Source organism: Cotesia glomerata, linkage group LG8 (assembly GCF_020080835.1).
Source record: "Cotesia glomerata isolate CgM1 linkage group LG8, MPM_Cglom_v2.3, whole genome shotgun sequence".
In the NCBI taxonomy this organism is placed as follows: Eukaryota; Metazoa; Arthropoda; class Insecta; order Hymenoptera; family Braconidae; genus Cotesia; species Cotesia glomerata.
The window spans coordinates 15,756,587-16,044,944 of NC_058165.1; the positions used below are offsets into that span (position 1 = coordinate 15,756,587).

At 29.7% G+C, this 288,358-nt stretch overlaps 10 protein-coding genes and 3 long non-coding RNA genes across 21 annotated transcripts; 6 read left to right on the top strand and 7 right to left on the bottom strand.

Moving 5' to 3' along the window:
• The first annotated feature begins 3,345 nt into the window (after positions 1–3,345).
• Positions 3,346–5,726, top strand: LOC123270434 (eukaryotic initiation factor 4A-I-like). The gene is made up of 2 exons (XM_044736464.1): positions 3,346–3,559; positions 4,333–5,726. The coding sequence occupies exon 2, from the start codon at positions 4,338–4,340 to the stop codon at positions 5,574–5,576; it is 1,239 nt and encodes a 412-aa protein (XP_044592399.1). The 5' UTR covers positions 3,346–3,559; positions 4,333–4,337; the 3' UTR covers positions 5,577–5,726.
• LOC123270435 lies at positions 3,769–4,304 on the bottom strand. The gene is made up of 2 exons (XR_006510604.1): positions 3,979–4,304; positions 3,769–3,829 (listed from the first exon to the last, which is right to left on the bottom strand). It is a non-coding gene; the product is annotated as an uncharacterized LOC123270435 (long non-coding RNA).
• A 1,780-nt stretch (positions 5,727–7,506) lies between the features above and the next one.
• Positions 7,507–16,784, top strand: LOC123270958 (myeloid leukemia factor). 5 transcript variants are annotated; one of them, XR_006510739.1, is made up of 7 exons: positions 7,507–7,807; positions 8,251–8,455; positions 13,813–14,092; positions 14,162–14,312; positions 14,782–14,862; positions 16,215–16,294; positions 16,483–16,597. XR_006510739.1 is itself a non-coding variant. In XM_044737141.1 (6 exons), the coding sequence occupies exons 1-6, from the start codon at positions 7,755–7,757 to the stop codon at positions 16,622–16,624; spliced, it is 912 nt and encodes a 303-aa protein (XP_044593076.1). In that variant the 5' UTR covers positions 7,507–7,754; the 3' UTR covers positions 16,625–16,784. The 5 variants fall into 5 exon arrangements, 3 of the variants coding, with proteins under 3 accessions (XP_044593076.1, XP_044593077.1, XP_044593078.1); XR_006510740.1 differs by having other exon boundaries at positions 16,215–16,290; XM_044737141.1 differs by lacking the exon at positions 16,215–16,294 and having other exon boundaries at positions 16,483–16,784.
• Positions 16,785–17,007: 223 nt separating this feature from the next.
• Positions 17,008–22,822, bottom strand: LOC123270961. The gene is made up of 5 exons (XM_044737146.1): positions 22,690–22,822; positions 20,442–20,775; positions 20,169–20,358; positions 18,215–18,763; positions 17,008–17,472 (listed from the first exon to the last, which is right to left on the bottom strand). Exons 3-5 carry the CDS (start codon positions 20,322–20,324, stop codon positions 17,293–17,295), a joined length of 885 nt encoding a protein of 294 aa, XP_044593081.1. The 5' UTR covers positions 20,325–20,358; positions 20,442–20,775; positions 22,690–22,822; the 3' UTR covers positions 17,008–17,292.
• Positions 22,823–39,269: 16,447 nt separating this feature from the next.
• On the bottom strand, positions 39,270–44,608 carry LOC123270962. The gene is made up of 3 exons (XR_006510741.1): positions 44,368–44,608; positions 43,799–44,255; positions 39,270–39,919 (listed from the first exon to the last, which is right to left on the bottom strand). It is a non-coding gene; the product is annotated as an uncharacterized LOC123270962 (long non-coding RNA).
• On the top strand, positions 44,603–53,763 carry LOC123270959 (ski oncogene). Its single transcript, XM_044737144.1, has 3 exons — positions 44,603–46,603; positions 50,287–50,516; positions 52,615–53,763. The coding sequence occupies exons 1-3, from the start codon at positions 45,533–45,535 to the stop codon at positions 53,576–53,578; spliced, it is 2,265 nt and encodes a 754-aa protein (XP_044593079.1). The 5' UTR covers positions 44,603–45,532; the 3' UTR covers positions 53,579–53,763.
• An 8,678-nt stretch (positions 53,764–62,441) lies between these two features.
• LOC123270586 (SH3 domain-containing protein Dlish) lies at positions 62,442–70,026 on the top strand. The gene is made up of 7 exons (XM_044736714.1): positions 62,442–62,647; positions 62,703–62,927; positions 63,076–63,137; positions 63,218–63,447; positions 65,904–66,365; positions 67,605–67,872; positions 69,697–70,026. The coding sequence occupies exons 3-7, from the start codon at positions 63,089–63,091 to the stop codon at positions 69,969–69,971; spliced, it is 1,284 nt and encodes a 427-aa protein (XP_044592649.1). The 5' UTR covers positions 62,442–62,647; positions 62,703–62,927; positions 63,076–63,088; the 3' UTR covers positions 69,972–70,026.
• On the bottom strand, positions 69,854–78,350 carry LOC123270587. 2 transcript variants are annotated; one of them, XM_044736715.1, is made up of 5 exons: positions 77,890–78,350; positions 72,283–72,700; positions 70,355–70,547; positions 70,098–70,288; positions 69,854–69,951 (listed from the first exon to the last, which is right to left on the bottom strand). In XM_044736715.1, exons 1-4 carry the CDS (start codon positions 78,266–78,268, stop codon positions 70,106–70,108), a joined length of 1,173 nt encoding a protein of 390 aa, XP_044592650.1. In that variant the 5' UTR covers positions 78,269–78,350; the 3' UTR covers positions 69,854–69,951; positions 70,098–70,105. The 2 variants fall into 2 exon arrangements, with proteins under 2 accessions (XP_044592650.1, XP_044592651.1); XM_044736716.1 differs by lacking the exon at positions 69,854–69,951 and having other exon boundaries at positions 70,163–70,309.
• A 1,300-nt stretch (positions 78,351–79,650) lies between these two features.
• LOC123270593 (SH3 domain-binding protein 5 homolog) lies at positions 79,651–87,819 on the bottom strand. Its single transcript, XM_044736720.1, has 6 exons — positions 87,492–87,819; positions 86,045–86,107; positions 85,510–85,647; positions 84,027–84,188; positions 83,475–83,933; positions 79,651–80,565 (listed from the first exon to the last, which is right to left on the bottom strand). Exons 1-6 carry the CDS (start codon positions 87,537–87,539, stop codon positions 79,921–79,923), a joined length of 1,515 nt encoding a protein of 504 aa, XP_044592655.1. The 5' UTR covers positions 87,540–87,819; the 3' UTR covers positions 79,651–79,920.
• A 5,924-nt stretch (positions 87,820–93,743) lies between these two features.
• Positions 93,744–105,188, top strand: LOC123270656 (juvenile hormone esterase-like). Of its 2 annotated transcripts, none has more exons than XM_044736800.1 (6): positions 93,744–94,354; positions 94,407–94,592; positions 94,667–95,017; positions 95,085–95,405; positions 95,456–95,600; positions 104,956–105,188. In XM_044736800.1, exons 1-6 carry the CDS (start codon positions 93,874–93,876, stop codon positions 105,110–105,112), a joined length of 1,641 nt encoding a protein of 546 aa, XP_044592735.1. In that variant the 5' UTR covers positions 93,744–93,873; the 3' UTR covers positions 105,113–105,188. The 2 variants fall into 2 exon arrangements, with proteins under 2 accessions (XP_044592735.1, XP_044592736.1); XM_044736801.1 differs by having other exon boundaries at positions 94,667–95,013; positions 95,081–95,405.
• A 13,596-nt stretch (positions 105,189–118,784) lies between these two features.
• On the bottom strand, positions 118,785–180,945 carry LOC123270363 (transcription termination factor 2-like). 3 transcript variants are annotated; one of them, XM_044736379.1, is made up of 12 exons: positions 180,722–180,945; positions 180,537–180,634; positions 178,956–179,021; positions 178,326–178,489; positions 177,586–178,249; positions 166,364–166,483; positions 162,545–162,665; positions 130,502–130,694; positions 127,690–127,813; positions 127,436–127,579; positions 123,213–123,528; positions 118,785–120,515 (listed from the first exon to the last, which is right to left on the bottom strand). In XM_044736379.1, the coding sequence occupies exons 1-12, from the start codon at positions 180,862–180,864 to the stop codon at positions 120,383–120,385; spliced, it is 2,286 nt and encodes a 761-aa protein (XP_044592314.1). In that variant the 5' UTR covers positions 180,865–180,945; the 3' UTR covers positions 118,785–120,382. The 3 variants fall into 3 exon arrangements, with proteins under 3 accessions (XP_044592314.1, XP_044592312.1, XP_044592311.1); XM_044736377.1 differs by having other exon boundaries at positions 162,545–162,668; XM_044736376.1 differs by lacking the exons at positions 118,785–120,515; positions 123,213–123,528; positions 127,436–127,579; ... (2 more) ...; positions 162,545–162,665; positions 166,364–166,483 and having other exon boundaries at positions 175,649–178,249.
• An 18,593-nt stretch (positions 180,946–199,538) lies between these two features.
• Positions 199,539–207,730, bottom strand: LOC123270172. The gene is made up of 2 exons (XM_044736113.1): positions 206,201–207,730; positions 199,539–199,808 (listed from the first exon to the last, which is right to left on the bottom strand). Exons 1-2 carry the CDS (start codon positions 207,728–207,730, stop codon positions 199,539–199,541), a joined length of 1,800 nt encoding a protein of 599 aa, XP_044592048.1.
• Positions 207,731–278,408: 70,678 nt separating this feature from the next.
• On the top strand, positions 278,409–286,125 carry LOC123270366. Its single transcript, XR_006510582.1, has 3 exons — positions 278,409–278,418; positions 285,177–285,185; positions 286,008–286,125. It is a non-coding gene; the product is annotated as an uncharacterized LOC123270366 (long non-coding RNA).
• Positions 286,126–288,358: the final 2,233 nt, after the last annotated feature.

Here is a 288,358-nt window from a genome sequence, read left to right on the forward strand (position 1 = left end):
TAACAAGCGGGACGCTTGTCTAGAGGGAGGGACGTGTTACGTCCCCACCTGCATTCGCAGATGTCTCTGATAGCGAATTCGCGCGCTAATTTAAAACTCTAATAATTATACAATAATTCCGTGAATATTCAATTTTCATAAATAATAATGTAAAATGATAAGTAAAGAATTCCAAATGTTAAATATTAAACATAAAATATTAGAAATAGAAAATGATAAGAAAAAGTAAAACTCAGCCAACACCTGAGTAAACAGAATATTTTTAAGTTTAGATTAACATTTTCTCTCGAAGAATGTTAATGGAAAATCTAGATAGACAAATATGACTCATTGTAAGACAACTAGCGTTGAGTACAAAGGTATATTCGAGAACATTCGAGGAAGGTTCTAAATAACCAAACGATAACGAATGCTTGCGTGTCCTGGATTTTGGAGTTGAGTCAGCGCGGGTCACCCGAGTGGACCTCGGGAAATGCCACGCGCATCAACTCAGGACAACAGGACATTCGGGGCCCGATACGCAACCCTACTCCTCCTAGGGCGCGGCCCTTGGACGAGGAGATATAAGCAGGGTGCACGGGTAGTTCGAGGCTCTCTTCTTCTAAGGCTCTTCTTGATCTTAAAGTTACGAACTTAACACTCGTCGTGAGACTATTAATTCCAATTACGAAATACCATTACGTACTTTACGGCAGTTGTCAAATCATATAAATTCAAAGTGTATTTTAAATAGTTAAATAAAGTTATTTGTTGATTAAATTCACCGAAGTTAGTTATTTCGGAGTTAATTCGAGAACCTTTACTTACGACTCTGGAGGTCGTAACATCTTTATCTCCAGCTCTAGTTATTCTACTGGTTACTTACAAACCTGTAAGGTAACCGGGACGTAACAATATTTATTATTGTAATTATTGTAATAAAATTATCAGATGTCGGCTAATTTCATTTTCATGTTTTATGGTAACTAAATACAGTAGACTCTCGATATAGTTGACTTAGAAGTTATGTTTTTCTCCCACTCGATTATTTTCTTTCAATAAAATCCTGAAAAAAAAAAATTCTCTGTTGCTATTGGTTTTTATATTGCCATTTGAGAAATTACATCACCCCCTAGAGTGTAAACTATACTCAGAGATTACTGTACTTATATTATGGAGGGTAGAGGTACCTTTATCCTCCATAACATCCAGTAAATTTTCGAAATATTTTTTGTACTTATAGGTATTCATCGATTTTATAGATTTTGGCGGTAATGACTTTCAGGATATTTTTTTGCTTGGATAAGTTTAATATAACAATTAAGTTAACTTATAATAATATTATAATAATTATTATTATAAAAAAAAAAAGTGAAAGTTTAGTGAAAAATTCTACATGTAATAAAAAATTACAAGTGCGAAAAAAAATATTTTTTTATCATAATTGATTTGTTATGAAAATTGAAAAAATTATATTGCTGATTTTAATCTCATTAAAATAAATTGTAATGAAATTAGCAGACACACTTAAAAATTTTTTTTTGTTTATTAAATTAAAACTAAAAAATTGCATGATACCAAAATTAGCCGACACAACAATTTTTTATTTTTTTTTTTATTAATTGAATTAGAACTAAATAAATATTTTAAAAAATTGCACGTATAACTTTTAAAATTTTCTACATGTGAAAATTTTTCTTTTCATTTATTAAAAATTATTTTTCAATAAAATAAATTATAAAAATTTTTTTAATCTCGACTAATTCAATTTTCATAAAAATTACCCTTAGAATTTTTCAAATCTTTTAACAGTCAATTTTTTTTTTTTTTTTTTTTTTTTTTTTTATAATTTTTTTAATAAAAAAAATTGTCAAATGTCTGCTAATTTTATTTTTATTAAGAATAAATAATATTAAAGTTAGCCGATATTTTTGATATTAGAATTAAAAAATATTTTTTTTGATGTTGGCTAACTTAATTTTCATTGAAAATAAACGTATTTTTATAAAAAAAAAATAATACTGGTTAGCCGATGTTTTTAATTTTTTGATTTTTTTTTAATAATTAAATAAGAACGAAAAAATATTTTTAAAAAAATTGCACTGCCAGTCTTTAAAGTTTTTTACAAATGAAAATTTTTTTTAATTTTTTTGTGGCAGTTACACATCTTTACTCCAAATTACTCAATTCTGCGACATACTGTACTCAACTCGAAAAATTGAATAAATTAAAAAAAAAAAAAACTTTACTCAATTCTTTCACTACTCGATACTAACTTTACTCAACGCTAAGTTTACTCAGAACCAACTGTATTTCATGAAATCTTTACTCAATAATATTTTATAAGTGATGGCGCGCTTTTAAAAATCTCTATTCAATTTTTAACTTCCCGCTAAGAAAATCGAAGATTTTCAAAAATCGGGAAGTTATTGTTTTCACCCCGTTTTGCAAAAATCGAGTTTTCATCAGATCTCGACGTTTGAAGGTCATAGGAAGCTTCCCTGACTATCCCCGCGAGGTTGCCGCTATGTCTGTATGTGTGTGTGTGTGTGTGTGTGTGTGTGTGTGTGTGTGTGTGTGTGTGTGTGTGTGTGTGTGTGTGTGTGAAAGTATGTGAACCGCTTATAACTTTTGAATGGCTTGACCGATTTCATCGCGGTTGGTGCCATTCGAAAGAGCTTAACCAAACTTAAATTTTGAAAACTATTTGGACCGATTCAGATCAATAGATTTTGAGAAATCTTAAAAAAACTGAAAAAAAATTTTTTTTCAAATGTGGTTTTTTTGGAATAACTTTTAAACGGCTTAAAGTTTCAATAAAGGTTCAATTCCAAAAACTAATCAAGTCAACTTTACTCAATTATATATAATAGCTCAAAGAGCTCAAAAGCATAAAAAAGGTATCTTTTTGAGCTTGGAGAGCTCAAAACAACACATAGATTGTATTTTTGAGCTCGAAGAGCTCAAAAACTTCGTAGGTGCAATTTTAAGCGCCCAGGTACTAACGGAATTAGCGGGAAGTTGCAGGGATGGCCTTTAGGGTCAACCGTTTTCCTAATTTTTTTTTAAGTTTTTCGATTATTTTTATTGAGTACAGTATGTCGCAGAATTGAGTAATTTGGAGTAGAGATGTGTAACTGCCTTTTTTGTAATCATTTTTTCAATAAAAAAAAAAGTTCTAAAAACTTTTAGATGTCGGCTAACTTTATTTGCATTAAAAAAAATAGTGTAAAAAACAAACCTTTAAAAATGATGTTTCAAAAATTTGGCGCGTGTATTATAGCGCCAATTACAGGAAGTCAAAGTGGCAGCCAGGAGACTGAGACATGCACGCTTAGGGAGATTGAGGAACTTGAACAGAGGGGAGATGCCAGGTGTGGACTTTCAAGCCATATGACTCTCTCACATTTAACCACTCATTTAACGTTACCACGTTGAGGCATTTGCAAGTGACTAGTTCTTGTTAACTAAATTTCTGATTTTTAATCAACTTACTTGCCAAGTAAACATACTTAGAGTACGCATCAGCATCACTACACTCTGATTGATCTTCAGCAATCCCCGAGTACATAATTTTGAGGTAAGTGTTCATATTAATTCATTAATTTTTTCCCCTCGCTATGCTTCCTCTCCCACGCTATCTGCAGCTTATCAAGGTCTCAAGTAATTTCTGTATTTTTAGTCTCCTTTCTCATAAATATTCACCTTTTCATCACTAAATCACCTCCGCGAATTTTTTCAACACATATTTAGTATTTCGCAACACCTTGAATATAATTAACTCTTTTCTTTTCGTTAAATATTATCCACCATTTCCACGTGCTTGCGCATTTTTATTTCTCAATTTTTTCTTAATAATTAATTAATTTTCATCAAAAAAAATTTTTTTTTTTTTTTTGACAAATTCGTAATAATTTTTCTGAATTTTATTTTAATAAAAAAAAAAATTTTTTATTTCAATTTTATTAATATAAATTAATAGCAGCAAAAAAAAACTACCTTTAATTTTTCGTCATCGAAAATTAAAATTATCTGCGAAACTTAAATGGCTGAAGGATTTAACATTTGGGGGTGGAAAAGTTTGCCGGCGTGAAAATAAGCCATATGGTCGCTTTTAAGTAATTGCCTGACTCAGGTATAAAGATTTTATTGAAAACTCTCTGTCGGGTGACTCTGAAGATAAGTAGTGACTGGTGAGGTTATATTCACACTAACAATACCTTCTATTCATTTATTTTCAGCTACTTTTCTGCAATAAAAAAAAGCTATTAAATTTTTTTCTCTAAACAAATCTAAAAAAATAAATAAATAAATAAAATGACAAAAAAAAATCAATAAACAAAATATTTCTAGGCAAAATGTCTGAAACAATGGAACGCAGCATCGAAGAAAGCAAAAACGGACTAGAGAACGACGGACCACCAGCAATGGAACCAGATGGTTTGATCGAGTCGAACTGGGACCAGATAGTCGAGAGCTTCGACGACTTGAACCTGAAAGACCAGCTCTTGCGAGGAATTTACGCTTACGGTTTCGAGAAACCATCAGCAATTCAAGCTCGTGCTATCCTGCCATGCATCAAGGGGCACGACGTGATCGCCCAGGCCCAGTCAGGAACTGGTAAAACTGCAACCTTCTCTATTTCTATTTTGCAGCAAATAGACACGTCTATCAACGAGTGCCAGGCTCTGATCCTAGCTCCGACTCGTGAGTTGGCCCAGCAGATCCAGAAGGTCGTGATCGCTCTTGGAGACTTCATGCAAGCTCAGTGTCACGCTTGCATCGGAGGAACCAACGTGCGCGAGGACATGCGCAAATTGGAGCAAGGAGTCCACGTGGTGGTTGGAACTCCCGGTCGTGTCTATGACATGATAAGCCGTCGCGCATTGCGCACCAACAACATCAAGATGTTCGTTCTTGATGAAGCTGACGAGATGTTGTCTCGTGGATTCAAAGATCAGATCCACGATGTCTTCAAGCTGCTGCCAACTGAAGTCCAGGTTATCTTGCTCTCGGCTACAATGCCTAATGATGTCTTGGAGGTGTCCAAGTGCTTCATGCGCGACCCGATCAACATCTTGGTGAAGAAAGAGCAGCTTACTCTCGAGGGTATCAAGCAGTTCTTCATTTTTGTTGAGAAGGAGGACTGGAAGCTGGAGACTCTTTGCGATTTGTATGACACTCTGAGCATCACTCAGGCTGTTATCTTCTGCAATACTCGTCGCAAGGTCGACTGGCTCACTGAGAACATGCAGAACCGTGACTTTACTGTTTCTGCTATTCACGGAGAGATGGAGCAGAAAGAGCGTGATCTTATTATGAGGCAATTCCGTACTGGATCTTCTCGTGTTCTCATCACGACAGACATCTTGGCTCGTGGTATTGATGTCCAACAAGTTTCTCTTGTTATTAATTATGATTTGCCGTCAAACCGTGAGAATTACATCCACAGAATTGGACGTGGTGGTCGTTTTGGACGTAAGGGAGTAGCCATTAATTTTATTACTGAGGAAGACAAACGCACGCTTCATGATATTGAGAATTTCTACAGCACTCACATTGATGAGATGCCACTGAACGTCGCTGATTTAGTTTAAACTATCAGTTGGCTATAACTTACTTAGATAGTAATTTAATTTTTGTATGTCGATAATAAAACAACATCAATAACAATAACAACTGCAACATACAATGTCTATCCGTTTAAAAACATTTATAGCTCAATTTCGTAATTGATTAGTTAACGTGAACTTTGTCAAAAATACGCCAATTTGTATATTATTTTATATAAATAATATATATTACAACTATTTTTGTAATCTTTAACGAGTTAACTTATTATTCTATAAATGGCTGAAATTAATCAAGTCCAGTTTTCCAATTGACATATGTATCGGTAATAATTAACTAATTATATAAATTATTGAAATTACAGTTACTAATAACTAAACAGTTACAGTAAATAATAGTTACATTTAATCCAACATTATTATTAAGAGCAATCAATTATTTTTTGTTGTTTTTTTTTTTTTTTTATATATAATATAGGTTTTAATTTGCTTTTTTGATTTATTTTCATTGTAAACGCCATTTTCATTATTAAACTTATTAATAAAAAAAAATAAAAAAAAAAAAAAACGGAACAATTAACATTCATTCGATCAATATGTTATTATATTTATTAAAGGGACTTGATCAGAATTTAAATAATCGACAGTAGCTGATATTTTTAAAGTTTTTTACTCGAAATCAATTGATACCGTAACACAGTTCTTCTTTGTAATCTTGATACTGTATCATATAAACTAGCGTTAAATAATAATATTAATGATGATAATTATAATTATAAATTTATTTCTATTTTAAATGTATGAAAGTTTAATAATCAAATAAAATTAATATCCTAACTCATTTTTTTTAGAGTACTTTTTTTTCTAATTCATTTTATCAATATTTTTATTTGTAATTACATCACAAGTGACACTTCACCTTTTTTGAAACGCAAACATTCATGTTTACTCAATGTTTTAATTCAATTAATTTTTAATTATCGTTAATTTAATATTTAAAATTTTTTTAATGGGTGAATTTATTTTTATCGTTTTTTTTTTTTTATTTTTTAACAAAAATAAATTTTTTTTTATTATAATTAATTTAATAAAAAAATTTGCAAGTAAAAATTCTGAAAAAAAATTTTTTAGTTTTTTTTTAATTTAAATAAAATTTTAAGTGTCAGCTGATTAAATAAATGTTAAAAATTTAATAAACTATCAAAAATTATTATTATTTATTTTTTTTTAATCATAAAATGGAATGACATTAAAGTTAGCAATCACTTTACAATTTTTTAATTTTATTTAACAAACAAATTTATTCCAAAAAATTATTTTCAAAAAATCGCATTTTTATTTTTTTACAATTTTTTCATGTCAATTTTTTTTGCACTACTTTATTTCTTAAAAAAATTCTAAAAATTATTAAATATCTGCTACTTTAATTTTCATCAATTTTTTATAATACTAAAGTTAGTCGACGTTTCTAATTTTTTTATTTATTCAATTGGACCAAAAAAATATTTTTTAAAAATTGCACTTATAGTTTTTCAAGTATTTTACAAATGGAATTTTTTTAATAAAAAAAATTCTAAAAATTATTAAATGTCGGCTAACTTAATTTTCATCATTTTTTTTGCTATAATTTTTTATTGAAAAAATTCTTAAAATTATCAAATATGTGCTAAAATAATTTTCATTAAAATAAGACATCCGCCATTTTTACCTTTCTCCAAATAAAATAAAATCAATAATTACTCCACTAAAAATAAAATCAATTTTGCTCATAATTTATTCCATTAATTTTTCGAACGCTCATTCCTCATTAGTCATAATTATTTCGATCTGACATCTTGATTAATCTTCAAAAGTGTCGCCATCTTAGAATGACACAAGCCCGCCATCTATCAGCGCCAACGTGTCAAAACTATTATTTCTTCTTAATAAAATAATAATAATTTCATAAACTTCATACTTTATGGAAAAAGAAACTGACGTGCGTCGTAGGTCGTGTTAATAAATTTTCCATCGAGAAATTTCTAGCAACTGGATTGTGAAAACGTGATCAATAGATCACCTCAGATTTTTATCATTGTCACGAAAGTCGTAATCAAATTTACGGTAATTCGAGCCTAGGGTTATTTTCGAGCAATATTTATTATTGTCGTTAATAATAATTAAATAAAAATAATTTAATTGATAAAGAAGATATAAAAAATAAAAATGTCTCTCTTTGGATCATTGATGGGTGATATTGAAGACGACCCAATTTTCGGGTAAATATTTATAATTACTAACATATATATATTTCATTACATAATTCACTCGCTAATAAATATTTTCAGTAGTTTTATTGTTTTATCGTCAATTGTTTTTGGTAATTTTATTTTCAAGATGGAGTCTGATTTTTTTGCATCAAGACTGATATTTATATTTTTTTTATTTTTTATTTATTTATTCAGTAATTTTTATTTTATTTTGTTGTGTAATTTTCGACGGTACTAAAATTGATAGACATGTAACAAGCATTTTATTTTTTTATAACAAATTATGAAAAAAATTCTAGATGTAGAAATTGCAAAAAAAAAAATTATAAAAAATATTTTTTTCATCATTAATTTGTTATAATAATTTCTAAAAAATGTTCACTAATGTCGGCTGATTTTAGTATCATAATTGTAGTCGCATTAACCATTGCTCATTACCATAACAACATTAGGTCACACATGCAATCCATGCAATCGATGAATAGCATGATGAACATCTTCAGCAATCCTTTTGGGATGATGGCACCAGCACTGATGGGTCAAGGTCAAAGTATGATGGGCCAACATCAAGGAGGTCCTGTTAACAACATGCATCAGATGATGTCTTTTGGATTTCCTATGCCAACGATGAATATGAATGCTATGTTTTCTAATTTTGTAAGTATTTATTATTTTTATTAAGATTATTTTTTAACACGGTCCAGTTTTAAGAACATATCTAAATTATGATACTGAAATTAATAGACATCTGACAATTCTTTGAATTTTTATAAATAAACGATTATTATGAAAAAATTTTATCATAAATTCGTAATTTTTTTTAATTTCTGCATGTGAAATTTTTGGTAAATATTTACAAGTGGGGTCAACCATTTTAATTTTCATATTTTTGAATGAAATGTCTATTTCATTTTGATGATATATTTTTTTTTGAAAAATACATAAAAAAAATGAACAATTTAAAAAAAAAAAGTTTATTATCATAATTTTAACGAATTTTCAAAAAAATTTATAAATTTTTTAGAAAATTGTGATATTCAATTTTTTTTTTTTTTTTTTTTTAATTCGTTTTTTTATGTTCTTTTCAAAAACATTAAAAAAAGATAAAATAGGAATTTTATCTAAAAACATAAGAGCTAAAATTTTTTCCAACTTTTGAATGCAAAAAAGCTTCCGAAATTTTTATTTTTTCTTTCACAACAATTTTTATCATAAATGCGCCGTAAAACAAACAGAATAAAAACAAATTCGAAAATGTTATTTTTTCATCTAGTTATGGCCCAAAATAGGATTGACCTCACTTTTAAATAATTACCAAATTTTTTTCATTGCAATTTAATTGCTATAAAAATCTAAATAATTGTTAGATGATCATTGTTTCTTTGCTTTTATTTAAGAAATAAATTTATTTTAAAAAAACTATTTTTTAAATTTACATCCATAATTTTTTTTATTCCTTCAAGTAGAATTTTTTTCTTAATTATAAAATTGTTTGTTAACTTTAATTTCATAAAAGTTTAAACTAATTATTATTAATAAATTAAAAACTAGTTTACTTATTAAAATTTTGAATGTTTAAGTTCCAATTCAAAATTCTGGATCAAATATTTAAAATACGAAAAAATCATGTCAGACTTTTTTTTATAGAAAATTTAATTTCCTACAAAAAAGGCCCTTATCAGTTTTGCCCTATCTCTCTTCCTTTCTCCAAAATTGGAATCTATATTAAAAACTCAAGTTATAAAACTTATCCATAGCGTTCAAAAGTTTAAAGTGCTAGTGTGGCTAAAATATCAAAGATTCAGAAAAATTATGAGACCTTTTTTATAGAAACTTAAATTCTCTACGAAAAAGGTCTTTATTAACTTTACCGTATCTCCAACCCTTGAGCAAGAATTTTAAAAATACTAAAATTTTTACCGTCTTGTATATCAATTCTTAAAATTATCCACACAACACTATGTGACTACCTTGACTTGTAAACTATAAATAAATAAAATTTTGCTTTATTAAATAATGACTTTTGTTAAATTGCACTGTACTTTTTTAACTATTGACGTTTTTGAGGATATAAGCTCATCCCGATGTTACACTCATCGAGAGCTTTCAGTTGAGTACCCACATGCATTTTCATATATTTTTCATATATATATATATATAATATACAGTCGTCGTCATTGATTTGTAACGGTTGGCAATGATTAGAGTAAAATAAAAAATTCTCAATTTGGACATCTCTCACTAAAAATTTCAATTAATAATATGTTTGGAAAATAAAAAAAATAAACGAAACTATGAAGAAAATTTACATAAAATAAATAATTGTAAGCTCAGACAAACATAATTATAGAACTTTAACTAAAGAAAAAGTACTATACATAGAGATAATTAAAAATAAAAAATTCCTTTATGGTAAATCGCCAGCGAAATAATTTGGATATTCAAAAATATACAAATAAATTTGATATTTCAATTAAAAAGAAAATCAATGAAATATCAGTCTCTTGATAATTACAGTCTTAAAATAAACAATATCAAATAACTATAGCTAAATATAAAGACATTTACTAAAATATTAAATCATATCATTATACAAAATTAAAATTGAAAAGGCCTAAAATTAGAAAATAATCCACCAAAACAATTTAAATTTTTTAAAAATGGAAATATAAACAGAAGAAACAAAGGAAATTAAAAAATAATGACAAACCTAAATTCAGACAATTTGAATAAAAGACATCAAAGTTATTTGTCATATACACAAATGAACAACTCTGAATATAGAAAAGCTTTACAAATGAACATCTCTAATTATGGACAAGGAAATTCGGCAATCTCTCAATATGGACATCTCTCATTAAAGAAAACAAAAAAAAATACAATATTTATAAATTAAAAAATTAAAAAATAAGTAATCGTTCAAAAAAACACGCTTTAACATAAAACCAAACTAAAAAGTAGGAACTTAATTTTTTTTGGATAGTTCAAAATTAAGTTAAAGTGATTAATAAAAAAAAATTATTTTTATGTAAATAAGTGTGGAGATCAGATAAAAATAATTATTCAAGGGTAATAAACTCTGCACCAACATCTTCTTCGGAGAACTTTACTGAAAAATTAATTTTTATTAGTCATAGGTAATGTACGATTTTTTAATTTTTAGGTAGATTTTTTAGAAATCTATCTATTGAACTGATCTTTATGAATTTTATCATAGTATCACGTTAGTAGTCAAGAAAGAAAAGTTTGACATGAATAACCCTCGTCATTGACTCTAGTCATCAGCAATGAACGCTGCATCAACCGCGTACTCCTACGACCTGGACAATTTGAGTGACGATGAGATGGCGGGCGAGTCGTCTCAATCATCAAATTCAGCGCATCATCAAAACGGATCATCGTTTACCGGCGCAATGGCAATTACAACCGCGCAATTAGCCGCGACTATGGCACGTGCCGGTGCTGATACTCAATCGGCTTAATACCCCCTCAAAAATCTACCTAAAAATTAAAAAATCGTACATTACCTATGACTAATAAAAATTAATTTTTCAGTAAAGTTCTCCGAAGAAGATGTTGGTGCAGAGTTTATTACCCTTGAATAATTATTTTTATCTGATCTCCACACTTATTTACATAAAAATAATTTTTTTTTATTAATCACTTTAACTTAATTTTGAACTATCCAAAAAAAATTAAGTTCCTACTTTTTAGTTTGGTTTTATGTTAAAGCGTGTTTTTTTGAACGATTACTTATTTTTTAATTTTTTAATTTATAAATATTGTATTTTTTTTTGTTTTCGTTAATGAGAGATGTCTATATCGAGAGATTTCCGAATTTCCTTGTCCATAATTAGAGATGTTCATTTGTAAAGCTTTTCTATATTCAGAGTTGTTCATTTGTGTATATGACAAATAACTTTGATGTCTTTTATTCAAATTGTCTGAATTTAGGTTTGTCATTATTTTTTAATTTCCTTTGTTTCTTCTGTTTATATTTCCATTTTTAAAAAATTTAAATTGTTTTGGTGGATTATTTTCTAATTTTAGGCCTTTTCAATTTTAATTTTGTATAATGATATGATTTAATATTTTAGTAAATGTCTTTATATTTAGCTATAGTTATTTGATATTGTTTATTTTAAGACTGTAATTATCAAGAGACTGATATTTCATTGATTTTCTTTTTAATTGAAATATCAAATTTATTTGTATATTTTTTGAATATCCAAATTATTTCGCTGGCGATTTACCATAAAGAAGAATTTTTATTTTTAATTATCTCTATGTATAGTACTTTTTCTTTAGTTAAAGTTCTATAATTATGTTTGTCTGAGCTTACAATTAATTATTTTATGTAAATTTTTTTCATAGTTTCGTTTATTTTTTTTATTTTCCAAACATATTATTAATTGAAATTTTTAGTGAGAGATGTCCGAATTGAGAATTTTTTATTTTACTCTAATCATTGCCAACCGTTACAAATCAATGACGACGACTGTATATAAATATCTAAAATATATATGGGTGATTCTCTGTAAGGACGTCTTAAATATGTACAAAATTGTCCGACCAAATTATTTTTGATTTTATTAGAAAAAAAATTAACAAGGGCTTCAAATTTATCAGCTTAATGATAATAAATAAACAGCCAATTTAATTTTTGTTTTTTTGATTCTTGTGTATCTTTTGCCATATAACATCACAGGGGACTTTTTTTTTTTATCAAATTGAAAAAAATCAAGCAAACTATTTAAATGCATTCAACTTTTCAAGTTCTCAATGAATGTTTACATTAGTTAGAATAATATTAAGACTTATGGATCCAATTTTATAAATAAATTATAAACAAAAATAGCTGCCAGGGGACTGAGTTTTGAAGTGGCCCAGACACATATTTCCAGCACAAACGGTGCTTTGATACTAAATAAAATGCCGATAAAGCGCTAACAGCCCTATGGTTATTAACTTAAGACTAGTTAGATCCTTATAAACCTTACAAAAGGTAAAATAACACGCTAGATTTTTTTTTTTTGGCTTTGAACTTTTGGCAGGGGACTGATCTCAAATGCCTGGGACAAACTTTGGTTTAATGAATTTAATGAAACAAATTAACTTTCGGTACTTTTTATTGAAGAAGATTGTTAGTTAACTAATTAAGTTTATAAACATTATGGACCAAATTATATATTATTGACGAATAACTTAAAATTTAATCTTGAAGTTATAATTTTAGGACTGGGACAGTCCAGGGGACTGACATTTCGGTGGTTTACGAATTTATAGCATAAAAACCAAAATTTATTCCATTTTAGTTTTCAATGCTCCAAATAGAAATGTTTTTTTACTTTTGTAATAAATTTTTTTTAGTAACAAAATAACAATTTTTCTAATAAAAAAATGCCTGGGACAGCAAAAAACATCCTTACAGAGAATCACCCATGTATGAAAAATTGATGTGGGTACTCAAATGAAAGGTCTTGATGAGTGTAACATCGGGATGAGCTTATATCTTTAAAAATGTCAATATTTCACAAGATACAAGGTCATTTCTTAATTATTGATATTCTTAAAGATGTAAGCTCATAACGATGTTAAATATCAAGAGCTTTCATTTGAGTAACCACATGCATTTTAATATATTTTTCATATATACATTTATATAACATATATAAATATAAGAAAAATTGATGTGAGTACTCAAATAAAAGGTCTTGATAAGTCTAACATCTGCATGAGCTTATATCTTTAAAAATGTCAATAGTTCACAAGATAAAAGGTAATTTCTTAATTATGTATCTAGAGATAGAGCATTTTCGAATGCAGCCTAAGTACTTACCATCATAAATTGACTATTGGCGAAAATGATATGAAACCATGAAAAGGCGCAACTCCAGGTTAAGACCTTTCCAACGATATTAAATTTAGCCAGAAAAACCCATTTTATCATATAAATACACTGGCCACAGAATTTTGCTTATTCTCTTGATAATATAGATTACTTTTATCACCAGGATAACATGGCTAGCGGTAACTGCATGACATCAACATCAATAATGACCTACACAAACGGCCCAGATGGTCGTCCCCAAGTGTACCAAGCATCAAAATCAATGCGAGCTGGCCCAAATGGCGTCAAAGAAACCAAAGAATCTGTTTTTGACTCCCGAGCCGGCACCAAAAAGATGGCCATCGGTCACCATATTGGCGAAAGAGCTCACATCATCGAGAAGAAGAAGGATTTGCGTAACGGCGATGAAGAAGAACACCAAGAGTTCATCAACCTTGACGACGGTAATTTTATTTCTCAATTTTTCAATTATTTCTAACCAGTCCAGCAATCTAAATATTCTCTACTTTTAGACGAAGCTGAAAATTTCAACCAAGAATGGGAACAGCGTATTCGTCAAGCTCGTCCTCGAGCCAGTGATTCTCAGGCAGCTATTGATTACTCGCCCCACAGAAGACATCATCGTGGAGAACGACAGCTTGCGTTGACTGATGGAACACCAAGGTTCGTAAAAAATAATCAATCAATCAATTTTTAATTGCATCGATAAGTAGTTACTCATCAATTATTTACTTTCAATTGCATCCAGTGACTTAAAGTTTAAATTATAAATTTTTATGTATATTATTTACGTAATGTTTGCACGTCTCTGTTGTAATTATTGAACGTACTATCTAAATACTTGTCAGTCTTAAATTTATTGTCTGTATATATTTAATCTAGCAAACGTAAAGCACGTAATGCAAGAAATAGACCGTAATGGATAATTGGAGGACTCAAGATTGATTATTGGTCATTTAATGCTCTCTGTAATTTCTTTTTTTATTTATTATTACTATTTACTATCATATTTAATAAAGTCAACGGGCATTAGTTTCATTCTAATTAGATTTATTATTTATTTTATTGTTTAATTATTTATAATAGCTAGTTTATTTTTTTTTATGGGTTGGTTGTTGGGTTGCTTGTTTAGTCGACAGAGTGAACGGTCTAGAGTACCAAGTTCAAGACGAAGTATTCGAGCCTTGACGAACAGTATTAAAAATAAAATCAGGTAAGATGTTTATTAAAAAAAATTAATTTTGTTTTTTTAATTTTTTTTTATTTATGGATGATTCTCTGTAAGGACGTCTTAAATCTGTACAAAATTGTCCGACCAAATTATTTTTGATTTTATTAGAAAAAAATTAACAAGGGCTACAAAACTATCTGCTTTATGATAATAACCAAACAGTCAATTTAATTTTTGTTTTTTCGATTCTTGTGTATCTTTTGCCATATAACATCACAGGGGACTTTTTTTTTTATCAAATTGAGAAAAATCAAGCAAACTATTTAAATGCATTCAACTTTTCAAGTTCTCAATGAATGTTTACATTAATTAGAATAATATTAAGTCTTATGAATCTAATTTTATAAATAAATTATAAATAAAAATAGTTGCCAGGGGACTGAGTTTCTCGTGGCCCAGACACATGTTTCCAGCACAAACGGTGTTTTGACACTAAATAAAATGCCGATGAAGCGCTAACAGCCCTGTGGTTATTAACTCAAGGCTAGTTAGGTCCTTATAAACCTTCCAGAACATTAAATAGCAGGCTGGATTTTTTTTTTTGGCTTTGAACTTCTGGCAGGGGACTGTTCTTAAAACGCCTGGGACAAACTTCGGTGTAATGAATTTAATGAAACAAATTAATTTTCGGTACTTTTTATTAAAGAAGATTGTTAGTTAACTAATTAAGTTTATAAACATTATAGACAAAATTATATATTAAGGACGAATAACTTAAAATTTAATCTTATAGTTTCAATTTTGAGAAAGGGGCCGGCCAGGGAACTGTTATTTCGGTAGTTTGCGAATTTATAGCAAAAAAACCAAAATTTATTTCATTTTAGTTTTCAATGCTCCGAATAAAAATGTTTTTTTATTTTCGTAATAAATTTTTTTTTTAGTAACAAAATAACAATTTTTCTAGTAAAAAAATGCCTGGGACAGCAAAAAACATCCTTACAGATAATCACCCTTATAAGAAGGTTTAAATTTAAAATTTCGCGGTTATAGTCCGCCATTTTGATTTTTAAAGTCAGCCATTTTGAATCTTGAACGCCGTCATTTTGATGTGGTTGAAGTTGGCCATTTTGAGTTGAAATTTTTGATGAAATAAAACATTTTAAACCTTCTTATAATTAAATTAATCATCTTTTTTAAATGGAACCTGCTTAGATTATTAAATGTGACTGCATGAAAATTTTTAATTAAAGCTTGTTAATTATTAATGCATTAAAAAATTTCTTACCATATTTAAAATTAATAAATTAATTAAAAAATCATAATAATTAAGAAAAATTTTTTATCACATAAAAAAAGAAAATTGGAATGGAAAATTTTGATTTTGTGTATTGCAGGTTCTCCCAAAAGTATTAAAAATATAGTTAATTATTCCCGAGGGTGGTGACGTTTTATTAAAAATAAAAATACAACGTAAGTAAGTAACGTTGTATGAAAAATATTAAATATCTGTACCTCGTCTTATCCTTGAAGCTCGAGAACCATCGGCATGACCTCTAAATTTCATCTCATTAGTTATTGAATTTTTTTTAACATAAATTTTATTATTTTTTATATTTATTGCTTTTAATTCAATACTGACGTTTTATTTATTTGTAATTTTAGCGCAAGTCAAAATGATAGTACTGAAACGGAATCTAAGCCAAAAGCTACTGAGACATCCGGAAGACGAAAACATGAAGATGATACCGAAGATGATGAAGATAATAATAAGAAGAAACGACACTTGTCTACTAGTGAAGATTAATCAATTAATTATTGAACTAAATTTTTTCTAACTTACGTCTGTTAATATTTAATTAACGTAGCTAATGGACGTAATTTGACTTTATCTCAAAACTAAGCTCTCAATTGAATATTCCATTTTTTTTACACAGAGTATTAATTTTTTATTTTGATTTCTTCAATTCAGTTGAGGTACAAAATAAAATTTACTAGATTATTTTTTTTTAGAGCAAATAATTAAATTTTTTTTTACGAGCTTAAAAATTTTTTCTGTTATTGATATACTTTAATAATTCAAATATATATAAACGTCACACTCTCAATAATAAAATGTAATTTAATAATCATAAAAAAAAAATTATATTCGTCTTAAATTAAGGAAATAAATAAAATATAACAGTGAAATATTTTTCAGGCATTTATTGAAAGCAAACTTATAAACCAAGTACAATTTAGATAATTATCATAATTATTAAAAAAAAAAAAAAAATATTTATTTACCGTCACCACAAGTAAAATTTTAAAATATCCGTCGATAAAATCAAACAATAAGTACATAATTAATGATTAATATTAATGTGTATTAATTGAATAAAAATAATAAAAAAAATTGTATGAGGAAAGCAAGCAATAATATAATTAATGATAAAAGTTTTAAATTTTCGACACCATGAGTATGGATGGCTTTTGTTAATTGTCTTCAGCGAGGCTGTTTATTCTGGTGTTGATCGCAAGTACTTGAGCGATAAATCCTGTGTCGCGGACGACCACCGCAAGAGTTGACAGTAGGCTCTCTAATTCGTGACGAGACATTCCCAATTTAGATGCGCATTTTGATATCGCTTCCAAATCTTCGTAATTTGGTGCTATCTGAAATTATAAAAAAAAAAATTTGGTATTTAAAAATAATAAAATTTATAGATAAAAATTAAAAAATTTCAACTTTTAAAATAATTAATTTAATAAAATTTACAAACAAAAAATGAAAAATAATAAAATTCATAAATGAAAATTGAAAATTAAAAATGTCAACGTTTATAAATAAAAAATTAAAAACAATAAAATTTATATATAAAAATTAATAACAATAAAATAAAAAAATTAATAATTAAAAATGTTAAAGTTTATAAATAAAAAATTAAAAACAATAAAATTTATAAATAAAAATCAAAAATTTAGAATGATAAAATTTATAAATAAAAATTTAAAAATTTCAACTTTTAAAATATTTAAATAAATAAAATTTACAAACAAAAAATTAAAAATAATAAAATTCATAAATTAAAATTGAAAATTTTAAAGTTCATAAAAAAAAATTAAAAACAACAAAATTTATTTATAAAAATTAAAAATGATTAAATTAATAAATTCAAAAAAATATATAAAATTTATTTAAAAAAAAAAAAAAAAAAAAATAAATAAATAAATAAATAAAATTTATAAGTAAAAATTAAAAAATTTTATCTTTGTAAAATAATTTAATTAATAAAATTTACAGATAAAAAATAAAAAATAATAAAATTTATACATAAAAATTAAAAATGATTTTAAAAAAATTCAGACTTTTAATTATGATAAAATTCATAAATAAATAAATAAAAAATATAAATACCTTAGATGGAGTATAAAATTTATCAAAGGGCATTTTAACCCGTTTTTTGCCGTTGTTAGTTTGGTAAAAAATAGTAAAATTCTGGACGTCATCAAGTTTCAATGGAAAATATATTCCAGCAGTCAGATGTCCCTTAGTATCCCTAGCAACTAAACTACGGAAATTGTAGACCAAGTTACGACGCTCAGTGACGTCAATGGCAGTCAAATATGGCCGAGCGACGTAAATAAGAGCAACTTGTGTATTCTCCAAGGCACCAGGGCGTGTTTCTCTGTCGTGCCATTCGACGTAGTCCGGGTCTTGGACGCACAGAGAATAATTGTACTCTTTTTTACACTCCTTGTCATCGAACTGGGTGAACCAACCGGTATGCGGGTACATTTTATCCCCCATTACAGTTATCACCCGGGCGACGTGGTAACCCGGGTCCAGGAGCAAAACTCCTCGACGGTTATTTATTTCTATTTTTAGGCAAACGAGCACGTGTTCTTTCTCTCCACTGTCTGCAGCTGGTGGTCCACCAACGTACCCTTCGATGTCTCCAATAGTCTAAGTCATTAAAGAAATTATTAATTATTAAAAATTCATGACAATTTGACAGACGTTCAAAAATTTTTCATTTTTTTTATTAAATTAAAACTTAAAAATATTTTTAAAACATTTCATTGAGTTTTTTTAAATTTTTTTTTCCAATAAAAATCTTTTTTTAATTAAAACTCATTAAATATTGTTAAAAAAAATGTCTGAGTTTTTTTGAATTTTTTTTTAATCTTTATTTAAAATTTTTTATTTTTTTCATTCAAAAATAAATAAACATTGAATGCACTGATGAAAAACGATCTGAAAGGTTGGCTGTAAAGAGGAATAACGTAAACTTTAAGATTCCAAATAAAACTACAATACAAACTACTATGAATATTCGTTTGTTGTTACATCAGAGATTATAAACACATCGAGCTTAGACATTTTTAAAAATCTGATATTTGATTACTTGTTTGATTTAGATACTTGATCATTTTCTTTTTGGTTAAATTATGAAGAAAGCAGTGTGAGCATAAATCAAAACTTAAATACTACAACTAAGACGTCAACGTCTACTAAAAACGACGAAGACCCAAAAAAATTACGTTCTTTATAGACCTCACAACATAATAGCTAACCAAATCAATTCTCTGCACTTAGATATCGATTTCTATGATGGTACTTACCAATTTTCCATCAAGAATCTTGAAAAATGTCTATTTTCCTATTGTTAATTAGTCAATTTAATTAATTAATGTTTTAATCATAATATGCAATTAACTTAATTCTGCTCTCTTATCTGATTTTGTATCTTTTCCTACATTTATTAATAAATCCAAACTTGTATTTCTATTTGTAGATAGCCGATGGGTGTTTAATTTTCAATAAATAAAGAAATAAATAAATTTTGAAACATGAAATTTAGTTTACTTTGTATTATTGTTCTATAAAACTTTTCGGTTAACTCGATTAAGATTGATATTAAAACTACTATTATGAAAACTGTATTGGCAATAATTTCCTCAGTATTTATCGTACTTTTGTACGTAGAATAATAAATTTGTTTAGTTTATATAGATTAATCTAGTTTTAAGACTCTACTTCACTGTAAATATTGTATTGTTTTATAGTAGTAGTAGGTAGTAGTCGTTTATTTCATATAATGTATGGCCTGCATGGCTTTTTACATCCCTTTCAGCTTACAAGTATTAATTTTGATAATGAAATAAAAAAATATTTTTATTGTTTTATATTTGCCATTTGGCTGTTGTGCCTTGACATAAATTAATAAATCTAATCTAAATATTTTTGAAAAATTTTATTGTTTTAAATCATAAAAATTTTTTTTTTTTAATTGATTTAAAACTAAATAAATTAAAAAAAAAATTTTCAATTGTCTGCTAATTTAATTTGCATAAAAATAATAAATTACCTCTTCACAAGATACCAAATAAAGGCCATTAGCAATACCAGGAAATCTGTCGTCCAATTTACTCAAGCGACTCAACAATTCAAAACCAAGACCTACACATGTATGGTGTTTATGGGTGATCAGTGGTTGATACTTTTGGTAGAAACGATCTACCATTGATTCATTACTTTCCTTAAAGTCCTTGTAGAACCTATAATAAAATAAAACAGAGTTATTACCAAAAATTAACCAAATAAAAAAAAATAGACCAGTGGGTCTAGTTGATGAACTCACCTCAGGAAGTTACCGATAGTATCATATCGGTGATCGTTTATCAGTCGCTGGGTTTCCAGCTCAACACTGCCTGCTAGTTCCTCATATTGTTCGACAGTATCGACGGTCAGGGGAGCTGATGCATAGTGGGCCCAGACTGGCAGAGGCAACGGGACACCCCTGAGCCGTGGACCTCGAGCTTGTCCTTGTGGCTGACACCATATTTCTGTCGATTCGAGTCAACTTGGCCATTCGCAACCCCACCGACCAACTGTTGGCAAATAGCCATTCTCATCCCTGCAGCTGCTTATCGGCTCCACAGGGCTCTCTCCGTGTTTTATACTCTTCTCTCGCTCTGTAATTAATTTTATTATTGGTAATTGTTCTTAAAATTTTATAAATAATAGTCAATTAACTTCACATCTATATTTTCAGTGTTTAAAATGTTAAATTTAAAAAATAAATAAATATTGCACATTAACTTGTAATAGAATTTTATAAAAAAAATTTTTTTTTATAAAATTTGTAAGTTAAAAATTATTACAGTTATTTTTTTTAATTATTAATAACAATTAACAAATTTAATGATATTTTTGATGATACTGAAATTGAAAACTTTTTGGATTTTTATAACTAAATTATTATGAAAAATTTTTAATAAAAAAAATTCCACATTAAGAAATTAAAAAAAATTACATGTGCAAATTTTTTAAAAATATTTTTTTTAATAATTAATTAGTTAAAAATTTTAAAAATTGGCTTAAGTCTGCTAATTTCAGTCCTATTTTTTTCAAAGCCTAAAAAGTGAAGACACTGAAGTTAAGTGACACTAGAAATTTTTTTATAATTTTAGAGCAATGAGATTATTATGAATAAAAAATTCCACATGTGAAAACTAAAAAAAAATTATTAGTGGAAATTTTTTTAATATTTTGTTTTTAATAATACTAAAATTAGCCGACGTTTTTAATTTTTTGATTTTTTTTCTTTTATTAAACTATAAATAAAAAATATTTTTCAAAAATTGCACTTATAGTTTTTTAAGTTTATAACAAATGAAAATTTTTTTTTTTGTTGTAATAATTTTTATGCCATTAAAGTTAACAGTCATGGCCAATTTTTAATTTCTTTTTAGTAAAAAAATTTGTTTTGAAAAATTATTTTAAAAAAAATTGCATTTTTAGTTTTTTAAAATCTCTCCATGTCTATTTTTTTAAAAATAATTTACTTGTTAAAAAAATTTTTTAAATTATTAAAGATCTGCTAAAATAATTTTCATAAAAAAATTAAAAAAATTTGTAGATGTCAGCTGACTTAATTTTCATATCTTTTTTATTGAAATTGATTTCTTAAAAAAAATTTAAAAAATTAACAGCTGTCTGCTAACCAGCTCCATAAAAATTGTTAAAACAAATATTATACTTGTTAAAATTAAATAAATTTTTTCAACACTAATTTATTAACTAAACACCAAAAAAAAGGTCAAATGTCTGTTGATTTAATTATCATAATTACATAACACATACGTCTAAAAAAAAATTTTTTTAATCAATCAAAATATTTATTGAATTTTAGTAAAAAAAAAAAAAATTTACTATCACCACTGTTATTATTATATTTTGTAAACACAAAAAATTTAGTTTCTAAAAAATGAATAAAAATTATGAATGAGTTGTAAAAAAATCTATTGCGACATCCACGTGTCGGGCGACATTTTGTTGACAGTAATCCACGTCACGCGGCATTATATTACTCATCTTGAAATGCCGAGGGATATAAAACTGTAATATGAGTACACAATAAAAAAAAATTCCGCCGACGTAACAAAAAGAAAATAATGATAATAATAGACAATTAGATATCTTGTATTGGCTTACGCTGACACATACAATCGTTATCTCGAGAACAAAAAAAATTTCAAGGCTACGGTATCAGCAATCTCCCCCAGAAATATCACGCAAGCCAAATAAAAATATAAATTATGGATCGCGTGTAACCTAATTGTTTATATTGAAATCTATATACTGAATATAAAATATAAAATATATAAAATTGAATGTAAAAATACATCTGACGTGGAAGTGAAAGGCAAGTAGGTCGTGTCGGCTATTTCGACATTTTCACAAACAAAAACGTAAAAAATGATAAAATATAATTGTCTAATTTAATAAAAATAATAATAGTAAATATTTTTTTCGAGAAAAAAAAATAAAAGAAGAAATAAATGTAAACAATATGGTGAAAATATAAAAATATTGGAGTTACTCACCCATACAATGAGCGGACAAAGCAAAAAATAAACTTCCTTTGGTGAACTAGTATGTGGCGTTCAGTTCACGTGTCCGAAGTCCGAATGGAACTGAGACAGAGGCGTTACATGCGCAATTATATATACCTTACATGACGCGTCTGTTTTTCTCCTTTGTGAGCATGCGCTTGTATTGTTGTTATTATATTCTTCGCAGTTGGAGAATTGCTTCTTACCAACACCAAGGTGAGTTTTTATATTTATGTCTATTATTGGTATGTGTTTGTGACTAGATTCTTGAAACAGCTAGTTACATTTTTTTACATATTTACATGTATCATATATCATGTATCTTGTATAATTGAGTACATTAACACGTACTTTGTCCTGGAAATTTCCAACAGCTAAAACTTGTTTTTGTTGGTACAGATTTTTTAATTTACAGTCGACGCTCTCTGTATTGGACCTCTCTGTATTTGACCACATTCTTCCTCTGTATTTGACGATTTTACACAGCTCTTATGGACAAGGACGAGTCAAATACAGAGAATGGTCCTGTACGGGCGAGTCAAATACAAAGAGCGTTGACTGTAACCTTATATTATTAACTAATACAAAATACAATACTTACTATAACTGTTTTTTTTTTTTATGTTTCTAGGGTTCTAAGAACTGACGTTTCATTTTCGATAGCACGTGCGTCATTTCTATCAATTATACATATATATTGGAGTATTTGTATGTGTTGGATGGATATGGAAGATAAAGAAAAATAATGGAGAATGTTCGCTGAGTTTTTACGCCCACTCCGAGAAATTATAATACATCAGGGACAATATAACTAAACGCTTTTTTTAGGTCATTAAATTGTAGACGGCATTAAGAAATATTGATGTTTTTTTTTAATAATACTAAAAGCCGACGTTTTTAATTTTTTGATTTTTTTCAATAATTAAATTAGAACAAAAAAATAATTTTTAAAAATTGCACTTTCAGTTTTTCAAGTTTTTACAACTGAAATTTTTTTTTTATTTTTTTATAATTTTTTCAATAAAAAAAAAATTCTAAAAATTTTTAGATGTCAGCTAACTTAATTTTCATTTTTTTTTATATGATATATTTTTTGAAATTTTTTAGACGAAAAATAAGCTGTAAAAGGTAATCTTCAATTGCGTAATTAATGAACAAACAATTCAAGGATCATTTTTATTAATTACTTTTTTTTTCTTCCAAATAATTTTAATAAAAGCAAAGAAGATGATAATATTGATTAATAATTAAAGTTAGCAGTTACTTGACAATTTTTTTTTTAACAAATAAATTTCTTGCAAAAAAATATTTTAAAAAAATTGCAATTTTTATTTTTTTAAATTTCTATGTCAATTTTTTTTTCTATAATTTATTTGTTAAAAAAATTTTTAAAATTATTAAATATCTGCTAAATTAATTTTCATAAGATTGCTTTTAATTTAGCTAAGAATGTTTTATAGGAGCTATGAAATTAAAGAATTTTAAAAAAATGACCTGGCAAATATTGATAATTAATCAAAATATATTGTTTGTTGTTTTCCAATTTATGGTAGAATGATTAAAGTTAGAAATTTATCATTTAGGTGCCCTGATGGCCGGACTGACCGCAAGATTATATACAGCAAGTTAGACTCAAAGTTGTCGATAATCTACGTTATCATTTAATTACAAGACAACTTGACTGAGTTTTAAATTGCTAAGTAAGTATAGGTAAAATGTATACGAGTATGTAAACATGTTTACATGTCATACAAGGTATATGTATTTTTTGGCTGAGGCCAACGATACTCATAGTATAAACAAGAGTTTATGATAATAATAATAATAATAATAATAATATATTGCACAATAGCTATTTACTATCTCATTATAAAATTCCTTTACAATAATATTTTTTAATAAGTAGATAATCAATCAACGGTAACAATTAAAATGTTAATATTGAAATGTAGATAACATTATTCTTAAAAAGGTTTTTTAACTCTATTTTTAAAATTTTTATTTTATCTTTTTTTTTAATTACACACTTAAGAATTTGTTGTATTGCAGTACTGCAGTAACTCCATCTGATAATTCTTAGAATTTTTTTAACAAATAACAAAAAAAAATTATTTAAAAAAAATCATCTTTGGAAGCTATAAAAAATTATAAACGCAATTTTTAAATAAATTAATTTTTTAGATCTAGTTTATTCTTCGAAAAAAATTCACTAATTTCGATACCATCTCTATGAAAATAATTGTTTTCTCGCCTGTTATAGTTTTGCTATTCTTTATTTTTAGGTTTGACTTATTTCTAATTTCGTAGGGCGCATTTATTGAACTCAAATCCATTGTAGCGAAATAACAATAATAACAATAATAATAATAATAATAATAATAATAATAATAATAAAATAGATACGGCCATACTTCTATAACATAGAATTCATTAGAAATTTAAATTGCGCGCTTTGGTCTTAACCAATAATGAATGAAATCCATTTTGTTTGATAATTCGACACTAAACTAGCTTCAAGGGTAATCTACCGGCAGCAATAGCATGTAAATTTTACAATTAAATTTTAAGATTTAAAATTTTGTAAAATTATAAACGTTTAAATAACAATTATTATTCTATAAAAGTTTCAAGTATTGTTTTTAAAGTTATTTTTAAGAAATATTGAAATACGTTATCAATTTGTGTCAATGCATAGTCTAGCTTCTTGTCATTTTTAAAAATTAAAATTCAAACAAAGTAAATGAAACTAAAATTTGCCGACAACGAAAAATTTTGAGTTTTTTTTTAAATAATTTAATTAAAAATAACAAATTGCACTTGTAGTTTTTCAAATTTTCTACATGAGAATTTTTTTTTAAATTTTTTTAATAAAAATAACTGTCAGATGCCTGCTAATTTTATTTTTATATAAAGTAATTAAGAAATAGTTTCGATTATCAGTCTAAAATTATTGATAATTAAGTTAGTGAGATCTAAAAATTTTTAGAATTTTTTTTATTGAAAAAATTATCACAAAAAAATTAAAAAATAATTTTTTATTGGAAAAAACTTGAAAACTAATTTTAGAACTATGAAAAGTGTGTAAGTTTTAAAATTTTTATAACTTTCTTAGTTGTTAAATTAACAACTTTACTAGAATTTCCTAATATAAGTTTATATGAATGGTCAAATATGAGAGCGTAAAATGATTAATTTAAAAGTCTACAGCTAACATTCCCGCGCTATTGAAGTTCGCGAAATTGCCGAAGCGTGCATGTCTATTTTCTGCCAGTTAGACTTCCTGTAATTAGCGCTACTATACACGCGGCAAAATTTTAAATTGTTGTGTTTAAGGGGTTAGGGGTAGTCAGAATTTTCGAAAAATAACTTTTTTTTTTGCATTTTCTTTAAGCATAATATCTTAAAAATATTCTCTGAAAATTTGAAACCAATCCGACAAATACTTTTCGAGTTATTCGACAATTAACAAAGGGTTCTCGGGCATTCCATAACGCTCAAGAGCAGGTAGCTAGCACCAGCTGCAAGCAACTGGATAAATGATTTAAATTTAATTATAAATAATTATGAAGTTGATAAATTATAAAATTAGGGTTTTTGGTGTGCGTAAAGGAAAAAAGATGTCAGAAGAGCTGGGAACTTGGCTACCAAGACATCTTCTTCGTAGGTTTTTTCGGAAAACGATAAAACATCAATCAGCTCATCAAACATTACACTTAAATGATGTCAGAAGAGCTGGAAACGCGGCTACCAAGACATTTTTTTAACATCATTTAAGTGTAATATTTGATGAGCTGATTGATGTTTTATCTTTTTCCGAAAAAACCTACGAAGAAGATGTCTTGGTAGCCGCGTTTCTAGCTCTTCTGACATCTTTTTTCCTTTACGCACACCAAAAACCCTAATTTTATAATTTATCAACTTCATAATTATTTATAATTAAATTTAAATCATTTATCCATTTTTAGAAATCTCCATTTTTACGGATGTCCATTTTTACTAATTTGCATTTTTATGATTGTCCATTTTTACTAATTTCCATTTAAGTAAGTATTTTTTTATCGAAGTTCATTTATTTAAATGTTCATTTTTACAGAGTTCATTTTTATTGATGAGCATTTATACAAATGTCCATTTATTCACGTTTCCTAAAATTTAAATATCCATTTTTTCAATTGTTCATAAAATCATATGTTCATTAAATGACTATTCCATTTATTCGATTGTACATTTGTATTTTTAACCATTTTTACTGATGTCTTTTTATATTATTATCCATTTTCATAAATGTCTATTTAAGAAAATGTCCATTAATCCATTTGTTCATTTGAACTCTTTACCAAATACTTTTATTTCCATTTGGAGATATTTTCAAAAATAGGGATTTCATTTTTTTAAGTTGGCCATAAGTGCAGTTCTACATTTATAATTATTTCCTTTTTTATTAATGTCCATTTATATTAATGCCTAATTTTACTTAAGTACTTTTATTATTATTTCCAAAAAACCAAATGTCCATTTTTAGAAATTTCCATATCCATTTATTCAAATGTCCAAAAATACACATTTCCAATAATACAAAAGTAACACGAACACGGATAAATTAATGTCACGCATAGTAATTGCAATCATAATTCATAATTAAATAAATATACAAATAAAATTTTTTTAATTTTTATAAAGAAGAATTAAACAAAAAAAAATTGTTTTAACTCAATAAGACTTAAAATATATTTTTATAAGGTTTTTATGAAATAAATTTTAGAAGTTTACACGGTAAAGTCTATTAAAAATTTGTAAAAATTAACTTTTTAAATATAAGATATTAATTTTCAAATTTTAGATAAATTTATGTATCGATTTTAGTTACAAAAAATAATAATAATAATATTTAATAAAAAGTTAAAACCATTTTTGTAGTGACTAGGTAATGATTTATCATTTTTCATGTTTGAATAATACTTAAAAATTTACTGTATCTAATAATATATTGAAGATAGACCAATAGTATGAAAACGCCATTGTTAGGAAATTTTGTAAGCTACAATTTTGGGTTCCTATAATCTTTTGATAAAAATAATATTTTAGGAGTTATAGTCATTTTAAGAGTGATTGATTATAAATTAGTATTCAATTCTAAAAATTTCTTCTTAAATAATCATAATAATAATAAATAAAATACATAGAATACTAGTAGGCGGAAGCATCAAATCCTACGATCTGACGATTTCTAATCATCAATTGTATAGCAATGAGCAGTTATTGTTGCACATTGCACTGTCCGGCAAAAAATAAAAACATAAAATATGCAAATAAACAGTGTTAGTCTGTATAATTGCAACACGTAACGTAAATGCAAAACTCTCAGCCGATCAAGATATACATATTTTACTTCCATCACATTCCAACAATATATTTATTTACATATTAATACCTATCGACTACGCACGTCGCTATTCAAGCAATTTTTGACGTATGTGCTACATGTCTTTTATTAACAAACACGCATATGTATAACTTTAACCAATTATTATCATCATTATCAGTCTTAAAAAATCCCAAAATTTTATAAAAAAATTGCATAATTTAGTATTGATTTTATTGTATATTTGTATATTGTATATTTCAGACTAAAAATTTTATTTTCTTAATTAAAAAATGCCAAATAAAACTTACTAGCAATCTTGCAGTAACTATGTGACTGCCGTGACTTATGAACTATAAATAAATAAAATTTTGCTTTATTAAATAATGACTTTTGTTAAATTGCACTGTACTTTCTTAACTATTGACGTTTTTAAAGATATAAGCTCATCCCGATGTTACACTCATCAAGAGCTTTTATTTGAGTACCCACATGCAGTTTTGATATATTTTTCATATATACATATATATAATGTATATAAATATATGAAAAATTAATGTGGGCACTCAAATGAAAGGTCGCGATGAGTGTAACATCAGGATGAGCTTATATTTTTAAAAATGTCAATAGTTCACTAGAAACAAGGTCATTTCTTAATTATGTATCCAGAGATAGAATATTTTCAAATGCAGTTTAAATACTTATCATAATAAATTGACTATCAGTGAAAATTTAACTAAAAAAAGCATCAAATAATTCTTTTAAATTATTAATTTTTGATAAAATTAATAAAATTTATTTTCAATACTAAATTAAAAAAAAAATATTTAATAAAATTTATAAATGATTTTTGTTAAATTGCACAGTACTTTCTTAAATATTGATGTTTTTAAAGATATAAGCTCATCCCGATGTTACACTCATCAAGAGCTTTCATTTGAGTACCCACATGCATTTTGATATATTTTTCATCGATACATACATATATATATATATATATATATATGAAAAATTGATGTCGGTACTCAAATGAAAGATCTCGATAAGTGTAACATCAAGATGAGCTAATATCTTTAAAAATGTCAAATTATATCTGTAATAATGTTGAAATTCAAGATTTTGATTTTTTTATGATTTAAAAAAATCAAAATTCTTTTTAATAAATTTAAAATTTTCTTTAAAAATTTTAATAAATTTTTAACTACTCGCTAAAAAAATCTCAGATTTTCAAAAATCGGGAAGTTATTGGTTTTACCCCGTTTTACAAAAATCGAGTTTTCATCAGATATCGACGTTTGAAGGTCACAGGAAGCTTCCCTGACTATCCCCGCGAGGATGTCACTATGTCTGTCTGTGCGTGCGTGTGTGTGTGTGTGTGTGTGTGTGTGTGTGTGTGTGTGTGTGTGTGTGTGTGTGTGTGTGTGTGTGTGTGTGTGTGTGTGTGTGTGTGTGTGTGTGTGTGTGTGTGTGTGTGTGTGTGTGTGTGTAAGTATGTAAACCTCTCATAACTTTTGAATGGCTTAACCGATTCGATCGCGGTTGACGCCATTCGAAAGGGCTTGTCCAAACTTAGATTTTGGATATAATTTGGACCGATAGATTTCGAGAAATCTAAAAAAAACTGTAAAAAAAATTTTTTTCAAAAGTGGTTTTTTTGGAATAACTTTCGAACGGCTTTATCGATCAACTCCAAAAACTAATCAGCTCTTAACCTTGAAAAACCACGTCGATCGCCGCTAATCCGGTCAAAATCGGTTGATTCATTCGAGAGATATCGTGCAGGAAAGAAAACCCAAAAAAAGTGTTTTTTCGGAATTACTCCGAAATTTATAGTTTGATCAATTTAAACTTAAAGAGCTCGAAAGCATAGAAATGTTGAGCTCGGAGAGCTCAAAACAACACATAAACTGTATTTTTGAGCTCGAAGAGCGCTCAAAAACGGCATAAGTGCAATTTTAAGCATCCAGGTATGGAATTAGCGGGAAGTTACAGGGATGGCCTTCAGGGTCAACCGTTTTCCTAATTTTTTTTTTTTTTGTGATTATTCTTGGGAAAAATGATTTAAATATTAAATTTTAATTATTGCTTTTCCAATATTAATACTCAAAGATAAATAATAAAATGCATTTTGATGTATTTTTCATATACATATAGATATATACATATACATATACACAGAAAGAAAGACTTCTTGACTGGAGAACAAAATTCTTGGCTCAAGTAAATTTTCGGTCGCCCGAAGGAAGACCAAAGTTGTCTTGGCCGAAGTAAAAATTTTTCTTGAAATTCTATTCTTGGTGGAAGTAATTTTTTCTTAATTCAAATTATCATTAATACTTGATACAAGAAATTTTTATATTTGATCAAGATTTTTAGATACTTTAGGGAAGCAGCGCCACCTACTTCAGCTGAGAAAAAAATTTTCTCATCGTGAGAAAATTTTTCTCTTGAATATTTGATACCCATTTTAAATTATTTTAGCGCGCAATTATACATATTGAATGAAAAAAAATGATTCAATATTTGATCTTCCCATTTGACATGTTAGTCAATAGAAATATTAATGAAAATTTACTGTCAAGATATTTAATTTTTTGGAGCAAGAGAAAAATTTTCTCAAGACAAGAAAATTTACTTCTGTCAAGAACTCAATTTTTTGGAGCAAGAGAGAAATTTTCTCAAAACAAGAAAATTTTCTTGACTTAAATAAATTGTCTTGGATCAAGAAACATATTTCTTGAAGCAAGAGAATTGATTTGTTGGAATAAGTGAAATTTCTTGTGTCAAAAAAAAATTTGTTTTTCGCCCAAGTAAATAATTATGAAGAAAAATATTTTCTTGGCTCAAGTGAACCTTTCTTTCTGTGTAGATATAGTATATGTATTTTGAAAATATAAGCTCATCCCGATGTTGCATTCATCGAGACCTTTCATTTGAGTACCCACATGCATTTTTTATATATTTTTCATATATACATAAATATAATATATATAAGATATATAAATATTAGGGTGGTCGTTAAAAATTAAATTTTTTGCGGTGCCCCCTAAAAAGCTTCTTTTTGATGAAAAAACACTGGAAAAATTTTTTTTTTTTTTTTTAATTCAAAACAACACGTGCTTCTACACGATCTAAGTTAATTTTGGGGTATAATCATCTTTTTGGAGAATTTTTAAGGAAAAATACAATTTTATTCGAAATATAAAAAATTATAGAACTCAAATCAATAAAAATAACAATATTTGATCAAAATAACAATAAACTAAAATCCAACTTTAAAAATTTTCCCAGTTGATTTTGGTCTATTAAGGGGACCGGGTGGTCTAGCGGTCTAAAATTTAAGCTATTTTAAAAATTTTATTTCTATATGAAGGTAATGACTAATCCTTTCAAATTTTTTTTACATTTATTCTATTACTTATCAACTACACGGAAAAAATGAAACACGACTGGTTACTGTGCTACACAAGAATGAGCGATAAGTGCATAAAAAAAGTTCTTAGCACATTACTAGATCATGTGATAATAAGAATGAGTCGTTTTTACATATGACTGAGTATTGTTCAGCACAGTAACCATTCCTATGTTGCACATTACACTGAAAACACGAGTGATTCTCATGTTCACAGTCGCTGTTAGCTTTTAGGACAATACAGATTCCCGTGAGCAGAAGAACCCTTACTATATAAAATAAGTATGAGTACTGCGCAAGCGTACGAACCAGTCACCTGACAAACGTTTCTCATTCTCGTGCAGCACAGTAACCATTCCTGTGCTAAATGAGAACTGTTGCTCATTGTAATAATAGTAAAAAAAAACGAAACTTATTTCATTTGTAAATATTTGTAATATTAACTCATATTTTTATAATTATATTTAGTATGGTACAAATAGAAATCATAATAAAATAAAATTAATTTATTATTATAAATAATAATAATTCTTTAATTTTTTTTTAATATATTAAGATTTAATATGGTTGTATGTTTCTGAATTGTCATCAGTGACTTAAAAAAAAAAAAATAAATAAAATTTATTTCGAATTCTGCATATGATCGATTAAATAGACCAGATAAAAAGTGCATAAACTGATGTCAATTTTTAAATCGACATTTCAAAAATAGAAATTTCACAGTTGTATTATTTACATTTTTAGCAATCGAAAATAACTTTTCAATTTTTGTGGAAAAGAAAACTTAAATATTTATCAATAACGTTCTTAAGTTATATATATATATATATATATATATATATATATATATATATATATATATATATATATATATTCTTATGGAATTAATCATTTAAAATTATAGTACATCTTTATATATACATTTTTCACAATAGTACAATACAATAAGTTAAATTAATAGAAAAAATATAAATAAATAAACAAAAAATAGTTACATATTTAAACTTTTTTTAATTTTAAGGTTAGAATAAGCGGCAACTCATTTAGTTGGCTGTAGCTAGTCATGTGATCCAAAGCAACAGTTCTCATTTAGCACAGGAATGGTTACTGTGCTGCACGAGAATGAGAAACGTTTGTCAGGTGACTGGTTCGTACGCTTGCGCAGTACTCATACTTATTTTATATAGTAAGGGTTCTTCTGCTCACGGGAATCTTTATTGTCCTAAAAGCTAACAGCGACTGTGAACATGAGAATCACTCGTGTTTTCAGTGTAATGTGCAACATAGGAATGGTTACTGTGCTGAACAATACTCAGTCATATGTAAAAACGACTCATTCTTATTATCACATGATCTAGTAATGTGCTAAGAACTTTTTTTATACACTTATCGCTCATTCTTGTGTAGCACAGTAACCAGTCGTGTTTCATTTTTTCCGTGTACACAAAAATGAAAATTAAGACAAAAAAAAATTTTTTTTTAAATTAGAAAAATGGCGCTGAAGTTCTCCTCTCCAAAAAAAAATGGACCTGACTGGCGGGGGTCGATTTATCTTTCCCTCTGATCTGAAATCAAAAAAAATGACGGATTTTAAATTAGTGTAAGTATAGTTATCGCAGGAACTAAAATGAAAAAAAAAAATATTTGAAAAAATGGCACGTAGTTAAAAGTACAAATCTGAAACTCGTTTTCAGAAAATAATTTTAACTACGCGCCATTTTTTCAAATACTTTTTTTTTTTTATTCTAGTTCCTGCGATAACTATACTTATACTAATTTAAAATCCGTCATTTTTTTAAATTTCAGATCAGAGGTAAATAAAGATCAATCAACCCCCGCCAGTCAGGTCCATTTTTTTTGGAGAGGCGAACTTCAGCACCATTTTTTTAATTTAAAAAAAAAATTTTTTTGTCTTAATTTTCATTTTTGTATAGTTGATAAGCAATAGAATAAGTGTAAAAAAAATTTGAAAGGATTAGTCATTACCTTCATATAGAAATAAAATTTTTAAAATAGCTTAAATTTTATACCGTTAGACCACCCGTCCCCTTTAATAGACCAAAATCAACTGAGGAAATTTTTGAATTTGGACTTTTGTTTATTGTTATTTTGATCATATATTATTATTTTTATTGATTTGAGTTCTACAATTTTTTATATTTCGAATAAAATTGTATTTTTCCTTAAAAATTCTCCAAAAAGATGATTACACACAAAAATTAACTTAGATCATGTGGAGGCACGTGTTGTTTTGAATTAAAAAAAAAAAAAAAATTTTCCCAGTGTTTTTTCATCAAAAAGAAGCTTTTAAGGGGGTCCTCGCGACCCTATGGTCACTCTGGAATCACTCTTGAACCAGCGTCAGAGTAGAAACAGTTTGAAAATATATTGGCTCCAGTATGTTTCCAGAATGGGTTTATGCGCTGTTTTCAGAGAAGTTTCAAAGTAAACCCAGAATGTTTGCAATGTTTTTCCAAGATATTAATTAAATGGTTCCGAAATGAATTTTAAATGGAATCAAAGTGTTTTCAGAGTGTAACAAGAAAAATTTCGCCGCGGATCCAAAATTGTTTTAAAGTGGTTCGACTATTGATTTCAAGTAAATCACATTGGATGCAGTAGTGGGTCCACAATAGAATCAAAGTAGAACTAGAGTTTCTATAATGCATATATATTCAGCAATAAAATTTTGGTTTTAATTATTATTCAGAAAGTTTATAAGTTGATAAAATATTATTTAATTATTATAATTGTATTTTGAATTTTATCTAAGCATATGTCATGATTTATTTACCATTCTTATAACGAAGAATGGCAAAGAATACGTTTGAATCAATCGGAAATAAATCGGAATTAAGTCTAATATAATTAATGATCGGTTATGAAATCATTAGTTATCGCTATTTTTGTCGTTATATTTACAACAACCGATCCGTATAAATTGCAACAGATTGGAAATTTTATATTATTTTAAAAAATCACGATGTAAAGAAATTACTATAAATGTGACAAATAGATATATTTATTGTTATGAGATCATCTAACTCCAAAAAATTCAACTAGCATGAACGCTTCATGCATTGTAGTAGTAAATTAATTACCGGAATTTTTTAAATTTGCCTAACAAAAAAAAGTTTGCGCGCCAAATTGATGAAAAATTTAATTTCAAAGTAAAAGATTTTTTGATAACATTTTTCTTAAGAAACGATACTTGAAATAAAGCCCTAAAAGTAATAAAAAATGTAGTAAAAAAAATTAGGAAAACGATTGACCCTGAAGGCCATCCCTGCAACTTCCCGCTACTTTGGTAATAAAGCGCTCAAAATTGCATTTATTACGTTTTTGAGCTCTTCGAGCTCAAAAATATAATTTTCGTGTAGTTTTTTAATTAGATATGATCATACCTGGCTGTTCGCCGGGTGAAGCATGGGCGAAGCATGCGGGTCAAGCATTACGATAATCCCAAACAGGATTATCCATTAAACTCCATTTATTATCATATATAAGTTATATATAATCAGATCTGATAATATATAGGTCTATATATAATTCCAAAATTCTCAAATAATTTTAATAATACATGAATAAAGAACTAAAAATTACATTCCATGATAAATTAATAAAGTATACACAAAAGATTTTTTCATTTTTCATAATATTGCATTAAGAAGAATAATAATATCAATTCCATATTGTATTTAAAAAATAAAAAATTTCTTTTTGTAAATTTTAAGCCGGATAAAACACGGTAACCGATTGGTTACAACAGTAATTTTTTGTTTCTTAAAAATGTAGAGTAATTCGAAAAATATGTAAATTTATTTATTTTCATTTAATTAATAAAAAAATTGATTTTTTAAATAAAAAATTCTAAAATATCAATTTCTCAATTAAAAAAAATTTTGTGAGAAATTGAAAAGTACATAATTGATTGAAGAGTTTTAGAGCAACTTAGAAGATTTTTTTTAAAATTCATAAATTTTACCATTTTTATAATTTATACCGTAAATCTGACTCTAAATATATTAAATAAAAAAAATTAAAAATGTCGCGTTACAGATACCATAAAAGGGCGTATAATACAAATTTTTTTTTTGGGAATCAATTTATTTTTACCTGAAACATCGAGAAATGCAAAAAAAAAATTTTTTTCCAAACTAAAAATTTTATTGGACAGAAAAAAAAATTGAATTTTTATTATACGTCCTTATGGTTCCTGGGTGCCATATGGGCGTTTAATTTTTATACGCCCTTATTGCATCTGTAACGCGACATTTTTAATTTTTTTTATTAATATATTTAATGGCAGATTTACGGTATAAATTATAAAAATGGTGAAATGTATGAATTAAAGAAAAAATCTTCAAAGTTGCTCCAAAACTCTTCAATTAATTATGTACTTTTCAATTTTTTGACAAAATTTTTTTTAATTGAGAAATTTATATTTTAGAATTTTTTATTTAAAAAATTAATTTTTTTATTAATTAAATAAAAATAAATAAATTTTACATATTTTTCAAATTCTCTACATTTTCAAGAAACTTGAAAAAAAATTACTGTTGTAGAGCCAATCGGTTACCGTGTTTTATCCGGTTTAAAATTTACAAAAAGTAAATTTTTTTTTTTATTTTTCAAATACAATATGGAATTGATATTATTATTCTTTTTCATGCAATATTATACCAAATGAAAAAATCTTTTGTGTATGATTTATAAATTTATCATGAAATGTAATTTTCAGTTATTTATTCATGTATTATTAAAATTATTTGAGAATTTTGGAAAAAATTAAAATAATCAATGAAATATTTATAAATCTGACGACATATTAATTAGTTACAAATAAAAGACATTACCACGGAGCAATCACATGTTCCGCACTGTCGAAACTAGTATTAAAAGTCTTCGATAGATGGCGTATGGCCGCAGAATTGTTCCCTTTCTAGATACTTGACTTTGAAGTGTTAAGTTAAAAAAAGAGTAGAATTTTTGTACTCCAATACAGAGAGTATCTTTTTTTGAATAAATTTGTACAAACAACTAAAATGAATGTTGCATCAACTCTATTATAAATATAACTTTATTTATCACTTTTACTTAGGCTTCAGGTTTGTCCACATCTTGGTATGGCCATATCAACCCTGATCAAGTCTGATATTGCCAATCTTATATTAGGTCTGCTTAGAGTATTTTTTCACGGGATATAATTAGATATGATTAGATCTGGCCATTTTTTGGATCATATATAGACGATTATGCATGGTTATATATAATTAGACAAAATCTTTTTTCATCGGGAATGCTATGCATAATTCAAGAAAACACATTGGATCCATTCAAGAATAGTATATTACACACCTAGGGAAGTAAAGTAAGAAATGTCTTAGATCACATGTAATTGTTGGCCGAGGCGAAGCCGAGGTCAACAAACATGTGATCTGAGGCTTTCTTATTTACTTCCCGTGGAGTGTATACTATTTTTTTGCTCGACGAAGGCAGGAAGCGGCACTTTCGTTTAGCGCAGCGAGCCGAAAGTTGACGCTTTCTGCCCGTCGAGCAAAAAAAAGTATAAATTCAGTCTGGCCCCACTCTGTAAACACCTTGAAACATATTTAAAACCAGTCGAGAAATATTTTGGTACCGTTCTGTAATGAAGATTGGACTATTCAATTTCTGATTTGAAAATACTTTGGGAATACTCTAAAACGACCGCGGTTACATTTTGATTATTCTACGTTAACATAATAGATCGACTCTGGGTCTATTCTGGAAACAGGGCACAAATCTACTCTGGAAACACTATGAAACTCACAAAGTTACGTAATAATTTTTGAATGTTCTTTGAGTGTTTCCAGAAAAATTTGAAATCCGCAAGCAGGTGCCGCAAAAAATTTAATTTTTAACGACCACCCTAATAAATATATATATAAATACTAGCTGTTACCCGCCCGCTCCGCTGGGCACAGCATTGTATTTAGAATTTAATAGAATTGTATTTTTAGATCTAGACTTGAAATTAAATTTTAGTATTGTTTTGACTTGCACAGATTCCAAATTCTATCGGATTGGCCTGTACCTTTTATCCATGTGATTATTCTAGCAAATACTTATTAGAACTTTCAATGTGCAATCACTATAACATTCTCGTGGCTTTCTTCCAAAAATGAATAATAATTAACATAAAGAAAAAAATTTGAAATAAACATTGAAAGTTTCAGTTAAAGTGATCGCAGGTCTCATAAGTGAAGTTGAAATCGGCCCAGCTTAAAGTGCGACGAATTTTGCTGTTATCTATGATTCTATCAAATTTTATATCTGTAGGAACAGTATTTGAAGAATGTACATTTTTTTACAACTATTACTCCCGTACTCCTATGTTGGGGAGGAATTTTGTAAGATCCTATTTGAGATGATTTCTACATTATAATTAAACGGTTCCAACAAAACTTTGAGTCCATAGAAACTATTGTTTGAAAATGAGAGATTTACATTGTTCACGCCCCCGCAATCCCTTTTGGGGTTAGAATTCGATAAATTCCATTCTCAGCTGAACTTGACATTATAAACGAAAATTCCTACTAAATTTGGAGTCTGTAGAAATTACAGTTTAGAAATTAAAATTTTAGATTTTAACACCCACCCCCGCAATCCCTATCGGAAGTAGAATTTTTTGAAATCCGTTTTGAGATGATCTCCTCATGACAAATAAAAGATTACTACCAAATTTACAGCTTTTAGAAGCTATGTTTTTTAACAAGATTTTTTGTTGTTAACACCCATCCCCGCAGTCCTTGTTGGGGGTGGTTTCTCGTAAAATCCGCTCGAGTCTATAAGAGCTATGTATTACAAACGGGAAATTTTCATTGTGAACGCCCCCACAATCTTTTTTAGGGTGGGATATAGTAAAATTCGTTCATGAATTATTTCTACACCACATATAGAAGATTCCTACGAAATTTAGAGTATGTAGGCCCTATAGTTTGGAAATTTAAAATTTTCATTGTTAACACCCACCCCCGCAACTCCCTGTAGGGTGGGATATCGTAGAATTCGTTCATAAATTATTTTTACATCATTTACAGAAGATTCCTACCAAATTTGGAGTAGATAGGAGCTATAGCTTGAAAATAAAAAATTTTCATTGTTAATAGCCACCCCCGCAACCTTCTGTGGGGGTGAGATATCGTAAAATTCGTTCATAGATTATTTCTACATCTCTTAAAGAAGATTCCTACCAAATTTGGAGTCGATAGGAGCTATAGTTTAAAAACGGGAATTTTTCATTGTTAACGCCCCCGCAAACCTCTTTGGGGGAGGAATTTTTTAAAATCCGTTCTTAGCTGACCTCTACATGGTGAAAGTAATATTCCTACCAAATTTCAAGTCTCTAGGTCTTATAGTTCCAGAGATATCGTGATGAGTGAGTATATACGTGGAAATCTCTTATATATATAGATATGAAAAATTGATGTGGGTACTCAAATGAAAGGTCTCGATGAGTGTAATGTCGGGGTGAGTTTATACCTTTAAAAATGTCAATATTTCACAAGATACAAGGTAATTTCTTTATTATGTATCTGGCGACAGAGCATTTTCGAATGCAGCCTAAAGACTTATCATCATAAATTTATCATCATAAATTGACTATTGGTAAGAATGCTATGAAACCATGAAAAGGCACAACTGCAGGTCAAGACTTTTCCAACGATACCAAATTTAACCAAAAAAACCCATTTTATCATATAAATACACTGGCCACAAAATTTAGCTTATTCTCTTAATAATATAGAATAATATAATTATGATGTATACTTAAAATATTAAAAATTTAATTAATGTCGACAGATAGTACTATATTGTCAAAGGCGTGTTTGTTAATAAAAAACAAATAACGACTTGAGCGCGAAAATACATAACAGCGATAACAAAATGTAAAAATATTTAAATCAGCAATCGGTTATTGTTTACTGATTTAGCTCGAAAACATATATCATATATATTATCTATCAGCAGTTGAAAATAAATCACGCGTAGCAGAGTTGTAAAATATAATGAAGTTAATGAGTCGATTAATTAATAACGTGTATTTATACAATTAAAGATAAAAGTTTGTTGTGTGAATGAGTCACGGGTGTGACAATTTTAGGCTGAGAATTCTTAGCGGTGATATGACTTGGGGTTCACCCGATGTCACTCTCTTAACTTAACATTTAACTTCTTGCTCTTCTTCATCGCATTAGTATCTTCTGTATATTTATATACACAAATCATTCTGCTCTATGTATAATCCTCGGCTCCGAACACGGTCACGTCACACAGAATCTTTGGCTTCTGCTTAAACTTATAAACCAGAATAAGAAGCATGCTTTATCTTATACCTTATACTCATCATCTGTCTCTGCTTCTGGTTATATTTTGCCCCGAGGGTCTCGAGTCTGCCAAATTTTCTGAAAAAAAAATTAATAAAATAATATCTCTAATTATTTTTATGCACTAAAATATTAACACAAAATAACTAATTTCACTTTTACATACAAGCGTTCTTATTTGCTAATGCTAATTGCAATTAAATTATGGAATCAGCTACCGTCTGAGCCTGGTGCTTTCAATAATTTCGCGGGGTTTGAGTGTGCAAATTAAAATTGTCTTTATTAAAAAGACACATGCACAGAAAAAAAAATTTCTTGCACCAAGAAAATTTTGAGAAAGACAAAAGTTATTTTGGAGCAAGAAGAAGTTTTCTTGGCTCAAGAAACTTTAATGAACGTATTTCTGCCCTTTTTCTTTAAATATTTTTTAAGCCATAAAAGTTAGCTTAAATCTATTAAATTTATTTTAAAGCTCACATGAATATCTTCAATTTAAGCTATTATTCGTCGAATTTTGATACTTTTTTCAATTTATTTCGTAGTTGGGAAAATTAAAAAAAAAATCAAGAATAAATTAATTTTTAGCTTTTATCATCAAATGACTTTAATCTGTTACAAATCCTATTTTTCAGGTTGATATCTTTGAATATCTAGTTGTTGCAGTCGGTCTCATATCGTTATTTGTAAAAATATAATAAAAAATAAATTTTAGGGCATTATTGCCTTTTAAATATATTAAAAATATATTAAAAAATAACTTGTTTTTTTCAATATTCAAACAAGAAATCTACTTATCCATGTCGGGTGTGGCTGAATGGCGCTTTTAATAAGCTTAGAATATGTTTTCAGATTTGCAAAAAAAAATTTATACGCCTTTAAGAAACACTTGTTCTAAAACAGTTTAATTTAATAAAAAAAAAAAAAAAAACACACCCTTCAATATTACACATTTGTATACTTTATATAAACAGTGTTTCGGATAGCACATTAGTGTTTATTTTTTTTCTTCAATTGATCGTCATAATTTTTCATCAAATATATCAGCTGTCATCACCATCAGTCATTATATTTTTTCCTACATCAAAACATGCTTTGAAATAATATCCTGTGAAGAAATATATAATCTTTTTTCTACAATAATAAATAAAGAAAACTTTTTTTCATTGATAAAAAAAAACGCGACATAATAAATAATATAAAAACTGACATTAATTATCCTTATCTAGTTTATTAGCATATCTAATCTGGCTATTCAAATAAACTACTTCAATTAATTATCATAACTATTATAATTGCAGGTGATAGACTTAAAAAAAATAAAAAGTATTTAAATATTTTTGAACATCGAAAATACTTAAAATAATAAAAATGACGTACTTAATAAAATAACAATTACGCATTATTATTAATTGTTATCTTGGGTCAACAACCTCGGCCTCTATTTTTTATAAACTATCCCAACATTATTTATCTGCTCTATTTAAGCGTCAAAATTATAAAAGTTCATTATTAATTTCCAATCTCCAGCACTTATAAATTAATAATTAGCGGAACGTAAATGTAATCTCCATTATCCAGATAAATTATCAATCGCATTAAATAATTGAAAGTATTATTTAAACCCACAGATAAATAATTCTACAAAATCAATATTGGTTAATTTTTCATCCTCTGTTCTTATCGGATATTTCAAGTCCCCTCGGTTAAATAATTACGCTAAATATTATTACAGCACAGAACAATGTGCATTCCTCGTAAAACTCCGCTTAGCATTCATGATATTTATCGCTAATACTTCTTACTCATTATTATACTCCGTTGCGCTGCTGTCATTTCCTACAAAAGCTAAACATTTTCTTTGCGCCAAGTTATCTTTCAAACTCAGCAAGATATATTCCAAAAGTCCTTATGAATATTTCTTCTCTAAATAAATTGTACGATATTTTAAATAAATTTTACGATAGTTTTTAAGTTATCTATTTGTGAATTTTTTGATCTGCAATTTTTGATATTTTATTTTTAATAATAATTTATAGCATCTTCCATTCACGTAGTGTCTCGCGCCACGTATCTAAAAATAAATATCAATTAAATATTCAAGTACTTGGAGGACATTTTTAATTTTGTTTATAAAGTGTTGATTTATTTATTTATTTGATAGCGCACTTATCAAAACCAAATAAGACTTATGCAAGTTTCTTTTTGCGCACCAATACTTATAATTCATTCGTTGTTATTGAGTGTAATAAACTATGGAATGCATTACCATCAGACATCACGTTGTCGCAAATAAAATGTTAATAAAATTCTGTTTTGTTAAAAGTATTTTTACTTCATTTTTATGAAAAATTCTTGATAGTTAAAATTACCAAATTTGAGCTATTTTTTATTGATATTTCTTCTTTATATTTAAATTGATTAATCTTATTAAAAAATAAAGCCAGAATTATCTTTTAAATAGTAAAAAATTATTTTTTGATATTGAACAAAAAATTTTCTATTTTTCAAATAAAAAAAAATCTGATCAAAAATTAATTAACTTTAAAAATAAATTAGTAATTATAAAAATTTATTTTTTTCAATTAAAAACTTCGATCAAAAATATTACTTTCCATAAAAAATAATTAACAACAATTAATAATTAACAAAATAATAAAATTTGAGCTTCTATTTTATTAATATTTCTTCTTTATATTTGAATTAATTAATTTTATTAAAAAATAAATCTTAAATTATCATTAAAATAGTAAAAAATTTATCTTTAGTATTGAGAAAAAAATTTTTTTTTTAATTAAAAAAAAAATAATCTGATCAAAATTTAATTATAAGAAGAAAAATAATTGTAACTTTAAAAAGAAATTAGCAACTATAAAATCTATTTTTTTCAATTGAAAACTTCGATCAAAATTATTACTTTCTTTCAAAAATAATTAACAACAGAATAAAATGTTGAATTAAAAAAAAAAATTCATGATTAGAAGAAAAAAATCATGAGTTTTGTAAAAAATTAGCAATTACCTATAAAAAATATTTTGTTCAATTAAAAACTTCGATCAAAAATATTACTTTCCTTAAAAAATAATTAACTACAGAATAAAATGTTCAATTTTTTAAAAAATTAATAATTAGAAGAAAAAAAATAATACCAAAGTTCGCCGAGATTTTTGGTTTTTTTATTTATTAAATTAGCACAAAAAAATATTTTTTAAAAATTGAACCTAAAGTTTTTAAAGTTTTTTGCAAATGAAATCTTAAAAAAATTTTTTTATGATAAATGTTTTCATTAAAAAAATTATAAAAATTTTTAGATGTCAGCTATTAACTTAATTTTCATGAAAAAAATCATCAATTTTGTAAAAAATCAGCAATTATACAAACTATTTTGTTTAATTAAAAACTTTGAACAATTTTTCAAAAATAAATAATTTCAAAATAAAATATTTAATTTTTCTTCTAAAGTAGTAAAAAAAATTCATAATTTTTTTTAACTATTCAATAGATAAAAATGACCACTAAAAAGCTAAAATAAAAAAATAATGACTTAAATTTAGCTGTCACTTGATCATTTAAAAACTTTTTTTTAACAAACAAATTTGTTCCAAAAAATTATTTTAAAAAATTGCATTTTTAAAATTTCTACTCATCAATTTTTTTTCAAATTTTTTTTGCTATAATTTATTTGTTACAAAAATTTTTAAAATTATTAAATATCAGCTAAATAAATTTTCATAAAAAAATAATTCCCAATCAATATCCCCATTAATTAAAAAAATGCCTTCCTTCAATTATAATCCTCTTACATTCACGTGCATGATACTTATGCGTGTCAGTGGTCGCGTTGTGGGTACGCAGGCTATTTTGACGGGAAGGTCACATGACTAGACGTTCGACCGACGTCAACGCACACAGACATATAAAAAAAATCCACACAAATTTATATACACAGTAAGTACTTACATAGAGTGATATATGTATATATCCCTCGATGAATATGTATGTACCGACCCCTCTGCGCCTACAGCCTGTGGCATAAACTCCCCGCTGTATTGGCGCACATACATATATCATATATATTACATATATACTTAGATTTTACATAGGGAGCAGGGTAGACGACAAGTCGGTGGGGGAGGAGGTCCGTCGCGACTGTATACATTGAACGAGGTCGCGAAATACATACACATAACCCCGAGGGCTCGACGCGCTTGTGCACTTGTATCCAGATGGCGCTTACCAGAAATCTCTCCATGCATATATTCATAAAAATATATAAAGTACATAACACAGCCTTAGCTCAGAGGTGTGTGTGTTAAAGTACAGTTTGAACTTCTGCGCTTGTGCGTTTAACATAGCACTAGATTCTGTGGTAGTGCTAGTGTGGACTGGACTGTAGCATCGGTGAAGGTGTCTAGACCTACGACAGATTCATTTTATTATTTATAATAATAATAATTGATATTATTGTTACCAAGAAACAGTTGATGATAATAATAATAGATTAAATAATAATTTATTTAAAAAGTTACCTGTTAATTGTTTAGCTTTTGATGTTTCTCTAGTTTATGTTTTGTTGAATTGAATTGAAGGTTTTTGTTCTCAAGCTCAAGCGTATATGCGTGGAGGAGCCACGAGTAGTGGCCTGGTGTGTCGTCATGCGTATACGATCGATACGCCATTCCGGCGCGGCATGTCAACCAAACGGTCAAGATATTGCTGTAGTTCCAGTTTATTTTTCTGTCATAAGTGGGTTCGCTGAAAATCATCAAATATACTTTATTTTAAACTTGATTTTTTAAAACTAAAAGTGTTATGTGGATTTAAAGTGTTATTATTATTATAATTATTAAAGTTAATTAAATATTATTATTTATTATTAATTATAAACAAAAAAAAATACTTTAAAAATTAAATGATAGAACCTGGTGCAATGGTACTGGGCATCAGCCCATGTCATTGCAGAATAATAAGCGTATGGAGTGTTGTCAGTTGATGTATAGTAAATAATAGTAAATGATTTGTTTGTAGTGGTGATTAAATGCGGCTGGTGAGGGAAGAGGAAGAAGAAGAAGAAGAAGAAGAAGAAGAAGACGAAGAAGAGCCAGAAGAAGAATAATAATATAAGCTAGCAAAGTTAAGAGGAAGAATAAGAAGCAGCGTACAAGTACAGGCCACCGACCTGTACCCATGACCGAGCCGAGTGTTGTGGCACTGGTGTAGCCTAACTTCTCCGAGGAGGCGGGGGCCGCATTACAACCTCTCTTCTCAGCTCCTCATTTTATTACACTGTATGTAGACTGAGATAAATAGAGAAGGTCTTTCTCACACAGTTAAGACTCACGCTAGGTACTAGGTACTGCTAAAAAATAGCGGACGCTTTTTTGGTTAAAGTTTAAGTTATATATGCGATACGATGCGCAACGGGTTTTATTCGGTTGTGCGCCGTTTAGTGCTTATAATTATTTGATGCCATCAAGTGGATTCTGCAGATCAGTGCTTCGATTTTATTTTTTTATTTTTATTGTTATTATTATAATCATTTTTATTATTACTATTATTATTGTTATTATTATTACGACAAGTACTGTTAGTGAGGACTGTAAATATGGCCCGAGTCTGGCAAGGAATATTTTTGCTCAACCAGTTTTAACCTAAAAGTAAAATATTTTAGAGATAAAATATTAACGAGTGACAATGGAGACGCTGTTGCCAGGACACACGACTAATCAGTCGTACAGCCCGCAACTGAAGACAGTCTTGAAGACATATCAGCTGTCTGCAGTTAAAAGCCTGCAGGGACCGAGTTCCGCCCTGCTGGGAATGGACTGCAAGAATTTACTCCAAGAGCAGTTTCATTTTTCGTCACTGAGATGCTCGGACACTTGCGAGGGGAATCTTGACAAGGATTCCTGCAAGGGGAAAGAGTTTATCAGAGACCGGTTGGATGTAGTGGAAAGATTAGACCGCGAGGATTCTGAAGACTCTCAGACAGAGAGGGTGAAGGTTGACAAACGGGAGCTCGAGTTCCAGATCCCGATTCTGACAGCTCCGGACCAGAGCTGCTCGGAACGGTGCGAGACCTTACTGGAGAACGAGCGGATTTCCTGCTTTGTAGTCGGAGGCGAGCGGAGACTCTGCTTGCCCCAGATCCTCAACACCGTGCTTCAGGACTTCTCGCTCCAGCAGATCAACCAGGTTTGCGATGAGCTGCAGATCTACTGCTCGAGGTGCACTCACGACCAGCTGGAAGAATTGAAGCTTTCAGGAATTCTTCCTAGGAACGCGCCCTCCTGCGGGCTGATCACTCAGACCGATGCTGAGAGACTGGTCAGCGCGCTGCTCCTTCGCACTGAGACCAGGGAGCTGCATCCTGAAGAGGTGTTGCTCAAACATCATCGGGAGGATAAAGAGCTTGGGCTGTGTAAGAAGGAGGAGCTTGATGACTCGATCGTCAGGTTTAAAGTGTACCACGAGTGCTTTGGCAAGTGCAAGGGGGTCTTTGATGCTGATCTCTTTGACTCTGAGGACTCCGCGTGCATTGAATGTCTCGAGTGCGGTGGACAGTTCTCGCCTCAGAGGTTTGTTAGACACGCTCATCGGCCTCTCGAGAACAGGACTTGTCATTGGGGGTTTGATTCTACTAACTGGCGGTCTTATTTACTCTTATCTAGGGACCAGCCGCATTATACTAAAGTTGTTAGTTTGTTTCGGAATCTCAAGGATAGATATCCTGTTCCTAATTACAGCAAGAGAAAAGCTCCGGAGGTAAGCTTCTTGCATGTGATTTGGTTTTTTTTTAATTTCAGGTTGCTAGATTGTAATTTATGAGGCTTTAGTAAATCAATTTTTCAATAAAAAAAAAATTATAACAATTTTTAGATGACTAACTTAATTTTCATGAAAGACATTTGATAATTTTTATAAATTTTTTAACTAATAAATTATAGCAAGAAAAATTTATTTAAAAATTTCATCTTTAGAAGCTCTAAAAAATTATAAATGCAATTTTTTAAAAATGGTGTATTAAAAAAAAATCAAAAATTGTCAAGTGTTTGCTAATTTCAATGTCAAATTTTTTTATTTTTCTTGATAAATAAATTAAAAAATAGGATCTATAATTTGTTATAGATTTTGAAGGCAAAATTTTTTATTAGAATTCACTCTTGCTAGAATTTATTTGTTGAAAAAATTCTAAAAATTATCAAATGTTTTAATTTCATTATCATTAAATTTAATTAAATTTTTGGTAAATATTTAAAAGTGAGGTTGATAATTTTAATTTTCATTTTTTTGAACGAAACTTCTATTTGATTTTTTTGATATATTTTTTTTCGAAAAATAAATAAAATAATGAACAATTAAAAAAAAAAAAAAAAAGTTGATAATCAAAATTTTAATAAATTTTCAAAAATATTTATAAATTTTTTAGAAAATTGTGATATTCAACTTTTTTTTTTTTAATTGTTAGTTTTTTAATGTACTTTTCAAAAAAAAAAAAAAAGATAAAATAGAAATTTTATCCAAAAACATGAGAGCCAAAACTTTTTCCAACTTTTGAAGGCAAAAAATCTATCGAAATCTTTATTTTTTTCTTTCACAACATTTTTTATCATAAATGCACCGAAAAAACAAGCAGAATCAAAAAACAATTTGAAAATGTTAATTTTTCATCTAGTTATGGCCCAAAATAGGGTTGACCTCACTTGTAAATAATAAACATTTTTTTTTATGGAGGTAATTGTTTCGATGAGAGCTTAGGAGAAAAATTTAATTGTTAATGTTTTTTTTTTCTTCATGGTGGATTTATAAGAATTTTAAGTTTAGAAAATTCTTTATAATTTTTTTTTTTTTTTTTATGATATTGAATCTGGGACATCTGACAATTTTTAGAATTTTTTGTTTGACAGTTAAGAAATTATGATAAAGCTTTTGAGAAAATTCAAGTTGTAAAAAATTAAAAAAAAATTGCGAGTGCAATTTTTAGTAAATATTTTTGAGATAAGAATAAAAAATGGTCAGACGTCTTCTGCTAAGTTAAAGCTAAATTTTTTTGTAGATAAAAATCTAGAAATTTACTTGACTTGTTTTGTTTAAGTGATGATTTTAAAGAGTTGGACAATTTAAATAAAATTATATGATTGAAAAATTTTTATGAATTTTTGCAAAATTTATGTTTCAACTTTCAATTAAAGATTTAAAGGTGATAAGGTATTTTTCAATTTTGCATAAAAAAAATATGATTGTCAATATATCAATTTTTTGGAATTAATAAAATTGTGAAAATTCGAAAAATTTTATCGATTATTTATTTTTTTATTTATTATATTTTGATACGAAATTGAGAAAAAAAAAACGTCAAAATTTACCATTTTTTTCATAAATTCAAAGAATATTTAAATCTTGACTTCGAGATATTTTTTTTACTCTAAAAATTAATGTTTGAAAAATTTTTGTTAAAAAAAACAAATATGAATTTTTTTACTTTTGAATTAAATAAATATATACAAAAAATTTATTTTCCGAATTATATTCATAAATTCACCGCAACGAAGAATAAAAAAACTTGAATAAGTTAATTTTTCGATTTTTTTTATGATAAAAAAATTTTAGAGCTCACCATCTAAACAATTACCAATAAATATAAAATAATGATATTTTCAGATATTTTGCTTGTTTGAAAAGAGTTGGTTAAATTTTCTTTATTAAAAAAAAATTATTAAACAAATAAGAAGCATGCTTAACTACAATTAAAAATCAATAGAATATTCCAATATTCTAACTTATTATATATGGACGATATATATTATATCGAGTATTGAGCCACTTGAAATAAAATAAACAATGAATCATTAAATTTTCATCTAATTATTATGAAATAACTTTGGCACGGATTTAGACTCCTACTTTTTACAGCTCTAGAAATTTTAAATCGATACGCTGATAAATTAACTGTAATATAAAAACTATATTTGCTTTTAAAATTAAAATTTTACAAAGATATATTTTTTAAAGATTAAATTATAAAATTAGGGATTTTTTTTTTTTTTTTACTGAAAGAAACTATATAAAAAATTTTTTAATTTAGTACCAAATTATTATCGAATTACTCTTAAAATGACTAATAACTCCTAAAATATTAATTTTTTCAAAAAATTATCAGACCAAAATTGTAGCTTACAAAATTTCCCAACAAAAACATTCTTATACTGTAGGTCTATCTTCAATATTTTAGGAGATATAGTAACTAATTAAATATTATTCATATAGTTAAAAATGATAAATCATTATCTAGTCACTATAAAAATGATTAAAATTTCTGAATTAATTTTATCCAAAATTAATTTTAAAGGACCAAAATTGTAGCTTATAAAATTTCCTAACAATAATATCTTAATACTAAGATTTATATTCAATATTTTAAGAGATATACTAACTTTTTAAATATTATAGTCTACGCCCGCTACTATGCAACTATGTAGGCAAAGAGTGCCACTGGAAATTTTAAAATTGTAAAAAATCAGACGAATCTGACAATGAAAAATTCACTGAAATCTGTGAATAGGAACTTTTGTTATTAAAAAAAAACGTTTTTCAAGTAAAGCCTTGATCGACTTTAAATGATTCCCATAAGAATATTTTTCATAAGAGATTAATTTAATTTATATAATAAAAAAATTCAATCTTTTCTGAATTGATTGGTCACATAATATTACCAAAAATGTTAATAAATACTAGCAAAAAAAATAATTTATTAAATTAAAATACAGAAAATTATCATTCATATATTCAAAAATGAAAAATCATTACCGTCACTATAAAAATAGTTACAACTCCTAAAATATTGATTTTTTCAAAAAATTATAAGACCAAAATTGTAGCTTATAAAAGCATTTTTATACTATAGATTTATATTCTAGAAGATATAGTAATTTATAAAGTATTATTCATCGTGAGAAATGAAAATCGTCATCAAGTCACCATAAAAATAATCGTCTTTCCCAAAATATTATTATTATTATTATTTTTTTTTTATTGTTATTATTATTATCATTATTATTATTATTATTAATATACCTGAATGATTTACCTAGAGTTTAAGCATACAAATATTCCTTGCCAAATTGCCAATTTTACTTTTTTATAAATAGATTTCTCCAAAGAGCTTATTCAAGTGTAGTATATAGTTGAGTAAAGTAATAGTGTGTGCAAAGAGCCACATTCCATTTAATTTTCTACGAAAATTTTTGTATCACGATGATTAATATTATTCTTAATTAAACAAATTAAAAAAATTAAATAAAGGCAAATAAAACATGTTATTACCACAAGAGTTATTATATTAGAGTAAGAAGAATATATTAATTAATATTAAACAGAGTGAATTTATTAAAATAAAAATGATATTATACTTAGTAGATTAAATTAATAATGTATTTTTATTATTTCAGATAAGGCATGATATTGAGAAATTGCCCAAACGTATGAAGAAAGAATTGAACCGCGATGACTGCGGTATATATGCCAGCAATAATGGATTGATGTATCCAGTATCAGCGACCGGTACCGACGGTGATCCTTATTTAATGCAGTGGGCTGTTTTTGAATTAGCTGCACGTGGTGCATCGGCATTTAGACCTTGGAATGCTGCTGCTGCTGCTTCATGTAAACATAGAGATAAGTAAGTTTTCTATCAATAAATAAATACACTGTTTTAAATATTCTTCTAATGTATTTTACTAATTATTTTTTTTTTTTTATTGTTATATGTGAGTCATTTTACATAATTACACGCATTTGGAAGGCAAAAAAAAAAGGGATTTTTTAATTTACTCACTTTTAACTTTACTAATAATTTTTTTTAATATAAAATTAAAAATTAGAAAAATAAATTCTTTTTTTTATCAAAGATTAATAAAACATTAAAGTTAGCTGTCACGTGACAAACTTTTAATTTTATTTAACAATTAAATTAATTTTAAAAAATTATTTTTAAAAAATTGCATTTTTAATTTTTTAAAATTTCTACATGTCAATTTTTTTTTCTTATTTTTTTTTGACATAATTTATTTGTTAACAAAAGTTCTAAAAATTATTAAATATCTGATAAATTAATTTTCATAAGATTAATACGAAGTAATAAAATTTTGAAATTCTGGGCTGAATATTAAAGATACGAAAAAATCATAAGAAAATTTTTTAGAAAGAAATTTAATTATCAAAAAGGTACTTATCAATTACTTTGTAGATTCTCATCCATGTTTTGCGAAATATTAAACAGCAAATCTTGAGAACGTAGACAATAGCAATAAGATGTTAAATTTTTAAAAAATGCAACGTTTCGTTGGCTTTATTTCCAACTTATTTAGGCATACTGTAAAAATACAATTATAAACAATTACATAAGACATACTTGACAAAAATTATTTATACAGAAAGAGATGAAAATATCAATAAAAATATTACTTGTACGGTTAACATCCTCGTGGCAAAACTCTTGTAATAAATACTACGTCAAAAAATAATACTTTAATAAGACTAGACTGATCCATTGCACGTGTGCATTTTTTTAAATTTCTCATTACTTAAAAAACAACGTAATTTAATTATCATCTAATTTTTACTGTACTTATCAATTTTTATTTATCTCTTATCATTTAGTCAGAATTTTAATTTCAAATGCGATTCTTAGCGACTTTGAGTATATCGCGAGTTTAAAAAATTTTAATTCAAAATTTTTGGTTAAATATTGGAGATATCAAAAATCAAGAAAACTTTTTTGAAGGAAATTTAATTATCTATCAAAAAAGTCCTTTTCGATTTTTTTTTTTTTTTTTTTTTTTTTTTCATTTAGCCAGAATTTCAATTTCAAATTTAATTTCAATTGTCTCTGATAAAACCACTTATTGAGAAAGTTAAAAATTAAAATTCTGGGTTGAATATTGAAAATAAAAAAAATTATAAGATATCTTTTTTGTAGGAAATTTAATTATCTATCAAAAGGGTTCTTATCAATTTTTATTTAAAATTATAAGAGAACTTTTTTGTAGGAAATTTAATTGGTAATCGAAAAAAATAGACCGGAAAAAATTTTAAAGTTATGAAAAATTCATATTATTTTATTAAAATAATAATAATAATAATTGTATCACACCTACAATTTTCCTGAAAAACAAGCACACCCCAAGAGTGATCGCTCCATTTTTTGTTAAAAAAAAAATATTATTTATTATTATTATTATAATTTTTATTTATTTATAATAATTTTAATGAAATAATATGAATTTTTCATATCTTTAAAATTTTTTACGGGATTTAATTTAATTATCTATCAAAAAGGTCCTTATCAATTTTTATTTATCTCTATTTCATTTATCCAAAATTTTAATTTTAAATTTAATTTCAATTCTCTCTGATAAGACCACGAATGAAGAAAGTTAAAAATTAAAATTCTGAATTGAACATTAAAAATAAAAAAAAATTATAAGATACCTTTTTTTTTTTAGCAAATTAAATTTTCTATAAAAATAGTCCTCATAAGTTTTACCATATCTCACTGTTCAGTCAAAATTCTACTCAAATTGATATCTTACAAGATAAGATCTATCAATCAGAAATTATCAAAATTTATATTTTTAACAAAATAAAGTTAAAAAAAAAAATTTCTGATTAAAATTTTAGTCTAAAAAAATAAAAAATTCCAAATGAGTATAACTATTTGTTATTTTCTATTTAATAAAAAAAATAACATATTAATAATAATTTTTTTTTTAAAACAGTTCACCACTGGTGCCTGCATATCTAAGCCGTGGTCCACCGGTGCTGCAACACCCAGAGCGTGTGGTCCCACTATCAGATTGCGAGCGCTTTGAACCCCATTATCAGCCGAACGTAGCCTTGGCACCAGTGCCGACGCCATCGATAACGCCAGTCCCGCCGTCATTATCATCAGGCATACCAGTACCTGTAGTCGCTCCGCGACGTCATTACCACGAGAAAAGGCATCATCACCGGTCGCTCAGCCCGGAGGATAACAACAAACTAGACACCGTTGTTATAAAGGTAGAAAAACCTTCGTCACCTGCACCTGAACAAGATATTGTTGATAATTATCAATCATCGACACCAGATCCTCACGATAATGACAACAACAATCCTCTTGGTAATGATAATAATGATAATGATATCGACAAACAAGACAGTGTTATTGTCAACGATATTAATCACGATATCAGTCACACTAATGACACTGACACCGACAAGGCTGAAGAAAAATCCAAAACGACTGACGAAGAAGAAAGCAGCGCCGTTACATCATCGACAGTCAACGTCGAGCCGACTGACTCTCTTTCTTCAGCAAGTTCTTCTTCAGCATCTCCAGAATTGTTCGACCCTTCGGCGCTTGTCGACTTGGAAGAACGGCTCGTCACCTTAAAAGTTCCCCAGGATGTGTTGACGCTCGCCAAAAAAGTCACCAACGAGTTTCGGCAGTTGTTGCTCCAACGCAACAACGATTTGCGCGAAATTAAACGCCTGAAAGATCAGTTGAATAATTTTAATCATAATCATAGTTGTAATAATAATAGTAATAATTTATTACCGAGTAATGATTGTAATGATATTAAAGCTGATAATGATACCAATGTTGTTGTAGACAGTACTGATACCGTTGATGATCCGAGTAATGAATTTGCTGATAGTAAGGAGCCTGAATCTGTTGTACCGAAAACTACCGACAGATAATTATATTGAGAAAGATTAATTATTTTACTTTTAGATTTATAAACCGGGATTTTTAGTGATGAGATTATTGTGACGGAATATCTGTGCTGTGAGAACGTCATGGGAAGTTCGGCGCACGAGCATTATGTGTGTGATCTAACACGAGTCGAAGTTTGAGCTCTGGGTAGCATCACAAAATATCCACGTTTTTTTGATGAATAAAAAAACATTTTTTTTCTGTTAAAATATCATGAAAGATTTTTAAAAATTATTTTTTGCTGTTTTTAAAAAACCCTTAAATTTTTTTATGGGGTATTTTGTTATGTAGCCAAGCTCTGTTATGTTGGTAAATTATAATAGGATAAATCGATAAAAAAGTTGACTTAAAAAAATTTTTGAGCTAAGAAATTACACGGAAAGAACAAAATGGTACTGGATATCATCCTAGATTATACTCAGTGATATCTGTGGTGAAAAAAAATCTCAGATAGTAGCTAGTATAATCCAGATTACACTGGGTGATATCTGGATTACATTAATTGTAATCTGGATTATACTAGCTACTATCTGAAATTTTTTTTACTCGGTATAATCTAGGATGATATCCAGTGTCATCTTGTTCTTTTCGTGTACTCTCAATTAAAAATTTTTTTGGTAAATATTTGAAAATGGGTTTAACGATTTTAATTTTCATTTTTTTAAATGAAATTTCTATTTGATTTTATTGATATATTATTTTTTTAAATACATAAAAAATAAAGAAAAAATAATGATTATCACAATTTTAACAAATTTTCAAAAAAATTAAAAAATTTTGAGCTTTGGTGGACAATTTTTATACTTTTTCAATGTTTTTGTAATTTTGCATCAAAAATATAATTAAAAACAAAAATTATTCAATACAATGTTTTAAATTTAAACAATTTTGAGTGAAATTGATTTTAAAAATTTTTAAAAATTATGATAGTTCCAAAAATTAAGATATAGACATTTTTTTTTAATTATATTTTTGGTACAGAGTAAGAAAAAAATAATATTGAAAAATTGTTGAATTTTTGGAAAGTTAAAATTTTCAAAGAAATAACATTTTTTAAATTATAATACCATAATTTTTTGGTAAACATTTAAAAGTGGGTTCAACGATTTTATTTTTCATTTTTTTAACGAAATTTCTATTTGATTTTAATGATATATATATATATTTTTTTTTTTTTTCAAAAATACATAAAAAAATAAAGAGTTAAAAAAAAATGATTTTCACAATTTTAAAAAAAATTTATAAATTTTTTTGAAAATTTTGATATTCAACTTTTTTTTTATTCTTTTCTTTATGTACTTTAAAAAAAAATATCAAAAAAAGATAAAATAGAAATTTATCCAAAAACATGAGAGCCAGAATTTTTTCCAATTTTCAAGGATGATTTTTTAATTGAAATATTAATTTTTTTAATTTTCGATATCACCACCATAAATCCACTGTAAAAATAAAGAAGTTAAAAAAAATTGTGATAATCCATTAATTCATTTATTTTTTATAGCCGAAAATAGGTTTGACCCCACTTAAAAATAATTACCATTTTTTTTAAATCAAGATAATTTTTTTATCAGTCCAATTATTTAGTTGAAAAACCGTAAATATAAACAATTGCACGGTTACAACAAATACTTCGATTTTTCACCACCAGGTGTCGTGTCCCATTTATCAGTTCTCGATGGTAGAATTTAATTCGTAACTTGTATATATAAATTAAACAATATATTAACTCGAAAAAATAGAAAAAAAAAAACTGCTCATTTTGCTGCGCTTATCGTTTGGCCAGATAAGCGCGCACGCTAATAAACATTTAAAAAGTAATAATTAAATGAATAATTGTCTTAGTTAATGTGATAAATTAAAAAAAGCCTTTAAGAGTTTAAAAATGAAAAGAAAAAAAGAAACTAACGCAGTTTATTAATTATAATTATTTTTGTTTCGAGTTTATATTAAAAAAGTAACAATGAATAATTTGTTTTGTAGATAATGTATATTAATTATAAATTAGGATAAATTATTAAGATTTTATGAATTGAACACTTACTGATGTTTATTAGATTAATTGATTATTAAATGCGTAAGTGTTTTAAATTTTTATTTGTATATTTAAAATATACATTTATTTAGTTTAGATGTGATTTGTTTAGGGTTTAATTGCTTTGTCGATTATTTTTTATTTTGTACATAAAAACAATTATCTTGTCAGTTTTTTTAAATTATCCTTTAGGATGATTTATCTTTATAATTTTCTTCATTTAAATGCAAAGTTTATGCAAAAGTACAAATACCCTAGGTGCTATGTTGTTACACTAGGTCATTTATATATAATATAAAATTATATATGTATATATATATATATATATATATATATATATATATATATATATATATATATATATATATACAAATAAAATTGTAGAATATAATTGTTTTGAAATTACAAAGACAATGTTGGTAATTTTTGTGGATAATTTGTGATTTAATACTGCCAATTCGATGTATAATTTTTTTTAGTTTAGATTTATTCAAAATTTTGTGTTGAAAATTTTTTTTATTATTTTATTTTATTTATTTATCGTAATTATCAATTATTTTGTCTTTGTAACAACAATTGATATTGAGAGACGTTTAAGAAAAAATAATTAATTATTTATCTCTCTGTCAAGTCAACAATCCGTACTCTATATATTATTATTATTATTATTAAATAAGTAATGAATGAATTATACATATAACAATAATTATTAGTCGAAAAATAATTGTTAGAATTTTTAAAACTCTAATGCTGGATTCTAATATTTTTTTTTTAAAGGCGAACAATTTTTTAAATAAATTATTTTTTTTTTAATTTGAAAAATTGTAAATTTTTATTTATTATAAAAAAATTTTTTAATTCTCGCCATAAAGTACTTGGAATAATATAAACCAAAAAGAACAAAATTATCCGAATAAATATAAATATAAACTGAGCAAATATGACAGTGGGTAAGAATCCAGCAAAAATAATTATTTTCCTTTAATTAAATAAAAATCCCACCTACGAAAATAAAATTTTCATAGTCTACATTTCTCATATACTCATTTAAAAATATATAGAAGAATATAAATTCGAATTTATGGTAAATATATATTAAATAATACTATAAAAAAATAATGATATTTTCACGTACTCAACCAATATAATTTGAAATATGTCGCAAGTCTTGACAAAAAAAAAAAAAAAAAAAAATTAGTGTGAATGAAAATAAATTGTGAGTGAGTGCAGAAAGGATGAATGATTAATTTGTTTTTGTATATAAAAAAAAAACAAATAATTTAACTACTACATCACTGACTGGCTGAATACAAACAAATTAATTATAAATTTATTTATTTTTTAATTATTTTTTTATTTTTTAACCTTATTATTATTTAGTTATTAGGTAAATATTTATGTAAATTTTTTAATTATATAAAAAATATATGACAAATTATATATTATATTTTAATTTTAATAAGTGCATCCTTTCTGCATTCCTCATTTTTTATATATATTAATATGCTGGTAAATTAATATTTCGACTGGCGGACTTGATATGTATTTCAACTTTTAAAAGTCTAGAGTGAAGAAATAGATGAATTATTAATTATAAATAACAAATAAAATAGTTTATAAATATTAATAACGTAACGAAATGTATTTTAATTAATATTTAAATAAACGTGAGGCGTCTGTTTTTGTTACGTTTTATACAGAGACATGCCATATTTAAATAACATTATAAATATTAACATCAATTGTATATAAACATATATATTATTGTAATGTAGTCGTATTGAAATTTTTTTTATTTATTTATGTAGAATTGATCTCAAGTTATTTTTTTTTATTAATTGTTAAAATGTGATACTGAAGCTAGGACATTTGATAATTTTTTTTTTTTTATTAATTAAAGTGTAATTATTTTTTTTTATAAAAAATTAATTTATGTCAAATTTTTTTTCTCACCATTGAAATACTTTGGAATATTTTATTTATCATTTAATTTTTATAAAAATTTTGTTTCTAATAATTAAATTATTGGAAAATTTTTTTTTTATTATTAAATTATCATAAAAAATTTTTTTATCAAAAGTTGACTTTAAAAAAGTATAAAATTTTTTTTTTAACAACTAAATTATTGGAAAATTTTTTTTTTAATTTTAATTATCATAAAACAATTTTTTTTATCAAAATTTGACTTTAAAAAATTACAAAATTTTTTTTACAGTTAAATTATCATAAAGAATAAAATTTTTTTTTATCATTAAATTGTTATAAAAATTTTTTTTCTAATAATTAAATTATTGAAATTTTTCTTTTTATTTTTAAACTATCATAAAAAAATTTTTTTATCAAAAATTGATTTTAAATAAGTATAAAATTTTTTTTCTAATAATTAAATTATTGGAAATTTTTTTTTTTATTATTAAATTATCATAAAAAAATTTTTTTGTCCAAATGTGACTTTAAAAAATTACAAAATTTTTTTTTACAGTTAAATTATTATAGAAAAAATTTTTTTTTATCATTAAATTGTTATAAAAATTTTTTTTTCAATAATTAAATTATTGGAAATTTTTTTTTTTATCATTAAATTATCATAAAAAAACTTTTTACCAAAAATTGATTTTAAAAAAGTATAAAATATATTTTCTAAAAATTAAATTATTGAAAAATTTTTTTTTAATATTAAATTATCATAAAAAATTTTTTTTATTAAAAATTGATTTAAAAAAATTGGATAATTTTTTTTTTACAGTGGTTAATAGAAAAAATTTTTTTTTTTATTGTTCAAAATAAAAGAAAAATTTTAAATGTTTATTAATTTCAGTATCATATTAAAATAACTATCTAAAAGACCACTTGTATGATATAATATTTTATCTGGTTCATATTTATTGCACATTTCGATGATCTAATTAGCAATTTGTCTAACTCCTTATTTTTTAGAGGGTGATTTTTTAACATTTTGATGTAGCCATAATCGAATCATAAATTATTTGAATGATTCGAACCTAAATATTATATCTCTATTAGATAATAATGATATTAAATTGTTTTTTAAAGTGATAATAAATTTTGAACTAATTTTTTTTTTTCGTACAAATAGAAGATTCTCTAAAATGGAGTTAGACAATTTACTAATTAGAACGTCGATTTGATTACATATAAAATAATAAAAATAAATTGCATAAATTTATTAAAAAAAAAAAAAATTTCTTCAAGCAATATGTACTCAGAAATTTAACGATTAAGTCAATTGAATGTTTTTATAAAAAAAATTATGCGACTTATATACATTGACAAATATAACATGTAAAAATATTTAAAGAAGAAATGTGAACCACATATTATTATGATTCGTATAAGTTGTAGGTTTATATAATTAAATAGTAAAAGTAAATTATTTAATAGTTATTGTTTATTGAGATCAGAAAAATTTTTTGACGTAGCCTAATTCGGATAAAAAAAATATTAATGCGACCTATGAAATAGATAAATGAAAAATTGTTAAAGAAAATAAACTATTGGGTATTATACAATTATATAATAAATAAAATAATAATAATGATAATAAAAATAATAAATATTAATTATTTATGGTTAAGAAAATTATTGCAATAATGTAAAGAAGAAATAATAATAAATGATAATTAAAAAAATCATCTTGAATGTTTTTAAATGTCAAGTGATTTTTTTAGCTCAATTATAGATAATTATTCATTTTATAAATTATTAGTTTTTTTTTAGTTTAAAACTAGTACCTGCAATTGGCTACAGCCTAAAAATTTGTGATTATATTTCAATACAAAAATATATTTGTACATATATATTTGTATATTGAAATTTAGTGCAAATTGTTTTTTTTTTTATTTATTTTAAATAAATTTTTTTTGCCGATTAATATTGATATTTAATAGTTTATTTTAATAAATATTTTTATTTTTTATCAGCCTGAAGTCCAAAATAAAATAATATTTTATCATTTTATTTTTGACTAGAAATATTCCAAGTACAAAATTCGATCTCGGGCGTTTAGTTATTTTATCTTCTTTAACACTCAGTAATAAATAGAAGACGCATTTAGCGGTTTAATTATTAAACGAGTAGTTCCTTTAACTATAATATAGTACATATTTAAAGATCTAAACTAATTATTAATTATTAATTATACAAATTCCGATTGTGTTTTTAATTTTAGTTATAAACATGTAATGTAATGAGTAATTATTAATTAGACAATTCTTTGGAAACATACTTTAAATCGGTCGAAAAATCGAACACAGGACAATCCCGATTTAATACTATGTAAACTAATTTATTATATATATTAATAAATTAATAAATATAGCATTTGTTTATAAAAAAAAAAAGACATTTTTCCTTTAGTTTTTTAGTTATCTTTCTATTTGCTAGTTATTCTTCAGATGCGGAATCAATTTATGGCAAGAAGAAATTGAAAAATTGTTACAAAATTCTATACATTCTTTTTTTTTACGTCAAAAATTAATATTTATTTTTATCATTGGAATTTTCAAGATATTAATTTCCCGGGTGAATAGTAAAAATTTTGCGTCATTGCATCAAAAAATTTTTGTGTTAAATGTTTAACATAAATTGAACAAATTAAAAAAAAATTTATAGTTTTATAATTTAAAAAATGTTATCTTTTTTAAAATTTTTATTTTCTAGAAATTCAACAATTTTTCAATATTGTTTTTTTTTTACTCTGCACCAAAAATATAATTAAAAAAAATGTCTATATCTTAATTTTCGGAACTGTCATGATTTTTTAAAATTTGTAAAATCAAACAATTGCACTAAAAATTGTGTAAATTTAGAAAGTTCTATCGACTAATTTTTGTTTTTAATTATTATATTTTTGATGCAAAATATTGAAAAATTATAAAAACATTATTGAAAAAGTATCGGTATATACCCTGATTAGAAAAAGAGAATTGAAAAGATTTGAAATGGCTCAAAGCGATTAAAAAAGATTCAACTTGACAAATAGATAGGTATACATTTTGCATGGGTTAAGTCGTTTTAAATCTTTTTTTTATAAGGAATAGGGTAGAAGTACCGTTTTTGGCCACCTTAGCACCGTTTTTGGCCTTAAGTTAACATTTAAATTAATTTATAAAAAATTATAATATTATAACCATATTTTTGTTGAGTTTTAAAAAATTTATATTAAAAGAAATTGAGTTTGTAATGGTTTATTAATATAAATTCATTTATATCGCTTATTTGAACAATAAATGGCCATAAATGGTACAGTGGCCACAAACGGTACTTCTACCCTATTTACAAATGGAGTTAACTATTTTTTTTGCCCTCCGGGCGGAAAGTGGCAACTTTCGTCCCGCTGCGCTAAACTAAGTTGCCGCTTTCCGCCTTCGTCGGACAAAAAAATAGTATACACTCCTCGGGAAGTAAATAAGAAAGCCTCAGATCACATGTTTGTTGACCTCGGCTTCGCCTCGGCCAACAATTACATGTGATCTGAGACATTTCTTACTTTACTTCCCTAGGTGTGTAATATACTATAATTTTCATTTTTTTTAACGAAATTGCTATTTGATTTTATTTACATACTTTTTTTTTTTGAAAAATACATAAAAAAATGAACGATTTAAAAAAAAAAGTTGATTATCAAATTATCACAATTTTAACAAATTTTCAAAAAAATTTATAAATTTTTTAGAAAATTGTGATATTCAACTTTTTTTTTTTTTTTTAAATTGTTCGTTTTTTTATGTACTTTTCAAAAAAAAAAAAATATATATATATATATATATATATCAAAAACATCAAAAAAAGATCAAATAAAAATTTTATCCAAAAACGAGAGCCAAAATTTTTTCCAACTTTTAAAGGCAAAAAAGCTATCAAAATCTTTATTTTTTCCTTTTACGACATTTGTGATAAATCTGCCATAAAAACAAGCAGAATAAAAAAAATTTGAAAATGTTAATTTTTCTTCTAGATATGGCCAAAAATAGGGTGGACCCTACTTGCAAATAATTACCCAAAATTTTTTATTGTATTTTTAAAAAACCAAAAATCGAACAAGTTAAAAAAAATTATAGTATCATAATTTAAAAAATGTTATCTTTTTGAAAATTTTAACTTTCCAAAAATTCAACAATTTTTCAATATTGTTTTTTTTTATTCTGCACCAAAAATAAAAAAAAATGTCTTTCGCAATTTTTGGAACTGTTTTTTTTTTTAATTTGTAAAATCGACCAATTGCACTCAAAATTGTTAAAATTTAAAAAGTTCTATCGAGAAATTTTTGTTTTTAATTATTATATTTTTTATGCAAAATTATAAAAAAATTACAAAAACATTAAAAAAGTCTCTTTTGACAATTTTTCACCTAAGCTCAAAATTTATGCATATAAATTAGAAGTAAAAAAATTTTCTTCAAATTTGTTCAATTTTTTTGTCTAAAAAAAAATACTCTATAGTACTTCAAAAATTTCAATAAAAAAAAGAGAATTTTTTATTTTTTGACTTAAAATAAAAAATCAATAAAAATTGATTAATTAAATTTTTCAATTTTTCAAAGTGAAAAAAAAAGATCCCACCTAAACAATTACCCATTAGCTCCTCAAAGTAACAATTAACTAATTGCACCGAAGTCAATGTCCCCGGCCATTGTAATTTACAACATAAAATTGGGGCAACTTAAAAATATAAATTTTGACAATCTAAAAAAGAAAGAAGAAATAAGTAATCTTCATCAGAATTAAAATATCCTAAAATTATCTAATTATATAAATTAAAATAGTCATTTGTTACTCTCGGGAAGAACAATATCTTCATCTGATTCAGGTCAATGACTAAAGCGATTCCAAATGTTAAATGTTAACAAGGACAGAGCACGCGAATTATATAGAAGAGCCCGAAGAGTGAGAGCAACTTGGGGTCCAGGTAACAGTGGTTTGACAGGCCACAGCCACCACTCTTTAAACCCCGTCCGCCATCCAGTACCAGGTGGATCCGCTTATACTTACAACACACACATGTAAGTATATATACACCTCCATACTAATTTATATATATATATAAATATATTTCAGGTTAAAACTTACCTGAGACCCGAGTATACTTACTGCGTTCTGGTGTCCTGCCGAGGGATCCACAGCTACAGGCTACAGTGATTCAGTGATCCAACTGATCTACAGTCTAGACCTACGTCGTTGCTCGCGATACTTCATTTTAACTTTATTTTCCTTTGACAATATATTTAAGCATTGTTATAAAGTCCAGTTTTGCATCAACATTGCTCGGTTCATTGAACGTCGGTTAGTTATTCTTCCTGAAAATGGATGTTGGAAATTTTTAGGTTAATTGTTTACATGTGAAATGTAACATTGACAATTATACACTGAGGTACATCTCACTCGCAGGAATAATTTATTATTTTTGGTGATTTATTATTTTGTTGGTTAGATAAATACAAACAATGGCTTTTTTATGCCCTGTACGGATACGACGTGGGAAGAAGAAGAAACGTATGTTGTTATTTTTATTTTGTTTGGTTTTAGTGTGTAGGATTATTTTTTTTTATTTTAAAATTGTCATTTGATTTCAGCGGGCGCGCACAATTTCAGTCTTGAGAAAGACGGGCTGGGATCCACTGTTGGTTTAGGATCTAATCGGGTGGCACTGCCGCCAGGAAGGATTACAGGTAGTGCGAGCATTGAGACACTTGTTCGAGTTGGGATTGAGAAAGAAAATGGTCTTTCTCCAGACAGTAAAATGGTTATTATTCATGATTTTACGCCTTGCGTTGATGACGAATTGCAAGTCAAACGTGGACAGGTTTGTTGATATTCATTTTATGACACTTGGATCAAAATTAAATTAATAATACTAAAGTTAGCCGTGATACTAAAATTCACCGACGTTCAACAATTTTCGATTAATTTTTTATTAATTAAATTAGAACTAAAAAAATATTTTTAAAAAATTGCACGCATAATTTTTAAAATTTTTTATATGAGAAATTTTTTTTTTAACAATTTTTCAATAAAAAAAATTCTAAAAATTTTTAGATGTCGGCTAACTTAATTTTCATAAGTTAGCCGACGTTTTTAATTTTTTTTCATTTATTAAATAAGAAATAAAATATATTTTTAAAAAAGTTTGGAAAATCCAAAAGTGCACGCCTCATAACGCTCAATCATTTTTTAAGAAAAAAATTAATTGTATAATTAATTAAAAAAAAAAAATTATAATTAAGTAATTTCTTACAGAGTATTTTTTATTTTTTTTTTAAATATCGGCGCCCTTTTTTCTTGTCATATGCGCACGCAGTCTAAAAAAATCTAGCTTGATCAAGTGGCGCCAAAGTTTTCACGTGACAAATAAGAAAAGTTCGTTTGGCTTTGTACGGTTGTATCCGTGAATTTTAATAAAAATTCAATTTAAAAAAAAAAATACATAAGCTAGGCCACTGATATGAAATACGGACCCAGTTCATCGAATTCTTAAACTAATAAAAAAGGTCCGGTCTTGAAATATCAATTTGTTCGGGAGTAATCGTTGGTACATCCAAAATGGGGTGACATCCGGACGTCTACGTAAAATTTTTTTCAAAACGTTTTTTTTTTTTTCAAAATAGCAACATGAAATGATTTTAGAAAGTAAAAGATGGTTTAATTTAAGTGTTTTTCGGTGTACATCTACTTATATTATTGAATAAGTGTAATATGGTATTGTGATAGAGGCATTTAAAGATCACAAAATTGCTTGATCTTGACGAGTCGAGTATAAAGCACAACCTCACGCGCTTCGCGCTATGAGGCGTGCAAAAATGCACTTATAGTTTTTCAAGTTTCTTACGAACAAAATTTTTTTTATATTTTTTTTGTAACGATTTTTTCAATTAAAACAATTCTGAAAATTTTTGTGATTTATTTTATTGAAAAATTATTTAAAAATAATTAAAAGAATAAATTTCACATATAGAAAATTTCTAAAATTATACGTGCAATTTTTTAATAATATTTTTTTAGTTCTAATTTAATTAATAAAAAAAAAAGTAAAAAATTGTTGAACGTCGGCTAGTTTTAGTATCATGACACTTGGACATTTTGGAACTTTTTTTTTTTATAAATTAATTATGGAAATTAAATTAGCAGACATCTGACAATTTTTAAGGGTTTTCTTACTGGAAATTTTATTAAAAAAAAATAAAAATTCTACATGTAAAAGATTTGAAGAAACTAAGTGCAATTTTTCAAAAAATTTTGATAATACTAAAGTTAGCCGACGTTTATAATTTTTTGATTTTTTTTCTTTTATTAAACTATAACTAAAAAATATTTTTTAAAAATTGCACTTACAGTTTTTCAAGTTTATAAAAAATTTAAATTTATTTTAATTTTTTTGTAGCGATTTTTTTAATAAAAAAAAAAATTTTTAAATGTCGTCTAACTTAATTTTCATAAAATTTTGTTAGTTCTTACTAATAGAAGAAAACAAAAAATTAGAAACGTGGTCTGATTTCAGTATCATAATAAATTCTAAAAAATTATTCGTAAAAAGTGCATTTTTATTTTTTTTATTAGTTTTGACATTCGTAATTTTTTTTTTGTTGATTTATTTGATGAAAAATCCTAAAATTATTAAACAACTGTCAATTATTAGTGAATTAAATCAGCAGTTAAAAAATTTTGTTTCAAATAAATTAATTCTAAAACATTGTTTAAAAAAAAACGCACTTTTAGTTTTTTTCATTTTTATTTATTTTTTGTTATAATTTATTTGGTAGAAAAAAATTATCAGATGTTTGTCATCTTCCAACATCATTAAATTCTGATACTTAAATCAGCAGTTTGACAAATTTAGGAATTTTTTAAAAAATCAATTAATTATAGAAAATTATTTTAAAAAAGTGCATTTATAGTTCTTTTAAATTTTGACGTGTAAATTCTTTTTTTATCATAATTTATTTGCTCAAAAAAAATCCTAAAAATTATCAAATTTTTTTTTTTTTAATTAAAACTTGTTATTATTTAAAAAAATAAACATAACAAGAAACTATTTTAAAAAATACAAAAATAATTATAGTTTTTCAAGAAAAAAATTAATGTTATAATATTATTTGCATTTTTTACCAAAAAATGTTTTTACTAAATTGGCAAAATAATTTTTTTAAGTTAAGAACTGTCAAATTAAAATTATTTTGGTATTTTGTCAATTTATAAAAATAAAACTTAAGTATACAAATATAAATACTGTAATTGATAATTATAATAAATGAATATTTTCAGGTTGTTAATATATTGTACAGAGAAAACGACTGGGTGTATGTAATAGCAGCAGACACACGTATGGAAGGATTCGTACCACACTCGTATTGCGCACCTTACACATCTCAGCTCGCGGAGCAAACTCTCGCGAGTTTGATGAACAATGTGAAGAAAAAACTCCCGCGGTCAAATGACGGTGACAGCGACAACATAACCTCCGCTGGGTCGACAACAACGACACTGAACAATAACAACAACAGTACTAATAACAACAATAACACTAATAATAACAATAACAATAATAGTAGTTCGCGTTCGCAAATATTAGATTCGCAACACACGGACACTGGTTCGGCTTCAGATTGCGAGAGTTATGCCAGAAATATAACGACTGCTGATATTAACATCAATCGCAATATTGCGCAGTCGCAGAACTCGATCCAAACCATTTTGTCGCAGCCTGATGTTCATCCTTTCTTCAAGGTAATTTTTATTAAAATAAAACATATTTTCCTAAATATTGAAGATAGACCTGTAGTATAAAAATGTTTTTCTTTTAGGAAATTTTTTAAGCTATAATTTTGGTCGCCTATGATTTTTCCCAAAATTAAGTATTTCAGGAGTTGTGACCAATTTTACAGTGACTAGATAATGATTTTTCAGTTTTCACTATATGAATAATACTTAAGTTAAGAATTTATTATATCTCCTAAAATATTGAAAATAGACCTATAGTACAAAAATAGTTTTGTTAGGAAATTTTGTAAGTTACAATTTTGGTATCTTACAATTTTTTGAAAAAATCAATATTTTGGAAGTTGTAGCCATTTTTGTAATAACTAGGTAATGATTTAGCAGTTTTCATTCTGTGAATAATACTTAAGAAATAACTTAGCTCCTAAAATATTGAAGATAGTCAATGACTATCATGGCTGACTTTAACTTTACTTTAACTTTACTTCAATTTACTTTAACTTTAGTTCATTTTACTTTATTTTAACCTTATTTAATTAAGAGTTGCTCAATTATAACACCTTAGCTACAGGAAATAGCGTACCGCTCAATTATAACACCTTAACTTTACTTTACTTTATGCACTTTACCGTGCTTCACTTTACTTTACTTATTCAAGCTAACTAAAACCTTTATGTTAATTTGACTTTACTTTAACTTTATGCACTTTTCTGTGCTTCACTTTACTTTGCTTTTTCAAGATAACTAAAAACCCTTATGTTAACTTGAAACCTTACTTTCACTTGTCTACCTAATTACCCAAACCAGGTTCCTGGGCCCATAACTTGTTGGAATCTCTAGTGGAATACTGGTTCAGGTGAATGAATAGTTACAAGGAGCCGTTAAATATGCATTTATACCTGATAGTTTATTATAACAGACTGATTAGTGATTAGTCCAATTGTATTCTTATGCTATAGTGATGATGATAGTGTAGTGGGGGTAGGTAGGATGGCACACATGAGCCGATGACTCCAACAGATAGACCTGTAGTATAAAAATGTTATTGTTAGGAAATTTTGTAAACTACGATTTAGTTCTCTTACAATTTTTTGATAAAATCAATATTTTAAGAGTCAGCCATTTTTATAGTGAATATTTTAAGAGTCAGCCATTTTTATAGTGATTACTTAGATAATAAATTAGTAACTAATTCAAGAATTTTTTTTTCAAACAATAATAGTAATAATAATAAATTTATAAATATAGGATCCATCAGCAGGGAGGTATATAGTTTTATACACCTTCGTCGCACGAGACGAAAACGACGTGAGCGTAGAACGCGGAGAATTCGTGACAGTGTTGAACCGCGATGATCCCGATTGGTTCTGGGTTCTCCGCCATTGTGACGGCAACGAAGGGTTTGTTCCCTCTGGATTCGTCTATCCTGGTCATGTGTTGCATTCTTATCAAACAACTGCCAGTACAACAACGACAACAACTTCACCAGTCACAACGACAGCTGATCATAGTTTAGGTAATTATTGTTGAAGAAATCTTGTCTTAGAACAAGTTCTTTCAGCACTGTCAGTCAAATTACTAAATATTTTATAGCCTAACCTACAATAACTTAAAAAAGTGCACGCCTCATAACACTCATTCATTTTTTAAGCAAAAATTAAATTGTGTAATTGATGTTTAAAAGAAAAAAAAATAATTAAGTATTTTTTACTTTTTTTTTTTTTTTTTAATAATTGACGTCCGTTTTTCTTGTCATATGCGCATGCAGTCTAAAAAAATCTATCGTGATTAAGTGGCGCCATAATTTTCACGTGAGAGAAATAAGAAAAGTTATTTTGTTTTAGTACATGTGTATTACAGTAAATTTTACAAAAATTCATTTAAAAAAAAAAAAACTACGTAAACTAGGCTACTGATATGAAATACGGCACCAGTTTATCGAATTCTGGAAGTCATGAAAAAAGTCCACATATGGACATCTACATAAAATTTTTTTCATATACCCTGCATTGAAAATGCGAGTTTCAATGCCTGTTCGGCTGCCCAATTTTAAAACACAGTAACTGCAAAATTTTTATACCTAATTTTTTTTTTAATATTGCTGATTTTTTATAACTTTTACACCTTAATTTCAAGTATTTTTTCTTAAAAATATTAATATTCAAGTATTTTCTATTCATAAATTAAATTTTTCATCAATTTGGCAGGCAAACTTTTTTTTAATAAGAAAAATTTAAAAAAATTTCTAAATGTTAGTTACTGTGTTTTTAAATTGGGCAGCCGTGTTCAGCCAACCGAAACTAGACAATTTCAGACCAATGCGACTGTTGCCGGGCAGGAATCAATCAAATGATGATTTTCTGCCCGCAAGATGAAGTTGCAGCTTTATTTTCAATCCTATCAGAGCATCTTTTGTTTATTTTATACCTTTATAATTGTCATTTTAACTTTAATGGCAGCCAACTTCATTCTGGTCTGAAGTCGTTTTGTTTCATCCCTAGTCACACAATATACAATTTCAAGACGTTTTTTTTTTTCAAAGTAGCAAACATAAAATGATTTTTAAAAAGTATGAAATGGTTTACTACAAGTATTTTCTTGATGTAAATTGTTATACATTGAGAGAAGGCCCAATTTTCTTCTAAATACCTGACACAAAGTTTACTGTCTAAACTATAGTCACATTTGATTGTTTATTTGATAACGTAAAGTTTGCCAACTAGAAAACTAGTATTCCCTAAATAAAAAAAAAGTATTGATACAAAGAAAAAAGTATTGAAAAGTATTAGATTGACTAGAAAACCAATACTTTTTTTTAATCAGGGTTAGTTGTTTAATTCTAACTAAATTGTTGCTGTTTATTCTGAAATTGATTTTACAACATAAATTCAAGTAAGATTTTTAAATAGAATTCTGTAATATATTTTTCAATGTTTTCTATAACTAGGAATGCATAACAATCCGTAGTTATTTCATCTATTAAAATTTCGTAGTGTATTCTATGAGTACTATTTTATAACTGACTAAAAAAGTGTTAAAGAAGATACATTGCAGTTTTAAGTATCATTACGCCACGGGAATAAATTGGTAATATGGTGTGTGCCCTGCCCAGACACTGGCGTATGAACATCACCGTCAGCAATTTTGAAATATAACGTTAAAAGAATAAGAAATATCTACTTATATTATCGTATAAGTGCAATATGGTCGTAATAGAGGCATTTAAAGATCACAAAGTTGCTTAACCTTGACGGGGCGGGAGTAAAGCAATACCTCACGCGCATCGCGCTATGAGGTGTGCAAAAATAAATTAAACTTATTCCTAATAACTTTTTTTCAGGAGTTCGGAATTCCCCGGCCCAAAACGAACAACCTCAGCAGCAAAAAGACGTGAGAGACTTAAGGGATGAAACGACAGGCACTGAATTAGTCGTGTTGTACGATTACAAGGCGCAGGCGCCTGACGATTTATCAGTACGTAGAGCAGACTGGATCTACGCAGATCTAGGTAATCAAACGGTCGACGGATGGCTCTGGGCGTACGCTCCAAAAACTCGCAAGTACGGATTCATTCCGAAGGCTTACGCTCGTCCTCCTGCAATGACTAGCTTGTAATTTTAATTTTTGCCATCGTTTTTTATACATATATATTTTTTATTATCTTTATCAATTATATTAAAATATTAAATAAAATAAATCACGTACTTTATTTTGTCATTTGTAATAAGAACAATTAATAACCTTCAATATCAATTGACGACCACGTTTATATTGAGGTTACCCGCAGCCGTCAATTGGTTAATCAATTCCCGATGAACTACCAAACAATCTCCGTTCCTGAGAACTTCCCTTGGACGCTGCGCAATCCGGAGGGAATTTACCGGTCCAGTGTATCTCAACGACCGGATACAGTCGTTCAAGTCATCAACTACCTGTTAATTAAATATTTTATACTAATTAATCGAGTAATAACTAGCTATGAAACTTTGTTCCAGTACTTCTATCGAATAGCAGATTGTTCCGATAGTAGCGACATCTAGGCTCGCGATCCACAGAACAATAACTTCCATCTCGTAGTTGAGTGGGTCAGCGGAACTGGAACGCAGTCTGGTGGCTAGAACCGGCAATGGCAGTCGATTTCGATATTTTGGGTGAAGTTGACTTCCGTTGAACAAACGAGCTACTTGATCACTGAAAATTTTTATGAAAATGAAATTAGCTGACATCTGACAATTTTGAGGACTTTTTTTTTCATTGAAAAAATTAAAATTAAAATTCTACATCTGGAAGACTTGAAAAAATACAAGTGCAATTTTTTGAAGATATTTTTTTAGTTATAATTTAATTAAAAAAAATTTTTATATTATTGAAATCAGCAGACATTTGACTATTTTTTTTTTATTTTTATTCCAAATCAACCATAAAAAAAATATTTTTAATAAAATTGCACTCTTAAGGTAGTTGTCGTGTTTAATGCATACCGTCAGAAAATTAAAAATTTTTGTATACTTATTAAGGACATGATGATATAATTACCCTTAAAATTTCAAGTCGATTAAACACCTATAACTCGGGATGAATTTAATCAAAAATTGGATATTTATCATTGATTGCATACGCTTTCTGCAGTTCTGTACCAGTTTCTTAGTTATAAAAAAAAACTAACTGTCAGAAACTTTAAAAAAACTGACAATCTTTTAATGTATTTGTAGTGAGTTTAAAAAAAAATGAACAAAAATTTTTGATCGTCTACTTATTTATAAATAACGGATTAAAGTTCAACAAGAAACAATTATATATGTTGCGTCTCCACAGGTACAGTCTTGCGTAAAAATTATGGATTACTTAGCTACAACAAGCTCATATACTTTTACGGCACGAATAATTTTTAATTTTTTGACAATATTGTACCATGACAATTACCTTAATTATTTTAAATTTTTATATGTGAAATTTTTTTCATAATTTAATTGTTGTAAAAGTCTAAAAAACCATAAAATGTTTGTTGATTTAAGTATCATAACTTTTTAAGTTAGTTAATTAATTACTTTAGTAGTTACACCTAGTTAAAATTAAAAAAAAAAATAAATTTTTGCATTTTCAGAATGTACATATATTCGAGTATATACTCTGAAAATTTCTAATTGATCCGGAAAATATTCTTGAAGATAAATAAAAATGGTCTTTTCAAAAGCGGTGAACACGATTTCTTCAAAACGGCTTGAGCAATCGGTTTCCAATTTTTACACCTTCTTAAACATATTCCTCAGCTATTAATCCAAGAAATTAAATTTCTGACAATTATTCGATTTCTTAGACCACTTGAAGTTGGAAATTTTTTCGCAAATTGCAATTTTTTTTGTGAACCCGCCATTTGGTCAAAAATAAAAATTTTGATTAATCCTTCGATTAATACCTGCATTAATCTATCCACTAAATAAATTTTTTGGAATTTTCCATTTGATATAATTCAAACCAGAGATATCTTAGTGCCTGCCTGACACTTTTTTATGGAAGACTTCCAGGAGATCGTCTACAGGAGCAGTACAACATAATATTTTTAAAACCGGACAACGGAGTTTTCAAATATAAGAAATTCACTACATGTACATCTTTTTTATACATTTGTTAGAAAAAATATTTCTTCAGAAAAAATTCATAAAAAACGCGTTTTTTTAGGCTCGCAATTAGATATAACGCCTTGAATTAATAAGAAAAATAATTTAGCATATATTTAATAATTTTATAACAAATAAATAATGGCAAAAAAAATTAGAAAAAAAAATTGACGTGAAAATTTTAAAAAATAAAAAATGCAATTTTTAAAAAACAGTTTTTTAGAACGAATTTTTTTGTTAAAAGAATTAAAAAATTGTACCGTGACTGCTAACTTTATTGTCATAAATTAATTTCTGATGATACTTACGTCAGTTTGCCCGAAATTAGAAGAATAGCAAGACAGAGGTTAGAGTCCTGAAAAAAAGTTGACTTATTAAACACCAGGGTGCTCTTGACACCGGGTTCCACGCTCAGAATCGGAACCTCCGGGTGATCGAACAAGAAATGATTTATAAGAGAAGAAAACGCAATGTTTATTGCGCAATCTAATCTCGGACAGCGGATTGGTCGTCGAGAACACTCGTTCCGTGACGTTAAGCTTGTTCTTATTTCCAACGACGTCAATGACGTGTAAGACAGTTCCAAGTCTTGCGGACTTTTTTGGAAGACGTCAGAAGTTATTTCCTGAGATTCGGGTGAGTCTAGGTTAAGATTCATCAAGTCATACGAGTCTTCGTAAGCTTGGTTACTGCTGGCGCTGGAGTCGCACAGAAGACAATTTTCATCTAAAAGTTTTTTAGTTTTAATTAAATTTAGAAGAAATGAACTTTGGAATATTTAGAAGAAATATATGAAAATTAATTTGGCATGTATTTAATAATTTTATAACAAATAGGGTAAAGTACCCAGTGCTTGAACACTTATAAAAATGGGACCAGTACTTGGACAGACTCTTCGAATTGTTGTAATACAAAATCCGTATATTTATTATAAGTAATATGCGTGTGTTTAACACGCCATGTTATAATTATCCAATGATACAGTAATTTATTTCTGTAAGTTTTTTCAATTATAAATCAAAACAATTATATTTTTGTTAACTTAAAAGTTGACATGTCGAGAATAGCCGATAGTTGCTATTTTTTTTCGTGAAAAAAGTACTAAACCGTAAATGAAACAATCAGTAAAAAAAACGGTATATTATCTTTTTAAGTAAAAAAAATTGTACCACCCAATGAAATAGTCTTTTCTAAATAATACATATTTTTTGCAAAGACATAAACTATAGTTTTTATATTAAATTTTAGCGTCTAACTATACTTCCAAATTTTCACGCGGTATCCAGATCTTGAACAAGCTGGGGCCGTATAATTTTAGGGGGGGGGGGGTAAGGTTAATTCGTACAAAAAAAGGCATATTTTTGTGATTTTTTTTTGACGACGCAGTTAAAATCTCGTTATTATAACTAATGGTACAGTAAAATATGACATTCGAAGAATATTATATACAATTTTCACGAAGAAATATTAAAAAATACGGCAATGGCAGCAATTATTCGGACGTGTCTCGGGAAAAAGTAGAATCGCGGTGCCTCTCATAACTTGATGCTGGATAATCTAAAATCAAAAAATTATACTTCATTCGTTAGATAATAGTTTTCCCCATGTAACGCTGGAAGGATTTTTCGAAATTTCAATTTTTCAAAAAAGTGAAAAATTGAAATTTCGAAAAACCCTCCCAGCGTTACCTAGGGAAAACTATTATCTAACGAATGAACTATCATTTTTATCTTCCCGCTAAGAAAATTGGAAATTTTCCAAAATCGGGAAGTTACTGGTTTTACCCCGTTTTTCGAAAATCGAGTTCTCATCATATCTCGACATTTTGAGGTCCTAGGAAGCTCCCCCAAATGTTTCCGCGATGATGTCCGTATGTCTTTATGTGTGCGTGTGCGTGTGTGTGTGTGTGTGTGTGTGTGTGTGTGTGTGTGTGTGTGTGTGTGTGTGTGTGAAAGTATGTGAACCGCTTATAACTTTTGAACGGCTTGACCGATTTCATCGCGGTTGGCGCCATTCGAAAGGGCTTGACCAAACTTAGATTTTGAATATACTTTGGACCGATTCGAACCGGTAAATTTTGAGAAATCTCAAAAAAACTACAAAAAAAAATTTTTTGAAATGGGGTTTTTTTTTAATAACTTTTAAATGGCTTTACCGATCGATTCCAAAAACTAATCAGCTCTTAACATCAAAAAGCCACGTCGATCGCCGCCAGCCCGGTCGGAATCAGTTAATTCGTTCGTGAGTTATCGTTGTCGAAAGAAAACCGAAAAAAGTGTTTTTTCGGAATCACTCCGAAATTCTTAGTTCGATCAATTCATACTCAAAGATTCTTCATGAGGCTTCAAAAACTGCGTCGAATGCAGCCAACCACGTAGAAATCGATTGATTCATTCAAAAGTTATTGCGGTTTGAAAATTCAAAAAGTTGTGTTTTATTAAACTGCTATTAGAGTTTTGAGCTCGAAGAGCTCAAAATGACACAAAAATCATATTTTGAGCTTGAAGAGCTCAAAAACGTAATGTGTAATTTTAAGCGCTTAATAGCCGGTCCCTACGATTGCAGCTTTATATTTCTCTCCTAGACAAAGAAGAATTTTGAAAAAAACGCTCTGCTACGTAACAGATTTTTCAATTATCTATTTCGTAGCAGAGCGTTTTTTTTCGAAATTCTCATTTGTTTAAAAGAAAAAAATAAAACTGCAATAGCTTTATAATCATGAGTGTAACAAGGATAGTACCGTTTTTTGCAGTGAGTGCGATGCGATAATAAGAAGGGATCGGCTGTTAAGTACAAAATGAGCGGGAAGTTGCAGGGATGGCCCCTAGGGTCAACCGTTGTCCTACACTGATAGAAGGATTTGTTTATAGTTAAAAATATTTGTTAATATTTAAAAAATCATTTATTAGAGACCTCTTTTTAGTCCTTAACAAATATTTTTTAGTATTTAAAAAGATTTATTAATCTATATATATATAAGAGATTTCCACCTATATATTGACTCATCACGATATCTCTGAAACCATAAAGCGTAGAGACTTGAAATTTGGTAGGAATATTTCTTTCGCCGTGTAAAGGTCAGCTAAGAACGGATTTTACGAAATTCCACCTACAAGGGGGGTTGCGGGGGCGTTGACAATGGAAAATTCCCATTTTTAAACTATAGCTCCTATTGACTCCAAATTTGGCAGGAATCTCCTATATGTGATGTAGAAATGATCTAAGAGCGGATTTTATGACAATCTACTCCCAATATGGATTGCGGGGGTGGGCGTTAACAATGAAAATTTAAAATTTCAGAGCTGTAGCTCCTATAGGCTCCAAATGTGGTAAGAATCTGCTCTATGTGATGTATAAATGATTCAAGAGTGGATTTAATGACAGCCTACTCCCAATACGGATTGTGGGGGTGGGTATTAACAATGACAATTTTTAATTTTCAAGCTATAGCTCCTACAGACTCCAATTAAGTAGGAATTTTCTCTAAGAGATGTAGAAATAATATACGAACGAATTTTAAGATACCTCACAGGAGTTTGCGGGGGTGGATGTTAACAATTAAAATTTTTAATTTCCAAGCTATAGCTCTTATAGACTCCAAATTTGGTAAGAATCTTCTATGTGATGTAGAAATAATCTAAGAGCGGATTTTACGACGAATCACCCCCAATAAGGATTGCGGGGGTGGGTGTTGACAAAAAATAATCTTAATTTCCAAAACATAGCTTCTAAAAGACGTAAATTTGGTAGGAATCTTTTATTTGTCATGTAGAGATCATCTCAAAACGGATTTCAATAAATTCTACTTCCGACAGGGATTGCGGGGGTGGGTGTTAGAATTTCAAATTTCCATTTCCAAACTGTAACTTCTACAAACTTGAAATTAGGTAGGAATCTTTCATTTGTCATGAGATCATCTCAAAACGGATCCCAAAAAATTCTACTTCCGATAGGGATTGCGGGGGTGGGTGTCAAAATCTAAAATTTTAATTTCCAAACTGTAACTCCTGCAGATTCTAAATTTGGTAGGAATCTTCGTGTACGATGTCAAGTTCAGCTGAGAATGGATTTTCTCGAATTCTAACCCCAAAAGGGATGGTGGGGGCGTTAACAATGAAAATTTCTCATTTCCAATCGATAGTTTTTATAGACTCGAAGTTTTGTTGAAATCTTTTATTTATAATGTAGAAATTATCTCGAATAGGATCTTACGAAATTCCTCCCCCACATAGAAGTGCGGGAGTAATAATTGTCAAAAAATTCATATTCTTTAAATACAGTTCCTACAAATATAAAATTTGATAGAATCTGAAGAGAAACAGGCAAATACCGGGATGGCCTCCAAGGTCAACGGATTTAAATATTTTTCTTTCTTAATAGTGATATTTTCTTACAACAATCGTCTCTTTGGCAGCGGCAAAAAAGTCGACTAAGAATTTTACATACATTTTTTTTTGCTGATCACATAACCGATGAATTGTTCTTATTACGGGATCGCGAAAATGTAACAGATTAAAAGCATTGCATTTTCTAAACACATGAGATATAGAAAAAAAATTTGGCTACTCATTTTAAGAAAATTCGTAAAAAACAAGTACAAATAATTTTCTATGTATAATTGATGTTACGGAAGAAATTTTAATTAACAGCGAAATTCGTCACAATTTAAGCTAGGCAGATTTCAACTTCACTTATGAGACCTGCAATTACTTTAACTAAAACTTACAATGCTCATTTAAAATTTTTTTTCTTCGTGTCAATTAATATTCATTTTTGGAAGAAAGCCACGGGAATGTTATAGTGATTGCACATTGAAAGTTACAATGAATTTTAGCTAGAATAATCATGTGGACACAATATACAGACCAACTTGATGGAATTTGGAATCTGTGCAAGTCAAAACAATCTTCCTATTAAATTTCAAATCTAGATCTAAAAATACAATTCTATAAAGCGCCCAGCGGAGCGGGCGGGTAACAGCTAGTATTTAATAAATGAATATCAGATTTATTAAATACAAATAAATCATTTTAAATGCTAAGAAATATTTGTTTAATACTAAAAAATGGTCTCTAATAAATGATTTGTTAACTATTAACAAATATTTTTTAATACAAATAAATCCTTCTATCAGTGTAATTTTTGATCCAGCACCTAGTTATGAGGGACACCGCAATTCTACTTTTTTTCCGAGGCACGTCGGAATAATTGCTGCCATTGCCGTATTTTTCAATATTTCTTCGTGAAAATTTTATATAATATTCTTCGAATGTCATATTTTACTGTACCATTAATTTTAATAAAGAGATTTTAACTGCGTCGTCACAAAAAAAAATCACAAAAACATGCCTTTTTTCAAATAAACATATTATATATTCATAGTATTATTTTTAATATTAATCAATAATATGTCATAATTCTTTTGATATTTCAATAAAACGTTGAAAATTTTTGCAGTGACTTTTGCCATATATTTTATTAGTTCAACGACTGCTCCCGGAGTGTTCAACTACTGCGGCTTATCAGAATTGATTGTTCAACTCTTATTCCTTTCATAGTCTATCTTAAAAACATTGTTAAAATATGAATATTCAATTATCTGCGTTATTTTGAGCTTCAATCAATTCAAAGTTGTTTATAATTTTATTAAAATCACTAATTTTAACTAATTACATCTTTATATATTAAAAGTAGGGTCAAATACGTTTTAATATGAAACCTGTCCAACTACTGGGTACGTTACCTTAGTTAAATTAGAAAAAAAATTGACATGTAGAAATTTTAAAAAATAAAAAATGCAATTTTTTAGAAATACTTTTTTGCGACAAATTTTTTTGTTAAATAAAATTAAAAAATTGTTAAATGACTGTTAACTTTAATATCATAAAAAATATTTTTAGGAAGAAAGCACTCACCTGGTTCTGAACAGTGTTTGACGCATCGCTGACAGACAAGATGGTCGCCATGGCAAGGCGATGATTTGCTACGGCCCATTTTTGAATCCACCGTCAGATGACACGCGGAGCATAATCCTAACCCAAAAGTTTTGATTCTGCTTGTTTCTTCTTTATCATCGTCTTCTTCCTCGTGATCGTATTCTTGAGACTCGTCTTCAGTGTAATGATCATAATGCGCTTCACTTTCATTGAAATCTGTTTCATAATTTTTTTCGTAATCTTGGCTCGGCTCGGATTTACTTCTTATCAGACGCGGAACACGTGACTTGTATTTTTTGGGCTTTCTCGAAGTTCCTGTCTCCATTTTTAGGTTAATTATATAAAAATATAAATGCATAAATGCTTTGGTATAAAAATATATAAAAACAAAAGAACTAAATTATTATAGTTTATTTATATTACAATTAATAATTAATAAAAAAAAAGAATTATTATAAAAATATAATTAACAAAATTGAATTTTAGTTTGATTAATAAAAAGTGAAAAAATAAAAAATGCGCTAGCGGGAAAAATAAATAAAATTTTTACAATATATAATATGCTTCCAAGATTAATAATTAATTATTAATCTTAGTTACTGTTTGTTTGATTGGCAAGATAATTAACAATTAACTTCAATAATTATTAAACACATCAAGTTGGTAAATTTTTAACTATTGGTTTTCAATTGATCAACATTAATAAAATTTTTTTTTTATATAAAATTTTATACTTTAGTTGTAATAAAAAAACTATTTATAATTAACACTCCTAACATATTCAATTGTACATTTAAATTTAAATAATTCATTAATTACTCGTATTACTAGTATTACTAGTATTAATTACGAGTATCAAATGGCAATTATACAGTTTATTACTACAACTCGACTAGTTTTTCATCTACTTATTGAGAATTTTTAATTAAATCCATAAATGGCCGTTTTTTTTTTTGAAAATTTTCTACCATATCGCTTTACAGATGCTGTAAGGGCATATAAAAAATTTCTTTTTTTATTTGAGAATCAAAATAATAATGTTCTAAAAATAAATTAGTGTGACAAAAATAATAATTTTTTTTTTTTACTACACTAATGGAAGAATTTATCAACTATTAATTAATTAATTTATTTGAAAAAAATTTTTTGATTTTTTAAATAAAACTAAACATTTTTTAAATATAAATAAATATTTTTTGGAAGTAAAATATATTCATTAACAGTTAATGAATTTTCGTTAATAAATAATTTTTGACTGTTAATAAATTATTTAATTTTAAAAAATTGTTAATTAACAGTTAATAATGCTTATTAAATATTAAAAAATTCTTCTATCATTACATATAGAAATAAAAAAAATGACTTGTCTAGGACTTGAACCCTAGAACTCTAAAATTTTTTTTTGTCAATTTAAATACCCAAAGTTTATAATTTGTAACTGTGAGAATTGTAGCCACCTAGCGAAGATTTTTTGAACTAATTTTAAACTAATTCATTTTTAATTGTTAAATTAATTTTTAAACATACTGATAAAAGAATTTATCAACTATTAATTATTAATTTGGAAAAAATTTTGCAATTTTTTAAATAAAACTAAACATTTTTTAACTATCAATAAATATTTTCGGAAGAAAAGTATATTTATTAACAGTTAATGAATCTTTTTTAATAAATAATTTTTAACTGTTAATAAATATTTATTAAATTTAATAAGTTTTAAAAATTTTGTTAATTAACAGTTAATGATACTTATTGAATATTAAAAAATCCTTCTATCAGAATAGAGAAAAAAATTCTTGTCAGCATTATACTTTTAGAACATAATTACTTCGATTCCCAAAAAAAAATTTTTTCCATACGCTCTTAAGCGTTTTCAACGGTATATTTTGAGCATTTGCAATGCACAACAATAATAAACTAATTAATAAATAGTCACTGTATATAAAAACAATCCGTATTTTAAGTGTAAAAATTTTCGACTAATCAATCGACGTATTGCAATAAATAGACTTATTTATCAGACATTAAAATATTACGAGCACAAGCTAATCTTTCTACACTAACCGCTTGTATATTTTTCAAATCAGTATTGTCAAGTATGGATTTAATATTATTTTTATCGTCCAAATTAACCATACTGCAACTGCGATCTCTGGACATTCTCAGAGAACTAGACCTGTTGAAGATCGAAAGCAGTGGCAGTTCTTTAACACTTGAAATTTTACAAGTCGGTTCTCTCTTTTTTGGACTTTCAACAAATTGAGCTTGGACATGAGAATCTTTTTCGGATTCTCTCGTTGAACTGACGTCAGAATTATTAGTAAAGACATTACTTGGCACATTGTCCTTAGATTCATTGTTTAGACCATTTGCGTTATTGTCTAAGTTATTTTGATTATCTGACAATTCGTTGATCGATTCGGTTGGTTCATTAATATCGTTATTATTATTATTATTATTATTATTACTACTAAGATTGTCTTTTTTATTATTGAAACTATATGCGTTAACCGGACTACTAGTTAACGATTTTGAGTAATTATTTATTGCTAGTACGGATTGTAGTTCCAGCTCCCACTGGCTTGATGTCGACTCGCTGCCGTCCACTGATCGTGCTGACAGATTTTCCATCCGGTCTTTCAACTCATTGACGTCCTAAAATTAATCACAATTATTATAAGTTAATTATTTAAAAAAATTTTATAGGTAATTTAATTTAAAAATAATTTTATTATACACACAGAAAAATTTATGTTGTAAAAAGAGCAATATGAAATAATAAAATTTTCAAATTCTGGACTAAATAATAAAGATACAAAAAAAAGGTTATGGTCGCTTATTTATCAAGGCAAAATTTCTTAGGTCATAATTTCTCAGTAATTAATTATCAGTTAAATATTTATCAACATCATATTTAATTTTTGCCAAAATTAATCCTACAATAATATATTAGACAATAATGGATCATCGGTAATGTGTTTATTCCAACACTGTAATCCGTAATAATTTATCTCGACAAAAATTTCTCATGCGAAAATTAACAGCGGGGTCCGGGGCGAAGCCGGATATAAGAAACCTTTTTTCTAGAAAATTTTACTATCTAGCGAAAAGGTCCTTATCAATTGTCTTCTATCTCTTATCATTTGGCCAGAATTTCAAATTAAAATTTTAAAAGTCATCCTTGATTAGATCACGTGTTTAGAAAGTTTAAAATATTAAAATCAAACTTCTGGGTTAAATATTCAAGATACGAAAAAATGATACCTTTTTTGTAGGAAATTTAAATCTCTACCAAAAAAGCTCATCAATTTTTCCCTATCTCTCACCTTTCGGCCTGAATTTCAACTCAAACTGATATCTCCAGTTTGAATCATCGAAACTCAAAAAAACAAAAAAGTTCTTTGCAACTTTGAAAATAATTATATATAAGGTAAAGTATCCAGTAGTTGAACAGGTTTTAAAGTAAAACGTATTTGACCCTACTTTTAATAAATAAAAATGTCTACTTTTAATAAATAAAAATTTCTACTTTTAATAAATAAAATAGAATTATTAGTTCAAATTAGTGATTTTCATGAAAATATAAACAATTTTGAATTGATGGAAGCGCAAAATAACATAAATAATTGAATATTTATATTTTGACAACGTTTTTAAGATAGACTATGAAAGGAGTAGTACTTGAACAATCAATTTCGACAAACCGCAGAAGTTGAACACTCTGGGAGCAGAAGTTGAACTAATAAAATATATGGCAATAGGGACACCAAAAATTTTCAACCTTTTATTGAAATATCAAAAGAATTATAACATATTATTGATTAATATTAAAAATAATACTGTGAATATTTAATATGTTCATTTAAAAATGAGAAATATTTGTATTGAATTTTTTAATTACATTTTTTATGAATGACGAAGCAAATTTTTAATTATAAATCAAAAAAACTCAATTCAAAACGTTCAATAATTATTAACTACACTAATTTTTAGCTATAAAACTTTTTTAATTTGCAGTAACTAATACAAATCACGATGCTGATCACTAGTCTATAAACCTATTAGAAGGAAGAGTGCTGTTAAAATTAAACGGCCCCAGCTTGTTCAAGTTCTGGGTACCGCTTTGAAAATTTGGAGGTATAGTTAGACGATAAAATTTAATATAAAAATTATAGTTTATGTCTTTGCAAAAAATATGTATTATTTAGAAAAGACTATTTCATTGGGTGGTACAATTTTTTTTTACTTAAAATGATGATATATCGTTTTTTTACTGATTGTTCGGTTTACGGTTTAGTACCTTTTTCATGAAAAAAATAGCATCTATCGGCTATTCTCGACATGTCAACTTTTAAGTTAACAAAAATATAATTGTTAGTAGATTTCATAGAAATCTAACTATTGCATTGGTTCTCATGACGGAACTTTTGAAAAATTTTGCTATATTTCGACCAACTCGTCAAGCGGATTCAGAAAATGCATATGGTTCAAAAGTTTATATATGTATGTATTTATATATATACGATATAATCGGCATTATCTCTTGTTTAACTCCCTCAATTCTATACGGATCTTAATAAAACGTAACATACTTATTTTTAGGATGGCTTCTAAAGTTAAGTTCTAAGATGAGCCAAATCTATCAATTATAACTAGTTGAGATATGAGAGCAATTCAAAAATTTTCAAAAATCGCAAAAAATTTTTTCTGTATTTCCGTGCAATAACAATTGAACGTGATATCCTATCGGATTTCTGCAAATTGCATCTGAAAGCTTATTTAATAAGCTTCAATTTGCATACTTATTTATTTCTTCAAATTAAATAGTTTAGGAATAATAGCAATTCAAAAATTTTCAAAAATCGTAAAAATTTTCACTTTTATCGCATTTCCGTGCAATAATAATTAAACGCGATATCCTATCAAATTTCTGTAAATTGCACCTGAAAGCTTATTTAATAAACTTTAATTTGCGTACCTTATTATCAGTCTAGGCCAAAAATTACCTACTTTCTCAGACAAATTTAATGAAATTTTACTTTTGCATTAGTTTTGACGTCATTGTTGTTTAATGTAACAGAAATTCATTTTTTTTGTATGCAACCCTAATAGTATTTTTTTTATTCATCATGATATCTATTCTCATTTTAGCTGCCGAATGGCCTTTATTTTTTGATTTATAATTAAAAAAACTTACAGGAATCAATTCCTGTATCATTGAATAATTATAATATGCGCATACTTATTACTCATAATAAATTTACGGATTTTGTATTACAACAATTTGAAAAGTTTGTTTAAGTACTGGTCCCATTTTTATAAGTGTTCAAGTACTGGGTACTTTACCTTAATTAAATATTATATATATATTGAATATTTCGTGTATATTTTAAAATATATAATTTCCAGTATAAAAAAGATAATTTTTAAAAAATTCCAAGTACGTACATCCCTTAAATATCACATTACACAACCAATTAATCTTATAGCCCAGTCAGATTACTACTACTTGTTCTAAATTCATCGTCCAGCACGTAAAATATTAATAAAAATAAAAAAGTTACCTCGATATCACGCGCCCGCTCATCGGAATCAGTCTCGCTGGTGAGCGAATCTAATCTACCGGCAGTAACTCTATTCAATTCGTCTTTGTAATCCAAGCTGCCGTCGGGCGTAATTAATTCCGCGCCGACACCCGGTTCGCGTGGACCATTAACCATTATGGAGAGCTCCCTCCTCTGCTGGTGTATTTCGTTGCTTATTTTCTCCAAGGCTTGAAAGCTCTCCGCGTACGCTCGCTTCGCCTCCTTCACCGCCTTCTCCAAGCACTGAACCTTTTCCTTTTGTTGCGCCAGTTTCTGCTCGCAGTTTGCACGGACCTCAAAGTACGGGCGAGCTTTTATTATCGCACGCCGGTACTTCTCTTCCAGCTGTTGGGCTTTTTTGTCTGCGTCGTGGAACAAAACTGCTTTACGGTGGTGCTCTCTTCCACACTCGGCTTTTTGATTTTCTGCGTCCATTACCTTTTTTCATAATTTCATTATTCATTTTTTTTCAATATAAATTTTCAGAAACAAAAATAATTTTTTTAATAAACAATATTAATAATTGTTTACTTTTATAGTCGCGTGATTCAACATATCCTGCCATGCTTGATCGAAATTCCACTCGTGCCTGTGTGATATAAATCTCGCTTCAGCTAACGCGACCGTTTCTTTAGCTGCTGCATGAATTTCACTTGCACGTTGATATAAATGTGCTTGATGTTGACATTGGATCTGTAAATTTATTGGTATTAATTTTTTTTATAAAGAATTTAATGTTTTTTTTTTTTATAAATAAATAAATATTTTTTTTAATAAAATTATGTTTCATTATAAAATACTAAATTAATTTTTTTTTTATAAAAAATTAAATTAATTTTTTTTGTAGAGTATTAAATTAATTATTTTGATAATTTTTTTTTTTTTTTTTTTTTTTTTTTTATAAAAATTATATGTTTTAATGATACGTGTTAATAATGCTAGCTAGACAAAATAGGATAACGAAAGTTATTTTAGAGCAAGAAAAAATTTTCTTGGCTAAAGAAACTGACAATTCAAGAAATTTTCAACTTTCCTCAATATTTTCTTGAACCAAGTACACTCCAGTCAAGAATTTTTTTTTTTTCAGTGTAAGAAAATAAGAAAAATTTTGGGTCCAAGATAGTCACATGATAAAATTGATTTTTTAAAGTGAAATTTAGTGTTATTGCAAAGGTCGACTTGAATTTGTGCTTTTTCAAGGTTTCATATCATTCTCACCGATAGTCAATTTATAATTATAAGTATTTAGGCTGCATTTAAAAATTCTCTATCTCTAGATAGATAATTAAAAAATGACCTTGTATCTTGTGAACTATCGACATTTTTAAAGATATAAGCTCACCCCGAGATTACACTCATTGAGACTTTTCATTTGAGTACCCACATCGATTTTTCATATATTTTATATATTTATATTTTCTATATATATGTACATATGAAAAATATATCAAAAATGCATGTGGGTACTCAAATAAAAGCTCTTGCTGAGTGTAACATCGGGATGAGCTTATATATTTAAAAACGTCAATAGTTAAGAAAGTACAGTGCAATTTCACAAAAGTCATTATTGAATAATGCAAAATTTTATTTATTTATAGTTTACAAGTCACGGCAGCCACAAATTGACTGCAAGATTGCTAGTTGAATATTATTTTTTAATTAATAAATCATTTTTAAATAAACCAATAAATTTTTTTGATAAAAAATTTATTGATAATTTTAGAGTAAATAAAATATAGATTTATCATGATATTTTAAAAATGTTTTTTTTTTTTAAATTTTATAAATCATTTTTTATATTTTGATATTTCTCTTGATAAAGATAAATTATAATTGTGTTTTTTTTTACACAATTTTCAATTATAAATAATTGACATGACAAGTGAAAAAATTGTTAAAAAAAAAAATCATTGTGCATTTTTTTTTTGGATATTTTGTTCGAAAATATTAACGCACCTAGTTATAGTTTTTTTTTTTTTTTTACAATAATAATTAATTTAAAAAGAAATGTTACTTGTGCTTGACGAGCAACTTCACTAGCTTCGTAATAACATCGGGCTTTTTCAATACAACTGTGCCCTAATTTATTTACAAATTCTTCTAATTGCTTCGTTGACTCCGAAAGAAGTTGTTTGAATGTACTGTTTGCTTCCTGTAATGATAACAATAATATTAATTATTATAGCGACTAAATTGTTAAATTTAAATAAAATCGAATTGAATAATTTTAAAGAAACTAAATTATATTTTATAAAGTAATATTTATAAATTGGGTTTTATTATTAAACATCATGTTTTGAAAATTTGAAGGGTTTTTAATTTTATAAAATTAATTTTAAAGTTTGATGACTGACAGAAGATAAAATATATAATTATCAAGCCAGTTAAATAACTAATTTTTCCATAATTTATTATGATAAAGTAATTCTTTAACATTGACCGACTAAAATTAAAAAAAAAACATCTATTAGATAACTAATCTTATCATTATTATTATTATCAATTATAAAGTAGTTAATGAAAATTAAAAGATGAGCAATTATACTTACATCAAGTTCAATCTCAAGTTTGTTGATATCATCAGTCGCACTATTCAAATTTTCCAATTCAATCTGTAAAAAAAATGTTTTTTAATGAATTATTTTGAATTATAATTTTTTAAAATATTAGGTTCAAACATTAAATAATTTTATTTTAAGAAAAAATATTAAGACCAAAAGAATTCTACGTAAAAATTTTACAATTTTTATTAATTAATTATAATAAAAAAGAAAAATATTTAAAAAATTTGCACTTTTAATTTCTTTAATTTTACATATGAATTATTATTACTCAAATTTTTCGGTAATTCGAAAAAATAGACCGGAAAAGGTAGACCCGGAAAAAATTTTAGTTATGAAAAATTCATATTATTTTATTAAAATTATTATAAAATAAAAATAATAATAATAATTGTATCACACCCACAATTTTATGACATTAAAGTTAGTAATCACTTGACCATTTTTTAATTTTATCTAACAAACAAATTTGATCCAAAAAATTATTGTTAAAAAAATTGCATATTTAATTTTTTTTTAATTTCTACGTGTCATTTTTTTGCCATAATTTATTTGACAAAAAAATTCTTAAAATAATCAAATATCGGCTAAATTAATTTTCATAAAATTTTCCTGAAAAACAAGCACCCCCAGAATGATCGCTCCATTTGTTACAAAAAACAAATATTATTATTATAATTTTTATTTTATAATAATTTAAATAAAATAATATGAATTTTCCATAACTTTAAAATTTCTTCCGTGATTTTATTTTTCATATTAATTTAATAAGCGAAAAAAATTTTTAAAATTGTCTGGTCTTTTAAGAAAGCATTATTAATAATTTTGAAATTTTAATATAAAAAAAATGACTTGAAAATTTTTTAATTTCATTTAAAAAACAAATTTGTTCCGAAAAATTATTTTAAAAAATTTGCATTTTTAATTTTTTAAAATTTCTACGTCATTTTTTTTGTCATAACTTATTTGTAAAAAATGTTATTAAAATTATCAAATATCTCCTAAATTAATTTTAATAAAAATTACTCCGATTGTCAATAATTAAAATAATAAAATAAGAACAAACTATAAAGAATAAAATATAACATGACTAGAACAAAACATTAACAATAGTTATGAGTAATGAGTAATAACAACAAAAGTATTACGTATATATGAATCACCAGAAATTTGTTTATCAACGCACAAGAATTACTATGACAAATAATAATTTAATTAATAAAATAAAACAAAAATTTATAAGTAGGACGTGGTACTGGTCGGTGTCAGGTGTCACAAATTTCATCTGAAAATAACTAAAATAGCAATAAGTAACCTAACTGACTGTCGGATCACTAAAAAAGTGACGTTAGTATAATAAATAAATAAATAAAGATTGATAATTACAAAAGTGACATTTAGAAAAAGATGACAGTAACAAAATGTAAAAAATTACCTGAATCCTGGGATCTAGAGGAGCGTCCGCGTCGTCAACATCCGCCATTCTCGAGTTATTTTTTTCGACAATTAAAATAATAACTCATTATTCAGTTCTGATAGTTAGATGCAATAAATCCATTGTACAGAACCAACTATTGTTGACTGTTGATTATTTACCGCACACACTACAGATACTGGTGTTATGTAAACAATCATTAACAGGAAGTTACTTGAGCTTAGATTATTATTGTACCTGCATGGGGTATTTGTATTTCTAAATGGTTATTTTTTTATTTTTATTTACAAGTGCTCGGGCGGACAGCACGCGTCAATCTCCGCCATATTTGGAATTTCAGGAGTACTTGCGTTTATTCCCGCTAGTTGGCGGGAGTTTCGAAAGACCGCCAAAGTTTTGTTGTTTAATTTTTTTTGGGATTGTTGAATCATTTATAATAAAAAAATGGCATGAAAATTAAATTAGCCGACATCTAAAAATTTTTATAATTTTTTTTTATTGAAAAAAATATAACAAAAACAAAAATTTGTAAAAAATTTGAAAAATTGTAAGAGCAATTAAAAAAAAAATATTTTTTAGTTCTAATTTAATAAATTAAGCAAAATTTAAAAATTAAAAATTTCGGCTAACTTTGTTAATAACTTTATTATTAAAATTAATTAGAGTACTTTTTATAAAAAATTTCTTCATAATTTAAAAAAATTGTCGTATTTTTGTCTAAAAAATATGATAAAATCATTTAGATAAAGAAAATTGAGGTATTGTTTTCAGAAGTGATTTTTATAATACTAAAATTAACCGACGTTTAAAAATTTTTAAAGTAAAAAAATATTTAAGAAAATTGCATGTACAATTTTTTAAATCTTCTAATTGTGAAATTTTTTCTTTTCATTGTTTTGCATTAATTTTTGATGAAATGTAAATTTACACTGATAAAAATCAAAAATTATTTCCAGATAAGAATTTTTTTTATTTCAGAATTTGATAAAAAAAACAATTTAACGTACTAAATTTTTTTGACGGAAATTTTAAAGAATATACGATCTAGGGTCAAAAATATAAATTCTTAGTAGATAGGTATGATTGTTCAAAACACTATTATAAATGAAATGTGAAAAGTCCTGATCGATCCGACACCTGGAAAAAATTTACTTAGGGTCAAAGGTCACAAAAACGGGTTTTTCGCTATTTTCAGCAACGGTAAGTTTTATTATAAAATTAGCCCAGACAAAAATTGTAGATCAAATAATTATCTATAAAAATGTCTAAATATTTTTTTTCTAAGAGCCACCGTTTTTGAGATATAACGATTCAAAAAGTTGAAAGAGTTGTAATCGTCATAATATGTACACGTTTCCACGCCACCTTTGAGGTAGTGTACTTAGCGCGTTTTTTTTTGTGGTTTTCCTGGCGGTAGGCCTATTCCACTGATCTGTTGTGATTTTGTTTAATTTGAAACTATTGAATAATTAAAGATATTGGCGATGGTTGAAAATGATAAAGTTCAATTAAAATATAGAATGATAAGTTCAATTTACATTTTAATATTAAAAATCGAAATCTGAAATGTTAGTTGGCTGAAGACTTTTTATAAAACTCTTCAATTCATCATTTGTCATTGAATAAACAATAAATTCACAGCAGTCATAGGGTAACACTGCACTAAACAGATCGCTGATTTCATTAATAACTTTTCTAAGAGCGTTGCTTTTCCCAATTGCGTATGAAATGTTGGCCATTAATGGTTCTCGATACCAAAAAAATCGATGATCCGCACATATTTCTTCCAGCTCCTTCAATAATGGTGTAGACAGAAAATCATTATTTAAAAGAAGCTTCACTAAGTCTTCTCGGTTCCCGGTGATGAACTTCCAATATGAGATTCCGTTTAATCCCATTTTTTTGCCTTCCAGGAATTGACGACTTTCTATCATGAATTTCGTTTTCTCACGATAGTATCTAAATAATCTTGAATTTTTCTCTTCCTCCTTTCTCAGAAAGCCATGAACTTTCTGAAGAGTATTTTCAGTTGCATAAATGCCTATTTCGTGCCGATTGATTATGTATAATGCTAAAGTAAATTGAAGACTTGAACTTAATGTTTTTAGCATCTCGACGTACTCTGCGCTGGTCCGTAGATCCACGTCGACGGCGTTTTCGTCAAAAGCAGCTAGTTCTATTTTGGAATAGTCTATCTGCTTAAAACCCACAGGAGTATTGTAGAGAAGATAAGTAACTGCTGCGTTGGATCCCACGTAGACTGCCAAATCCAGAATTGTTGTTAAATGTGGATGGTTTTTAAACGAGCATTTAGCGCTTACATCAGCTCCAGCTTTATGTAACAACATAATTCTTTCATTGTCGTTACCCTCCGAAGTATAGGAATAAGAATACCTTGATCGATCTTCTTTATTCACATAATTAAATACATAGTGCAAAGCAGTATTTCCCGAATCGTCAACATCGCTTACACTGGGCTTTTGTTCCAAAACAAATGATAATATTTTTAAATTGTTTTGTTCTGCAGCTGTCATAAGTGGAGTCATACCCGATTTTGATTTCGAATTCACGTTTGCACCCAATGTCACAAGAGTTTTCACTTTTTTCAAATTCTTGCGTCGAATGGCGTGAAATAACGAGGTTGTTAGGAAGTTATCCATATTTTTTTTTGTAGTTGCACTATGTTCGATCAGCAATTTTGCAATTACTAATTGGTTCTTATTGATTGCTAATGATATTAAATCATCACTGCACGTTTCATAATTTTTGCTGGACTTCAACACCTTTAATATTTTCGTAACGGTTTTTACATCTCCTTTTACAATATCATAAACTAAATTGTTAATAGTGGCCATGGTAATTGAGTTGCAATTTTCGTCTTTTGAAAACCACAAAATCTTTTTACCCAAACGTAGATATTGATGTTTGCTTTACACTGTTTGTGTTAAATACTGAGTTTAACCAGCTTTATATAATAAGTAAAATACTTCAACAGCAACAGTATTTGATTTTGGTTGACAAAAATTAAACTCTTTTACTTATTGATTCACAAATTTATTACCGATTGAAAACCACTGAACCAAACTTGGATTTTTTGAAGTTTTGATGTTCACAAGACAAAATTTCGATGAGAAATGATTTTCAACTCAGAATGATTCTCTATCTTGTATAGACAAATTCCATGGAGAGGATGCTTCGTTAGGGCCAATAGCAATTCAATGATTCTATATTGCTTGTCATTGTCAATAGTAGTTAAGTATAGCAATGCATATTTAATTTATTGCATGAGGCTACCTGTGTGATGAGTCGGATGGACGAAGAGTTTCTTACGGTGAAGGCTGGCGACACAGCTGTAGTTTTGACCTGAGGGTCGAAATATGTAATCTACATTTTAAAAATCATATACCTGTTTTACACCCTCTCTTATGCGGCAATTAGTCAAAGTGAGAGAGTTCCTTCATTGAGAGAATTGAGAGAATCCTCCATTGTACGGATATTGAAAAGTAAATGGAATTCCATGAATTATTATAAGTTTACATTTATTAAATAAGCGAAATTTCTATTCAAATATCTTGGACACACGATAATTTGTCTTACTTTTAGTAACATATTCCTTAGATAAGTGTTCAAAATTGATTTATTATTTCTTATTTGAAATTTTTATACACAGTAAAAAAATTTTCGTCAAATTTAACACAAATATTTGTGTTACTGACTGTTTTTACACAAACTAATGTTAATTCAACATTTTAGTGTGTTAAATCAACACATGAGAATGTGAAATTCTACACACTGAAGTGTAATATTCTACACAAAAATTTTTACACTTTACACAATGACGAAAAATTTTTTACTGTATACTCATCGTTCGCTTTGTTATGTCCAGATTAGACAAAAACGGATTAAATTTATTTTGGTCCTGGTATGTTTCAACCAATAGACCGGGAACCCAGAAGATTAGAGGGACAGGCTTTATTAATAAAATTTGATTAAAATTATTTAATGTATATTGAACACAAATTTAAGTTTATACAATATTTTATTTAATAATGAATTAACATTTAAACTTCACGTCGGAGACTTACAAAAGATACATAATACCTGGTTGTTTCGTCTACACACGTGGTTACTTATATTAATTACTTTTGTCACTATTTATACGTCAATTATTATTAATTTTTATTCAGTTGAAAATTTAATTTGTTTAATGAATTTAATTTTTGTTTACTTTGAATTTGTTATTTGTTACACTGTGTTTTATTTGAAATCAAAATGTTATGTACTTATTTGAAATTTACTGCTCCCCACCAAATATACTTTTTTATGTACATTTTTCTACAATGTGTACATTTGGAGGTCTTCCAATTTTTACTATTTGGAGGAAAACAGTACCGAATTAGATGCTTATTTTCTTGGGGCTCTATCCTCTCTTTAGCCTTTTCCTAAACGTGTCGTTTGGATCCTATCTACTTTGACATGTACGTGGTAATTTAAAATATACTTGACTACGTGTTCAAATATAAAAACAATAATTTTACTTGTTATTTCTTAAATATTCATTGTTCAATATTTAGTTTACTTTAAAATGTTGATTGATTTGTTCATTAAAATTTTACCTAACTTACTTTCTAAAATAAGTTTTGTTATTATTTTTATTGCTTATTAAATATTAATTATTTGATATTTAATTTACTTCAAAATGTTGATTGATTGATTTGTCTAAACTTTAACATAAACTTATTTTCTAAGATAAGTTTAACAACTATTTTATTATTTCATATCTTCTATCTTTTTGTAAATGACCCGCTATCGCAAGGACTTAGACTGCAGTGTCATTAGAATTACATTATAGGAGTTTTACTTTTGTACATAATAAACTCATTATCTCCTTTACAAAATTTTAAGGGCACTTAAAATATTAAATTTACGTGACCCGACGTTGACTTTCGGATTATTTTTATGAACGTCTGGCTTGAGAAAAAGGGTAAAACCCAAAAAAATATGAAATAACAAAAAATTATTTTAAAATAAAATAATAAAAAAATTAAAAGAAAAGAAAATACCGGACGTAACAGCTTAAACTATTATTTATCTAATGCCTCGTTCATTATTTTTTAAATATGCAATTTTATTATTTAGCTGTTCAAGAAAGTTTCTGTTTAAAAGGGGGTATTTAGTATAGTCAATAAGGGCTTGACTGAACTTAAATTTTGAATACAATTATAACCGGTATTTTGGGAAGTAAGGGCGTTGATTATTTAAGTGAAGTGCACGGAGATATTCTTACAATACTTTATTTAAAGAACTTAAATTTACACGCGTGTACGATGTTGCTAAAAATGCGGTATGAAGCTTAGGGGTCACTCGGTCGAACTGAATTTCTCAAACTGTCCATCTCGGTCTCCGACCTCTTCAGAGGTAGGAGGTACTCGATGGAAGTATAGAGAAAATATTAAGGGCAGGAGTACGTAGTTGTACGTAAGTATGGAAAATTGATATAAGTAAGTACATGTACGGGATAGATTCTCAAGGTACATAAATATTATAGATTCTCAAGGTACATAAACATTATAGAAGTAGAAGTATTTTAGTTAAAAGAGAGAGAGAGAGAGAGAGAGAAAAACCCTTAAGCTTCTTACAAACAAATTTTACATATTTTTAATCTTAGTACAATAAATTTTATTAGGGTCTCGCCAGCTGCAAATGTGGATTTTACTACTTGCAATACAATTACAATAAAATAAAATTTCCCAAAATGTTCTTGTAGCAGACAAGACTCTATCAGTTGTTTGGCATCACCAAGTAAATTATAATCCGGTATAATTTATGGTTGTAGAAAATCTTCAACTTAAATAATAACTATATTAATTAACTATTACTAATGAATAATAATAATCATGAAATAATATTAATAAACATAATTGATACTAATTAAATAATATAATAATATTAATGAAATAATATTAATAATTATAAATAATAATAATTAAATAATTATAACAATTTATTAATAATAATAATAAAAAATTATAAGTAATAATAATTAAATTACCCAGGAGTGGGTGGAAGATATGACCCCCACAGTATATTTTGAGAAATCTCAAAAAAACTACGAGAAAAAATTTTTTTAAATTTGATTTTTTTGAAATAACTTTTGAATGGCTTTTATCGATCAATTCCAAAAACTAATCAGCTCTTAACAACAAATACCACGTCGATCGCTACATGCTATGCCAAATTGATTATTTTATGACGTTTTCCGCTGATAATCAACATAACTGAACATTACGTAAAATTCTACTATTGATACAGCTTATTAACACTCGTTGGTTGCTTAATACTGTTTCATTACGACTGTACGATTCCGTGAGGATTCTTAAGTATGAAACCGATTCTCAAACTAGAGTATTGCGTGATAATTGGAATCATATTAACGTTTACATCATTCGCTGCAGAAAATGAACCTATTATAAAATTGCTATCGGGACAGCTGCGAGGTGTTAAGGAAAATAATTTTTTCGCGTTTCGCGGAATTCCATATGCTGTACCCCCAATCGGCGAATTAAGATTTAGAGATCCAGAACCGGTTGAACCATGGTCTGGTGTCAGAGATGCTACGGAATTTGGTGATTCATGTATTCAGTTTAACAGATCTTCGAAGAAGGTTTTGGGGAGTGAAAACTGCTTGTTTTTGAATGTCTATACCACGGATTTGACTCCTCATGAACCGCGGGTAGTCTTGTTTTGGATCCACTGTAGTGCTTTTGCGATAGGGTCTGGCAATGACGAAAAATTCGGACCCGACTATTTGGTGCAGAAAGATGTCATCCTTGTGACAATTAACTACCGTCTTGATATTTTTGGTAAGTTACCTGATTTTGAGGAGTATGGTGATGACGATAGTGATTGATGCAGGGTTCTTGAATTTGGACGACGAATCAGTGCCAGGAAACCAAGGTTTAAAGGACACAGTGATGGCTCTGAAATGGGTTCAGCAGAACATTGGCCAATTTGGAGGAAATCCTAATAATGTCACTATTTTTGGACAGTCTTCTGGAAGCGCTATGGTTCATCATTTGACTTTTTCACATTTAACTCAAGGTATCATTTTACCAACATAAAATTTAGTGATTTAGTTTCAGTGGTTTACGTTTAATTGAAACTTTGGTTCTTAGGGCTGTTCGACAAAGCTATTTTGCAAAGCAGTGTCGCTTCAAATTCAAGATCATACGTATCTTACCCAATGAAAGACGCTGCAGAGCAAGTATCTGGGATAATGGGACGATCAAACGAAGATTTGATTGTCTTTCTTCAAAATGCAGATCCTTCTGACCTACTAAAAGCTATCCAATCATTAGAGTTCCGAGAGGAAGGATATTTGATCGAAAATCCGTTTGTTCCTTCAGTAGATTCAAAATCAAAGTTTCCCTTTCTCAGCATTCCGATAATTGAGGCTGTTAAAGCTGGAATCAGAGTACCTCATCTTATTGGCTATACAAGCAAAGAAGCAATTCGCTTTAAATCGAGTATTTATTCGTTGCTTTTAAATTATTTCGAATTTGAGCAGTCGACTCTACTGTTTTGTCATTCCAGATCTTACAGATAAAGACTACAAGGAAATAGCCGCTAATCCAGAGAAGCTCCTCCTTCATCCAAACGGCAAGAAATTTTTGGAAGCCAGAAATATTTCTGTGAGCGATATGAAAAAATTCTTTTATGGTGATAAGGAAATAAGTAGAGCAACCGCTCAACAGTACATAGATTTGGTCAGTGCTGATTTCTACTTGATTAACATCCATCATGTTTTAGAAATCCAGTTATCAGCATCTGAGATTCCGTCGTATTTGTACAAATTTGACTATTATTCCAAGGAGTCTGCAGTGGTTCAAAAGATGTTGAACACAGACTTGGAAGGTATTAAAATTCTTAACTTATGTTCTTTTGAATGATAAATTTTGATTTAGGTACGGCACATACTGAAGAAAATTTCTATCTCTTCAATGCAACTATACTAAAGAAACTTGGAATTGATAAACCAAGTAAATATCCAGTAGAAAGAGTCATTCAAAAACGATTTTTGGACCTGTGGACTACTTTTGCTAAAACAGGGTAAGTATATTTAAGAATCTATATAGATTCTTTATCGATATATGAATATAAATATAAAGTATAGTGTATAGTAAATATGAATATAAAGTATAGTGTACAGGGCGGACGTTGTTTTTTTATCGTCCTGATTACTTGTATTTTTTGCCTATTTTTTGCTTGTTGCACGGCTTTGGGCTGTTTAATATTAAAGTGTAGATTATTGTGCGCATTTTGAGGCATTAATCTCTACTGTTGGAGGTGTGGTTTTTATTTCCGAGTAAAATAGTTATTGTGTTTTTGATTTGAGGTTGCGTTTTTGTTGAGCACATTTTCTCTGGCTCACTCGCTTGTATGTAGCGGGTAAATGATTACTACTATTAAATAAATAGGTGATCAGTAAATTCGTGGTCTAATAAACTTTATTATAAAAGAACACTTAGTTTAAACAATTACATTTAAATAAATAAACCTTTAGTGAGCTACAGCTGTAGAGCGTAATGTCAGTTGGTAATTAGAATAATAATAATAATAATTTGCAGGCGGGAAGGTCTGTAGTTTTCTCTCTCGTCGTTGGTGGTGTTGAGGTATATTTAGTTCAGTGTAAGGCCGCTGTGGCGTGAGAGAGGCGACTGGACCGCCACAACCACTCCCCCCTGAGTGAACTTCCGCGGGAACTTTGAACGTTACTTTGCGTTGGTACGTTCGTTGAGGTCTGTCCATGACGGAGCCCCAGTGTTCTTGCGGTTGAACAGGTTGTGAAGTTGACGTCTCAGGCTCGGGTGGAAAATCGTCGTCGTTCTTGGATATGTAAGCTGGTTTCAGTCGTTCGATCGAGATGTTTTTTTCCTCTCCATCGATGTCCAACTTGTATATCCGATCCGTGACTCTTTGGATTATTTTATAAGGTCCAATGTATGGTGCTTCAAGTGGTGCCTTGACATGATCACACCGTACGAAGACATGTGAACATGTGTCGAGGTTCTTGAGAATGAAAACACGGGCTTTGTTATGATGAGCCGTCGTAGTGGGTCTGAGTCCACGCATGTACTCTCGATGTCTTTCTACAAATATTTGAGGATTAGCTGGTAGTTCGGCTGATAAAAAGAATTCTCCAGGAACACGTAAGCAGGTTCCGTAGAGTAGTTCGGCTGGAGTTGCTTGAATATCTTCTTTAAAACTCGTCCGAAGTCCTAGTAGAACGGTTGATAATATTTCAGTCCACGGTTTTGGCGAGCTCATGAGAGCAGTTTTGAGAGTGCGATGCATTCTTTCTACGATGCCGTTGGACTGTGGATGATAAGGAGTGGTGCGAGTTTTGCTAGCACCAACTAGTTTTGCTAGTGCTGAGAATAAAGCTGATTCAAATTGTGTACCTTGATCTGTGGTGATTAGAGTTGGAGTTCCGTAGTGAGCTATCCAGTGATCAAATAAAGCTGTCACTACAGTCTCAGCAGTCATGTCTTTAATTGGTACAGTGACTGGCCAGCGGGTGAAACGATCAATCATTGTTAGATAATATTGATAGTCTCCAACTTTAGGCAGAAAAATGATGTCTAGGTGCACGTGGTTAAATCTGTTGTCTGGAGCATCTAGGTGATTTGGTTTAATTCTGTTGTGGCGATGTATTTTGGTTCTTTGGCATGCCATGCACTCACGAGACCATTTTATCGCGTCTTTACGAATACCAGGCCAGATGAATCTTTCTCGTAGATTTCTTGATGTTGTTTTTCTACCAGGATGCGATGGACCATGTACTACGTTGAATGCGGTTTTTCTTAGAGTTTGAGGAATGTACGGCCTGACAATGCCGGCGGTTATATCACAGAATATTTTTACTCCTTCAATGGTAAGTTCTTGAAGTTTTAGCGACGTTGAATTTTGAACCAGGTTCTTTAATTCTTCATCGTTCTGCTGAGCTTGATGAATTTCTAAAGGAGTAAGGACTGATGGCATGTCAATAGCGTTGATACGTGAAAGAGCGTCTGCCACAGTGTTATCTTCACCTTTTACGTAGACTATGTCAGTAGTGAATTGTGAAATGTACTCGAGTTGACGTGTTTGACGCTCAGAAACTTTATCTAACTTCTGTTTGAAGGCGTAGATGAGAGGTTTGTGATCAGTGCAGATGACAACTTTACGACAGTCTAGGAGATGATGGAAGAATTTTACTGCAGCGAAAATGGCGAGGAGTTCTCGATCGTAAGTACTGTAACGAGTTTCAGTCTGGCTGAGTTTGCGTGAGAAAAAACCGATGGGTTTCCACGTGTCATTTTCCAGCTGTTCCAATTTTGCTCCAATGGCTGACGATGACGCATCGGTGGTAAGAGCCAACGGGGCTGTTGCTGAGGGAAAAGTCAGAAGTGTTGTTGATGCTAGCTGCTGCTTGCATTTGTTGAACGCTTCTTCAGCTTCAGAAGTCCAAATGATTTTTGTTTTATCGTTTATAATCGACTCTTTGAGATAACTGTTGAGAGGTAGAAGTAATTGAGCAGCATCAGGTATGTTTTGCCGGTAATAATTCACCATGCCGAGAAATCTACGGTGCTCGACGATGGTTTCAGGTTTTGGATAGTTGTTGATGGCTTCAACTCTGTCTGCCTTTGGTGTATAGCCGTCTGCGGTAATTGTGAAACCTAAGAAATCAATCTGTGGCTGAGCAAAGACACATTTTTTTAAATTAATTATTATTTTGTGTTGCTTGAGTCTCTCGAGTAGTATGCGAATATGTTCTTCGTGTTCTTCTTTACTGTCAGAGAATATTAGATAATCATCGACGTAAAGAAATACGAAGTTGAGATCGCGGATTATGGAATCAACGTAGCGCTGGTAAGTAGCTGATGCATTTTTTAACCCAAATGGCATGCCAAGATACTTGTAAAGCCCCCAGGGTGTTGTGATAGCAGTTTTTTCAATGTCGTCTGGATGCATTGGTATTCCTAGGTAGGCTTTCTCTGCGTCGATTTTGGAGAAAATTTTTTTCCCCGCTAGGCGTGGAAATAAATCATTTATGTGAGGTGGTGGATAGTTATCTCGTTCAGTGATGGTGTTAAGGGGTCGATAATCACCGCACATTCTCCAAGTACCTTCTTTTTTTCGCACCAAGTGTATTGGGCTGGCGTATTTGCTGCTCGATGGTCTGATGATACCAGCGTCGAGGGGTTCATTGATTTGTTGTTTAGCTGCTGCTGCTTTTTCACCAGCAAGTCTACATGGTCTTGCTGTTGGTGGTGAACCGTGTGTTATAATTCGGTGAGCATAACCGTTTTTATTGATACACGATCTTGTGAGTGGCTTGGTGATCTCAATGTATTGCTCCAGTAGTCTTGCGTATTTAGGAGGTATTTCATTGCTGATAGTAGAAATATTGTAGTGTTTTATTGCTATTATTTCACCTTTTGTAGACAGCTGGGTAACTGTGTCAATGAGCTGACGGTTCCCAAGATCAATCAATAGATTATAATGTGTCAGGAAGTCCGCGCCTAAGATTGGTGTTGATACATCAGCAATGATAAAAGACCACGTAAAGTCTCGGCGTAGATTTAAATTTACTCTGACTGTAGTTGTGCCATATGTGGCTATTTCAGATGAATTCGCTGCGTAGAGTGTGAGAGAATCTGGTTCACGGTTGTTGCGAAACTTGTTAGCAGGAAGTATCGAGACAACCGAGCCAGAATCGATGAGAAAATTTTGTTGTGTTGTGCTGTCGAATATATGTAGACGGAGCTCTTGAGGTTGTGAAGACGCGCTGTCACCGACCACTCCAACCGATGGCAGCGACGTTAATTTTCCGACTGGCTAGCCGATTTCAAGGTACCAGAGAGCTTGCATGGCATCGTGCACTTGCGAGCTTCTGCCCCGAATTTTAGATGATAATAACAAATACCATTACGTGTAGGAGTGGCTGACCTGTTCCTTGACCTGTGACCTTGGTTCTGATTTTGAATAAGCTGCAGTTGTTGCTGACTTTGATTAGCTGCCAACTGGAATTGTTGCTGCAGGGTTTGCTGTTGTAGTTTGAGGTCGCAGATCTCTTTAATACACGAGGCCAATGTTTGTTGTATTTCCATGAATTTCGCTTCGTGGTTACACGTGTTGGTTTGCGAAAATGGTCGTGCTGAGGTGGCCGAGACCTGTAGACTGGGCCCCATTACTTCGACGAAACGATCTGCGAACTCAGCTACAGTGTCTAGTCCCAATTTGTCGGTGGTGATCAGGTGTGGTCTGATTTGGGCAGGAAGACGATCTAACCACATTTGTTGAAGCACTTTGTCGTCAATATCACCAGCAGCGAGCTCGCACATCTTGCGCAGGAGCTGAGATGGTTTTTGTCCATCAAGAGTGAGGTCCCTGAGTAATTTTTTTAATTGATTTTGTCTGGAATCAGATAAGTGTGAAAGAATGGCATTCTTTATAGTGTTATACTTATCTGTCACAGGTTCCTGACGAACGACGTCTGCAAGCTGTTCAATGATCTCAGGTTCAAGTGCACGTATGACGTTGAGATATTTTACTTGATCATCTTCGGTGTTGGTGGTGTTAAATTCTGCTTCAACCATGATGAACCACAGGTCTGGTCGTGCTTTATTAAATGCGGGTAATTTTGGTTTTGTCGTTGCGACTTGCAGGTTTTGTTGAGCTGTGCGCGCCAAACCGGTGAGGATTTGCTCAAAGGTTGCAGATGAGATTGAATTACCTGGGCTCTGCTGGCCGAACGTTGGAAATTGCCAGTTTAGATTTGGATTTGCTGCAAATGGGACAAATATTGTCTTCGGCGTTGTACCAGTGCTTGTTGTTGGAGGCTGAGTAGTAAATAAAGTTTGATCCGATAACGGAAGACCAAATGCATTGTCCTCAGAAATTATAGGATTTCCATCTTTGTCGAAAAGCGGCGGCAGGTTTTCCTTTGAGGGAGAACGGTTCACACCCATGATGCTGATTATATTTATCAGTCGTTTTTTATAAAAATATTTTTATGTAGAAGACCGTAGTCTTCGATTTTTTTTTTTAGGTTAGGCGTTCTTTGGCGCGAACGTTTTGCTGGACCACTTTGATCACGTCGGGGTCACCAAATGTAGCGGGTAAATGACTACTACTATTAAATAAATAGGTGATCAGTAAATTCGTGGTCTAATAAACTTTATTATAAAAGAACACTTAGTTTAAACAATTACATTTAAATAAATAAACCTTTAGTGAGCTACAGCTGTAGCGCGTAATGTCGGTTGGTAATTAGAATAATAATAATAATTTGTAGGCGGGAAGGTCTGTAGTTTTCTCTCTCGTCGTTGGTGGTGTTGAGGTATATTTAGTTCAGTGTAAGGCCGCTGTGGCGTGAGAGAGGCGACCGAACCGCCACATGTAACTGTAGCCTGCTGCCATCTAGCGTTGTCAGTTACAATGGCTGTGTGGTGTGCGATCTGCTGTCACAGTATTACCGATGAGTCAGCTACTGTCCAAACTAAAGCTGATTGTAGACATTATTACCATGATTCATGTATCAAAGTGCGTCTTAGTTTGCCAAACAAATCGCATGCAGCTGGGAGGGTTGCAAATACATGTCCAGTCTGTATTCCGAATTCTTCAGAAATACTAAAACAGATAAATGCACGACTCGACAGCGTTGGTAAGATTAATGAGATGAGTAAAAAGCTGGAAAAAATTTATGCTAACAAGATCAATGAGATGAGTAAAAAGCTAGAAAAATTGATGCTAACAAGATCAATGAGATAAGCAGTAAGCTTGAGAAAATAGATCAGATTGGTGACATCAGTGTGAAGGTAGATAGTATGATGAGCAAAGTAGATGGGTTTAAAAAGTCTATTGCTTCGGTAGAGGGGAAGATGGATAAATTGAGCCTTGATTATAACTTGCTGAAGACTACTGTTAAAGAGCTTGAGGAGCGTGTGGCTATCGTTGAAAAGGTACAGCCTGGTGTTCCTGCTGACATCGCTGAAGAAATAAAGTGTGCTGCGCAGAAGGTGTGTGATGGTAGTCTGGAGTTGAGAACACTCCAACTTGAATCTCAACTTTTGGCAGATGAGATAACAGTTGCTGGAATTCCTGAGGAACGGGGTGAGAAACTTATGGAGAAGGTTATGTTATTTTCCACTACTCTTGGAGTTCAGGTTACTGAAAATAATATTGTTAAATTAGAGCGACTTGGTCGAGCTGGTGCTGCAAATCGAAATGTACGAGTCAAGTTTGCCAATCAGAGATATGTCGATGATATCATGAGGAGTGTAAAGAGTAATCCTGTGAAGTTAGGTGCCATAATGCCTGCAGTGCAGGATCCAGATGTTCCGATTTATGTTTATAGGCGACATCCTCCTTCTCTTTATAAGCTTCGTTTTGACGTACGTAAGGCCTATCCCAATATCCAGGCTAAGAATGTTTGGATTTCGTATGCGTCGTATGTCAATGTTCGATACGCAGATGACAAAGCTCCGGTGAAACTGTTGCCTTCATCTGATAAAATGATATCCTTGCCATCATTTGTACTTCATCGTCATGGTCGTCGCCTGTGGAGCGGTGGTGGAGTTGCTCTCTATATTAGAGATGATCTAGTGTCTAAGTTTGTATTGTCGTCTGCAAATTTGGAAGATAAGCATACAGAGTATCTGTTTATTGAAGTTTGCGGGTCGTCTAAAGAGCGAATCGTAATTGGAGTTGTTTACAATCCCCCTAATACTGGCCATCTCGACGATTTAGAGGAGGATCTTGAAACTTTGGTTGCAACCTACAGAAACATGATTATTATGGGTGACCAACTCTGATTTGAGCTGCAGTAATTTTTACGGTGATCAGCTACGTAGACTATGTGTTGGTTTTAATTTGCATATTGTTCCTTATCAAGTGACGCATCACCTGGAAAATTCTGATACCTGGATCGATGTCTGTATCGTCAATAATGCAGCAATGGTCCTGTCTTCTTAGCAGTCTGCCCAGCCGTTCTTGTCTGATCATGATTTGATATCTGTTACATATAACTATAAGGTAGAGCAGCAGAGATTGAGAAGTTTTACGTATCGGAGCTGGCACAGTATTGACGGTGATGTGTTGGCACGGCTGTTTGATGGAGTCAACATTGAAGATATGGAATCACAAACGACTGTGGATGATATAAATACCTGGTTTCATCAGCAACTTCGTCGGATTACTGACATTGCTGCTCCTGAAAGAACGATACATCCTCGTCGTCTCCAGGCGCTATGGTTTACTAGTTACATCAGGGATCTTCAATCTCGTCGTGACAAGCTGTACAGGATCTTCAGGAGAACTGGCTATGCCTATAAGGAGTATGCCAGTGTGCGGCGTTTGGTGAAGCAGCGGATAAGTGAAGCTAAAAAGTGTTACTTTGACAATCAGTTAAGTTCGGCAAAAAATACGCAAGCGATGTGGAATGATCTGCGTAGACTTGGCTTGGTAAGGCGGAAGGATACACAGTCTATTGTTGAGGTGGATTTGAATGAGCTAAATGACTACTTTGTGCAGTGGTCTGGCTACTCTGATCTTAATGTTGATGTATCTGACATTGTGTCCCGTTGCACTGGCGATGATAATGTATACTTTAATTTCTCAGCACTTGATGATGTTACTGTTAAGAAGGCAATAATGCGACTTACTTCCAACTCTGTAGGTCCGGATAGTTTCCCAATTAAGGCGTATAAATGCTTAATATCGTTTGTGTTGCCATTTTTTACATTGCTTTTTAATAATTTGTTAAATTCTGGCGTCTTTCCTAATGAGTGGAAGTTGTCGCGTATTGTCCCAATACTGAAGAGAGCAAATGCTGAGATATGTGCTGATTACCGACCTATATCGCTGACGAGTAATTTGTCGAAAGCACTAGAAAGATGCGTACATGATCAGATTATTAAGTATGTTACTGAGAACAATTTCATAAATGAGTACCAGATAGCTTTTAGGGAGGGCCTGAATACACAGACTGCTGTAATAAAGCTCTGTGATGATATTCGCTTGGCAATAAATGCATCTAAAGTCACTGTAGCTGTTTTCTTTGACCTAAGTAAGGCTTTTGATTCTGTAAATCACAAAAGACTATTATACAAGTTGTTATTGATGAATTTCTCTACTGATGCCATTACGTGGATTAGGTCTTATTTGACTCAAAGAAAGCAGCAGGTGTTTGCTAATGAGTGCGCATCCTCTTGGAGGAATGTATTAAATGGTGTGCCACAAGGCAGTGTGCTTGGCCCTTTATTGTTATCGCTTTATATTTCGGATCTCTCTCAACAGCTGAGCTGTCGATATTTGCTTTATGCTGATGATTTAGTAATATACTTGCCCTGCTATCCAGAACAGATAAATGAATGTGTTGCTGCCCTGAATGCGGAAATAGTTAAAATTTTAGAATGGTGCAATATCAATTACCTTAAGTTAAATGCATCGAAGACAAAAGCTGTGATTTTTGGTAGTAGACTTAAAGTTAACTGTAATAATTGTAAGTATGCTGATTGTATTCACGTAAATGATTGCATTATTCACTACGATACGACAATTAAGTATCTTGGCATGTTAATTGATAGCACTCTCACCTGGGAAAATCAGGTTATGAGTGTTTGTAATAGGGCAATGCGGGTTCTGGCACAGTTGAAGATTAATATTGAAATCTTCAATGAAAAACTGCGTATAAAGCTTGTCACCACGTTAATATTCCCAGTGTTTGATTATTGTTGTGCGGCTTACTGCAATATTCCTAATGACTCGCAAATGCGATTACAGCGCAAAATGAATTGCTGTGTTCGCTATATCTATAAAATTGCGAGGGCTGAACACATTTCTCCGTACTTTAAGAGGCTGGGTTGGTTAAAGCTGAGTGACAGAAGAAACTACTTTATAGCGTGCCTCTTTTACAAAGAAATGTATTTAAATTATCGTCAGCTATTTAAATGTCACTTAGAATTTTTGCCGGTTACGTTGCGTAGAGGCGATGTAAGGGAAGATTATCTGCGGCTACCTAGATCTAATTGTTGTATGTATGATAACTCGTTTTTTGTTCGTGGTATACGTATCTGGAATGCGCTGCCAGCTGAAATTACAAAAGCCGAAAGTTTCGAAATATTCCGTAGACTGTGCTATGATTATTATTTCCAAAATTATTGATCTGCTATATTGAACGTTTATTACTGCTATTGAAGGTTGTTGAGCTTTGTATAACACAAGTATTATTTATAAGCATGATTAACATATTATTACTGTTAATTACTATATTTATTTTGATTTTATTTTTATGTATCTAAAAATCTGTACATCATACACTAATTATAAATGTATATTTGATGATGGTTCTGAGGGAGCCTAGGCTCCAGAATACAATAAAATTATTATCTATCTATCTATCTATAAATGGTTGCAGAAATCCGAATTTGGCGGAGGAATTAGGTACTGTTCATTGGGAGCCTGTTGATGATCCGATAGAGTTCAAATGTTTAGAAATATCTAAAGATCTTAAGCTTATTAAAGAGAAGAATCTTTTGTATCAACTTAAGACTCAAGAAAATGTTAAGACTTAATCCTCCTAAGATCATATAAGTCACATGTATGGAAAATATTAGCATAATTAAAACTATTCTACATGTATGATTATTTTTGTTAATAATAATTAAAATTATATTTTAACCGCAAATTTTCTCTATTGTGCGACGCTTATATCTCGACGTTTCGAGGTCTTAGTTTGTACTTAGCCGTCCCTATTATTTATAAAGGGCACCACTGGAATCGGAATGACCTCTTCGATCGCGGTTGGCGCCGTACAAAAGAGCTTGACCAAATTTAGATTTTGAATACAATTTGGACCGAGTCGAACCGGTAGATTTTGAGAAATCTCAAAAAAACTGAAAAAAAAATTAGAAACACGGTTGACCCTAAAGGCCATCCCTGCAACTTCCCGATAATTTCATATTTAAGCGCTTAAAATTGCACTTACGATGTTTTTGAGCTCTTCGAGCAACCTGAATAGGTGCACCTTGGCGCAAAACCTGCTGCGCCAGCGTGTCTTTGAAGATAAAATCGACGTCTGCTTTATCTGCGAGCAATATCTAAACATCGAAGGTAAAATATGGTTTGCAGACGAAACTGGCACGGCAGCAATTTGGATTGTGAACACAAAGAACGTTACCGTCAAGAACAGCGGAAGTGGAGCAGGTTTTGTCTGGATTCAAATCCCCACAACCTACTTCATGAGCGTCTATCTCTCACCTAACGAAGGGATTAGTGTGTTCCGACAGAAACTGGCAAATATAGAAGATGCGGTCACTAAGTTTAACGGCGAAGTCATCGTAGCCGGAGACTTCAACGCTAAATCGGCTGAGTGGGGCACTGCTTTCTCCGACACCAGAGGTAACGAGGTCGCTGACGTCGCGGCTAGACTCGACCTCATAGTGCTGAACACCGGGAGCACCACGACCTTTAGAAGACCAGGGTACCAAAAGTCCATCCTCGACATTTCGTTGGTGACTCCAAGGACTGCCAACATGATCGAAGACTGGACTGTATCCGAAGAATACAGTGGCAGTGACCACCAGTTTGTGACATTCAACGTTGGATCGGCATCTGCTTCGGTTCCACAACGAGACCTTTCTAAGCGGAAGTAGAATGCCAGAAGGCTTGATCCAGAGGCATTGCGAGCTTCACTTGCACAAAGCTGGTCTATCCTTCAGAACAACCCAACTCCGGATACCTGCAGCGAGACGGAAAAGGCAGTGCTAAATATGATGAAGGAGATTGCTGCCACATGTGACGCCTCCATGCCGCGGCTGAAAAATAGGAGTTTCCACAGGCCGGTGTACTGGTGGTCAACAGACATAGCAGAATTTCGCAAAAGATGTCATAAGCTACGTCGCCGCGCAACGAGAGCCGCGCAACGAGAGCCGCGAAACGCTCCCCAAGCGAGGACTTGTATTCAAAAGAGTACAAGCAGGCCAAAAAGACGCTAAACTGAGCCATTAAAGCAAGAAAAGCGATATTGTGGAAACAGATCTGTAATGATCTCGACAAGGACATCTGGGGCAAAGCCTACCAAATTGTCACCAAACGACTTGGAAAGGCTTCACCAGAAGCACCGAAGTCTCCTGCTTTAATGGACAGCATTGTAGCGGAACTTTTCTTTCGATAGCAGTAGACAGCGTAGAAGAGGCCGAATTACTGGTTCGGGAAACCATTGACGCCGTCGAGATCTGGCTTGATAAACACCACCTGAAACTTGCCAAGCATAAAACCGAGATGGTTGTTCTGACACGTCAAAAATGGTTCCCAAAACAATTCGCTGTGGACATGGAAGAAACAACACTGACGTCAACAAGGGCCCTGCGCTATCTAGGGGTAATGATAGACGAGAAACTATCTTTCCGCGAACACCTTGACAGTGCATGCAAGAAAGCCAGCAAGACGGTGTCTAGCCTAGCAAGAATCATGACCAACACTATGGGACCAAGTACCAGAAAGAGAAGAGTTCTTCTAGAAGTAGTCCACTCTGTACTGCTTTATGGAGCAGAAATATGGGCAGATATATTGAAACAGAAGACCTACCGACGAAAAATAGCGGCAGTGCAGCGGCGAGGCGCTCTCAGGGTTGCCTGCGCCTATCAAACGGTTTCCGAGGCTGCTATATTGGTCATTGCGGGAGCCGCACCCACCGACCAACTCGCGTTTGAGAGAGCGAAACTCTATGACGCTAAAAACAGTGACGAAAACATGAAGGACGCAAGAACGAGGATAAAGGCGGAAACGCAACAAGAGTGGCAGGACCGATGGACATCGGGAGAGACGGGCAGATGGACGGCACGCCTGATCCCAAACATCAACGTCTGGCTTTCTCGGGAATACGGAGAAACGGACTTTTTCTTGACCCAGCTATTGACGGGACATGGGCAGTTCAATGCCTATCTTTTTAAGATGGGACTGCACAGCACACCAACGTGCAAATACTGCCCAGACAAAATTGACAACGTCGAGCACACGTTCTTTGAGTGTGACCGGTGGAAGGACTACAAAAGTAGTACTTATGAGACTATTGGCACCACGCTCTCCCCTGAGAGCTTAGTAACCTGCATGATCAAAAAAGAAGATAACTGGTCAGCTGTCGCAGCCTATGCGCAGCGTCTTTTAAAGGAAAAAATCGCAGAAAGAGACTAGTAACTAGGAGCAACCGCCGTGAGACGCAACACAGACTGGATTGAAGTAATGCTAACGCGGTCCCGATCCAGTCTTCCCCGTAACATTTATGGGCAAAGAGCGAGGAGGATGTTTAGTCGGTATTGTTGTCAATAATATTGACTTCCGAGTCCGACATACCCAGGACAAACATCTCTTCCTGGTATACGTAAATGTATTTGACCTCCTCTAAAAAAAAAAAAAAAAAAAAAAATAAAACACACACACACCACACAGATACATACGGACATCACCGCGGAAACATTCGGGGAGGCTTCCTAGGATCTCAAAACGTCAACATCTGTTGAAAACTTAATTTTCGAAAAACGGGGTAAAACCAATAACTTCCCGATTTTTGAAAATTTTCAATTTTCTTAGCTTGAAGTTAAAATTTTTTCAAATGTGGTTTTTTTTGGAATAACTTTTAAACGGCTTTACCGATCAATTCCAAAAACTAATCAGCTCTTAACATAAAAAAATCACGTTTATCGCTGCCAAGCCGGTCAAAATCGGTTGATTCGTTCGTGAGTTATCGTTGTCGAAATACAACCGAAATAGTTATTTTCGATACATATTCGCAAAGGTAGGAATTTTGACGGCTTGAAGTGACGTCACAAGTTTGAGGTTATGGGCGTATTATTTTAAGATCGAGTTATTTATCCGGACGAGCGTAGCGAGTCCAGATATAATACGAGGTCTTGGTGAGAGTGTATCCATAGCCTCAAACGTGTGCCTTCACTACAAGTTTGTCAGGGTCCCTTTGAGCATAAAGTATCGAACATAATTTTTTGTCATATCAATTGCGGAAGTTGGATTTGAGAGAACAGTTAAGAATGTTCAATTATTGTTTATTTTATTTAAAGGCACAAGAATTATGTCACACGAGATTAAATAGCGATGGGTTAAACGTATGTACGTATATGTTGAAGTTGTTTACAAAATTCAACTATCGCTAAGATTCTTTTTGTGATTTTTACTCCACCCAGCGGACGTTTGTCAAATTAAAGAATAATTCGACTCATCTATAGCGTATTTTAGCGTAGTCGTACAGAAATGTAGAGACAAATAGAGAGAGAGAAGTTACTTTTCGATACTAGTGCGAGGTAAATTAACTAAACCATAGATTGCCATAAATTGTATTCTTTGCACCCTCTGTGTGTTGCTCGAAAATCTAACTTTCGCGGTTCATATGTCAAAAAGTATATTTTTGAGCTCGAAGAGCTCTAAATTCATCTCAATCCGATTTTAATTTCTATCTTCTACGAACAACGACAAGTGTGCTTTTCGAGCAGTATCGAAGGCCCCGTGGTCCGTAGTGATATCCTTATCTAAATTTTAACCTTTCGATCTATTATTTATTTAACGGCGGATCTTAGTGTCTGCCGGAGTCGTTACTCCGGTCACGAATTCAGTTAATAAACATTATAAACTGTTAAAAACATAATTATAAGTGTATAGTTATAAGTGAAATAGTGTACATTGAGTACGTCTCGCCCATAGGGCAATTAATTGAATAAACTATAAAAACCAAAACTTCGAGCTTTACTTCATTCTAAATTAAGATCCTGAACCTCTTCCACCACACCAATTTCTACCACGAGAGAAGGAGGAGAAGCCAATCCAGGACCTACCGATCAGACAATTCAGATTCAAATCAGCTGGAAAAATCATAAAGGACGACTGTGAGTTCAGTATTTGTTACCGACTTCCCTTTAAATTCGCCGTTGGAACTCCTGGTTACCGGGAGGCGTTCGAAATCCACAATAAAAATAAAACTCTTGTAGCTTGTCTACAAGAGAAAATCTATCTAAAAACATGTCCGAGCCTCCTCAAGGCCCACTCTACCAATTATTACTTAATTATAATAAATCCGGACATAACAGTAGACTTATTTTCTAGACAATTAGCTTGTTTTTTTATAAATAATTTAATTAAGGTAGAATTACCGTTTGTGGCCAGTGTTCCTTTTTTGGCCACTTTATTTTCAAATTATTGTATAAATATTTCTATAAGCGCAAGACTTTATGAATTTAATTCGTATAAATATACTAATTCATAAATTCTATAAAAATTTTACTTGAATAATTAAATTTTTTACAAATTAACTAAAATATCAAGTGGCCAAAAATGGTCCTAAGATCACCAAAACCGGCACTTCTACCCTATTTGATCGATTGATAACTACCCTAGCGGATTCCTGGTGATGGCCAAACTTCGGTCAAACGACGGTGAATTCACTTTACCGATGAAAGAAAGTCTATTTGTGGTCGAACAACCGTCGTTCGACGGTGAAAAATAAGTGAAGTTGTGAAATGTTCTGACGGTGATTGCATGGTTCATACAATGAACATTCACAAGATTTTCTCCATTTTTTTCCCACTCAATAACTATGATTTTCCGACCCCTTGATTGTCTTCAGACATAAATACAACGGTGAATGACTAGTAATGACTAGTAAAAATTCGGTGAATAAAGAGTATTTCGGTGGTGAATTCACGGTATTCTGCGAGTGAATTTCAGGTCAAATGGCGGTAAAGAAGATAGTAACGGTAAAGAAGAAATTTTATACCAGCGATCCATTGATAAATTGCTGGGTGAAGTTTTATTTGTAAATGTAAAAAAATTGCATAAAATAATATATGAGGCTAATAAAATATAAATAAATAGTTAAAAAAAATAATTTGAAAAAGGATTCAGTTACTATAATTTTTGATATTATAAAAAAAAACACCTTTTATAAATTTTTGTGAAATTTCAGGATTTTTTTTATGAAATTTTAAATTCAACATAGCCTCATGAAATTAAAAAAAAATTTTTTTTTGATTAATAAAATTTAATGCATTTATTTTGGGTGACAAATTCACAGAATGATTTATTATTTAGAATTCATGGAATAGAAATAATTATCAAAACTAAATTAAGTATCCGTAAAATAGATGGTGATTAAAATGCATCTTTAATGCACGTCTGGGATAGCATTACAGGAAAATCTCTTGACTTTCAATCAGACGATCCAAGTTCGATCCCCGGTCTGAGCGAAATGATTTTACATTGAATTTTTTTTTTTTCAATATTATCGTATACGCGAACATTATATGAGCTTAATATCGATTATTCTGGGTGAGTGCACCTATTTTCTTTCATCGGATTCCTACGATGACACGGTGAATCGACCGTAATGAGCTAGTTGTTTGTCAGTTATATGCGGGTGAATTGATGGTCAAATGTCGGTCAGATCACCGTAAGTTCACCCGCAGAAAAAGGTATTTCTCGGATCTACAGTTGGTAAATCAATCGTCAAAATTGTTCACAATGACACCTAATGTAAACCGTCAAATCACTTCATATAGACAAATGTTTGACCGTGAATTGACCATATTATAAGCGTGGCGGTGAAACCGCTAGGGTAATAAAAACTATTTTTCAGATGTGACATTGGGTTGAAAATTATTCTTTCGGAAATAGAAACCCTATCGATTACGTATATATTCATGAACTTTGGATATATATGTATGAGTAAGAGTATTAGTTTTTTATTTTTAATCAAAAAGAAGTTATCCGGGAGCATATGTTAGTTTGACATTTTTCAATATTGTCGTGAGCGTCAAGGCCGTGGAGCTTCACCGATAATTTTTTTTTCTATATATTTCACGCTTTATATCTCGATGACAATCTGAAGGCGATACAGGGGTGGAAAAGTGTAGCGAAAAATGTGATGTGAGCCGGGATGGAGAAAGTTAAAAAATAAAAACCCTGTTTCAGAGCCAGACGAAAAAGAAAAAAGAGTAATCAAAAGCTCGATCCATTGCCGATCAAGAGAAAACAATTTTCCCGGGAGCAGTATTATTTTCAGCTATCTTTTCAAAAAGGGTGTTTTTATATTATAACATCCAACATCCTGGTAGTACACGTTTTTTTGTATCCAGTCGGTGTGTCGTGTCGATATAGAAAAATAATTCGATAATCATCAAAGGAATAGATTGTCTGCGGGTAGAAAATTTTTATTAAATTAATACTAAATTAATATTTCTTCCTCGCCCTCATCTTTAAAAGTAATATCCCAATAGCAATTTATTAATTTTTAACTTCCCGCTCAGAAAATCTGAGATTTTCAAAAATCGGGAAGTTATTGGTTTTACCCCGTTTTACAAAAATCGAGTTTTCATCAGATCTCGACGTTTGAGGGTCACAGGAAGCTTCCCTGACTATCCCCGTGAGGGTGTCACTATGTCTGTGTGTGTGTGTGTGTGTGCGTGTGTGTGTGTGTGTGTGTAAGTATGTAAACCTCTCATAACTATTGAATGGCTCCACCGATTCGATCGCGGTTGGCGCCATTCGAAAGGGCTTGTCCAAACTTAGATTTTGGATACAATTTGGATCGATCCGGACCGATATATTTCGAAAAATCTAAATAAAACTGAAAAAAAAAATTTTTCCAAAGGTCGTTTTTTTGGAATAACTTTCGAACGGCTTTATAGATCAACTCCAAAAACTAATCAGCTCTTAACCATAAAAAACCACGTCGATCGCCGCTAATCCGGTCAAAATCGGTCTATTCGTTCGAGAGATATCGTGCAGGAAAGAAAACCCAAAAAAGTGTTTTTTCGGAATTACTCCGAAATTTCTAGTTTGATTAATATAAACTTAAAAATTTTTCATAAGACTTAAAAAACTACGTCGAATGCCGCCAACCGCGTGAAAATCGGTTCATTCATTCAAAAGTTATTGCGGTTTGAAAACTCAAAAAATAGTGTTTTATCAACCTTCTATCAAACTTTTGAGCTTGAAAAGCTCAAAAGCATAGAAAAGTTATCTTTTGGAGCTCGAAGAGCTCAAAAACGTCTTAAATGCAATTTTAAGCGCCCAGGTATGGAATTAGCGGGAAGTTGCAGGGATGGCCTTCAGGGTCAACCGTTTTCCTAATTTTTTTTTTTTTTAGATTCACCTCCTACGGGATTTGATCTCCCGTCTTTCAGGTGAGAGGATTAATCAAAAATAAAGTTACTTTAAAATTGAATTTATTGTAAGTATTTACAGAAACAATTTTGTTTTTTTAAAAATAAATTACATCACAACTTAACAGTTAAAAAAAATAAAATACATAACAGCACATAATTTTAAACATAAATAATTATTTATATATTTTTTATCTTATTTACACCATTCATATTCATATATATTTTTTATAATTTATAATTATTCACATTTACAATTAGTATACAAAGAGATACTTCATTAAAATGTCATTAAAAATAAATTTTACAATACTTCAACACACACTCACACAAAAGGTACACTTTAGAATGATATAAACAGTATTTATTATTATAATTATTAATTTTATATTAATTATTAATTGATGTTTTTGTTGTAATTTATTATTATAATAGTTTTTAAATTAATTCGTTTATCACGAATTTAAGTATGACAGTTACTTATTGCCATCGATTAAGAATAATTTAATTCCTGAAGCGGTTAAATATTATAATAATTAAACTCCACATTTTTTTTTAATTATTAACGACCATTTTATCGAAAAAATCCATTTGTAATAATGTCAATTCTTCGTTTTTTTTATTTTTTTTTATTTTAGGTATCTGTGATACATTGCCGACAAGATGGACTCTAAGATCTAAGATGGCCGAAGTCGAAAGTAAGGTTTAGTTAGACCGAGACAGAGACACGAATTTTAAAATTTTATTAATATAATAGAAAAGAATATCATTTGATAAAAGAACAAAGAAAATAACGAAATAGAGAGCTTTTTGTTTTCGCGATTATGCGCCGACTGAAATATATTTCTTATTGTTTCATAACTCGACTATTTCATTCTTATCTTTGTATCTGGTGAATATGTTATAAATTTATATACTTTAAAATGAAACGTTTTAAAGTCTCGTTTAATAGGCACGTTTCTTTTTCCACATAAGATTTATTCTTTCCAGGATCATTATACAGTTTTATTGTTTCCAAAGCTATTGTTCGACTTTATATATTTTTATGATATTTGGGGTTAGTTTTATTTTAATTAATTGTAAGCGTTTATTTTAGAATTTCGAGGGCTTTCAGATAGTATATGATTCACTTTTTGATTTATTTACAGTTTTTTTTATTGGTCCTTAGATTTACGGGGGAATTTTTTTCGTTTGCGGTTTAGATATATGAAATATTTTTTTTTCGTGAAAATTTAACCTAAAATTTTGTTTAGAACATACAATATATCTTTAGGAGAAATAAAAATAATAAATTCAGTTTTTAAGCAAAAAAATGGTGAAATAAAAAAATATTTCATATTTTTTAATTTATATCTTACATATTTACAATCTTAATTTTATTTTTAATAGAGCCTCTACACTAAAAGGAGAATTTATTAATATTTAATGAGCTTTATTAATTGTTAAAAAATTCTTCTAGAAGTGTGTTGAATAAATTTGGAAATTTAAAATAAATAATGAAATAAATTGGATAAAATAATTAGTTCTTAAGTTTTCACTAGGTGGCTACAATTCTCGTAGTTAGAATTCTATAATCTGGATATTTAACTTCTCTAAAAAATTTTCAGATGACCAGGGTTCGAATCCGAGACATTTTTTTTTAATGTACTGATAGAAGGATTTATTAATTTTTAATAAGTATTATTAATTGTTAATTAACGAATTATTAAATGCGATTTATTAACGTTAATATATATTTAATAATAGTTTATAAATTTTTTAGTTAAATTAAAAGAAGAAATAAATTGTTTTCAAGTAAATTAATTTTTTAATTTAATAGTTAATAAATTCTTCTATTAGTGTAATTAATAATAATGGTAATAATACATTTTTGACTTTTGAATTAATGATAGAAAAATTTTAAAGATAATGACATAAAGAATTGAAAGTGATTTAGCGCTTTGTTTCTTTATAAAAATTTTTTATATCAGTTTAGTTGGATTAAATATTAAGAAGGATTTACATTTTTTCTCTCTCTCGCCCTATATTGGACAAACGAAAGTATCTCTGTCATACTTGTACAACAAATGGAATCTTAAAACGCATTTTATGCATAAATAAATGAAAATTTTCCAAAAAAGCGCTTCGCTCTTCGATAGATAATTTAATTATCTATCGAAGAGCGAAGCGTTTTTTTTCTAAATTTTATCACATACATGAGAAAAACACGTTTGAAAATCAACTATCAACCGCTCTTAAGATAAGTTAAGTGTGAAGCAAATAATTTTTTGTCCGATTTTCATGTATATATATGATAGTAATAATAATAATAAATATGAGTGTGACCTTTAAAGTGGTACTCAGACTAGTAACCCTACTTGTAGACTAAGTAAATATGATACACGGGTAAATGCGATCCTCGATTTTATTTTATTTATATTTATATTTTTATTCCACTCTGACGTAAGTAATAAGTCAGGTTTTTTTGTCCGGAGACGGCATCTCACTGCGAATTTTTTTCTACGCGCAAGTACAATGAGACATATAAAGAACCGAACAAAGGAAAATTTAAAAATAAGGGATGTACAGAAATAAGTGAAATAGAAAATGGCTAAATAAAAACGTTAGTAAAGTAACAGCAGTTCCAAAGTGTAAAAAAACTTTTTTAAGAAAAAGTTTAAACCACTCGGAACCAACACCGACGTTGATTACTATTGTGCTTACAATTATTTCGTTTTTTGCTATTTCTCTTCTTCAGTGTCAACTGACAAATTTTTATCTTCATTTTGTTAAATTATACTGTCGCAATTTGTGCTGAAGAAACAAAAGTTTCTTTAATTAACTATTTCAATTAAAAATACTTTAGTCAGTCTAGTTTCTTTTTATAGATAAAGAAAAATAACCTTTGTATTTCAAATCCATAGATGGTGTTCAGAACACGGAAAGAAATTTTCTTTAAAAATTACAAAAAATGAGGGACATGTCTTCCTTCCAGATCTAATTACAATTATTTTGATAATTATTCACAAATACAATGTCAAGAAATATTGAAAAGTACTAAAATATTGAAAATAATAAACGTTAAAAATAAATACGGTTAATAATTATTTTTAACTATTCAAATATTTAAAATTATAGTAAAATAAAATGTTTTACTGAAAGTAGTAAAAAATTTCGATGAGCTTTGTCGCTAAAATTTATCTAAGTGTTGGATTATCCACCTACTGAGGTGGAGCTACAATTGCTCAAGACTTGTCAGCTGTAGAAAAATTTACACATTTTCGTGATCAGTTCTTCCTCAGTAACTGTCAATTACTCTAACAAGACTTTTACCCAATTATCATTATAATTTAATTTTATCCACTTAGTTAAATATTATTTATAAAAATGAAATTTAATGACATTCTGAATTTTTAGTTTACTTTTACCTATTATTCTATATAAATATATTTTTAAGTGGAATAGCCGAAAAAAATAAATTAAATCAAAAAAATCAATTAAACATTTAATGTTATCCTAATATAAAATTGAGATGAAATGTATGTGGCATCAAACTATTCGTAACGTGATTGGTCGAATATATCATAAGCATGAAAATATATGCAAATGCTACAGTCAGGCGCGCAAATTTGAATTCTAGTTAAATTAAAATCTAGTTTTTAAAAAATATAAACCCCGTAAAATTAATAAAAATAATATTCGATTGATAAAAATATGTTCCATAATAATTATATTCCATGTGGGCAGTAAGCTGGATTAAATTTTTTTTTACTTTACACGTCCGGTAAATTTTACTGATAAACTTTAAAAAGTATTGCAGTTATTAAAAAATGGTAAATTTTAAAGAAAATTTCTTTCCGTTTGAGATTAGGGGCCATTCATAAATTACACGGAAAAAAGTAAACTGTAATATTCATTCGGATTCCGGTTAATTTTTATAGTTTCAAACAGTAAAGCAGACATCGGGGTGGCAAAAATATAAATATTACAGAACTTAATGTAGAAAGTACAAAAGCCACAATTTATAATTTAATATTCAAAATAAGTGATTAGTAGCTGTCACTATAGTAAATAACGACTCTTTCATCTTAAAAAATTACAGTTTCAAACAGTAAAAATTGCCATTTCAATATATAGTCGATATTATGAGGAGAAGGGGAACTCAAATGAAAGAGAAGGGGGTCTCACTCTGGGAGAATTTAACATTTGAAACAGTAAAAATTATACTTGTAAAATATACATTTTACCAGTCCAAGCAAGTCAATAATTACAGTTTGATTTTTAGCGTTGCGTTTAAAATTTACCATTTTACTTTGTAAATATTGACGTTTCTTGTATTAGAAATTTACTAACGTTATTTTATACTTTTTACATATCATAAGATCATTTTTTAGGTACGAAATAATAAATATCAAAGTCTGAATTCTTAATTATTATACTTCAACATTTTAGACATTTACATAGCGAATATTACTGTTTGAAATAGTATTTTCTTCCATGTAAAGAGTAAATTGTAACGTTTAAATGGTAAATATTATAAAGTGAATAGTAAAATCACGATTTTACTGTTTGAAATGGTAATTTTTAGCAGTTGATCATTACTTATTATAAATCGACTGTTATTTATTACACAGTAAAAAATTTTTCGTCATTGTGTAGAGTGTTAAAATTTGTGTGTTGAATATTACACTCTAAAGTGTAGAATTTAACATTCTCATGTGTTGATTTAATGATTTAATGATTTAAAACACTAGAATGTTAAATTCTACACACTAGAGTGTAATATTCAACACACAAATTTTAACACTCTACACAATTACGAAAAATTTTTTACTGTGTACAGTTTACTTTTTTCCGTGTACGTCACACGAATTTCAGGACTTTTTAACCCTTTCTCCTGTCCTTGTCACATTTTTAGAACCTTTCCCCTTGATGTGACGTCACACATTTTTCAATTTTATGCATGTATTTAAAAATAATAAAAAAGAAACAGTTATTTTCATTTTTTTTATATTTATTAAATAATCTATACGACGATAAAAACAAAAGACGGGCATTTTTCTTCAATTCATTCGTTTTTTTATCGGCATAAAAGGAAATAATTTGGTTACGGAAATTCAAAATCGTAGGATAATAATTTCAAATCCAGATTATATAAACAAAAAATAGTGTTGTCGTTTGTTTTTTATTGAGCATGCTGTATACACAATAAATATCTAAGTTCACTCGCAAAAACATTAAATTTTGGCAGTCGCTGTGACAAGCAGCCCCTAGAGAGGGGGCTAGAAAAATAGTAGAAAGGGACGCATGGACACACTACTGCAACTAAACCGTCTCTCACACAACCGCGTAACGGACTATAATTGGCTCTCTCCCCTAACATCACACAACGAGATTATTTGCGACTCCAGAACATTAAAGCGTTAACTTTGTTCAAATTATAATAACTAATTATATTTGTTTAATAGTTTGAATGGATGGGTTTCACACATTTTTGGATACAAAGATTTATTTGATGAAGTCCATTTCTGCTTCTCTTTGAGAAATTGAAATGTTGGCCCGGACCATATCGTAGCAATTGTTAACCCTGAAAGAGAGCTTGCTCCAGCACTGGATCTATACCAGGTACACACATCCATTTATACACATACACATACTCATTTAACACAAACGTGTTAAATTAACTTTTGATATTGTTTACAGATTGTAAAGGTATGGGCCGTTTATTTTTATGGATCTTTTTTTCAAAGAAGAGATTTTGCTCCATTTACATTCCGCTCAATTAACAACACCACTATTCACGTTACCAGTCTGTTCTACGAGCCAAGAATTAGAGTCATCGAAGCGGAGATGGAAGTCGATAACTGATATTTTCATTTTTGAAATCGCTCAAAATCCTTCAAATATTATTGTTTATTAATTAAGTTAATTGAATGTTTCAATTAGTTTTTGAATATAAAAAAAAATAATTATTTAATTATCATTAAATAAATTCTGTTTTAGAGATTAAAAAAAAATTGATGTAAAATAAAAAAAAATTCTTTGATAAAAAAAAATGAAAATAATAAAAACGGAAAAAAAAATAATAAGAAAAAGTTAAAAAAACAACACAAAAACATGAAGAAAAAAAATGTATTAAGTTCTATGTGATTCGCCCAGCGAAGCGGGCGAGAGACGGCTAGTCTTTCATAAAATCAACACAAAGTAAAATATTTTAGATAAAACTGAAAACAAACGACTAGTTAAGAACAATAAACGACCAATTATGTTAATTAAAGGTGCAAAACTTAATCATCTTGTGCCCATGGACTTTGGACTCACGATTTAAATCTACTCAGACCCTTACTATTCAGAACTCTTGAGAATTGTAGTATCTTACTTGCATTACAACCCCGCTTTAGAAGTTAGATGTTGTTGCGTGAGAGATAATCTCATAACAAGAGTGCTAAAGTATTAATAAATATAGATCGAGTTTATAAATATTTAAAGTTATTTATTCACATGTAAGTTTCACGTCTGAGTATTTTAAATTTTAACATGTGACGTCACAAAGCTTTTGACCCCCCCCTCTCCCTGTTCCTTGTCACATTCTGATGATACCCCCCCCCTTTTAAAGTGTGACGTAATTTATGGATAACCCCTTATTTTAATTGAAAAAATTAAACCAGACTGATCTTAAGATAAAATAAAGAAGAAAAATAAAATGGTCCTTTATCGTAGATAAATTTAATGGCAGTGTTGGGCTTATTTTTCCTTCTCTTGAAATAAAAAAACAAAGTTTTCCAACATTAATTGACATGAATCCAACAAAAATCCGTACCTTTGGCAATTTAAGAGTTTTTTAATTAGCAGAAATATCGGAAGTTTGCGCTAAATCAATAACCAAACTCAATTACACCATTCAGCCAAGTAATCTAACTATCAAACAAACGTAACATATTGTATGTACATATTCGGAAGAAATAATAGACAAGTTTTAATTTAAAGTTAGTAACCTAACTATAGAATTATTTGAGAATTTATGTACACAGTCAGTCATTAAATTTATTAGCATTAGATTTAAAATATTGCAAAGCAATAAATAATTAATTTTAGAGGTTATTTGTTAGCTATTATGATCGAGCGCGTATGTGTTAAAAATAATGGAAGTAAAAATGGCGGAAACGCAACAGTAGATTGTTATTAACTTAGTGTGAGATTTAGTTTGTTCGTAGAAAGCAAAACTTTCGGACGTAATCATAAAGCAACAAACATAAAACAGGAATCGAGTACCTTAGCAGGTTATATATATATATACTTTGTGCTCATGTATTCTAAGGGTAGGGTGGGAAGTCACTAATTTTGTGCAACAGTTTGTACTGCACATACTATAGCTTCATCACGTGATTTACAGACGCTCGTTGTTCTTTAATAGTTTATATTATTAAATTATTAATATTTTATTTTATAAAAATACTTTATATTAATTATTTATTTATTATTTTTTATTTTTTTTTTAATAAAAATAGTCCATATCCTATTGCTTTTTAGGTTTAATTGAAAAGCTGGGTTATTATTGACTGTTGATTTGGATTGATGGTGAAAAATTGAAGCGGTAAGTTAAAAAACAATTGTTGAGTGAGTTAAAGCAAATGTAACACTGGGAGCATCGGATCTGTAAAGCACGCGAGAGCTATTGCCTCCACCCTACACCCAATCCTACATATAGTGTCTCACACCCATCCTTCTACCTACAGCTCTCCGTCTTCGGCAAAGTAATTTCTTAAAAGCACTTCGAAATTCTGGTGAAAATACTGTGTAGATAGCTGGATTTAAAGTTGAATTGAAGTACCTGGAACATAATTTGGTTATTTCATTATTTAGAAACATTATCAAAATAATAATAATACTTATAATAATAATTATTATTTTTAAATAACGGCAGCCCAGTAAATAATTATAAAATCATTATTTTGTAAAATTAATTAAAAATATAATTGTTGTCATAAAATGATATAAAATGTAAAATTGAAATTTTAATTATGTATTATAGAGTCTGATGATGTTCAATCATGGTATTGAACGAAATACTAATAAAAAACAGATTGAAACAAACTGGGCTGACATAATTTAAAAAATAAATTTTATCATCACCAATCATTAGCACCTAAAATTAATACAAAAAAAATAAAATAACAATAATAATTTGATACATTTTTTAAAGCCGATAGTATACTTTAATATTTATTTCTTTCTAAAGACTGGTTTTTAATACTTTTAGATTTTCAGGTAATCTAAAAGTATTAAAAACCAGTCTTTAGAAAGAAATAAATATTAAAGTATACTATCGGCTTTTAAAATGTATTGGAAGGAGGTTAAGGAAAAAAGACGATAAAAATTTGAATCTTTATTTTCAAAATTTTAGCTCAAAGGTTAAAGATACACTAAAATTGATAAACATTTTTTTTGTACAGAGTTTAATCCTCTATAAAAAAAGATTTCTGATTTTTTTTTAGTATCTTCAATTTATTAGCCACATCCAGCTCTTTAAGATAGTTGTCATGGTACAATATTGTCAAAAATTAGAAATTATACGCGCCGCAAAAGTATATGAGCTTGTAGCTAAGTAATCCATAATTTTTACTTTTTCATAAATTGTTGAACTTTAATCCGTTATTTGTAAATAATTAGACTGTCAAAAACTAAAAAAAAATTTTTTTAAACTCACAACAAATACATTAAAAGACTGTCAGTTTTTTGAAAGTTTCTGACAGTTTTTTTTTTATAACTAAGAAACTGGTACAGAACTGCAGAGAGCGTATGCAATTAATGTTAAATATCCAATTTTTAATTGAATTATCTCGGGTTATAGGAGGTTAATGGACTTCAAATTTTAAGGGTAATTATATCATCATGTCCTTAAAAGTATACAAAAATTTAGAATTTTCTAACGGTATGCCTTAACCACGACAACTACCTTAAACTTGTGAAAACTACGGATAAGTTTCATAACTTCATTTTTTTCTTTAAATTTAAATTTTGACGGAAGTAAACGAGATAGGGCAAAATTGACTAAGACCTTCTAGTAGATACTAAAATTTTCTATAAAAAAAGCATGATATGATTTTTTTGTATCTTCAATACTTTAGCCAAAACTAGCACTTTAAACTTTTGAAAACTACGGGTAAATTCTATAACGTTCTTTTTGACTTAAAATCATAATTATGACCATAGAAAGTGAGATAGAGCAAAATAAAAAATTTTTTTGTAGACAATAAAATTTTATATAAAAAAAGGTCTGATATGATTTTTCTATATTTTCAATAGTTGACCTAGAATTTTGAATTAAGATTTAAGGAAATCCAAGTACCCTCCTAGTGTAAGAATGTCTATAAAAAAATAATGTGTAGAAATAATTTTGTTATGCATCATAAAATTAATTTTTAAATTAATTAATAACGTTTTTGAGGAAATTTCCGAAAAATTTACTCATCAAGTAATTATTAACATTTAATTGACTAATTAAAAATATAGCACTCTGAATTACCGGTATACACTTGACAACACCGCAACAGTTCCCTAAACTTAAAATTTATTTATTTTTACTGTTTAACTAAAATGACTAAAATTTTCCAGCATTTAAAAAACCGCGGTTACTTATGCGCCGGGTAACTGTGCAAGCGGTGTTGCCAAGTCAAATACAAGACTTTAAAGAACGGAAGTTCCTCCCTGTTTCAAATTTCCAATAGGATCCCATCAAAAGCGACAAAAGCCACTCAGGACTTGTGATTTTTCATAAAAAATATAAAATATCTCCGTAATACGTTCGGAAACCTAATACGTTTTTTATTGTTTTAATCGAAAGCTTATTATTTTTTCAATCAAATTCAATGAAAATAAATTTTTTTTTTAAATCGTTAATCGCATTAAATTTTTAACCAAATACACGACTGGTATGGAATCTCTATTTACCTGCATGTAAAAATTACAATTTTCAAACCTAATTATTTAATTAAATATCCCGAAAATGTACTTTTTTATTAATTATTAGGCTACGTAAATTGAATTTACAAATTTTCAGGAAGTTTTTAAAATTTGACAACTTCGCGTGAATCTTCTTAAAAACTCAAAAAATGTAAAAAATACTATCTTGATAAAATTAAATTATTTTTTAATATTTCTACATAAAAAATACAATAATTAGAAAAAATATCAATATTTTAATTTTTTGAATTAAAAATTTTCTTTAACTTATAAAATCTAATAATTACACCAAAAATTAAAGAAATTATACCTACTAATTATTATTTCATCAATTTTTTTAATAATCAAAATCTAGAATTTCTATAAAAATTCATAAGAAATATTTTAATTATAACAAGAAATTTTTTTTTTAAGTGTTCAATTTTTAATAAAAAAAAAATGGTTGGTTAAAAATAAATACTTCGCGTGGATCTTAAAGATTCAAAATTTTAATAAATAAACTAGTTTTTCATTTTTCAATAATAATTTTTCAAAATATAATATTAATAATAACAATAATACATACCCGAGCCATTGGAAAAATGCAATGAGATAAACGTTGATGTTGCAGGATTGACAAACGGGCAACAATATTGCTATCACAAAAAATGGCGCCCAACAAATAATAAAAGCCCCAGTAATAATGGATAGCGTTTTAGCGGCTTTACGTTCGCGTTTAGATTCAGCGGCTTTTTTTTTTTTACGAATCACCACTGCAGGTTTTGCTGGTAACCCATCCATGGTTGATGGCTCTGGCTCTAGACCATTATGATATGATGTTTTTTCAGGTGATGTATTGTTTGAGCTTACTGTAGTGAATGCCGTTGTTGTTGTTGTAGTCTCTGTAAAAAAAAAAAAAATTTATATAAATAAATTAAACATTAAACATTAATTTGATACAGTTTAAAGTTTATTTCAGATCAAAGATATTTATTGAGGATAAATTAAGAGTCCAATCTCGATCTTGAGCAGAGTTCCTTGCAGCGACGAATCATGGACATGAATAATAGATCACCGCAACATGTCGGGTGTATATATCTATATGTATATAAATGTATATGTATGTATGAAAAATATTGCAATATGCAGAGTATTAGTGGTATGTTTGCTGACATTCGAATGTTACTGCTCGCCACGCTCAACCCGATACGGATATGTTATTTCGTATATTTATACTATTTCGATACGGAATGTCCTATCCGCTGGTGAAGAATATTCATACATAAATGTTTTAAAAATATTTATGTGTTGATGTAAAAAATAAATGGAATATTTATTTTTTTACCGAAAGCTTGAACGCGGACTGAATTGAAAGTATAAAAAATATATGGGGGCAATGAATTGTAAACGGAATAGGGCTGCGAACAAATATTTTTAAATCATTTGCATAAATAAATATTGCATGTAAATAACGATGGAATTTTTAATTACTTTTAAAGAATTTAGAACTCAAATTTTCAAAATCATTTTGATTAATTTAAATATTATTATTTCGATTTTTACTTGTATACCGTTCTTGGTTTTTACAAGGCTGGGTAGATGGTAGCTGTCGCATTCCGCGAGTGCGCCACCGTCCTGTGTTTTTATACTGTCCTTGTTTTTGTTCAACGCTTTTTTGGACCCCAGCATATCCTCTTTTCACTCTTGTATTTTCACTACATAATCAACCTTATTTTTCGCACATTTGTATACTTAACTCTTTATTATTATCACGCGGCTGTGGACCGACTTGTGCTTTCTGTACTGTATTTACCCTATTCCTCACCCCTTTCTATCGGTTGTTGGAATAGTGGCGATGGGGAAACCACAGAGAAAACCCATGCCAGTACAGTTCGGCTACCGGAGCGACCCCCGACGGTTGGTGTTGGAACTATTCGAACAACCGTCGGGGCTCGAACCCTCGCCTCACGGCATGATGTGCGAGCGAACTAACGGGATAATGACTTAACCCGCTCGGCCATCATGCCACTAATTTAAATATTTTAGATTAAAGATAGTTTGAGTTCAAATTCTGGTTTATAGGTGAGAGATACGAAGGAACTGATGACCTTTTTTTGTAAAGAGTGAAGTTTCTGACAAAAAAGGTCTCATCATTTTTACGTATCTCTAATATTTATCCCAAAATTTTGATTTTAAAATTTGAGAAATTCAATGATAAGTTTTTTGATTGAAGATTTTTTAGTATAATTTTTGATGGGGTTTTAATTTAAAATTTAAGATTTTATATCCTTTTTTTGTATTTTTAGTATTTAGCTCAAAATTTTGATTTTGAACTTTCTAACACGTGGTCTAATGGGACACAATTAAAATCAAATAAAAAATTGAAATTCTGGCTAAATGATAAGAGATACGGCAAAATTGATGGTCTTTTAGGTAGGTTTCATAAAATCTTTCTATTGCATTGGCCCTTGTGCCAAAATTCACATAGATTTTCGTTACTATATTAATTATTTAATCGAGTAAGGCTTTAAAATGACATTGGTTTGGAAGTCCATATAATGGTTATAATTGGAAAAATTTGTACTATTCTGTAGACCAGAAAAAAACAGAGAAACTTTCGAAAATTTATTTAATTTATATTAATTTAAAAACAAGTTAATTTTATATTACTAGAAAATCGAACGCGCTTCAGCCAAAATGTTTATTATCCATAATTTATTTAATCAATATTTTTACAAATTTTACTTATTAATATTTAACTGTTGCTATGGTAACTATTGTCATGGTAACCGTTGTCATAGAGTAACCGTTGCTATGGTAACTATTGCCATGGTAACCGTTGCTATGATAACCGTTGCTATGATAACCGTTGCCAAAGTGATCACCATAGCAACGAAAAGCGACAACAATGAAAACTTTTTAATAAAGGATATGTAATATAACGCGCGCCTTGTGGACACGATAACTCCCACAACTCAATGAATTTTCATGAAACTTGGTAGACTTATTCTATAGACAATTAACTTGAATCAGTTCAAAAATAAGCTAAATCCATCAATTAGTTTAGAAACGGCAGCTATTTGAAATTTTCGAAAATGTAAAAAATCACGTGTTTGGTGAGTTTACTAGGCAATAACTTTTCATTGAGAAATTATAGATCCTTTTTCTGCATCCCATTTTAAAGCTTATACTCCTCTTCAATTTCACTTTTAATAAATTTGCTTTTCGTTAATTACAACAATAATTTAAAAAGCTGAATGTCATCTAAATCAGTTTCAGACAAGCACACAATACAACGCGGCTTGTGGACACAATGACTCCCACTATTCTTAATGAATCTTCATGAAACTTGGTAGACTTATTCTACAGACAACTTGAATGAGTTCAAAAATGAGCTAAATCCAACAAATAGTTTAAAAATGGCAGCCACTTGAAATTTTCGAAAATCTAAAAAATCACGTGTTTGGTGACTTTACTAAGGAATAACTTTTCATTGAGAAATTATAGATCGTTTTTTCTGCATCCTATTTTGAGCTTATAAACTCCTCTTTAATTTCACCTATAATTGATTTACTTTTTAATAATTACAGCAAAAATGTAAGAACCTGAATGTCATCTAAATCAGTTTCAAACAAGCACATTATAAATAACGCGGTTTGTGGACACGGTAACTCAAACAATTCTTCACTCAAGTTAAAAGTCTCCGAATCAGAAAGTTAAAATGATCTATTATTTATAATTTTCAATATTGTATCAATAACTGAAGCCATATACTTTTCTCATAGACTTGAGGGATAATAATGATCCATACTAATATTATAAAGAGGAAAGATTTGATTGTTTGTTTGTTTGCATTGAATAGGCTCCGAAACTACTGAACCGATTTGAGAAATTCTTTCACTGTTGGGAAGCTACACTATCCCTGGGTGACATAGGCTATATTACATCATAATTAATGTTGAAATTTTTGTTAAATACCCGTGCGAAGCCGGGGCAGACTGCTAGTTTATATTTTTACTAAAATCATGGGTTATATAAAATCTACCTTTCATCTTGACGGATGCCGAATGGCCTTTTTAGTAGATTTCATAGAAATCTAACTATTGCATTGGTCCTCATAACGGAACTTTTAAAAAATTTTGCTATATTCCGACTTAACTTGACGAGCTGAGTTAGAAAATACATATGGTTTAAAAGTTTATATATATATATTCATATATGTATAAAATATAACGCGGTTTGTCACGACGATAACGTCGCCAATTTACCAAACTCAACATACTTATTCTACAGATAGATACCGAAGTCATGTTCGAAGATGAGCTTAATCGGTCAAGTAATTTAGAAATTTCAGGATTTCAAAGTTTTCAAAATCATAAAAATTCATATTTCTTCACTTTCTTACTCGAATTCAACTTTTGAATGGGATAACTTATTGAATCTCTGTAAATTGCATCTGAAAGCTCTTTAAATAAGCTTCAATTTGAGTTTCAAATCATATGTGTAGTCTCAAAATTATGTCCTATTCCGCTATGCCAATTATGAAATTTGCTGGTGCACTCGTTTTTTTTTGTCTACAATCCTAGTAGTTTTTTTTCTACTCATTAGGAAATCTACTTCCATTTCGGCTACCGAATGGCTTTTTTTTTTTTATATAGAATTAAATTTCCTATAAAAAAGGTATCTTGTAATTTTTTCGTATTTTCAATATTTAGTCCAAAATATCAAGATCAACTTATTAGTCTGCTGGATACTGGGCCCATAACCTGTAGAATGAGATAAAAGGCTCAATTAGCGGATCAAACCCACCGGAAATCGTGGGGAGTGGTCTCCCGATAACAGTTACAACAGCGGCCGCAATTCCACCGGATACCTGGGCCTGTGCCAATGCATTTCCGACTGCGTGACCGGTGTCCATCGACATAGTCTTGAACTCCATCGTCTTGGTCGCGCCTGAAAAGATTCCAACTTTTTAACCTCTTAACCTTTCAAATTGCTTACCAGACAAATATCTATGTACATATTTATAAATATACACATGTATATCGAATATTAGAGAGTACCTTGGGCATTGATCGGTTGCCCGACTCTTCTGCGAATGCGCTTTCGCGCCGTCTGGAGTATCCTCCAGTAAAGGATGAGGATGACCAAAAGTGGAAGATAAAACGATGATACTGTTGCGAATATCTGTCAACATACAAACGTACATATATTACTTTTATCTCCCTAATATCGTATTTTTTTTTTTTTTTTTTTTTTTTAGGGTCACTGCTAAAAAAGTTCAGTGACAATTATCGCCAATTATCGAATCTAGTGCAAATTTTTATTGGGGCAATTACTACCGATTAAAATAAAATTAAAAGTACATCTCTAGGGAATAAGAATAATAATCATGTTCAATTTTTAGCCAATTATCGAACGCTTAAAACCCCGATAAATTTAATATCTTTTTAATTCATGAATTTAGATTTATAGAAATGTTTTATTTTATTTTATGTGTATACTGTTCTGAGCATCGTTGGATTGAAAATAAAAAGCACCGGCTAAATATTTGCATACAAAAGATGGAACGATAAAAAAAAATAAAAATAAAATTTTCATTGAAATAGTGATCATGGTTTTTCTATAACAAAACTTTTGTAAGCTCGGAAATTTTTTAAGCCCGCTTTGTAAAGTATTGGAAAAGCTCTCTGTTGCAGCTATACTGGACTAATATAACGCCATTGCGATGTTAATTAGTCGGAAGTTAATCCAAATCGCTTTTTTTCATTAATTGGCACAGAATTAGACACTAAAATATTTAATATAGTTATCAAGCTAATATAGGACGGAAATTCAAAAGTTTTAAATATATTTAATAATCGTAATCATTTTTTAAAAGAGTGAATTTTTTCGCTATCTGAATCTTACAAAATAATTTTAAAAACAATAAAGAGAAAAAAACTGGGTAATTCTCGAGAATTCTAAATAGAGTCAAATGAAATTGAAAAAAAAATTTTACAATTTTACAAAAATTATAAAAAAATTAGGAAAACGGTTGCCCCTAAAGGCCATCCTTGCAACTTCCCGCTAATTCCATACTTAAGCGCTCAAAATTGCACTTATTACGTTTTTGAGCTCCTCAAGCTTAAAAATACGATTTATGTGTTATTTTAAGCTCTCCGAATTAAGAATAAAGAATTTTTAAGTTTAAATTGATAGAACTAGGAATTTCGGAGTAATTCCGAAAAAACACTTTTTTTGGTTTTCTTTCGTTCACGATAACTCACGCACGAATCAACCGATTTTGACCGGATTAGCGGCGATCGACATGATTTTTCAATGTCAAGAACTGATTAGTTTTAAGAATCGATCGATACAGCCGTTTAGAAGTTATTCCGAAAAAACCATAACCAAAAAAAATTTTTAACTTCCCGCTAAGAAAATCGAAGATTTTCAAAAATCGGGAAGTTATTGTTTTCACCCCGTTTTGCAAAAATCGAGTTTTCATCAGATCTCGACGATTGAAGGTCATAGAAAGCTTCCCTGACTATTCCCGCGAGGTTGTCACGGTGTCTGTCTGTCTGTATGTGTGTGTGTGTGTGTGTGTGTGTGTGTGTGTGTGTGTGTGTGTGTGTGTGTGTGTGTGTGTGTGTGTGTGTGTGTGTGTGTGTGACTCGCTTATAACTTTTGAATGACTAAACCAATCGGAATCTACTAAACGGCGTTCTACAGAGTTCCCTCAAACTTAGATTTCCTGTGAATTTGAACCGATTCGGACCGATAGATTTTGAGAAATTTTGAAAAATCTCAAAAAAATGAGAAAAAAATTTTTTTTGAAAGTGGTTTTTTTGGAATAACTTTTAAACGGCTTTATCGATCAACTTCAAAAACTAATCCGCCGAAATTACTCCGAAATTTTTGGTTCGATTAATTAAAACCTGAAAAAAACTTATGAGGATGATAAAACTGCGTCGAAAGCCGCCAACCGCGTGAAAATTGGTTGATCCATTCAAAAGTTATTGCGGTTTGAAAATTCCAAAAATAGTGTTCTATGAAACTTCTATCAGACTTTTGAGCTGGGAGAGCTCAAATGCATAGAAATATTATTTCTTTGAACTCAGCGAGCTCAAAATATCACATGAATTATATTTTGAGCTCAAAAATTTTAAAAATGTCATAAGTACAATTTTAAGCGCCCAGGAATGGAATTAGCGGGAAGTTGGAGGGATGGCCTTTAGGGTGAACCGTTTTTCTAATTTTTTTATCCATTTTTGAAAAAAAAATTAATATAATTATATATAATCGCATATAATTATATATAATTGGATATAATTATACATGATTATATATAATTATGCCGGGCCATTTTTCATATATAATTAATCCCAATTATATATAAATTTTTTTACCCGGGATTTTTCACCTTTGTTATGATATTGCCTCATCGATGCTGTATTATTTTCATGTTTCATAACAAAAAATATAATTTTCTTCATATGCTCTTTTGGCTTTAAGAAAAATTTTCCTAGTCGAAAATTTTTGCACGCCTCATAGCGCGAAGCACTCACAACCATACTGTACCTATATTGCACTTATACAATAATAAAACAAACGAACCTTTCTTATTTCTCTCACGAGAAAACTATGGCGCCACTTAATAAAGCTTAATTTTTTTAGATTGCGTGCGCAAATAAAAAGAACAATGGGTGCCGATATTAAAAAAAAAAAAAATAAAAAATACTCTATAAGAAATTACCTAATTATTATTTTTTTTAATCAATCACACAATTTTTTTTTTCTTAAAAAATGAATGAGAGTTATGAGGCGTGCACTTTTGGATTTTTCAAACTTTTTAGGATTGGTTAAGATTGAAAAAAGATAGCCTGATTTTACCTGATAACCGATATCTTGACTGACGAGGCAGGTCTTGTCGACCTCGACTCTTTTGTACCAGTGAGGGTCTTTCCATCCAAGAAGAGGCGCTATGCAAACGAGAAATGCCACCAGCCAAATCACCGCGATCATTATTCCGATTCGTTTTCCTGTTCTGTGATGGATGTAATCGACGTTTGTTACCGACCAGTATCTGAAATCATAAAAAGTTTTCATTATTATTTAAGCAATGTAAACATAAACAACAAAGATGAATATGAAGAAATATTTTATTGAAGATGTGCTTCATAATAATGTTAATAAAATTTCAAATCATCGAAAGTTCACGCTGTTTAAAGTTTGAATTATTAAAGTTCAAACCTCTAAAGTTCAAATTTTTAATGTATAATAATCATCTAAGATCAAAAGTTATTTGTAAGTTCATCTTAAAAGGTCACTTGACACAAGTTTATTGCTTTATAAATTTATTTTTTTATTTTCAATATTGTTATTGACATACACTGAGCGAAAAAATATATTTTGAAAAAAATTAGCAATTTTTTAATAAGAAAATATTCAACAATTTCATTTCTTTGTTAACAAAAAAAAAATTTTTCGCACAGTACCTTTATTGTTGAAAAAAAGTTTTTTTGATTTGGAAAACAACAATTTGTGAATTTTAATCTAAAATTATTTTTCCTTAAATTTAGGAGACTTTTTTTCAACAAGAAAATTAGTGTAAAAAAATTTTTTATTTCCTCAGCTAAGAAATGAAATTGTTTGAAATTTTAGACAAATTAATTTTTTGTCAAAATATTGTTCATTTTTTTCAAAAAAAAAAATTTTTTTTTAGTGTAAAATAATTTTTTTTTTTGTAATTGGCAAATCTCTAATTTGAAAATTCGAAAATTAAATTGTTATCAATCGATAAATATTTGACCGAATGAATTTGATAATAAGTGGGACCAAATTAAACAGTTTTATTGAAAGTTAAATGAATAATAGTTTGAAAAACTAAAAATTGCGCTTTAATCAAAACTCCAAATTAAAAAGTAGAAAATAATTTTCAATAAGTTTAAAATAAAAATAGAGTGATTAATAAAATAATTGATTTTATTAAACAAGCGGAGGGTGTTTAAAAAGATATTTCAATAATGACTCTACTTTTACCAATATTTTCCCAATTAAATATTTACAACAATTGGCATCAATTGAAATCGATCCAACTATATTGTATTTGTCTTCATGTCGTAAATTTTGAAAAATTTTGCTATTTCCTGATTCAGCTCGTCGGGTACGTTCACAATATACCATAAGGTAACAAGTTTATAAATATATGTGTTTACATATTTATACGATATTAGAGAACCCAGCCCGCTTCGCTGGGCTAAAGCTCACTTTAGTCTTCATCTTCATCTTCATTCTCTTCCACTCTTTTCTCTTGCGGGAGAAAATTCTCACCTACACTGATGTACATGTCGATTAATACAATATCTATTTTGTTATTTATATATAAGCATATCGAACTTATCTCAATATTAGCGGTAAAAGTACGAAGCAAAGCTCGAGCGCTGAAAATTTTATTAATAAAAACAAAGAAGAGATAGTTTTTTTTGAATTGTTAATTCTGATTACGAACTTGTAATTAATTTGACTTATATTCTACCTGATGTTCATGAAATTTTAGAATAAACAGATCCAAATACTCCCTCAACATCATCAAGTAGTTCACATTATTGATATTATTCATTCGATTATTTTATGTTTGTTGACAGATGACAGATGTGAAGTTAGTTGATTAAATTTTTGAATAGACTTTATTTTTTAGTCTATACATTGCAGTGCTACTTGGTGGCGATTTGCGTCAATGGGGATAGCATAATCGTTTTCTCCATGAAAAAATATATATACATACTAATTTTTATGACAATCGGTTAAACGATACGAAAATCGGTACTTTACAGCACTACCTAGTGGTGAGTGACATCAATAGGCATAGCATATTCATTTTCTCCGTGGAAAAATACATGGTCATACCAATTTTTATGACAATCGGTTGAACGGGGCGGAAGTCAATACTTTACAGCGCCACCTGGTGGCGAGTTACATAAATGGACATAGCATATAAACCTTCTCCGGGGAAAAATACATATACCTACCAATTTTTATAATGATCGGTCAAATAGTTTCTGAGTTTATCGATGTCATATATACAAACATCCTCTTTTATATATACAGATAATGCGGCTTTTCACGACGATAATGTCTACAGTTCGTAACGTACACTGAAAAAAAAAAAATTTATTTTAAAAAAAATGAACAATGTTGTAATAAGAAATTAATTTGTTAAAATGTTTGTACAATTTTATTTTTTAGTTGAAGAAATAATAATTTTTCTTACAGTAATTTTCTTGTTGAAAAAAAGTTTTCTAGATTTAGGAAAAAAAAATTTTTGGATGAAAATTCGCAAGTTGTCTATCTAAAATTCTATCTTTTCAAATCAAAAAACTTTTTTTCAAGATGAAAGTTACTGTGAGAAAAGTTTTTATTTCTTCAGCTAAGAGATAAAATTGTTTAAGATTTTCAACAAATTAATTTCTTGTCACAAAAATGCTCATTTTTTTCAAAATAAATTTTTTTCTCAATGTAAAATAATTTTATTTTTTAATTGGCAATTAAAAAAAATTTTAATAGAAAATTGAATCATTTATGGCTGTTGTTAATTCAATTTACATCAATTCAAGCCGCTAAATTATTGAAATAGTATAATACTAATACTATAATTACTTATAGGATTAAACAATGAAGGGGATTAAGTCGAATTAATCGATTATGTAAACCGTAAAGCATTACTCGCACTATTTAGTTCTAATGTGCAAATAATTATTAATCCCTATGCTGATAAATTTGTACAATTATTTATAAATAAATTGTTAATATATTTTTCAATTAATTAATCTTGCATCAGAACTTCAAACTCTCAATCCCTTAGTATAGTAATTTAATTACTTAAGTACTTGCAGTACTTGAGATAATTAAGTAGACCCTGAAGTATGAGTAATTAAACAAATAATTAAGCTAATAAAGATAATCTCTGTAGGAACTTCGGTCTACAATGAAGTTAGCATTGACTATAATGGGTAAAGAAGAAAACAGCTCTGCAATGACAGAAGAGACGATGCAGCGTATTCTATTTTCATTTATCGTGTACGGAAGGAAATTTACTGTTAAATTAATGAGAAGAATTATTGGAGTGTATTATATAATCTAGGGCGCATTTTTACCGTTTATTGGTTACAGCAATACTTTTTAAAGTTTGTCAGTAAAATTTACCGGATATGTAAAAGAAAAAAAAGGCCATTAGGCAGCTAAAATGGAAGTAGATTTCATAATTAATTAAAAAAGAACATTCGGCAGCCGAAATGGAAGTAGATTTCATAGTGAAACCAACAACTATTAAAATAATAATTTCCAAAACGAATGCAAGAGTAAAATTAAATTAATAGATAGAGAGAGTAAGTAATTTTTGACATAGACTGATGGTGAAGTATGCAATTTAAAGTTTATTTAATAAGCTTTTAGACGCAGTTTACAAAAATTTTACAAGTTATCACATTCAATAGTTATTTTTCGCAAAGAAACAGTAAAAGTGTCAATTTTTGAAGATTTTGAAGAATTCAAATTTCGGCCATTCCTAAATTACTTAATTTAAAAAATATATAAGTATGCAAATTAAAGTTTACCTAATAAGCTTTCAGATGCAATTTTCAGAAATTTGATAAGATATCGCGTTCAATTGTTATTGCACAGAAATACGGTGAAAGTGAAAATTTTTGCGATTTCTAGAAATTATTGAATTGCTGTCATTCCTACACGGAAAAAAGTAAACTGTAATAAATAATAGTCAACCGTTTTCCTAATTTTTTTTATTCTAATCAATGAAAATTAAGTGTAATGTCGAAAAAAATTAGTACATAATCAAACTATATCGTCACTATTTATCAATGCAGCTAATTAATGTCATTTATCGAGCCTGAATAAAAAATATCGCTTTTAACGGTACACTACTGAGCGAAATGACCGAAATAAAATAGTTGAAACTACCCAAAAAAATTGAAACTTCTGAAATGAATAAAATCCTCGCGCATTCTTTAATTACAAAAGCTATAAATCGAATAAATATATTTCACCTTTAATAAAAACTATGACAATTAAAACAAAATTAGGGGAATACTCAGATTTATAATTAAGTCACAGTAAATAGTTAAAAATAATTATTAATTTTATTATAGTAAAATAGAATGGTACTCTTCAATATTTTTTGCCATTATATTTGTGAATAATTATTTAAATGATTGTAATTAGATGAGGAGTTAAGGGAACATCCTTGATAGAATAATGGCATAAAGCTTTTCTTATGGAAATATTAGTTTATACATCATAATAAAAGTGAAGACGTGAGCATAAAGCATAAACGTGTTTAGACGTACTTTCAATTGAAATCGTTTGACTCATTGACTTAGTTTGTGCTCTAGTTTCTCTTTAGGGTTTTGAGTACCTGCAGAACGTCTTCTGTCTGCGAAACTTGATTTGAATACTGAGTGATCCTTCTCAAGCTGATGAAAGGGATCCAGAGACTGAGGAATCAGTTTAACCTTTTTCCTTTCTCTATTTCTATTTTAAAGAAAACCGGATCAAACGAGAACACCAATAAGAAGAAATAGAAGGGTTGTAACTTGACTGGGTATATAAAAAAGAATGTGATGTCTGATGTCTGATGTTAGAGTTCAACTGCTGCTCTATAGGGTACTCGTGGAATCGACAGTTTGATTGCATTTACTTGTACCCGTTCTCGTCTGTACGATGCTGAGATAAAAAGAACGAACCTTCAAATTATTCTCGTATTCGTCTCATGACAGCTAATTGCTTTTTATCCGCTGATAGTTGTTTATCTAATTGTTTTATTCACGAAAAGAGAGTAGTTAATTTTTCGAAAAAATTACTATTTATTTTCTTAAAATTAAACTTCAAATTATGGGCTTTGTATTGGAGATACAAAAAAATTACATAAGACCTTTTTTGTAGGAAATTTAAGACTCTATCAAAAAGGTCCTTATCAATTTTTTCATATCTCTTACACTGATAAAAAAACTATCTTCATTCAAGAAAAATATTCTTGATCCAAGAAAATTATTTTGAAGAGAATTAATTGTCTTACTTCAACACGGAAAAAAGTAAACTGTAATAAATAATAGTCGATTCATAATAAGTAATGATCAACTGGAAAAAATTACCATTTCAAACAGTAAAATCGTGATTTTAACAATCACTTTATAATAATTATCATTTAAATGCTACAATTTATTATTTACACGGAAAAAAATACTATTTCAAACAGTAATATTCGCTATGTGAATGACGCAAATGTTAAAGTATAATAATTAAGAATTTTAACTTTGATATTTATCATTTCGTATCTAAAAAATGATTGCATGATATGTAAAAAATATAAACTACAGTTACTAAATTTCTATACAAGCAACGTCAATATTTACAAAGTAAAATAGTAAATTTTAAACGCAACGCTAAAAATCAAACTATAATTATTGATTTGCTTGGAATGGTAAAATATATATTTTAAGAGTAGAATTTTTACTGTTTCAAATGGTAAATTCTCCGGGTGTGAGATCTTCTCATTCCTTCACTTCCCCTTCTCATCATAGTATAGACTATACATTGAAACGGCAATTTTTACTGTTTGAAACTGTAATTTTTTAAGATGAGAGAGTCGTTACTTACTATAATGACAGCTACTAATCACATTTTCGACATTAAATTATAAATTGTGGTTTGTACGCTTTCTACATTAAGTTTTGTAATATTTACATTTGTGCCACCCCGATGTCCGCTGTACTGTTTGAAACTATAAAAATTAACCGGAATCCGAGTGAATTTTACAGTTTACTTTTTTAAATTCTCTACAAAAAAAGTCTTTATCAATTTTTCCATATCTTGTTGGGATCTGGAAACTTGAAACCTTAGTTTTACTTGTTTACTTGATATTTACTTGATGACCTAAACCAGGTTCCTGGGTCCATAACCTGTTGGGATCTGGAGTGGAATACTGGTTCAGGTGAGTGAGTAGTTACAAGGAGCCGTTATGTATGCATCTATACCTGATGGTTTATTATAACAGACTGATTAGTGCACAGAAAGAAAAATTTCTTGACTGGAGAACAATATTTTTGGCTCAAGAAAATTTTCGGGTGCCTGAAAGAAGACCGAAGTTGTGCTGGCCGAAGTAAAAATTTTTCTTGAAATTCTATTCTTGGTGGAAGTAATTTTTTCTTAATTCAAATTATCATAAATACTTGATACAATAAATTTTTATATTTGATCAAGATTTTTAGATACTTTAGAGAAGCAGTGCCACCTACTTCAGCTGAGAAAAAAATTTTCTCACCTTGAGAAAATTTTTCTCTTGAATATTTGATACCCATTTTATATTATTTTAGCGTACAATTATACACATTGAATGAAAAAAAATAATTCAATATTATTTGATCTTCCCATTTGACATGTTAATCAATAAAAATATTAATGAAAATTTACTTTTATCGAGATATTTAATTTTTTGGAGCAAGGGAGAAATTTTCTCAAGACAAGAAAATTTACTTCTATCAAGAACTAAATTTTTTGGATCAAGCGGCTGAATTTTCTCAAAATAAGATTTTATTGGATCAAAATACGTATTTATGAAAGCAAGAGAATTAATTTTGTTGGAATAAGTGAAATTTCTTATTGTGTCAAAAAAAAAAATTTTTTTTCGCTTAAGAAAATAATTAGGAAGAAAAATATTTTCTTGGCTCAAGTGAACCTTTTTTTCTATGTATCAGTGTATAATTTAGCCACAATTTCCATCTCAAATTAAATTCTATAAGTTTTTGATTACACCACAGGTTTAAAAAGTTTAAATTCAAATTCTCGGTTAAATTGTAAGCATGTTTGATTGAAAAAAGTGTTAAAAAAGATTAAAACTAAAATTTTGAGTTAAATATTGAAGCTATTAAAAAATTACGAGATTTTGTAGGAAATTAAATTCTCTACAAAAAAGGTCCTTATTATTGTCTCGCTTACGTAACCAGTATTCTGTAATTATCAATATTTGATGCTTATATTGCAGCACATTTATTTATAGCAATAATATCTAAAAATAAATTGAGTAGCATTCTAAAGACTTCAATTCCTATTCATTATATTTCCGCTGTATAGCTGTTACTTGGATTCATGTCTGACACCTGTAGAAAATGAACCATCAATCGTTCCTCGCTTGGAGCGTCATAATTTTTCGAAAACAGCGAAAGAATCGGGAAATATGAATATGAATAATGGATCGGTAAGCTGTTACATTGTCATGCAAGTGAATATTCCCCACAAAGCATAGCCTTCCAATAGAACTCCGATTATAGATAGCCAAAGAACGATCAGCGTACACCGTGATTCAAAGTAACAATGGATGCGCTGGAAGCGGTTTATCTTCGATCAATCTTCTATATTCGACGAGCTATAACTTTGCATCAACTTGCCGCTCGCTATGCTCGTTAAATTTATTACGATACGATACACTATTGCGTTGATTATTATTATTACTATTAGTAACACGGCGAGCTGTCCAGCTCGATATTGATTCACGGAAGAGGAAAACACTCTTCAAAATTTGACTGTTGCTTCGAGAAATTGGTTTGGAGTCAACCAACAAACTGTTAAAAACTTGAAATAAAAAAATATTGTGTGGTTTTATGAAACCACGATGCAAGTAAAACTTTTTTTTGATCGTTGACATTCAACTAAAGATTTTCGGAAAATTAATCAATTTAGGGTATTAAAATCGTGTTTGTAATCTTAACTAAGGGGCATAACCAGTGTGAAATTTTCAAAAAATCGATTTATTTTTTTTTTTTCATATTTTGATAGGTTATACCTTTAAAATTAACATATTAAAATTTCAAATAGTTTTTGAATTACAGCCATTTACAGAGTAGCCGCTCGGCAGTTAGAATAGGATCACTACTAATTTTTTTTCTGCATGTTCTGTATATAGTTCTCCATACAATGACCTTCCAGTTTTTTGATCTGATCAAAATTGAATTTTGGCAGGCCAAAAACGACCAAATTTTTGGGTAAAATTCGACTTTCTTTTTTAAAACGCCGCCATTTTGTCAATTTTTGATATTTTTTTCGACTGAGGGTCATTGTACAGACAATTTCTAGTTTAACGAGATTTTTTTTTTTCGGTTTCATTTATGAAGAAGGCCGGAATCACTGCAGCAGTGGAGGACCTTCTTTTTAGAACTGTCGGAAATCGCGTGTAACTCGGAAAATATTTAATTTTTTTCTTCAAAAATTTTACTGTATATTCTTCAAATATGTATTCACATACCCTTAAAATTTTAAAATAATTCATACAGAAGTTTTTTTTATTTTAATTCCCAAAAATCGCCTTTTTTTAGGCTGTCACACTAATTGTGCCCCTTGATAATTAGTAAATGAAGGGACAGCCCAGGGTATGTTGCCGCGATTGTGCTTACACTTATTAACGGATCTTAATGAAATTTAGTATACACATGTTTCTCAAACGATTACCTCAAATAAGTTCAAAGATGAGCTAAGTTAGGGATAGGAAAGTCGACTCTTACTTTAGTCAAAAATCGACTTTTATCTGAAAATAATAGACTTTTCAGAATCGAGTTGAGCCTCTCTTGAATCAATTAGAATCGACTTTTACTCGATGATTTTTTTTCGTCTTTTTTACAGACTTTTAAAAATTAACAACGAAAGTAAAATTAAGTGCAATATATGTGATAGAGATTTTTCCTTATCTATGGAGTGTAGCTAAAAAGTACTTGCCAATAGTTGCAACTTCTGTACCCTGCGAACGGTTATTTTCACATGCAGTTCTAATTGCAAACCAGTTGAGAAGTCGGTTATGACCTCAGTATTTAAATGAGCTTATATTCTTACGATCGATCGATCGATGAAGAAATGTGGTTTTCTTAATTATTTGATTTTATTTTTTTAGTTAAAAATGCAATTTTATTATTCAATGTCAAACTGTATGCAATTTGATCATAAAATATTTTCTATAACATGTGAAAAACTCAAAAAGTATGTTGGTACGATCATAATTTAATAAAATATAAATATATCTAACAATTTATGCAAGAATTACTAAATTTCTAAAAAGTCGACTCAAGTCACAAAAGTCAATTATCAGAGATGATTAATCGACTTCAAGAATCGAAAAACTTGAAGTCGATTCCAAAGTCAAAAATCGATTTTTCGCGCGCTTTTTCCATCCCTAAGCTAAGTCGGTCAATAAGTTTAGAAATAATAGCCATTTGAATTTTTCTGAAGATAGTGAAAATTATATTTTCTGTCTTTTTATTTCTAAAGAACATTTAATTGAAGTAAGATAGCTTGTTTCTTGAAAATTTATCTTAAGGCTGATAAAATTGCGTCGTTAATTTGATCTATAAAAAATTTCCCGAATGATGATTTTATTAAGATTAAGAATTTCAATTTCTGTCAGTTTTTTGGCCCGCGGGTTATATTAGTCCGTGTAATAGAACTAATTAATAGAACTAACGGTGGTTTGATTAAAAATTAATTGTGATTTTTCACTGATAATTTAAGAATTTATTGTTTGATATGATTTTTTTAACTATTAATTATCTTGAAATCTACTTTCCAATTCAACTTATTAAATCAATAACTTTATTTTCGCCATAAGTCGCAATTTTAAATGTAACTAATATTTCATAGTAACAAAAACAAGCTCTGATTAAACAAAAGGATTTTAAAAAGTATTTTTAAAAAGTATTTTAAAGCATTGAACTTTTAATATTTCAAATTTTTTTAAATACTACATCTTATAAAAGTTCAGTACATAAAGAATCATTTTTGATTCTTTTGTTTTTTTAGGGACTAAACAACATCGAACATTGTATTAAAATATAAATGCTACCCAGTCAGCTGATGCGAGCTATAGGCACCGCCATATTGGCCTTGGCTGCTTTATCCCTACTCCGTGGCCAGCTGTAATGCGACATGCGATAGATGAACGAAAAATTTTGGGGCGATAGAAAAAAAGTTTCACTTTAAAAAATTAATTATTTTTTATTGATATTTATTAATGTTGATATTGTAAGGGATTTTGTGGAGGATATTATAGTTAAGTGTTAGTTACAGTTATTTATATAGTAATTTCGGGGATAAGATTTTTCGCGCTCGTATTTTAGAACACACTTTCTGTTCGTTGTACCAACCTCCTCATAGCCAAAAATCCCATCTACTAAACTACACAATTAAATGGTGTTAAATTTCTTTATAAAAATTTTCTTTTGTTAATTTTCTTCACAAAATGTTTTTTTTTCATATTTTTTCCAATGGCGGGAAAAATAAAATTTGAATTTTCAAGTTTCGTAAAGAATTTTAAAATATCTAGCCGTCATGAAAAAATATCTTTGATAAATTATTTAAGATAAATAACTTTTTCATCCCTCAAAAATATTTTTGACAATCCAAACTTAATTCGGAAACTAATGTAATAATTTTGGTAATTCTGAGCTTGTAATATTGAGCAGAAATTGAGTTGGATTGTCTTTTAAATATGCAGAGCGATTAACAGAGAATAACGGGCAGGTGCTGACGGATCTTTAGCGAGTCAAGTATCAATATTGGAGCAAGAAGAGCATTAGCCCTTTATGTGTTAGCTTGATTGAATTATGTGGGAGTAAGTGATGGCGAATGTGAAGGTGTGTTGATGTTTATAGAAAGGGCTTTGGTCCTTGTAAGCCGGATGCTTTCCTCGGCCTGCGTTTATACGTGTTGGTAAATTCACTCTGGATCGCATGCACACCCGAACTCGAGTAAAACACATTAACGGAACAGACATCGTTCACGTCGTACAGATAATTCCACCCGCGTGTTTGCAAAGCGCCCGTGGTGGATTATACATCGGGCCAAAGGGACATATCAAGCGAAAGAGAGACGGGCATACCAACTACCAACGGGAAAGATTGAGTTTGCCAGAGAGGGTGCTTTAATATGTTGTAGGTTGTTGTGTGGAACGAGGAACGAGAGCTACAGCCGATGTATTTCGTGAAAATTGCTAAGGCAAATGGAATAAGTTAATAAAGGCGACCCAGTTCTACATAACGGATTATTAATCAATGTCTTCTTCACTCTTTTTTATCTTTTTATCATTCAATTTGCTTTTCTCAGTCTTTCTTTTTGTTTTTCTTTTGTTCAGACATTTTGTTCAATCATTTTAATCTTTTCCAAAACTAAGGCAATCAAATACGCTCTTAATTGAATTTTAAATTGAAATTCTGGCTGAATGATAAGAGATGACAAAATTTATAGGAGCCTTTTTTATAGAGAATTTAATTTCCTAAAAAAAGTTTTTAGTGATTTTTTTGTATCTGATAATTTTCCCCAAAATTTTGATTTTAAAGTTTTATAAGATGTCGTGGAATCAAAGACTCAGAATCTAACTTTAAAGTGAAATTTGGACTAAATAATACGATATGGAAAAATTTATAAGGACTTTTTCTACAGAGAATTAAATTTTCTACAAAACATGTTTATTATAATTTTTTCATTTCACCAATCTTTAATGCAAATTTTGGATTTTAAATTTTTTAACATATGCTGTAATCAAACACGCTTACAATTTAATTTTAGATTGAAATTTTGGCTAAATAATAAAAGATACGGAAAAATTGATGAGGACTTTTTTGTAGACTTAACATGATTAAAAACACATAATAAAAAATTAAAGATTGTTTTAAGGTCTAATTTTTTTAAAATCATCGTTTTCATCTATAATAATAATAATAATAATAATAATAATAATAATAATAATAATAATATTAGCGGGTTTTATTTAGCATTAATGCTACATTGTTCTTTACATCTCTTTTGTAATATATACAATATACAACTTTGTACTATTTATAGAAACATTTATAATTTGTCATATGTTTAATTCCATTATATTCATAAACAGTTCAATTATAATTTAGGTATGCTAGTTTTGATGTGATCTTTTAACAATATCCTAAAAATTAAAAATCTATCTTCTGACCTAATGTCATTCGGGAGCTCATTATACAATTTAAAGCCTCTATAAATAATTGTTTTTTCGACCGTATGAGTTCTAGTGTGTGTTACAGTGTTTTGAACTATTGCGTGTATTTTACTTATGTTTTTTGTCAACAAATTCAGTATGTTTGAAAAGGTAGTAAGGTGCCTGATTGTTTATTATTTTATGAATGAAGATACATGTATTAAAGGCTAGTCTTTGAGTTATAGACATAAGTCCAGTTGCTTCTAGCATCGATTCTATTTGTGTATACCTATTTACATTTAATGTTATACGCATAGCGTTATTTTGTAACTTTTGTAAATTGCTCATATTGTACTGTTTATAATTTAACATAAGCGTGCTACAATAATCAAATTGTGGTGTTACAAGGCTCTTATAGATCATTATTTTTGTAGCATTGGTTAAGCTACTTTTGATACGTGAAAACAAACCTAATTTTTTAGATACTTATTTCCACACGAAATTTGCATTTTCTCCAAATGTTAAATTATCATTAATATACATACCTAGATATTTAGTCTACTTCTTGAATCATACAGTCATTAATCATTATTGCACATTTATTCCTAACATTTTTTATTTACGGATCATGTATTAGAACAAATAGTGTCTTTTTTAAATAATGTTTAATTTGATTTTCGTCTAACCAATTTTGTAAAATTTTTAAACCGTTGTTCAATTTAGATTCAATTTCATCTATAGTAATAATAATTATAATTATATACATTCCCGAGTCGAAATTCAAGTCGTAGATTCAACGTTTTGAGTAGATTCAGTTTAGCGTATTAGACGTAAAAAATATAGAATCAACATTTTCAAAAAAGAATAAATTCAATTGTTTTAAAAAAATATATGATCCCTAATAAAAATCAAAAGTTATAAAGATCGTTTCGAGAAAGATCGTTATAAAGAAAGTTATAGAGTACATTATTCACATACTCAAAATTATCTTTCTAGTTGATCATTTGACGTCTGATAGACTCTTTTTGAAAAAAAATGAGCTTGACAGCTTCTAAGGCCAAATTTTCTAGCTATGAGAGTACCCAAAGATACTCCAAGTATTAGTGATTCTTAATTAAACACTTGGTAGTCTTCTTAAACAGCCATATATCTTCGAAAAAAAAAAACATTTTGGAAACTATTTCAGAAATAAAAAATTCGGACTAAGTATTTTCATCGAACAGATGGTAGAATTTCGACTAAAAAACTGAAATTCTGTTAACAGAATTGAAAAAACATTTTTTTTCGTACTCCTGTTTAAAAGCATGTAGTTATTTTAATAGTTTTGATATTACTTATTTTCACTCCTTATCGGTTTGAATCAGTTCAACTAACGTTTTTAACGTTTAATACGTTCAAATAACGATTTTAACGTCTAATACGTTGAACTTACGTTTTCAATGTCTAATACGTTAAACTTACGATTTGAACGTTCAATACATTGAATCTACGATTTAAATTTTAATTCGGGTTATCACAGTCATAATAATAATAATAATAATAATAATAATAATAATAATAATAATAATAATAATAATAATAATAATAATAAATCTTCATTAGTAAAATAAATTTTCTCTCTTTTCTGTCAAAAGACAAGATTTAGAGATTTACCTAAAACTCGATAAATTGTATCTTGCACGTAATTCTTGTGTAATCTGACAAGAGAGTAAATAAAAATATGTAGGAACATACGTCAGGATAGCGAGTAGATCCGGTATTTTAGTAGCACGAGACACCTTGTCTGTCCATGCATCGTATCAGTAAATGTAACGATAAAAAGAAAAGAAATTCGTGGAATCAGAATCAGTAAAAACGTTCAAACTTAAAAGTAGAATATTTATTAATAATAAATCAAAGTTGAGTGAAGTAAGTTTGATCGTTAAAAAAGTGCACTTAGTTAACTAATCTACCGGCCTATTTTTAAGTTGTCGTAACTTTGATCGTTTCAATCATACTTTCAACAGTTGTAAAAGACCTTTAAAAACTTTTTTATTTTTTCTTTAACATACTATTGAAAAGTACACCCAAGAAAGAACAACCCTGTGGAAGGCTAAAGAGATAGGATTGGGTTAAAAGGATTGTCGAATTGCCCTAGAAACCGATTCCCTGATGAGCAATAAAATGAAATATACTGTAATTACTCCGGTTTTGTTTCGCCACTGTTCTACCGCATACTTAACCGAATAAATTTGATAATAAGTGGGACCAAATTAAACAGCTTTATTGAAAGGTAAATGAATAATAGTTTGAAAAACTAAAAATTGCGCTTTAATGAAAAATCTAAATTAAAAAGTAGAAAGTAATTTTCAATGAGTTTAAAATAAAAATAGAGTGATTAATAAAATAATTGATTTTATTGTAAACAAGCGGAGGGTGCTTATTAAAATATTTCAATAATGACTCTACTTTTACCAATATTTTCCTAATTAAATTTTTACAACAATTGGCATCAATTGAAATCGATACAACTATTGCATTTGTCTTTATGTCGTAAATTTTGAAAAATTTTGCTATTTCCTGATTCAGCTCGTCGAGCACGTTCAGAATATACCATAAGTTCAAAAGTTTATAAATATATGTGTTTACATATTTATACGATATAACGCGGCTTTTCAAGACGATAACGTCTACAGTTCATAACGTACACTGAGAAAAAAAATTTATTTTGAAAAAAATGAGCCATGTTGTAATAAGAAATTTATTTTTTTTAATTTTTGTACAAATTTATTTCTTAGCTAAAGAAATAATAATTTTTCTTAAAGTAATTTTCTTGTTGAAAAAAGGGTTTCTAGATTTGGGAAAAAAAATTAGGAAAACGGTTGACCCTGAAGGCCATCCCTGCAACTTCCCGCTAATTCCATTCCTGGGCGCTTAAAATTGCACCAATGACGTTTTTGAGCTCTTCGAGCTCAAAAATACAATTTATGGGTTATTTTGAGCTCTCCGAGCTCAAAGAGATTGCTTTTCTATGCTTTAAAGCACTTCGAGCTCAAAAGTCTGATAGAGATTTGATAAGACACTATTTTTTGAATTTTTAAACCGCAATAACTTTTGAATGAACCGATTTTTACGCGGTTAGAAGCATTCGACGCAGTTTTTCAAGCCTCACAAAGAATCTCAAATTTTGAATTGATCGCGCTAGGAATTTTGGAGTTATTCCGAAAAAACACTTTTTTCGGTTTTCTTTCGTTCACGATATCTCTCGAACGAATCAACCGATTTTGACCGGACTGGTGGCGATCGACGTGGTTTTTTGAGGTTAAGAGCTGATTAGTTTTTGGAATTGAACCTTTAAGCCGTTTAAAAGTTATTCCAAAAAAACCACATTTGAAAAAAATTTTTTTTTCAGTTTTTTTAAGATTTCTCAAAATTTATTGATCTGAATCGGTCCAAATAGTTTTCAAAATCTAAGTTTGGTCAAGCCCTTTCGAATGGCACCAACCGCGATGAAATCGGTCAAGCCGTTCAAAAGTTATAAGCGGTTCACATACTTTCACACACACACACACACACACACACACACACACACACACACACACACACACATACATACAGACACCGTGACAACCTCGCGGGGATAGTCAGGGAAGCTTCCTGTGACCTTCAAACGTCGAGATCTGATGAAAACTCGATTTTTGCAAAACGGGGTGAAAACAATAATCTTCGATTTTCTTAGCGGGAAGTTAAAAAAATTTTGAATCAAAACTCGCAAGTTGTCTATCTAAAATATTCTATCTTTCTAAATCAAAAAAATTTTTTTTCAAAACGGAAGTTACTGTTAGAAAAATTTTCATTCCTCAGCTAAGAGATAAAATTGTTTAAAATTTTTAACAAATTAATTTCTTGTTACACCAATGCTCGTTTTTGTCAAAATAAACTTTTTCTCCTAGTGTATCTTAATGGAACTCAACATACTTAAACTTTGGACGATTAAGTTTGAAAATGAGCTAAATCGGTTGATAAATTTAGAAATGACAGAATTTTTTAATTTTCATAATTTGGAAAATAGTTATTTTCGATAAATATGCGCAAAGGTAGGGATTTTGTCGGCTTGAAGTGACGTCACAAGTTTGAGGCTATGGGCGCATTATTATCAAGACCGAGTTATTTATCCGGACTCGCTACGCTCGTCCAGATATAATACGAGGTCTTGATGAGAATATATCCATAGCCTCAAACGTGTGCCTTCACTACAAATTTGTCAGGGTCCCTTTGAGCATAAAGTATCGAACATAATTTTTTGTCATATCAATTGCGGAAGTTGGATTTGAGAGAACAGTCAAGAATGTTCAATTACTGTTTATTTTATTTAAAGACACAAGAATTATGTCACACGAGATTAAATAGCGATGGATTAAACGTATGTACGTATATATTGAAAATGTTTATAAGATTCAAATGTCGCTAAGATTCTTTTTGCGATTTTTACTTCACCCAGCGGACGTTTGACGAACTAAAAGATAATTCGACTCATCTATAGCGTATTTTAGCGTAGTCACGCAGAAATGTAGAGACAAATAAAGAGAGAGAGAGAAGTTACTTTTCAATACTAGTGCGAGGTAAATTAACTAAACTATAGATTGCCAGAAATCGTATTCTTTGCAACTTCTGTATGTTGCTCGAAAATCCAACTTTCGCGGTTTATATGACAAAAATAAAATTTTCTCCGTTTCTCCCTAAAATAACTTTTATTTGGGTAATTTATTGATTTTCTGTAACATAAAAAAAGCTCATTACATAAGCTATAATTAGCGCATATTACTATTATCCCAGGCTTATAAACACCTAATCCATATCGTGATCCAATGAAATTTTGCGGTTGCATTCGTTTTGCCATTTTTGTTATCGATTAAATTTTTTTTTTTTTTTCATCACTGAATAGTTTTATTATCCATAAATTCCTAATTAACTAAATTCAAACTTATTTGACTTATTAAGCTAATAGCCCCTGGTATTTAATGTCTTAATGTAAATAATATCAAACTGTATTAGCTTTCTGTAACTGCGAAATTTATTTAATGTAATTTTAATGTAAATTGAATTCCTGCCAAAAAAAAAGATATTCTTAAGAACGCAAAACATTAAATGATAAATATTAAATAATAATTATCCATAAATTTACTGTAAAATAATTTAAAGTGAAATCTACTTCCAGTTCAGCTGTTAAATGACCTTTTTTCTATTTTTTATTCCCAAAGAAGTAAGTTAAAATAATTGTAAGAAACCAATTTGTTATTCCCTAACAAATTCTTCTATCAGTGTGTTTTGCATAACATATAGTTTAAACTACTTTTTTAATGCAAAGTATTCTTACTAATATAAATTAAAGTCATTTTTGACTATCAGCCAAAATTATAACTGCAAAATAAACATGAAGTTAATGTGTGCTTTGACTCAAACTTCCTCGCATTATTTACACAGTAAAAAATTTTGCGTCATTGCGTCAAAAAATTTTGTGTTAAAAATTTAACACTTTTTTGTGTAAATTTAACATTTATTGTGTTAAATTAACACAGAAAAATGTTGAATTAACACAATAAAGTGTTAAATATTTAACATAAAAATTTTTAACAAAATTTTTTGACGCAATGACGCAAAATTTTTTACTGTGTATGGAACAATTTTTCAATTGTTACGTGAACCGTTAACAATATTTTACTGAAATTTTAATGCAGTGTTCTTATGGAATGGTAATATTTCATTCGTGATTGGACAAGTTGTCGAAATGATTCATTACTTAGATATTTTTGATAATTCGATAAAATATGATTAAGTATACTTGTTTGTAACACGCTTTTATTAGCTTCGCTTGCGTATCCATGTATCTATGCATCTATGTATGTAACGAAATCTTTGAATTCGATTTTCGGCGACCTAAAAACGTTGGATTAAATAAAAAGTTTGCACATTTATCAAGGACCGATGACAATACAATTCGAATTATTTAATAAGTTTGTCTCATTTTCCTGACCAAGATCTTCAGAGATTTCGGTTTTTTATATCCGGAGGCACGGTAGTGTTTGCACCAGATAATAACGCGTCTAAGGTAAAAGCCCCCATTATTGACACTACAAGAGTGATCATAAATATTTGAATTTTTTTATCGTGTTTCAAATCAATATTTTCAAATTTTTTTTATAGGATTCCTTAATCATTGTTTTTACTTATATAATTTAACTAATTAACTTTAATAGCAATAAATTTAATAATTATCATATCAACTTAAACCCAGCAGGTCGAATGTATGTATTATTGACAGCGCAAAAAATTCAAAGAACCGATTATTGACGTACCATTGACTCTATTATTGACAGGTCTTTTATTACAGTTAAATTTATATTAACAATAATCATTTTTACTAACTAATGCAAAACTATCAATAATTTTTATTATTTTAAAATTCGTTTAAGGTAGTTGTAGCGTGATAGGCATTTCAACAGAAAATTATGAAATTTTTTTTATTGAAAGATAAATATATTAATAATTCACTACCAAAATTTCAGATCAATTGACCGCACCGTTTTTAAGTAATTAATTTTCGAAATTGCATCTTTTACACGTAGAGGTATAGAGAGATGGTAAAGTTAGTATGAAATCTTCCGTACCACTCGAGTGGGCCAAAGATTTCATACTAACTTTACCATCTCTCTATACCTCTACGTGTAAAAGATGCAATTTCGAAAATTAATTACTTAAAAACGGTGCGGTCAATTGATCTGAAATTTTGGTAGTGAATTATTAATATATTTATCTTTCAATAAAAAAAATTTCATAATTTTCTGTTGAAATACCTATCACGCTACAACTACCTTAAGACCAAGCTTTTCTATATTTTTTGCCAGGTTTTTTTTAGCAATTTTTTCTAGTCTCAAATACTTTGATTCTTATAAAATCGCATGACAGTATGTAAACATTAAAACGTTGATATATATGTTCAGGGGGTTAGGTTACCTTACATTATGGCCTATGTCGTTAGTTGACTCTAGGGCTTCACACGAGACGAGAGTAGGCGAGAGTATCAAAAATCTCGTCTCGGTCTCGTCAATTCCGAAAAAATTAAGTCTCGTACGAGTCTCGTCTCGTCTTGTGACCAGTTGTCTCGTCTCGTCTCGCTTAGTTCTAAATTCACAGATGTATACAATAATTGTTCATATTTTTACTACAAAAAATACAGGAAAAAACATTTGTTACTACATTCCTGTGGAAGATACATGACTTTCATATGACAGCAACATGATTTTCATGTAGCAAACAATAATAGTTAAAACAACAATAATGATTAAATAATAATCATAATAATAATTTATATTATTAAGAGAATAAAAAAAATTTTTTCTCTTGGATAGTCACATAATGAAATCGATTTTTTAGTGAAATTTAGTGTCATTGCAAAGGACGACATGAATTTGTGCCTTTTCAAGGTTTCATATCATTCTCGTCGATAGTCAATTTATGATGATAGTCAATTTATAATAGATATTTAGGTTGCATTCGAAAATGCTCTATCTTTAAACATATAATTGAGAAATGACCTTGTATCTTGTGAACTATTGACATTTTTAAAGATATAAGCTCACGTTGATGTTACTCTCATCGAGACCTTTCATTTGAGTACCCACATCAAGTTTTCATATATTTTATATATTTATATATATTATATATAAAGTGGCATGATGGCCGAGTGGGTTAAGTCATTATCCCGTTAGTTCGCTCACACATCATGCCGTGAGGCGAGGGTTCGAGCCCCGACGGTTGTTCGAATAGTTCCAACACCAACCGTCGGGGGTCGCTCCGGTAGCCAAACTGTACTGGTATGTGTATATATGAAAGATATATAAAAAATGCATGTGGGTACTCAAATGAAAGCTCTTGATGTGTGTAACATTAACACGGGCTTATATTTTTAAAAATATCAATCATTAAGAAATGACCTTGTATCTTGTGAATTATTGACATTTTTAAAGATATAAGTTCATCCCGACATTACACTCATCGAGACCTTTGATTTGAGTACCCACATCAATTTTTCATATATTTTATATATTTATATATATTATATATATGTATAAATGAAAAATATATCAAAATGCATGTGGGTATTCAAATGAAAGCTCTTGATGAGTGTAACATCGGGATGAGCTTATATCTTCAAAAATGTTTTTCATATAGTTTACCAAATACAAGATCATTTCTTCACTATGTATCTAGACACAGAGCATTTTCGAATGCAGCCTGAATTCTTATTATAATAAATTGACTATTGGTGAGAATGATATAAAACCTTGAAAAAGCACAACTCCAAGCAAAAACCCATTTTATCATATAAATACACTGGCCACAAAATTTTTCTTATTCTCTTAATAATATAGATTATTATTATTATTATTATTATTATTTGATTATTATTGTTGTTTTAACTATTATTGCCTACTACATGAAAATTATGTTACTGTCACATGGAAATCATGTAGCTGCTACATGATTTTTTCATGTGGCTGCCACAGGATTTTCCTGTTGCTGCAACTTTAAAATCATATGGCTGCCCCATGAAAAAATCATGTGGCTGCCACAGGAATATATCATATGGTAGCCCCAATTTTTTTTTCCGGGTATATACTATAGGAATCATTTCGAACTCACTCCGCATGAAGATTTTATCTTTATTCTATTTTGAGAATGATTTCTATAATGGTATAGGAATGATTCCTATAATATTCTAAGAATGCTTCCTATACCATTATGGGAATAGTTCCCATAATGATATAGGAACCATTAATACATTATTATGAGAATATTTCCCATCATATTATGGGAATGGTTCCTATAATTGTATAGGAATCATTCCTATAATTATAGAAACCATTCCTATACCATTATGGGAACCATTCCAATCGAACTAAAAAGTACTAAATAAATAATTGTTTTAAAAAGTTAAAAAGGTTTCATGAAAAAGCAAATTTAAAAGTAGAAAATAATTTTTAGTGAGTTTAAAATAAAAGTTATTAACAACAAAATAGATTTTATCGTAAAAAAGCTTGAGGTGCTCGATGTCAATTGTTATAAATATTTTATTGACAGATATTGGTTTGAGTTGTTATTAAAATATCTTAAAAAGCGATTCCCGCATTTTTTACAATAAAATTAATTTTTTCATCATTACATGGGCCACAAGCGACAATTTACGATTTCAGTTTTCAGAAATATACGCACCAGACTTACTAATTAAGGAATTAATATAGTGAAAAATTAATTTTTAGTAAATGCTAGCATTTTCCCGAATTTAATTCGCCCTTCATCAATAAACAATAGAATAATTGCTACTTGATACTAAGATTCACTTAAGACGGTAAACATTAAATTCAATTGATTCTAGCAGAACATTAAATTATTATTATATCTTGATCCCCGCAGACGGAACATAAATTTGTAACCAATAAATATATAGTGTCTCATAGATTTAAAATACTGTTTTAATATTAAGAGCTCCCTTGGGTACACCGACTGACTCTTAAATTTTCTACGGCTCTTCGTATCTGGGAATTTATTTAAACAAAATAAATTACAATTCAAGACCTTTTCTACCGCGCTTAATAATCTTTTCAAGAACACATTTACTATTGCTGGTATATAAACTTACGGTATATGTATAATATAAGGAGTAAAGGAGTCAAGTATATATTCAAATCTGTATCTGTATTATACATAAATTACACGCATATCTAAATTTAGATGCCTCGAGTCCAAGGAGTAAGATATTAAGCTCTTACGGTTTATGTTTAATGAATAATAATCGCTGTACTTATGCATATTTCATGTAATTTTGGATAATTAAGTCTTCAGATTATTTATCTTTATATTCACTATTTATTTCTTTTTTTTTTTTAATTTGTTAAAATAAATTTTTACAAATTCAAGAATATTTTTTAGGTAAAATATTTTTCAAAAATTCAACGAATAATTATTGATAATAACAGAACATCGGTTGCTCCAAATGACATAACGATGAGGAGCTTTTTTGTACAGAGTTTAATTTCCTACAAAAAAAGGTCTCTTACAAAAAAAAGTGATTTTTTAATATCTCCAATATTTAACCGAAAATTTTTAATTTTAACTTTTCTAATTTATGATTTACTTAAAATTGCTTAGAATCAAATTTGAAATCCTGACTGAACGATAAAAGATAAAAACAAAATTGATGGCTTTTTCTACAGAGAATTGAATTTTCGATAAAAACCTTTTTTTTTTTTTCGATCGTCACAGTGGTGTTCCCCCCTAACCCAAAATTTTGATTTTCAACTTTTTTAATATATGGTATAATCAAACACAGTTACAATTGAATTTTAGATTTGAATTTCGCTAAATGATAAGAGATACGAAAAAATTGATAATGACCTTTTTTATGAAGGACTAAATTTCCAATAAAAAAGCTCATATATCAATTTTTCGTATCGTCAATATTTAGTCCAAAATATTTATTTTAAGCTAGTTGTCATGATACAATATTGTAAAAAAATTAGAGATTATACGCGCCACAAAAGTATATGGACTTTTACATAAATTGTTAAACTTTAATCCGTTATTTATAAATAATTAGACGATCAAAAATTTATTTTTTTGCCCTCCGGGCGGAAAGTGACAACTTTCGTCCCGCTGCGCTAAACTAAGTTGCCTCTTTCCGCCTTCGTTGGACAAAAAAATAGTATACACTCCACGGGAAGTAAATAAGAAAGCCTCAGATCACATGTTTGTTGACCTCGGCTTCGCCTCGGCCAACAATTACATGTGATCTGAGACATTTCTTACTTTACTTCCCTAGGTGTGTAATATACTATTTTTTTTAAACTCACAACAAATACATTAAAAGACTGTCAGTTTTTTTAAAGTTTCTGACAGTTAGTTTTTTTTATAACTAAGAAACTGATACAGAACTGCAGAGAGCGTATGCAATCAATGTTAAATATCCAATTTTTAATTGAATACATCTCGGGTTATAAGTAGTCAATCGACTTCAAATTTTAAGGGTAATTGTATTATCATGTCCTTAATAAGTATATAAAAATTTAGAATTTTCTGACGGCATACCTTAACCACGACTACTACCTTAAACTTGTGAAAACTACGGATAAGTTTCATAACTTCATTTTTTTCTTTAAATTCAAATTTTGACGAAAGAAAGCGAGATAGGGCATAATTGACTGAGATATTTTTAGTAGATACTAAAATTCTCTATAAAAAAGGTGTGATATAATTTTTTTGTATCTTCAATACTTGAGCCAAAACTAGCACTTTAAACTTTTGAAAACTACGGGTAAATTCTATAACTTTATTATTGACAAAATCAAAATTTTGATAACAGGAAGTGCGATAGAGCAAAATTTATAAGAAACTTTTTTGTAGACAATAAAATTTTCAACAATTAATTTTAAGATGCATAACAAAATTATTTCTACGTATTAATTTTTTATAAACCTTCTTTATACTAGCAGGGTACTTGAATCTCCTTAATAAGTATAAAAAAATTTAGAATTTTCTGACGGTATGCCTTAACCCCGACATCTAACTTAAAATTCTCAATTTCATTATTCATTTCTTCTACTTTGATTTAAAGAAGCATTTATATTTTCAAACTTTTTATTCCCAAACTAAAATTACATTATCTTCCTCTAATAAACTTACTCCTTATATTGAACATATATTTATCTATAAACATGTATACAATTGTGAGGCATTGTACTATTTACATCCAGGCAGAAACACAAATACCAATTATCGTTAGTCACATCCTCGTAATTCGATCCATGCATATTTAACAAACTTTAAAGTCACAATTGTTAAATAATTAATTCTGTAATTTAACACATCTGGCGATACAACACAATGCTATTGGATTAACTTCCGTAAAATACAAGAATAGAATAGTATACAATGGACTCAGCATGTATTTATAACATGTATGTATGTATATATATAAATAAATAGTTGATCCCTCTATTTTACCGGTACGGATATTTCTGTACTTCCATTAAGCTATGGATTTCTCGACACACATGACCACTTTTCGAAATAACGTTATGTTATCACAAAACCATTAGCAATAATGTCTACTTAAAATATATAGGATTGCCGTTATTTAACTGCCTTTTATATTGAGTGATAATTTTAGTAGGGTAATATTGTTTTTTCATGCCAAAATATCGATAAATATTCTTTTAATATCGTTTTGTTTCATTATAGCCAACGTGCGAGCGGACAAAGAAGAAATTTACAAGTTTACCGCTAGCCAATATGGTTGCCGTTATTCCCACCGTATTTAGACTTATTTTACGTGGTACTGTTAAACTAATGGAATAATAATGGTCATTTTTTATAGGAGCATAGATTTTGGTCTCTAAAATCAATTGCAAAAAGAATTAGAAAAATTTATCAATTTATTTTAGAGATATTGTGTGTATTAAGTTTGAAGGTTATGCACTGATAGAAGAAATTGTTAATATTGGATTAATTACTAATGAATAATTTTTTAGCATTAAATGATTTAATAAATATTTACTAACAGTTAATGAATATTTGTTAATAGTGAAGAAATATTTATTCATAGTCAACAAATCTTTTATTAAACACAATTTATTAACTGTTAATAAAAAATTTTTTATTCCCTGGAATAAAAAATGAGTAGAAAAGTTAAACTTTGAAACTTTTTACAACTTCAAAACTTCCATAGATAATTCCATTGGATCTGAATTAATAATTATTTTTGAATAAAGAAATATCAAAAATCAAATTAATAATAAAACAAAAGTAATATTTTACACAATTTTTTTAGCGGTGAAAATAATTAGTATACTGTATCTTTATTATAAAATGTTATGGCATTAATAATTTATTTATAATCTTTACATCTTACCCTTAACAAGACAATGAACTTATTAACCGTTAATAAATTTTTCTATCAGCGTATTAATATATATTAATTTAGTAATTTACCTTCAATAAAAAGTTGAATAAATTAAAATAAAAAGTTAGTTCAAAAAAATCCGCTAGGTGGCTATGATTCTCATATTTAGAATTTTAAAATCAAGATATTAAAGTTTTAAATATCTAAAAAAATTTTCAAAGGTCCAGAGTTCGAATCTCAGATAAAATAATTTTTAAGTTTCCGCTAAAAAAATTGTAAATTTTCAAAAATTGGGAAGTTATTGTTTTCACCCCGTTTTTCGAAAATCGAGTTTTCATCAGATCTCGACGTTTTGAGGTCCTAGAAAGCTTTCCTGACTATTTCCGCGGTGACGTCACCGTGTCTGTATGTGTATGTGTGTGTGTGTGTGTGTATGTATGTATGTAAATCTTGCATAACTTTTGAACGGATCATCCGATTCGATCGAAATAAGCGGTGTTCTGAAGAGTTTCTTTGCCCCTAGAATTCTGATACTAATTTTTAGAATTTGAGTCGATCGATTTTGAGAAATCTCAAAAATAAAATTTTCAAAAATTCGTATTTTTGAAATATTTTTTAAACGCCTGAACCGATCAATTCCAAAAACGAATCAGCTCTTAACCTTAAAAAACCACGTCGATTGCCACCAGCCCGGTCAAAATCGGTTGATTTGTTCGTGAGATATCGTTGTCGAAAAAAATGTTTTTTTTCAGAATTTCTATGAAATTTTCAGTCTGACCAGTTTACGTTTAAAGATTTTTCAAAGAAAAAAAACTGCGTTGAATGCCGTAAACCGTGAGAAAATCGGTTAATTCATTCAAAAGTTATTGCGGTTTAAAATTAAAAAAATAGTGTTCTATAAAACTTCCATTAGCCTTTTGAGCTCAAAAGCACAGAACAGCGATTTATTTGAGCTCGGAGAGCTCAAACTTATACACAGAAAGAAAGGTTCACTTGAACCAAGAAAATATTTTTCTTCCGAATTATTTTTTTAGGCGAAAAAAAATTTTTTTTTTGACAAGAAATTTCACTTATTCCAACAAAATTAATTCCTTGCTTCAAGAAATACGTATCTTGATCCAAGACAATTTATTTAAGTCAAGAAAATTTTCTTGTTTTGAGAAAATTTCTCTCATGCTCCAAAAAATTAAGTTCTTGACAGAAGTAAATTTTCTTGTTTTGAGAAAATTTCTCTCTTGCTCCAAAAAATTTAATATTTTGATGTAAATTTTCATCAATATTTTTATTAACTAACATGTCAAATGGAAATATCAAGTAATATTGAATCATTTTTTTTCATTCAATATGTATAATTACGCTCTAAAATAATCTAAAATGAGTATCAAATATTCAAGAGAAAAATTTTCTCAAGGTAAGAAAATTTTTTTCTCAGCTGAAGTAGGTGGCGCTGCTTTCCCAAAGTATCTAAAAATCTTGATCAAATATAAAAAGTTATTGTATCAAGTATTTATGATAATTAAGAAATTGAATTAAGAAAAAATTACTTCCACCAAGAATAAAATTTCAAGAAAAATTTTTACTTCGGCCAAGACAACTTCGGTCTTCCTTCGGGCACCCGAAAATTTACTTGAGCCAAGAATTTTGTTCTCGAGTCAAGAAATCTTTCTTTCTGTGTACGAAAATTATATTTTTGAGCTCGAAGAGCTTAAAAAATATGTGAATTATTGAGCACTTAGGTATGGAGGTACACTGTAAAAAATTTTTTGGACTCGGTGTGGTGTAAATGATTCGGTGTTAAAATTTTTAACACGGACGGTGTGAAAATCACACTCAGTGTAATGTTGAATTTGAACGGTGTGAATTCTAAATTTTACACCACCAAGCGTGTAAATGTATTTCCTGAAAATTTCTCATTAATTAATTTGATTGTTTAGTTTCAGACTTGTACGATATTAAATTATAATTATATTTTTTTTTTTTTTTTTTTATTTTAACCCCGCTTTTCGGACTTCTGTCTTGAGTGGGGTCCGGCCGAGACCGGAAGGGGACTCCAGGCTGATCGGTACATTAAGTTTGGCAGAATAAGTTTGGCGGTATTACATACTTTTTCAGCCTGGAGAGTAATGCGGCGATGGGCCGACTTTGGGGAAACTGCACGCATTTGCCTGTGCCCCACCGGTAGCACAGGGCTTGGGGAAACCATCGAAAAACCCAAACCTGTACAGCCCGGCATGAGTTACGAGCACCGATGTTCACTGAAAATTAAATTTCAGCTCACACCGGGATTCGAACCCACGCCTCACCAGGCCCAAGCAAGCATGACAAGCATTATACCGCTTAGCCATGGGACTGGCTGAAATTATAATTATAAACATGTAGAAATAAATATTAAAAAGTATGTTTTTTTTTTTTTTTTATATTATGCTATTTTACGGAGTAAAATCATTCCAACGTAAATCTTAATATCATTGGAAAGTCTGCAACAAGGATGTTAATATTCAAGTTGTTAAAAATTTATCTAATTATACGGTGGATTTTATATTTGAGTCTATTGATAAAAATGCGAATGTTTATAGTGTTAAATACATTTTTAAAGATATAAGCTCATCCCGATGTTACACTCATCACGACCCTTCATTTGAGTACCCACATCAATTTTTCATATATTTATATACAGTCGTCGTCATTGATTTGTAACGGCTGGCAATGATTCGGGTAAAATAAAAAATTCTCAATTTGGACATCTCTCACTAAAAATTTCAATTAATAATATGTTCAGAAAATAAAAAAAATGTACGAAACTATGAAGAAAATTCACATAAAATAAATAATTTTAAGCTCAGACAAACATAATTATAGAAATTTATCCAAATAAAAATTACGATGCATGAACATAATTGAAGATGAAAAATCCCTACATGGTAAATCACCAGAGAAATAATTTGAATATTAAAAACTATACAAATAAAACATTTCAAATAAATTTGATGTTTCAATTAAAAGAAAATAAATAAAATATTAGTCTCCTTATAATTACAGTCTTAAAAATAAACAATATCAAATAACTATAGCTCAATATAAAGACATTTACTAAATTATTAGATCATATTATCATACAAAATTAAAATTGAAAAGGCCTAAAATTAGAAAATAGTCCATTGAAACAATTTAAATTTAAAAAAAATGGAATTATAAAAAGAAGATACAAATGAAATTAAAAAATAATGACAAACCTAAATTCAGACAATTTGATTAAAAGATATCAAGGTTATTTGATATATACACAAATGAACAACTTTGAATATAGAAAAGCTTTACAAATGAACATCTCTAATTATGGACAAGAAAATTCGGAAATCTCTCAATTTGGACATCTCTCATTGAAGAAAACAAAAAAAAAATACAATATTTTCTGAATTAAAAAATTAAAAAATAAGTAATAGTTAAAAAAAACACGCTTTAATATAAAACCAAATTTTCTAGAAATCTATCTATTGAACTGGTCTTTATGAATTTTATTATAGTATCACCTTATTAGTCAAGAAAGAAAAGTTTAACATAAGTAACTCTCGTCATTGACTCTAGTCATCAGCGATGAACGCAGCATTGACCGCGTACTCCTACGACCTGAACAATTTGAGCGACGACTAGATGGCGGGCGACTTGTCTCAATCATCAAATTCAGTGCATCATCAAAACGGATCATCGCGTATCGGCGCAATGGAAATTACAACCGCGCAATTAGCCGCGACTCTAGCACGTGCCGGTGCTGATACTCAATCGGCACCACCACCCTCAAAAATCTACCTAAAAATTAAAAAATCCACTCTTATAATTTAGATGAAAAATATGAAAATATACACAATAAGACAAACTATTCGTAACGTGATTGGTCAAATATATCATAATATCATAAGTATGAAAATATAGATAATTCCATACTAAATTCACACGCGCGCTTGCGCGCGCAATATATACTAGTCGTACATTATCTATGATGAATAAAAATTAATTTTTTAGCAGAGTTCTCCGAAGATGTCTTGGTGCAGAGTTTATAACCCTTGAACAAATGGCTGCGTTCAGGTTTACTAAGTTCTGAGCAGGGCTGACTTTATCTACCAGAAAAATTAATTTTAGACACACTTAAATAAATATACCTTGCATTGTTTTATTATAAAGTAAAAAAAAAAAAATAATATAGTTATTTTATGTTAATAGTTCACAAGATACAAGGTCATTTCGTAATTATTGATATTTTTAAAGATATAAGCTCATCCCGATGTTACACTCATCAAGACCTTTCATTTGAGTACCCACATGCATTTTGCTATATTTTTCATATATACCTATATATAATATATATAAATATATGAAAAAATGATGTGGGTACTTAAATGAAGATTCTTGATGAGTGTAACATCGGGATGAGCTTATATCTTTAGAAACGTCAATAGTTAAAAAAGTACAGTGCAATTCAATAAAAGTCATCATTTAAGAAACCAAAATTTTATTTATTTATAGTTCACAAGTCACGGCAGTCACATAGAGACTGCAAGATTGCTAGTAATAGTTTCCGCCCACAAGTTAACTAGTGCATGAGTCCACTAGTGCACTTGTGCACTTGTGGAGGCGACGCGACAGTATTAGAAACGAGCTTTTCGAAGGTTTCGCCATTTTGACATGCGCAAATTCAAAAATAACGTGTTATTTTGTTATTGTTTACATTACGCTACAACAATGTACACATTAATATTGGAAATTTAAATTTATTTTGATTAATTAATTGCTATTGCTGTAAAACCGCTCCACAAGTGCACGAGTCCACTAGTGCACTTGTGAACTTGTGGAGGCGATGCGACAGTATTTGAAGAGCGATTTTACAGCAATAGCAATTGATAAATTAAAATAAATTTAAGTTTCCAATATTAATGTCTACAGTGTTGTAGCGTAACGTAAACAATAACAAAATAACACGTTATTTTTGAATTTGCGCATGCCAAAATGGCGACACCTTCGAAAAGCGCGTTTCTATTACTGTCGCGTCGCCTCCACAAGTTCACAAGTGCACAAGTGGACTCGTGCACTAGTTAACTTGTGGGCGAAAGGAGCGCCACTTTTTCGTAAGTTGACGGTGAGCCACCCAGGCTTCCGTAGTAAAAGTCCCTGGGTCCAACTTTACACCGAAATTTTTTACAGTGTAGCGAGAAGTTGCAGGGATGGCCTTTAGGATCAACCGTTTTCCTAATTTTTTTTCTTAAAAACACTGATAAACGGGTATGTTAATATTTAAGCTTCATCAACTATTAATAAATGATTTTTCACATTATATGATTTAATAAATTATTCAAACTATCTTTTTTCACTACAAGCTACTTGGAAAAAATTTTTTTTGGTGACTGTAATAAGGCTTTGGGAAGTACTCCCACACGGCATTGTAAATTCGAGTAGCTTGCAAGTCTTCGAAATATAAGTTTTCAATTACTTATTAAATCTTGATAGTTGAAATGACGTCTAATAAATAATAAATTTAAATTTAATACATTAAAAATTGAAGAATATGGTAAGAATAAAGTGAGTGCAATTCACAGAATTATTATTCTGAGTTATTATTTGAATTGGTGACATTAAAATTCGATATTTTAAATTCTTATTTTCTATATCAATTTCCAAGTTTAAATTGATTTTACTTTTTTTTATGTACAAATTATTTAAATTTATTTTATTCAATACTATATTAGATACTCACAGAAATTGTTTTCTTGTAAAAACTGTATGCACTATGTAATAGAAATTGCCATTTGGCCGGTGCCGTGGCATAAATAAACAAAATCTAAATCTAAATCTGAATATTTATTAACAGTTAATGAATTCGGTAATTATTTACAAGTGGGGTCCACCATTCTAATTTTCATTTTTTCGAACGAAATTTTTTTTGAAAATTTTGATATATTTTTTTTTTGAAAAATACATAAAAAAATGTACAATTTAAAAAGAAAAAAGTTGATTATCACAATTTTAACAAATTTTCAAAAAAATTAAAAATTTTTTTAGGAAATTGTGATATTCAAATTTTTTTTTCTTTTTAAATTGTTCGTTTTTTTCTGTACTTTTCAAAAAAAAAAAAAAAAAAAAAAAAAATATTTATCAAAAACATCAAAAAAAGATAAAATAGAAATTTTATCCAAAAACATGAGAGCCAAAATTTTTTCAAACTTTTGAAGGCAAAAAAGCTATCAAAATCTTTATTTTTTTCTTTCACGATATTTTTTATCATAAATGCGCCGTAAAAACAAGCAGAATAAAAAAAATAAAAAAATGTTAATTATTTACCTACATATGGCCAAAAAGAGCGTGGACCCCACTTGTAAATAATTACCATGAATTCTTCTATCATTGCAGAAATCAATTGCAAAAAGACTAATTTATCAATTTATTTCAGAGATATCATGTGTATTTAAATTGAAGACTATATTTTGCTAAAATTGAAAATATCGAGAGAAAAATTATTCTTGATAAAAAATACAAAATTTTCACTCATCTAATTTGTTCATCAGATTTTGTTGTACTAAAAAAAGGTTTCTTTAGGATACAAGTCTATACACAAACAATCTAAACGGTACCCAATATTATTAATTAGTAATGTTTACTAAACGAGCTTACGTACGGAGGTAAGCTTACAAATATATTCATCATGTTAATATCCGCTTACCGATTAATTATTGTTGGCAGTGATGATTAAATATGAATGCAGAATATATGAATAAATAGTGTGAGGAGGAACAAGAAATAATTTATTTGGAATTAGTAAGTTAATCTGGAATGAGTTTGATGGGAATGAAAATATTATACACATCGGATTGTATTGACGCCGGGTGACAATACTGTAATTACATTTCCATTCACTTTGACTATAAACTAAAGACTGATCTGTCCAGTGTGACAGATTAAATTGGATAGAACTTTTAAAAAAGTATTTGTGTAAAAAATAATGGGTTACCTGTCCAAAGCGATGGCCACCAGATGGAGAATTGACGCAGTGCAACATAAAACATCAGTACTTGTCCATATGTCACATATGTCAGGACCGAGTGTCCATTCATGGGATACTTCGTACACGGCTCCTGTCAACAATGACACACTAAAATTTTTGAAATGCTTGTTTACCGACTAAAAAGCTAAGTATTGTTTTTTTGTCTATAAATTTTATTTATTATTTCTTCGTTTTTAAGAATTTATCATTTAATTATTAATTAGTTATTATTGAAATTAGTAACTAGAAAAAAATTTTTTTTTATTTTATTAGTTCTATTTGAAAGTCAAGAAATTTATACTTAATTCACTTTTAGTGTACACGGAAAAAAGTAAACTATAATAAATAAGAGTCGATTTATAATAAGTAATGATGAACTGCTAAAAATTACCATTTCAAACAGTAAAATCGTGATTTTACTATTCACTTTATAGTATTTACCATTTAAACGTTACAATTTACTCTTTACATGGAAAAAAATACTATTTCAAACAGTAATATTCGCTATGTGAATGTCTAAAATGTTAAAGTATAATAATTAAAAATTCAGACTTTGATATTTATCATTTCGAACTTAAAAAATGATCGCAATGATATGTAAAAAGTATAAAATAAAGTTAGTAAATTTCTAATACAAGCAACGTCAATATTTACAAAGTAAAATGGTAAATTTTAAACGCAACGCTAAAAATCGAACTGTAATTATTGACTTGCTTGGACTGGTAAAATGTATATTTTAAAAGTATAATTTTTACTGTTTCAAATGTTAAATTCTCCCAGAGTGAGACCCCCTTCTCCTCATCTGAGTTCCCCTTCTCCTCATAATATGGACTAAATATTGAAATGGCCATTTTTACTGTTTGAAACTGTAATTTTTTAAGATGAAAGAGTCGTTATTTACTATAGTGACAGCTACTAATCACTTATTTTGAATATTAAATTATAAATTGTGGCTTTTATACTTTCTACATTAAGTTCTGTAATATTTATATTTTTGCCACCCCGATGTCCGCTTTACTGTTTGAAACTATAAAAATTAACCGGAATCCGATTGGATATTACAGTTTACTTTTTTCCGTGTACCAATTTTTTTTATGAAAATTGAACAAATTAAAAAAAATTTCTTGATATAATTAAAATATTTCTTATGAATTTTTATAGAAATTCTAGATTTTGATTATTAAAAAAAAATAATTAGTAGGTAAAATTTATTAACTTTGGTGTAATTATTCGATTTTATAAATTAAAAAAAATTTTTAATTCAAAAAATTAAAATATTGATATTTTTTTAATTATTCTGTTTAAGGTAAAGTACCCAGTATAGTACTTGAACAGTTATAAAAATGGGACCAGTACTTAAACAGACTTTTCGAATTGTTTTTTTCCAAAATTCGTATATTTATTATGAGTATTATGAGCATGTTATAATTATTAAATGATACAGTAAATGATTTCTGTAAGTTTTTTCAATTATAAATCAAAACAATTACATTTTTGTTAACTTAAATATTGACATGTTGTTAATAGCCGATAGATGATATTTTTTTCATGAAAAAGGTACTAAACCGTAAACCGAACAATCAGTAAAAAAAATGGTATATCATCATATTAAGTAAAAAAATTAGGAAAACGGTTGACCCCAAAGGCCATCCCTGCAACTTCCCGCTGATTCCGTTAATACTTGGCCGCTTTTTCTGAGCTCTTCGAGCTCAAAAATACAATCTGTGTGTTGTTTTGAGCTCTCCAAGCTCAAAAAAATACCTTTTCTATGCTTTTGAGCTCTTTGAGTAAATGAACCGATTTTGACGTTGTTGGCGGCATTCTACACAGTTTTATAAGCCTCATAACGAATTTCTAAGTTTCAATTGGTCGAACTAGAAATTTCGGAGTAACTCCGAAAAAACACTTTTTTCGGTTTTCTTTCGTTCACGATATCTCTCGAACGAATCAACCGATTTTGACCGGATTAGCGGCGATCGACGTGGTTTTTCAAGGTTGAGAACTGATTAGTTTTTAGAATCGATCGGTAGAGCCGTTTAAAAGTTATCCCAAAAAAACGACTTCTGAAAAAATTTTTTTTCCTATTTTTTTTTAGATTTCTCCAAATTTCTCAAAATCTATCGGTCCGAATCGGTTCAAATTAACAGGAAATCTAAGTTTGGCAAAGCACTTTTACACACACACACACACACACACACGCGCACACACACACACACACCCACACACACCTACAGACATAGTGACACCCTCGCGGGAATAGGCAGGAAAGCTTCCTAGGACCTCAAAACGTCAAGATCTGATGAAAACTCGATTTTCAAAAAACGGGGTAAAACCAATAACTTCCCGATTTTTGAAAATTTTCAATTTTCTTAGCGGGAAGTTAAAAATTGTACCACCCAATGAAATAGTCTTTTCTAAATAATACATATTTTTTGCAAAGACATAAACTATAATTTTTAAATTAAATATTAGCGTCTAACTATACCTCCAAATTTTCAAAGCGGTACCCAGAACTTGAACAAGCTGGGGCCGTATAATTTTAACAGCACTCTTACCTCTAATAGGTTTATAGATTAGTGATTAGCATTGTGATTTGTATTAATTACTACAAATCAAATATGTTTTATAGCTAAAAATTAGTGTAGTTAAAAATTATTGAACGTTTTGAATTGAGTTTTTTTGATTTATAATTGAAAATTTGCTTTGTCATTCATAAAAAATGGAATTAAAAAATTAAATACAAATATTTCTCATTTTTAAATGAACATATTAAATATTCATAGTATTATTTTTAATATTAATCAATAATATGTTATAATTCTTTTGATGTTTCAATAAGACGTTGAAAATTTTTGCTGTGCCTATTGCCATATATTTTATTAGTTCAACTACTGCTCCCGGAATGTTCAACTACTGCGGCTTGTCAGAATTAATTGTTCAACTACTACTTCTTTCATAGTCTATCTTAAAAACGTTGTCAAAATATAAATATTCAATTATCTGCGTTATTTTGCGCTTCAATCAATTCAAAATTGTTTATATTTTCATGAAAATCACTAATTTCAACTAATAATTACTTTTTTTTATATTAAAAGTAGGGTCAAATACGTTTTACTTTTAAACCTGTTCAACTACTGGGTACTTTATTTAATTATGTAAAAATATTAAAAAATAATTTAATTCTGTCAAGACATTTTTTGAGTTTTTTATGACTCAGAAGTAAAAATTAGACGGTATAAATTAATGTTAAAAAAATGTTAGTAAAAAAAAAACGAGATAGAAATTTTTTTAGATTTTAAATCTGAAAAAAAAAATAAATAAATAAATAAATAAAAATAAAAATATAAAATTTAGTAACGTGCGCAGTAGCCCTATCGGATCCCGCCCTTTCTTACCAAAGCATTGGACCTCGTTCGAGTCCGGCGTACAACAATGAATATTTTCAATATTTAAGTGTATTATTCTGCTCAGCCCAAAAAATAAAACGAATTCCAATCTCAAAAAGTTTACCCCCTAGCGTAGTCGCTCATGACCTTAGTAGTTTATGCGACTTTAAACAATTAAAAAAAAAAAAAAAAAAAAAAAAAAAATTAGTAAACTTTTAGTAGATAAAAAAATTTTTTAAATTTTGTTCTGACTGACGCATCTAAAAGATTAATATATTTTTCGTTTTATAAATTATGAAGTGAATGAATAATTACTTGAAAAGTGAATTTTTAAAAACTCATTAATTAAATGATTTATCTAAGAAGAAATAATTAATAAACGATAATAAATTACACTTACCCAAAGGCATAACGAGACAAGCTACTAATAAATCAGCAACCGCTAATGAGAGTATCAAATAATTAGCCACGCTTTGAAGATGCCTCTCCAGCAAAATAGCAGCGATAACGAAAACGTTGCCTGAAAAATAATAATACACATTAATTAATATTAATATAAATGTCTGCATTAAGAATAGGTAAGCCTTGAAATTTGCACTTGTGAGAAGAAATGAGCAAAATGGGTGTTATTTGTCGTAGATTGAATGGTATCTCGTCAGATCCGATTGAAGAGTGAAGAGTGTATTTATATGCATGAAAGGAGTAAATCTCAATGACACGGGCACTATATCACTATTGACGGCGTCTTACATATCGTGTATTATCTCTGGGAGAAATGTCGGCGGTATAAAGAGTATAAGATATCGCATCTTAACCGTGTAGCGTCGACTTTATTGAAGATTTGTCAGTGGACTTATATTATACTTATGGATATACACTCAAATAAATAACAAAAGAAGACGATGAAGTCAAAAAGACAAAAGGATCCTACGTGATCCGAAAAAGAAATATTTAATCGCGGATATATATTTTCTCTATTCTTCCTAATAATCCTTTGATTCAAATTTATTTCTTTTTTATAGTCACTTATTTTTTATTTCTTCTTGTCTTTTTTGCTTTATCGAATCTATAAAAATAATAATAATAATAATAATAATAATAATAATAATAATAATAATAATAATAATAATAATAATAAATATTTTTTTCTACATTAAGACCAGAATTTTAAATTCGAACTTTTGAAACTAATCTATATTAAGAGAATAAGAAAAATTTTGCCTCCAGGATAGTCATCTGATAAAATCGGTTTTTAATTTCCCGCTAAGAAAATTGAAAATTTTCAAAAATCGGGAAGTAATTGGTTTTACCCAATCAGATCTCGACGTTTTGAGGTCCTAGGAAGGTTCCCTGAAAGTTTTCGCGATGATGTCAGTATGTCTGTATGTGTGTGTGTGTGATTTCATCACGGTTGGTGCCATTCGAAAGGGTTTAACCAACTTAGATTTTGAATACACTTTGGACCGATTCGGACCAGTAGATTTTGAGAAATCTTAAAAAAACTACAAATAAAAATTTTTTGAAATGTGTGGTTTTTTTGGAATTACTTTTAAATGGCTCACCGATCAATTCCAAAATCTAATCAGCTCTTAAGATCAAAAAACCACGTCGATCACTGCAAGCCCGGTCAAAATCGGTTGATTCGTTCGTGAGTTATCGTTGTCGAAAGAAAACCGAAAAAAGTGTTTTTTCGGAATTACTTCGAAATTCCTGGCTCGATCGATTTAACCCTTTAATGTTCGGCCTTGAATCCCCACTTAATTCGAGTCATATGTCTTTTTTTTTAAGTGAGAGAGCTGTCTTTTTCGTAGAGAGGGGGCCAGAAATTTTCATGGGTTTTTTATTTTAAAATATCAAATATTGACTACTACAGTTGTTGTGACTCAACTGGAGCGAAATGACTTCCTTAAACTTAAAAATTCTTGATTGGGCTTTAAAAACTGCGTCGAATGCCGCCAACCGCGTAAAAATCGGTTCATTCATTCAAAAGTTATTGCCGTTTGAAAATTCAAAAAATTGTGTTTTATTAAACTGCTATTAGAGTTTTGAGCTCGAAGAGCTCAAAATGACACAAAAATCATATTTGTGAGGTCGAAGAGCTCAAAAATGTAATGTGTAATTTTGAGCGCTTAAGTACAAAATGAGCGGGAAGTTGCAGGGATGGCCTTTAGGGTTAACAGTCGTCCTAATTTTTAACTTCCCGCTAAGAAAATCGAAGATTTTCAAAAATCGGGAAGTTATTGTTTTCACCCCGTTTTGCAAAAATCGAGTTTTCATCAGATCTCGACGTTTGAAGGTCACAGGAAGCTTCCCTGACTATCCCCGCGAGGTTGTCACGGTGTCTGTATGTGTGTGTGTGTGTGTGTGAAAGTATGTGAACCGCTTATAACTTTTGAACGGCTTGACCGATTTCATCGCGGTTGGTGCCATTCGAAAGGGCTTGACCAAACTTAGATTTTGAAAACTATTTGGACCGATTCAAATCAATAGATTTTGAGAAATCTTCAAAAAACTGGAAAAAAAACTTTTTTCAAATGTGGTTTATTTGGAATAACTTTTAAACGGCTTGATGGTTCAATTCCAAAAACGAATCAGCTTTTAACCTCAAAAAAGCACGTCGATTGTCACCAGTCCGGTCAAAATCGGTTAATTCGTTCGAGAGATGTGAACGAAAGAAAGACGAAAAAAGTGTTATTTCGGAATAACTCCGAAATTCCTAGCGCGATCAATTCAAAATTTGAGATTCTTTGTGAGGCTTGAAAAACTGCGTCGAATGCTGCCAACTACGTGAAAATCGTTTTGTTCATTCAAAAGTTATTGCGGTTTAAAAATTCAAAAAATAGTGTCTTATCAAATCTCTATCAGACTTTTGAGCTCGAAGAGCAATCTCTTTGAGCTCGGAGAGCTTAAAATAACCCAAAAGTTGTAGTTTTAAGCTCGAATAGCTCAAAAACGTCATTGGTGCAATTTTAAGCGCCTAAGTATGGAATTAGCGGGAAGTTGCAGGATGGACTTCAGGGTCAACCGTTTTCCTAATTTTTTTTAGTTAAATTTAGTGTCATTGCAAAAGTCCACTTAAATTTGTGCCTTTTCAAAGTTTCATTTTATTCTCACCAATAGTCAATCTATGATGATAATTATTTAGGCTGCATTCGAAAATGCTCTATTTCTAGATACATAGTTAAGAAATGACCTTGTATCTTGTGAACTATTGACACTTTTAAAGATATAAGCTCATCCCGATGTTACACTCATCGAGACTTTTCATTTGAGTACCCACATCAATTTTTCATATATTTTATATATGTATGTATGAAAAATATATAAAAAATGCATGTTGGCACTCAAATGAAAGCTCTTTATGAGTGTAACATTGGGATGAGCTTATATCTTTATAAATGCCAATAATGAAGAAATGACCTTGTATTTTGTCAATTACTGACATTTTTAAAGATATAAGCTTATCCCGGTGTTACACTCATCAAAAATCTTCATTTAAGTACCCACATCATTTTTTCATATATTTATATATATTATATATAGGTATATATGAAAAATATAGCAAAATGCATGTGGGTACTCAAATGAAAGGTCTTGATGAGTGTTACATCGGGATGAGCTTATATCTTTAAAAACGTCAATAGTTAAGAAAATACAGAGCAATTTAACAAAAGTTATTATTTAATGGAGCAAAATTTTCGTTTATTCATAGTTCACAAGTCACGGCAGTCACATAGTGACTGCAAGGTTGCTAGTATTTTTTATCGAAAATTTTTTTACTTACTTTGAATTTGATTATTGCAGAAACGACAAGAGTTATGAAAAAATTGATGAGCACCTTTTTGACGGGGAATCAAATTTCCTCAAAAAAAGGTATCTAGTGATTTTTTCGTATCTCCAATAATTGAACCAGAATTTTGAGTGTAAACTTTTGAAACTATGATTTTTTATCGAAGTTTTGCGAACATTGTTTCTTCTCCTTCAAAATACGGTTTATGCAGAAATGGTCGAAGTTATGAAAAAATAAATGAAGACTTCTTTGATAAGGAATTGAATTTTCTATAAAAAAAGTCACTTAGAATTTTTTCGTATTTTCAATATTTATCCCAAAATTTTAATTTTGTTTTTAAAACTATTTTCATTATTTTTTGTAATAATAATAATAATAATAATAATAATAATAATAATAATAATAATAATAATAATAATGTTTTTATTTTCTGAAGACTGGCTTTTACAATACTTTATATATAACTGTTGGCGATCCAGCCTTATACACGATTTTTTTCTCTAACTATTCATAATATCGTTAGCCTGTATTCCCTACCAGGCATAAACAATTTTTAAATTCTTATCTAAATTTGTCATTAAAGGTAAATTTGACTGAAAAAATAATCGTGTATGAGGCTGGATCGCCAACAGTTATATATAAAATAATAATAGTAATAATAATAAGAAGAAGAAGAATAAAATTCATTGTTATAAAAATAAATTTAAATCTTCAAAACTGACTAAACTTATTTCCAGAGTATTAAATGTCCAGAATAATTCAAAAAGCTCCAAATATAAACAGCTAAAAAATTAAAACTATGTCAACAAAAATAAACCACAATCATATAAGAATGTTTAATACTGATGAGTGAATACGTAACTTCATTCACAAAGGTATGATTAATTTTTAAAAGCTCTTTTCTCATCATTTCATTTTTCTCGATTCTTTGTTTACAAACAATGGTTAATTAAAATTAAACCGGCTCCTAACTATATAAGTGAGTATAGTAAAAAATTTAGTGAAATTCAAGAGCTGAAACTTTTAATAGAACTAGCTTGATGAAAAAACTAAATTTCAATCAACCGATTCATATTTTATACTCGACATTATATTAATCAAAGTATATCATAAACTTTCATTGAAAGCAAGCGCGATTTTAATTAATTGATATTTTTTATGACTTCTTCTTTAAATTGATGCTCTTTTATGCTTCGTATATTTTTTATAATCGACAAAGATGTCTTTGAAGCTGTGGAAACATTAGTAAATATATAATGCAGACTAATACGCTTTTTTCATTACTTTTTTTTACAGGAAATCAAATATTTACTGGACATTAAATACCTTTTTACGTCTGGAACTAAAAGCTCGGTTTAGTTTCTTTTTTTTTTTTTTTTTTTTGTGAATGGAGCAGTAAAATGATATTTATTTTGATTTAAAAAATCCGAGTGAATCTCGAAAAGCCAGATGTTTTAATATTGATAAGCTGAAGTAATCTCAAGATTACCCAGAGACTAGAACAAAATAACTCAATTACTTGTACCTTTTTTCCTTCCTTAAAACCATCTAAAAAATTATCAAACAAACCTGTGAGCAAATTAAATAAACCATTGTAATGATTTTCAAAAATCAATTTGTTCTTCATGTAAAATAAAATTAAAAAACACTGTATTTTTACTTTTTCATTTTTTTTTTCAAATTTAAATAAAGTAAAAGCCCCTATATAACACTCTAATAGGGATCATAAATAATTGAATTATTTTATCGTGTTTCAAACCAATATTGTGAACTTTTTTTTTTATAGGACACCTTAATCATTGTTTTTACTTATATAATTTAATTATCTTTGATAGCAATAGATAGCACAGAAAAAAAGGTTCACTTGAGCCAAAAAAATATTTTTCTTCCTAATTATTTTCTTGAGCGAAAAAAAAAATTTTTCGGAAATTAAAAAAAATTTTTTTGTAAATTTAAAAATTAAAAGAAACAATTTTGGAACGTACTTGGTGTGCATGATTGTGTACTTTAATTTTTTTTAAAAGTCCTAGTAGATAGATTTTAGGAATTTCATAAAAAGTGAAATATTTTGTAACCAAGCACACTAAATACGTTCCAAAATTGTTTCTTTTAATTTTTAAATTTACAAAAAAATTTTTTTTAATTTCCGAAAATCATATACAACCATATCGGTTACTTGAATTTTTTAATTTTTTATTTTATATCTTTTTGTAAAGAAATAAAAATTTTTTTTCTTAATAGTCTTATGAACGTGCACTTGGCGCAATTTTTTTTACAGTGAAACTGTTTTTGCTCGGATTTTTCTTTCTATGTATTTATAATTGACGGTGCAAAAATTCAAAGAGCCGATTATTGACATACTATTGAACCTATTATTGACAGGTCTTTTATTACAGTTAAATTTATATTAACAATAATCATTTTTACTAACTAATGCAAAACTATTAATAATTTTTATTATTTTAAAATTCGTTTAAGACCTAGCTTTTCTATATTTTAACCAGGTTTTTTTAGCAATTTTTTCTAGTGTCAAATACTTTGATTCTTATAAAATCACGACAGAATGTAAACGTTAATACGTTGATATGTATGTTGAGGGGGTTGGGTTACCTTACATTATGACCTATGTCGTTAGTTGACGCAAGTTAATTTTTGTGTCCCCATCATTAACATCCGCTATTTTAAAATTAATTTTAACTCGATAAAGTATAAATAAATGATTATATGGTTATTTAGACTATAAATAATCTAAAATAATTTTAAACAATGCAGTTACGTGAAGAAAAACATTGAGAAATCTGGATTTGAAAATAAGGTCTTTTTTAACAATATTGTTAAGAAATTATAAACGTATAAGCAGTTTTGGGCTACTTGAAAAAATGAAATTTTTTTGCGGTAAATAGTTTAAGCCTTGGGATTAAATTTTACTATTTTTTAATTTTAAAACTATGTAAAATTGTCATGAAATATCAATTGTTAATTGTTATTAACAGGTTTTAATAATGAAATAATAAAATTAAATAGGATGTCAATAGTGAGGACCCTGTCTATAATAGGGGCTCTTACCTTACCTGAAATTAAAAAAAAATTAAAATTAAAACTATAACTGATAAAAGAATTTATTAATTATCAATAAATTCAATTCGAAAATAACTCGTTGAAAAATGGAATATAAGTGAATAATTTTTAACGATTAATAAATATTTATTGAAGCAAGATAAATTTATTAAAAGTTAGCAATTATTTTTAAATAGTAAATAAATATTTATCAAGTTAATAAATTTTATTTAATAAATGATTTATTAATTGTTAATAAATACAGTCGTTGTCATTGATTTGTAACGGTTGGCAATGATTCGGGTAGAATAAAAAATTCTCAATCGGGACATCTCTCACTAAAAATTTCAATTAATAATATGTTCAGAAAATAAAAAAAATATACGAAACTATTAAGAAAATTCACATAAAATAAATAATTGTAAGCTCAGACAAACATAATTATAGAAATTTATCCAAATAAAAATTACTATGCATAAACATAATTGAAGATGAAAAATTCCTACATGGTAAATCACCAGAGAAATAATTTGAATATTAAAAACCATACAAATAAAATATTTCAAATAAATTTGATGTTTCAATTAAAAGAAAATAAATAAAATATTAGTCTCCTTATAATTACAGTCTTAAAATGAACAATATCAAATAACTATAGCTCAATATAAAGACATTTACTAAATTATTAGATCATATTATCATACAAAATTAAAATTAAAAAGGCCTAAAATTAGAAAACAGTCCATTGAAACAATTTAAATTTTTAAAAAATGGAATTATAAAAAGAAGATACAAAGGAAATTAAAAAATAATGACAAACCTAAATTCAGACAATTTGATTAAAAGACATCAAGGTTATTTGAGATATACACAAATGAACAACTCTGAATATAGAAAAGCTTTACAAATGAACATCTCTAATTATGGACAAGAAAATTCGGAAATCTCTCAATTTGGACATCTCTCATTGAAGAAAACAAAAAAAAATACAATATTTTCTGAATTAAAAAATTAAAAAATAAGTAATAGTTTAAAAAAACACGCTTTAATCTAAAACCAAACTAAAAAGTAGGAATACATTTATGGATAATTCAAAATGTAGTCAAAGTGATTAATAAAAAAAAATCGTTTTTATATAAATAAGTGTGAGGATCAGATAAAAACAATGGCTGCGTTCAAGTTTACTAAGTTCTTAGCAGATCTGAGCATATCTTGTAGCAAAAACTTAAAATAAATATATTATTTTTTTTTTTTACTCTATAATAAAACAATGCAAGGTATATTTATTTAAGTGTGTCTAAAATTAATTTTTCTGGTAGATAAAGTCAGCCCTGCTCAGAACTTAGTAAACCTGAACGCAGCCATTTGTTCAAGGGTTATAAACTCTGCACCAAGACATCTTCGGAGAACTCTGCTAAAAAATTAATTTTTATTCATCATAGATAATGTACGACTAGTATATGTTGCGCGCGCAAGCGCGCGTGTGAATTTAGTATGGAATTATCTATATTTTCATACTTATGATATTATGATATATTTGACCAATCACGTTACGAATAGTTGGTCTTATTGTGTATATTTTCATATTTTTCATCTAAATGATAAGAGTGGATTTTTTAATTTTTAGGTAGATTTTTGAGGGTGGTGGTGCCGATTGAGTATCAGCACCGGCACGTGCTCGAGTCGCGGCTAATTGCGCGGTTGTAATTTCCATTGCGCCGATACGCGATGATCCGTTTTGATGATGCACTGAATTTGATGATTGAGACAAGTCGCCCGCCATCTAGTCGTCGCTCAAATTGTTCAGGTCGTAGGAGTACGCGGTCAATGCTGCGTTCATCGCTGATGACTAGAGTCAATGACGAGAGTTACTTATGTTAAACTTTTCTTTCTTGCCTAATAAGGTGATACTATGATAAAATTCATAAAGACCAGTTCAATAGATAGATTTCTAAAAAATTTGGTTTTATATTAAAGCGTGTTTTTTTTAACTATTACTTATTTTTTAATTTTTTAATTCAGAAAATATTGTATTTTTTTTTGTTTTCTTCAATGAGAGATGTCCAAATTGAGAGATTTCCGAATTTTCTTGTCCATAATTAGAGATGTTCATTTGTAAAGCTTTTCTATATTCAAAGTTGTTCATTTGTGTATATGTCAAATAACCTTGATGTCTTTTAATCAAATTGTCTGAATTTAGGTTTGTCATTATTTTTTAATTTCCTTTGTATCTTCTTTTTATAATTCCATTTTTTTTAAATTTAAATTGTTTCAATGGACTATTTTCTAATTTTAGACCTTTTCAATTTTAATTTTGTATGATAATATGATCTAATAATTTAGTAAATGTCTTTATATTGAGCTATAGTTATTTGATATTGTTTATTTTTAAGACTGTAATTATAAGGAGACTAATATTTTATTTATTTTCTTTTAATTGAAACATCAAATTTATTTGAAATATTTTATTTGTATAGTTTTTAATATTCAAATTATTTCTCTGGTGATTTACCATGTAGGAATTTTTCATCTTCAATTATGTTTATGCATAGTAATTTTTATTTGGATAAATTTCTATAATTATGTTTGTCTGAGCTTACAACTATTTATTTTATGTGAATTTTCTTCATAGTTTCGTCTATTTTTTTTATTTTCTGAACATATTATTAATTGAAATTTTTAGTGAGAGATGTCCAAATTGAGAATTTTTTATTCTACCCGAATCATTGCCAGCCGTTACAAATCAATGACGACGACTGTATTTATTATTAAATGTTAAAAAATAATTAAATAAAGCCTATTAATTATTAAATCATAAATTTAAAAAAAAAAGTCGAACCTTAAATAAAGTATTGCAATAAAAAATATTTTTCGGTTGATTTGGTCACAACCACAAACGTATCGTCGATATAAAAAGCGTATCGACTACATAAAAAGCGTATTTCGCAGAGCGTGATTCAATTACCAATTCCCAACTACGGCGTTATTTGTTCTAGCTTGTTGCTCGTGATTTGTGAGCACCAGATCAACTGTCAGATAATTCTCGGACTGAAATTCACTTTCCAATACTTGTACATATTACTTTCCAATTTATTTACCAACGTCATCCATCTTTCGGTTTATGTATCTCTGGAAATAACTCACCAAAAAACCAACCTTACTTCATAGCTATTTATTCTAGACACGCAAGAATTAAAATCTGACATCTCACAATTAAACTCATTATTTAAATTTAAATTTTAATCCAACTATCAATAATTAATCAATAGTTAATAAAAATAAAAAACATGTATTTAAACAAGAATAAAAAAAAAACTATTGGAAAAGTTTGCGCAAGTCGTCAAGAGTCAGCCGGTTGCCGCTTCGGTAAGATCCAGGAGTGAGAATAGAGGCAGCGAGCTCGAGCTTGTGCTCCTGGAGTTCCTTGACCCGATCCTCGATAGTGTCATCAGTGATGAACTTGTAGACAAACACATTCTTGGTCTGTCCCATTCTGTAAATGCGATCCTGCGCCTGGCACTCTAGCTGAGGATTCCAGTGGATGTCGACGAACAGAATGTGATTTCCCCCAGTAAGATTGAGGCCAACCCCGCCAGCAGTCAGCGACAGCAGCAAAATGTTAGTGTCACTCTCAGGATTGTTGAACTCCTCGACCACCGTCTGCCGATCTCTGACATTAACTGCGCCAGAGAAAACCGCGCACTTAGCACCAGGAACTTCTCTCAAGCAGCTCCGGAAAATGCTCAAGAAACTCGTCCACTGGGACACAATGATCAACTTGTCTTTCAGAGCAAGTATTTCCTTAACCCGTTCCATCACAGCTCTCACTTTAGAGCTTTTGCGCGCTTTTTCAAACACCGGGTTGCTCATTACTAAAATATCATTAATATCATCCGAATTCTGGCCAATATTTTTCAGATCTGAAATTTTCTTCAAGTCAATCTCCTCCTTATCATCACTCCCGTCGATTCCAATTGTGTTAACATCATTTTGCTCTATCAACCCGTGAATCAACGAGGGATGGCAGCACAATTGTCTTAACCTCAAAATTAAAACAAAAATCCAAACCATTCCTGAACTTTTTATTTCTCCAGCATTGTCCGCTAAATACTGCAAATCATTAGCAGTAAATGCATTTTGTTTCCCTCGGCCTCTCCCTCTCCCGCGCCCTCTACCTCTACCCCCACCTCGCCCCCGTCCGCCATTTTGTCTCCGTCCGCCATTTCGTGAAGAGTTAACAGAATCATACCCAGCAAAACCTCCGTAAGTCATAGTACCTAATCTTTGACCTTTGTTAGCTCTCATCATCAAAAACTGTGCAAACAAATTCTTAGAAAGCGCCATGACATTTTGATAAGCTTTACGTTCATCATCATCCAACGTAACTACAATTGTTTCGATTGTATGATCGGGTAAGCGATCCATTGCACCTTTGTTCTGAAGCTCCTCTTTAGTACGCCTTAACATAAAAGTTTTGATAAAAGTTGTCAGCCGCTCATTGCCTGCTACGCCATTTTGGATGGTATTCTGAAAAGTGCTTGGATCATCGAAGGGTGCAAGCCGTAAAAATTTAATTATCGAGTAAAAATCCTCGTAACGATTGTGAATTGGTGTACCAGTGAGAGCCCAGCGATGAGTAGCTACCAAGTCGCATACAGATTGGCAAAATTTAGCGCTGGGGTTCCGGATTATGTGAGCTTCGTCGAGAATCACGCGCTGCCATTTGATCCGGGCTATCACGCCTGGTTCGGTAGGAGATTTAAGAGAATACTCACGTGCTACTAGGTTGTAGGTCGTTATTACGACGTCGTAACGCGCCAGCAGACGACGGTCGCAGGTTCGCTGGGTTCCGTGGTAAATTTTAGCCATTAAAATGTTTTCATGGCAGTGATTTTTTATCTCGTTCTTCCACTGCTGAAGCAGGGATGCTGGACAGATCACCAGGGTTTTTCCTTTCACCTGAGCGACTTTGGGTACCGAGACAGACTCCGGGTCTGATATTGAGGTACTAGCGGGTGGATCTTCATCCTCAGAATCTAAGTGGTCTTCGTTTGTTTTTACAATCAGAGAAATCATTGTCAGGGTCTTTCCAAGACCCATATCATCGGCGAGGATGCCACTGGGAGGGTTCTTACGTTCTCGCCAGAGCAACCAGGCCAACGCGTGCTCTTGGTGAGGCTTCAGCTGGGTCTTGATGCCTTCTGGGGTTTTCTCACGCTGGTTTTCACTTGGGCAGGTTAAGAGAGTGCCATGCAACACTTGGAGCTTCTTCATGGACAGGCGGGATCCAGGGGATTGAGTTTGACTGTCTTTGGTTGATAAAACCGTATCGTACTCTTTTCGCAGACGGTCAAGCTCAGATTCTTTGAACTCTAGCATGTCTTTTTGACGCTGGCCTTTGTCTTGGAGCTTATCTAAGTCGCAAGTTTCGATAATTGTCTGTAAGAGTGGTTTTATAATTGTGAGTTGGGATTTTTGTTTTATGAGTAGGTTTTTTATTTTTTTAAAGACTTACGCGATAGTGCTCGATTTCTTTTTCCGTGGCTTCTATTTCTTTTATTAATTCTTCGGTCTTTGAAGCTATCTCCGGGTCGAATTTGTCTTCAAAGGAATCGAATTTTGGAAGGTTATTTAGATTAAATTCTTCATTCATCTCGTCTGAATCATTTTCAGAGTTATCTGTAGGAAAATAATTTAATTTTAAATTGGAATTTTTTTATTTTTTCAATTTTTTATTTCTTTAATTTTTTATTTTTATAAAAATCATTGAATTTAATGGAATAATTATGAAGATAAAATTAGAAGATATCTGATTTTTTTTTAGGTTTAATAAATAAATTAGTATTGAAGAATTTTTCAATAAATAAATTAGAATTGAAGAATTTTTTAAGAATTAAATTAGATTTATTACATTTCTGTAAGAAAAACATTTTTTTTTTAGTTTTTTTGGTAATAAATAGTTTAAAAAATTTCATGAAATGTGTCAAATGTCTGCTGATTAAATTATCATTAATAATTGTTATTTTTTGTCAAGAAAAAAATTAATTCTATTTTTTTTTGTTTTAAAATAAATACAAATTTTATATTTAATAAATATTAAAAAAATTTTTTAGTTACTTAAATAATAAATAAAAAATAAACTAACCTGAATCGGAATCAAGACCATCAACAATTTCTTCTTTTACCACTTCAAGATTAATTATACCCGCGTCTGAAACAAAAAAAAACTAATTATTGTCTTTACATTCTTACACTATTATAATTATACAAATAAAATTTTTACAATTTTTTTTTTCAAATTCTTTGAACGAAAAATAAACAATTATTTATTTACAAAACAAAAAATTGGAAAATTTTGTGATACTAAAAATTGATAAAAATTTTATTTTTTTTTGACACTGAAGTACGCAGACATTAAAATTTTTTTCAGAATTTTATAACAATAAAATTATTCTAAAATAAAGGATTGTAAAAAAATTCCATATATGAAAATTGAAAAAAAAAAGTTATTAGTAAATTTTAATGATGGTTATTAGTAAAAATTTTTAGAAATTTTATTTTTATTGCAATTGATCTGTTATAAAAATTTTAAAAATTGAAAATTGTTAGCTAACTTCAGTATCGTTTTTTGTTTTTATTGAAAATAATATCACGAAAAAATTAGAAGAAAAATCTATAAGGAAGTTTGAAAAAATTTGAGTGTAATTTTTGAAAAATATTTTTAAAAATTTTGATTTAGTTGATGAAAAAAATCTAAAAATTGTTAAAAATTTGACTTCAGCATTATAAAATTTTAATATTAAAATTTGTAGACATAATTTTCAATTTTTACTAAGAAAAAAATTATTTATTTATTGTAAAAAATTTGCTATGTTTTCTTTTTCTTTCTAATTTTTACACGCGAAATTTATTTATATAAATCCTCTTTGACATTCATTCTTGAAAAAAATCTTAAAAATTAATGATATTGAAATTAGCAAATATCTGATAATTTTGAGAATCTTTATTTCAAATCAATAATGATTAAAATATTTTAAAAAATTTTCATTTATAATTTTTAAAAATTTTTCTATGTAAAATTTTCAACTAAATTAATTTCATACTAGCGACCTTGCAGTCACGATGTGACTGCCGTGACTTGTGAACTATAAATAAATAAAATTTAGCTTTATTAAATAATGACTTTCGTTAAATTGCACTGTACTTTTTCAACTATTAACGTTTTTCAAGATATAAGCTCATCCCGACGTTACACTCATCAAGAGCTTTCATTTAAGTACCCACATGAGTCTCGATGAGTGTGATGTCGGGGTGAGCTTGTATCTTTGAAAATGTCAATAGTTCACAAGATACAAGGTCTTTTCTTAATTATGTATTTAGAGATAGAGAATTTTCGAATGCAGCCTAAATGAACTATCGGTGAGAATGATATGAAATCTTGAAAAGGCATAAATTCAAATCAAAATCTTTGCAATGACACTAAATTTCACTTAAAAAAACCGATTTTATCATATGAATATCCTAGACAAAATTTTTTTTATTCTTTTAATAATATAAATTAATCTAACTGTGATAAAAACCTAAAATAGTTAGACGTCTGCTAGTTTCAGTATCATTAAAATCAATAAAATGTCTCTTGATTTTAGAATCATGTCAAATTACTACAAAAACAAATTTAATACTTTTTAAAATAAACGTCAACATAAACAAACACAAAAATAATCACCGGAAGCATTATTAGGACCATTAAGCTGATTGGCCGACGTACTCGGTCCAGGATTATCCACATCAATAGCCCCATCAGGCTCATCATCAGAGAACACACTGCAGAGCGTAAACATAGTAAATTAATCAATCGATAAATCAATATTATTATTATTATTATTATAAATAAAATAAACAAACACTTACATCCCATCACTGGCGTCAGAATCACTATCAATAAGATAACTGTTATTCAGCACGCGCTTGTAGTTGCGATTATAATCAACTTTTTTTCTTTTTTCCTCCAGCGGAATTGATTCCACAGATTTTCTTTTACAACCAAACGACATTTTTTACACTCGCGGTTAATAACAACAAATAATAAATAATTAAAATTATTTAAAACAAAACTTTAATAAATATTATTTAAAATTAATAATTAATAAATAATAAATACATTCAAAATGTAATTTTATTTTTTACATGTCAGCGCTTTGTCTATGACAAAAAATAGCTGACAAAAACACGAACGAACCTGTCAACTATCTTTGAGCGTTCAGGATTGCACTGCGGGATCGGGACTCGGGCACTTGGGACTTGACACTCAACTCGGGTGCGAGCTTCTCTTGTCTCATGTCGCTCATTGGCTTTGATTTTTAACGGTTACAGTTTTACAATTCTGGGTTTCCTATTGGCCGCTGAAATTCAAAACTAGCTAATGGGGCAAAAGCGTTCCGTTGGATTCCGCGCTCTGATTGGCCGAAAGTAAACTCGGCTGTTTTTTACGGAATCACGGCTTGACCGATGTGCTTGCACACAACACAGCACTTCACATCACGCTGACCTCCCAGGTACGCCGGTAAGCTTCCGCGATCGTTGCTCATTTTGTTTTCATGTTTCTTGAGACAATTAACTGTTATTTATTGAAAATATTTATTTAATTAATAATACTAAAGTTAGCCGATGTTTTTAATTTTATGATTTATTTTTCATTTATTAAATTAGAACGAAAAAATATTTTTAAAAAATTATACTTCAAGTTTTTTAAAAATGAAATTATTTAAAAATTTTTTTTTTAATCATTTTTGCAATAAAAAAAATTCTAAAAATTTTTAGATATCGGCTAACTTAATTTTCATATTTAATTAGAGTGTTTTATAATTAGAGAATATTATTTGTGATAAATTTCTTGAAATTATGATACTAAAATTAGCCATGTCATTAAATTTAGCTGTCATTTCACAATTTTTTTAATTTTCTTTAATAAATAAATTATGACAAAAAAAATTATTAAAAAAATGTACTTGTAGAAATTTAATGAAATTAAAAATTAAAGTTAAGTTAACCGATATTTAATGAGTGTGAATTCAGCCGACATCCGACAAATGAAAGTTTTCACAATCGATAACTTTGTGAAAATATCGATTACAATCGTTTTGAAAAGTGATAATGGCGCGTATTCGAATTCTCTTCAAGGGCATTTTTTTAAATTTTTATTCAATTGATTTCCTGAGCTATAATTTTTAAAATAAAATTTCATTTGGAAATATTGAAAATATATATCGACGAAAATGAATCAAATTCTAGTAATAGAGCATTTTACTTTCAATTTTCAGGAGCATTTTTTTATTTTTCGCAGAAGATGATTAGGTTCTTCTTTCAGCTATAACTTTTGAAATAATGTTCTAAACGAAAAAAAAAAAAAAAATGCTCTTCTTTATTTGATCAAATCCTACAGGAGCATTTTTTTTTTTTTTTAATTTTCCAAGTTTAACATATTTATAATTATTTTTTTAATATCCGACAAATTTAAATTTTCATCTACAAGCGTGCAAACACTATATATAATTTAAAAAACACTTAGCTCTTGTTTATTTTTTTATAAATTACAAGAGCATTTTTTTTAAAATTAACTTTTGAGGTAAGTTTTTTTTTTTATATATACTTTTTGTATATTAATTACAAAAACAATTAATTAATATGTAGTTTTTCAATAAATTTACATAAAATTCCATTGTTTGCTGAAATTTATTATTTTGTGTTCAATAAACTCTCTGTTTTATCTTTGGAGCTTATAGTTGATCTATTTTTACATTGCAAACGTTGTTCGAATCTCTCGTTTCTTTTTTTAGTGGCGCTGTACTCAAATATTGGAATGATTTGAACTTTTCAGTTATTGTTAAGCAGACATTGTTGAAAAGATAACATTGTTGAAATAATATTTTTAAGCAATGTTCTACTTCTTAAAATTTCTTTTTTCTAATCTTTTAGCCATAACATGATTTTTAATTGGTTAATTTTTTTGCTGATAAAAGGTAATAAAAATGTCAGAAGTAGATACTGTTCTGATCTTACATGAATTAATTTTTATTTCTTTAATTTATTTTAATTTTCGATCAGTGCTGACTTTTACCAACAAAATTTAACATAAATTGCTTTTTTGTTTTTGGTAAATTTGTACCTGATGATAATTTCAAATTTCGCGATTATGGCTTTTGTCGTCAACCAGGATGTTCCATAAAATTTAAATTTCATGGAACTACAACTGCTCGTACTACCAACATCAAAATTTTTTCTACATCGGGTTCAACAAACCATCAACTTTCCTTGGCTTACGAATTACGTGGATCTGAACGGATAAAATTACAAGACCGGTTAAAGTATGAGAAGCCACGATCGGTTCGTAATTCATTAGTTAATGAGATGAACAAAGAACTCGTTAATAGTGATGGTAATCACCAATTTACTTACTCTAGCAATACAGTTCGGAAAGCTCGATCATTAGCACTCAGTAAAAATGACCGTGATCTAAATGATGTGGTTGATATTATGTTACGAAAAGCTGATATGAGGCCAATGATCATCCTTACATCAGAGAATACATCCAACCATTTAATATATACCTTGGAATAAATGAACAAATTGATCTATTAAAAAAATTTTTAAATCTTGAACTACATTTTGATGCGACTGGATCAGTTGTTAGACCAGCTTATCAAAATTCTAAACGTGTTTATTATTATGCAGGTGTAGTGAACATTGATAAAAAAATATATCCTGTACTTGAGCTTATCACGAACAATCCCGCATGAAAAAGCTATATATCCTTCATCATATACAAAAAGTTATATTTTACATATATAAAAATATATGTGATTATATAAGGACCCATATGCAAAATTTTGCCGTTTCATATATACAATAATGATATATGTAGTATTATGTATTGATGTTATACTCATAACATATATTTCAATTATATTTTCAGCTATATATGATTAAATATATCGTACATATTATAATTAACACTATATTATAAATAGTATAAGAACAATGTATTTTTCAGTATAATTTAAAATATACTTTAAATTATATGTTCAATATAATTTTTATATTGGCATTGGTACCAAAATTACAATAGAATGCTGAGGCCAAATAATTCTCTGAAAAAAAGTTATAAAAAAAAAGAAAATATTTCGTGATGTGTTACTAATTTACTGAAATTCAGATTTGCTTCGACCGTAAACTCGATTGATCAAGTTGCTCTTGAAACTTAAGATATACGACAAACTATTAATTTTTTTTTTTTTTTATTAATCTTTCCGTTTTGACCTATTTCGACATATCATAAATATCTAGTATTATGTATGGTATTTTATAATAAAATAATATATATTGCCATATAATTGAAATTTTATAAATGAAAGTATACAGTAATAATCTATCTCAACATATATTTTACGAAAAATATATTTATCTATTATATAGTTTTCTATATAAGTAATTTTTATATAATAATAGTATATTTTATAACATATACTAAGTAATATACGGCACTAATATATTTGAACTTAAATTGAATCAAATATATCTTCATTATATTAACAAAACATTTATTATTTCATATATATAATTTTGCCGCTATATATGATCACATATTCCCCATATAACTTTCCATATATGTTCAGCCATATATAGTTTTTTCATGCGGGATCACACATCTGATTCAATTGGCAAATTTTTAAAATATTTTCGAGATTTTTGGATTAAAAATGGAGTAGATTGGCCATGTTTTAAATCATTAGTCTCCGACCGGTCATGGGGAAGTATTAATGCACTCATGTTTTATTGGAATGATTGTTCTGTCGAAGAGTACACTAAAATAACTTACAAAAAAATTTTTTCAGATGAACCATTACCATCAAATATAATACCCTTATATTTATGCTACCCTCACATAATGAAAATGATTTCTAGGTACGGTAAAACCCATAAAGTTAAACCAGAGACAACTAAATTATTTTTAGAAGCTTTCGCTACACTAGTCCATTGTAAAAATATAAATATTTTTGATCAGTTAGTCGAATCGTTGTTTGTAATATTATTATATCCGTTCAAATGTTTGGAGCTGATAAATGCACTGAAATTTTTTTCTACTGTAAAATATTTGAAAAAAACAATTGACTCTGAAAATTGTGATGTTGATGAAGATTCAATCACTGTTGATAGTGAAGCTAAGACTGATTATGAATCGTCACCTTATTTTCAACGATATGTCTGTAAGAAAAACAAAATTGAAGACGACATAAAGCAATTCTAGCTCCAAAAAATAAATTCCAATCTTTTGTTATGGCTCGCTACTTACTTGAGCATCTATTACTATATTTATGCTTCTGGTCAGTATTATTAAATGAAACTGGAAATCATTCGTCAAATGCCTCTGCGGAAAATCATTTTAAGCAAGTAAAAATTGCAGATGTCAATAATTTAAAAGCTGGACGTTTCATTGACATCATAGAAGTTTCATTACGCAGCTCATACAATCAGTTGGGGTTGGAAGTACCGAGGAGCTACGTCAAAGCTGCGCAAAAACAACACAAGCGTATAAGTAAACCGGATAATTTAAAGTCGGAAGAATATTGGAACCGTGGTCAAGACATCAAAAGAAGAAAAGTTGAAAAATATCAAAATGCGACTATTATTGAAAAAGCTGCTATTACTATTCGAAGATCTGCTTTGAATTTTAATTCCAATTGGACAATCAAAGATGATGATTATTACTTTGCTCCTGAACTGATTGAATTTTATTTTGTAACCTATCATCGGGATTATGCTGATCCCAATAAATGTTTGTATTTAATGGACGAAGATTATTGTACATTGTACAATAATAATTGGTTGTCCAATGGAATTATTGATTATTATTCAAATATAGTTGTTACAAGATCTCGTTTCAAACATTGTGTTGGCTATACTTCTTGTGAAATGAGTTATTATATTCTATTAAAAAGATGCTTGAATGTTGGGGAAAACTTTTTTGAAATTTTAAACGGTTTGTGGAGTGGTAAAACTTCTCTAATTTTACCACTCAATATAAACGATTCTCACTGGACTCTTCTTTACGTAGATGTAAAATCGCATCAAATTTATTACATGGATCTGCTAACAACTAAATTCCGACAAAAAGACAGCATTATAGAAAATTTTATATTTCGTTATGAAAAAGTTTTTCCTTATCTAAAAAAAAAATTAGGAAAACGGTTGACCCTGAAGGCCATCCCTGCAACTTCCCGCTAATTCCATACTTAGGCGCTTAAAATTGCACCAATGACGTTTTTGAGCTCTTCGAGCTTAAAAATACAATTTATGGGTTATTTTGAGCTCTCCGAGCTCAAAGAGATTGCTTTCCTATGCTTTTGAGCTCTTCGAGCTCAAAAGTCTGATAGAAATTTGATAAGACACTATTTTTTGAATTTTTAAACCGCAATAACTTTTGAATGAATAAACCGATTTTCACGCGGTTGGCAGCATTCGACGCAGTTTTTTAAGCCTCACAAAGAATCTCAAATTTTGAATTGATCGCGCTAGGAATTTCGGAGTTATTCCGAAATAACACTTTTTTCGTCTTTCTTTCGTTCACATCTCTCGAACGAATTAACCGATTTTGACCGGACTGGTGACAATCGACGTGTTTTTTTGAGGTTAAAAGCTGATTCGTTTTTGGAATTAAATCATCAAGCCGTTTAAAAGTTATTCCAAAAAAACCACATTTGAAAAAAGTTTTTTTTTTCAGTTTTTTTAAGATTTCTCAAAATCTATTGATCTGAATCGGTCCAAATAGTTTTCAAAATCTAAGTTTGGTTAAGCCCTTTCGAATGGCACCAACCGCGATGAAATCGGTCAAGCCGTTCAAAAGTTATAAGCGGTTCACATACTTTCACACACACACACACACACACACACACACACACACACACACACACACACACACACACACACACACACACACACACACACACACACACACACACACACATACAGACACCGTGACAACCTCGCGGGGATAGTCAGGGAAGCTTCCTGTGATCTTCAAACGTCGAGATCTGATGAAAACTCGATTTTTGCAAAACGGGATGAAAACAATAACTTCCCGATTTTTGAAAATCTTCGATTTTCTTAGCGGGAAGTTAAAAATGGACAATTGCAACAAATGAATATCCCATTCAGACTGACTCTTTCAATTGCGGAGTATATGTACTTCATTTCATTGAAGAAATTTTAAAAAGTAATGTGTACTTAAGTAACGTGTACATGGTTAGTAAATTCGATCCAATGCAAATGAGAGAAAGGCTGAAAGAAGATATTTTAACAAGATCATTGAGTGTTTATGATCAATGTCTCCGTTGTGGACAGGGAGAAATTGATCGTAATCCTGGATGGATAATGTGCGAAATCTGTGAAAAGCATGCTCATTATAGTTGCTTAAAGTCAAAATACAAAGAAACATATGCACAAATGAAAAAAAAATCATTCAGATTCAAATGTGATCTCTGTAATTTGCGGATCAGTAAAACTATCTAAAAAAGTTATTAATTTTGTAAATATAGATTTTATGTAAATCATTTGATAAATAGGATAAATATTTATTAAAATTGTAAATATGTGTTTGTATAACTTAATGTAAGTCATTTTATAATAATTTTTATTTTGTCAAGTTTTACTTTCATTTAAAGTTTAAAGAAAAAGTTTTAAGTTTAAGAAGTCTATAAAAAAAAATGTAATTCAGGAGAAATTAATTTTCAATTGTTTATATTGTTAGAATAAAAAAAAGTTAATTTAAAAAAAAATGCTCTTGTAATTTATAAAAAAATAAACAAGAGCTAAGTGTTTTTTAAATTATATATAGTGTTTGCACGCTTGTAGATGAAAATTTAAATTTGTCGGATATTAAAAAAATGATTATAAATATGTTAAACTTGGAAAATTAAAAAAAAAAAAAAATGCTCCTGTAGGATTTGATCAAATAAAGATGAGCATTTTTTTTTTTTTTTTCGTTTAGAACATTATTTCAAAAGTTATAGCTGAAAGAAGAACCTAATCATTTTCTGCAAAAAATAAAAAAATGCTCCTGAAAATTGAAAGTAAAATGCTCTATTACTAGAATTTGATTCATTTTCGTCGATATATATTTTCAATATTTCCAAATGAAATTTTATTTTGAAAATTATAGCTCAGGAAATCAATTGAATAAAAATTTAAAAAAATGCTCTTGAAGAGAATTTGAATACGCGCCATTATTACTTTTCAAAACGATTGTAATCGATATTTTCACAAAGTTATCGATTGTGAAAACTTTCAATTGTCGGATGTCGGCTGAATTCACACTCATGATATTTAATAATTTTTAGGATTTTTTTTATAAAAAAAAAAAAATTAAAAAAAAATAAGAAAAAAAAAATTTCATTCGTAAAAAACTTAAAAAACTTTAAGTGCAATTTTTAAAAAATATTTTTTTGGTCCAATTGAATAAATGGAAAAAAGTTAAAAAATTAGAAACGTCGGCTAACTTTAGTATTATAATTAGAAATGCAATTTATTAAAATAATTTTTTAGAACAAAATTTTTTGTTAAAGAAAATTCAAAAATTGTCTAGTGACAGCTAAATTTAGTGTCATAAATTAGCCGACATTCTACAGTTTTTGATTATTTTAATTAATTAAATTACAAGAAAAAAAATTATTTTAAAAAATCGATCAAAATTAAGTTAGATGATATTTAAAAATTTTTAGAATTTTTTTTTTTTATTGAAAAAAATATTGAAAAAAAATTTCATTTGTAAAAAACTTAAAAAACTATAAGTGGAATTTTTTTAAAATATTTTTTAGTTTTAATTTAGTAAATGAAGTAAGTAAAAACGTCGACTAACTTTAATGACATGAAAGTTAGCAGTCACTTTTGACATTTTTTTTTAATTTCTTTAACCAATAAATTTTTTCCGAAAAATAATTTTTAGAAAATTGTATATTTAATTTTTTTTAATTTCTAGATGTTAATTTTTATAATTTTTTTTTTGCCGTTATTTGTTACAAAAATTATTTAATTTATCAAATATCTACTAAATTAATTTTCATGTAACTCTAGTATTGTAAAAATTGTACGTATAATTTTTTTAATCTTCCATATGTGAAATTCATTCTTTCATCTACTTTGTAATAATTTTTTTAATTAGAAAAACTATAAAAATTTTCAGACATCGGCTAATTTAATTTTCATTAAAAATTATTGTTTTTTTTTAGAGATTGCGGAAGTTTGTACTGTAAGTAAAATATCGTTGATAGTTGACGGGCGAAATATTTAATTATTTATTTATTTTTTTTTTTAATTAGATGTTTTGTGAAAGTATCAATAACAGTAAAGTTGATGGTTCGAATTTTTATAATCGGGTAGCATGTAATTAATAATTAATTACAATAATGAATGCGCAGATATTTGATTAATTTTTTTTTTTTATTAAATTTTGAAATTAGATGACTTTCAATTTATTAAAAAATTCGTCTGCCATTTTGTGAAATAAACTTTTTTTGCACAAATTCCAAGAATAAAGAATTATTATTAGCTTGGATTTTTTAAAATGAATTTTTAATTTTTTTATTGAAAATTAAAAATTTTTCAAATTATTATAGATTTGAGAAATAGTTGATATTTTTTCATTATTGTTATTAATTAAGTAGTGAGTGAAAAGTGTCAAGTGTTGAGTGTAATATAAGGGCTGTTGAAGGTGTCATAATTGGAGTTCAGGTAAGAATTGTCTTGATGATGTTTAGAGAAGTGTTTAATAAATTTAACTATTTTTTAAATTACAGAATTTTGCGAAATGCAAGTGCGAAAATACTTTTTATATTATTAGTAGATGTTCTTGGGAATAACAATTGAGTAACTATAAAATAAAAGTAAACACATTTTTTAATTTTTAACATTTTTTTATAATAATAAAGTTAGCTGACATTTTTTATTTTTTAATTTTGTTTAATTTATTAAATTGGAACAAAAAAAATTTTTTTTTAATTGCACTCACAATTTTTCAAATTTTTTACAAGTAAAATTAAAAAAAAATTTTTTTGTAATGATTTTTTCAATAAAAAAAAATTCTAAAAATTTTTAAATGTCGACTAACTTTATTGTCATCATTTTTTTCAGTAAATAAATTAATATAAAAAATATAATGTAAAAAACTCTGAAATTTCTACTGGTGAATTGAAAAAAAAAATAATTTTTTATAATATTAAATAAAATTTTCAAAATTGTCAGATGTCAGTCATTTTCAATATCATAAAATTGAAATATTTTATCTAAAAAATTATTTAAATTACAAATTTGAATCACTATTTTTAGTATCATAAGAAGTTATTCGGAATAAAGATTAAAAAAAAAGTCATGTGTACATAGTTATGTATGTATATAGATATTCTCGTACAAATTGAAAGTTGAAGATAGAATTGACAAGATTATTCAGTCATGAATAGTACAAGATATCTTAAACGAAATTGAGATTTCAATATGAGATATCGAATCTCAGCAACTAAATTCATTTATTTCTTTCAGAGAAGAATTATTTATAAATACTTAAATTTATGAAAGTGAAAAAAAGTCAGAGAACAATTAATGAGTTAATTATATTGACAAACAAAATAACGAGGCATTATAAATTTAAATTGTAAATAGTAGATTTAATAAAATATCATTATAGATTATTTGCATCGGCGAGAATTCAACTTTGACGTCACAATACATGCTGTCATGACAACACTTGCTCTCATCCGGCATCCAACTAAGTTTTAATTAATTTTAATTAATGCATTATTATATTGCACAACCAAACGTATTCCAAACTCGAAAATTAATAATTGTGTGTCATGTACTCTCTGTATTGTGTGTACAGGACAATTGTGGTTTATTAAACTGGTGATTAAATTATTGATTATTTTGAAGCAATCAATTTTTATCCAACTCAATAAATTATCTCAATATTAATATTAACACTCACATTAATATTCTTTTTTATTTCAGATAAAACAATTAAATCATCACTCCCTGGAATCTGTCAACTCATCACGTCGTTTCACGCAATAATTTTTATTAAACAATAAAATTTAACGGCTCAATAAATTCTGGAGGGAACAGTTGAATTTATGAAGGAAGATTTTTATGTGGTAAGTAAGCGATAGTATACATTCAAATCGTTTTTATTTACATAATAATATAGTTATGACTCACTATCAAATAGTTGTTTTAAGTCTAGATATTTTATTACATGCATCAAGAAAATTTTTTTACAAGTTTTTAATATTAAAAAAAACACGCCTTAATTCTAATTCCATAATTTTTAAGTAGATTTCTTTAGAAATCTATTTGTTGTAGCCGGCTCCATGTCGTAATTTTAACAGGCCATCCCATCTTTTTCTCTCTTGTTGCACTCGTGGTGATAAAGCTAATTGCAGTTTTATGTTTTTCTTTTAAACAAATGAGAATTTCGAAAAAAACGCTCTGATATAAAATAGATAATTAAAGTCTTTTACGCATAGCAGAGCGTTTTTTTTTCGAAAATCTTTGTTAAAAAGAGAAATGAAAAGCTGCAATCACAGGGACCGGCTCTTGAGAAAATTTTGTCATAATATGTTTTATTTCATCAAGTAATGTCAAAAAATGGCATTGGCTCAAAAGTTTCTAAATATCTCACTTCCTGCTGTCAAAATTTTGATTTTAAGTCTAAAATGAAGTTATAAAATTAACCTGTAGTTTTCAAAAGTTTAAAGTGCTACACGGAAAAAAGTAAACTATAAAATTTACTTAGATTCCAGTTAATTTTAATAGTTTCAAACAGTACAGCGAACATCGGGGTGGCACGAATGTAAATATTACAGAACTTAATGTGTAAAAAGTGTAAAAGCCACAATTTATAATTTAATATCGAAAATGTGATTAGTAGCTGTCATTTTAGTAAGTAACGACTTTCTCATTTAAAAAAATTACAGTTTCAAACAGTAAAAATTTTCGTTTCAATCTATAGTCTATACTATGAGGAGAAGGAGAAGGAGAAGGTCTCATACTCGGAGAATTTAACATTTGAAACAATAAAAATTCTACTCTTGAAATATATATTTTACCAGTCCAATCAAATCAATAATTATAGTTTGATTTTTAGCGTTGCGTTTAAAATTTATCATTTTACTTTGTAAATATTGACGTTGCTTGTAAAGAAATTTAGTAACTGTAGTTTATATTTTTTTACATATCATGCGATCATTTTTTAGGTACGAAATGATAAATATCAAAGTCAAAATTCTTAATTATTATACTTTAACATTTTCGACTTTCACATAGCAAATATTACTGTTTGAAATAGTATTTTCTTCCATGTAAAGAATAAATTGTAGCATTTAAATGATAAATATTACAAAGTGATTGTTAAAATCACGATTTTACTGTTTGAAGTGGTAATTTTTTCCAGTTGATCATTACTTATTATAAATCGACTATTATTTATTACAGTTTACTTTTTTCCGAGCAGGATTGCGCCCATAGTTCTGAACTGATCTTTATAAAATTTTGTGGGCTTATTCTGTGGATCAATCCTAAGATCAAGTTCAAAGATGATCAAAATCAGCTAGTTAGTTTACGAGTTGTGGGTGTTCGGAAATTTTTGTTATTTTTAAAAAATTTTGAATTTTGTATATTTTATGGAAATAATTTTCCAGATGTAAAAAATAGATGAAATCTATTAAATTTATCTCAAACTTCATTTAAGCTATTATTCGTCTAGTTTGGATGATTTTTTTTAATTAATTCCGTGATTTTGAAAATTTGAAAAAATTTTTTAATGAACGTGTTTTGGCCTTTTTCTTTTAAATAATCTTTAAGCCGTAAAAGTTAGCTTAAATCTATTAAATTTATTTTAAAGTTCACATCATTATCTTCAATTCAAGCTATTATTCGTCGACTTTTGATACTTTTTTCAACTTATTTCGTAGTTGGGAAAATTAAAAAAAAATCAAGAATAATTTAATTTTTAGCTTTTATCATCAAATGATTTTCATCTGTTACAAATCCTATTTTTTAGGTAGATGTCTTGAAATATATATTTGTTATAGTCAGTCTTATATCGTTATTTGCAAAAATATAATGAAAAATAAATTTTAGGACATTATTGCCTTTTCATAACGTGTTTTTTTCAATATTCAAACAAGAAATCTATTTGTCGGGTGTGGCCGAATGGCGCTTTTTTTATTTTCAGCTTACAAATCAAGTGACTTAGTTGGAGCAATTCAGAAGTTTTAAACAATAAAATTTGGGCTATTAAATTTTTTTGATTGTTATGGATATCTCCAATTAGTGAAATAGCAGACGGTAAAGTAAATCGAAACAAAATAAGTAAAAAATTTATATAAATTTCCTTTCAATGCCCAATTCGCCAAGTGTACTTCCACTCAACAATTCGATTCGGTTCTATTGTAGTTAGAAAAACGAGTTTCCGAAACTCGTGATAGCGATCCTCTACAGTACAATGACAGCGATAACAGAGAAATAAAAGTTAAGAGCTTTAGTTAAATATGAATTGTGTCAATATATATTGCAATTATGTAAGTTTAAATTATTAATTATATTTCACACAAATACGCGGTCAACGTTAACACAATAAATGAATTTTAATTCCGTCAATTTCCTTTTGAATAAAACTATAGCCTATAGCGTTAATTACAGCACAAAACCAGTGCCGATTAACTTCCGGCGGTAAATGAGATGAGGAAAACCCGTTTAGTTTTCCATAAAGAGTTTACATCATCTGTAAATCGATAAAATGCTTCTAATTAATTTTTTTTCATTAACTTTTCCCACGGTGCTTCTTTACATAAAAAACTGAACTGAAGTAATTTAAAAATATTAATTATATTAATTATTTCGAGGTAAAAAACATCCTTTGTTTGATTTAATTATAAAATTTGTTCTCGTAAAAATAAACTCAATTTTTTTATCTTATATATTTAAAAATTTCTTACAACCGTGACAAAAAAATTCCTGAGCTTATTACCCTTAAGAAAAAATTTATTCATTCAGAATAATCAAATCTTCTTCATAATTTAACTCGATTTATTCGAGTTGTAAAATTTTTTAATTTCCATTTTATTCTATAAAACAAATAAAAATGCCATTAAATATTCATTGTGTACCAAGCTCTGCTCTATAATTAAATGACAATGGAAAAACGAATCTAATTAAAATATTTTGATTAACTTTGACGCGATCCAATGTCGAGGAATTAAATGTAATTACCAGATAATTAAACGTCAGAATTACAATTATTATAAATAAATAAACTTACAAGCTGTAATTAAATTTAGAAGCAAACACCGGTAGTTAAAATTTTATCACATTCCAAATAATTTACAAATACAGACTATGTTTTGCTGATATTCTCCAGATGTAATGCGATGTTATGTCGCTAAATATCTCCAGAATAATTTTCAGAGAACAGTGTAATGTATAAATATGCGTATGTTATGTACATGAACGTACCTTGGTTTAATTATAAATTAAAGATATACTGGACGGTCCTTGGTTAGGTGTTGAGTTAAATCCTGGGTGCAAAACGTGTAGTGGAATTTAGAGAAGCTACCAGGGATATAATTTATCTCGGACATTTCTCGGGGTTATTATTTTTCGGTCTATTATTACTACGTATGTGATAATAAGTTTATGATTCAAAATTAAAAATTTGAAAATTTTTTAATTTTTATTTTACTGAATTAGTGTATTTATTTCATTTTTTTAATATCTGATCACTAAATAATAAATTAAGGTAAAAGCCCCTATTGCTGACAGGGCTCCCACTATTGACATCCTATTTAATTTTATTATTTCATTATTAAAACCTGTTAATTTTTTTTTTTTTTACGGAAATAATTCTATATAATTATATAGGGCCATTTTTCGTATATAATTATGTATGAGTATTGTATTGTATTGTATTGTATTGTATTGTATATTTATTGTTTTAAAGAGTATATATACATGATCTCTCGTATAACAATTTTTGGAACGCATGTTCAGTAATTAACAATTATATTATAATATACAGTTTTTAATTTTTAAGAATTATAAGCAGTAGTTAAATTAATACATTGATCGGCAAACAGAAATAAAAATAAATATTTATGTGGGTGTTTAAGGAGAGCCAGTTGGTCGGTGTATAGGAGGAGGGTTTAGATAGGATTTGATAGGGAGCATCTTTTAGTGACTGCCGTGAGAAATCTTGCCACATTTTCCATATCATTTTTGGAGTAGATATTCAGTATCATGAGCGTACGTAGGTTCCTTGGGTAGTTCCTGATGATGTCTTCGAAGTATCGCTGTCTCAGGTCGTCGAACTCTGGACAGTAGGCCAGTATGTGGTCGACCGTTTCGAGGCTCTTATTGCAAGCTCTGCAGTAGTTTTTCAATTATGTATGAGTATATATAATCTTTTTTACCCGGGCAATTTAACAATCTGGTCAGATCTGATTATATCTGGCCAGATCTCGTCAGATAGAGACAATTAAAGATCTCGCCAGATCCGCTAAAGCAGATCTGACCAGATCTGTTTATATATGGCCAGATCCAATCCGTTTTTCCCGGGAAGGCTTAAACTATTTACCGCAAAAAAATTTCATTTTTTCAAGTAGCCCAAACTGCTTATACGTTTATAATTTCTTAACAATATTGTTAAAAAAGACCTTATTTTCAAATCCAGATTTCTCAATGTTTTTTTTTTTTTTTTTTATGTAATTGCATTATTAAAAACTATTTTAGATTATTTATAGTCTAAATAAACATATAATCATTTATTTATACTCTATCGAGTTCAAATTAATTTTAAAATAGCGGATGTCAATGATGGGGACACAAAAATTAACTTGCGTCAAGTAACGACATAGGCCATAATGTAAGGTAACTTAAACCCCCTTAACATACATATCAACGTATTAATGTTTACATACTGTCATGCGATTTTATAAGAATCAAAGTATTTGAGACTAGAAAAAATTGCTAAAAAAAAACCTGGTAAAAAATATAGAAAAGCTAGGTCTTAAACGAATTTTAAAATAATAAAAATTATTGATAGTTTTGCATTAGTTAGTAAAAATGATTATTGTTAATATGAATTTAAGTGTAGTAAAAGATCTGTCAATAATAGAATCAATGCTATGTCAATAATCGGCTCTTTGAATTTTTGCGCTGTCAATAATACATACATTCGACCTGTTGGTTTTAAGTTGACATAATAATTAATTAATTTATTGCTATTAAAGTTAATTTATTAAATTATTAAAGTAAAAACAATGATTAAGGTGTCCTATAGAAAAAAAAGTTGACAATATTGATTTAAAACACGATAAAATTCAGAATCAAATTCTGGCTGAAAAGTGAGAGAAAGAAAAAAATTGTTAAGGACCTTTTTGGTAAAGAATTTAATTTCCTAATTTCCTACAAAAAAGATATCTTATAATTTTTTCGTATCTTCAGTCTTTAGTTTAGAGATTTAAGAATTTCTAATTTCTCATTGATTATTTTAAATTTTATGAACACGGACATGTTTTACTTTTAGAATGAAAAAATTTTCTTATTTCAATTATTCTGAATTAATTAGTGAGTTTATTTAGTGATAAATTTACACGGTTTTCATTTATATAGGACAGCATTAGTGAGATCGATATTTCTTTTTCCAATAATCCTCATCGATAGAGAAACCATCATCAGTAGGAGGATTGCAGTATCTAGTTTGAGGGTCTGTGTATGGATCTGCATCAGAAATAGTATTATATATGTATCCATAGGGAAGCTGACTGACTGGTTCTGCTCTAGACTCTAGGCTAGTGATGTACAACTGGATGAAAACCGATAAATGTTATCGGTTTCAGATATAGTTGAATCTCTTTATTCATTTCTCATCATTACTCGTATCGTTATCATTCATTCCAACGCTATTTGTTATTTTCTCTCACCCGCCTATCAATCATCCCTATCGCTAATCACCAGCCATTAATTATATGACCCGGCAATATGCTTTCTAATCGAAAAATAATTATAAACATATTATAATTATATTCAGTTGTGGTATTTTTTTTTAAATAATAATTTTTATTTCATTTTTAATTTAGCAAGAAAAAATTTTTTTTTTAATTTTTCCTCAAAAATTGATAAACTTTTTTCCTATTCATAAATTTTTGAATAATTAATCATTTTATTTAATAATAAATTCCAATAAAAATTATATATTTTACTGCGCAATGAATATTTTTTTTATTATAAATTATAAATAAAATTTAAATTTATATAAAAATTTTTTCCAAATACAGTGGAAACTCTGTACAGCGAAACTCAAAGGACCGGATACTTTTTTACGTTATAAAGACTTTTTGTTATACGGAGAAAAGACAGCGGGAGCCTTTAGACAGAGAACCTTTAGATACAGAGTCGACTGTATTTGTGTATAGTAATAAACATTTGTTTTGGCAATTATAATACTCAGTCTATAATATTTGCTAGAAATATTTATGATTTTGAGTCGATTACTGCATTTAAATTTAAAAGGATTATTTCGTTACAAAGAGTGTCTGTGACACTATATAGAGTGTTTAAATATAAGAATAATAATGTAAACTAAACAAACTTTGGTATTTCCTATTACGTTTATATCGAGTTTTTCGTTAAATAGCGTTTCACTATGTAAAGTTTTCACTGTATATTAATTTAAAAATAAAAATAAGATTTGAGTTATCAAACATTAATTTTTTAACTTCCTGTTAAGAAAATTGAAAATTTTCAAAAGTTGGGAAGTTATTGGTTTTACCCCGTTTTTCGAAAATCGAGTTTTCAACGGATGTTGACGTTATGAAGTTCTAGGAAGCTTCCCTGAATGTTTCCACGATGATGTCCATATGTCTGTATGTATATATATGTATATATGTGTGTGTGTGTGTGTGTGTGTGTGTGTGTGTGTGTGTGTGTGTGTGTGTGTGTGTGTGTGTGTGTGTGTGTGTGTGTGTGTGTGTGTGTGTGCGTGTGGCCGTATGTAAACTTCTCATAATTCTTGAACGGCTGGGCCGCTTTCATCGCGGTTGGTGCTATTCGAAGGGGTTTGACAAAACTTAGATTTTGAATTTAATTTGGACCGATTCTAACCGGTAGATTTTGAGAAATTTAAAAAAAAACTAAAAAAAAAATTTTTTTCAAATGTGGTTTTCTTAGATTAACTTTTAAACAGCTTTACTGATCGATTCCAAAAACTAATAAGCTCTTAACATTAAAAAACCACGTCGATCGCTACCAGCCTGGTCTAAGTCGGTTGATTCGTTCATGAGTTATCGTTGTTAAAAAAAACCGAAAAAAGTGTTTTTTTTTGGAATTACATCGAAATTCCTAGTTCGATTAATTGAAACTTGAAGGTTTTTTATGAGGCTTCAAAAACTGCGTCGAACGCCGCCAACCGCGTGAAAGATGGTTCATTCATTTAAAAGTTATTGTGGTTTGAAAATTCAGAAAATAGTGTTTTATTAAACTTCTATTAGACTTTTGAGCTCGGAGAGCTCAAAATGACACGACAATTATATTTTTGAGCTCGAGGAGCTCAAAAACGTAATAAGTGCGATTTTGAGCGCTTAAGTATGGAATGAGCGGGAAGTTGCAGGGATGGCCTGTGGGGTCAACTGTTTTCTTAATTTTTTTGTTTCAGATTGTCATCATTCAAATCTCCATGTAAGAAATTTTTACCGATGAAAGTTGATCTAATTTTACCAAATTAAAAGGCTCAAAAAAATTAATAAGTTTATCACAATAAATAATTTTATATTTTATTATTATGCTTTACTTGTATACCTCTCGGATTTACAAGGCTGATTCCTCTTTTTCTCCTAGCTCTACGCTTTTTCTATTTCTCATATTGGACCTCAGCAAGTCCCACCTGACACTTCATTTCTACTTTTAATTTTTGCGGCTGTGGACCGACTTATGCTTTCTGTACCGTATTCACCCTGAATCTCACCTTCTCAGGCTGTTGGAACAGAATCATGGGGAAACCACAGAGAAAACCCATGATAGTACAGTCGGAGCTGGGCTAAGTCTACAGTGATTGATAAGAAACTCTTCTTTATTGACCACTGGAGCATTAGGCCCCTCTCCTAGTGTGCAGAGATCCCTCGCGCTAGCCAACGCTGACTAAAGTAGTCACCCATTCAAGTTGTTGCTTAAAATGTGTGATCGCCCGAGTCAGACGTGTGCCGCCCGGCTATCTCTGCCACTTCCAGAGGCTGGCAACGTAACATAACGCACATATTTTTAATTATAATCACTGAAAAATATTGGTGCGTGCTGGGATCGAACCCGGGTCCCACTCTTTCGAAAAGCGAGCACCGAGCCGACCAGGCCATTGCCAGCCTTATAACAATAAATAATTTATAATTATAAAACAAAAATAATGTGACAACCGTGCAATGACTAAGATTAAGGCTAGGACTACTTCACATTGAATAAACAAACAAGTTAAATTGACGCTGCAAGCTCGCGCAGTAGAGGTAAACATGCAAATAAAAGGTTATTAGTAAGTTTTAATTTAAAGTACTGTTAATTAAACTTTATAAATCAGGGCTTGCTCAGACAGTGTAACTTTAATTACTAGTAAACTCGAAAATAATATCTGAAATAATCAGAAATTCTAATTACTAGGTACTCGCGTTTCTGTCCTGAGTGTCTGTATCTTGTTGCTTGGTACTGGAGTACTGGTCTCGTGCATAGAGACAGAGTAGAGACTAGAGGCAGTGATAGCAGTAGCGTTCGAGTTGTCTCTGATTAATACTGAGGAACTGTGTCTGTCAGTTAGACAACCATATGATACAAACGGACTAGACTCATCTGCATAATTGGTATTCCCTCCGTGCAGTATTAGTACGGGGATCACCATACCAGGTGATGTCACTCTCCTTTCCTACTCCAGAAATTAAATCCGGCATGTCACGTTATGTCTAGAAACAACTCGGTATTTAGAGAACTTGGCAAATTCTGGTTACTGATGAGGATGACCGGCTTATTTTACTTATTTTGCATAACATATTTTCTCACTGGATTACTCGCTCGTTTAACTCCGTTGCAGTACTGTGAGTTTTATTTTAGTTTGAAATTGATGATAAGTTCTTTGGATTAAGGTTTTTTAGAATAATCGTTAGTGAGACACTTTAATTACTCATTTTGGATAAAGGGTGAGAGATGCGGAGAAATCGGAGAGGACTTTTTTGTAGGATTTTTTCGTATCTGTTGAGCATATATGAGCTCGGCGGTGGGAGATATTCATACCTATCAGTCATACTTATTTGGTAATGTATAGTTAATCTAGTTCAATAAAGTATAAGGAACAGACGAGCGTTGTACATATATAAACTCTTCTCATTTTGTTAGCTACTCCACATTTATTCCATAATCCCAACGCGGAGAGAAAAGAAGAGATCTTATTCCAATGTAAGAATAGTAACCATTACTATATTACTTAATAACGGAAATTTTTGTGAGAATCTTGTGTAAATATGCTGATAAAAATCTAGAAATTATGATAAAAATATGAACAATCACTCGTTCGATACGAAATTAAATTGTGAAAATAATGTTGTTTTTTTATTTTTTTGATAAAAATTTCAATTTGTTATTAACAAATAACATAAACAAAATAAAAAATCTCAGTTTTTCGTAAATAACTCAATAACTCAATTTCTTCACTATAGGTGATATTGAAAATTGGAAAGAAGATCCTTAAAGAAGAGGAAATTTCTGAAAAAATAGGGCTCCGCGCGACTTTTGTCACACGGTCTCACCGATTCTAAAAAAGTTTGGAAAATCCAAAAGTGCACGCCTCATAACGCTCATAAATTTTTTAAGAAAAAAATTAATTGTGTAATTGATTAAAAAAAAAAATTATAATTAAGTAATTTCTTACAGAGTATTTTTTATTTTTTTTTTTAAATATCGGTGCTCTTTTTTCTTGTCATATACGTACGCAGTCTAAAAAAATCTAGTGTCACGAACGGAGTGAGTGATGGGCGCAAGGAATATGAAATAGAAATCTCAAATATCCGAACGTTATCACTTTGTCCGTTCGGGAGCTAAATTAAAAATTGCGTTGGAGTGTGGAGCGGTACACAAGCTCGAACGTTATCTCTAAGTGTTAACTTAGAGAGAGTAAGGATGATGGATCCTGCTGACTTCGGTCACGAGTAACCTATTCTATTGTTTAGTTGTAACTTTACTTTGTAATGGAGATCTTATTTTATTTTAAAAGTAAAAATGAAGGAATCAACTTGTTTATTTGTTTGAATTTATTGAGAATAACAAGTAAAAGTGTTACAAATTTGGGTTTACAAAAACGGTTAATAAAGATAGAGATAAAAAGAACACAAATGTTAGAAAAATAATAATGTCTTAAAAGTAGATAATGTTTTGGGCTTACCCTGGAAGTCTGTAGAGAGGCTCAAATTTAATGGGCCCTTTCACCTTCTATGGGTAGTTTCACTATCGAAATACCGTATCTCGTGTATCACGGAGAAATTAAATATTTACTAATAATGATATTATTTTAATCTTCGCGACTTTACGCGGAAAACTTAACACTCAATCGACGCTCAGGTATTTTCGCTACCGAATTACCGGATCTCGTGTATCACGGAGAAATTGAATAATTTCAAATAATGAATTAACCTTCGCGACTTTAAGCGCAAAAACCTAACACTACTCGACGCTCTTCGGCGGAAAACAATATACTTCGCGATTCTCGCGGAAAAATCAACGCTCAACGGCGGAATAATCAACAATCGACGCTCAACGGCGGAAAATAATAAAAATAAAGACAAACGGAATATAATTATGGCATATATCGAATAGCCGATGAATCTACCACGTTAGTGCTACTAAGTGCAGCCTAACCACGAGCAAGGCACTGTCTCGTGTATCACGGAGTACTTTGTGCTTCCGAAGAATTTGATGCCCGGAGCCGATTGACGCGGAGCTAACCAGTGGTATCCTGGTCTAAATCGAACTGCCTGAAAATGATTTTCGGGCGATTTATATAGGGTTAGCAACATCGGTGATTGTATGGGGTTCATCGGGAAATTAAATCAGAAAAATGAAAGGGATCTCAAGGGTATTTTGTCGAAAACAAGCGTCATCGCGTTTCTAGATTTTTCGAAACCCGGTTGAATCTATGCGTAGTTTTAACTATTGCCTTATAGGTCTTATTTATACGACTTTAAGCGGAAAACGTGATGGTGACTTCACCATATTACAAATTTGAAAGTTAGAAAAACAAAGTCGTCAAATTCTGATAGATACAAAGAGATCCGGGTAACTCGTGTGAGCGTCATCAAATCGTGGGAAAGATAGGCCAGATTTCTCTTCTACAGACTTCAAGGGTATGACAAATTGTATACTAAAAATAAGAAGTTACATATATTTAAAAATAAACAAAAAATTTTGAATTTTAGCAGACGTCACACTAGCTTGATCAAGTGGCGCCATAGTTTTCACGTGACAAATAAGAAAAGTTCGTTTGGCTTTGTACGGTCGTATCGTAGTGAATTTTAATAAAAAATACGTAAACTAGGTCACTGATATGAAATACGGACCCAGTTCATCGAATTCTTAAACTAATAAAAAAGTTCCGGTCTTGAAATATCAATTTGTTCGGGAGTAATCGTTAGTACATCCAAAATGGGGTGACATCAGGACGTCCACGTAAAATTTTTTTCAAAACTTTTTTTTTTTCCAAAATAGAACACATGAAATGATTTTAGAAAGTAAAAGATGGTTTAATTTAAGTGTTTTTTCGGTGTACATCTATTTATATTATTGCATAAATATAATATGGTTGTGATAAAGGCATTTAAACAAAAAAAAATTGCTTCACCTTGACGAGTCGAGTATAAAGCACAACCTCACGCGCTTCGCGCTGTGAGGCGTGCAATATGACAGCAGTTGCGCGGAACCCTATTTTCAACATTAAATACAAATCATTGTTTTTAAAGCGAGAGTTCCGGGAGTCGAGACTTTTTTTTCTGAAATTTTCTTCTCTTTAAGGATCTTTTTTCCGATTTTCGATATCACCTATAGTTATTGTTATTTACGAAAAACTGAAATATTTTATTTTTTTTATGTTTTTTGTTAATAACAAATTGAAATTTTTATCAAAAAAACATTATTTTCAGAATTTAATTTTGTATCAAATGAGTGATTGTTCATATTTTTATCACAATTTCTAAGATTTTTATCAGCAAATTTACACAGAATTCTCACCAAAATTTCCGTTACTATGTAACATAGTAATGATTACCATTTTACATAGGAATAAGATCAATTCTTTTCTTTCCGTGAACAGTCTTCAATATTTAAATTTTAATATTAGATATCTAAAAGAATTCTTTTTATAAAAATTAATAAAATTTGTAAACTGAATTAATTGCTTAAAAATAATATCTTGGCTATAAACGCTCTAAAATAAACAAGTGCCACATTACATACTAGCGTAAATTTTCTCAGCAAACAATCCTAACGAAACATCTATAATGTGAAAAATACATAATTAAATTAATATGCAAACACGTAGTCTTTATTAGCCGAAAAAGTAAGACGAGCCGAGAACATCTCGTGTAACTAAACTCTCCACCTAAAACTACCTCGTTTTGCCAGAATGTCTGTTCATACATATATTTATGCTCACATTCTAGCCGTGTATATGAGGGAGTGCAAGTGGATTTTAAAATTAAACAGTGGTATTTCACGCTCTTGTAGCGAGCTTTGTGCAATTAGCTGGTACACTTATATTATAAGTATAATACAACATTTCTTAGATCTTTAAACTTTGAACTTAGCCGACAAGTGCAAAATTGCAAGCATGTTTAATGAGTTGAATTAAAATAATCGCTTCAATAGTTATAGTTTAATCTAATTACTCAGTTAAATTTTTTTTTTATTTCTTTAAATAAATATTGATTTTTTTTCAACGATCAAACTGTTCAATGAATTGATATAAAAAAATTATTAATGAACTCGTTAGAAAGCGTAAATAATTCACTAAAGAACCATACGCACTTATAATTTAGAAAAAAAAATTATTTTTTTTTAAATTTCATTGATAAATTGAAGATATCAGTTTGAGTTCAAATTCTTGATAAAAGGTGAGAGATATGGAAAAACTGACGACTTTTATAGAAAATTAAATTACCTACAAAAAAAGTTTTTTATGATTTTTTCAAATTTTCAATATTGTCAAAAATTTCAATTTTAAACTTTCTAAATGTGTGATCTAATTAGAAACGATCTAATTAAAATTTTAAATTGAAATTCTGGCTCGATTACACAGAAAAAAAGGTTCACTTGAGCCAAGAAAATATTTTTCTTCCTAATTTTCTTGAGCGAAAAAAAAATTTTTTTTTGACACAAGAAATTTCACTTATTCCAACTAAATTAATTATCTTGCTTTAAGAAATACGTATCTTGATCCAAGAAAATTTATTTAAGAGCATGTAATACAGTCTGTTGTCGGTAATTCAGTTTGGACTAGTGATAACAAATGCCAATTGAATATATCGGATTGTTTATTTAAAACACTGAAGAATAATAAAAATGCACTAAAGATTATCAGACTGATTGTCGATACTCCCAACAATGTTCAAAAAAAATTAAACTATAGTTTATTTACTATAGTAAATGAAATTTTTTGTTGATAATTAGTTTTCTATTCAAACTTAGTTGCATTTTAATAATCCTGTCTTATAAGTAATCTAAACTAAAGTAAAGAAAATTAAATTTTCTTGATTGCTTACAAAAAATTAAATCAATCTCAAAGATTATATTGGTTGTAAGTTTATGAGTAATTTCTTTATAGTAAAGCTTATTTACTAGAATATACAGTGCGCATCATTGATTCGTACCAGTTGAAAATTTTATGGTAAAACTAGCTGACCCGGCAAACGTTGTTTTGCCATGTGAATAATTTCTAGAGAATTTCTAGCGTCGAAAAAAAATTACTAACTTATTAGAAGTGTATAAGGATGTGGGATATGAGTGAAAAAGGCCTGGAGTGCTGTGAACGATGAGGGAATGTTGTTTAAAAATAACAAAACACCAAACATTAATTGTTTTAATTTATTAAAAGTAATAATTATTTATATAATTAATTAATTACATAATATTAATCTCTTAATGCTGCAGCGTGAACAATATTTTTTGTTAGCCCGTCTTTAGCTAATACAAACAAACTTGATGGTTTACCCACTCGAGAGCATGCAACGTATAATTGTCCGTGTGAAAAACATGGTGTGCTCAAATCTAAGCCACAAACAAACATTGTTTGGCCTTGGGATTTATTAATAGTCATTGCAAATGCCAATCTTATCGGAAATTGAATACGCTTAAATTGAATTGGCACATCTGTGGGTATAATAGGTATTCGTGGTATCAATATTTTTTCACCTCGAAACTTGCCATTGAAAATGGTGCCTTCGATAACGTTTTTCATTAATTTTTTAATGACTAATCGCGTACCGTTGCATAGCCGTGGCGGGTTCAAATTACGAAGCAAAATAATTGGAGATCCAACCTTCAATTGTAAGTTATGTGGTGGCATGCCTGGCAAATCTAGTGAGTTCAAAACTCTGTTGAAAAAGTTACAGCTTCAGTGTCATGGCAAACTGTATCAATAGATTTATATGATACCAAGTCCCCTGGCAATAACTGTTGTATCTTCAGATTTAAAATGTCAACGTCCACATTTTTTGCAGCTAACATTGCTCTTTCTGCAAGCCACTCGAGATTTATGTAATTCGTGTGTACATCGGGAAATATTTGTTCAATGAGAGCATCTTGCGAATCAATGATTGTGCAGAAATCATTCGCTAATTTTATGTATCCAGTTTCAGCTATAGTGACTTTTCCATCGCCGATATCTAAGAGTTGTTTTGAGAATGTTTCAGCGGATGGATCTTGAAGCATTTGAACGCGCATATTTACTTTCAGCTGTACTATTTCAACATTACGCCACAATGTCGATGATTTTAAGCAGGCGTTGATTTCATCAGCGTATTTTGAACGTGGAATGACGGGAAGTGTTTGTCTGAAGTCACCTGAAAGGACTAACAGAGTGCCACCAAATAGTTTGTCGTTGTTTTTAATATCTTTCAATGTCCTGTTCAACGCCTCAAGCGAATGTTTGTGTGCCATGGTACATTCATCCCAGATGATAATTTTACACTGTTTCAGCACTGTGGCTATGGACGATTGTTTTTTTATGTTGCACACTGCGTCAGGGTTATTTTGAATATTTAGTGGTAGCTTAAATACTGAATGAGCTGTTCTGCCTCCATCCAATAAAGTTGTCGCAATGCCCGATGATGCAACGGCCAATGCGATGCCATTATTGGATCGTATTTTGGCGAGAATTAGCGAAATAAGAAATGTCTTGCCAGTTCCACCTGGTGCATCTAAAAAGAAGAACACACCTTGTCCTGCTGAAACTGCGAGCATAATGCGGTCGTAAATGGTTCTTTGTTCCTCATTCATTAGTGGGACATTGCGAGTAACAATCGCCGCCGTTTCTACAGTGTTGTACTGCATTTCACGATTCATTTCAGTGTTCATTAAATCAGTTGCACCTCGATTTGGCGAATTCATACCGAAATGACTGAGTGGTAAGTTGGCAATGATAATGCAAAGATCCTCAATAGCAATCAATGCTTCATTGTACATATCGTCGCTGAATGTTATCGCTAGATCTTTACACCGTGTACGATGTTGATGCAATATATCATCAGTCATTGAATCTTTGTGATTATCCCACAATATCTCTGCTCGGGCTGGAAAACATGTAGTCAACACTACAGCGAATAGTAGATGAATTTGTATTGCTGTACAGTTCAATGCTGCTTCAGCAAGCATACATTCCCACTGATTGTCATCTTCTAGCAAGCCGAGTGCAAGGCATGCATCTTTATACGTTGTATACTGTTGCCCATTCACTTTACGTATATCTTGAAATGACAATGGGCCAGTAACATTAACCAACAATAGTCGAAGATAAAAGCACTCAGTCTGTCTTGGATTCACTGTAAATACTCGCCCCAAGGCGTTTGATTTGAATAAATTGGGGCATGCATCAACTGGTGAGCCTTGCTTGCGGGGTATCCATTGTTTTGTTTGAGCCAATGTGAAATAGCGTGGTACTTGTGAATAGAGTAAAGTACGTGCAAAGGCACCAAAATCATCCACACGATTACACAATTCAAAAAATTCAGTGAGTGTAGTTTTTGGTGGATTTATAGCACGATCAATCGCTGTCTCGTTCGTGGAATATACACGCTGACCATTTTCAAGATGAGCGGCTAACTGAACAACTGCTGGATCCCGTTCATGAATTGGAAAACCAAAGATACGCCAAACAGCTTCATTGGAGCTGATGTACCGACCTATTTGGTAGAGCGTTATTTCATCGTTTTTATTTACTGGAGGAGCATTCACATTGGTATTTTCCACTCTAAACACCGCCATGTCACTGCCTTTATGGACATACCTACAAATGTATTTGATGCTCTTCATAGAACTGCAGAACTCAACATTAATATGAGCATTGTATGTTTTGCTCAGTAGGGGCGAATATGGCACGACCCAACAATTGTCAATATCAATGTCTATGTTGCTGATGTTTTTAATAAATGATTGTCCGCCATTATCTGGATTCCTTCGACGATATATTGGATATCCGTCGACATTTGTGATTGTATCGTTAGTGAAATCTTTAGGGAAATTTTTTGTACATTTTCCATCTGACATGCAAGGCGATGAACGATTAAAAGTACCGTATGGGCCATGAATCATGTTTGCTGTAACAATATCAAACAGCAATTGATCAGTAGACGGATCGGGAATTTCTGCAGAAATTATATTATCTATTTCTTCAGGACGGATTTCGTCGATTAACCAAACTAAAATGTGGGCATGAGGTAATACAGCTAGCAACGTGTGGGACCAAATACATGTGATTTAGTAATAAAATTTATTAATGACTTCAGCTTTTGTCTAAACACACGTGCTGTAATGTCATGACGATGTATTGCATTTTGGCCAGGCAACAGCAAAGATGTAATCTCTGGCCATTTTGGATTACATGTGAACGTGATAAATAAACACGGTCGCCCATATTCGCGCATGAAAGTCAGAGCATCCTGTATATACTCTTGCATATGACGTGGACTGCCTACGTACGATGATGGTAGAATGACAGAGTTACCAATTTCGGCGGCGTCGGCGTTGTTGACAATAGCGTCTCGCAAGTGAATGTACTCTTCCACACGTAGCTTGAGTTGATTATATCGTAAGTATCGTAGTCGTTCGCCTTCTATCTTCGCGTACATGTCGACCATGAATTGTTGACAAAGCTCTCGAAATAGTAGAATGACGTTATCCAGCCCGCGTCTAATCATCAATCTATACGCATAATAATCCTTCGAGCTAACGTTCTTGTTTGTTTCGGCTCCTGTAATAATATATTCATAAATATTAATTTAAGTTAATTGCGTTTAATAATTTAATTGTTTTGTTAAAAGTGTAATAATCAAATTCATAATAAATGAAGTACCTGATACGGGATCTCGTTGTTTAATATTTATACTATATCCGTCTTGTCCCTTCCAGAAAATTAGCGGATATTGGAGAGCGTCATATGAATGGTGTGTATCCGCAATGAACTGAAGATTATTATTTCTCCTACGAATCACAATTTCTCGTGCACCTGTACGATCGCCAACCATGATTCCAGCAACGTCGTCAGCAACAGGTGCATTGAATCTACGAATGTGTTCTCCAGCTGGTGTTTTATCAGGATTAATAACAATAGCGTGATTATCGCTTTCTAATTTGTGCATGTGGGATTTGAATATTTTCAACAATTCATTATGCTCATTCAATAGAGCATCCAGCTCGCTGACGATGCGTCTAGCAAAGAATGAATCAAGGTTATTGTAGCCACAACGTGCATTCACCCGATTGGCTAGTGCGCTTCCGGAGTCCTTGCCGCCCATAAAATAGATTTGTAAAAATTTATGTGGTTCGTTTGGCATTGGCAGCAATGAGCCTATTTTATGATAAACTTGGCCTCTGATTTTAAATGTAGAATTGTATTGTTGACCATTTGCATTAGTATTTTGAACTATTTCTGTTGCTCCGAACGATGTCATTTGAAAGCATGAGTTTAATGTTCGAATGGACTTCAGGAAGACGTTAGAATCTGGATCTGTGCCGATAAGCAAACCGTTCAATGGTTCCGGTGGTGTTTCAATTACGGGTAGTTGTACCTTCCCTGACGCGCAACACATCCCGGCTGGTTCATTTTTGAATTTCTAAGCATGACAATACGGGCATTCTTTGTCCATAGCACCAATTACTACTTTTGAATGAGCATAATATTCAATATCGGGCTCATACTGGAATGCTAGACGCAGAAATGATGTAGCTACAAATGCTCGATGTGCCTGTTGGCGTTGTTGGTCATTCGCTCTGCGTCTATTGACAGTAAAATGGTGTGATTGTCGTTGTACTAATCTCATGACTTCATTGCGTTCAGCTCGTGTATCGTCTGATTCTTCTTGACGCAATTGCGCCATTCTCATACGCGCTCCAGTATTTTCTTCCTGAACTTGTTCTTCGGTTCTTTGGGCTCTTCTATTTCGAATGCTTCTAGATTTATTTGTATCACGGCTCAAATTGGCCCCTTTGCGTTTTGTTGGCATTGTTCACTGTACAATACAAAACACACATGAATAGAACTGATTGAATTATTTAATTATTATATTAATCATTTATTTTATCTTTGATTACATTAAATATACATATAAAAATTAGATAGTTTCACGAAAGCGAAAAATTTTATGTTTCTTAATTATATCGAAAATACATATTGTTAGAAATAGTGAAAAAAAAAAAATTCTGTTGAAGTTAGAGCTCTTATAAGTAAACACAAAAAAAAATTTCCCAATTGTAATAAAAATCTAACTTTCACCGAATTCGTTTTTCACCATTCCCAACAATATTTTCGTTATAAATAAAAAATAATAATTTTTGATTTTATAATAAACGTAAAAGATAATTTATACTTACAATTCAATAGCCGTTGTTTGCGGGAACTCGTGACACGTGTTGAGTATTTTAGAGGTTATGTAAGTCACTTAATTAACTGATCGTGCGATTTACACTCAAAATTAATAATTTTATTAGTTATTAATAATTAATTATATTCAATAATATTAGTTATTAATAAATAAATAATAAAGTTACTCGAGAATATATTTGATATGAGAGTTACACTGAGATAGTAAAAATGTTTAACTACTACGCTTGAAGCATAAACACTAATAATAGCCGAAAACTGTAGAGGTAACATCCCTACTCCGTGCTGTTTACAGGATGAGAAGTGATACCGGTAGATACATGGAGGGGATAACTTACCAAGTGATAATAATTGATGTTATCGATCGGGATAGAAAATGATAAAATTATGAAAATGACTATTAAAAAGCAAGGGTTGGTGATAAAAAAGTGCAAATTTAGAGTTGTATGTATTTTTTGATGCCACATAATAAAAAAATTAAAAAAAAAAAAATTTTATCAAAAAAATAAAAAAAAAATTTTTGGTATCCGATTCTCAGGCTTACTGAATATTCATAAAAAATTTCATGAGAATCGGTCAAGCCGTTGCGGAGGAGTATGGGAACGAACATTGTGACACGAGAATTTTATATATTAGATAGAAAAATCAAAATTTCGACATCTGTAAATAAAGAAATCAACAAAAGGAAAATCTTTATAAGCATCAATTTAAACAAAATTGAAAAAATAATTTACTCAAAATAAATAACTCAAAATATCAATCACGATTTGAATAGAAATTAAAAATATTAGCAATTAAAAGAATTACTCACTTTATAAAATAAATAAAAGTAAAATTAAGATTAAAAAAAAAAGACATCAATATAATTAGATAATTTGAAAATTTATCAAATATAAATATAGACATTGGATAAAATAAAATGAACTGAATTCAGACAAGTCAGTAAAAAGACATTTGAATATTTATATTTATAAAAATATTGACAGTTACTAATATACGAATTCTCAAACAACAGACATCTATAAATATAGACCCCACGCTCCAAAAAATAAACTAGACAACTTTTAAATACCGAGTGTCGTATTTATCAGAGTTAGCTACTCGTGGAGGTTCACGGAGTTGATTCTCCAGGAGGTCTCGGATTAGACAACGGCGAGATTCCCTGCGCTTCAAAAAATAACCTAGGCAATTAATAACTGTCAATATTTTTATAAATATAAATATTCAAATGTTTTTTTACTGACTTCTCTGAATTCAGTTCATTTTATTTTATTCAATGTCTATGTTTATGTTTGATAAATTTTTAAATTATCCAATTTTATTGTTGTCTGTTTTTTTCAATATTATAAATTTACTATTATTTATTTTGTAAAGTGTGTAATTATTTTAATTACTAATATTTTTAATTTCTATTTTAATTGTGATTGATATTTTGAGTTATTTATTTTCAGCGCATTATTTTTTCAATTTTGTTTAAATTGATGCTTATAAAGATTTTCCTTTTATTGATTTCTTTATTTACAGATGTCGAAATTTTAATTTTTCTATTTTGCCATAAAATTTTTAACCGGTGTGAATCAATGACGCGCACTGTATGATGGGACCGGAGATAAGGCAGTTTTACGCGATAACTCTACCTATTTATTTATCATTTTGTTATTTTTTTTCAATGATTAAATTTAAAAATAGAAGAATCAATTTACGAAGGACTATTATTAATATACTCCTGCCAAGTTTAATGTTTTTTTTGTTCAAAAATTACTTGGTCAAAAAGCGTCTCAGTATTTTGTCCAAAATTTGAATATTCTCTGTCCTACATGTTCTTAAGTCAACAAAATCTTCTTGTTTTGAGAAAATTCAGCCTCTTGCTCCAAAAAATTTAGTTCTTGATAGAAGTAAATTTTCTTGTCTTGACAAAATTTGTCTCTTGCTCCAAAAAATTAAATATCTCGATAGAAGTAAATTTTCATTTGTACTTTTATTGATTAACATCTCAAATGGGAAGATCAAATAATATTGAATCATTTTTTTTTATTCAATATGTATAATTGCACGCTAAAATAATATAAAATGGGTATCAAATATTCAAGAGAAAAATTTTCTCAAGGTGAGAAAATTTTTTTCTCAGCTGAAGTAGGTGATGCTGCTTCCCTAAAGTATCTAAAAATCTTAATCAAATATAAAAATTTATTGTAACAAGTATTTATGATAATTTAAATTAAGAAAAAATAACTTCCACCAAGAATAGAATTTCGAGAAAAATTTTTACTTCGGCCAACTCGACTTCGGTCTTTCTTCAGGCGCCCGAAAATTTTCTTATTGAGCCAAGAATTTTGTTCTCCAGTCAAAAAATTTTTCTTTCTGTGCAGAATTTCAATTTTAAACTTTCTAAACATGTGGTCTAATTAAAAACGATCTAATTAAAATTTAAAATTGAAATTATGGCTCAATTATAACCCGACTAGAAATTTTAATGTAAGACCTATTGGGCCCTCGTTGGGTTTCCTAATAGGGACCCCACATGGGGATGTCACGCAAAGTCCTATGCGGCCCTCATCGGGCAATCCCTCTCAGGTCCCAATGGGGTAATCCCCATCAGAGCCCAATCTAAATCTTGAAAGAAAAAATATTGTGATTTTCGAAAAGATTAAAAATAATTTAGAACCATACTCTCACATTATATTATGATCTCGTTAGTAAATTTAATTTGAATTGAAATGAAATCGTTGATAGAAAAAATCCTTGTCATGAGTTGGGCTCGAAATTGCGACCTTTGGGTCCTCAGTCCTTGACATTACCGCTGGTCCAAGCAGGAGTGCTGATGAGAAAATTTCCTATCTCGTATACATGAACTTTACCGGTTGACTGAGACATTATTCATGTTATGTTCAAGCTTTAAGAAATTTTTTTTTTTTTTATGTATCCACTTTACTGACGTGAAAATAAAATTTTTGTATAAATTAAATAAAAAATTTAAAAATAAAAAAAAAAAAAACGACTGAAAAATGTAAAAAAATTGAAAAAATCAAAAATAAAATTCCTTAAAAATGTCCGATTAAATTTGGAATCCCCCTTATACTAACACAAAATTTTTTTTTTTGAAAATTAAAATTTTTTTGAAATGCAAGTTATTTTTTAAAATTTTATTGTATGGATAAAAATTTAATTATGAAAAAGTTTAATTTTTTTTACAATATAAATTCTTTTGCAAATGTGAATCCTCAAAAGTTGGATATTTTTCAAAAATTGAATTCTTACATACTAATAATAAAAATTATCTTTATATAAAATTTTTTTTATACTGAGAAGAAAAAATTCGGAGTATGAATCTTGTTTCAGCAACATCAAAATGTATTTAAGTCTAAAAACTCACACAGAAAGAAAAATTTCTTGACTGGAGAACAAAATTCTTGGCTCAAGAAAATTTTCGGGTGCCTGAAGGAAGACCGAAGTTGTGTTGGCCGAAGTAAAAATTTTTCTTGAAATTCTATTCTCGGTGGAAGTAATTTTTTCTTAATTCAAATTATTATAAGTACTTGATGCAATAAATTTTTATTTTTGATCAAGATTTTTAGGTACTTTATATTAGGGAAGCAGCGCCACTTACTTCAGCTGAAAAAAAAATTTTCTCACGTTGAGAAAATTTTTCTCTTGAATATTTGATACCCATTTTATATTATTTTAGCGTGCAATTATACATATTAAATGAAAAAAAAAGCTTCAATATTATATGATCTTCCCATTTGACATGTTGATCAATAAAAATATTAATGAAAATTTACTTCTATCGAGATATTTAATTTTTTGGAGCAAGAGAGAAATTTTCTCAAGGTAAGAAAATTTACTTCTATCAAGAACTAAATTTTTTAGAGCAAGAGACTAAATTTTTTCAAAACAACAAGATTTTCTTAACTTAAATAAATTTTCTTGGATCAAGATACTTATTTCTTTAATAAGCAAGAAAATTAATTTTATTGGAATAAGTGAAATTTCTTGTGCCAAAAAAATTTTTTTTTTCGTTTAAGAAAATAATTAGGAAGAAAAATATTTTCTTGGCTTAAGTGAACCTTTTTTTCTGTGGAGTACTTGAATTTAATCTCGAATTCATCCCAAATTAATCTGGAATAACTCCGCTAAAAAAACTTCGGATTCACTCTATACGCGAATCGTTTAATTACTTTACTCCAAAACTCCGAGTAATGGGATTAAATTTTAATTTGGATTAAGATTTACTCCGAATTCATCCCGATTTTTTAGAATGTATTTTTAATCTCGTAAAATTAAATTTTTCAAAATATAAAGTTATGTAAAATTTGATAAATCTAAATTTTGTAGTTTTTATTTAACAATGTTGGATGAATTTTTTTCCTAAATATTTTCTATACTTAACGGCTAATTTTTATTTTTATTTTTAATTAATTTACAATGAATATGTGCTAAGAATATAAGCTCACCAGATCTTTGGGTGATTGATTTTTTATATAAATAAACGATTGTCTAAATTTAAAGATTATTTATTCATGTTTCTACTCTCAGGTTGGGTTATTCCAATTGGATCCTACTACGAGCCCAGTTAAGAAAACCCATCGATGCCTTATTTACATTACGTAGGGAAAATCCTCTTCGGTCCCACATCGATCCCACTTAGGAAAACTTAGCAATTTTATTTTTATTTTTCGTTGGGTTATCCCTCTTAGATCCCACACAGTTCCCACTAGGGAAAATTTAGAAATTTTATTTTTTTTTCCGTGGGGTTATCCCTCTTAGGTCCCACACAGGACCCTATTGGGAAAAACTGAATGAAGCTACTCATTTTTGCATTGGGATTTCCCATTTAGGTCCCACGCAGGGCCCTATCGGGAAAAACTGAATAAAAATTTTTATTTTTACGTTGGGATTGCCAAATTGGGAGCGAATTAGGCCCTTATAGGGATTTCCCAATTGGGCGTGCCTCTTCGGGACCCAATCAGGTCCAGATGTATACGCTGGGTAATCCCAAAGTAGTTTCTAGTCGGGAAGAGATACAGGAAAATTGATAAGGACTTTTATGGTTTTTTTCATAATTTTAATATTTGAATAGAATTTTTTAATTTTCAATTTTGTATTACATTTTTGATAAAAACATAATATTCTCCATGTAAATTTATAAATATTAAAGAATTTTTATTATTTTAAAATAAAATGTATATTAAAGTGAGTACGTACAGTTAAATAAAAGTTGACTAGTTTATATGTTGAGGCATAAATCATATATTATACATACTAGATAAAAGGATGGTAAAAAATGGGTACCTCGGGATCATAATTCACGTTATTGTTTTTTCGCCGATAGATTATTATTATATTCATAAAATCTTGATATTAAGTAGCATTACTCTTGTAAACCAGCTCGCTGGAGATAATAGTTGAGGCGAAAGATAAATGGTTCAACTTGTAATATTCCCGCTTACCGTAAAGCACAAAATTTAGTATATCTATAATAGAGCTTGGCTAAACATGACGGGAACAAACTAAACATTAGTCATGAATCAAAGTCCATACAATGGATTTAATAAACACATATGTGTTATGTGTTGAAATAGTGAGTGCTTTAGAACGAAATTGTCACGTGAAATTGGAATTAAACATACGTAGACATATACATATATATTTATAAACTATGTAGTTGGTGTCGAGTAGAGACTGCAGACTATTAACTGACCGAGTGATTCGTTATCCGAAGGATACAACAGCGCAACACTCTGCTACTGCGTTTGTATAATAAAGCTAGTAGTATAAGCAGAATGAAGGTCTCCGTGAGGAAAACTAAATTCACCGGCATCAGACGAATAATCGTCATTCAATTAGAACAAATTTAAATGTCCAGACCATTTACATATCACTATTATTCCATTCTATTTAATTATTTTCACTGGCTTTTACTTCCAGTCTATTTGTTTACATTTATCGTATCCACTAACTGGATGCTAATTCTTTTGATTTTTTTTTTTTTTCGAGTGGAAATTTATTGCAGTCTTGAATGATAAGTCACTTTTTAAAAATTGTTAATTTTATGATTCTAATTAAATGGTGAGTGCTTTCGTTTTTGGATTAAAATAGAAAAAAAGTTTGCTTGAATTGAGAAAAATGTAAGAAATAAAAGGCCGAAACAAGAAAATTTATTATATTTATTAAATTTTCATATAATATTGATAAATACGGAAAATTTTATAGAAATTTAGCTATTTAGAAGAATCAAATAATTGTTTTTTGACTAATTACAATCCAAACTATAATTACAAATTTCAATGCATTGAAATATAAACATAACATTAGATACAAATTTGTTAACCAAAAATAACATGTTAAACCTTTTTAAAATGCGCAAAAAAATTTTAATTTCGTTACAAAATTAATGAAAATCATAATAAAATTCTCTAAACTAAAAATTACTCTATCTACATATTAAAAATTAGTTATTTTATTCTTTTCAATCATTTTTCAAATTTTTGGTCGCTTAAAAAAAATCTTTTGGAGCTTACATGTATGTATTTTAGCTGTCAAATTATCTTTTTTTACATCCTTATTTTTCTTAAACTTCAATTTTTGAATTATCGCTACTCTAAAATTGTTGTTTTATAAATTTCTACTCTTCACGTTTCTTCTTTTTTTTTAACTAACGTTTTATAATGTCTCAAGAGATTAAATTATAACGAATTTCTAACATTAGCGATGAATAAACTCGTTATCAAAATTAAAAACTTAGTCATTCAATATAAAAAATAATTTCAAGGTGTCCCGTGTTGATATTATTTTTATTTAATTATTTCCGTTAAATTAAAAAGTAATTGGTGACTTTCTTTACAATATACGGCGTCTAATTTTGTTGAGAAAATAAAATAAAAATTTTTAATCTCCACGGACATAACAGAGAAACTTACTAGTTTCAAGCACGGTCTTGTTATTTATTTGTTTCTTAAAATTGACAGAGTTTTATACAGAAAAAAATAAAAAATAAAAAAATACCTTTAAAATCAAGAGATGAATTGCCAGTAATTTCTGGGCAGTACCGAAAAAATATAACGTGGAAAAGGAAACAAAAAGCCGAGAGAATAAAAGGTAAAAAAAAGCAGGAATGATGAGAAGCAAAAGAAAATAAAATAAAAAGATTAAGTACGTGAGAGAGAAGAAAGCGGTGAAACTTTTTTGTGTAAAACCGACCAATAATTCCGATCGAACGCCTCTAAACTCTTGTAATTTTTTTTTAGTTTTATTTTATAAAAATTCGCATTGTAATTACCCTGAAGATTCTTTAACGAGTAGATCAGTAATGTTTTATTAATGATGGTAAAAAATCCGAAGAGAAACAAATTGTTTCCACTTCGATAAAAAGCTCCGGGAAAAATTGAGTACAGCGGCAGGTCTTTTAATTGCAAAACGAAGTTTGGTGAAAGAAAAATAAATTTGAATTGAAATTTTTAGATGAGGTCTCTCTAAAGCGCTTTTTTTATTTTCATGTTATTAGAAGTTAATTTTTATAGTTGACTGTTTCTAAAAGACTTTTATTAACTTGACTCGAAAACAGCTTGTGGAGAAAAAAAATATTTTTGCCAACAGTCCTGGGGCGAGTCATTTAAAGTCTGCTGAATTAATTACTTTTTTTTTTTTTAATTTTATTTCTTATTCAAAGCGTGTCCTTTCATTTTCACCTATTGCGCATCACATCGATAAAAGATTGTATAAACAATAGATCTAGGGCAGCGGTGTTTTGTCCCGAAAATAGCCCGGAAATTTTTAATGAAATTCAAAATAAGCTCGCTGTCAATCGCTAAATTTGTTGATTTTTTTTATTAAAATAATTTTTTTATTTTACATTAATGCCCGCAATTTTCTTCTTTACGTACCGAAATATTAGAAAAATGAGATCTGTATATATTGATAAAAATAATTTCGAGAGTTAATCTAGTTTAAAAAGTTATTTTTATGTAAGCAAAAAATTATAAGTACAATGTTTTGTGACAGTAATGATAATAATGAAATAATTCAAAACAATATTGTCGAACATATTGAAGATAAAATTAAAATAACGACTAAATGATAAGAGATAGAGAAAAATCGATAAGGACCTTTTTAATAGAGAATTGGATTTCATACAAAAAAAAATATCTTATGATTTTTTTCTGTCTTCAGTGTTTAATCCAGAATTTCAATTTTAAACTTTCTAAAGACGGATTGAAGTAAGATTTTAAATTGAAATTCCGGCTAAGATGAAAAAAATTTTATTTTAATGATCTATATATATATATTTATTCTCAATGAAAATTTTTAATTCAATAAAAGAAATGTTTATTTATTTTAGTGAATTATTTTTAGATAGAAATGTCACCAAATCTTCGAGAAAAAAAAAATTCTGAATTCTCTGCAAGCTTTAGGATCGCAATTTTAGGGTTCCATGATTCTTGATATCTTGATATAATATCCCGGACAAAATATCCTAAAAAAAAATAATCCTAGAAAAAATATCTTGAATGAATTTTTCAATAAAACTATTCAGTACAATAAATTTGAAAAAAATTATCAAATTTATTTTAACTCATTAGTTTAGTTTATTAACAATTATGTCAAAGTTAATGTCGAATGGCAAAGAGAAAATATACAAAGAATTTTTTACATTATTGTGCAGTTAAAGTACGTGCAATTAGAGTATTTCATATAAGAATATTTAAGATAGATAATAGTGAATTGATAAAGATTATGAGTGAATATAAAGATTGAATTTATAAAGAATTAACTAACTAATTTAAGAGTCTATGAGTTAACGGTACAAACAAAAAACGAAATTTGAAATATAAAGAAGCTACATCGTGAAAGTTTACTAGAAATTTGAAGACTAACAATAAAAATATAAGAATTGACTAATAGTTTAGAATTAAACATCAAGATTAAATAAATAATCAAACATCTTGTTTTTGAAATCCTCCAAGCTAGACGAACTTATGATATCCTCCTGTAATGCTTCCCATAGTCGCATAACTGTAATAACGAAAGAAGATTCATATTGATTTGTATTGAAATTCGGCAATTTAAAGAGGATATTATTTTTCTTGGCTGCTAGTCTCTCAGAGCGTCTTACAATAAGGTCTCGGAATAATTCACGCAAATAACTAGGTTTACTAATTTCTAATAACATAAAAATAACAAGAGGTATAATAAATTCGACGACTCTTTATCGACAGCATAAAAATAATTTAACACTTATTAATGTCATTTCAACAAATATTTATAGCACGACTTTACAAAAGTTTTAAATATTAGTTATCAGGTAACATTTGTTAACTATTACAAAAATTATCATGAATCAATTATCACAAATACAACACATAAGGTTGTTACCGTGTTGTGCCCTTTTATCATGAATTTCGTGTGTGTTTATTCGACATTATTAATCTTAAAAAGATTAATATTTATATATTTAAATATTTTGTCGCAGTGATATTTAGTCACGGGGATATTTATTCTAGGGATATTTTGTCGGGGTATCAAGAGTCCTGATACCAATTTTAGAATCAATTTACTTACTTTTAATCAATTTGAAGGAAAATGACTTGCAACGTAAAAAACTTGATAAAAAATATAAATTTTGTTCACCGATCCTGTTAAGAGGTCCAGTTCTATCTAGATACTCACTATAATCTGCATGCGGTTACCATCTGAAATTTTTTTCACTACAGATGGGGCTTAATAGCATCTGAGATGGTAGCCACATAAATCTCGTCCTTCCCGTGTAAGATGGACCGTAATATATAAAAATAAAATGAAATAAAAATAAAATGAAATGAAAAAGGGATAACTATTATTTGAATTATGAAAATAGCATTTATAAAGTAATGAAAATGGCAGGATTATAAAATCCCACTTGAAACGCAAAAGAAGAATAATGTTACTTGAAGAAATCGGATTACGAATTTAGCTAAATCTGTAAGTAAATGCCAGCCAGAGAAGATTTACGTTCATGTGTCGTTGGAATCAGTGACTGTTAAATCGACATAATAATTCATTTTTATTTTATTTTTGTATCTATCTTGCTCGGCAAAGTATATGGTGGATGAAAAAAAACCATACACATACATATATCTACATATACATCCTAGACTGCGCTCACGGGAATATAAAATGAACAATTTAGCATTTTGCGAAAGATGTCACGTTCGGGATCACATAATCGAAACTCAATATTGCTTATAAAAGATATTAAACTTTGTTACATATTCGATATCACCGATTCATATGCAACTTTTTAAAATAAATTGGATAGTTCAGAATTTACATTACAAATTTTTTAACAAACTTTTTAGCATTTTTATAAAAAATATTACACTGACAAGGAGGATTTGTTAATATTTGATGAGATCTATTCGCTGTCGATAAATATTTTTTCAACATTGAATAATTTTATAGATATTTATTAACAGTTATTAAATATTTGTTAACTGTCGATAAATATTTGTTAGTTTTTAATTAGAACTTTTTTAGACTCTTGAATAAAAAGTGGGTAGATAAATTCAACTTTAAAACTTTTTAGGTAAAACTTCATAACTTTAATAGATTTCATTAGATCAGAATCATTGATTATTTTCGAATGAAGAATATAAAAAATAAAATTAATAAGAAAACAATAGTTGTAATAAATTATTAAAAAAAAATAATTTTTTTTTCATAGTGAAAATAATTATTGGGTCGTATCTTTGTTACAAAAAATTATTTATCTATTATTGACCCTCATATCTTACCGTTAACTAGAAATAATTAGTACAAAAAAATTAATTAACTGTTAATAAATAATTTTTAACTTTTAATAAGTATTTGTTAAATGTATTTTTCTTAATCGTAAAAAATATTTAGTTATATTTAATAAATTTACAAACTGTTTACAAATAATTGAATTTATTAATAGCTAATATATTTTTCTATCAGTACGTGTAATGTATATATATATATATATATATATATATATATATATATATATATATATATATATATGGTGTTTTATTTTCATAACTTTCAAAGTTTTATACAATGGTTTTTTTTTACTATATAAATATTAGATAGATATTAAAGATATTGTGTTATTGGAATATTTAAAATATTAAAAGATATTTTAACTCGTATATATTTAGATATATTATTTGTTTGTAACACTTAATTTTATCCTTTGGTTTTGCCTTTTCTCCTTTTATTGCCATTCTTTTCTTCTCGTTACTCCTCAGCATTCCTCACTCTATTCTCTGCTTCGCCTCTGCACTTTCTTCTCCAATTTTTTCCGCTTCTGCCTTACTTTTTATTAATTTTTCGACTTTACGAAAAATTTCGCAGAAAGTCTCGTCTATTTCGCCTTTTAGTATCGTACATATTTCTCTTTCGATCTCTTCTTCCTCTACCAAAATGTCCCACTTTTCCAAATATTTTCTTTCCTCCTCGTTCACCCCTTTTTTTGTTTCTTTGCACTTTATTAAATGTGTTAGGGTTTCCATACTTCCTTCACATAATCTGCACGTCCACTCCGTAAAGCCTTTCTTGTAAGCTCTCCCAATGTTTCCGCATCTTATTTTTGCCCATTGTTCTTTATCTTCCCCTCTTTTCTTGTCATCCTTCCAGTAATTATATCCATCCTTTTTGATCATTATTTTTTTATATATTCTATTATAGCTTGATCTCTCGATAGCTTTTTCATCATCTTCTTTAAGTTTTTCTTTAAATCTTTCTATCCCTGCATCAATTTTTTCATCTATTTTTTCTTTTTCTTCTTTATTATATATCATTCCTGCTATTTCCTCACATCCTATTTCTTTTATTGCTGTATGCAGCTTTCTACCCCATTTTGTCGGATTTCTGTTTAGGATTCCTCTCATTTCTTCACGTAGCGTTATTTTTGGCCACCTATCGTCCTCCATTGCCAAGACATCCTTCACATATCTAGCTGCTCTCTCCCTCGTCGTTGCCTTTATGTTTTGCACTCCTGTTTCTTTTCTCCAGATGTACCCCGGAGTATTCCTATTAACCCCTAGTGCCATTTTACAAAATCTTCCCTGAACCCTCTCGATATCTTTTACCTCTCCCCATCCCCAAACTTCCACTCCGTATAGTGCTGCTGCTCCTGCTACTGTGTTCATAAGGTAGATTCTATCCCTCATTCTGTTTCTTTTACTTCTTTTAATGACTCCCCAGATTGCATTAGTTGCTTTTTGTACTTTTTTTGTCATTTCCTTTATATGTTTTCCTACTCCATTTTTTATAGTGTACCAATAGCCTAAGTACTTGAACTCTTTAACTTCTTCTACTATTTTTCCTCCGTATTTCCATTTTTTTTCTTTTTTCTTTTCCCCACCGTTTCTGCAAATCATAACTTTAGTCTTTTTTACATTTACTTCTATTTTATTCTTCTTTGCGTATCTTTCCAACTCCTTAAACATTCCTCTTAGTTCGAGTGGGTTATCAGCTACAAGTGCAATGTCGTCCGCAAATTTCAAGGCATATATTCTCAGATTTCCCAACATTGCTCTCAGTACGTGTAATAATATGTAAATTTATTAATATAAAATAAAAAGTAAAAATAAATTGGATGAAAAAGTTAGTTAGTTTAAAAACTTCTGCTAGGTGGCTACGATTCTCATAGTTAAAATTCTAAAATCTGGATATTTAATTCTCTAAAAAAATTGCAAAGGTCTAGGGTTCGAATCCCGGACAAAGTTATTTATTTTTCTTTTTGTACACCGATAGAAGAATTTGTTAATATTTATTAAATTTTATCAATTAATAAATGATTTTAACACTTAATAAATATTTGTTAATAGTTGAAAAAAATTTAATTAACTTTAATAAAGTAAAAATATTTTCAAATAAAAAATCTATCAACAATTAATAAATTCTTACCTCAGTGTAATTAAATAAAAATTATTATAATATATTCAACAAATTGCCTCCAAAATTTATTTCCCGGATTTTATAATTGCAAAAGGTACTATTAATTCAAATGACACTCGGGATAAATTATCTACAGGTTGCAGATTAATGTCCAGGTCTTATCTGTCTGATGCAGCCTGACCGCTCTGAATTATGGCTCAGATATCATATTGATTTTTTTTTTTATTTTCCAGATTGCTATTCCTGTGACCTTACGAACACTTTTGACGACCGTATGTGGCGTATATCGCGACCCCCGGACATCTGAACGGGACCAATGACTAATGTTCAATTTCATGCCTCCTGAATGTCCTCCACAATTTTGGATGTTCCGTATAACAAGCATCGGATCAGTGAATCTCTTTTGTTATCCAGGTATAATATATAATTCTTAAAATCACGCGTGAAATTTTATAGCAAGTAGATCAATTTTTATCGACGTTCGATTATAATATTTAAAGCTTAACTGCGTTGGCTCAAACAAAATTAAATCCCATAAATCTGGAGGCTTAAAGGGTGACAGGTCTATTACCAGTTTATTTATCGGCTATTAAATTTATCAATCATTTGTTCGTTGATTTTTTACGAGCGAATATTTTATAATGATTTTTTTTCCTGTTAGAAATTCAATTTTAAAATAATTCAACTAGAATGAATTTTATTAGCACAGTGATGCATTTAATTAACTAAAAAAACAAGTATATTACATGAAAAATAATCGAGCGAACAGGGTAAACATTTCAATATTTACACACCCTGATGTGTACGTCGAAACAATTTTATGAATAAAAATGACATTCTTCAAGCGTCGCTATTTTTTCAATTAATTAATTTTATTCATTTCGATAAAACACTCACGGAAAAAAGGGAAATTTTTACGCTTTTTTGAAGATATTAAGTTTGAATCAATGAAGAATTTGCCGGATTTTTAGTTGGTACAATAATTATAATACCTTCGTCAGAAATTGGGACGAAAACCTAAAAATAATTGAACAAATTTCTGTTAAAATACTGATTTTTTATATCAGGCACCATGATAAAAAATTTGAATTGCGGGTGAAATTTTGAAGAAACAGAAAAGTGATAAGAGACGTTTTTTGTAGGAAATAGAATTTTCAATAAATTTTCATGTATCTTTAATAGCTTAACCACAATTTTGATTTTAATAACAGTCAAGGATCAACGGACTATTACAGCATCAACTCCGAAAGATTCTCAATCTTAAGCTCCATCACATCTCTTTTCACATTATATTTTCAACATGTTAAGGAATTAAATTCTAAAATAGGCGTAATTTTTTTCATAAAAATTATGTAACTAAGTAAGACTTTTATGTAGTCGGTGGTTAGGATATTTAGGCTGATCTATTGATAAATTATTTTCCTTAGAAATTTAGAGAAGGATCTGTACCTCAGTATGCCTGTTTTTCAGGTATTTTAAGTGGTGACATTGAAATACCCCAGATCTTCAAGACAGATCCAGATCTTAATACATCAGATATTGTTACACTTTGATCAGCCTTTTTTATCTACCACGACAATAAAACAATTTAACTCTTTGCTTAGTTTAAAAAATATTCAAGTTTAATAGTATACAGAGTTGCAAATAATGCATTAAATTTCTTAATGCATTAGCATTTTCATTGGTCATTAAATTTAATTTTTATTAATGAAAAATATTTTCATTAATCATTAATTTTAATTTTCTAATTATAAATATTTTCATTACCCATTAAAAGTTCTTTTTTAATGGTGAATTTTCCCATTGATCATTCGATTTTATTGTAATCAAAGTATTGTCATTCATAATTGAATGTAATAGTGTGTTCGGACTCCCTGCCCCGAGCGCATTACCATTTTTTTTACTCAAAACACTTTTATTTAAGAATAAGGAAAATTCGGATTAAGATATACTGATTATTAAAACGATGTATAGTTGGATATAAAAAGATAACTTTTTATATCCAATTAGTTAATATTAATTTTGAATGAAATTATTTTTCAAAAAAACATCTGACAGCAAATCGACTCTAGCCCGAGAGCGTTCGAATTTTTTTTACTTGCTCTATTTTTTCTTTATTATTCACATTTTCTAAAATATGAGCTCTACTGATGTTGTGCTGATCGAGATCTTTCATTTGAGTATATACACATGCATTTTTGATACATGCGCTATATATCTACTTGATATACGTACTTATATGTCATATATATCAAATATATCAATAATGCATATGGGTACTCTGATGAAAGGTCTCGGTGAGAACTTTAGGATGAACATATTTTCGAAAATGTCAATAATAAAGAAATATGCTTGTTTCTTCTTAACTATTGACATTTTTCAAGATATAACCTTATCCTGATGTTATACTCATCGAGACCTTTCATTTGAGTACCCACATGCATTTTCATATATTTTTCATACATATATATATATATATATATATATATATATACAGTAAAACCTCGTTAACACGAATTCGACGGGATTAGAGAATTTGTTCTCGTTATAACGAAATTCGTGTTATCCGTTAACACGAATTGGTTCGTGTTATCAGTAGACAAAATACGACGTCATTTCTTAATTATTGATATTTTTTAAGATATAAGCTCATCCCGATGTTACACTCATCGAGACTTTTCATTTGAGTACCCACATGCATTTTTGATATATTTTTCACATATACATATATACAGTAAAACCTCGTTAACACGAATTCGACGGGACTAGAGAATTTGTTCTCGTTATAACGAAATTCGTGTTATCCGTTAACACGAATTGGTTCGTGTTATCCGTTAACACGAATTAGTTCGTGTCATCCATTAACACGAATTAGTTTGTGTGAATAAGATATTAAGACGCTAAATAGCGTTAAAAAAATTATTTTTTATTAGTGTAGATAAAGTCCATTTTACATTAAATTTTTTCAAAATACTGAGTTATTGTAGTTTGTCGTTTATTTTTCAAAGTTTCTAAATTAACTTCAAAGCTTATTTGATATAATGACTCTACGAAGTCATTAGTAACGTTGTTATTGTTGGCATAATTTTGTAGAGTTTCCAAAGCACTTCTACAAGATTCTAGACTAGGTTTTGTATTTCCGTTTTGTTCTTCCTCTTCTACGTTTTCTTCTTCTTTTTCTTCTTCTTCTATCAAGACCGATGAAGCCAACCCACAAACAGAGACGTCATCATCTATTGTAGTGTATCCCTCGAATGAAATAGATTCCTAGAATATATGTAATTAATATAATTACATACATACAAACATACAAATATATAAAATATATTTAATGTATATAAAATAAACACAACATACCGAATGAGGATTAAGGCTATTGTAATAATCCCATTCTTGACTTTCAACGACATCAACTTATACTGGTAATTCTGCGTCACTTCTAGTCCAAGCTTTGTTGAAACATTTTTTGATTTGTTCAGCAGATACAGATTTCCACGCTAAAGCCATAAACTGAATCGCTTGTAATACAATTAATAATTTTTGTGGTTGTTTACTCTCCAAACTGTGTATAGCATGACGTAATAAATATTTTCGATAATTTTTTTTAACGACTGCAATGGTGCCCTGATCGAGAGGTTGAAGTCGGCTAGTCATATTTGAAGGAAAGAATATAATTTTGACATTTGTTAGTTGCAGTGAACTGATTTTATGAGCAGAGCAATTGTCCAAAGTGAGCAAAACACTGCGATACTGAACTCGCATGCGGCTATCAAATTTTATAAGCCATCGCCGAAAAGCAGCCTCATCGATCCACGCATTGCGTTGATTACTGTATTCACACGGCAATTTTGATCGATCAATACCTTTAAAACAGTATGGAATAGCCCACTTTCCTATTATTCAAAGACGTAGTTTTTCACTGCCGTCTGAATTACAGATAAAAACAGCCGTCAACCGTCGTTTACTTCTCGTGCCGCCATGACACTTTTCTCCTTTAATCCCTAAAGTTCGATCCGGAAGTAAATCGAAAAATATTCCACTCTCATCAACATTCCACTCGTTTCAAAATTGTTTCTTTTAGTTTTTAAATTAACAACAAAATTTTTTTTAATTTCCGAAAATCATATACAACCGTATCGGTTACTTGGATTTTTTAATTTTTTATTTTATATCTTTTTGTAAAGAAATAAAATTTTTTTTTCTTAATAGTCTTATGAACGTGGACTTGGCACGATTTTTTTACAGTGAAACTGTTTTTGTACGGATTTCAGTATTTTATGTAATTATAATAAAAATTGACAATTTTAATTTAATACATTTCCGGTGGCAAACTATCCTCTTTAAGCTATAGTTCATGTAAAAGTTATTCTTGCGCTGCCTGGCGTGTGTAATTGCAAGCTGTCAAATATCTTTTTTTCACTGTAGTTTTCCATCTATTATAAGATTAGCATGCATCCTTATATTATTTAGTCTCTGGCCGTCCGCTTTTTACATAAGAAAAAAGTTAAAATCTAAAAATCTGGGTCGCTATAGTTTGTGCTGATTATTTTTAATAATTTTAAATAGAAATTATAAAGATAATTGATAATAATCAAGTAATACGCGTAATAAAAAGCATGAACTACTATTATAAAATATCATATAAAAAAAAAAATCAAAATAAATTTGAAAAAAAAATTGATAACCTCAAAAAACCGTTCTGCTTACGGTATATACACACTCGGTAGTCTGGCTTGAGAACTGAACTTGGCGCCAGACTCTATCGAGTCTGTTGATTCGGATAACACGAATTTTCCCTATGCAAGCCCATGTTATTTTCAAAGGACCAAAACTTTTATTCGTGCTAAAGCGAAATTCGTGTTATAAGGGTTCGTGTTAACGAGGTTTTACTGTATAATATATATAAATTTATAAAATATATGAAAAATTGATGTGGGTACTCAAATGAAAGCTCTTGATGAGTGTAATGTCGGAGTGAGCTTATATATTTAAGAATATCAATATTTACGAAAGTACAATGTAATTTAACAAAAGTCGATATGTAATTAAGCAAATTTTATTTATTCGTAGTTGGCAATTCTCGGCGGCCACATAGTAACTACAGGTTGCTAGTGTTTTATATTTTTCTACAACGATGTCTACCGAACCAATTAATCGATTTCGACGTACTTCATAGCAATCGACGCCGATAATCAAAAGCTATAAATTAAATTACAACTACAATAACAATTCGACATTAATTGAATAAATTATTTCAAAAAAAATACTTTTTTTGAATTATTTCGAAAATTTTTTCGAAGATTTTCGAAAATCAGGGTACAACTACTAACTTCCCGATTTTTTAAAAATCATTAATATTATAGCGGAAAGTTGAAAAATAGTTCGATTAACAATTAAATTTAATATCTAATTTTAAAAATTTCCATTAATCATTAAAAAAAATTTTTAATTTTATATATTTCCATTAACCATTAAATTCAATATTTTAATTTAAATGATTTTTGCTGATCATTAAAAAAATATTTTTAATGATAAATATTTCCATTCATAATTAAATTAAATTTTTTAGTGGAAAATTTTTTCATTAGAGAATTGAATTTAATGAGTTAATGAAAATATTTTTCATTAAAATTTTCACAACTCTGATAGTATATAATATTTTCAAGTTTCTACTGTTAATTAATAATAAAGGATTAATTAATAAGATAATGTTAATGCTTAGTTATATATAAAGATTTAACGCTTTGATAATAATAATGTATGAGAGACTGATGGCTACATGCGTGGACTTAGATTAACAAATGTATCCTTTTGAAACTCTATTATTGGCCCTAAAGCTGCTGGGTTTGCGTATAAAGAAAATAAAATAATGTCTTTTATCAATACAGAAAAGTTTGGTCCCCCATATATATCTGGTAAGATATTTATGCAAGTGAGAGGGTGTAGTCACCTATCGAAGAAACTAAAAGCCAACTTTTAATTGAAAATTCTAATCAACTTTGTCATTCAAATCAAACTAAAAAAATAAATTTAAAAACTTAAAAACTTTTGAATCAAATTAATTCTCATTAAAATTATTTTTTTTTTATTTAAAATATTTCTCTCGAATCAAATTTTTTTTATTTTTATTTGCTAAATTTGAATCAACAGTCATCTCGTAAAAATAAGCCATACAAAATAAAAAAAAAAATGTCGGATTTTAAGGCGAGAATACAGTTAATAGTTGCTCTTTTATATAAAATCCCAGACTAGAGTATGTCACGTGCAGATGCTCTAAATATAGCGTTGAGGTTTCAGCGACATATATGAAGCAATTTCTAGTTTCTAGCGGATAAAAAATATATTGGTCAGATCGATTGGTTCGTTATGTGTTATATATTAGGTTACATCTCATGCTCGCGTTCAGTCTTCCGAAAATTCGTTTTATTCTGATGAAATCGGTCCAACATTTGTACACTTGTTACTTTCGATGAAAAGTACGCTTTTAGTTCCATTTATTTCACCGAGTACTTCATATTCCCGGTGGCTCTGTAAATATCTGTGTGAATATATATATTTCATTTGCATACTTTCAAATATTAATACTTGCAGAAATATATAAAATGTTGATCGTTTTACGCATTATTATTTACGGGACTCATTCTGAATATTAAACTCGCTTCCTGTAATCGCTTGCTTCTATTCATTCGGCATAACTTTTTTTTTCTTTTCAAAAGTTCTGAATTTTAAAGGATTAATATATCAAATAATACTAGAATTCTGAGCCAAATAATAACGACACGAAAAGATCATAAGATACCATTTTTTATAGAAAATTTAATCCTCCACCAAAAAAGTCCTGATCAATTTTTTTGTATCTCTTATCATTGATTCATAATTTAAATTTAAAAGTTGATAGCAAAAATATTTAATGCAAAACATAAATTGCAAAAATTTGAAATCAAAATTACAGCTTATAAATTTTAAAGATACAACAAAATATTGAGATACTTTTTTTTATAGGAAATTTAATTATCTACAAGAAGAGTCATCAGTTTTTTTATCTCTTGCCGTTTCTGCATAAATTCCCTTCTAAAAAGTTAATGGCCGAATGTCGTATCGTTTTACGTCACTTCTTTTTTAGTCGACTGAGATAGTGGCGGGATTTTTGAAAGAATGAAGGCGAGTTTCTCTTCTAAAAATTTTATGGCCGGGTGTTGTATCGTTTTACGTCACTTCTGTGACTATTTTATTCGGTTGTTGATTGGCCGACTGAGATAGTAGCGGCATTTTTGAAAAAATGAAAATGAGCGAAGCGAGCATGTTATCTCTAGTTGAATTAAATGTAAGAAAGAAATATATTCACAAAACTGCTTGATAAAAAATGTTTCAGAAGTACGAACTCAAAATTCTGAGCTAAATATTACAGGTATAAAAAAATTATAGAATAACTTTTGTGTTTGGAAATTAAATTTCCTATCAAAAAGAACCTTATCAAATTTCATTTATCTCTTATAATTTAGCCAGTATTACAATTTCCAATTTAATTTCAATCGTCATTTAAAATACTAAAAAATTTCAATCCACAAAAAATTTCACTAGAGTATTTTCTGAGAAAACAAATTTAGAAAAATAAAACAGTATTTACTTCAAAAAGTGAAAGCTGTTATTTACTGGTGTTCTTTTATTAATGAATCCATTTATGAGACTAGAATAGACCCTAAGTAGTAAATTCAATGTAGCATTAGGTTACTTTGTTAAATATTTGGTAAGCTGATCCTTTTGAGTATTCATTGCAGGTCTGAGCTCTGCGGACCGAGTAGTCTACAGTCTAGAGCTCGAGCAGTCTTTAGTCTACAGGGCAATAAAACAATCCCATTGAGAAAAATAAGAGGAAAACCCAGAATTATAAATTTTATTACCATCTATAAAAAGGTTCTGACAAACAGTCATCTGTATCGGATTAAGAGTTTTCTTGTATTTGTATTTGTTAAAAAAGGCACTTTGCCCTCTTGCTATTCCAAAGCATAAAAATAAAAATAACAGTTATAGCGATAATAATTAAGTACCGAAACCTAAGTTTACTACTTAAGGTCTCGAGCTAAAGTCTAGACATCTATTCATTTTTTTGCCCGAATACCGAATACGCTCACGCTCGCCGGATTAGAGCTTCAGGTCATAAATCTCGAGAATAATAGTAATAGAGATTAAAAGCATTGTGTTTAAGATTAAGTAAAAATTTTATTGCCATCAATATGTCGGAATTTAAATGTTGTATAACTTGGAAACATGTTTCAACTCTATTGGGATAAGTTTTGTCGACTGTCAATGCAGAAAAGTTTTTATTTATTCAACTTGTACGGTTCAGAAAATTTTATCTTGCTATTTATTACTTATGAATTGATACAGAGGATTATTTTTATGTTTGTTGAGTTATATTTATTTCTAAAAAGAAAGAGGATATTAATTTAAAAAATTAAACGCTTACACTGAGAAAACCGTTTCTTTGACTCAAATGCACAAATTTATTTGAAATGAATCAAAAATATTTATTTAATGTTAACAAATTTCTTTTATTTGAATATATATTACTTTGAATCAAATACTACTTCGTTTTGGTTTATTTAACTGAATCGACTCATTTATTTCATTCAAATAAAGATTTGTTAATTATTAACAAATCTCGCTTCAAGTAAATTACGCTTGGTGTTGCTATTTTTGAATGTAAGAGTATTGTTTACATTTGACTTTTTTTGTGACCAACCACTATTTCTTTTATATTTATTTTATTATAATATCAATTCACCTATTGATCTTAATTACAATAAAAAAATACTTCTAAAAATTTTCACTTATAATTTTTATTAATTTTAACATGTGAAATTTTTCAATTAAAATTTTTTCATAATTATTTTATTGTTATAAAAGTCGAAAAAATTTACAGATGTCTGTTAATTTATAATAATAAAGTTAGTCGACATTTTTTATTTTTTTATTTTGCTTAATGTGTTAAATTAGAACTAAATAATATTTTTTTTAATTGCACTTACGGTTTTTCGAATTTTTTACAAATGAAATTAAAAAAAAAATTTTTTTGTAAAATTTTTTTCAATAAAAAAAATTCTAAAAATTTTTAGATATCAGCTAACTTTATTGTCATTGTTCATTTCAGTATAATTAACAATTCCAAAAGAAGTGCCCATTTTACCCCAAACGTTCGATATGACCACTTTTACAACTTTCCTAACCTAAAACTAAAAATCATTGCTTTGAGTATATTCAAACATACCATTTATTTATAGTTAACAAATTTGATTTGGTTGAAATATACGATTGTTAGCACCAAAGAAATATTTGTTAACTATAAACAAATCTGGATTTCATTCAAATATATTATAACTTTGTCTCAAATAAATAAATTTATTTGTATCAAATAAATATTTCTGATGATATTTAAATAAGAGATTTATTTATAGTTAATGAGCCTCATTTCATTTAAATGAATTGTTTTCTCAGTGTAGGTAATTTTTGAAATTGTAGGTCATATGTTGAATCTGCGAAAAAATTGATAAGGACTTCTTTTGTGTGGAATTTTATTCTCTACATAAAAGATTGTTATCAGTTTTTCGTATCTCTTATCATTAATGAATAAATCTCATTCAAAAATTAGAAATAAAAAAAATCTGATAAGAAATATTAATCGCAAAAATTTGGAATCAAAATTAGGGATTAAGTATAAAAGATACAAAAAAATTGTAAGAAAACTTTTTTTGCCGGAAATTTAATTTTCTACAAGAAAAATCCTTGTCAATTTTTTCAAAATTCTCACCGTTTCTACCAAAACCAAATTCAAAGTAAAAACCAAAAATCTTCGATAAAAAATACTAGAAACCTTGCAGTTACTATATGACTGCCGTGACTTGTGAACTATTAAAAAATTAAAATTTTGCTTTGTTAAATAATGACTTTTGTTAAATTGCACTGTACTTTTTTAACTATTGACGTTTTTGAAGATATGAGCTCATCCCGATGTTACATTCATCAAGAGCTTTCATTTGAGTACCCACATGCATTTTGATATATTTTTCATATATACATATATACTAGGTGTTACCCGCCCGCTCCGCTGGGCGTTTATAGAATTGTATTTTTAGATCTAGACTTGAAATTTAATTGAATTACACCGATTCTAAATTCCATCGGATTGGCATTTACCTTCTATCCATGTGATCATTCTAGCTAATATTTATTGTAACTTTTAATGTGCAATTAATATAACATTCCCGTGGCTTTCTTCAAAAAATAAATAATAATTGACACGAAGAAAAAAATGTAAAATCAGCATTGAAAGTTTCAGTTAAAGTTATTGTAGGTCTCATAAGTGAAATTGAAATCTGACTAGCTTAAAGTGCAGCGAATTTTGCTGTTAATTAAAATTTCCTCCGTAATAAGAACAATTCATCGGTTAGTGATCAGCAAAAATAGGAGAAATTTTTTAAATTTCATTTTGAGATGATCTCTTCATTAGAAATGAAAGATTCCTACCAAATTTATACACTGTAAAAAAAACCGGTGTGAGTCCATGCGGTGTACGGTGTTAAAAATTCCGGTGTTAAATTCAACACCGAAATCGGTGTCACACCGATAACACCGTTCGCGGTGTAAAAAATTTTTTTCAGTGTTAAATCGGTGTTATAAATTATCCGGTGTTGATAATATTTTAACTAACACAATTTTTACAATTAAACTTTTTATGTTTAATAGCTAAAAGAAGTTAATATTTAATTTAGGAAGTTTAAAATAATAAAATATTAAGTAAATAAAAATTTTTAATTAAATAAAGTACACTGTAAAAAAATTCGATGTAAAAATGGACCCGGAGCACTTGACACTGCCGAGTAGCGTGAAATAATAGTGTGAAATTCTCGCGGTGTAAATTTTCGGTCCGTGTTATTTTAACACCATTATTAAAGGACAATTTTAGGACATCATATAAATAATCGGAAATTTCAAAATAGTGCATTTTAGTAATTATTTTATAAATTTTAAGTATTTTTTTTAAGATTTTCGGAATATTTCTAAGATAATTTTAGAATCAATGCAATTTATTTGAAGCAATTTAGTTGAAATTTTGTTCTTAAAATCTTATGTGGAACCTTTTTTAAATAATCTTAAAACATTTTTTTAATTATTTGAGAACAAATTTTGAATACTTTTGAGACATTTCTCGGACATTTTTGGGACAATTTTGGAACATTTCTTGGACAGTTTTAAAATATTTTTACAAAAAATTTGGAATATTTTTACGAAAATTTTTAACGTTTTTTAAATGATTTTAAAAAAGATAATTTATTTTTGCACGGCTGTAAATTTGTCCCAAAATTAATGGATAAAAAATTTTAGGACATTTGTGGGACAATTTAAAAATTTAAAAATTACCCATTTACGGTGAAATTCAAAGAATTTTCTTTCATAATGATAATATAATGCTGTTGTGTAAGGTATGGGAGACAATGTGTTACAATATGAGTTTCAGTGCAAATGAAATATCTGAAAAAAAAGCAAAGTTATCAAAATTATTAATTTATCATGTTTAAAATATCCATTATGTTATGAGAAACATCAGAGTTACGATAAAAATAATTATTATTATTGTTCCTAAACATTTAATATTGTAAATATTATTTAACTTGTTGTATAACATTCATTAAATCGATTTCTGCGTTATTTTATAAATTGAAAATTCTTAAATAAATGTTACTTGTCTCATTTTGATAAATATTTAATATTAATTGTGTTTTATGGATCATCTAATATTCATACTCCGATACGGTGTAAATTTATTCTACTGTTACACCGGTTTAACACCGGATTTTTAACACCGCAAAAGAGCACCGCTACACCGGTGTTGATACACAGGTGTTACATAGCGGTATTAAAATGAGTCCATTTTTAACACCGCTTTTTTTACAGTGTAGTTTTTAGAAGCTATATTTTGGAAATTAAGATTTTTTATTGTCAACACTCACTCCCGCGATCCTCATTGGAGGTGATTCGTTGTAAAATCCGCTCTTAGATCATTTCTATATCACATATAGAAGACTCCTACTCAATTTAGAGCATGTAGGAGCTATATTTTAAAAACTAAAATTTTTATTTGTTAACACCCACTCCTCAATCCATATTTGGAGTAAGTTGTCATAAAATCCACTCTTAGATAATTTCTACCACACATATAGCAGATTTTTACCAAATTTGGAACCTATAAGAGCTATAGCTTGGAAATTGAAAATTTTCATTGTTAACACCCACCCCCGCAATTCATATTTGGAGTAAGTTGTCATAAAATCCACTCTTAGATCATTTCTACCACACATATAGCAGATTCTTATCAAGTTTGAAGTTTATGGGAGCTATAGCTTGGAAATTAAAAATTTTTATCGTTAACACCCACCCCCGCAATCCCCCGTCGGGTGAGCTATCGTAAAATTCGTTAAATGATTTATACATCACTTACAGAAAATTCCTACCAAATTTGGAGTCTGTAGGAGCTATAGTTTGAAACTTAAAAATTTTCATTGTTAATACCCACCCCCGCAATCCCCTGTGGAGTGAAATACCGTAAAATTCGCTCATAAATGATTTTTACATCACTTATAGAAAATTCCTACCAAATTTGGAGTCTGTAGGAGCTATAGTTGGAAAATTAAAAATTTTCATTGTTGATACCCACCCCCACAACTCCCTGTGGGGTGATCTATTGTAAAATTCATTCATATACTATTTCTACATCTCTGACAGAAGATTCCTACCAAATTTGGAGTCGATAGGAGCTATAGTTTAAAAACGGGAATTTTTCATTTTTAACGCCCCCGCAAATCCCTTTGGGGGAGGAATTTATTAAGCCGTTCTTAGCTGACCTCTACATGGCAAAAGTAATATTCCTACCAAATTTCAATTTTCTACACAGAAAAAAAAAATTTCTTGGACCAAGAAAATTATAAAGAAGACCGAAGTTATTTTGGAGCAAGAAGAAATTTTCTTGGCTTAAAAAAATTTAACTTCGTTCAAGAAATTTTAACTTTATTCAAGAAATTTTCAGTCTTCCTTAAGATTTTCTTGATTTAAGAAAATTTACACTTGACTCAAGACTATTTTTCTTTCTGTGTAGGTCTGATGGTTTCCGAGATATCGTGATGAGTGACTATATAGATAGGAATCTCTTATAATAATATAAATAATAGATAATATATATAAATATATGAAAAATTGATGTGGGTACTCAAATGAAAGGTCTCGATAAGTGTAATATCGGGGTGAGCTTATATCTTGAAAAATATCAATAGTTCACAAGATACAAGGTCATTTCTTAATTATGTATTTAGAGATAGAGTATTTTCAAATGCAGTCTTAATACTTATCATCATAAATTGACTATTGGTGAGAATGATATGAAACCTTGAAAAGGCACAACTCCAAGTCAAGACCTTTCTAATGATACTAAATTTAACCATAAAAACCCATTTTATCATATAAATACACTGGCCACAAAATTTTTCTTATTCTCTCAATAATATAGATTAGTTTCAGATCAGATTTAAAATTCTGGTCTAAATTTTTAAAATACGGAAAACCATAGAACTTTTCTGGAGGAAAAATATAATTTACTCTAAGAAAAGTCCTTATCAATTTTTCCATATCTATCATCATAAAGCCGAAATTTAAATTTCAAATTCGACTTTAAATACAACAAACAATTTTTTAAGAAATAAAATTCTAAAAATAGAAAATTGACTAAAGAAATATTTTAAGTATTTATCTGAGTTTGAAGTTTAATTCACGGTTTGTAGCGTCTAGACTGGAGATATTTATTGGCAGAACGTCATGCTTGTAAGCAGTAAATTGGAGTTGTCGATGTGCGGAGAAATATTTATTTATACAATGCGGAAATATACGTGTTATGTCACACGTTTTGTCTTTTATGACATTTTCATCACCGGACTTTGAAGCGTATCGTGAGTTGAGCGTCTAGCACGTATTCCATCATCAAAAAAACGTCATTCCATTCCTGCCTACCTAGTTTTCGAGATATCGGTTGGCAGATGACACTTGTAACCTTTTCCGAACGACGCCTCGCATATTTAATCCTCCAGTTATTCAGTTTGTTTATAAAAAAAATAGAATAATATTATAAAAAAACGCGAACCACGTATTTTTTAAATAATTCTCCGTCCGTCTGCGTGATCAGAAAATTTTTTTAAAAATCACGTACAAGTTGGTAATTTTTATTATCTTTTTTTTTGTAACTTGCGAAAACTCGAGGTGCATTTTAACTAATAGACTCAAAAAATGTAGAATTAAATCAAGGGCCAACTATAAACTTGCTCGGAAATGTTTACTCAGTTTTCGAATTCTATGGAACGAAACTAGAAGTTTTACTTGAACATAAGTTTTTTCCTTACTTGTAATTTTTTGTCTTGTTTTTTATTTCTCTCTTGAGTTATCTATCTCATCTGTTTTTATTCGGTTACAAGTTGCAACCGATAACTGTATCCACTTTGTTGGACGGCGAGAAAATTCGACAGAATTTTATTTTTTTAGATACTACAGAATAGTTACTAAGTCTGAATTTCATGGAGTAAAATCAAGAAGAATTTATAAAGAATTTGCAAAGTATTTCCCGACGATTATAGGATCACCGGGTAGTCAGGAAATCTGGGTCATCAACTCTACTTGTGATCAATAGAAAACAAATATGAAAGCAAGGGCTTAGTTAAATACGATGTTATGAAACTAGCTTATTAAATTATTACTCTTTTTTTTTTTTATTTTTCATTCGCAAATAACTAAAATTATGCAATTTTTTTTTTCAATATGATAAATTACTTTAATAATGATAATAACAATAATAACTAATAACTAATAACCAATCTCAATATTATAGTCATATACAATATTTTTTAGAAAAATTGTTTGAGTTTGAAATAACAATAAGAATTCCAGTTAAAGGATAATATATATAATAAAACTGGTAAGAACCATTCTTAAAGTGAATTAAACATTTAACCAAAAAGGTCTCTTCTGATTTTTTCGTATTTACAATATTGAAACCAGAATTTTGAGTCCACACTTTTGAAACTAATCTATATTATTAAGAGAATAAGCAAAATTTTGTGGCCAGTGTATTTATAATAAAATAGGTTTTTATGGTAAAATTTGGTATCATTAGAAAAGTCTTGACCTGAAGTTGTGCCTTTTTAAAGTTTCATATCATTCTCACCAATAGTTGATTTATGATTATAAGTATTAAGGCTGCATTCCAAAATTCTCTATCTCTAAATACATAATTAAGAAATTACCTTGTATCTCGTGAACTATTGATATTTTTAAAGATATAAGCTCATCCTTATATTACACTAATCAAGAGCTTTCATTTGAGTACCCACATCAATTTTTCATATATTTATATGTATTATATTATATATATGTATACATGAAAAATATATCAAAATGCATGTGGGTACTTAAATATAAGCTCTTGATGAGTGTAACATCGGGATGAGCTTATATCGTTAAAAACGTTAATAGTTAAGAAAGTTCAGTGCAATTTAACTTTTTAATTTTGTCTCCAGGATATAAATATGATAAAATCGGTTTTTTTTTAGTGAAATTTAGTGTCATTGCAAAAGTCTTGACTTAAATTTGTGCCTTTTCAAGGTTTCATATAATTCCCAGCGATATTTAATTGTTAATGATAAATATTAAGTATTTAGACTGCATTAGAAAATACTCTATCTCCAGATACATAATTAAGAAATGACCTTGTATCTTGTGAACTATTGACATTTTTAAAGATATAAGCTCATCCTGATGTTACACTCATCAAGACCTTCCACTTAAGTACCCACATCAAAATGTATGTGGGTACTTAAATGTAAGCTCTTCAGGGAAAAAAAAATATCGCTCTCAGAGCCATACTGTAATGCTACTGTAGCTATCCCCACTTGACTAACTGTTAGATTCTTACTAGAGCCATCTAGTAGATCGCTCTGACAGGAATACATTAGTTAGCTAAAATAGCTAAACCGTATTGCTGGGAGAGCCACACGGGATTGCTTCGAGCAGTAAACGCTTCATTGTAGTCTCAGATTTCGCGCGCAGTCTTGTCTGTTGACATATTTCATAACCTCAAAAATATTTCTTTTGTTAATCGTGAATTCACTGATGACTACCAAATAAAATATTATTTATGGATTGATGTAAATTTATTTTTTGCTCGACGGGCAGAAAGCGTCAACTTTCGGCCCGCTGCGCTAAGCGAAGTTGCCGCTTCCTGCCTTCGTCGAGCAAAAAAATAGTATATACTCCACGGGAAGTAAATAAGAAAGCCTCAGATCACATGTTTGTTGACCTCGGCTTCGCCTCGGCCAACAATTACATGTGATCTGAGACATTTCTTATTTTACTTCCCTAGGTGTGTAATATACTATTATTATATCGAGTAATAAATTAATTTTATAGTAATGGAAAACTAATAAATTAGTGCATAGCTTATATTTTTTTTTATTTTTAAACAAATTTAAACTTAGTTAAAATAAAAAAATTATACTGAAAGTTTTTTTTCTAATTTTTAGACATTTTTTTTTTAATTGTTATTTTCGTATATTTATTTATTATTTTTTTAAAATTGTCAAACTTCTGATTATAATTTTATTTAACAAATAAATTTTTTCTGAAAAATTATTTTTAAAAATTTACATTTATGATTTTTTAAAATTTCTACATGTCAAATTTTTTTTTCATTTTTTTACCATAATTTATTTTTAAAAAAATTCTAAAAATTATCAAATATCTGCTAAATTAATTTTCAATTATATTTATTAGTGATAAATAATATGGAACCATATTTTTGTTTAAATTATAATTTATTATGATAATTATCAAAATTTTTCATTGACCTTTTTTATGTCATTTAATTTAATTTTTTTATTCAATCAAAATTAAATAATTTCAAATTCATCAATTAATAAATATAATTCTTGAAATTATTATTTATAAATATTATTATGAATTGAAATCATTATTTATAAATATTGTTATTCAGTTAATAGATATTGGTACGTGTGTATGTGGTTATGTTAGACGGCGCCGTTGAAAAATGTAGTTAGCGATTCTAGCTAACTAAAGTATTCCTACCAGAGCCATACAGTATTGCTACTGTAGGAAAACGTTTTGCTGTCGTAGCGCGCTACGAGTAGCTCTCTAGTAGAAGGCTCCAGTAGCAATATTTTTTTTTCCGTGTTGATGTGTAACATCGGGATAAGCTTATATTTCTAAAAACGTCAATAGTTAAGAAAGTACAGTGTAATTTAACAAAATTCATTATTTAATAAAGCAAAATTTTATTTATTTATAGTTCACAATCACGAAAGTCACATAGTGACTGCAGGTTGCTAGTATATTTTATCGAACAGTTGTTTTTACTTTTGAATTCGGCTTATGCTTATGCTTAGTCGGTCAAAGTTATAAAAAAATTGATAAGGATCTGTTTTTTAGAAAACTTAATTTCTTACAAAAAAGGTATTTTATAATTTTTTCATTTTCTTATTAGATAGTCGAGAAATTTTACTTTAAACTTCTCTAAACATGCGGTTGATCGAATATTCTGAAAATCGAGCTTCAAATTAAAATTCTGGTTGAATGATAAGAGGTAGAGAGAAATTGAAAAAAATTTTTTTGTAGGAAATTCAATTTTCTACAAAAAAACGTCAAAAGTGATTTTTTCGTATTTCCAATATTTACCTCACAATTTGCGAAAATTGAAAAATAACTTTGATCGGCTAAATTTTTGTTAGAAAGTCAAAAAAATTTTTAAAATTATTACTTTTTTTTTTTTTTTTTTTTGCAGAAGCTGCCGTCCAAAAATCGCAGGGTCATTTAGGATGAAAAGGACTATTTTGGTGAGCCAATATAATATAAAGTTATTATATAGCTGATTAAATATTTATCTGAGACATTTGTATGGGATGAATTATGATATCGAAAATATAGGAAGTATAGGAAGTAATTAAGATTAGCTTACCGATGACGGTGATCAAGATAACAAGGCTCAGAATGGCGGCGACCGCTATTCCAATAATGAAATCTCGATCAGATGCCGCTGGTGGACAGGTTAAATTTCTGGTTTCATTAAATAATTCTTGATTTATCGTCTCATTCCAAATTTCGTAAGTCGGATAAACTGCCAAGGTTTTATTCGCTCCAGAACTGTGCCCCGCCATTCCCCATGTCCACCACAATCTCTCGCCGCCCATTACTGTAATTTAATTATAAGTCTTATTATTGCCCTAATTTTGTTTTAATTGTCATAGTTTTTATTAATGGTGAAACATATTTATTCAATTTATAACTTTTGTAATTAGAGAATGCACGAGGATTTTATTCATTTCAGAAGTTTCAATTTTTTTGGGTAGTTTCAACTATTTTATTTTGGTCATTTCGCTCAGTCGTATGCCGATAAAAGCAATATTTCTCATTCGAGCTCAATAAATAATATTAATAAGCTGCATTGATGAATAGTGACGATACAGTTTGATTATGTTCTCATTTTTTTGGCATTATACCTAATTTTTATTGATTAGAATAAAAAAATTTTATACAAACCCAAGATCAGTCATTTTTGAGCTGCATTGATAATTATTAACGATACAGTGATGTAATTATTTGACATAGTTTTTATTAATGGTCTAACATATTTTAATTTATAATTTTGGTGATTAGTTTTTCATCGTTGAAAATACGAGAGGATTTTATTCTGTTGCATTGATAAATAGTGACCATACATTTTAATATCACGGAGAAATTTTCTGCACTGATAGAAGGATTTAGTTCTATTTAATAAGATTTAGTAATAGTTACTAAATCATTTAGAAAAGCCCATTTATTTTTACCAAATAAATATTTAGTAGTATTTAACAAATGATTTATTACTACGTAATAAATCTTTTATTGGTATTAAAGAAATTAATTTTTTAACTAATTTTAGCATATAACCTAACTTTTTTACTCAAAATAATTAAAATAAATAATTCTAAGTTGAAATATAAGGTATTGTAAAGAAAAGAATCTCGTTAAATTATAATTTTTTATTTGAGACATTTATGAAATTAAAAATTAAACAATTTTTCAACATATCAATAATAGACAAATTGAAAAATTAAAATTAATCTTCTCTGAGAAATGACATAGAAGCCATTTGGGAGTGTGTGTGTTTTCAAAGGTTTGATAAATCTCCCAAAATTGAGCTGAATGAATTTGTTTGATTTTGTATTTCGAAGTGTATGGTTTTTAATACAATTTTAATAACAACAATATTATGTATTTGATATTAATGAATCTGGTCCCAGCAAGATTATAAGGAAGTTAAACTGGCGTGGAGTTGTTTTTGATGGTCGTCTGAGGATGACCGCTGGAGGGAGGTTGACTTCCAACCGTGCGAAGCTGGCTTCGGGAGGTGAAAAGGAGTTCGGGAGGAACTCGTGGACTCGGTTTCGAGTAATTGTTTACTCGTTCGCTAGTTCGCTCGTTCGCTAGTTCGCTCGTTCGCTAGTTCGCTCGTTCGCTAGTTCGCTCGTTCGCTCGTTCGCTCGTTCGCTCGTTCGCTCGTTTCAAATATGATCTATAAATCGAAGTGAACAATGTAGCTTGTTGTGAGTTTGAATGAAGATTGCGAGAGAATGACAGTGGATAGATTGTGGAGAGATAGTGGACTGTATGATCGAGTGATGATTTGAATTTGAGATTCTGATTTCAAAGGTGTGCATTGATTGGATGAAATTTATGTGGAGTAAAGGAGTGAAAGGAATTCGGTTTGAATGATTGCTTTGTGTAGATTATGTAATATTTTAATCTCAATAATTGTGTGAATTTTATGTATGTAATGTGATGCAACTCAAGAAGGGCTCAAAATAACACTGCACATGAATAGTTTGAAAACTTGCTCGTGAAGTCTCAACTCGACTCAAACTCAGTATTCGTATTGTATTATGCAAGGAATGTGAAATATGCGCAGCATCATAATGAGCGTATTGTGTCAGAACTCAGAAAGGGCTCAAAATAACACTGCACATGAATAGTTTGAGAACTTGCTCGTGAAGTCTCAACTCGACTCAAACTCAGTATTCGTATTGTATTATGCAAGAAATGTGAAATATGCGCAGTATCATAATGAGCGTATTGTAATTGAATATGAATTGGAATTAGTAACTCAGCTCAGCACCGGTGGGCGGTTTAGGGCTGACGGCCGAACCGACATCCTCCCGACGCTGAGGGAAATGTTGTATTGAAATATGTATGCAAGTATAAATTTGATTCGTACCTTTTTGGTATTTTAGGTTTACTAAAATACAATACCATGTGCTGCTTGAGCTCTTAAATGTCTGATGAATGTATTAGTGTAGCGGTTTAAGCTCGTGATTGTAGAGTTCTGATGATGGTGGTGAATCAACGTCGTGGTGAACTTCAATCACAGATTGATGAAAAGACACTGATATTTCACCTCACAATTCGCTTTAAGTGAAACTCAGCGATTAAATGATGTTAATGTAGATCGTAAAAATTGGTACTTAGTTGAAAAACGAAATGCTAAGAAAGAGGATTCGATTTAAATTTGGAACTTGACTGAAATTGACGTAGTTGTCGCTCGGAGAGATCCTTTTGGACTGACTCTTTTGGTAGTATTTTAAGCACAACAGAGTACGGAGACTCTCTTCATTTTATTATTGGGAGTACATTTCCGAGAAATATTGTTAAGAAAAATACGTTGACAAAAATATTACACATATAAAAAAAAGGGAAAGTTAAAATGAAAAATATTTTAAATCGAACCAGATGAGCGCTCGGGTTACGAAGAGAACAAGAGACTGCATTTATATGACCTCAACGGACAGAGTCATAAAAGTAGGTACTTGAGTCTAGCGACCCGCATGCATGTATCCAAAAACTTACAGCCGAGAGTAAAATATTTAAAGATTTTATGTTTATTTTTCACATACTGAATAATTTCAAAAAAAAAATTAGTAAATATTATAAAAAATGAAATAATTGATTAATTGTGAAATTAGCTAAGAATTGAACAGAATTAATCTGAGTCAGTGAATGGGTTATGTATCACATTAGAATTAAAGCATAGCCATCTACCGACATTACTTACCAAAGAAATATTTAGTATCTACTAATAAATATTATTTGGTGGAAACAAATATTTATTTCCATGTAATAAGGCTTTGTTGATATTAATATAATTTATTTAAAATAAAGAAATCATTTATTAAACTGTAACAAATAATATTGATGGTCAGAAAATATTTTTTTCGCCCAAATAAATGACTAAAAATTTTGTTGCTAAATTAGTTTAGTATTCCGTACTAAATCCTTCTATCAGTGTGTAAAAATTACCGAGAAAATTACTGGAATTAACGGAAATTTCTTATTTCCTGGTGTAATTATAATTATTTTAATAATTATTCACAAATACAGTGTCGAAAAAAAAATGGAAAGCACCATTAATTTTTACTATACACAGAAAGAAAAATTTCTTGACTGGAAAACAAAATTTTCGGCTTAAGAAAATTTTTGGGTGCCTGAAGGAAGACCGAAGTTAAAGAAATAAAAATTTTTCTTGAAATTCTTTTCTTGGTGGAAGTCATTTTTTCTTAATTCAAATTATCATAAATACTTGATACACTAAATTTTTATATTAGATCAAGATTTTTAGATACTTTAGGGAAGTACCACCTACTCCAGCTGAGAAAAAAATTTTCTCACCTTGAGAAAATTTTTCTCTTGAATATTTGATACCCAATTTATATTATTTTAGCGTGCAATTATACATATTAAATGAAAAAAAATGATTCAATAATATTTGATTTTCCCATTTGACATGTTTATCGATAAAAATATTAATGAAAATTTACTTCTATCGAGATATTTAATTTTTTGGAGCAAAAGAGAAATTTTCTCAAGACAAGAAAATTTACTTCTATCAAGAACTAAATTTTTTGGAGCAAGAAGCTGAATTTTCTCAAAACAAGAAGATTTTCTTGACTTAAATAAATTTTCTTGGATCAAGATACGTATTTCTTAAAGCAAGAAAATTAATTTTGTTAGAATAAGTAAAATTTCTTGTGTCAAAAAAAAATTTTTTTTTTCGCTCAAGAAAATAATTAGGAAGAAAAATATTTTTCTTTATACCTCGGTCGAAAGTATGCATCTTTTGCACCTATTGCGAGGCATAAAAAAGATTCGTGCATGAGTACCCGAGTCGAAAATTCAGACCCGTTTAAGCTGTACTTTTTTCCAACAATTTTAAGAAAATTGAGTGGTCAGGAAAGACTGCTCAGTTAAATACTATATAAACTCGACGCCTGGTTTGACTGTCAATAGTAGAGTTTTGTCCCATTTTGACAGGATTACAGTCTAGCAGGCGTTGAATAATAATAACAATTTAAATAATAATAATAATTACTTTTGTTGTACCGTGCCTAGGGACGCAGGTTCGAACCCAACTAGAGACCGAATTTTTTTTTGTTTTTTTAATAATAATAATAATAATAATTTTCTTATTAGTAAAATGATAAAAAAAGAATTTTTCGAGTTTTTTTTAACTTCCCGCTAAGAAAATTGAAAATTTTCAAAAATCGGGAAGTTATTGTTTCCACCCCGTTTTTCGAAAATCGAGTTTTCATCAGATCTCGACGTTATGAGGTCCTAGGAAGTTTTTCTGACTATTTCCGCGGTGATGTCACCGTGTCTGTATGTGTGTGTGTGTGTGTGTGTGTTTTTTTTTTTCCTTGGGGGGGGGGAATCCTTTTTACGGATTCTAGGCATAGCTGTTTGGCCTGGATATGTGGCGACTCGACGCAGCGTCATACTAAAACTCGACGCTGATGCCCCTACCCACTAAACCCTAAACCTCTTTCTCTTCTATCCTCTGATCCCCCATGGTACCGCCGTAAGGCATTTCTTCGCGGGGGGAGGAATTAGCTGCCGCTTCTCCTTCTGGTGGCTAAGATGTTACTTCTTCCTTCTAGATTCTGTCTTTCGCTCTTTTCCTCTCAATGGATCGCAACTCTGTAAGCACTTTTGTAACAAAAGTGCTTGTGGCGTTCCAGGCAGCTTCTGACGAAAACATTATTTTTACTATTGACTCTAGTTGGGTTATCTTTTTCAGAATCTTCTCTAACTCATTGCGCTGTTGGTTGAAACGTGGACACACAAAGAAAACATGCTCCGCATCTTCATTGATCCCTAGACAGGACGGGCACTCTGGGGTATCATCGTGCTTAAAGCGGTGAAGATACTTCCGGTAACATCCGTGTCCTGATAACATCTGCATTGAATAATAGTTGATCTCACTGTGACTCCGGTTGAACCACTCATCAATTCGAGGTATGAGACGGTACGTCCACCGACCTTTCTCTGCAGCATTCCACTCCTGTTACCATCTTGCGATGCTGTGTTGCCGTTCTTCCCTTCTAAGTTCTTCAGGGCTCAGTGTGGTTGACCTTTTTCGTTGATATAGGTTCCGTCTTTCTTCAGCTAGGACTCTGAGAGGCAGAGTACCGGAAATAATACACACTGCTTCCTCTGATATTGTGCGGAAGGCGCTAGCTACTCGTAGGGCACTCAGTCGATATACTGGTCCAGCCTTTCTCCATGATTCTTGCGTCTTTAGTGCGTCGGCCCAAATGGGTATTCCGTAAGTGAGCACCGATGTGACTACTGATGATAATAATAGCCTACTGCTCTGCTTTGGGCCTCCGACGTTTGGCATCAGTCGTGCGAGACTAGCCCTCACTACTGATGCTTTGGCACTGACATGTTCCTTTTGCTGCTTGAAGTTGAGTCGGGCATCAAGCATCACTCCCAAATATCGGATATAAAGTTGTGATGTGATTTCTTGTTCGCCGACTTTCAGCTTAATGGTCTCTACCACTTTTCTGCTGGTAATAAGCACTGCCTCAGTCTTGTGTTGCGCCAGTTGCAGGTTCACTGCGTCCATCCACCGGTTAACGCGCTCAAAAGTGAGATCGAACATATGGTTTATCTCGTCAAGGTGTTTGGCAACGATCACTACGGCTACGTCATCTGCATATGATACGAGTTTGACGTTTCTTGGCAGAGTTAGTCTTCATAGACCGTCATACATAATATTCCACAGGAGCGGGCCTAGAACTGAACCTTGTGGTACACCTCCAGTAATATCATACTCCCTCGGACTGTTCTTCGTGTCATACTTCAGGACCCTGTTTTCAAAGTAGCTTGCTACGATCTTAAGAAGGTATTCTGGTACATTCTTCTCTTGGAGGGCCTGCATGATGCATTCCCAATTGGCGGAGTTGAAGGCGTTTCTGATGTCTAGAGTCACCACCAGGCAATACTTCTTCGTTCCACCCTTCCATCTGGTTCCTGCGATTGCTTCCTTGGCCGTATCAACAACCAGTTTGATTGCGTTCAGGGTTGATTGTCCTTTCCGAAATCCATACTGATTGTCTGCCAGGAGTGGGTCGACTATTGCTTCAATTCTCTGGTGAATTATGCGTTCAAATATCTTACCCGCTGTATCTAGCATGCAAAGTGGGCGGTAAGATGACGGTTCATCCGGTGGCTTTTTCCCTTTAGGAAGCAGCACTAATCGTTGCTGTTTCCACTTTCGAGGAAAAATCCCTTCTTTGAGGCAGGTGATGTAAACATCCAGCAATAATGCCGGTGCTGCCTTTATAGCTGTTTTTAAGGCAATATTAGGGATTCCGTCTAATCCTGGTGCTTTATTATTCCCTACGCGGTTGCAAGCCTCCGTCAGTTCTTCTTCCGTGACAGGTGGAATGTCCTCCAGTTCGCCTTGAGCTAACTGGTAATGAAGCTCGCGTTGCTGCGGAAACAGCGCGGTAACGATTCTCTGCAGAAGTTGTGGGCATGTGGGTGCCGGTATTTGTTTGACTTTTAGGTGAGTCATGACCACCTTGTACGGTCTACCCCACAGGTCTTTGTCCACCTCGTTGATGAGCTCTTTCCAGCATTGCCTCTTACTATCCTTGATGGCTTTGTTCAATGGTTGACGGGCTTTTTTGTACTCTGCGACCAGCTCCGCAGAATTAGGTCATCGATAGCCACGCTGGGATATTCTTCTTTTCTTTAGACACTCTTTCCGAAGAACGCTGATGTGGTCGTTCCACCAGTGTACTGCCGGGCGTTGGCTTATGCTGCGTTTCCGGACCATACTTGCGTCACAGGCCTGGACAACTCTTTTCATCAGGTCCTTGGTCATTTCTTCTGCGGATCCAGTAGTAATCGGTTCACTATTCAGGGCTATTACCAGTGTGCTTGTGTCAAAAGACTTCACTTTCCATCCAATGGTATTGAGTGACTTGATTGGTCTTCTTGTATTCCGGTCATGTGATATTCCCCAGAGAATTGCCTTGTGGTCGCTGGCTGTGTAGATATCCATCACCTTCCAGTCGTGTTTCCCACTGATGAGGCTGCTGCTGACGAAAGTGAGATCTACAATAGAGCTTGCTTCTCCTTTAGTATAGGTTGGCGTATCACCACTGTTGAGCTGGACTACATCTAGTGTAGTAAAAGCTTCTAGTAGTGCTTTTCCTCGCGCATTGGTCTGCTTGCTGCCCCAGTCTACTGCCTAGGAGTTGAAGTCATCGGCAATCGCGACTGGATAATGCTGCTTGGCGTCCTCGGTCAGTTTATCCAAGAATTCAGTGAATTCAACAATGGATGGGCTAGATGGTGCGTAACAGCTGTAGAAACGGATGCCGTTAACTGTTGCTGCTACAAAGCCGGCATTATCATTGTTAACTACACTCTGGAAGGGATGCTTACCACAGGACTAGATGACAGCCTTGGCGGTGCTGTCAGATTCCCAAGGCTGGGTATTCAGGTGTCTGTATGGCTCTGCTATCATTACTAAGTTCTCTTGCTGTTTGTATAAGCAGATCATGTGCAGCTTCGCAATGGTTTAGGTTTAGCTGCAATATCTTCATGTCTGTTTGTTTGTTATCTTCTGGAGTTCCTCTTCAAATACTGGGCACCTAGATGCACCGGCATGATGGGCCGCGTTCTCCGCACTTTGGTCCGCGCATAATACATATTTCGCTGGGTTTTTGCATTCAGCAATCTTGTGTCCCTCTTTTCCGCACCTAATACATAGCTTAGACCGATCCACATTGCTCTTGCACTGGGATCCATGGTGTCCAAAGTACCAGCACTTGAAACATTGGATTGGTCTCCTCGTAGCTCTGATTCGGCAGTTGGCCTAGCCGATCCGGACTTTATCGCTTCCTGCCAATATCTTCCGCGCTGCAGCTGCTGCTAGTGTCACAACAGCTGTCTGAGTACCTCTGTAGGCCTTACGAATCTTAATTGTCCCTAGTGGTATCTCGCAGGTTTCTCCGATTACCGTTCGCAAGGCGGCCTGAATATCCTCCTTGGTTGTGGTATCGTCAAGATCTCGGATTTCGACGTCTTCCTGTGGTCCTTTGCAGATTACCTTCGCGTCTTCTTGGAGGATGCCCGCGATGGTCTTCTGTAAGGCTTGGCCTCGGTCAGTGCTCTTCCTCGAAAGCGTAATCAGCAAGCTCCCGGTCCTAGTTCTTTGGATCTTATCCACTGTAGTACGGACCTGTTCGTCAGGGACGTCCTGCTTTATTCGCTTCAGAATCTCAGCATACTTTGCCGTCTCTGCTGGGCGGATGATCAGTGCGTCCGGCCTGATCCGTTTGCGCGGTTTTTTCCGCTTAGGCTCTGGCCTGGACTCCTTCGGCGGTTGCTTCTGGGGCTTTTTTTTTGCTTGCTCTCTCTTGGACTTCCTTGACTGGACTTTTTGCCACTCATTCACCTCCTTTTTTCCGCCGTTCTGTGTTACCGTGTTTTTCGGAGGACTTGATTTAAGGTCCTTCTTCTTCTTAGTACGGCTAGTCATTGAGTCTGGGGAATTTCGCTCCTTCCTTTTCCCAGGCCTGATATCAGTTCCAGTTTCCTCTCCGTCTTCGACAACTGACTCGACGTCACCCTCGCCACCTGTGTCCATCTCTTCGACAAACGTGTTGGCTTTTGCAGGTGAAACCGCTGTCGCACTCGTCTTCATCACGACATTACTGTGTTTCTGTTGGATGTCCTACCACTCTTTGTCCAGTTTCTTGAACCTTCTCAGGGCACTGCAGATGTTCGTCGACTTCGACTTGATCTCCTTGTGGACATTTTGCTTAGTTTGGAGAAAGTCCTGCAGTCCACTGACTAGCTTCTCCAGATGTACCAGTGCATCTGTCCTCTTCATCTTTGCACTAAGTAGCAGTGCGTCTTGCTGGGCATGAGGCCCGTTTTCACTCTTGTTTGTTTCCTGTGAATTACTCATACTTTTTGATTTACCAGTGCATCGTACGGGTGGAGCGGGTTGCCATAACTAGGAACGGGTGTACCCTCGGAGATAGTACTCCTACCCTAGTTCCCTGAGGCCTAGCCGATACTTAGCCAGTCCCGGAATACACGGACGGACTTGACTCGCTCGGAGCGGTGAAGATTTCGATCTCTAACACTCATTGCGTACTTCCTGATCAAGGCCAGAAGTGGCTGGCTCCAGATCCACTGCTGCAACTTACACCTCGGCAGAGCAAGCTCACATCAGCCGTGGCCTGCATCGTCGGAAACTACGATACAGGTTCCGGTCACTCCCAGTGGGTCACAGCAGAGAACGATCGTCTTGCTAGGTCAGTTAGTGTGACCAACCCATTACAGGGGAGTTTTGTTCACGGGAGCTTATTTTGTTTGGTTACTTTGCTTGGCTCCTACCCGCTGTACCTCATAAACTAAGAGATTAAGTATCATCCAAGGACAGCGAGCATCCTCCCATCCGTTCGGGGAGACGCGTCTGGTAGCAGTTTCTCCTCAGCCCCGAATGTGTGTGTGTATGTGTGTGTGTGTGTGTGTGTATGTATGTAAATCTCTCATAACTTTTGAACGGATTATCCGATTCGATCAAAATAAGCGGCGTTCTGAAGAGTTCTTTTGCTTCTAGAATTTTGATACTAATTTACAGAATTTGAGTCGATCAATTTTGAGAAATCTCAAAAATACAATTTCCAAAAATTTGTTTTTTTGAAATATCTTTTAAACGGCTGAACCGATCAATTCCAAAAACTAATCAGCTTTTAACCTCAAAAAACCACGTCGATTGCCACCAGCCCGGTTAAAATCGGTTGATTTGTTCGTGAGATAACGTTGTCGAAAAAAATTGAAAAAAATGTTTTTTTCAGAATGTCTATGAAATTTTTAGTCTGACCAGTTTAAGCTTGAAGATTTTTTAAAGAACTCAAACAACTGCGTTGAATGCCGTAAACTGCGAGAAAATCGGTTAATTCATTCAAAAGTTATTGCGGTTTGAAAATTCAAAAAATAGTGTTCTATAAAACTTCCATTAGCCTTTTGAGCTCTTCGAGCTCAAAAGCACAAAACAGCGATTTATTTGAGCTCGGAGAGCTCAAAATTACACAAAAATTATATTTTTGAGCTCGAAGAGCTTAAAAAATAAGTGAATTGTTGAGCACTTAGGTATGGAGGTAGCGGGAAGTTGCAGGGATGGCCTTTAGGGTTAACCGTTTTCCTAATTTTTTTTTTATATTATTTTTAATGTAGAGCTAACACATTTTTAGACCCGCTTGACTATTTATTTAGACCTAACTTTCGCTACTTATAGAAATAAAGTGAAAATCGCATTCGTTTTAACCGAGACTCGAACCCGAGACGCGCGCTTGCCAGACCGATAACTACCCAGTGAACACAATTATGTCAAACTGACGTCAGAATGACGTCATGCTACGTCATGATTTACGTAAGATGTAAGTCATATATGAGTCACATATGACTCATAATTTCCCACTTCCTGACGTAAGATTCTTACGTAATACATATGACGTACCTATGATGTAAGTGTGACGCTTGCATGACATTTATGACGTTTATATGACGTAATTATGACGTCCTTATGATATATAACTGATGTCAAAATTAATTACGCGGAAGAAAATTTTTTGAAAAAAAAGTAACATTTAATTATGCGGTTTTGGGTTCGAATAATAATTTCAAGACTGATTACATGCTGAGGAAGAAGATTTGGAGTTGAAAAATCCTGGCGTGTGCTGGGCTTGAACTCGGGTCCATTGAGTTTGGAGTCTTGAATGCTACTCACTTGTCTGCACCACGATTGATATTAAAAACGTTTATTTAAATCTATATGAATTTAAAAGTTGGAAAGGATTAAGTTTATACGTTTTTCTCAAGTTTTATTAAGATTTATGATGAGATTATATAGAAATTGATGAATTTTTTCTAAATTTTATAAATTTTCAGAATTTTCATGAATTAATATTTCATTGGTCACTAATTAATATTTCATTGGAATCAATATTTCAGTCGGCATGCGCGACTTGATCACGGCATAAAACTGAGGCTTTTTGCCGTGAAATCGCAGCGGGAACCCCGTACTTTCGACCGGCGTAGTAAGAAAAATATTTTTTTTTTCGGGAATCAAGTATCTCTACCTGAAACGTCAAAAAATACAAAAAAAAATTTATTTCAAAATTAAAATTTTTTATTTGAAGTAAAATGTTTTTTTTTGTTTTTCTGCACGTTTAATACAAAAATATATTGGTTCATTTTTTTCGGGAATCATTTTATTTTTGTATGAAACGTGCAGAAATGCAAAAAAATTTTTTCTCCAAACTAAAAATTTTTTTTGAACAAGAAAAAATTAAATTTTCAAAAAAAAATTTAATTTTGAGAAAAATTTTTTTTGTATTTCTCAACGTTTCAGGTAAAAATAAGTTGATTCCCGAAAAAAATAGTTATTTTCGATACGTATGCGCAATGGTAGGTATTTTGGTAAGCCTGAAGTGACGTCACGAGGCTGAGATTATGAGTGCATTCTCAACAAAACCGAGCACGTTGTTATCGGTCGAGCGAAGCGAGACCAGATAAAACGTACGAGGTTTTGTTGAGAATGTATTTATAATCTCAGACGAGTGTCATCACTTCAAGTTTATTACCAAAATACCAACCTTTGTGGATTGTATCGAACAAAATTTTTTGTAATATCAACGGCGAAACTCGGATTTGAGAGGATGCAAATAAAATGTTATTCATTTATGAACTGTCACACGTAAATAAATGACAAACTAAAATATTAGTAAAATTGTTTACAAGAATCGACTTGTCGCCAAGATTTTTTTTTTTCGATTCATACTCTCCCTGGTGGATGATTGTAGAAATAAACGAAACTAAATATCCTATAGTACTTTTTAGCATCCATACGGGAATGTAGAGACAGATGGAGAGAGAGATGTCACTTATCCTCACGTGTGCGTGAAAAGTAGACTCAACTATAGATGACCAGATATCATTCATTTTACCCCACCTAACTATAGCTCGAAAATCCAAGTTTCGCGGTTGTTATTACAAAAAAATTTTTATTATACGCCCTTAGGGCATCCGAGGTGGGTCCCGGGAGCCATAAGGGCATATAAAATTTTTTTTGTGCATTTATGCACGTTTCAGACGAAAATTCGGCGATTCCCGAAAAAAATTATTTTATACGCACCGATAGCTTTTCACCGGGGTCTTTTGCCGGTATACGCCTTTATGGTATCTGGAACGCGACATATAAACTTTTGAATGAAAGATATTTTCTGACTCAGTTTGTCAAGCTGATTCAGAAAATGGGTGAATTTTTTAAAAGTTGCGCTATAAGGACGACTGCAATAGTTAGATTATTATGAAATCTACTAATAATGATATTAGTATTATTATTATTATTATTATTATTATTATTATTATTATTTATTATTCTTTGGATAAAATTTACATTGAAAACGGAACTCAGTGAACCTGTTTTCACTGTATCCATAGTTCACTCCGACTTTTACTGCCAAAACAGGCGTCTTCTAAGGCGGCGAATTGAACTACAAAGGATTTGGAAACTTTTACAGCTTAAATGGGTCTGATATTTCGACTCGGGTAAAGCTACACATTCCCCCTCTATAACAGCGGGATAAACATAAAATGTTTTCGCTACCTTGACTAACATTAGTCATTTGTTACTAACTATGTTTTGTTTACGCTGATCATTTACGATTGATGTTACAATACAACTTGGTTATATTTCTTTCTTTTTTCTGCTTACATGAAATATTTCATATATAGATACCCGACTAGAAATTTCGTGAGGCATTGCCGAAGTTTGGCTTTCCGAACTTTGGCTAGCCTAATTCACGCCTTATTAATTCCACTACAGGCAAGCCAAAGTTCGGCATTGCAATAGTTTTTCCAAGCTACGCCCAAGTTCGGCAAACCGAACTTCGGCAAATCTTCGGTAACTGTGATTTCATGCAAGTCAGGCATACCAATAGTATGTCAAACTTCGAACTGCCGTAGGTTTTCCAAGCCATGCCCAAGTTTGGCAAATCTTCGGTAACCGTGAGTTCATGCAAGTCAGGTACACCAATAGTTTGTCAAACTTCGTTCTGCCGTAGGTTTTCCAAGCTTCGACCAAGTTTGGCAAACCAAACTTCGGGAAATCTTCGGTAACCGTGAGTTCATGCAAGTCAGGCACGCCAATAGTTTATCAAACTTCGTTCTGCCGTAGGTATTCCAAGCTACGCCCAAATTCGACAAACCAAACTTCGGCAAATCTTCGGTAACTGTGATTTCATGCAAGTCAGGCATACCAATAGTATGTCAAACTTCGAACTGCCGTAGGTTTTCAAAGCTATGCCCAAGTTTGGCAAATCAAACTTCGGTAAGTCTTCGCTAACCGTGACTTCATGCAAATCAGGCATACTTATAGTTTGTCAAACTCCCGACTAGAAATTGTAGTGAGGAATGCTGAAGAATTAGTGAGAGATAAGTTTGGCTTCCCTAACTTAGGCCTGCCTAAGTTGCATCTCATAAAAACCAAGGTAGGTAGAACGAAAATTGGTATGCCGAAAATATTCCAAATTTGGTTGTAATCCTGAAACTGTGTGGCATTGCCGAAGTTCGGCACATCATGGAAATGCCGGACTAATTTGTAATAACGGTAACCATAAATAATTGCTTAAGTTCAGCTGGCCAAACTTGGACGTAACTAGGAAAGTCTCATAGATTCCTTAAGCCCGATATATCATGGAAGTGACGAACTGGTTTCCAGTAACGATAACCTGAGTTTTGTCAGTTTGGAGCGAACTTGGCTTTCCGAACTTAGGCTAGCCCAATTCGAATCTTATTTGTTTTAAATTAGGCAAGCCGAACATTGGTTATGCTTATAAGTATCTTGAGGCAAGAGGTCGCTCATCATCGGCGTAGCGTCGCGGTATGGTATAGGGCTCTCGTGCGTCAGGTACGATGTTCAAGTCTCGCGTTCGACATGTACGATTTTTAATAATTAATAATTACTAATTATAATTACTATTAAGACGACTGTGAAGTAAAGTTAAGTGTTATGTGTGACTAATGTATCCAACTCCTACATCACCTCCTTCCCCCTTGACTTATCAAATCTACCAATCAAAAAAAACTTCTTCACATTAAAAAACGCTCCAAAAAATTAAAAAAAAAAGATGACCGAAAAACTAAAATTAAATAATAAAAAATAATATTAAATAAAAACAAAAAAAATTAGGAAAACGGTTGACCCTGAAGGCCATCCCTGCAACTTCCCGCCAATTCTATATCTAAACGCTTGAAATTGCACTTATGACGTTTTTGAGCTCTTCGAGTTCATAAATACAATTTGTGTATTATTTTGAGCTCTCCGAGTTCAAAAAATAGCTTTTGTATGCTTTTGAGCTCTTCGAGCTCAAAAGTTTGATAGAAATTTGATAAAACACTATTTTTTGAATTTTGAAATCACAATAACTTTTGAATGAATGAACCGATTATCACGCGGTTGATGGCATTTGATGCAGTTTTTTAAGCTTCATGAAAAATCTTTAAGTTTATATTGACAGAGTGGAAAACTTCGGAGTAATTCCGAAAAATCACTTTTTTTGGTTTTCTTTTGTCAACGATAACTCACGAACGAATCAACCGATTTTGACCGGACTGGTGGCGATCAACGTAGTTTTTTCATGTTAAGAGCTGATTAGTTTTTGGAATTGATCGGTAAAGCCGTCTAAAAGTTATTCCAAAAAAAACCACTTTTGAAAAAATTTTTTTTTGTAGTTTTTTTGCGATTTCTCAAAATCTACCAGTCCGAATCGTTCCAAAGTATATTCAAAATCTAAGTTTGGTCAAGCCCTTTCGAATGGCACCAACCGCGATCAAATTGGTCTAGCTGTTCAAAAGTTATGAGAGGTTTACATACATCCACACACACACACACACACACACACACACACACACACACACACACACACACACACACACACACACACACACACACACACACACATACATACAGACATACAGACACCATCGCGGGAATAGTCAGGGAAGCTTCCTAGGACCTCGAAACGTCGAGATTCGATGAAAACTCGATTTTCGTAAAACTGGGTGAAAACAATAACTTCCCGATTTTTGAAAATCTTCGATTTTCTTAGCAGGAAGTTAAAAATTCTTTTTTTATTCACGAAATATTTGAAAAATTTAGTCCTAAATTCCATATTTATACTTAAAATAGTAAAAGTAGATAAAAAAAAAGTATTTGTTGTTATTAATTTGTTGTCATGGCGAGGTCAATTACTATCTGACGCAGATGTTGTCAGGACATGGATGTTTTCGGACGTATCTTCACCGCTTCAAGCATGATGATTCACCGGAGTGCCCGTCCTGCCCAGGAATCAATGAAGACGCGGAGCACGTTTTCTTTGAGTGCCCACGATTTTACCCACAGCGCGATGAGCTGGAGATGATCCTGAAGAAGAAAATCCAACCAGAGACAATAGTAGAAGCAATGCTGTCATCAGAGGCTGCCTGGAACGCCGCAAACACGTTTGCAACAGAAGTCCTTATAGACTTGCGTTCCATCGAAAGAAAAAGAGCAAATGACAACAACTAGAAGAAAGGTAAAATAATACCTAGTTACCAGAAGGAAGAGCAGTCGCTATATCCTCCCCCCACGAAGTAATGCCTAACGGCGGTTTCCATGAGGGATTAGAGGAAAGAGGAAAGGGGTTTAGGGTTTAGTGGGTAGGGGCGTTAGCGTCGAGTTTTAGTATGACGCTGCGTCGAGTCGCCACATATTCAGGCCAAACAGCTACGCCTAGAATCCGTAAAAAGGATTCCCCCCCCTAAGGGGAAAAAAAAAAAAAAAAAAAAAAAACACACACACACACACACACACACACACACATACATACAGACATACAGACACCATCGCGGGAATAGTCAGGGAAGCTTCCTAGGACCTCGAAACGTCGAGATTCGATGAAAACTCGATTTTCGTAAAACTGGGTGAAAACAATAACTTCCCGATTTTTGAAAATCTTCGATTTTCTTAGCGGGAAGTTAAAAATTCTTTTTTTATTCACGAAATATTTGAAAAATTTAGTCCTAAATTCCATATTTATACTTAAAATAGTAAAAGTAGATAAAAAAAAAGTATTTGTTGTTATTAATTTTCGCTTGATAATAAAAAAGCTAAAAACCAAGAAAGAATTAAATTTAGATTCTTCTTTGCGAATTTAGTTTCCGAATTGCTGCCTACTTAGGTAGCCAAATTCAGGCCGAATGAGGTTTAGATAGTCACCAGCAAGTGTGGTTTCCAAACTGTAGCCTAATCAGGAAGCCAAGTTAGGCTGAGCCTCGCAACTGCGTTACATCCCAAACTTGGATCTGGTTTGGATGCCTCACTTACCGCAAGTTTGGAATTCGGCATGCCTTACTTGCACCAAATCATTGCCTCACTGAAATTTCTAGTCGGGTAGAAATATAGATAAAGATATAACTGCCGTAAGAGTGAGTAGATCATCCGATGTAACTTATAACTAGATTGTACTGTACTAAGATTTAGTTTGACAGTGACGTGTATAAAATGGATCAACTTCATTTAATTAATGAATTATTTAGAAAAATGTACGCAGTAACAACAATTTAATTTGATTTTTATTAATTATTGTTAATTTTCAGATAATATGCTCTTTTTTTTTATTTTTAACCGAGGATAATCTTTATTATGTTTGTTGAATGCAAAAAATTTCAGTTTTATTTAATCTAAAAATTTTTCAAAGAAAATGTTTGTTAATTATTTTTTATTCGATTTTACATTAATTTTTTTGTATTTGATGCCCCCCCCCCCCGACCCGACCAGCAGCACTCGCTCCGCTCGTGCCGCAAATGTCGGGGGCAGTCATCAATTTTTTTCCATACAGTACATTAAATATTTTACGTACTTTCGGCCGGCTATAAAGAAAAATACATAGTATACACTACACGGGCAGAAGTTTGAGAGCTCTGAACTGCGCGCCGTGATGCCCTCGGCTACGCCTCTAATAGTGTAATATACTATTCTTGGTTCAAGTAAACCTTTTTTTTTATGTAGTATTCTTAAGGTTAATAATAATAATAATAAACATGGAAAAATTAATAAGATAAATAATTATTTTCAACTATTTAAATTTTCAAATGACAGAAAAATATATTTTGGAGCTTGTTTAACTAAAAAATTTCTTATTATTTTCGCCGGTTCATCATCAAAGACACTTACCCAGATTGATTGGTAGCCTCTGGTGTGCATCCTGTACATTTTCCTGAGAAATCCACGTGTAATTAGATCACACATGATTCCCAATAGTCAAACCGGCTGCTCGGCTCGTCTAAAAGCACAAAAATAAAAAAAAGTTTTCAATTACTTTCCAACGCCCTAATTAAATGTCACGTTTATAATTATAATTATTACCAGCGAAATTCTATTTAAGTTAATTCTAAATTACAAGGATTTTAATAAGCCCGGCTTACAATTTAGCTGAAAACTTGGATGTACTTCTGCAACATTTTACCTGTTCTTTAAACTACACTGGAAACTTTATAGAACTCCCTCTATGCCCTGGAGGTAATCCTCTGTGGCTTCTCTTTGTTCTCGGTCAGACATCATAAAAGGATTCCTCTCCGACATGTTCCACGGATATTAATAATATGATTGATCGCTACTAATTTTTTATTTAAATTGAATTGCTTTGTTCCCAAAATCTTTCCTTTTGTCCATTGTAGAATTTAAATATTCGAAGACATAAAATGAAAAATAAGAAAAAAATTGAAAGAATAAAATGTCTCGGAAAATGATTTATAGCGTAATTATTGTGTAAGTGTACTTTAGCTGAGCACTAAGCTTATCCTTTTGAAGAAATCTCTAAATCGAGCTAAAATCTTCTTAGGCGAGTAGCCAGCAAACTTTTCCGGGTTCCCCACACGTTTCAATTAGGTACTTCTGCTCAGAAAAATAAAATGAGAGGAAAAACCGAGACAATCCTTGATAATAAAGAATCATTAATTTGGCACGATTCCTAGGTTAGTTTAGGAATTTATCGACCAATAAAAAAGACTGCATTTACAGTATTAAATTTCGAAAAAAAAAGTTTCTCTTAAAATTGATAAAAAACTTTTAAATTTGAAACTTTATTATTATATTAGATTAGATTAGGAAACTTTATTTATGCCAATTGACAAACATATTTACATCGTACATAAGTATCATCTTTTGTATATAAAAATAATATAAATATAGTAAGCAATTGAAATCAATCATATTAAAGATTTAATATAAAAAAACTTCAATTTAAACACTTAAAATTTTAGTTTAAATTAAATTTAAATTTTACTAAACTACTCATCTATATTATTAAGAGAATAAGCAAAATTTTTTGGCCAGTGTATTTATAATAAAATAGGTTTTTATGGTAAAATTTGGTATCATTGGAAAAGTCTTGACCTAAAGTTGTGCCTTTTTAAAGTTTCATATCATTCTCACCAATAGTTGATTTATGATAATAAGTATTAAGACTGCATTCCAAAATTCTCTATCTCTAAATACAATTAAGAAATTACCTTGTATCTCGTGAACTATTGATATTTTTAAAGATATAAGCTCATCCTTATATTACACTAATCAAGAGCTTTCATTTGAGTACCCACATCAATTTTTCATATATTTATATGTATTATATTATCTATATGTATATATGAAAAATATATCAAAATGCATGTAGGTACTCAAATGAAAGCTCTTGATGAATGTGACATTGGGATGAGCTTATATCTTTAAAAACGTCAATAGTTAAGAAAGTATACTTAGTATTACAAAGTAATACAGTGCAATTTAACAATATACTATGAGATACATAATTAAGAAATGTCCTTGTATTTTATGAGCTATTGATATTTTTTAAGATATAAGCTCATCTCGATGTTACACTCACCAATACCTTTCATTTAAGTACCCACATCGTTTTTCCATATATTTATATATATTATATATATGAACATATTATACATATTATAGATATGAAAAATATATCAAAATGCATGTGGGTACTCAATTGAAAGCTCTTGATGAGTGTAACATCGGGATGAGCTTATATCTTTAAAAATGTCAATAGTTAAGAAAATACAATGCAATTTAACAGTAGTCATTATTCAATGAAACAAAATTTTTTTTTATTTATAGATTACAAGTCACAGCAGTCACATAGTGACTGCAAGGTTGCTAGTTCCATATTAATTTAATATTAATTTTTTCCAAAAAATTTTTTTTTAATTTGAAAGCTTCAAAATTCAAAGTTTAAAATTCATCAATTCATACACGGAAAGAAAATTGAAGGACTTTTTACTATTTTACTATTGTAATTTTTACTAAATAAAATAGTAACAGTGGACTATACTTCTCATTTAGTAATTTTTACGATCTACTATTGTAAAATTTATCCAACAAATAAGACTAGCAAGAGTCTTAAAAAGTCGAATACTATAGAGCAAATTATACAATATGTGTTTGTGAACTTTACAATTCAATTATTGTAAAAATTCACAGTTGGTTTTTTTAATGTAATTTTTAATGTAAAATCTTTTTAATGTAAAATTTGATGTAATCAAAAAAAGAAACCGACATTTTTGTGCTATCTGGGATCGAACCCAGTACTCTGTGTTGGCAGCCAGAGACTCTCCCTCTACGCTATCTGAGGTAAACTAAGACCTATATCCTTTAACATTTACATAAACTCAGTCTAGCGCTGTGCACGGCCATCACTCACACTAATTGAGAGACATTCCAATTCAACTATTGTAAAATTTGCTATAGTTCTATTGGAAAGATACAGAGGCAGCACTGGAAATTTTCACCTCTTACTTTTTACAATAGTAATATCGTATTTTTTCATGAATAAATAGTATTTTTTCTTCTAAAATATTTGATAATTAATAGTAATAAAAGTATAGTCCAGCTTTACAATAGTTGTATCGTAAATTTTCCCAGAAATTTTTTCCCGTCTATGCAATTTCAAAATTCATTAATACATACTCGAATTTAACGAAAAATTTATATTTTTTTTGTCCCAAAATTTTTGCGAAATTTCGTTTTTTTTTTCTTACAAATATCATTAAAGTTAAATTTTACTTAAGGACGTTCATCGGCAAGAAAAAGACTCCAGTAGGTTATGTCTATTGGTTTCTTTCTCACGCACTAGTGCTGCCTCTCTTTACAGACTATCGCTCACGGAAAAAAAAATTAGGAAAACGGTTGACCCTGAAGGCCATCCCTGCAACTTCCCGCTAATTCCATACTTAGGCGCATAAAATTGCACCAATGACGTTTTTGAGCTCTTCGAGCTCAAAAATACAATTTGTGGGTTATTTTGAGCTCTTCAAGCTCAAAGAGATTGTTTTCCTATGCTTTTGAGCTCTTCGAGCTCAAAAGTCTGATAGGGATTTGATGACACTATTTTTTGAATTTTTAAACCGCAATAACTTTTGAATGAATAAACCGATTTTCACGCGGTTGGCAGCATTCGACGGAGTTTTTCAAGCCTCACAAAGAATCCTAAATTTGGAATTGATCGCGCTAAAAATTTTGGAGTTATTCCGAAAAAACACTTTTTTCGGTTATCTTTCGTTCACGATATCTCTCGAACGAATCAACCGATTTTGACCGAACTGGTGGCGATCGACGTGGTTTTTTGAGGTTAAGAGCTGATTAGTTTTTGGAATTAAACCATCAAGCCGTTTAAAAGTTATTCCAAAAAAACCACATTTGAAAAAAATTTTTTTTTCAGTTTTTTGAAGATTTCTCAAAATCTATTGATCTGAATCGGTCTAAATAGTTTTCAAAATCTAAGTTTGGTCAAGCCCTTTCGAATGGCACCGACCGCGATGAAATCGGTCAAGCCGTTCAAAAGTTATAAGCGGTTCACACACACACACACACACACACACACACACACACACACACACACACACACACACACATACATAGACACCGTGACAACCTCGCGGGGATAGTCAGGGAAGCTTCCTGTGACCTTCAAACGTCGAGATCTGATGAAAACTCGGTTTTTGCAAAACGGGGTGAAAACAATAACTTCCCGATTTTTGAAAATTTTCGATTTTCTTAGCGGGAAGTTAAAAATTTCGTTCTGGTAACCTAACAGTAGAGTTACCACAACTATACACAGTTTACTATATGTTGTAGAGTTACAGTAACATAATGTTATTTAGTTCTGATAACTTAATGTTGTTGAGCTCTCAGAGCTCTACGGGATTGTTCTCAGAGCCAAACGGTATAGTTGGGAGCGCTCTACTTTGCGCAGTAGTGGAGTGCGCTGACATATTTCATAACCTTCTAAAATGACAAACAGAATTATTTTGTTACTCATCCATATTATTAAAAATATATGAGGACAATTAAGTTTCCAGTTTATTTATTTAAGGAAATAGGTTTTTTTTTTTGTCAAATTGAATTTCGTTAGAACAGTTTTTTGTATTTATGGTTTTTCAAGGTTCATTTGCAGTGATTGTTAATTTAATTTATTAGTTGAATATATTGTGATAAGTAATAAGTTATCGGAATACATTAAAAGACCCCATTTAACACAAAAATAAAATTTGTTTTCGTTTTTATCTTTTCTTGTGCATATACGGTAGTGATTTTATGTCCAATATTTATTGATATAATTAAAAAAATAAGATAATTTTTTGACGACCATATTTTTATTTTACAAATAATTTTTATTTGTAATATAAGTTCTATTATTATTTTATTTCTATTATAATACTATTATTATTTGTCATATACAATTATTGTTGGCAATATAAATTCGTTCTGCCGCATTTATTTATTAAATTATCAATGCTAAATCGTAAAAAAAAATGATTAAACAGACTGCCAAAAATTTGTTATAGTCTTAGATCGATCCTGTAGATTTGTGAGAGGTAAATAACGTTTAGTTCTCAGAGCTCAACGATGTAGAGTTGCAGGAGCCAAACGGTATTGTTACCATAAGAATATGTTAACCTACTGGAACTTTTTACAACTAACTAACTACTATAGAGTTCCCATAGCAAACTTTTTTTCTCCGTGCTCACTTACCTCCACTCAAGTAAAACATCGAAAGTCACTAACTTTAAACATTTTTTATAAAAAAAAAAAATACTGCTCGTTTATGTTATTTTTGATAAAAAATACTTGTTATATCTTCAATTAATTATTTTAACTTTGATAAAATAATTCTAAGAAAAGTATGGTTGTTATTCAATAAAATGCTCATTCTAACTTCAATCAGCATAGGGAATACATGTTAAATCTACGATTTTTAATCGCTAATATTTCGAAATTTAGTACCGTAAAGACTATTAAAAAAAATCCTACGTATAAAGGACACTTAAATGTATGTGTATTCAAAAATTGAAAGATAATGTAAGAAAAGTGATTTTTTGGTGAACCTCCTTAACCTTCCGTTACTCGCGCTTTCTCTAGTGTCTCACTCGTACTCACACCAACTCTATTAGGTTAAGTAGTGTTGGGCGGCGAATCCCTCTATAGCGTGAGTAACGAAGGGTTAACATAACAGAAAAATTTTGAGCTGTATGTTGATAAAAAGTGACAATGCAGTAAAAAAAGTCCATCTGAGTGTTTTCCACTGAAAAACTTCGTTATTTTTCGATAGTTATTGAAAGCTCTTAAAATTGATGTTGTCCCTAATTTTTTTGTTAAAAACACACGGATTGTGATTAAGTAACACTAAACTTGTGTAAAAAAAGTCATCAACACATACTTTTACGATGAATTTGACAAAAAATTTTTTATCGTGCATAAAATTATAATAAAATCAAAAATTATCTCCAAAAAATTATATCGTAAATTCTCCTTCGTGATGTTTTAATCAGAATCCGGGAAATCATTTACTGTGCATAATTTGCATCCTTTAGCGGTCGGCAGATAATATATGCACATTGGTAATGATAACAAGTGACTAAAGTGGCGTCAAAATGTAGCGTAATTTAATCGTAACTGGAGGAATTTTCAAAATAATTCACTCCTTTTTGCTTGACCTATTTGCTCAACAGTGAATGCGAATCGTAAATAGAAGTAAATTCAAATCACCGTGCGTTCATATGTTTTCATGTAAACACGCCTTGAAAAACCTCCCGTACATTGAATTAAAATTTTTGACCTAGATACTTTTGTGGAAGTAATGAAATAAAATGAATAGGCAGAATATCGAATTTTTCGATCATAAAAAAATGTTGTGAACTCGTAAAGATCCACCGGAGTATAAGGCTCGGAAAACAGCTCTACTTGTAATGAAAAAAATTTCATCGAGTTACAAATAACAAGATATTTAATACATTTATTTACTTTTACGATAAAAGCTGCCGTTTATATAATATTTACGATGATGTTACGGTCATAACATCATTGGACCAGTAGCTTAGTTGATCTGAAGAAAAGAAAGAGAAAATAAAGAACAGTTTTCTTCTCTGATTAGTTGAAAATGTTCTTTATATTTTTTAAAAACTAGATTTTAGTTTAATAACATTCAATGTTTAATTAATGTTTTTGATTTAATTTTTTAACTTCCCGCTAAGAAAATTGAAAATTTTCAAAAATCGGGGAGTTATTGTTTTCACCCCGTTTTTCGAAAATCGAGTTTTCATCAGATCTCGACGTTTTGAGGTCCTAGGAAGCTTTCCTGACTATTTCCGCGGTGATGTCACCGTGTGTGTGTGTGTGTGTGTGTGTGTGTGTGTGTGTGTGTGTGTGTGTGTGTGTGTGTGTGTGTGTGTGTGTAAATCTCTCATAACTTGTGAACGGATCATCCGATTCGATCGAAATAAGCGGCGTTCTGAAGAGTTCATTTGCCTCTAGAATTCTGATACTAATTTATAGAATTTGAATCAATCAATTTTGAGAAATCTCAAAAATAAAATTTCCAAAAATTCGTTTTTTTGAAATATCTTTTAAACGGCTGAACCGATCAATTCCGCAAACTAATCAGCCCTTGACCTCAAAAAATCACGTTGATTGCCATCAGCCTGGTCAAAATCGGTTGATTTGTTCGTGAGATATCGTTGTCGAAAAAAATTGGAAAAAATGTTTTTTTTAGAACTTCTATGAAATTTTTAGTCTGACCAGTTTACGCTTGAGAATTTTTTAAAGAAATCAAAAAACTGCGTTGAATGCCGTAAACCGCGAGAAAATCGATCAATTCATTCAAAAGTTATTGCGGTTTGAAAATTCAAAAAATAGTGTTCTATAAAACTTCCATTAGCCTTTTGAGCTCGAGGAGCTCAAAAGCACAGAACAGCGATTTATTTGAGCTCGGAGAGCTCAAAATTACACAAAAATTATATTTTTGAGCTCGAAGAGCTTAAGGGTCAACCGTTCTCCTAATTTTTTTTTTATTTATTTTGAAAATATATTTATATAGAATAATAGGTAATTGTAAATAATAAATTTGCAATGTCATTAAATACATTTTTACGAATAATATTTAACTAATTGGATAAAATTAAATTATAATGAAAATTATGTAAAAGTCTTGTTAGTGTAATTAACAGTTATTGGGGAAGAATTGACCACTGAGATTTGTAATTTTTTCAAAGTCGGTGGATAATACTAACACTTGAAAAATTTTAACTAAAAAACTCCTCGAAATTTTTCACTAATGTAGAAACCCTTATTATTGACACCCTACTTAGTTTTATTATTTCCTTATTAAAATTTGCACACAAAGGAAAATTTTTTGACTGGAGAATAAAATTCTTGGCTCAAGAAAATTTTCGGGTGCCTGAAGGAAGACCGAAGTTGTGTTGGCCAAAGTAAAAATTTTTCTTGAAATTTTATTATTGGTAGAAGTAATTTTTTCTTGATTCAAATTATCATAAATACTTGATACAATTAATTTTTATATTCTCATCTTGAGAAAATTTTTCTCTTGAATATTTGATATCCATTTTCTATTATTTTGGCGTGCAATTATACATATTGAATGAAAAAAAATTGATTCAATATTATTTGAACTTCCCATTTGACATATTAATCGATAAAAATATTAATGAATATTTACTTCTATCGAGATATTTAATTTTTTGGAGCAAGAGAGAAATTTTCTCAAGACCAGAAAATTTACTTCTATAAAGAACAAAATTTTTTAGAGCAAGAGAAAAATTTTCTCAAAAAAATAAGATTTTCTTGACTTAAATAAATTTTCTTGGATCAAGATACGTATTTCTGAAAGCAAAAGAATTAATTTTGTTGGAATAAGTGAAATTTCTTGTGTCAAAAAAAAATTTTTTTTTCGCTCAAGAAAATAATTAGGAAGAAAAATATTTTCTTGGCTCAGGTGAACCTTTTTTCCTGCGTGTGAATATTCTCAATTATTCATATTTCATGACAATTTTACATACTTTTAAAATAAAAAAATAGTTGAATTTAATTCCTACGCATAAACTATATTTACCGCAAAAAAATTTCATTTTTTCAAGTAGGCCAAAACTGCTTATACGTTTGTAATTTCTTAACAATATTGTTAAAAAAGACTTCATTTTCAAATCCAGATTTCTCAATGTTTTTTTTTTTTTTTTTATGTAATTACATTATTAAAAATTATTTTAGATTATTTATAGTCTAAATAACCATATAATCATTTATTTATCGAGTTAAAATTAATTTTAAAATAGCGGATGTCAATGATGGGGACACAAAAATTAACTTGCGTCAAGTAACGACATAGGCCATAATGTAAGATAACTTAAACCCCGTTAACATACATATCAACGTATTAATGTTTACATACTGTCATGCGATTTTATAAGAATCAAAATATTTGAGACTAGAAAAAATTGCTAAAAAAAAACCTGGTAAAAAATATAGAAAAGCTAGGTCTTAAATGAATTTTAAAATAATAAAAATTATTGATAGTTTTGCATTAGTTAGTAAAAATGATTATTGTTAATAAAAATTCAACTGCAATAAAAAATCTGTCAATAATATATCCCAGTAATTTAAACGGTAATTTTTAATAAAATTTCTTTTGAGGGATGGACATCAAATTTTCTTTTTCTAGCAAACTAAATTCCTTGCCCTAGTTATGAATATCGATAATAACATAACTCAAAAAGTCTCTGATAAAATTCGGTTCTCTTACCATATATTTAATTACATATATTATATTAGATATTTCAGTAGAGTCAGAAGACCTTGATAGATAAAATTAGCTTCATAAATTCGGTAACATATAATTTTGTCATAAAAGTAAGTTAACTGTTATTAATATTTATAGAGGCAACCCCTTTGGTATTAGTATTAGTATTATTATTGTTATCGGTATAGCGTGACAATAAACAGTGGCGTAGGTATCTCAATGAAATAAAATGATAGCGTTAATATTAAATTGATAACTGCACGTGACAGTACATATATAAACACACCCGGATATTACCTCCTTACACGAATATATCAACATATATATAGATATTTGTACGTACTATTTACAAATCTATTCCACATGATACGAATGCCTTTTGATCGCATGACATAATTTAATAGATATAAAAACTCACACGCGATATGCAACTACGTGTTGCTATTTTTTTAACAACCACTAGGAAAATAGTTATTATTTCTAAGGGTTAATGGTTCAAGTTAAAGTAATTCTTTATAATATTCAGCATAAAAAAATAAATTATTATTATTTTCATTTTTATTATAATTATTGAAAAGTTAACTGCAAAAACCTCAAAATTGAGAAAATAATGATGATAATCCATATTTTTAAGAGAATAAGAAAAATTTTGTTTCCATGATAGTCATATGATAAAATCAGTTTTTTTTTAGTGAAATTTAGTATCATTGCAAAGGTCTTGACTTGAATTTGTGCCTTTTCAAGGTTTTATTTTATTCTCACTGATAATCAATTTATTATGATAATTCTTTAGGCTGCGTTCTGAAATGCTCTATCTCTAGATACGTAATTACTAATTAGAAAACGACCTTGTATCTCGTGAACTATTGAAATTTAAAAAAAAAAAGCTCATCTCGATGTTACACTCATCAAGACCTTTCATTTGAGTACCCACATCAATTTTTCATATATTTTATATATTTATATATATGAATATATGAAAAATATATCAAAATACATGTGGGTACTCAAATGAAAGCTTTTAATGAGTGTAACATCGGGATGAACTTCCATCTTAAAAAATGTGAAAACCAAAGCAATGACGTTGTACTTTGTCCACTGATGATATTTTTAACGATATAAGCTCATCCTAAAATTATATTCATCAAGATCTTTCATTTGAGTATCCACATCAATTTTTCATGTATTTTACATATTTATGTATATGAATATATAAAAAATATATCAAAATGCATGTGGATACTCAAATGAAAGCTCTTGATGAGTGTAACATCGGGATGAGCTCATATCTTTAAAAACGTCAATGGTTAAGGAAGTACAGTGCAATTTAACAAAAGTCATTATTTAATCAAGCAAAATTTTATTTATTTATAGTTCACAAGTCACGGCAGTCACATAGTGATTGCAAGTTGCTAGTTATTATTATTATTTTTATTTTTATCATAATTATTGAAAAGTTAACTGAATAAACCTCAAAAGTAAGAAAATAATGGTGATAATAATTACAATCAGAATTTAACGATAAATATTGAAGATACCAAAAAATGATAAGATGAGTTTCTTGTAGAAAATTGAATTCTGTATAAAAAAAGTTCTTATCAATTTTCTCATAACTCACCATTTCTGCATTAATCGGATTTAAAGTTGTAAAAATTTTTCACGAAAATGTTCAATAAAAATGTTCGATTCAAAAATTTAAGAACAAAATTTTCAGCTTAGTATGGGAGATACAACAAATTTATAAGAAACATTTTTTTTAGAAAATTTAATGATCTAAGAAAGGTCCTTATCAATTTTATAATAACTCGATCTCGTCGTTTTTACACAGTCCAAATTTAAAGTTAAAAACATAAATATTCGATAAGAAAAATTAGTTTCAAAAGTTCGAAATCAGAATTCTGGATTAAATGTTGGAGACGTGAAAAATTAAAGTCCTCATAATCTAGATAAAAATTTATTATTATTATTACGTGTGAGTTAAAAAAATTTTTATTACTATTGTTAACACGCGCAGTAAAAAATTTAACGGTGAAGATAAAAAACTTGTAATAGCTCCTAGTTTGAAAAATATCAATCCTGCAAATAATTTCAAGTTACGACACGTAAGTGCGACTGGGAACGTTTTTATAACCTGCGTTAGTGAATATTGTTAGAGTTATAGGACGGATAGGATAGTAGTGAAAATTTTATGCCCGAGTCCCGAGTATCCCTTGAGACACGTGAGCGAAATGTGGTTTGCGGCTTAAAGTCAACCGCGATGATCCTCAACTTTAAATACGGTAATATATATTTACCTGTTTTTTTCTTTTTTTTTTAAACTTTTTGACGGCGAGCAAAATGCTTTAAATTACTTTTAATCACGTCAGTTATTCTAATGAATTAATTAAGTTACCCTCAACTTTTCTGTCATAAAGATTCAATTATCGCGATTTTTATCAACGTTTACGGAATAATATTGCTAACGTTAGTTACTTTTTAATTTGTTTTACTTTAAAAGACTGAATTATTGTTTCAATCAATTTCAAAGTCCTATTTCGCAATATTTTTTACATGCGAGGATGTAAATTTAAAAGTTTATAATTTTTGGAATAAAATCAATCGTAGTTCAATTTTGAATAGATAAAATAGATCGTAGCCGCATAAAAAACAATTTCAACGTCTTATTCTTCAAAATTTTGGACATGCGATGTTTTGAATGTCTTTCAGCTCAAAAATACAACTTTTATACATTTTGAGTTTGAGAATCTATCATTCAGTTTAAAAGAGAACTTTTTTGAAAATTTTTAACTGCTATATGCTAAAAGAAATTTACTGTTCTAGCTAGAATAAAAAATTCACAATGATTAACAATCTTAATTTTTAGAAATAAAATAAATTCAAATTTATTAAAAATATTTAGAACTAATCAAAAGAATTCAAATTTCGGTATTTCCAATACATTTTAATTCTTTTTTTTTAATCTGAATGATTTTGATGTAATTTGCGGCATTTGATGTTATTTTTTGAGTCCAAAATAAAATTTTAGTGCTTAAAAATTCAAACGAAAATTAAAAAATTCAAAATCAAATTTTTTAATTTCGATATCTCTTGAATGAATCAATCGATTTCAAACAAGGCGACTCCATACTCATAAAACGATCGGATCAAAAATTTCAAAGTTATGCCAAGAATAGTTATTTTCAATACATATGCGCAAAGGTAGGGATTTTGACGGCTTGAAATGACGTCACAAGTTTGAAGCTATAGGCGCATTATTATCGAGACTCGCTACGCTCGTTCGGATATAGTACGAGGTCTTGATGGGAATGTATCCATAGCCTCAAACGTGTGCCTTCACTTCAAGTTTTGTCAGGGTACCTACCTTTAAGCATAAAGTATCGAACATAATTTTTTGTCATACCAATTGCGGAAGTTGGATTTGAGAAAACAGTCAAGAATGTTCAATTACTGTTTATTTTATTTAAAGGCACAAGAATTATGTCACACGAGTTTAAATAGCGATGGATTAAACGAACGTATATGTTGAAGTTGTTTACAAGATTCAACTGTCGCTAAGATTCTTTTTGCGATTCTTACTCCACCCAGCGGACGTTTGTCAAATTAAAAGATAATTCGACTCATCTATAGCGTATTTTAGCGTAGTCGTGCAGAAATGTAGAGACAGATAGAGAGAAAGAAGTTGCTTTTCGATACTAGTGCGAGGTAAATTAACTAAACTATAGATTGCCAGAAATCGTATTCTTTGCGCCCTCTGTATGCTGCTCGAAAATCCAACTTTCGTGATTGTTATGACAAAAAAAATTTTTTGTTGTTTAAAATTTTTCGTTTACAACATCTCTTGAACAAATTAACTGATTATAATGCAATCTGCGCAATCGACGTTGACTTTGAAATTAGAAGCAGATTAAGTTTTGGAATTAATCAGTACCGCAGTTTCAAAGCTATTCCAATATAATATTCTTTTGAAAATTTTAATTTTGAAATTTCCAAAATTAGGCCGAAGTTAAAAATTTCCATAAAATAGAAATTTGAGGAAACTTATTGAAATTTAGGAAGTTAAAAAATTGATTTGAACGTATTTTTCGTGAATTAAATTTTTTTTTGCCAAAATATCATTTCTAACGTTCCAAATTGACGTTTTGATTAATTTTCTCCAAAAAATTTAAAAATCCAATAATTTAAATTCAAATTTCTTTTTCATTTTACAAAATTGAACTTCACTCTAAATTCGAGTGCTTGTTGTCAATCCAATCAGACTAATTGAAGAATCTCGAAATCGCGATTGATCATCCGGAAGCTCAATAAATTAGACATTGAATGGGTTTATCGACGGGCACCCGAGCATAAAAGATGAAAAGGTATTTGCATTGACCCAAAAATTCTAGAGTAGCAATAAAGTATTTTTATGTATATTGTACAATCGAGTAACTTTTCGAAATAAAGAGTAATTTATAAGGATACTTTTTGCCAGAGGACAGAAGGGCAAGAGTCAATAGACGAAATATTTTAACATTGATTGAATACTGAAACATGGTTGCTCAAGCATCAAGTATACTCGTACTAAACATAGTATGCGGGTTCTTAGCATAACTCACCAGAAGTGGCTTGACACTTGCGTGTCTCGGAAAACTTTTATAATTTAACCTGTACAAAGAAGTTGAGCGTGCTGTACTCTACTTGTTTTTTCCACGTCCCACGTTACCACCGCCAAGAGATTGCTATCCTGGAAACTTTTTGTCGATGCAATGAACCCGGTCATTGAATTAACCCTTAAAAAAAACAAAAAACCAAGAAAAAATAATGGACGTTCTATAAATCGATAGTAATCGGAGGAATGTCCTGATTAATTATTAATCATTTATACCGGTTTGAAAGAAGACGGGTTTCAAATTTTTTAATTAAAATTTTTCATCCCTCCCCGGGGGACTGTTAAGCTGCATTATCGCTTTTTTTTAACACGTAATTCTCGCTATTCACTAATAATTCTCATCTCGCCTGCACTTCTTTTTTTTTTTTTTCTTTGGGTTTGACTTACTAATTAATTTTTACAATCGATAGTTTTGGAGGAGTTGTAAGAAGAGGTTTTATAAGACGGAAATAATTTGTTTAATTTTTTGGGCTTTGAAATTAGCTTAAATTTGTTAGAATCAAACGTGATCAAAAATTTGATTGGTACATTAATCTTTAGTAGTTTTTTTCTTCAATATTTATTGATTAAAATAAAAAAAAACCGGTGACGTTAGCTGAGTCGTCTAAGGCGCATGGCCTATAGAGAACTCAGACTAACTTACCGGCCAGGCGTGGGTTCGAATCCCAAGCTGGTCTTGGAAACCAACTTGGTTGATATTCGGCCCTTTCCGCGTAGGTTAAGATTTACACAACCCAAAAAAGACCCCAACGTACCACTCCCAACAGTTAAAGTCGGCGATATGACCACAGCAGTTAAAACCGGCTCTAAATGATAATTAATAAAAAAAAAAAAAAAAAAAAAAATAAAAAAAGTCACATGATTTTACGAAAAATTTCATAAACTTTAATAGAAATTTTTTATTTTCTTAGAAAAAAATTTTTTTTGAGTCCAAATCCTGATTTAAATGCATTAATTCAATAATGATCGAAAATTTGATAATTATATATTAGTCTTTATTAATTTTTTTCTCCACTATTAAATGACCGAAATTCAAAAAGTCATACATGATTTTACGAAAAATTTCATGAACTTTAACAAAAATTCTTTATTTTCTGAGAAAAAATTTTTTTTTGAGTCCAAATCCTGATTTAAATCTATTAAAATTAATAATGATTCAAAATTTGATATTTATATATTAGTCATTAGTAATTTTTTTCTCCACTAATTAATGATCAAAATTCAAATAATTATACGTGATTTTACGCAAAATTTCATTTACTTTGACGTAATATTTTTTATTTTTTTCAAAAAAATTTTTTTTAATCCCAAATACCGATTGAAATTCACTAAAACTAATAATTTTCAGAAACTCGATGTTAATCGATTAATTTTTAATAATTTTTCTCTCCAATATTTATTGATCAAAATAAAAAAAAAAAATTCACAAGAAATTTCAAAAAGAGGTTTAACCCAAAATTTTTTATTTGCCTTAAAAAACTTTTTCCCTATTCAAAAATAAATTTAAAAAATACTGAAAAATACTGTAAATACCAAAACTGAAAAATAACCCGTTTGGAGAAATAAAAAAAAAATACCAGCATACATCGTAATAGAAATAAACCAAAACCAAAAAGATATTTTTTACTATTTAAAAACAATGGCCTAGTAATCTCGCCCCAAATATTACATGTTAGTTCCACTTTATTGGACTTCATTGTTATCACACCTCAGTTGCCCGCAGGCGATCTTTCTCTTCGGTTCGGTGACTTTATCTCCAGCCACTCTTGTCCCTCATTCTGTCCCGTCATTCATGTTTTTCACTTTTCGATCCGTCTCTTTTTTCATTTTCATGTAACAGCAAACTACCCGCAAATACATTGCATAAAATCTTTTGTTTTTTCCCTGCCCGCTTCATCTCCTTCTTTTTTTCAATTTCCCTCTTGGGGTTAAAAAACTGACTAATGAAAAAGTTTATTTTTGCTAGTTACTGGAATTTTATTAAAATATAATCTCTATTTAAAGTACCGAATTTTTTTTTAATAATATTTTTTTCACTATTTTTCTCAGAGCGATGGCGGTATTCATTTTATCGAGTGTCAGTGTTATGCACTCACCCGCACTTAGCGGCTATATAACTTGATTTTACAGGAAAGCATGACAGTCTTGAAAAATTCAATTTTCACAAAGTCGATGCACTTCTTTTCCTACTTTATCGCGTTATTTTTTATGAGAAAATAAGATGTTCAATCGCTTCTTCTTTCTCTTCTTCTTCTTCTTTTCTTCTTGAGTTATTACAGTAATACTTTTTAAAGTTTGTCAGTCAAATTTACCGGACTCGTATAATAACAAAAAATTCCAATCCAGCTTACTTCGCACATGAAATATAATTATTATCGGACATATTATTATCAATGGAATATTATTATTATTAATTTTATCGGATTTATATTTTTTAAAAACTAGATTTTAGTTCAATAGCATTTAATGTTTAATTAAATTTTTAGATTTAATTTATTTTTTTCAGTTCTTTCACTTGAAAATATATTTATATAGAATAATGGGTAAAAGTAAACTGAAAATTCGAAATATCATTAAAGTACATTTTAACAAATAATATTTAACTAATTGGATAAAATTGAATTTATTTATTTATTTATTTATTCAAATGCTATTTGGCTTTATACATTAGGTTTACATCAATTAAATTTAGTTTTAGGTGAAAAAAAAAAAATAAAAATAAAAAAATTAGGACGATGGTTGACCCTGAAGACCATTCCTGCAACTTCCCGCTTATTTTGTACTTAAGTGCTCAAAATTACACATTACGTTTTTGAGCTCTTCGAGCTCAAAACTCTAATAGCAGTTTAATAAAACACGATTTTTTGAATTTTCAAATGGCAATAACTTTTGAATAAATGAACCGATTTTCAAGCGGTTGGCGGTATTTGACGCAGTTTTTAAATAAAGCTCCATGAAGAATGTTCAAGTTTAAATCGATCGAGCCAGGAATCTCGAAGTAATTCCGAAAAAACAATTTTTTCGGTTTTTTTTCGACAACGATAACTCACGAACGAATCAACCGATTTTGACCGGGTTTGCGGTGATCGACGTGGTTTTTTTATCTTAAAAGCTGAGTAGATTTTGGGATTGATCGGTGAAGCCATTTAAAAGTAATTCCAAAAAAACCACATTTCAAAAATTTTTTATTTGTAGTTTTTTTGAGATTTTTCAAAATTTACCGGTCCGAATCGATTCAAAGTGTATTCAAAATCTAAGTTTGGTCAAGCCTTTTCGAATGGCACCAACCGCGATGAAATCGGTCAAGCCGTTCAAAAGTTATAAAATGGTTACACACACACACACACACATACATACACTCGGGGCAGAAGAGATACTGCTACCGGGCGCGTCTCCCCGAGCGGATGGGAGAACGCTCGCTGTCCTTGGATGACACAATCTCTTAGTTGATGAGGTACAGCGGGTAGGAGTCAAGCAAAATAACCAAACAAAATAAGCTCCCGTGGACAAAACTCCCCTTTAATGGGTTGGTCACACTAACTGACCTAGCAAGACGATTGGTTCCTGCTGTAACTCACTGGGAGTGTCCGGAACCTGTATCGTAGTTTCCGACGATGCAGGCCACGGCTGATGTGAGCTTGCTCTGCCGAGGTGAAAGTTGCAGCAGTGGATCAGGAGCCAGCCACTTCGGGCCTTGATCAGGAAGTACGCAGTGAGTGTTAGAGATCGTAATCTTCACCGCTCCAAGCGAGTCTAGTCCGTCCGAGTATTCCGGGACTGGCTAAGTGTCGGCTAGGCCTCAGGGAACTGGGGTAGGAGTACTATCTCCGAGAGTACACCCGTTCCTAGCTATGACAACCCGCTCTACTCCGTACGATGCGCTGGTAAATCAAAAAAGTATGAGTAACCCACAGGAAATAAACAAGAGTGGAAACGGGCTACATGCCCAACAAGCAGCGATTGAAACGAGCGCTGAAATGAAGCGGTCACAATCGTTGGAATGCCTAGAGAAACTGACCAGCGAGTTAAATGTTTTCGTTCAGTCAAAGGTCAACATCCACAAGGAGATAAAAAAGAAGACGACTAGTGTAGCGAACGCACTTCAACGTTTCAAAAAACTGGACGAAGAATGGCGCTCATCATTACACCGCACCCCTTGTGCTACATCGGAGAGAAACAGTCAAGTGGTTGTTGAAGAAGCGATGGACATTGGAGCCGAAGGTGACGGAGAATCAGTCACTGAAGAAGAAAGTGAAACTATCACAACGGCAGAGACTGAATCCTTTGACCAAGACTGCCGCAACTGAGGAAGTTGAAAAGAAAAATTCGTTCTCCCGAAGGCGGAGCTTTTCATACTCCCAAGAAGCTGAAAGACCTTGGACCTGGTCATCCCATCAAGAAGCAGGAAGTGGTTAAGGATCTTCCACAAAACTCTGGTGAACAGAACAAGAAGCCAGACTGGGAAAAGGTGCAGAAAGGACAAGAAGAAGGAGCGCAGGAAACTGCCCCCAGAAAAACCTCTGGTGCCTCCACCGAAGCCGAACCAGAAGCCAAGAAGAACAGCAACGAGACCGGAGGCACTTATTATCCGTCCAGCGAACAAAGATAAGTATTCTAAAATACTTACACGGATCAAGGCGGACGTTCGCCCGGATCAGGTCCGCAACACAGTCGAGAAGATACGCAGGATCACGACAGGGAACATTCTCATCACGCTGTCGAAAGGCAGTAGTGATAGAGGTAAAGACCTGCAGAAGACTATCGCGGGAATACTTAAGGAGGACGCAAATGTCATTAGTACAGGACCTGAAGAAGACCTGGAAATTCGCGATATTGACGATACTACAACTAAAGATGACATTCTAACAGCTTTACAAGAGGCAACTGGAAACGATTGTGGTATAACAGTAGAGGCCATTAAAATTCGTAAGGTCTTACGTAGCAGAACACAAATTGCGTCGGTGACTCTGGCAGCAACGGTAGCGCAGAAAGTGGTAGGAGAACACGGCAAGATTAGGATCAGCTGGACCAATTGTCGTATTAGAACAGTACTAAGACCAGTCCGATGCTATAAATGCTGGCATTTTGGACACCGTGCGGTTCAGTGCACAAGTGAAGTCGACCGCTCCAAACTTTGCATTAAATGTGGAGAAGAGGGACACAAAATCGCCGAATGTAATAAGCCTGCTAAATGCTAACATACGAATTTTGAAATCGTTTATGCCTGTAGGGAATACAGGCGAACGATATTATAAATTATTAGATAAATAATTAGTTAAAAAAAATTCGTGCAATAGACTGGACAGCCAATAAAAAATTCAGATTTATAGTATTAACCAGTCTACAGAAAATATATTGTATCAAAATATAGTTGTAAATAAATCAGGAAGTATGAAATGTCTCTTTATCCCAGTAATTTAAACGGTAATTTTTAATAAAAATTTATTTCTGTAACAGGAAATCGCAGACACTTTATTCATTTGATAGAATAAATTTTTCCCCGTCACTTAACATAACAGCGGCTAAATGTTAAGTGTCAAGTACTCTGGTCACGTCTGAAGGTTCTTCGGCACAATATACTATGTATATAACTTCACTAGAAGCTTTTACACACAGAGAAACTCCCGGTATTAGTGGTAGTGTATGTTATTACTGAGTGTAGAAAGTATACTGTAGTGAAAACTAATAAAGGCCAAGCGGTCGAAATGTGAGGACTGAATTTTGGCATCGTTCGAGAGAGGAAAACCCCAAACGCTTCCGGTCACTTAAAAGCTCGTGATTTGCTTGTTCCGGTTCTCCAGCTTGTGTAAAGTTTTCTGAAGTTTTTTTTTGGAATCGAAGCCTTAGAAATGATGATATTTTTTATTCTTTTTTGTTCTAAATAAATTTTTTGGAACGAAAAATATTATTGAGAAAATTTGACTTTTTGTTTAGAGACATTAAGTTTGAATTAATGAAGAATTTGCGGAATTTTTAGTTGGCAGAATAATTAGCATACCCTTGTCAAAAATTGGGACGAGGACCTAAAAATAACTATTGGGAGTCAATATTAGTTATTTTGTGATTAAAGCTTCTTAGGCTGGGTTAGTTCTACTTTTGGGCGCCAATTTCGGTACAAGTACCAAGGTTGCTATCGAGACAGTTTTTAGTCACCGTTTAATAGTAAGCTTTGGGAATATACTTGCACCGAAAAAAAAAATATTTAGTTTGAGAAAAATATTGTCGAGAAAATCAGACTCTTGCTTCGAAATATTTTGGAATAATTAAGTCAATAAATTCGCGGTGAGAATCGAGAAAATGAATCAAAGACAATTAAGATAAAAATTTGAATATTTAAGAATTTTAATAATTTAAACAACCCCAAATATTATTTTTAAACAAGACAAACCATATTTTACCCAACAATTTTAAGAAATAAAATTAAAAAATTTTGGAGTTCAAATTCTTGCTATAATATAGGAGATACAAGAATTAACGATAGACTTTTTTTGTAGAAAACTTAATTATTTACCAAAAAGGTCCTTATCAATGATCTCATGTTTCTAATAGCTTACTCACAATAATAATAATAAATGAACATCAGCAACAGTCCTCCAATTTTTTAAAATTTCTATCTCATCAGCAAATAAGTGTCAAATAACTTTTAGAACGGATTCAAGTAAAATTTTGTATTCTTAAAATTCTGTTTTTCAAATTTTTTTGGTTTATTTAATAAATAAACTTGTCACTGAAATAAAAATCAACCAACAATAAAAATAAATTAGATATATTTCTTTTTAATCAACTAGTTTTCATTTCTGAAAAAATTAATTCACTATTAAAGGCCAGAATTTGAATCTCCCAAAAAATTCATAAATTTTCACTAATCTTGTTCTTTTTTTTTATCAATCAAAATTTGACACCATAGATTAAGAAACATACTTGCACCGAAAAAAAGAATATTTGGTTTGAGAAAAATATTGTCGAGAAAATCAGACTCTTGCTTCGAAATATTTTGGAATAATTAAGTCAATAAATTCACGGTGAGAATCGAGAAAATGAATCAAAGAGGATTAAGATAAAAATTTTAACATTTAAGAATTTTACTAATTCAAACAACCCCAAATACTATTTTTAAACAAGATAAACCATATTTTACCCAACAATTTTAAGAGAAAAATCAAAAAATTTTGGAGTTCAAATTCTTACTAAAATATAGAAAATACAAGAATTCATAATAGACCTTTTTTGTAAGAAGTTTAGTTATTTACTAAAAAGATCTTTATCATTTTTTCTCTAGATCCTATCAATTAGCCGGAATTCTAAAACTTTTTTAAAAATCCCGATAAAATTGATTTTTATCCGTGAATAAAATAAATCATTATTAAAACCCAAAAAATTCTTCGTAAAATGATGAATGATTTTATATATTTCAACGGTGAGATGGGTAAAAACAATTTATTAAAAGTTGATTAATATCAAGTACGAGGGTGTACTTTATATTAAAAAAAAGAATGATTTAAAATTAGGTGAAAGTTCTTAAAAAAAAGCCATAAATAAAAGTTTCTACTTTGGAGAAATGTAAATTAAGCTTAGAACTTTAGCAATAAAAATAAATATAATTACAATTCTTGGAGATATTTCGCCCCCAGGTACATTCACCCTCGGATTATTATTTTTCAATGAGTAAAGAAACGTAATGGATGATGAAAAAAAAAAAAAAATAAAATAAAAATCGGGGCTGAAATGTGATTGGTATTTGCAGGGCGTAAGTCTCCTGTCGCGTTAATTCACGCCCGAATGGCTGAAACAATTCCAATATATATTTCCCGGCATTATAATGTTTTCTATATAGCGAGAGTGATATACTCTTTCCGGTGATAAAAGGGAGTTATATGTGAGGTGAAAATCCTTTTCCAACATCTCACCGAGAACAAGCTCAGTCAATTGTATTTTTACGAGTACGTTGATTTTTATAAGAATCGAAATCCAGTGAAGTGCACCTGGAATATAAGGTGAATCCAAAAGTATCTACAGGAATTTAATGCTTCTATAACTTCTCAAAGTGTAACCAAAACCTACGTTTCAATTCAATTTCTATATATTTATTCATCTTCTCATACCTTTTATAGTATTATAAAATTCAATGCAGCGTTTGAATGAGAACTTAAAAATACGAAAAATTTTCCTTCTAGATTTACGGCTAAGTGGTAAGAGATACATTCAAATTGATTAAGACCTTTTTTGTACAAAATCAAATTATCTACAAAAAAGTTTTTTTACAATTTTTTTGTATCTTGAATATTTATGCTACAATTTCAGTTTCATATTTGCAGTTACTATTTTCATACTACACGGAAAGAACAAAATGACATTAGATATCCTCTCATATTGTACTCAGTGATATTTGTGGTGAAAAAAAATTTCAGATAATAGCAAATATAATCCAGATTATACTAAATTATTTTTGGATTATAATCAGTGTAATATCCGATTTCACCCAGTAATTTTTCTGGTTATACCGCGCAAAATTACACTGGATATAATCCGAAAAAATATCCCGTATAATTTGAATTATACTTGGTAGAAACTTGGATTATACCCACGATAATTCTGCCATTTTTTTCTAGCCATGCGTGTAAAGTGTTGTTTACAATTTGTGAGTTATAGTCAATCAGCATATTGAACATTAATAAAATAAAATCGGTGAATTACATTAGTGTGTGACCATTTATATTTTTTTGCCGTTATAATTATTACAATTACAAGGTATGTAAAAATAGTGTACAAGACGTATGTTGTTACGTTTATACTTGTGACAGTAAGATCTAACCTGTTCATAGTCACGCTTGAGTTTTATATTGCTAATATTTCATTTTTTAATTTTTGTTTTGTGCTATACCAATTATTATGGCGGAGTTATCGTGAGTATAATCCGAATTTCTATCGAGTATAATTCAAATTATACGGGATATTTTTTTGGATTATATCCAGTGTAATCTTACACGGTATAACCAGAAAAATAACGGGGGAAAATCGGAGATTACACTGAGTATAATCCAAAAATCATTTAGTATAATCTGGATTATATTTGCTATTATCTGAAATTTTTTTTCACCACAGATATCACTGAGTATAATATGAGAGGATATCCAGTGTCATTTTGTTCTTTTCGTGTATCAAGTGTAATCTTACGCGGTATAACCAGAAAAATTACTTGGTAAAATCGGTTATTACACTGAGTATAATCTAAAAATAATTTAGTATAATCTCGATTATATTTGCTATAAGAGAATCAAATTTCTTACAAAAAAATATTCCTATAATTTTTTTACATCTTTAATATTTAGCCCAGGATTCCCATTATAAACTTTAGAAACCAATATTTTTCATCAACCATTTTTATTTTCAACATTCGATTCGATTTCCGGCTAAATTGCTAGAGCTCTAGAAAAATTGACATGGACTTTTTGGTAGAAAATTAAATTTCCTACAAAAAATGTTCCTTATAATTTTTTCGTATCTCTAATAATTTAGCCAAAAATATAATATTAAACGAGAGAGTTTAATGAAAAATCTTTAGAAGTAATTTTGAAAAATAATTTCTCGTATCAGAATTGCCGTATAATTGGATTCGTTGTGATTATGTAGGGCAGACATTGAACGATCACCTTAACTCTAAAAGCTTCTCAACCCCTTCAGCCTTTCTTCGTTCCTTACTCTCGACGTACTTCTTGTACTACTCGGTCGTCGTGAGTCTTATCGGAAAAAACAACACTGCCAGGTACGAATATACAGTACAGCACACTGTACTCGGTACGTCACACAAGTGTGTACTTACCTCCACCAATCTATGTACATCAGCATAAATGTAGGTCGGTCTGAATTTATTAATAAACCTCCACACTTAAATAATAAATATATTATTTGAAACATAAAAAACACATCGAGTTTTGGTGAATTCACCTGAGAGTTCCGTCTTTGAATCAAAAACCACCGGCGGCAAGACAAAAGACTCGAAAAGGAAGGAGAAAGGTTGAAAGATTATATACTTCTGTTTGAGAATCGAGATTCAAGAGTCAAGATTGGATTTTCCATTAAAAGTGTTGTTACAGGGTTGCACTATATTGTATATAGCACTGTACACTGAACGCTGTTATTACATTTTAGTTTGATACGATGGGGTATGAGATGAGATCGTTTCAATTTATATCGGAGTTGTTTCGTAAATACGAATCCGATTACCGTCTAGTGATTGGGTATTCCATTTTTTGCTGATAAAACTTAACCGATACAAAAAACAAAACCCTTCTTTATATTTACGGTACAGTAAGCCATTTGTATTTAAAGAGATTAGTGTAATTTCGAGTTTTATTTTTATTGCTGGATTATTTGCATGTGCTAATTTACTGAGTTTTATCGAAAAACTACCGAATTAAGTGTCGCTTTAACTTAAGGGGGATAGCCACTGTGAGAGTCGAAAAAATAGGTGATTTTCGAGAATTTTTTTGGCTGGCATAATAAAGGAATTTGGGGATCGGATTTTTTTTGTTTTATAAAGTATACACTAAGGTAGTACTACCGGTTTTAGAATTGACGTTCAGAATTTAATGAAATTTGGCATATTGGTACTTTATAATATCATAATTAAGCAGTAAAATTTTTGGAACCTGAGCAAGTCCTGAAAAAAAGATATTAATATCTACATATTTTTGCTTTTACCATTGATCCTTATGGAGAATCACAGACTTTATTTTATTTCACAAAACTGGACGTTCAGATTCTTATAAAAATCAAGACAACGAGAGAAAATAACATCTAGAACATATTTAATAATAATCAGTATGGTTTCCAAGAATATGAGAATATTTATTAATAAAATCATTCAAAATTTATCTCTGTCTCTTATTCTCCAACGTGATTTAGTATAGGGAAATCTACTACGTTAATCAAATAAGGTTAGGTTTTATGATTTAACTCTTGTGGTAACGGTAGTACCAGGTTTGGGTAGTAACGGGTTTGGTATAGTCTTGATCACTTTTTCATATTTTTAAATATTAATTAAATTTATCAATTTAAAATAAGTTATGAGATATAAATCCGTGAGCGGTACGACGGATGTATCAAATTTTAGGAGCAAGTAGCAAGTGTACAGAGTAAATCAATCAAGCTTAAAATCTATTTCGATATATATAGCTACAATGTTGTATAGGAGATCGCTAAGATTAAACGTAAAGTTTGAGTCGCTGTATAATCTCATGCTTGAGCCGTCTTAGAAACTCCGATCCGAAAATGGATCTTAATCAACTTTGAATAAAACTTTATGTAATTTAATTCAATTTATTATCATTTCTGTCAGCTAACTTCAACCAAAATATCAAACTGAAGATCAGAAGCTCTAAGGGAAGGTATGAGATTTTTTTCATTTTTCAGTGCAACAATTTTTATAGTTATTGTGAAACGTGACGGAAATTAAGAAAGATGGGGGTAAAATGGTGTTAAGATTTTAATGTTATATTGATAATTCGTGTCAACATCGACGTGCATTTTTGTCAACAATTTTTATTGATTTTTATTCAAAGTTGAAAAAGATTCGAGAATTGATAACAATAAAATTTTTTTAAATATTCATTTTTATAGTGACAATTTGGTTTCTTAAAAAACAAGAGCACAAGTGATGCTCATGCTGATCTTATTCAAAATATAAGGCATTTGATACTGTAAATCATGACATATTGCTGAACAAACTAGAAAGATACGGCGTAAGGGGTGTTGCTAATAAATTGATGAAAGATTATTTAGAAAATAGAGTACAGACAGTAAAATATAAGGGAGTTTACAGTAAACATGAAAATGTAAGAATCGGTGTCCCACAAGGAACAATACTCGGCCCCCTATTGTTTTTATTATATATTAATGACATTTTTCGAGCTGTAGACCAAAAATACCTTCTATCATATGCTGATGATACTGCTATACTGTGTGCGGGAGATAATTGGGACGTAGTGCAAAGAGATATGAACGAAGTCTTGAAAATTGTCCACAGTTGGCTAAAAAATAACCAATTAACACTAAATGTGGGGAAAACTGTGTATTTAACTTTCTCTTGTTATAGTGATTCTATTCCAAAGACTGTAATTAGAATAAATAATGAAATAATAAGAAAAGTTGATAGCTGTAAATATTTAGGAATTTATATTGATAGTTGTTTGAAATGGGATATACATATTCAGGAGACCGTTAAAAAAATTAAATTTTTTCAATTTCTTGTATATAAACTGAGTCTTTTTATGGAACGTAGAGTACTGAAAATGCTATACCATTCGTTATTTGAAAGCGTCATCAACTACGGTATTATAGCGTGGGGTGGTGCGTATAAAAACTCTATCATACCACTTTTTACTGTACAAGAACGAATTCTAAAAAAAATTAGAGTAGAGTACAAATATATATTAAACATTAAACAGCAATATGTACTTTGTAGTTTGACTAAATTCTTTAGTACGTGCTTATATAAATATAATAATTATGAAGGTAGATCTAGGTACAAAATAATCCAAGGACCTAAAATAACGAAGACTAAATTTCAAAGCAGTCCACTGTATACTGCAATTAAATATTTTAATAAGCTACCGAATGAAATAAAGAATACACATACATTTACTAAAAAAACTAAAAATAATATTAAAATATGGTTGACGTTCAGTCAGAAACAACTAGCAACCGAATAAAAGATATGTCACTTGCGCTAGTCGTAATAATAATATTTAATCGTATGAAGAATAATAATTATAATTTTTACAAAACTTGCACGTTTCTGGTGCTATTCTATGTATTCGCTTTATATTTTTCTATTATAAATAATGTACAAATTTTTCAATACTAAGTATATTTTGTTAAATAGGCACATATGATAAATTAACCATATATGCCTATTAACTCTTCCCGAACCTATGCACAGGGAACATTGTGTTTCCTCTTTAGGATTTATATGTACGATTTTTGTATATCTATCTTTTTGGGAAGTAAATAAATAAAATAAAAATAAATAGTAACTACACTGATCAAAGGATTCAGTTCTATTCAATAAGATTCAGTAATAGTTACTAAATCATTTATTGAAGCCCATTTATTTCCACCAAATAAATATTTAGTAGTACTTAACAAATTATTTATTGATACTCAATAAATCGTTTATTGGTATTAAAGAAATTAATTTTTTAACTAATTTTAGCGTAAAATCTAACTATTTTACTCAAAATAATTAAAATAAATAATTTTAAGTAAAAATATAAGGTATTATAAAGAAAATAATCTCATTAAATTATAATTTTTTTATTCGAGACATTTAAAAAATTTTAAATTAAACAAGTTTTTAACATATCAATAATAGACAAATTGAAAAATTTAAACTAACCCTTGTGGAAAAATTTTCCGAAATAACTGAAAAAATTTTAATGAGTACGAATAATAGTTCATAAAGTTTTTTACTTTCTTAAAAAGTCCGAAAAAGTCTTATTAAGGTAGTACTACCGGTTTTAGAATTGACGTTCAGAATTTAATGAAATTTGGCATATTGGTACTTTATAATATCATAATTGAGCAGTAAAATTTTTGGAAGCCTGGCAAGTCCTGAAAAAAAGATATTAGTATCTACATATTTTTGCTTTTACCATTGATCCTTATGGAAAATCACAGACTTTATTTTATTTCACAAAACTGGACGTTCAGATTCTTATAAAAATCAAGACAACGAGAGAAAATAACATCTAGAACATATTTAATAACAATCAGTATGGTTTCCAAGAATAAGAGAATATTTATTAATAAAAAACATTCAAAATTTATCTCTGTCTCTCTTTCTCCAACGTGATTTAGTATAGGGAAATCTACTACGTTATTCAAATAAGTTTAGGTTTTGGGATTTGACTCTTGTGGTAACGGTAGTACTACCTTAAGTCAGAAAAACTCTTCATTGAACTTAGAAAATCAGATTTTTTGCAAGATTTGGGACTTGGCCAGAAGAGTTATTCAGATTTATTGAAACTTCTTGGAATCCTTGTGGAAATAATTCTCTGAAAAAATTCTTAAAAAGTCAAATTTTCCCTGCAATTTGGGACTTTTCCAAAGGGTTATTAAGAGTTGATAAAACTTATTCAGTTTTACAGTAAAAAGAAGAGAATATTTCTTTTTAAAAAATTTACTTATCAGAATTGGAGAAAATTAAAAATTAAATTATAAAAAAGAATTAATGCATGTTTTGTAAAAATTTTTTTTCAAATAATATTTTTATCACAAAAATACTTTGATGAGCATCGAATTGCTCATAGTTGAGCAAGTCAAAACATCAACAGCAAATAAAGTGCACTTGCTGTTGGAAACAGATACTACTCAAAGAGTGAATCAAATTGGTATTTAATTTGGACGATGACATATATAAATTAACTTTCTAGGTAGGAAAGAATTTTTTAACGACACGCCATCTGCTAGAATTAATTGATACTAAACATATCTTAGTCCACAAATAAACAATTATAATCTTTGAGTATTCTTAGTTTCTAATAGATAGGAAATATTTATTTCCTTTTGTAATAAGGCTTTGATTATATTAATATAATGTATTTAGAATAAAAAAAAACCATTTATTAAACTGTAACAAATAATATTGATAAGTAAAAAATATTTTTTTCTCCTAAATAAATAACTGAAACTTTAGTTACTAAATCAGTTTAGTACTCCGTACTAAATCCTTCTATCAGTGTAGATAAAGAGCCCTACTTAGGATACTGTATCTCCTAAAATATAGAAGGTAGTGATACAGTATAGAAACACTTTTTGTAGGAAATTTCTTGAGCTACAATTTTGGATTCTTATGAATTTTTTCAGAATTCAATTTTTCAGGAGTTGTGACTAATTTTACTGTGACTAGATGATGATTATTATTGATGTGATAACTATTTAAGTCACCATATCTTCTAAAATATTGAAGATAGCTCTATAAAATTGTAACATTTTTTGTAGGGAATTTTGTAAGCTAAAATTTTGCCTCTTATGATTTTTTGATAAAATGAATATTTCAAGAGTTGTAGCAATTTGTTCGAATGAATAAATAACAATAATTCAGTGTTTAATTCAAAAATTTTCTTTCCAAATAATATAATTATTGTTATTATTTAAATACAAGTGTAACATAGAAATAAATGATGCAAATGCCGAGGAATTAAGATAATTGATATCATTGAAATCATTTAGAGAACGAATAGAGCAGGTATTAAGGTTTACGCGTAATCTAGAGTTACCTTTGACACCGATCGCGCATAAATCGATTCGCTGCCCGCAAATGAACATAACATGTATTGATATAAATATAATAATAATCCAGGATTACAAATTTTATATTTTTCAAATAAAATTGTATTTAACGAGTTGCAGAGAGCTTCCATTCATCGACCGCCCGGCCATTTACTTTCAATTATAATTATAACAATAATAATAGTACAGCGATTTATTTATTTATCGCTACCCGATTCACTGAAATTAACTATCCCGATAAAATAAACGAGCGATCTATAAATTTATAAATGTATAAATTAATATTGTCAACAGAACATTTATTTCTTCTATCCCGGGCGTAAAATCGTGGGAAATTGACAGGATTTTATTTTGATAGTTTTTATTAAATGAAAAATTTCAAACAGTTAATCGATTGGAAAAATTGTATATAAAGAGATGGGTTTAATTTCATGTAAACAGTTGATAATAAACGTTAAAGTATCATTGTTGGCAGACGGCTATTGTTGATAAGTCCCTCAAGAAATCAACAAACACAAATCATGAGTAATGCTAAAGTAAAATTTAAAAAAGAAAAAAAGAAATTACAAGAGTACACTGTTGAAGCAACCGAGATATTTCCCATGGGGAATCTTGGGTTTATTCATTCGACAAACGGTTTTATTTATTACCGTTATTATTATTTTGTTTTTATCGATATTACTCGCGTAATCGACAAAGGATATGACCAATGAGATTTTAAAATGCAACCGAGTTGTTTTAAAACTTTGAACGTTAAATAGTTAACTTACTGACGAATTTTTGGTTATTGTTTAATCAAAATTTTTGAAGTTGAAATTTTGGATTAAGTATTAAAAAGGCCATTCGGCAGCCGA

Excerpts from the sequence above, each read along its gene's own strand:
- LOC123270959 (XM_044737144.1), top strand. The coding sequence starts at position 45,533 with ATGGAGACGCTGTTGCCAGGACACACGACTAATCAGTCGTACAGCCCG. Across the intron at positions 46,604-50,286 it reads GCAAGAGAAAAGCTCCGGAG|ATAAGGCATGATATTGAGAA; the intron begins GTAAGCTTCTTG and ends TTATTATTTCAG. Across the intron at positions 50,517-52,614 it reads TCATGTAAACATAGAGATAA|TTCACCACTGGTGCCTGCAT; the intron begins GTAAGTTTTCTA and ends TTTTTAAAACAG.
- LOC123270958 (XM_044737141.1), top strand. The coding sequence starts at position 7,755 with ATGTCTCTCTTTGGATCATTGATGGGTGATATTGAAGACGACCCAATT. Across the intron at positions 14,313-14,781 it reads TTGACTGATGGAACACCAAG|TCGACAGAGTGAACGGTCTA; the intron begins GTTCGTAAAAAA and ends TTGCTTGTTTAG. Across the intron at positions 14,863-16,482 it reads AGTATTAAAAATAAAATCAG|CGCAAGTCAAAATGATAGTA; the intron begins GTAAGATGTTTA and ends TTGTAATTTTAG.
- LOC123270172 (XM_044736113.1), bottom strand. The coding sequence starts at position 207,730 with ATGATTCATGGCCCATACGGTACTTTTAATCGTTCATCGCCTTGCATG. Across the intron at positions 199,809-206,200 it reads GAGGCAGAACAGCTCATTCA|GAAAGGAGAGTGACATCACC; the intron begins GTATTTAAGCTA and ends TTTCTGGAGTAG.
- LOC123270656 (XM_044736800.1), top strand. The coding sequence starts at position 93,874 with ATGAAACCGATTCTCAAACTAGAGTATTGCGTGATAATTGGAATCATA. Across the intron at positions 94,355-94,406 it reads CTACCGTCTTGATATTTTTG|GGTTCTTGAATTTGGACGAC; the intron begins GTAAGTTACCTG and ends TGATTGATGCAG. Across the intron at positions 95,601-104,955 it reads ACTACTTTTGCTAAAACAGG|AAATCCGAATTTGGCGGAGG; the intron begins GTAAGTATATTT and ends AAATGGTTGCAG.
- LOC123270961 (XM_044737146.1), bottom strand. The coding sequence starts at position 20,324 with ATGGTAGATCGTTTCTACCAAAAGTATCAACCACTGATCACCCATAAA. Across the intron at positions 18,764-20,168 it reads ATTTGGTATCTTGTGAAGAG|ACTATTGGAGACATCGAAGG; the intron begins GTAATTTATTAT and ends TTAATGACTTAG. Across the intron at positions 17,473-18,214 it reads AATTTTATACTCCATCTAAG|ATAGCACCAAATTACGAAGA; the intron begins GTATTTATATTT and ends TTATAATTTCAG.
- LOC123270586 (XM_044736714.1), top strand. The coding sequence starts at position 63,089 with ATGGCTTTTTTATGCCCTGTACGGATACGACGTGGGAAGAAGAAGAAA. Across the intron at positions 66,366-67,604 it reads ATGTTCATCCTTTCTTCAAG|GATCCATCAGCAGGGAGGTA; the intron begins GTAATTTTTATT and ends TTATAAATATAG. Across the intron at positions 67,873-69,696 it reads GACAGCTGATCATAGTTTAG|GAGTTCGGAATTCCCCGGCC; the intron begins GTAATTATTGTT and ends ACTTTTTTTCAG.
- LOC123270363 (XM_044736376.1), bottom strand. The coding sequence starts at position 180,864 with ATGTCGTTTGGTTGTAAAAGAAAATCTGTGGAATCAATTCCGCTGGAG. Across the intron at positions 179,022-180,536 it reads TGGTCCTAATAATGCTTCCG|ACGCGGGTATAATTAATCTT; the intron begins GTGATTATTTTT and ends TTTTTGTTTCAG. Across the intron at positions 178,490-178,955 it reads TGGTCTTGATTCCGATTCAG|ATAACTCTGAAAATGATTCA; the intron begins GTTAGTTTATTT and ends ATTTTCCTACAG.
- LOC123270434 (XM_044736464.1), top strand. The coding sequence starts at position 4,338 with ATGTCTGAAACAATGGAACGCAGCATCGAAGAAAGCAAAAACGGACTA.
- LOC123270587 (XM_044736715.1), bottom strand. The coding sequence starts at position 78,268 with ATGCATTTATATTTTTATATAATTAACCTAAAAATGGAGACAGGAACT. Across the intron at positions 72,701-77,889 it reads CAAACACTGTTCAGAACCAG|ATGAAAATTGTCTTCTGTGC; the intron begins GTGAGTGCTTTC and ends AAAAACTTTTAG. Across the intron at positions 70,548-72,282 it reads CTAATTTCGGGCAAACTGAC|TGATCAAGTAGCTCGTTTGT; the intron begins GTAAGTATCATC and ends AAAAATTTTCAG.
- LOC123270593 (XM_044736720.1), bottom strand. The coding sequence starts at position 87,539 with ATGGCGGATGTTGACGACGCGGACGCTCCTCTAGATCCCAGGATTCAG. Across the intron at positions 86,108-87,491 it reads CTCTAGATCCCAGGATTCAG|ATTGAATTGGAAAATTTGAA; the intron begins GTAATTTTTTAC and ends TTTTTTTTACAG. Across the intron at positions 83,934-84,026 it reads TGAATCACGCGACTATAAAA|GTAATGGACGCAGAAAATCA; the intron begins GTAAACAATTAT and ends TTATGAAAAAAG.